Genomic DNA, 270,451 nt, shown 5'->3' with positions numbered 1-270,451 from the left:
CATACATACATACATACATACATACATACATACATACATACATACATACATACATACATACATACATACATACATACATACATACATACATACATACATACATACATACATACATACATACATACATACATACATACATACATACATACATACATACATACATACATACATACATACATACATACATACATACATACATACATACATACATACATACATACATACATACATGTGTTTGTGTGTTTGTGTGTGTATGTGCATGTGTGCACATATACGGGCTCGTTCTGCAGACTTGCCGTAATTTTTTAATGTAATCTGTGGCAGATGGCACAATTGTAATCCGTTAGCTAGACCGCCCAAGCAAGCGAACGTTATCTGTACGAAAAATCGAAATACATTATCCAATAATTTTTTAAAAATTAATTAGTTTCACTTCCCTTTGCAGCACATTTTCCCATTTACAGAGTGTAGCCTGGGAGTTCGCAAGGTATATTCAATGGAACGAATTCTCAGGCTGACACCTGTTTCGAGACTTTAATTCCCGATTTTAGCGATGAAAAACATCGGCGGTACACTTGCTTTTGTTCTACAATTCATGAAACGTCACGTTGTACGGAAGAAAGCAAGTGAAGCGACTGCGAACCTTTGCAGCAAGTTTGATGGTGCGTATCTCGAAAATCATGTCATCCGCAGAATTATTTTCAAGTGGATATGCCCTGCATTTTCAGTAGCTAGAATTTGTAAATTGCAACACGTGGGGCAAGATAAGTGGTCAAAAACTTAATAAGTAATTTCTTTTAATTAAGGTATTATACATTTCAATTTCTTATGTAAGTAATGTCAGCCTCTTCGAGTATACTAGGTCAAGGACTAGAAATGTGCTGCCTGTTAAAGGCAATTTAAAAAAAAATTACTTGAAGTCGTGGCAAAAACACCTCTCATATGTGTGTGCATATAAAGAGAGATAATGAGATAGAGTTCTGGCGGTTTGATTCATCCGTGGGAAAGCGTGACAAGTTGCGCATGGATAATTTTTAACCAGGCGAAAGATACGGCCCGGCAGTTTAAGTGGGCGTCCTCTACAGTGCAGCCACTTGCTAAAGGGAGCCCTTCTAATGCTTAACTCTCACATTGCTGGCGCTCTTGCTGAAAGTGCCGGCTGAAGTTGTGAGAGCGCACTGCACAGCTGTACTGAAAGTGCCAGTGCCACCATCTACAAGTCATCTGCAGCACATCCGGGCGATCACACACTTGCCAGACGGAAAACACACACGCACGTGTTCGACACTACGTGCTCCAATTAACAGAAGAGCGCTCTGTACACCTATTATTGAGCTGATCAAGTAAGACGTGTCTAGGAATTTACTGGACCCTCCGTAGCATCCGCTGTTCACCATGCTTTTCTACATAGCAATTATTGGCTGTGCCTAATTTATATGATGGGGCGTTGTAAGTGATTGAAGAAGATAATACGAACAACATGAAAGTGTATAGATCTGAAAACGTGCTTCCCCGTTACGAGGGGTGTCCACTGGCTTAAGACGACAACCAATAACACGAGTCGCCGTTTCGCTGGAAGGGCGAGGCATGGACAGCGATTGCAAGTAATTGGAATATTAGATGAAGAAAGCCTTGCCGTTTTATCTTATGTATAAACTGCCGTAAGCATTGGTTTAAGGATTAAAGACGCGAGATGTCGCGTTCCCAAAGACACATATGAGTGCAGTTTACTCGATGACCGTGGATGCTCGGCGCCGCAACACTGGCTTGATGAGGAGCTCTGGCTGCAGGAAACATACCTGGTCCTTCCGAAGCGAACGTTCTATAAGAAACCCGCACATAATAAACAGACAGGGTACTCCTCATGTCGGCATTTCTATCTTCCTTCTTTGTCTACTGCCTGAACACGCTTCATTCTCCCCGCCCTTGTTTTCATACCTTCTGGGAAGGCATTTATGAATGTTTGCTGTAGAGGCTGAATCAACGGTGCTGCCATTGGGGCCTACATACTAGACAGTCTTTATTATTACCAGTTGGCTTGCTGTTTGACAACAGAGAACAGCCATATGTGATTTGAACCTGAGTTCGCCAATTCATTTTTTTTTCATTAGCACCAAGTCGCTTGCTGTCACTCCATCTACCATGTCTCCAAAATTCAGCAGATCACGTGGTTTCCAACACTGGGTGCGTGGGAAGACAGCGCGCATTTAGGCACCAGCTTTCTGGCCTTCATTTCTTACTTTGGCATGACTTGACCACGCGCTTGCAACGGACAGCGGGACATCCAACAATTAGCACGTAAGCTGCGCTTTCGCCGTTGAACACGGGACAGCACGATGACCGCATAATGGCTATCGCAGTGAGAACGTGCTTCCTTCAGGTTTTGCATCCCCCACAGGTTAGCGGTATCGAGTTCTATGTAGCTCGCGGTGTGTCACCTGCCGGCTGTAAGGTAACTGGTAAGGTAACTCGCTGTTACGTCCAAAAGCCCTACTTGGGCTATGCGATACGCCATGGCAGTAGTCTTCTGATGAATTTTGTGCACATTGTTCACTTTTCGCTCTTTTTTCTTTTTGACGTGGCCCAGATTTCGAGTACACGAGAGTTTTTAAGTTGCCTCCACTGAGAGCGAGCAGAAGAACGCTACGACCAAGGGAGGACGCCCGTCGTGATTACCGAGATTGCGTATCGCCCCCTATGACCGACAAAGTATAGCCGTAGTCGTTCCACAAGAAGTTGCACGTGTAAGGAAATGAACATCTGGCCAGCCATCGCGCGATTTGTCATGAGTCGCAGAGGTCGTGCGACCAAGGTGGTCGAAAAACTATGGATTATATACTATTAGAAGGAATTCCGCACGTTACAAACGAAGTCGCTTTCTTGCACTAACCATGTGCCTAAGAGAAACTTGTTATTCTACGCCTGCACTGGGTGCGAAAATGGGTAAGCAAATCAGTTCAAAACTACTCGTTCATGAGATGAGGAAAACCCAATACCACGTGCGCACGTCGACTTTTCTTGTTCATTGTCCCAGAAAAACCATAGACATAGAGATAAGAAAAGAAGCAGGGGAAGCAGGGAGGTTAACCATAAAAGCGCCTGTTTAGCTACCCTATGCTGGGGAAAGGGAACAAGATAGTCGAAAGATGAGAGAGACAGGAAGGAAAGACGCAGTGAATGTCTAAATCCACGCTGATAGAACCGTGCCGTCAAGGGCACCTGTACAGGCCTAGTCCTTCTCGAATGGCTATCTTTCACGATTCGAAGCCGGCATTTCACTGTGCATGCACTGTGTTTCTCCAACACGGAACTACCGACCAGTTGACGTGGCAAATCGCAGAAGTTCCCCACCACTCGAAAGAGAAAGATCGCAAGATTTCTTTCTAGTGGTTCCACGGCCGTTGGAGGATGGCTGCAAACTGTGACGCTCACAAGGCTGCTCGAATGTCGCACGAAGGAGACCACTGAGTCCCGGTCAACACTCTACGACAGACTATACGCACAAACTCGTTACCCGAGTGAAATGCCGCCCATATTGAGGCACGCTAGCATGCCCCCACTAAGCTCTTCGCGCCAAGTCCAACCTACACCTGAACTGCAGGTGTGCGAGGCATCTCTTCTGGGTAGCTTGTGGTTTGAAGTTGCCTTCAGGAAAGTGCATTCAGCACTGATTGCCAAATAGGCTGGAACATTTGCGGCTGCACCTAAAGCATCGACTATTTCTACTGCCGCTGTCCCTGATTTGAGGTAGAAATCTGATCAATGTTCAGCCCACCACTGCGACTAGACGATCGCTCACTTTCCTTGCAGACGCTACTGGAACGCAGCCACCGTCGATGTACGCACAACGACCGGCGGACTATGGCTTTATGTTAAGACAAATTCTCTTTTGAGAGAACGTCTCCCCATTGGAAGGGTTTTCGGAAGCACGGCACTCGTGATAGCGACCGGCGTGAGAAGACAATTGCCGCTGCATGGGCCGATCAGGGACGGTACATGCGAAAGATAACTAATGATACTATGTGCCCAGGTATTCTGCTCAGGGTGGTCATTGTAATGTGTTCTCTGATTTAACTACCTAGCAAAGCAACGTAAACAACCTGGAGCTCTCGGGAACGAGAAAAATGAGTGGATATCCCAGGGGCTCGATTTGGTGTTGTTTACGACTTCATGATGAAAAGAGACAATGGAGGCAGAGGAGGCATAGGAGAAATTAATTGTTACATTTACTTGAAACGTAGAAATAATAAGGAAGAAAAAGTAAAAGAAAGCGGACGCACACGTTACGTGTGCGGTGCTTTACCAATTCAGCCACCGCGTAAAAGCCATCCTCATGTCCGTCCACTTTCTTGTGTGTTTGTGTACGTGTACGAGGTTGGACCTCGGGAGTGTTAGCCAGCGCCTCTTGCGACCACAGTGGCGGATGTGGTGCATGCTTTTTTTTTTTTACCGCATGCTTCCCGTAGTGTAGGCGAGCTTGGGAGCAGGAAACCGGCCAATAAACCCTCGTATGTGATTACCTCCCGCCACCAAGAATGCCAAATTCGAGGACCTCGTCATGCAAAGAGGGAGAAAAAAATAAGAGTAACAGAGGGGCTCAATTTTCGGTTAGTTAAAACCACATAAAGAAACAAACAGCAGCTGCCCGGGCACATGGGTAACTTCAAGGGCAGGCCCGTGCTCGCCTCTACTGGGTCGACGTCAAACTAACTCGGCAAAATGAACCTTGTCGAAACTGTACACTTTCCATTATTAACCGTCGGTGGTTACCATCCTCATTTCGGGAGCTGAAACGAAAAGTGAACGCTTGTTTTCATTTAGTATCAGCTGAATGCAGCACTAGTGGTAATTCATCGCCGTTAATACTGAATATTTTGCTAAAACCTTAGAAGCAAATATATATATATATATATATATATATATATATATATATATATATGCGAGGGAAGTCGGGCGGAGGCATGGCGTCGCGCGCTTCGGCACGCGCCATCGCCATTGCTAGGCCTAATTTCTTCTTTATTTCTTGGCTTCCCCAAAAACATTAGCGAAAGGACCAGCGCCGCTCTACAGCGTCTACATAGGTGCATGCCTGCTCGCTTCAACCGCTTCCCCGGCAACGCATGCGTCATTCGAACTTACCCCTTTCGTGCCCAGACGCCCGCGGTTCTCTTGCTTTCCTTTATCATTAAGAAATTTATTTCTCGTTTATTACTTTTCTTTTTATGTCGGCAGCGGCACAAACAAAAGAACAACGGAAGGAACACGACTACCAGACGACGGTATAGTCCTAAAAAGACGGGATACAAAGATATAGAAAGCAACGCGGCGGGGAGCATTAATACGGCAAAAACAAAAGACAAAAGTCAACGTAGCGCGCGGTCGAGAAAAGGGTTCTAAAAAAAAACTGCGCCGACAAAAACATAAAAAATAAAAACAACAACCAAAGAACAGAAAATTCGTGCTACCTTCGGTAGTGATAGCGAGTACAGCATGAAAAAGAAAAGAAGAATACGGGGCAAGGAAAATAATAGCCCGAAAGTGGAAAGACGCGGAAAAAAAGAAATAAAATGAACGAGCAGAAGAGAAAACAAGTTTATAAAAGCATCCAGAGCCAAAAAATAAGAATCCTATACAGCAGAGTAAGAAAAGAAAAAAAAAACTACAAAAATGAAATACAAGAAAAGACACGCTCACGCCGTGATAGCGCGTGCTGAGCGCCATTTCTGCACGTGCCAACCCTTTGGTCCCCGTCTGTGCGCCTCCTTTCCCCGCGATTTAGAACCCCCTCTCCCCTTTCCTACCCCCGTTCCCTAATTTGTTTCTTAATTTTTATGCCGCGCCGCGGCGCCACCGCTCATTCTAATACCTCCTCGGCGGCTGGGGCGAGGCTGTGGGGAAGGGTGAGACCAGGAACCGGAGGGTTACGGGAAGAGGGGAGAGGGGGGAGCAGCACCGGTGCCCCCCCCCGCACCAACCCTTTCCGAGCCCCCTGAGGCACGCGAGTCAGCGCGAGCTCGCGCGCGAACGCATGTTTGAATAGGCGAGAGGCCCCGATGCCAGCGGCGGCCTCTCCCGACGCATCCCTAAAGCTTGCTGGCAGCCGGGAGGACAGGCAGGAGATCCGACGCCGCGGGAGCGCGGAAGCGACGGGGTCTTGACTTCAAATCAAAAAGAAGTTGGCAAAGCGACGATAAGAATTAAAAGAATAACGCTAGGGAGAGATAAAAAAAAGGAAGCAAGGAAGAAAAGGGGAGTCGCAGTAAAAGGTTGCAGAAGAAATGAAGCGGAGGGGGCATTAGCGAAGAAAACAGAGACAAGTCGAAAATGAAGAACGGGTGGGTGCGGAGGCTCCGATCCCTAAAGAAGAAAATGAAAATTACGGGGAGTGGCGGCGATGAGGAAAGGGCGAGGAGACTAAACAGAAGGGCGAAGGCTGACGGAGGAGGGAGGGCACAGCTCCATCAGGAAAGCTTAGCGCAGGAACTCAATATCTCGATGCAAACACGCGACGGCCGTACGCGTACGCACGTACAGACACGCATCGTGAGACGCAAGCCAGGCAAAAAGCTGGCGGGGGTGGAGGACGAGGGTAGGTGCGCCCAGAATGCGGCTGGAGGAGAGAAAGGTTGGGGGATCGGAGCCTGCAGCGAAAGGGTTGAAACGGGATAGCGGCAACGTCGGGTATGTAGGGAACCGAGAGGCAGCGAAGAACGGCCGCGTTGGAGGAAGCACAACAGCGGAAACCTGGTATACAACGGGATGAACTTGCGAGAGACAAAAACGAGGTTGTGTATGAAAAGATATCCACCCCTTATACTTACCACGTTATACCGCATATCTACTTACTACCGCAATAGCACTGTCAAGATATTGCTGTCAGGTTCTCCTTTTAAGGACAATAGCTGCTACATGACACATGAGTCAGCTGATGCGAATACCGTGGGTCCCAGCTAACGTTAGCCAATCTATTCAACCAAAAAAAAAGGAAATAAAGACATGGTGCAAGATACAAGTGTAAGCGCTACGTTGTTCGGTCATCAGCGTTATGACGAGAGAACGCAGGGTTTAAAATAGTAACTTGCACAGCGTTTTTTTTTAACGACGAGCAGCATAGATAACGTTAGCTGCGACATACTTTAAATGTATATAGGAAACAAATGCGCTACCTGTTAGATAGGGAATTTATTTATAAAAGATTGATTGCCATTCCATTCTGTCAAGGTGGATGACCAGCGAAGCTGTGTATCTGCATGGGGCCCTTGATGGCGAACTGTCCATTGCCGTGCATCAAACGCCGTATGCACATAAATGGAAGGCGACGCGCGACTAGTCGCTGCCCCACGATGTTGAGCCTCGGAAGATGATGAGGCACCGTGGGGTGTACATACCCATGTATTGTTGCAAAACGCGGCACGACACCTCTTACTGACGAATACCGACACGTAGAACAGACACGCGCGTCACCGCACTCCGAGGGTACACACTGCTTCACGGTAGCCAAGGCGATCGTGCCTTGGTCAACGTCCCGCAGTGCAGTAACGGTTGTGAGGTCACTCGAAAACCCCAAGCGGTCACACACAACAGAGGCCACACAAAATTGGTTCCCCACAAACTCCCTCTGAAACCTGGCTGTTGCTCCGGTAAAACGTTCCAAGTTCGCGGAATTGGCGCCACATGGAGGGATGGCATTTCTTTCCGCCTTGCGGTCCTGGCGGACAGCACGCTTGCGGGAGTGCCACCACGGGAGAGCGGAAGGAAAGGAAAGGAGACACGCAAGCGCTTGGAACGCCGACAAAGAGAGGGCGGTGCGAACGTAGACATGGCCGACGCGGGTCAAAGTGTAGTGTCAGCTCTTATCAGCTTAATATCTGATACGGGTTGTATGTATACCTAAGATATTAAAATTATTTGTGCAAGTTGGCAGAGTGATTAAATCCTGCTTCACCTCCGCCGCTGGTCGGCGCACGTATGAGGAGAAATTTTCGATCTACACTGCTCGATAGACGCGCGCCATTTTTTCCAGAACGTAGCCATATACAGCTTCGCTGTGACGTTTTGAATGATGGCCGAAGCTCACTTGCTTTTGCTTGTTACTCTGCACTGGGGCAGGAGCATGGTGAGGGGAAACACGTACGAAGGAGAAAAATAATTCATATACAATTTCCCTACGCTGAGACATCTCTAAAGCTGTGTGTGTCTCACCGCATGGCTCGAGCTGTTCTCATAATCACTGCGCAGTTTGCTTCGCGCAGAGAATGAAAAACGAGGTATTGCGATAGTCTTCGGCTATCGACGTGTTCAGTCGAAGAGGCCAAATGCCGTCATTCTCGCACGTACGCGAGACAACCCGCGAAACGCGCGCAAGTGTTTCGGGCACCAGTTAACGCTCACAATTTGCTCCACTGATCACTGCTACACCAGTGGGGTGTACATAGCGCCTGGCGAAGGCGTCACCAGTCAATAAAACGCACACCGCTGTGACGAAAGACTGCTGGGTGACGTATAGCTATAGGGTAGCTTTCAGACATAAGATAGCTGTAAACAGAATTACTGCTTAAACGAAATGATCACTTCAACGGAATAGCAGCCTTATCGTTGGTTCGTTTTGCATTAAGGCAATGCGAAAAAAGTTCGTTGAACGGAAGCACGTTTTTCCAGCTACTAATAAGAGGAACTAAGAATATAACCGAAAATGAAGCTGACCAGCCATTCCCAGCGGCATCGCGACGGGTATCACGGTTCGCGCCTTTGCATTTGCGGTTTTCTCGCCCATTCTCTACGTTATCGCCAAAGCACCCTTTGCTGGCGTTTGTTGGTGCCGTGATTGGCCACCCTATCGAGGTTGTGTGGATCCACTGTGGTTGTAAACAATGCCAGACTCTCCAGCGTACCTTGAATGGACTGGACGATAGGCCATTTACAGAAGCAAAGGTCTAGGGAGCCTGGCCTCACAGCTCCTCAGCCCAGAAAGCTATTCGAGCTATTCTCCAGTACCCGAAGGCGACAGACTTGAGTGCCCGACTTTAGACACGCTACACCTGGCTAAGTGCATGTAAAAGTGCGATAAAGACGCGTGTCTTCTCTCTCTCTCTCTCTCTTTCTTTCACTCCGCCATCCGCCTTCCCACGTGCAGGGTAGAAGGCTGGACAACGTCTGGTTAAACTCCCTGCATTTCCTTCCCCCTTTCTCTCTCCCTCTACCCTGGTTGTGGCTCTACCGGCGACAGAGGGAATTGCCATATTGCAAGCCCGTCGCCTGGGAAACTCGCAGTGTGTCAAGTTAACATTCAAAGGAGACAGCCTACCGTCCCACGTCAAGGTCGGTCACTTCCGACACATTGTACGGCATTTTGTGCCAAAGCCGCTTCAGTGCAGGATGTGTCAAAGGATAGGGCACGTTAGTACGGTTTGCACAAACGCTGCCGTGTGCTCACGGTGCTCTGGGTCGCACAGCTCCGACGCCTGTCGTGCAGAAAACCAAAAGTGCGCCAATTGTCGGGGCTCTCACGGTGCAACTTCGAGGAATTGCCCACATGTGAAAAATGAGGCGAAAGTCTTGAGGCAAATGGTCAGGGATGGTTCCTCGCACAGGGAGGCTGCCGCTAAGGTGCGACGTCGACGTTCACGTCGCAGGAGGTCTAGGAAACCCACTGCTATTGCTAAGGATTCACCGCGTCCACTGACAGCCCAGAAACTTTCGCATACAACTAGCAACAGCAGCAATGAGATTCCTCAGCAGAAAGTCTCCAATATCATTGCCTCAAGCGAGGAGTGGCCGCCATTGCCACGGATAGATCCACCAGCGGAGCGACAAGATGTAGCACGCTGGCCGAATCATGCTTCACCTTCTGGCAGCAACCAAGACAATGACAAACAAGTTGTCACCATGATAAGGGCCCTTATGAACACGCTACGAGCACTACTGACCGCCATACACAATCCGGCGGCTCGAGGCGCACTTCAAATACTGGATGCCCTGAATCCGGTACTGTCCGAGCTTGAGAAGCACCATGGCTGCTCCTCTACATTCGTTCCTTCAGGAGGTCAAGGAAGCGTCTATCTCCCAATGGAATGTCAGAGGCATCAAATCGCGCATTTCGGACTTTCGTCCGTTTGACTTTAAGAACAAATTTCCAATAATCGTCATTTGTGAACCAAACGTTGAGAGCGCCATCCGCCTATCAGGATATGAAGCTTTCATGTCTGCTACCTGTAGCGACCGCAGCAAAGTCATCGTTTATATCAGATACGATTTCACATATGTTTTACACCCAGTGGCACCTGATGACGACAATCAGTATGTGTGTTTGACTATAAAATGCAATAACATCGCACTCACGCTCATAGGTGGCTACATTTCACCTTCGAGTCGATTTGACAACGCCAGACTAGGTGCAATTTTAACAGCGACACCTGGACCATGGGTTATTACTGGCGACTTCAATGCGCATCATCCGCTATGGGGAAGCTTAAAGATGGACTGTCGAGGAAGACGTGTACTATCCTTCGCGTCGGACCATGAGCTCTGCTGCCTAAATGATGGCAGTCCCACTTTTCTGCGGGGATTGACATACAGCAGCTGCCTGGACTTGACTTTTGTTTCAAGATGCCTCAGTGCCAGTGTGAAATGGTTCACGGACAACGAAACGCATGGTAGTGACCACGTTCCAACATATGTTAAAATCGACGGCATACGCAAGTCACACTCTACTACAGTTCTTCATCACATCGACTGGCCTAAATACACGTTGCTCATGGAGAAGAATTGCCAAGAGATCCAGGACTGTCTGCCTGGCAACATCGAGAAGCTAATTAACGCCGCTGCTCAAGAAGCCTCAAGATCTTTTATGCCTATTCCTAAATTTTATGAATTCGAAGCAGAATTGGAGCGGCTTCGAGGAATCCGCCGTCGAGCGGAAAGAAGGTACAGGCGCACCAAGTCCATCTACGACCTAAGGGAGGCGAGACGCATACAGAAGAAGATCCAGCGTCGGATCGACTCCCTGCAGTCTCTAAGATGGAAAACATTCTGTGATACCCTTGATCCGCATAAACCCCTGTCACATATATGGAGAACAGTGCGTGGTCTTCGAACATCACCGCAACAACGCCACCCCTTCAAATGCCTAGCTCTCTACCAAGGTCGCAGAGAGATCGACGTAGCGGAAGACTTCTGTTTCAAGGTTGCTTGTCTACCGCCATCGTTCGCTACACGTGATCCCCGTGATCTTCCAATCTCGCGGGATTCTCGTATGGACAATCTGTTTTCCATCGAGGAGTTGCAGGCGGCGTTGGCAGCGGGCAGACGTTCCTCATCGCCTGGGCCTGACGGGGTGACATACGCAGCTCTTGGAAACCTCGGTCACACAGCCCGGCATGCACTTCTAGACGTGTACAACAGTTCATGGCGTGAAGGAGAAGTTCCTGCTGCATGGAAGTCCAGCCGCCTTGTGCCTTTGCTCAAGCCAGGTAAATCACCCCTAGACGTGGCGTCTTATCGTCCCGTTGCTCTGGCCAGTTGTCTAGGAAAGGTGATGGAGAGGATGGTGCTGACGCGTCTAGAGTGGTATCTAGAACATTACAAGTTATATCCTGACGCTATGGCAGGCTTTCGACGCGAACGCTCTTCTATAGACAACGTCATAGATCTTGTCTCGTCCGTTCAGCCCGAAAAAAGCCTCAGGAGACTGTCAGCGGCGATGTTCCTGGATGTTAAAGGCGCATATGACAACGTAACCCATCAAGCCATCCTGGGCGTCTTGGGCGATGTCGGCCTAGGCGGCCTTGTTTTTCGGTGGATATCTAGCTTCTTGAAGGACAGGTCATTCTTTGTGCAAACAGAGGACGGTGCGTCATCACAACGCGACACCTACCGAGGCGTACCACAAGGCGGAGTCTTGAGCCCCACTCTGTTTAACCTGGTGCTCATGGACCTGGTTCATACCCTTCCTGAATCCGTCCATGTGTCGATCTATGCAGACGATATATGCATTTGGTCATCAGGAGCGACGCGTCCTCAGATGCGCACCAGACTTCAAAAAGCGGCCACACTAACATCAGGTTATCTTCGAGCACGAGGTCTGGAGCTGTCCTGCGAGAAGTGCTCTATAGTCGCTTTCACGCGTAAAGCAATGAAACCGTACGTTATCAGAATTAATGGACAGCCAATTGCATACGAGAAGACGCACCGCTTTCTAGGAGTGATAATAGATCGAGACCATTCCTGGAGTCCTCATATCTCCTACCTAAAAAGGAAATTAGTCATGATAACCCAAGTGCTCAGATTTCTTGCGGGAAAGTCATGGGGTGCTTCTGTGAGTGCGATGCTCCAACTCTATAACGCAGTGTTCCTCGGTCTCCTGCGCTATAGCTTACCTGTACTGGGTGGGACCGGCAAGACCAACCTCCGTGCCCTCCAATCTGTACAAGCTCAAGCTCTGCGAATTTGCCTTGGTCTTCCCAGATGTGCGTCCATGGCAGCAACAATAGCCATCGCGTATGACCACCCTATCAACACGTATCTTCAAGTCGACACTTTAAGGATGCATATCAGGCACTTCGCCCGACTTCCATCGCATCATCTCGCCTCCCTTCCTGCCGCTCGACCTCGTTCAGCGTTTAGCGAGATTATTGCCGCCAACCATGGAATTTTACCGTCAAACTTCACGCCTGCAGCACGACCATCTCAACCGCTGTGGTGCCTCCATCCACTCCAGGCTCTTCTTGTTATTCCCGGTATCAAAAGGAAAACGGAGATGTCAACTTTCGCCCTCAAACAAACCGTGCTTTCAGTGCTACATGAACAGCACAGAGGACGCATCCACGTTTACACAGACGGTTCTGTATCCTCTAATAGTTCAGCTGGAGCAGTGGTGATTCCCGCAGAGTGCGTCACCCTCAAGTTCAAGACATCTCACATTACATCATCGACAGCTGCAGAACTCGCAGCTATCCGTGCTGCTCTGGAGTTTATTGTTCACAAATCATCACATTCATGGTCCATCTTATGTGACTCAAAGGCAGCTCTTCAGTGTCTGATGTCCCCTTTCAACCATGGACCAAATGAGCAACTAGTCGCAGACATCCGACTACTCCACCATCACGCAATCAACAAGGGGCACAACATCATCTACCAGTGGATACCGGGTCACTGCAGAATTTCAGGAAATGACAGTGCGGATGACGCTGCCCGGTCGGCTCATGATGGTGCCCAGATTATACCCATACCGCTGTCAAGAACAGATGCAGGCACAAGACTTCGCTTCCTCGCCCGCGAGCTTACACAGAATCTGTGGAACACCAGTGAATTCACGAACGTACGTCTCCACAAATTGGATCCACGTCTGCAACTCCGCCTACCACCAGGGTTGCCACGAGCGGAAGCAACACTTCTGTGCCGCCTGTGGCTCGGCGTGGCCTTCACGAACTCCTATTCATTCCGCATTGGAATGGCCGACAGCCCTACTTGTGACACCTGCGGCTGCGAGGACATGATTGAACACCTCCTTTGTGACTGTCCCCGTTACGCAGTGCAAAGAAAAGTGCTCGTGACCGCTCTCGCAAAACTGGACAATCGCCCCTTTACAGAGGAAAAAGCTCTAGGACATTGGTCCAGACGGGCTTCGGCACTCAAGGCCTTAAGGGCTTTGTTGAAGTTTTTAAGGACATGCGAATTGTGCGACCGCCTTTGAACGTTGTAGCGCGTATTTTCGCGTTACTGTGTGAATTTTCCTTTTTCAATTTTTTCCTCTTCTTCTTCTTTCTCCTTTTATTCCCTTCAGCCCTTTCCCCAGCACAGGGTAGCCAGCCGGTACTTACACTGGCTAACCTCCCTGTCTTTCCTCTCCTTTGTCTCCTCCTCTCCTTGCTGGGGTGTCTTAGTATGGGCAATATCGGGGAGCTGCAAGTTTGCTTAGAGCTTTGCTTTTTTTTAATAAATAACTGTTTTTTTTTATTTGTAGTTATGTTTTATGCTGTTAGCTCTAGTCAACACCTATTATACCTATACCATCTATACCTATTATTTGCTGCGACAATGGAGTATCTGCCCCTTTCCAAAGAGGCATCATCTGTGCCCTTGAGCTCAATTTCTAGATAAATGGAACTCCTGACAAACTGAACTTATTTGCGTGGTCCCTTGATGTTCCTTTTACCGAGAGTCCGCTGTGCGTGCTTCATCATTTGAATGACTGGTACTCTCACGTGCGACCGCTGCACATGAATACGAGACAGTCTAGCACTCCTACGAAGGTGGCACTAAGTCAAGACGATGAAGAGGACAATCCACAAGGCTATGCGTATTGGTTCAGATCTGCTATGTTGACTGGGATCTCTGCCTTTGCATGTTCTATATAAGCACGTTTTCATGTAACTTGGCCCATTCCTTAGGCTTCTCGTAATAAATTCTAATTGACCGAATGTTTCACCAGCCACTGCCACCATTTTATGGCATGGTGTCTATCCATCAGTGCAGGTTAAGCCGACTTGATTCTCTGAATGTTTACGAAAGCAAATATGATTGGTGTGTGGCGACGCATACCTCGTGCCTGATCCTTTTTTTGCTACACTACGTTTTAAAGAGTCGCCGGTGGCAGATAGCACAATTCTAACATAATGGAACACTGCAGGCGCTGCGAAGCAATGCCTTCGACAAAGATGTGAAGAACTAGGACATTAGACGCACAAGTCCTAGTTCTTCCCATTCGTGTCGACTGTATTGCTTCGCTGCGCAGCGTTTCATAAAGCCACAGGACCAACTGGCCCGCTACAACACATAACTAAACGATTCTAACTCTTGACCTAAATTACTTTGTGAGACGGACGTTACTTCCCCGAAAAATATGACAGTTTCGGCCGAAGTAAGAAGCAGTGACTGCGACAGCACGGTTTAGTGTTGCGCTTCTCGGACGGTGTTCTAACTACACGCGGGTCAGATTATAGCCCTGAGATATCAAATTAAGTTAACTTCTGGGGCTTTACATACCAAAACCACTATAGGATCATGAGGCACGCCGTAGCGGGGGCCTCCAGATTAATTTTGACCACCTGAGCATCTTTAACATGCACTTAGCACACGGTGTGCTAACGTTTTTTCATTTTTTTTTTTAAATTTCGCCCCCGTCCAAATGCGGCCGCCCCGGTCGGGATTTGATCACGCATCCTAGGGCTTTGCAGCGCAATGACAAAGCCACTACGCCACCACGGAGGGTCGAAATATACCGGAGAAGCAAATCACACAAGCGCCACTACGCTTTCCCTAAAGAGCCGCGCCTGTAAAATTACATCATCTGCAGATTTGAGCCCTGATATTGTTTCGCACGTTTAATGTTTATTATAGCCTGAGAAGAGTTATGATAAAAACCACGCGCTGTGAATGTTATGTTGTATGTCACGTGGTTGTGGGCTGGCATTCAGGCAAATCTTCAGGAATAACTTAGTCAGATACGTAAGGCCCGGTTTGAGAAACTTGGCGGTTGAGTAGTATAGCACCCATGTACAGCATTCACAGACATGTTGCATACATACATTCAAATATACGCGGAGCTCCACGGTGACTACTGCGGCGAAAATTCACTGGAGTGTCAATATAATTGCTATTGCAATAAAGTAAAATACTTAATTGAATACCTAACATACTTTTGCTAATTGCCTTCTTTAATTCATTACATTACGGCATACTGCAATTTACGAATTGTAACCGGTGAGTTTGCAAGGTGTATTCGCTTAGGACAAATTCTCAGGACTGCGTCAGTGGGTTGTCCCCTACAAGCGCCGCAAATGCTGGTCCATTGCGGCAGCGAGGGAGACAAATTAATGCGTCCCTTACAAGCGCCGCAAATGCTCCACGGTCTATTGCGGGAGCGCAGGGGCACAAATTAATGCGGCGTCGCGAACCATCTTTCGTGTTTGCCGCCTATGTACAGGTAGTTTTCAAGTGGTACCGCGGAACGCAGCTTCTTACCGGGCCACAATGACACCTGTGCAACACATCATCACGCCTACATTGTTTTCCTCCTTGGCGGAGACCGTTTTCCCACCGGATTGCGGCTGTTATGGATTTGTCACCCGGCGCAAGAGACACGTCTGTTGCTATGTCGTGTTGTCCCGTTTCTCCTCTACGCTGCTTCTCGAAGTGCCGGCACTCCAAGATGGGAAGCCACGATGATGTACCATACGCAAGTGGAATACGACCGACATATCTGGTACATTCCAGCGGCGAAATGTACGAAAACCACGCTTAAATGATCGTTCAGGTTTTCCCTTTAAACGACGGATACGAAAATGCGACGCCCGGTATACATGGCGGAGATCCGTGAAGGACGGCTATACGCTGCGCCAGCTTGCGACACACCGAGGGTAACTCTCCGGAACGTAAGTATAACACGCACGCAGGCACGCACCAGACGGTGGAGTCATTACGCAACTTGCAGTCGCTTTTGTACTTCGGCCGGCTTCAACTTGGTCGTCGCCGCAGTTCCGCCCGCTCCCCCGCTCACACACGCACACTCTATCTCTCCCTCTCTCGAAGTCCGGGTCCGGCCGCTCATTTATTTCCGCGTAAAAGCCGGATCGATGCCGAACGCACCGTTTGGTACGGCGATACGGCCCTGCGCGCTCTTTCCTTTGAACTTCAATCTTTTTGGCGACGCTTCGTTTAGGAGCGCTCGAGGCGACGTAGCGCCGCGTTCCGATGCCGTCACGACAACCGATTCGATGTCCGCTCGCGCTGGACCGTGCGTAGTACACTATGAAAAAAGAAAAATTACCGGAGGGTACTCTGGCACTGCCATCGTTCAGCCGGCCCGGGAATGACGTACATGGCGTTTTAAAATCTTCTTGCGTGGGGCTTCAAACGCTTATTACTCTTCATCGTGCTAAATTTTCAAGCACTCGTAGTTTTCTGAACACAGCAGGAAAATAACTCGTTACACACACGCGCAATCATTGCAAGCTATCGTTACGTAGAACGCAATATTTAGCTGAAGATGATCGCGGTCGGCAAAGCCACAGAGCCGTTTGAAGCCAGAAGGAATAAGTTTGGCTAAATCCGTGGTAGGAGCCCATCATCTCTGCTATGTATACGCTGAGCCATCATAATGGAGCTCCCGTAGGCGCTGGCGCCAGAGTTACTTTCAGCAGGAGAAAGAGAGAGAGGAAAGGCAGAGAGGTTAAACAGAGGCGAGTTTCTGGTTTGCTGTCCTCCACTGGAAAGGGGGATGTAGGGGTTGGAAAGAGGGCAGTACATTTTGTGGGAAATTCTATGGGGATCCCAGATGTGTGAGGATTGTGTTTTGTGCCTTTGCAACCGATACCGCGTGGCTTTCTATTGTTTCTTCCGAATTCTCGGTGCGTGAGGGCAGCAGTTCGTTAGCTACGAAAAAGAAAGAAAGAAATGAGGAAAGAAATAGGGAAAGAGAGAAAGCAAATTAAATTACATTATCGTGTTTTACGTGCCAAAACCAAAGAAAGAAAGAAGGCAAGCGAAGCGACGGACGCAAGGAGACAAGCAAGCAAGCAAGCAAGCAAGCGATGCTGAAGATCACTGAAGGGGTAAAGAATTAACGGACCGTCTGTCAGAGCGAGGGTGTAGGAGAGCCGAGAACTACGAAACGAGGGAGAGGCAGTTGAGAAAGGATCGAGGCAAGCTACTAAAAAAAAAAGAAGAAATGCAAGTGAGGATTCAGGAACACAAGGCGGGGCAGGGCGCCTTCCAGGAACAGGGAATGTGCACCTATAGAAAGGATGCTGCAGCGTGAGCAGAGGAAACGTTAAAGGAAAAAAAATTACCCTCCAAAAAAATCCCGAAAAGCATAGTAACAATAATACGGAGGACAAAGCCCTAGGGCTAACAGCGAGAGCGGCACGGGCGCCATTAAAATAAAGAAGTCAATTAAACAAACGAGCATCCTAACGAGAAAAGCGAAAGAATGGAGCCGTAAGTTCGCGATGGAGGGTGAAAGAAGTGCGGAAATAAAAATAGACGAAGAAAAGAAAGCAAGACAAAAAGAAGAGGAAAGAAAGCCCGCGCTGGAGTGTGTGGGTGGGGCCGTTCTCGCAACCCTCTCGCTCCCTTTCTCGTTGTGCTTTCCCAATCTAGCGTCCTCAATTCCCGACAGCAGCGATGCCATCGGAGTCTCCTCATCCCGGCTTTCGTCCCTAAAAATAATAATGACAATTAGATAGAGCGACGCTGGCGGTGGTCGTAGACGGAGGGGAGCTCCAAGGCGGCCCGAACAACAGCTAACAACATATAAAGAAGTGGCAAGCTTACTTCCCGGCGTATAGTGAATTTCTGTCCTCAAGCAAAAAGGTGACGATAAAAAAATATGAGAAGGGAAGACCACGCCGAAACAAATTTAAAAAAAAGGAAGGAAGCGGGAAGAGCCTAAAGGGTTTGCCCTACGTCGCGGCTTCCCTAGTTAGTCGACGTGGCTGCCCTGTCGAATGAAGTGCCACGGTGGTGTCGCTATGTACGGGGAGCTGCGAAGGAAAGGTGGACGCACAGCTAGTAATTTTTGTTAATAATTTTTTTTCGTTAACTCTGATAATCGATAAGCTGTGCGGTTTTCGTGCAAGCGGTTGCAAAATGGTGAGCCTTGACTGCAATGAACAGGTATGATCAATAAATAAATAGGTAAATAAATATATCGATGAATCTATCTATCTATCTATCTATCTATCTATCTATCTATCTATCTATCTATCTATCTATCTATCTATCTATCTATCTATCTATCTATCTATCTATCTATCTATCTATCTATCTATCTATCTATCTATCTATCTATCTATCTATCTATCTATCTATCTATCTATCTATCAACTATCTATCTATCTATCTATCTATCTATCTATCTATCTATCTTTCACAGATTCTAGGGCAAGTCAGAAAGAATGTGATTCCCTTCCTTATATATAAGAAAAAAACGCATACAGGGAATTTAACACCCGCCATACAAAATAATGATATGCTAACAAAACAATTATAACACTCGGAATGACCACATCGCATGTACGGCCAAGGGATATGCGCCCTTCCATTGATTGCCCTTTAAGGTAAAATTAACAATGTTTAAATCGGAAACAAACATTCCGTCCTTTTACATAAGAGCCACTGGTGGCGACGGTCAAACGCAGCAGACGCGAATTAGGTGACGCTTGCTCAAAGCCGCGTGGGCCCATTTGTGCTTGCGTCAAGAGAGAGAGAGAGGCACATAAGGAAGGCAGAGATGTTAACTAGTCAGGAGTCCGGTTGGCTACCCTACACTGGGGGAACGGAGAAGGAGAAGGGAGAGAGGTATGCGTCAGAAGAGGACAAAAGACCAAGGTCTGGCTTAACGAAACAGCAAGCAGACGATTTTCGGACAGAAGGACACTATGCGCGCATGCGCGCCTACCCTCGCGACTTTCACAGGTGCGCTAAGTGGCGCCGGGTTGACCGTTGCGTCGGTCTATGCTTCCAACGAGAATATGAATACTAAGAACTTCAAAAGCCGCACAAAGCCGATTATCCAATACCGAGAAGTTGTGAGCCGGGAACATTGAGGATCAATATCGTATTTCCCAATTTTTTTTTTTTTTCGCCGAGCGTTCCATCGTTGGTAACACGCTTACACAAGGTTGGAACTAAGGGATATGAGTGCTGGTAGTTTTATTTAAATAGAATGTTGCATATGCAAAACAACTTTGGAATCAATTGAGTACTCGACTGAACCGCAATATTCAGCAAAAGATGAAGCAAAAAATAATCATGAGAGAAGCGTAAGACATCACACGGGAAATGAAGTCTACTTCAAGGGAAAGGAATGGCGAGCAGGTTGAAACGTAGATTAAATTGCTCTCACGCAAGTGAAACGATACATAGAATGGCGTTAGATCAGAACGAGTAAATGCGCTTGAAGTACCACTAACGAAAGAACAAAATCAAAGCACGTATTCCATGGGAACCCCTGTCCCCGGAAAAAAAAATCGTGAAATATAGAATAAAAGACAACATAAAAACACGAGAAGAACAGAAAAGGAGTGGGTGAAAGGGTTGCTCGAAAATCAATAACCTCATCCTAACAACCGTCAGAGGAACGGCGTGGGGAATATAAGTCCCACGCATGCGCAGTCCCCGCGACTGGTAGGCGCGGCTTGTGTCGTCTAAGTATACACTACACTAGCACTCATCGCAAAAAAGACAGTCGGCTACAAGCAAGCCTTTCTCGGTGCTGGCTCATCATTTTCTTTTTTCGGCGTACTACGCTGGTAGAAAAGCGTTCTCATGTTTCGCCTCTCGACGTTCTACGCTGGGCCTCCATTTCTGGCGTTTTTTTACCCGTTCCCTATTAGCCTAGGAAGCTGCTGTGATTTAATTTTGCCGCATCCAGAAAAACATTCGGCTTTCTTATTTTGTGCTTAGTTACTTCAAATATGCGATCTTCCTTCTATTTACGTCGCTCGCTTGTGGAGACTGCGTGTCATACAGAATTTTCTGTCTATTTTATTTGGAGCATGCAGCCGTTTAGGTCTTCAACAAAAAGCGAGTCACAATAGAAGAGCAGAAAAAACTGAACTTGTCTTTTGAACCAAAGCGGCGCCTTGGCTCTGTCGGTAAGAGGTTTCATGCGCATTTGTCGGCTATCTTGTGAGGTCGCTAGTTTGCGAGAACTGGTATGCTTGTCGAGTTTACTTTATTCGAGTTAACTTGAAGACAAAAGCGTAGAGTTAGAAGGTTCATTTCAGATTTGGTCGTGACACTCCTGGAAAATTTAATCTATTTTGAAACATGCCCCCGCTTTCGTGGTGTTTGTTTCCTTGCGTGCGTTTTCGCTAAGTAATATACTTATTCTGCTACTTTTCTAAATAAATTATCAACGTAAATTGGCTACGTCTAATAGAAGCTAAAAGTACAAAGAAGCACGGCCCCGTATATTTCAGGGATCCCTGCTCTGTGCACATTTAATACAATATGTTTTAAAGGCCGTTTCAAGGGCTACAGCTCTTTCCTGCAAAAGGCCATTCGTTGTCCAGTCTAGGTCAGATCAGATCACATCAGTTAGACATTCGGTCAGTCGTTTGATCGGTCAATCAGACATATCAGATTAGATGAGAGCATAATTCGGTGGTCAGTCGATCACTCGATTGGGTAGCGTTGTGTCATGTCGGAACGGATTGGGTCGGATCTGATAACGCCAGGTGACGGCTGTCAGGTGAAAGTTATTTAGCGTAGAGAAAATTATTACAAGTCTTTGGCATGAAGGTGGACTTAGATACTCACATAAGAGCTGTCTACAGATAGTTATTATTGAAAAAAAAATCAATTATATAGTTATGCACAAGAAATTTGACAAGAATTTTACCTACCCACGTCCAACCAGAATGGCTGACCAGAACTTTCTCGCATAATTACTCCTCGCTATATATAAAGCTGCTAGTACGAAACTTCCTGGAAAGTTCAAAAGCCGATGGTGTAAGGCATATTACGACCATGCCCACGCGTCATTCAGCGTGCGACATTTATTTCCTTACTGTACAAAGTGTGTGAAAACGCACGAGCGTAACATGCAGAATATTCTAGCATAGCCTAAATTGCAATAGCGCTTACTTGCACACTTCGGTACAGTCTTGATCTTTTTGAGCGTGAACACGGGAGCGCGTGGCTTTCACTACGGCGAGTGTAGCCCAGAGGTACCGCAGAATCCTTGTGCGCGTGTGCAATAAGAGTAGCCCTCCTCTGAGCGCATTACGTCATCGGTGCGCTCACATGTCGTCTGCTAGGCGTTTTTCTTTCATTCAGAGCGGGTCGCAGCCAACTGATAGGCCACACTATATACGCAGTTGCAAGATGACACGGTGCGGATTCGTCGACCTGGTGGCTCACAGCTAAACACCGTGGAGTATTTCTTCGCTGTCATTTCTGCACGCAAGCTTATTCGCACAGGAATTTCAAAAAGCGAAAGAAATTGTGTGCGCGAAAGGGAGCTACAGACCATTTCCTTCCTTTAGTTCATGTTTGTAAATAGTTTAGGCACAGTTATAAACTCATTAGCCGCTGGATACGATTAACCACTGCTTGCATCGGGATGCTTGGCAAAACATCCTTTGGCCGTAACCATTTCTGCGGTTCTGCACAGGAGTAAATCGCAGACAGTTGGCACGACGTTCATGTCTGTTGCCAGATTTCCAAATTGTTATCAAACAAATGTAGAACTAATAATTATCGTTCCACCAGGGCTCCTTTCATGCACCCCGACATACGTTTTCCAGAGGCTAATGCTTGGTTTATGGGCCGTAAAACTGGATGTAGCTGAAGACGAGCGCGATGGCGTGACGTCATGCGCACTAAGCAATAATTCATTTACATTGCACCCTCTCAGCATGCGCAAAACTTTCCGGAGCCACCATTAGACTGCGCTTATACTACGGAGTGCCAAGGGTTTTCGTGTTCGCGCTAAGAAGATCAGGTTAGTACAACAGCCTGCACACAATTTTAGTGCGAACACTCGAGCACGAAACAAACACAGTGCGTCGTTCCGGACTTGAGGGTCATACCAACTCAGTGAAGTAAAGACGAAGCACGTATCTGCGGCCCCAGGACCGATATTTCTGCTACTGAGGGGAAATTTATTGGTGTAGTACTGTAGTAACAATATTACAGGTGACCGTAAAGTGGAAAACCGTGATACCGACTATATTAATGGCCATTTCAGCCACAGCGCATGCCATTTGTGTGCGCGACTTATTTTTGCCACTTGTGTGCAGGGGTGGCAAGAAATGGACCAGGAGGATTAGGATTCGGGTAAATTGACCAATCGGCGTACCTGAAGTACGTCCATTTTTCTTCTGCGTGAAATGCATCCCTAAGGACAGCCGATGTGGCGAATGAAATAGCGTGTTTCACCGGTTGTTTGATGTGGAGCATTTCCATAGCAATTGCTAAATTTGTTTTCCTTTCTAGTAATGCTTGTAGCCAATAAGTAAATTTTGCATGCAATTCGAGCATGTGATCCAATTCTTTATAAATAAACGTAGCGTGACTGACGGTACAATATATACATATCTAATTACCCTGTAAATATGATGACTGACTGTGTTCATCTATCTGACCATCTCTGTCGTAAGCAAAAGAAGGGTGGAAGGTTGGCTGTGTACTTTATTGACACTCTTTTTTATTAGCTGTTTGATATTTCTCAACTATGAGCGCTGGTTTTGAATGTTTGTCCTTACCCATTGGAAAAGTAGTGGTGATCACGTTTTACCGGCCACTGACAGGACAGAAAAGTCGCGCCTTAGAATTCATGGACTTGATGTTGGCATCCCCTCTCTTTTCTAAGACATCCTGCTTAATAATGGGAGCATCAATATTGACTTAGCTTCCAATGATCATTACGTAGAAAACTTTAGGACGGTCTTGCCGATGCATGGCTTCGCGAACTATAAGGCAGCCAACTACACTTGCACAGCAAGCTGCCACAATTCAGGATGTCTGAATAATAAGCACTAATCCACAGTTACCTAACAGAGCAGTATTTTCGTATGATCTAAGCGATAGTTTGTCCGTGTTCCTGCTTTTGTGAGTTTCAAAGCGCCAAATCAACATAACAATGAAGGAGAAGGGTGACGACCCATCAGCCCTGAAAGCCCTGAAAAACAAAAATAATTTTTTCGTCTAGTTGAGCTGATTGACTCGAGTGAGATACATAATGAAAATAATATAAACGTTGCTTACGAGAAATTCTATTCTTTACTACACGCTTCATAATATGCTGCATTTCCAGGGGTTAAAGCTGTTTTCTCGTACCAGAAAGAAACTCAGGAAACCATGGAATAATGCTCAGCCTTATCAGCGTATCAAAATAAAATAAAACCGGTTACACCACAACTGTATTCGTTCACGAGATCCAGCTACATTGGAGGAGTGCAATAAGTACCGTAATGCTTTAACAACCGACTTAAGGAAAGCGAAACGGCATTACTTACTACCAGAATATTTTTGAGTTCGTACATAATAATCCACGTCGAATATGGGAAACCGTGAGCTCACTAACTTCAAGGAAGAAAACCAGCGAGAAAATTATGCAACCCGAAGTGAATGGTTAAATTCTCAGCGGTGAAAGGTTAGCTAATGCAATAAACACACATTTTGTGGATGCAGGTTCCCATGTCTACGCCAATGTAAACGTGCGCGATGGCACAATGCCTAGTGGGTGCAACACTAAGTCAGTCTCTTTTCATGCGACCTACTGACACAAGTGAAATCTCAGATATAATCAACAAGCTTAAAGATAATGTAACTCGTAGTGTTGACGAACTTCGCTCGAATGAAATAAAGTTGATATCGCCATTTATATGCGAAGTCCATAGTTGAATAATTAACCTCACTTTGACTACTAGTGTATTTCCGAAACAATTGAAGATCGCTAAGGTTACTGCAGTACACAAAGTGGTGACGCAAACGCTTGATCTAACTCTAGACATATTTCAGCACTTCCTTTAATATCTAAACTATTTGAAAGCATTATTTATGACAGGTTAATTTCATTTTTTGAAAGACATCAAATAATAACTCAGTGCCAGTATGGCTTTCGGAAGCACAGGTCGACTGACCGAGTGGAACTCGCCAAACTTAAGGCTTACACAACTGCATCGATTAAACCCGTCACTGCAACTCCGACCTCCATTCGGACTTCCTCGACGTGAAGCTACGCTTCTCTGTGGCCTTTGGTTAGGAGTTGCCTTCACAAAGGCATACCCTACATTAATTGGAGTGACAGACAGTGCAGAATGCGAGGTCTGCGGCCCCAAAGAAGATATCGACCACCTGCTGTGCCACTGTCCACGATATGACCCGGAAAGACAGGTACATGCCAACGCTCTCCAAAAACTGGACAACTGGCCGCTTTCCGTGCAGGTGCTGCTGGAACAGCGCCCCCGTCGCCCGTCGGCCCATAAAGCGGTGAAGGCACTTTTGTGCTTCTTGAGGACGACGGGCTTGTGTGAACGTCTGTGACTATTAGGGCAATTACCATTAGCCCACACGCGTCAGCGAACTCCACCGCTAATTTCCTTCTTTCCTTCCCTGCTGTCTCTCCCTGTCATCTTTGCTTTTCCCTTTCCCATTGCCCCGCTGTAGGGTAGCCAACCGGACGTTATTCTGGTTAACCTGCTTGCCTTCTGCTTTTCTCTTTCCTTCCTTCAGGTCAACTGAACAGGTTATTGTGTACATCAAAGACAGAATAATTGAAAACATATAAAGTAGAAAATACACACAAGGTGTGTTTTTAGACATTCGGAAGGCATTTGATTCTATACAGTTCGATTTATTATTCATGAAATTATCAAGATACGGTGTGCATGGTACTGCGTAAGACATTCTTAGTATTATTTGTATGGTCAATATCTGTTTGTCAAAACTAATGACGCTGTATCGATGCTTGCGAAGCTAAAACAAGGAGCGCCACAGGGATCTACATAGGGTTCATGACTACTTCTTATTTATATCATTTATATTATCACGATAGATAGTTCCACTCAATTTATAATGTATGCAGATGACACTAATATATCCTTTTCTGCACCTTATCTACCGACACTAGAATTTTCTGTAAATACCTACCTTGCACACCTATCGAACTGGTTAAGAAGAAATACATTACGGTTAAATGCCTGGAAAACAACGTATGTCACATTTAGTCCTGCAAATAAACCTTTTACGTAACAAACCTAGTGTAAAATTTTAGGATACTTGAATAAATCAAGTTCAAGAGGAAAACTTTTTCGGGGTTACATTTCGCAAAGACTAGAGCTAGTCTGTGCGCTTAAAGAACTTAAGTATGGACGTAACTCGTACAGTTGGGTGTCTGTACAAGATATCGCATCTCAGACGTACCTGGTACAAATAATATTTATTTTCCCATCTTTTACTTCAATATATGGTTTATTGGTGCGGAGGACCACTACGCAACACAATTACACTAAACTCATTACTCCACAAAAAAATTTTTTTTTGCGCTGCTTTGAATCTTTTCATGGAAACGTACATGATTTACGAACAGCTTTTGGCATCCACAGGGCGCAGCAGTTATATTATTTAACCGTTTTGCAAGAAATACACATAAACAAACTTTACGAAAGTAATGGCTCTGAAAACGATCAATATCCTATAAGGCACCAAAAGCATCGAACACCAAAAATAAGAACTATGGGAAGCAAACAATGACTTTTCAAATAGTTACCATCCTAAACAAATTTTAAGGAATGCTGAGCATCGAATGTACACCGCCTGTATTTAAACGCCATATTATGGAGACACTGTTGTCCTCTGGTATAAAGTACAATCAGAACATTTTTGTTCCAGTAGTACAAAACGTATGCAACGCAGAAAATGCATTGTAAATATTGTTTTCTTTCCTTGTTATTGTATACATTTAATCAATGTTTTCTGGTTTTCACAATCTACAAGTGCATGCATCTTTTATTTTGTGTGTAAATTTAGATAATGCCGCGCAGTGTGTGATCTGTTGTGGGCGCTACTGTACAAGTGACACGTTCTCGTAGCTCCAGGACAGTGTAAAATCTCGCGTTATATATCTTCTCTTGTTAAGCGCAGTTATCTCCTGAATATTTTCTCACTGTATCGCTCCGAACTGTGTAAGGTCAGAGGACTCGCCAGGAACCAACTGCCTTTGGCTTCGGTCCCTGCATCAAGCCTTATATTCTGTCTGGTCCTCAAACTAAATAAATAAATAAATAAATAAATAAATAAATGCACAAAGAGTCAACCTGTCCCCTTGACTTGCTTTCAAAGAAGTCTTCAGCACCTTCGCATAAAATTACGTAAATTTCACACATGTATCGACAATCGGTAATTATTACTGACCGGAGGGAATAGCTCAAACAATAAATTAGTTTCTCCGTCAACGTTCATCCACGAAACACCTTACGTTTCGGATCAATGACCAGAAAAAAAGAGACAAAAAAAAAAAAACATTAGCAACGATTTAGCTATAGATGGGCGAGGCATGCGTCAGCATTACGTAGCGCCTCTCTGAGGTCCGGGATACATGGTTGAGACTGCGCTCATCAAATCGAAACGTGTTGTTCAGGAGCTCACTTGATAGACGTCCTGCCTATTCGAATTACAGCCAATTACAGCGAAGCGCACTGTAATTGCGATATATATATATATATATATATATATACATATATATATATATATATATATAGAGAGAGAGAGAGAGAGAGAGAGAGAGTAAGAGAGAGAGAGAGAGAGCGCCACACCGAATCATGCTCGTGCAAGCAACGTCGGTGGTATAAATGTTTACAAGAACCGGTGGTTTGTTGCTCAGCTCGCTGTAACGAGTGGACGCAATTATTTGAGGAAGCCGTAGGCAATAGAAAACAATATGAGGCTTGTTAATGTGGGAAAAATGCTGCAGTCGCAGCAGGTGAGTTGAGAACCGACGGAATCGTTGAACGCTGTCTTTTTTGCTTCTGCAAATGCGCCACAGGCACTTGCGCATGCGCCCAGTGGTACATTTTTAATTTTGCGATTGCGGCCGTTAACTTTCGCGCATCCAGTGCCACTAAAGCCCCTTAAACTTCGTAAAGTACAGCCACGCTTTGAAGAATGCCGCCTCCTCCTCGTGCGCTCCGGCCGAGGCTGACGCGGCGTCGCTATTGGCCTAATAGAATCACGTGGGCCCTCGCGCCGTGTATCAGCGCCATTTTTGCTCGAGAAGCGTCTATGGAGTGGCGAGGAGCGCATGTTGGCGCCGTTGCTACACTCGAGCAGTGTCGGAGGCGCTACGGTCGAGCAGGGAGCATGAAAGTGAGGAGAAACGAGGCAGATTGAAGGCGGAGGAGGAGAGTGTCGCTACATTACGAAGTTTAAGGGGCTTTAAGTGCCACATGCCCTGTTGCACTTAACCAATGGTACAAATTCTATAATACGCAAGACAGCATAAGTAGACAACCATCACCCGCAAAGTGGAGAAAATAGAAAAAGTTAGTTTCGCTTTATAGATACAGGAGGGATAATTAGGGTCAAACATAATTTTGCTAGCTTTCTATTAAAACTTCAGCATAAGGTTATGTGCTGCATTTGTAAAGTATACTTCAGACATATATGAAGAAAAGATATACTGCAGTTTAGAAGAATTACTTTAAAGAATGTTAGAGAAACACGTTGTGACACCATTGTGGCTAAAACGACAAAGTCTAACGTTGGGCTGCGTGGCTGTTAGCTTCCATTGGCAGTCGAAACACGCCGTCGTCATCATCATCATCATGGTCATGTCGTTTCCTGTTGGTGGCTGATGGACGCGTATGGCTGAATTTTCGTCCAGCCTGGTTCTTGTAGCCAGACTATCAGAAGTATTGAATTAATGCACATAGAATGCAGGTGCCCGTGATTTCTGTGTGTGTGTCCTCTCGTATACATGATCATTTTTGTATATACACATCTCGTGCACATCACTTCAAAATTGTGTAAAGTGTTCTATCACATCATCACTGTACATAACCATTGTGTACACTGTATATATTGAAAACCATTTTGTACATGTGGCATTAGTTTATGTGTAACTGTTCCTTTCCGTGGGTATATGTGTTCATATGTTAGTGCGTGAGGACTCGGACATTACTTACGTTGAAAACGTGCTGTGTTTCGTTTCTTACATGTTATCGTCCCGGTGGAATTGTGTCGTGATTATGACTCAGTGTTCGTATCGTCTCTTGTCGAAATAAACTTTTTCTAAACACATCATCAGCATGGGCACCACGCATTGCGTCGTGGTTGCTTAGGTGAATCAGCTATGGACAAACCAGCGCCTGCTCAGCGTCCAACGAAAGCCCAGTGCTTTCTCTTCAATGTACCGGTTTCGACGCCGGTTGACGCCATCGTCGACTCCATCGAAGAAGTCGTAGGTGCCGGAGGGTTGCAGTATCTGCAACATCACGGCGGCAACAAGTTCTTGGCAGCTGTCCGCTCTGCGGCTCAGGCAGCCAAGATGGCGGCAAAAGGCTCCCTGCTGCTCGCCAACAAGGTCGTACCGCTGGAACGCATGGGCACTCCAGTGGTTTATGTGACGGTCTATCGTCTTCCACCCTGTGTCAGTGACGACGCCCTGATTGCTGCACTTGCACCGTATGGGAAGTGCCGAGGCATTTCCGACGTTGTTTTCAAGGACAGGAAGGACATCAGCAATGGCAGCCGCCTGGTCAAGCTCGAGATGGTAAAACCCCCACCGAATTTCATCATGGTGACGGGCTTTCGGGTAATGCTGGAATACAAAGGAATGAAGAGGGTGTGCTCCAAGTGCGGAGCAGAAGGTCATTTTGGGGCCACCTGCACATCAGCTCGATGCGCCCGATGTGCCATTTTTGGCCATGCGACTGCAACGTGCAACGCGCCATGCAGACGTTGTAATGGCGAGCGCGCCACTGTTGACTGTGTATTGCCACGTTCGTATGCTGCTGCAGTGAAACCAGTGACGCCCGCCCAGCCACGACTGGGAGAGAATACATCTGAAGACGCAGCACAGACGCAAGCCACAGATCAAGCAGGAAAAGAAAGTGCCCCAGAGGCGCCGACGCGAGCGTCCCCCGATGCCAGCGACGCTGCGTCTTCTCCCTCTACTGACGAAGAGAGCAACGAGACGCCACCTGCCACAATGGCGTCGTCTGCCACGGAAGACGATGAGGAGCCTACGTTAGACGCCCAGTCTACGCTATCACAGCGGGAACGGCTCCTTGCATGTGCTACAACACCGAACGCTAGCGAGAACGCGGATGGACGCCATCGCGGCCTCCCCGAAGTCTCGGCCGGTCCGTCGAGGATCACGCCGGTTGCCAAGACAACGACCGCGCTTGCGAGTGATACTAGTACAGCGGTGAATGAGAGACGCACGCGCTCGCAAACAGCGTCTGAAGAAGCCAAGAGAATGCTCTCTTCAGAGAGCTCTACGTCATCAGAACCAATGGCGACACCCTCCAAGAAATGCAAGAAAGTGCCACGAGACACCACTATCATGGGCGTTGTCTCCGATTCAGAGACGTACTAACAATGGCGCCTTACACTGCTTCTGCTGCCCGTAAGGGCTGCTTTTCCTCTACTCCCCGCCACGAAGCTCAGGCAGCGTTGACGGAACGGTGTTTCGCGCAGACATCGCGTTCCCGTCCCTGTGCGAGCGTCTGCAACCTCGGTATTTTAGTAATTAGCTTGCTTCCGGCTAACTTTTGTGAAGAACATGAACAGTGCCCGTTTCGCGTTCGCCGCTGTGATACTCCCAAGTCATTGCTGACTTTGCCGTGTTCTGGCTGTTGCACTGATGTAGGACGCCGATTCAGTTCGCAACTAGCTTGTGGTAAGCCATTTGTCTTAGTCTATTTCCGTACGCAACTAACTCACCATGTATTTGCACATAATGACACTTAACGCACAAGGATTTCGTAGCATAGATAAGCAGAGGGAAGTAATTCATTTCGCTCGCGAGAAAAAAATCGACCTCCTGTTTCTTCAGGAGTGTAACTTGAGAAACAAGCAGGAAGTTAAAAGATTTTGCGATGAATTTTCTGTTAAAGCTTATTTTTCGTATAGCCCCGGGAGATGTCGGGGTGTAGGAGTGGTGGTTTTTCGTAGGGTGCTTCTACATGGAAGTCGCCGCCTTTTTGACTTGGAAGGTCGTGTAATAGCTTTTGATTTTTTCTGGGGTGAGAGGAAAGTTCGGGCATTGAATGTCTATGGACCCGCCGTACGGTCAGACCGCAATGACTTCTTTGCGAGACTCTCCCCTTTTTTGTTAGACAACCACCCATTCTTTATCGTTGGCGATTTTAACTGTGTGCTCGACCCCATGCGCGATTCACGAGGGCCACGACAATACGCTTCCAATACGCACGCAACTGAATTATCTCGTATAGTGAAAGAATACAATTTATCTGATGCCTGGGTCCATATGTATGGCGGAAGTTTTGGCGCCACATGGCAGCAAAGGCAATCGCAATGTCGTCTAGATCGAATGTATTTCCCCCCTGAATTAACAACGCAAATTGTCCAGTGCAGCATCCTCGATGTCCCCGCGGACGCCGGGTACATTTCAGATCATTGCCCTTTCGCTGTCATATTGAACCTCGAAGGAAGGCCAGGTGAACGCACTGACATGTGGAGACTAGACATTGCTTCTTTGCGTGACCAGGCGACTCTAACCGAACTAAAAGCGTCAGTAGATACAACAGTTTGCGATTATGAATGCAATATCTAAGCGTGGGATACATTAAAGGAAAGGTGGAGGTCAGTATGCATAGCAGCTAGCAGGAAAAGAAAAAGAAAAGAGACCGAACAGCTTTGTGAGTGCCTGAGAAGGATGAGAATAGTACGAGACGGCAACTCCCAAACACAGTTAATGCGCGAATACCTAGATCATCAGCGTGAACGCTACCATAGACTTATGAGCTGGTACTCTCGCACCTCTGCAAAGGCGTGGATGACCAACAGGCCAATTTCCGACCCTGAGATACTGCGGCTGGCTCGTGCGTCCAGCAGGAGGCAGAATGGCAGCTCTTTTATTGGAAGGGTTATAATAGAAGATGGCACAGAGAGCAGTGCGAGGCGAGATATCGAAAGAATATTTTGGAACTGGTTCTCAGACGCTTTTTCATCGGAAGAGATTTATAATGCAGAGCTAATGAGCGAAGAGATTTCAGACTTTTGCGCTAACCTACCTCAAGTAGAAGATACAGAAGGCCAGAATTTATTGTCTCCAACAAATCTGCAAGAAGTTTTTGATGTTATACGATCTATGAACAGCGGATCAACACCCGGTCCAGATGGCTTACCAGTAGAATTTTACCGATCTTGCTGGGAGGAAGTAGGCACTGCCTTAGTGTCGCTTCTTAACGGCATTCTTGCACGGGAAGGTATTCCTAAATCGTTTAATCGGGGCCGCGTAATGCTCTTGCCAAAGCCAGACTCCAACCTTGCAGAACCCTCATCCTGGAGGCCTATAACGCTGCTCAACACAGACTATAAAATATTGACAACCCTTCTTGTAAATCGCATGAAGATATTATTGCCGAAAATAGTCGCTGTACATCAAACATGTGCCGTGCCGGGTCGGAGTATATTTTCGTCTCTCAACTTAACACGTGATATCATACAATACACAACAGCGCGTGAAGCTTCAGGAGTATTAGTAAGCTTGGACCAAGCTAAAGCGTTCGACCGCTTAGAACACCAGTACTTATTTGAGGTTTTACGATGCTATAACCTCCCTGAAGAGTTTGTAGACATCCTGCGGATGTTGTATTCGCGAACAACAGCTGAGCTACTGCTTAACAGCATTTTAACACCTAGATTTGATGTGACAAGGGGAGTGCGGCAGGGTTGTCCTTTGTCACCCATATCGTTTGTGCTTGCGATTGACCCGTTGTTAAGGCGGTTTAGCGAGAGCCCGCTCGTAAGAGGTCTTCCTATGCCGGGAACCGGGTGCATAAAAGTATCAGCGTATGCGGATGACATCACTTTGTTTTTACGAGATGGGGACAGTCTTGTAGAGGTATTTCGTATTTATAATCAATATGCTTCAATGTCAGGGGGCAAAATAAATATGAGAAAATGTGAAGCATTAAATTTAGGTCGCGCCGAAATAACGCTACCAGGGGACATTAAACAGACCGAGCATATGCAAATTCTAGGTATCAAATTTTGTACCAGTGGCGTTTCACCTCACACGTGGCGAGACATTGTCAGTTCCATTAAAGAACAGTCGGAAGCAGTGACGGCGTCGCCACTGCCGCTGGCAGAAAGGGCTTTCTTCATTAAGAACGTATTGTGCAGTAAACTGTGGTTTGCTGCAAGGGTAGCTCTCCCGCCGTCACCAACAGTACGAGTAGTAAACTCACTTATTTTCTCATGGTTCTGGTTAAACAAGTCGCAATACGTAGCGCAGCAATTCTTGCGTTTGCCAAAATCCAGCGGAGGATGGAGCTTGCCGTGCATAGTTACATTCGGTAGGCTGTTGTGCACTAAGAGTACATGTGATCTACTTGATGATGATGAGTACCCTGGTAGGCCACTGCTCCTTTATTGGCTGGGCCATTACCGTCGAACGCTTATGCCGCAGAGTACAGGCAACTTGCTTCCGACGGCGGTAACGCCAGCACCGCAGTATGCGGCGGCGGCGCGCTTGCAAAGCCAGCTTGTACAACTAAGAATTACAAAGTGGCGTGCGACACCAGTTTCCAGGCTTTGTGAAATGTTGTATGAGACAGCTGTACCTCCACGGACAGCTACTACACAAACATGGACAGCTGTGCTTTCACCTGATTTGCCCTCTCAAGTGAAGGATTTTCATTGGCAATATCAGTGGGGCATTCTACCTACAAGAGACAGGCTTGAACGCTGGCATATGGTAGCGAATGATAAATGCATATATTGCGCACAAACAGCGACCAACGCGCATGTAGTAAAGGACTGCGTTGTAGCACGCACCTTTTGGAAGCTAGTTGCAAGAATGTTCGGAATATCCATCGTGCGGCCACCACAGCGCCGAGATCGGTTTGCGAGTCTCGTCTACTACCGCGCTAGCTACGTTTTGTGGTGCTTCCGTAACATCGCAGAACGATCTCGGCAGTCAAATAGAGCAATTTACCCCAGAATACGGAAACTACGGGTGATAGTATGGGGTCATCTTGAAGAACAGTTGTTCAAACTCGGTGAAGCCGAGTTTCTTCGCCGCTGGTCTACGCGGTACATAACCGTCTCCCGAGGCAGTCTTTCTACAGCCAGAATAATGCTCAATTCGGTTGCCTGAGTTCAGACTGTATCTGTATGTGCCCCGGGTACCTTTCATAAATTCGAGGCTGACAATAATGCTTTTGCGTGGATGCAGTAATGAGTTTTGTTGTTGTTGTTGTTGTGTGTGGCAAAGCCAGTGTCAAGTAGACACCATTTATTATTTCATTTGTTAATCTGTTTTGTTTACATCAAGTATGATGTATCACATGTGATGTACTTTATATTGTACTTTTCGTTCATACCCCAGTTGTAAGCGTGCCTACGGGTGAATAAATTTTCTTGTCAGCAACGCAGAACGATCTCGGCAGTCAAATAAGGCAATGTACCCCAGAATGCGGAAACTACGGGTGATAATATGGGGTCATCTTGAAGAATAGTTGTTCAAACTCGGTGAAGCCGCGTTTCTTCGCCGCTGGTCTACGCGGTACATAACCGTCTCCCGAGGCAAAGTCTTTCTACAGCCAGAATAATGCTCAATTCGGTTGCCTGAGTTCAGACTGTATCTGCATGTGCCCCGAGTACCTTTCATAAATTCGAGGCTGACAATAATGCTTTTGCGTGGATGCGGTAATGAGTTTTGTTGTTGTTGTTGTTGTGTGTGGCAAAGCCAGTGTCAAGTAGACACCATTTATTATTTCATTTGTTAATCTGTTTTGTTTACATCAAGTATGATGTATTACATGTGATGTACTTTATATTGTACTTTTCGTTCATACCCCAGTTGTAAGCGTGCCTACGGGTGAATAAATTTTCTTGTCAGCAACGCAGAACGATCTCGGCAGTCAAATAAAGCAATGTACCCCAGAATGCGGAAACTACGGGTGATAATATGGGGTCATCTTGAAGAATAGTTGTTCAAACTCGGTGAAGCCGCGTTTCTTCGCCGCTGGTCTACGCGGTACATAACCGTCTCCCGAGGCAAAGTCTTTCTACAGTCAGAATAATGCTCAATTCGGTTGCCTGAGTTCAGACTGTATCTGCATGTGCCCCGAGTACCTTTCATAAATTCGAGGCTGACAATAATGCTTTTGCGTGGATGCGGTAATGAGTTTTGTTGTTGTTGTTGTTGTGTGTGGCAAAGCCAGTGTCAAGTAGACACCATTAATTATTTCATTTGTTAATCTGTTTTGTTTACATCAAGTATGATGTATTACATGTGATGTACTTTATATTGTACTTTTCGTTCATACCCCAGTTGTAAGCGTGCCTACGGGTCAATAAATTCCCTTGTCAACTCAGCCTTTTGGCTAAGATCAAAGTGAGTATTATAGTATCTGCTCTTTTTGGCACCTGGGACCTCCCCTGGTACTAAGTGTGCCCGCCCGAGCGTCTACAAGTCCTGCTCCCCGGCCCTGGACCGGACCCTGGACCTGCCTGGCTCGCTTTTGCACTACCTCCGGGATCTGTCCGTGGACCCTTCCTGCACTGCTTCCGGGACTGGTCCACTTGGATCTGGACCCAGCTCGCAGCTGCACTACCTCCAGGACCGGCCCTCCCGGATCTGGCCTTGGCCCCAGGTAGCACTACCTCCAGGACCGGCCCACCTGGATCTGGCCCTGGCTCTCGGGAGCACCGTCTCCAGGACCGACCCGCTTGAGCAGTCCCTGGGCTCCACTGGTTTGGAACCTGTCTTCCTTGGGTTGCCGCTGGGCCACCATCGGCGACCCGGCGGACTACCGATGATCCCGGCACTTGCAAGGACCTCTTCGCGGCCCTCCGCAAGCACCCAAGTCAACCGAGGCACCAGCAGCTCCTGCTGAACCTCGACCAGTCTATACCCTACCAGAGTGCAGAGGCGTCTTGCGCCAACTGCACACCACCAGTCTACCGGAACGAGCTACCTGTCTTGGTGGCAACCAGCGCCTTGCGGCCATGGCCCCCGAGATGGACACAATCCGTGAGACCCCCCTGAGGGAGAACTGTTTTATGTTTAATGCACTTGATGGTGACGTGTCTGTTGACGATCTCATAGACGCGATAGAACTTACTGCAGGAGACGATAGTGTGTTGGGCCTACAACACATGGGTGGAACTAGGTTTCTAGTCTGCATGCGTACAGCCGCACAGGCGACCAAACTCATGGTAGCTGAAGGTTTCCGCGTGAACCATGTCAAAGTATCTGTGGAAGCAGTAGGGCCACCAACGACTTTTGTAAATGTTTATAGGCTCCCTATGTACATTCCTGACGATGCCCTACTGTTCGCATTACAACCGTATGGCAAAGTGAAAGGTGCGTCACACTCAAGTGTACTCAGCCACCATAACAAGTTGAGCGGTGTTCGAGTGGCCCGAATGGAAATGAGTAGGCCAGTGCCTAACTTCATGACCATTCAGGGCCACCGAGTTATGTTTGAGTATCGCGGTATGCGCCGAGTTTGTACGAGGTGTGGAAGCGATGGACACATGGCAATTACTTGCACATCACCTTACTGCAAGCGTTGCGGCACATTCGGACATGACACTGAAACTTGCGCGGAAGAATGTAAGCGGTGTGGCGGACACCATGCCACTAAATCCTGTTTCCGAAAAAAAATCATACGTTGCAGCGGCCCGTGGAACTCCATCCACTAACTTTATGAGTTCCTTTCATGAACCCATGAGGTCTCCTACCCTGCACAAACTCGAGCCTGTCAAGTCCACACTAGAAGTATTGAAACCACGCACCACGCAAGCGTCAACACCTTCACCCAATTATTCGGACGAGCGTGATGGAAGGAAAAATGACATAAATCACCAGTCTAGTAGTGGCTCATCAGAAAGCGTCGAAGTCGAAGAGCTAGGTGATACGACTTCAACAGAGACTGAAGTGACTCCGACCATACAGACGGACGAAAACTCATCAGACGTCTCGACATCGACATCCCAGTCTCTTCCCCCACAGTCTGATGACAACCAAGGGGAATCAAAAGGAATACTACACTGCAAGAAAACGAACATTTCTGAAAACAGCGATGACCGGCCAATAACCGCCAGTGGCACATATGAAATCCCCGAGACGACTCCAACTAAGGAAAAACCAGCAAAAACTACCTTAAATACCACGCCAGACGCTAGCGGAGTGCACGATGAACGACAAAAACAAAAGAAAGAACGACGCCGCTCGAGACCGAATAGAAGAGCAAAAGAGGGAAAACACAGCTTGGACAAAGAGAGAGCAAGCGATGTGGACTATCTTCATCCGAATACATCCCGTCGCATCAAAACTGACACGAGTAGTGACAGTGACGCAATCCACAGATTACAATAAAAAAAAGCTCGGACGCTTTCACCCAAACAGGCTGAAGGGCCATCTTCAAGCGACGACGACATGAGAGAATAACAGCATGGTTGACTATGGCATGTTCTTCCCCTTCCTCCTTGTAAATTGGCTTGATTATTAACTTTATAAAAAAGAAAAAGGAATGCATACCACGAAACTTTAGAGAGTGAGCGTGAAAGCAAATGGCGACTCTCCACTGCATGTCATTTAACGTGAGAGGCATTCACAATATAGAAAAACAAAAACAATTACTAAGATTCGCTCAGGAACAGCAAATTGATATCCTATTCCTACAAGAAACAAACTTCCGAACACCACAGGATGTGAGTACATTCAAAGAACTACATGGAATAGGCGTTTTTTTTTCACTAACGAATAGCAGAGCTTGTGGTACAGGTATTATTTTCATTTCAAATAAATATCGTAGTCGTGCATTTTGCACATGCGATACAAAAGGGCGAATTGTATATGTCGACCTTTTTTTAGGTGGTAGGAAGACTCGAATAATCAATGTATATGCGCCGGTAACAAGAAGCCTAACACATGAATTCTTCCGCAACGTATGGTTTTACATGCCCACTAGTTCTCAATGTATATTAGTCGGAGATTTTAATTGTGTCCTCGATAGCAACAGAGACATACGAGGCCCAGGACGTGGTCGATCAACATATCATGCAAGAGAACTTCAAAATTTGCTTAAGCACCATAATATGTCAGATGCATGGGTTTGGTCCTACGGAGACGGGTTTGAAAGCACAAGAACCTGTGGTCACACCGAAAGCCGATTGGACAGAGTCTGTATATCACCTCGTCTATTACAGGACCTTATGGATATTAAAACCATACAAGGACCAACTGGATGATTTTAGCGACCACAATCCGGTCACATTCAAACTCATAGGAATAGAAGGGCAACCACATAACACAGGATTGTGGCGTATGGACCCAATATTGCTACACGATCAAGAAGAAATCGAAAGGATACGACTGAAACTAAAAACAAGTTTGGAAAAGAACAAGAACGGAAATTGAGATGATTTAAAAGAAGAACGGGAAAAAAATACTTATTGAGGCTGGACAAAATAGGAAAAAAAGACACACAAAAGATCTTGACGAAATCCTAAGAAGAATAAGAATCATAGAGAGAGGAGGGGAAATGACATGCTGTATGCAAGAATATGTCGACTGCCTGCGATACAAATACAAAGAACGTCTGAAGAAAACCAAGGAAATCGAGAGAAAGCAAGTCGACAATCACAGCGTTGAACCAACTGATTTGGGACACGGAGCACGATATCCAAACCGTGACAGGAACCAAACAAGGATAGAGAAAATAAGATTAAACAACGGCGAAATCACAACAGACGAAGAAGCCATTAACGAGGGATTTCTAGAGCATTTAAAAAAAATTTTACAAGAAGAACGTCCAACCAAGGAATACAACACCATCGGCCTATTAGAAAATCTTCCCCAAATAAGTGCAGAAAACAAGGAACAACTATGCGCCCCAACAACAACGCAGGAAGTATTAAATATAATCAAGAAAATGACGCATGAATCGGCATCTGGACCAGATGGAATTTTGACCGGATTCTACTCAACCTTTTTTGATGTGATTGGATCAAATCTAGTGAGAACCCTAAATAACCTCATTCAAAACAAGGAAAAACCACCGTCGTTCGCTAAGGGACGGATTATACTGTTACCCAAACCTAACAGTGATCCATTAGATGTCAACGGATGGAGACCCATAACGCTACTTAATACTGATTATAAAGTGGTGACAACTTTACTAACGCACAGGCTTAGCATTATACTACCCGAGATTATATCTGATTTTCAAGCTGCAGCGGTTCCCGGAAGATCAATTTACGCCTCATTGGTAACTACTAGAGACACACTTGCATACGCAAAACGAAAAGAATGTAAAGGCATCTTCATCTCATTAGATCAAGAAAAAGCATACGACCGAGTTAAACATCAATACATATACAATACTATGGAAAAATTTGGATTTCCAGCAGCATTCGTAGACATCATTAAAACATTATACCATGGAATGACAAGTGAAATACAAATGAATAACTTCGTAACAGAGACGTTTGCAGTTACTAGAGGGGTACGACAAGGGTGCAGTCTGTCACCAGGACTCTTCGTCGTGTCCCTAGATCCCTTGTTAAGAGCCGTCGAGCACAATAACATAATTAGGGGTTTTCCACTACCAGGAAAACAGGAAATTAAAATCGCAGCCTTTGCAGACGACATTTCATTATTTATGAAAAATGCAGATAGCTATCAAGCCTTTCAACGGATTTCTGAAGATTATGCGACAGCATCTGGTGCAAAAATAAATCATCAAAAAGCAAAGCACTTTGTTTCGGTCCACCGGGAAGTATTGCATTACACGATGTACACATTGTGGAAGTTGTTAAAGTTCTTGGCATTTGGTTTGAGGCAGGTGATATCGCAATGAAAAGCTGGGAAGAACCACTAAGGAAAGCAGCCCACTTCGTTGAACAAGCACTGAGCCGGCCGGCGGGTCTGCTTGCAAGAGCAGAAGCAATCAAATCGAAAGTGTGTGCCCCCGCATTTTATGTGAAGAGAGTTACGACCATGCCTAGGCTGGTCACCAATAAACTAACAACCCTCATAGGACGTTATCTATGGAGTGACAAACCAGCTCCAGTAACACAGAATATCACAGTAACACAGAATAGGTTGCCAGCATCAAGAGGAGGCTTGGGAATACCCAACGTAGCTTTTATAGCAAAAACTCTAGCTGCGAAAACGGTTGTGGCATTGGCTAATGCACCACAATACAGAGGAATGTCGGTACTACGGTACTGGTTAAGCACGCTTGATCAACACATCGCAGATGAGAAATAGCATGGCCCAAAATCGGAAATACCATCAAAATTCTACAAAACGGTGATCAACACAAAAAAAGCAATAGAAGAAATCTGTCCGGAAACTACCACCGAAGAAATCAAGCCCATAGACGCGAGCACCGCAATGGCCATTAGAGAACTGAAATCCGAAGATATCAACAAAACCAACACCCAAAAAATGGAAGTTCTGGAAAGCAACCAATCTCCCATACGAAATACAAGACTTCGAATGGAAAATAAGGTGGGGTGTCTTACCAACAAAAGCACGTTTAGCTAAATTTGGAATCACGCAAACGGACCGATGCCTCAATTGCACCGCATCGGAAACTCCAGAACATGTATTCAAAGGTTGCCCCCCTGCCAAAATAATTTGGAGATTAGCCTCTATCCATTTCAAAACAAAATTAGGTAAGCCATATAGAAAGAAAAACAACTTCGAAAAATTGATGACAATAATAATTATGTTTTGCTTGTGGAAAAGAAGGGGAAAAGCAGAAATAACACGAAAACCCCAGAAAGCCGCATATCCTGTATTAAAGAAAATAAGGACTGTGAGGTGCAATTTTTTAAACCAGCAACTCGAAAGTAATGGCATGCAAGAATTCCAAAAAAAAAAAAATGTCACACACGATTCTGGCTGATAGGGAAGGACAAGGTGACAATTCCTATCATCGGATACTGACTTGTGAGCGCTTCTTAATGGCTCAAATTGTAAAACGCCAAAGCATGTAAAAGGGAAGGCATTACAAAAATAAACACACAAAGAACAAGACAAACCTAGCATTTGTATAAGTCTGCTAAATAAGATTATATAAGTTTGTTTGTAAAAAAAAATGTATAGTCCGCGTTGACATTGTACACATTGTACTCATTGCATTGTATGTATTCATAGAAGTATCCTTGTATGTATATACATATAATTTTTTTTGAATTATCCTTGTATTGTAGGAACTTGATATGTACTTGATTGTATAGAAAAATTTGATCTGTACTGAAGCATACTTGTATTGTGACATCAAAATGGACAAAGTATACAAGCAAATAAAACTTCTCTTTTTGTAGTGTTCGTATCGTCTCTTGGCTAAATAAACTTTTTCTAAACACCACGCCGAAGTTTTGGACACGGCTAAAACACCTGTCCTTGCAAATTTTGCGCTCGCCAAACAGACGAAGCCTGTGGTGGCTTCATGCGGCTCAGTTGCGGCGCTTGCAACGCCACATCATATTTCTGGCTCTTCTGCAGCAGCCACTGCGCCGTTGCATCTGAATGAGCCCCCGGCTGCCGAATTTGTCGGCGGCAATGACATCGATCCCGCAGCCCAACTGCTTCCAGCATCATCATCATCTGAAAATAGCTTCAGCCTCGGAATTGATAGTAGCGTTGGACTCTCACCAAGCCTGGATGGACTCGACGTTGAAATGGCGGTCGCACAAGAAGCAAAGCGTGCCCACGCGTCAGCCTCTGGCTCGGACGGCGCCCCGGATCGCCGCGCCGAGTTACAACGGCCAAAGAAACCTCCGCCTTCTTCGAGATGGTCGAAGAAGTGACGAGTGTGCTGCATGTCCCCTGGCCTTGTTCCCAGGGCGCTGACTTGAACAACACGACCAGGTCGGTTCAGTGACACTTTTAATTAAATATGGCTGACACATTGAATATTATTTCATTAAACGCACAGGGGTTCCGAAATCCTATAAAAGAAGCCGAAACTATCAGCGTGGCCCGCACTAAAAACTGTGACATTCTGTGTTTGCAAGAAACAATTTTTTTTCACCATTGGACATGTTCTAGCCTTCAAACACACTTTCCACCTAGATTACTCTTTCTCTTTCGCGACATCACGCGCTAGGGGAGTCGGTATTATTATTTTGAACCGAGCTCTCTTGCGAGATCATGTTTTTTATGATGGGACATGGCGGATATTGGCATTTGATTGTGTGCTATCCTCATTTAGGTTATGTATCTTGTGAATCTATGGGCCCGCTCAAGCCACTAAGTCCAATGATTTTTTTTCGTGACCTGGACGTGTATTTCCTGGACGATCGTCACGTGGTTCTTGTTAAGGATTTTAACTGTGTCGTAGACACGCGAACAGATGTGCGAGGCTCGGGCTCGGGTCGCCCTGATTGGAACGCACGGGAGTTGCGTCGCCTCGTCCAGCACTTTTCGTTTCTGGACACATATAGACTTTTTCATGGTTCCTTATTAACCTGGACGTGGCGACGTGGCACGTCGTCAAGCAGGTTAGACCATGCCTATGTTCCAACCAATTTAGCTCAGTGTGCCTCCCAATCTGATGTAATAACTTTACCTTCATCTCATGTTTATATTTCCGATCACCGACCAGTTATGCTTGAAGTTTGCTTCCCTGCGTCTTCGTCAGCAATACCTTGGCGCCTCGACATCCGCGTTCTACATGACACGCATTCGCGCCCTTGTTTGTCAACAGTCTTACAAGCCTCTCTTTCTAGTTCTGACCCAGAGTCATGGGACGCGCTCAAGGTGCAGTGGCGTCTTCATTGTTCAGTTGAAGGTCGTGCACTCAGACGATGCAGGTCAGAACAACTGGCGGATACAGCCACGAAGCTCCGTATTGCCCTACGGGTCAATCAGCTGACTCCGCTGATGCGGTCATGGCAGCGTGAGCTACGCAGGCGTTTCCAACGCCTCAACGCAGCGTCGTCTTTGCCAGCTGCTGCTTGGCGGTGCAGACGTAATCCGTGTGCACAGCCTCAAGTCCTGTGCTTTGCAAGAAACTAGCTTTTTAGACAGCTGAATGCATTCGGTTCTGTGGCCCCCAGAGGGCCCTGTTATGTCGCCTCACGCACGTGATCATTCCATCAGCTGATGAGGTGAAGGCAGCATTATCTTCCATGAAGCATGACTCCGTCCCAGGGACAGGCGGGTTACCCGTTGAGTTTCATCTAACGTTCTGGGAAGATATCGGTGTCACTTTCTTATCTGTTGTCAGCCGCTGCTTTGAGAACTTTGAATTCCCGGCTAGTTTCCGCGACGGCCCTATTGTGCTGATACCTAAGCACGATCCATCATCAGTTCATCCAGAGGAATGGAGTGCAATCACGCTTGTCAACGTTGACTACAAATGATAAAGAACTGCGCTACCTTTGTCACTTTTAATTATGCGTCAGTTCGCCGCATTTGCCTTGACGTATCTCTGTGTCTCGTACACGTCATGGTTTTTGAACCGGCACTTGAATATACATATATAGATGTCAGACGTATCTTCAATAAATTATCAGTTGAGAGTCAGCGCCCTGTCGTCGTTTTTACCTTCCTTTTGTCCGTGTCTCGTGTTGCGCTGTTACGAACCTTACAATGAATCCGAACAAACTGGCCCAACCAGCCGTCTTGATCCATTACAAGTGTAGGTGTCCATGCATTGGGGGGGTGCGTTGAAGATCCCCTGGATGGTCAAACTTAATACGGAGTCTGCCCACTACAGCGTGCCTCATAATCAGATCGTGGTTGTGGCATGCAAAACCCCGGAATTGATTCGTACGCACACACGTTCTCGGAAGAAACGTTGACGAGTGTGCGAGAGACGCTCGTGCCGTGACAGTTGAGTGCCACAACTACGATCTCATTATGAGGCGCACAGTAGTGGGACTCCGGAATAATTTTGACGACCCACGGGATCTTCAACGTACCCCCGCAATGCACGGACACCTACGTTTTTAATGGAGGCCGATTGCCAACATTCGACATTCGACGTCATTACAGCATTCAACTTCATTCCAACAGTCAACTTCAACATTCGGCCTTTGACAGCATTCGGCAGAGCTTACTGAGCAGAGCATAGCACTACGTCCACTTGGCTTCGTCGCTTTTTGAACATGGTTTTCAGTGAGCCACATACTGTGGCTTCAAGGGCTACGTTAACCCTGCTAATATTATGGGCCGGGCCAGCAGCTGCTCCTGTTATCAAAGAAGGATGGCTGCTAACGGCGCTAACTGGAAAATTTAGGCTTCACTGCTACAAGTTTTGAGTCGTGTTTGATGGCCTCCAGGGAAACTTCTAATCGCACGATGCGCGACACCGACTTCCTTTGAAAATAGGCCATCTATTACGGACGTGTCCTGGGGCAAAGACAGTCCGCAGAAGTGTACTTATAGGGGGATGGGGGGGGGGGAGGTGAAGAAGTGACCAACCCGAAGACTATGAATGATGGCTCATGGGCCGCGCATTCTGGTACTAGTTCTGGAGGAGCGATGAATACGCGAGGAAATTTTTGCGAGATAACGTTCTAGGTGAAAACTGAAAGAAAAATGAAGTGGCTGTAAACCGGGGTCCTCATGCCAGCCACTGTAAGTTGAAATTATTTTTTTTTTTATACAGTCCTTACCTTTGTAGTAAGAACACAGGTTAAACACAAGCACGAACTGCAAAGACTCTTTATTTGCAGGCACTACGTGAATCTAGAGTCGCTAAACGAATATAAGTGACTCTGGCCCGACCTATTCAGAGTTCGTGACAAAACTGAGTTTGACAGTCGCGGCTTCAACGCTAGCCTCGTCGCCACTAACGGCCTTATCGACAGCCGGTACAAGCCGGCAACAGAAGCTGCAGTAATTTTCTCGGATGCTCCAGAAAAAAAAATTTACTCCAGGATAAAAAAAAAAAATCTTAATTTCATGCGACTAGGGGGGAGGGGGCATTATGCGAGTAGATACGGTATGGGTATAGAAATGTCGAGAAACTAAATAGGATACACACAGCTGAAATGTCGTTTATTGTAAAAAAATTTCATTTTCTCCCACACATCTCGCCTTTATTTTGCTAAATTAAAGCTTTTTTTTCACAGATCCGGCTAGACACGACGCCTCAGGAGAGCTAATAGTGAGTGTAATGTTATGTAAGCGCATCAATTACCGTGTTCTTGAAAGTAGCCTTGCTCGATTTGTTGGATATGGGTGGGAGGAACTTAAGTGCTTCAGAAACCGTGGCTGTCGCCTAGTTCTCAGTCATCACAAATTGTTTTCTACGGCGCGCGGACAAGATAAATGAAAAAGTTAACTCCAATTTTCCCTTTCAGGCCTTGCCAGCTGGCCTCGCTACGTCAAACGTCAGACGTAGAAATCCAAATTCGTTTTTTTTTCTTCTTTCTTTCACAAAGGATATGAACGAGAAAACTCGGGCCCACGCAAAAAATGAACTCGGACCGCTTTCGCCACCTCTTCCGGAGCAATCGCACCTCACCACCTCGTGTAGAAGTGTGGGAGGCGTAGGCGGCGGCGGGCGGGCGTTCGGGGTGGGTTGGGTGAAGGGAGAGGCATCTCTGACGAGCCATCCAGGGTCAGTCCCGGTGCATGTCTGTCGCGCGTGATATAAAAGCCGTTAAAAACCATTAGGGACGAAGCGTGTACTCTGTTTGCGCCGAGCAGGAGGCCCACCAAGTGTGCAGAGAGGCCAGCTTTCGGGGGGCAGCACATTGTCCATTTCGAGCCATCGCCATGTGGGAACCACAGCCGTCCTGTACCAGGGTTCCGCGTTCTATAAATGACCTTCGCTCGCCTCCACCGCCTCTCTCTCTTCCCTCTCCTTTGGTGCTCTTTCTTTATCATGACTCACTTCATCACTCATTCCTGCTCACTTTTGTAGGACCAGCACGTTTTTTCGCCGAGTAACATGCACGCATTTCCTCATCTCCCTCTGACATAGATCTCCATCAAAAATTACTAGAAAACTTTTTGGCACGCTAGTGTTCACGCAAGCTGCAAGGGCGGTGATTCAACGAGAGTGCATATGATTGCCAGTACATGTATTCGCATAAACGTCGTCATGTGTTGTCTTCAAATGCTTTGGGGACTTGAAAATTTAAAGGAAATTGCAACGAAATATAGAGTTATATGTGTAACGGTATGCAATTATTATGCGCGTGCGCAGAGACATAAAAAACATTAAATTATGGGATTTTACCTGTCAAAACCACTTTCTGATTATGAGGCACGCCGTAGTGGAGGACTCCGGAAATTTCGACCACCTGGGGTTCTTTAACGTGCACCTAAACCTAAGTACACGGGTGTTTTCGCATTTCGCCCCCATCGAAATGCGGCCGCCGCGGCCAGGATTTGATCCCGCGACCTCGTGCTCAGCAGCCCAACACCATAGCCAATGAGTAAGCACGGCGGTTGCGCAGAGACATTGGGTGTGTTTCAATTCTGGCCTCCATTTTAGGCAGCTAACTTTCACAGCTAAGAAGAGATCTTCGAGCCAAAGCAATGCAACGCGTCTGGAACCGCTTGGAAGACGTCTTTGCTACACGACGCCATCCCTTGTCGACAAGAAAAAGCTGGGAACAGCACATTTTACTGCTGTACGTTGATCACTTTGCGTGTTCAAGCTTAGGAAGAAAACACAACGTCGTTTGCGCTAAGCACACAGGAAAGCTTGACTACTTTTTCTTGTAAGCAGACGACCTCCCCGTCGAGTTCCCGAGACCCCTGTTCAGCCGCCATCTTGCTTGGACAGCAAATAAGCATGAATCGTTTTTTAGTACTATTTCGTCTCCGCGAATTTGTCTGTTTTGCTGGCTTCGCCAGAACTGGAACGAAACTTAAGATGGCCGCTGTCTGCTCAGCGTTTATTTAGCCGTCTACGGCATTGCAACACAGCCATTATCCCTGTACGTTTTAAAATATTAGAGTGCTCGGAGAAGAAAAAAAGAAAGAACATAATAAATAACGTCATACGGGAACGACATTTCAAACCTCGAGCACAAAGATTAGACAAATCCATCTATATCCCATCATTCCCATAGTAACGGTACGATCGCAGCGCCAGAGCTCCCTCTAGTGATTTTGGTGGGAGACTATTCCATCAGCATGGCCTCTGTGATCAGGCGGCGCTCTGCGCGATCTCTTAGGCGATCCCCTCGGAGACCGACAACTTGTCCGCCCTTCGCTTAAACGCTAAAACGAATGTAGTCGACTCTTCGTTCGAAGCACTGCTCTTGTAAGGCTTCGATGCAGACGTCACTAATTCTGGTTTTTCGTCCTTCTACTTCTTCTCCGCATCGAGCTTGCATCGCACTAGTTCTTCCCGTAAATTAATTTTACCATCGCCATTAGACACAGCGGAGATACCAAAGATGACTAGAATATAATCGCAGGGCTGCCAATTTAGACACGCGGGCAGAGCACAGGCAGGCGACTTATGGCATTCGAATTCGGGAACGATCAAATACAACGTATATCGCTACCACTAAAGCGCTATAGATGTAAGCCGCGATTGGGCCGACCGCAAACTCTCCCGTCGCCAACACGTTCACAAGTCCCCCCCCCCCCCCCCCTCTCCGGCGCCCCACCGCCCCAGAACGGAACGCCAAATGCATCGCCTCAACGTCAAAGCGCGCTCCGCAAAACGCGCGTTTTGATGGAGCCACCCGGGCCCGATTGCTAGAGCAGGCAGCGCACATCCAAAGACGACCCCCCTATTTCGCTGTCGGCCTCGCAAACGTCTTTTCCATTGGCTCCACATGGAACGGCCTCGCCGCTCCAACGCGCACGGAGCGTATCGCCGCGCTACGACACTCGCTAAACGCACAAACGTTTTGATCCCAATACAAACGCGCGCGCGCGATTCTCCGATTGAGAACATCCCCAACATACGCGCGTATCGTACACAGCAGTAATGCGTTCGATCAGCACAAGCGAATTCTATGTGGGTGTCTGTGCGTGCGTGCGCGGTTCAGTTGCTCCGGCGTGGGCGGTGCGGGGCGATTCGCTTTCCGCAGTTTTGACGACGACGGTGCCCGCGTCGTATATCCGTCTTGCGACTCACGCGAAACCTTCTCTGTGTGCGCGTACGGTGTGGACTCGCTTGCGCGTTTGTGAGTGCGTTCGTATCGCAGTTGGAGGGGGGCTGCCGTACGCCCGGCGATATTGCGGAAGGTGGGGTTGGAAGGACACACTTTTCTCCCCAAAAAAGGAGCCAGGGGCTTTGTCGGGGAGTACGGAAAGAAGGAGGGGAGGAGGGGGGAGGTATATACGGGTTGCTGCGTAGCGAGAGATGGGCGGCATCATTCATCATGCAGCTCATTTCTCATCGTCAAAAAACTCCGCGCGCCCTGTGCTCAATCCCAGCCTGCCCGTTGGCCGACCGCCGCCTTCACCTCCGTTGCGCCGCTGTCTCTGACGTTGCGCGCACGCCGTTGTAACAGCTAGCGCGCCTCTCCTTCGCTGGATTCAACCAACTGAGCTCTTTAGGGAGGCGAACGCCGGGAGGAAAAAAAAAAGGGGGAAACGCGCCCAATTTCTACGTCTTTTTACCCCTTTCGAACCCTATTTCGTCAAAAATGTTCGTTTTTGTCTTCCCTGTCTCTCGTCTCGGCGTGGCCCCCCTTTATAAAGAATCATTTCCCCGAATTTACTTTTTGCTCACACACTGTTCGGTCGCGTCCTTAATATGGTTTCCCCGTCGTTCCGCATGTTTCGTTCCTTTCGTACTGTTGCGCTTTTTTTTTTTTCGGTGATGGAGGGAGGGGAGGGGTGGGGTCCCTGTATCTAGTGTTGGCGTTCAACTGGCCGTATGGTGCACTTCTTTTTCACTCCAGGCCGGGGAGAAAGAAAAGACAATCGTAAAACAGTCGCAAAAGACCAAACTTATCGCTTGCCCTTGCCCGGTGTCCACAGTTCACGATTGCTCATCTTATTAGCTCATCGACTGCTGCCTGCGCAACGTACAGTGATGTGGCTAGTGTACCGCGCTACGCATACGGCATGTTTTCGAAGCATGATAATCGAGCGAACGCTTAAACTGCGCCTCGGTGTAGGACATCCAGCATGCGCAGATGTGAATGCGACACACACACACGCTTGGCCGGGAGCGCGCTCGTAGCTATTTTAGTGGGACGCATCCGCCGGCAGCATTAGTGCGCCTCCCAGAGCAGCGGAGGATGCTCGACTTTTTCACCAAAGCTGAGGTGGGAGAAGTGGTGCCCAGAGATCCCCGTACATCTCCATAGAGACCCCTTTAGAGATGAGAGCCCATGTAAACAACCGAACACCAGGTCGGGGTGCATCTCGACTCATTAGACGAAACCGGTGGGTTTCCGGCGGCACCCGGATTCGAACCTAGTACATCCCCGCATACAAGATGGACGCTGTACCATTTTGCCACGGCTGCGGTGGTGAAACGCACGCACGCACGCACACACGCACACACATTTGTACAGTGATGAGTGATCACGAGGGTTAAAATAGCCGTGAAACGCTGGAACTGGTCTGTACAATCATTTTTATGCAGACGAATGAACGGTAGCACTGCGCAACGATTGTCACAGTTTAGAAAACACTGTGCCTGTTTCTTAAGAAGTCCATCATGGCAGCACATCAGATCATCTTTAATATAGTCGATAGTGGCAGACGGCAGGACAAAAAGTGAGAGGTTTGCAGTGCGGGTCGCGTGTAGGCACGTCTACCTGATACAGTGCCTCGCCGTCTGATGCTAGTTGCAGCTTCTATTACATTGTCACACTATTTCTAAACAGGACCGTCCGTGACGCAACCCCGACGTCGCAACAACTGCTAAATCACGAGAAATAGCACGCCCAAAGTGGAGAGCATGTCAAGCGTATGTAAAGCGTAAAATATATCATATGCTGCGCTTCCAGAACACTTATTGCGAAATCTCGCCCACAGCCAAGAGTCGCATATCCACAAAGGTCAATCGGCCCAGTTTGACCGTTTCCTTTTTCGGCTAATAAATCGAGACAACAGAGCATCTTTAGTTGAACAAGATTAACTAGTTGGAATAAAATTTGCATATAGAAAACTTGTGATTAGGGTGTATTTACAAACTGTCCCCTTCCAGTGATGGAAGCAGACATTCATATCTTACTATGGAGACTTGTCCAGGCTTGCACGCGGGATGCGCCCGTCTCCTACAGCAAGTTGGCCCGAGTTACAGGGCCACGACCAGTTGTGATCGCTGAGTACACGACAACAGATACCACAAAACACTGCTTCCATTCATAGGAAACACGCGCCTCCCAACACGCATATAATACACACCAGCTATTATGCTCTAAGGCAAGTCTGCATTGCAAAGATTAATAACAATATAAGAATATTATTAATAATAACGTATCGTTGCTCGTCAGCGTAAATCCAAGACTTCACGGTCAGACGTGAAGGTCTCTTTTCCCAGCTATAACCTTCTTTGGGACAATGCGAATCGTTCACTCTTTTGCTTATCGACTCAATCTTTGTCGGGGTTATTAAGGCATTCCTCTCCCGGTCAGAAATTACAGCTCATCTGTGGGTATTGGGTAACTTTTTTTGTTTGTGTGTGTTTTTCAAATTAGAGAAAATGATGAAGAAGCAGGGGGTGCGCTAACCCTTCGAAGGTGGCTCACCTCTGTGGGACTTCAGGCGAACAGTGTTCTTTTTATTCTTCATGTTACGTAAATAATGACGATGACGTCACGCGGTGCAGTTTGCTGCGGGTATGTGACCTTTAGAAAAGCAGTAAATTCGCTGCTGTCAATTCCGTTACATGTGTCATTCCCTGAAAGACAAATTAAGTGCGTTCGTGTCCTTTGTGACTCACGTTCGATCTTACAGTTTAGCATATCTGTAAATTATTACCGTTTCCCCTATAACGGAAAACCAGAGACGTGGTGTACTGAAAGGGCCATCTTGCTACCGCTTAGTTCGACTTGAGTACATATAACTTAAATGTTAACGACTGTTTTCTATTTAACTGTTTGTAGTGTAAAGGCGTCGGCAGTAACAATCACTGATGTACAGTGACATTTAATGATAGAGATAACTGCCATGAATCCGAAAGTAGCGCGAAACTATATACGTGCAAAAAATTATCCTATCCCTACTGCAACGCATTATCCGTACGCATTCCAATAATTTTATATATTTTATGTTTGCTTTCCGTATTATGCTTACGTAATCTCTAGGGATCCCATATGAATTCCGTTTATTTACGCAAGAATAATACCGAAAACTGATACAATTGTTGTTAAGAAAGCGTCGAAGTTTTTGCATGCGGCTTTGTGCAGCTCTCAGGTGGACAACAATTTTCTCTATCATGAAGCTTCCTTCATCTTGTGGATTTCCACGGAACTGTTTTGCCAGTGACACTTATTTTTCTAATATAATTTCTTTGCTCCGAAGATACTAATGCACCACAAAATGTGTGTCTAACAAGTTTTTTTCTTCTAATATTATGTCACAGGCGAATACAATTTTAAGATGAATAAGTTCGGAAGGTCACTTCATGATCCAGACATATCTGTAAAGAAACAACGCAGAACATCATTAGTAATCGCCCGCTATTTGCCTAACGGCACACTAAGACAAACTGCAAATCAATATATACTGGTGCAGAATTCTGTCAAAACACTGTTTTCCTTAATTTCGGGTAAGATGTTGATTGCAGAAAGAGAAAAGTGAAGCCAGACGTACACTTTCTGAATTAGGCGCCGAAACCCGAGCACCGGTACGTCACTGTAACGTCATGGATTTCAAAGTACAATTTCCTATTTTGGCCGTTGAGACGCAGCAATCGTTCTCCAAATTTGCCAAGTTCAGTCTTCGGCTCCTTCGGAATACAATGTTGTCCATCCGTCCAGATAACAATTAACTGGGCACGAGCAGGCGATGTCCAAATCCAAAACGTTGTGGCGAGCCGGTGCGTCAACTTCAAGGCGGCGTCCCGCCACCGGTATTTCGCTTTTTGCAACTTTCCTGGCTTACGAAGGCTACGTGTCGCTGTAACCGTGCCTTTTAAAGGCAATGTATCTATTGGCAATGCAACATTGTATCGGTCCAGTTGGTGCATATAAACTTCAAGGTATTCTGTTTCATTGCTGTACATTTCCCATTGCTATTCTTTTTTTTTAATTCGGTGCCTACTTTTTTTTTATTTTTGGCTTTTCTCTACATAGTTCGTGACTGACGCTTTCTTTGGCTCGTTCGCCAAATTTCGCGGTCAGCGGGACGACTTTCTTCACGAATGCAGAGGCCACGTGCTTTTGCGCAACGATGCTGCTCTCGCGCAACACCAAAAGCTCTTTGAGGCTCACGTTCTCTCACGCGAGCGCTTTGGGTGCGTCTGAAACTTAGGATGGCTGGCTGTGGTCGCTGGTGACGGTGTGTCGCGTTGCTCAGCCACCTAGGTTGACAGTTTCGGGGAGCATTCCTGGTCGAAGTCGTTGCGCGTCTCTCGCCGTTTCAGCTTGCCGGATAGTTTCAGCTTGCCAGCTTGCCAGCTTGCTGCGGTAGTCGCCCTAAGCCTTGCTTAGGGCGACTACCGCAGTGCGTGAAATGTGCGCGATCTTAAAGCATATGGCCGGAGGTGTATATAACCTCTGCGGGCTGAACGAGTGGAAAAGAACGCACAGGCGCGCAGACGTCCCGCCATCGTCGTCCTGCTGACGTCATCATGCGGTCGTGATTGCCTTGTCGCCGCGACGTCTTGGGTCGAGCCGCCATCTCCGTCGTGTCGTCGTCCTCTCCATAGTCATCAAACCGTCGTAATCACGCTGTCGTAATTGCGTTGCCGTCATGTCGCCTTGGTCAAGCTGTCATCTTCCTTGCACCGTCGCCATCTCCATCGTCATTACACCATCGTCGTCACGTGGGCCCCGTCAATGTCACGTTTTGATGCCATTTACATAACATCTGCTGTCATCACCAAATATCATCATCGATGTTAAGCGGCATACTACAGAATCGTATTAAAGTACAGAAGTACAGAAGTATTGTACAGAAGTGTTGCTAGTCCTTTTGATTTTTGTTGTTCGCGTAAGTTATCGCTCTTGTTCATTTTCGATGGCTTCATGAAGCGTAATTTACTGATACAACTTAACTAGTCTTTCTTTAGTGCCGCTTTATGATCTGACAACGGCAATAGACGTCAGTGAATAATTATGAAACAGAAGAACAGGCTTCGCGTAAAAAGAAAAAAACGAAAGAGAAAGAAAGAAAGGAAGAAAGAAAGCGAGAGAGAATTACGCAAACGAGATAAACCGTTAGAGCGACGTACAAGAAAGAATGAGCTGCCAGTTCGTAAAATGTCAAGAAACGTCCCAGAATACGTTGGGTCGAACGTAGGCATAACAAAAAATACAAAAAAAGAATAAAGAAAGCTAAAAAGAAAACTAAGAGAAGAAAAGAAAGGAAACGCACCCGACATCTCAAGGTTGAACGTCAAAAATTTTGCCAGGTTGCCTGCCGATACACAGCCCCATTTATATTCACTCCTCAGGGAGATATTCTCTTTCTTTTTTATTTCCGCTTTTCCGCTTTTCCCGCCACCCGGGCCGCTTGGAGGCCCCTTTTTAGTGTGTTTGTCAGTTTCAGCGCTGCCCTCATATTTCGCTGGTCGGCTTTTGGCCAACAACTGGCACAGTGATCCACATTCACGCGTTCGAGGTGTTTTGTTGGTTGTCGTTGTTTTGCAACAAAGCACGCTTTCCAGCCGATGTTTGGTGGCTAACGGCTTTGTTCTCAAGCGAATCTCCGTAATGCACTACGACGCTGGTGGTCAGGTTTGCTGCGGCCTTAAAAGTGGCGCTCTGTGACGATTAAAGGATGCTTAAGTGCTTCGTTATAGGTCCCCTTCTGCGTGTTATGAGCACGTTATTTTGCACTCATAGCAGTACTTCTGGTTGGTCTAGTTGGTGACGCATAGCTATAAGAAGAGGAGCGCAAAGTCGCAACACACAGAGGAAAGAGACAGTATTTTTCCTGTGCGTGTTGTTAATTTGCGCTCCTCTTCTAATAGCTTTGCGTCATGCATGTATTCGATTGTTTTTTGCGCATATGTTTTTTCTATGAGGAGTACCTAAATGAGCTAGAACTTTAAAAAAGAACAGCCAAAGGTGGCCCTGTTAATATGATCAGCCACGTCTATGAAAGCAATGACAGCATGTCTATGAGAGAGTTTCACGGAAACTGACCTCGAAACACTGAAATGTTACGATCCTCGTTAAGGCAGTAAATCAGTAGCTACTTAACATATTCGAGCAATTTAGTGTGTGGAAACTTAGAGCTGATTCAAGCGAGCTTTTATAGTAACAATAGAAGTCGAATAACGCACAGTTGCAGCATTCTTTTTGGCGCCAGCACCCTTAACCCGAGTTTTAACGACGCAATAGCCTACGTCGAGAATCCATTATGGCGCAACCCACAGTGGAGCTGGTTCAAAAGTGCGAAGCTACGTTACACAGTGCAGATGTCATACCAATGGCGTCAGCCCCGCCTGCTACAGCAGTGCATCTTTTTTTTTAAGTATAGCCTACTGCCCGCCCCGCTGTGAAGTCGTGGGTTGTATTCCTACCGTTAAGACAACGTCCTTCCACCAACAAATGCGAGATGTAAAAAAAAGAAAAAGCCTGTTGGTAAAACTTATAGCTTTATTACTCCTGAATAGTACACACTACAAGAGTCGTCATTGAATATACAGTTAATACGGAAGAAAATTGATGCTGATGTTATCGAAATCCTGAAGTACCTTGTGGTTTTTCTCGGCTTCTAGGATCTCCAGGCCGCCTTCGACTCGCACGACAAAACCATTCGAAGCGCCCGCACCGTACCGCTCTATAACGCTCCCAGCTCACTCCCTAGAGGAAGCTGCCTTCCGGGCTCTCAGCCTCGTCTCGACCGTTTCTTCCGGCTTCCACGCGGAAGAGATGCCGCCGCCTGTACCTATACCGGCACAGAGACCACAACGAAGCTCGGCATCGCGCACAAAGGAAAGAAACGCACGGCGACAGGCCTTCGGGAAGAGCCCCCTGCATGCATGCGCGCCGAGGAAATTCATCTTCCTCGTCGCCAACGACGCGCCCCCCTCGATTCTTCATTGCCCCGGCATCATTTTCTCGTTTTCGCCGGGAGGAGGCGCCACGAGCAGAACGCGTGCTCTCCAGACGCCCGCCTCAGACGCGAAGAAAAAGAGGAAGCGAACGCCTTTCACGCGTTTTGCCGGCTCGCTCGCGCGAGTCACTCGCGCCTCACGCGAGGCGCGAGCAAAACGCAACAGTTATAATAATACCATACGGCCAGCGAACGGGACCAGCCGTTCTTCTCTGGGTTACGCGCCACAAGCTGCTGGTCGCGCGCGCGACGCTCAAACGCGCCAGCGGCGTCCGGCGACGCGTTGTGTTGGGGGTACAGGGGGGGTAGGAGCCGTCAGTTCGTCATCATCAATAATCATTCTCGCCATTCAAGGCGCTCCCAGGACAGCGCGGCCCGGCGTGGCGTAGTTGCCCGAGAGAAAGCGAAGAAAAGCGTCACGTCGCGTCGTTGCTGCGAGGGATGGAAAGGGGGGGGGGGGGGGGGATGGTGCGAGCAACGACAAAAGGTGTCGAATCTGAAAACCGAGTCAAGGTCGCGTCTCCATCGGAGGCGCGCACGCCGCGTCTGTCGCCTGTTTATAACGCTATATTTCGCTGTTTCCTTTTTAGGGATAACTGATCGTTCCGACCGTCGCAACCCCGTGCCCCTTTTTTTCTTTCCTCGTGATTCCCCCTCCCTCTCGCCCTCCTCCTCCGCGCTTCCTTTCACTTAGAAAGTGACGTGTGCCACACGCTTTCTCCTCCTTTTATTTGTTTCGTTTTTGGACGGCGCGTTTGCTTTCTTGCGTGTTTACTGCTCTGTGCAAGAATCACTTTCGCCCCTCGGCGTTGCTAATGTGTCCGGCCGGTGGCGTCGTTAACGAAGTTTTATTGTTGCGCAGTCGCTGGTGAAGCACAATTGAAGGAATGGAACCTTTTGAAGAGTGCCAACTGCTGTTTAGAAAGAAGCTTCTCGACTCCCTAGGCACGTGGTGAAAGGAAGCAGTTTGTACAGTTCTTCGTCCTGAGAATTATGTTTAGAACAGAAACGGCAAGCGTGGTCAGTGAGCCTGACTACGTTCGTGATTGATGATGACCCCAGTGGCAATTTCTCTAGTGCCGCATTACTGGGAAACAATGCGCAGAGAAGGCACTGACCTTGCATCTGAATGTGTTATTTGCCTGGGACGTCCGAAGGAGTTCATGCCTATGTGGCGCACATACGGGGTACACTATCTTTCCTCTACTTTGAATGACGTCTCGCGGAATCGTCGTATTACAACCCTGCGTGAATATCTGCGGCATCTCAGCTTCTTTGTAGCTATGTGCATTGTTCATTGTGTCGCGAGGCAGATGTATAACTGCATCGTCCATCAGACACTTAGCTGATCGGCTTTCTTTCCGAATTGTACCGTATCGGTGTACGGGACGCCCATGCTTTGCTCGTATCACGCGCGTTCCGGTGAAAGTGGACGCGAAACAGGAGCTAGCTGGTGGTGTATGTATCCAAGCTCTCCTCAACTTGCTCGTGCGATCAACCGGCGACGTCTCTTTTGATCAAATGGTACACGCTTCAAGTATCTCGAATGATTGCTTTCGAAGAAACCTGAGCCAAGCTTGCCATGAAAGACAGTCTTTCGGAAGGTGAAAACATACGTAAATTCACTGAAAATAGTTCCCTCACAGCTCAGGCTAACAAGTATTCCGCGGTGAATAACTTCTTAGCGTGATACAACATACATGCCGTGTGCGCGTCCGCGCTCTACCGCCGCGTGTGTGTTTTGTTAGACTAAGAGCGAGAAAGAGGGAGAGAAGGCAAGAAAAGAAAACAAGAGAGATCACCCAGGTAGCACATGGTGTGCTACCATACACTGCGTGAGGAGGAAAGTGAAAGAAAAGAAGAAAGGAAAGAGGAAGGAAAAATGCTAAGCGTTACGCGACTAAGAAGTTAGTGAAAAAAAATGGCTGTGGCTTAGCTAAGGTTAAGCCCAGGATGCGAAGCATACTAGCCTTTATTACGTAGATTTATTACGTAGATTACGTAGATTTATACATCGTAAAAACCCCGCCAACAACAGAAGACGCACAGAGATGAACAGACAGGACTTCTAGTTAGGACTCCAACTAAACAGAAAGAACAAGAGAAAGAGAAACAAGGCAATTAAGGGGAACGGAGCACAGTGATGCCAGATATTGCTGACATGGCAGACCCGGCCAGCAGTCAGTAATGCATGTTCTCAAAAAGTCCAACCGTTGAAGTAGGAAGCAGAGATCTAACGGGAAGCAAGATATTCGCTATTCCACGTTGATAAATTAATCAGAGACTTGAAGAGAAGCGCGGGATACGGCGCCGAGTACGATTTCTTAGGGCCTTGTCAGGGTTCGCTCTACTAAAAAAAAAACGCCTTTGTGGAGCTGTCTTCCAAGGGGCAGCAGCTGAAAGTTATACCGCTGTCAAATTCAGCTCTTTGTGCGTCGCGTTCCAGGAGACGTCTGCCCTCTCGCACCCCCTTGCCGTAAGAACTGGAGCGTTCAGCATCCGCCCAGCAAGCGGCCAGCGATTAGGCCCGAAGTGGCTGGCTAATGTTGAAAAGAGCTGGTGTGACAGCGAAACGACGTACGGTTATAGATGCTGGACCGACAGCGAGAAAACTACGGAAGAATGGTAGGTGCGACGTTTGACCTAGGGTACCTCGGCCAAGTGCGTTGCGCCCGACACCTGCGCAAATCAACGACGCGAAGACGGCCGCTGTCACGTCAACGTATCTCTAATGTTTAGTCGAGGGGACCCGAAGAACAGTCAAGCAGCGATGCTGTTATTACATCGCGCAAACGCTGGCCACCTTCCCACTCGGCACTCGCACACGTTCCTTTTGCACGCGACACTTTTTTCGGGCGTGCGTTTTATTCTCTTTTAAACGCGCACTTATACAGACCGACATCTACGGTCGTGACGGACTCGCCGCCTTATTGTGTGCTTAGTGAAAGACATAACGTGGAAGGAACGAGAGAAATGGAAGGCGCAATAGCGTGACCCTAGTTCCAGGTTCACTGAACCTCAAACAATGTCCACTTCTTTGAGGTACAACGTTGAAGATGCAGTGTTTAGTTATATATATATATATATATATATTGAAGCTGTGCATTGAATATGCTTCTACAATGGGCACCTCTATTTGTTATTTTTTTACGCGCTTATTATTGCGGGAGAGGAGTGACGAGGCTGGCATCCACTTGACAGGTTCCAAAACACTCATCACGCCATATTCCATCTTGCATTCTTGTTAGAAATGCACACGTGGACTATACCAAAACTGAGAGCGTACAAATAGTGCTTCGTAAATTTTATCCGCCCATTGTCATTTCACTTAGAACAAGGACTTCGAAGAATAGCCACTCGCTTATTTTATATCGGGGCTGGTAAGGGGACTTCCCCGCACGACCGTTTCCGTGCGAGTGTGTGGCGCGTTCGGCATTGCGTGTCAGCAAAACGACAGCCAGCAAGGCAACCTGCGTCAGACTCGCCAATTATTGCTCATGCATGGAAAAAAAAAAAAAGATTTCTTTGCGTATCCTTCACTCGAATGGTACAGCCGCAATGCACATTTTTTTTTTTAAAGCCAGTAATACGTAAATTTGTATTTCCCGTTGCGTTCTACCTGCTCTACGTTGGTGTTCAGTTAGAAGTTTGTACGCCTGCTGCGGTGAAAGATGACGGCGCGTTCTAGCAACATAACCTGAGTGGCCTTTCGACCAGGGCGTAGATGACCAATCATCATTAACAGCCAACAAACACACCCCTAATGCTCCCCAAAGGGTGTGAGAGCGCGCTTATGTACCGCTTCGCTGTATCTTACATTTAAAAGTCACTCAAACTGCCATACAACTACGAAGGGCTTTTCTTTTTCGCCTTCTCACTGGAAGCAGTAAAAAGATATGTCAAATCTGGGTTTCGCGAGTGTTATTCTTCGCTACAAAGAAAGGGTATGGTGTACGCCAAAATATGGAAGAAATTACGTGGAGAAAAAAAGGAGAGAAAGCTTTTAAAGGCGCCAAGAATATTTCTGGTTGGAGTTGGATACTTGTTATTTACTCTGTCCTGACTTCAATAAAATTGATCAATGAATCCATCTACTGATCGAATGATTGTACATACACATGTCAAAGCGGAAGCTCTTCATGCCTGCCCTACTATGGTTTGGCATGGGTCGGTTGATAGGATGTTTGTCTGTCGGTCGCTCATTGTGTTCTTGACTTATAACATGACTTATAACATGACTTATAATATGACTTATAAATAAAAGAACAATACAATCCAGGCGCCGGGATTCAAACCATGGCCCGCTAGCACAGCGTTACGATTCTCTGATCATTCGTGTACAAACGCTTTTTAACGCTTTGTTTGTACTTTATTACATGGGTAATAGACGTGGATGTCGCGAAAGCTTTATTGGCTAAGCGACACCTAATATTCAGGCAAACAAACACATGCAAACACAAAAACCTCTGCTCTGGTGTCTGTTATTGCGCCGCATACACACGGCCCAGAAACGACGCAGTTTCACGGAAATACAATCTCGTAGACCTTGGAAATTCAGCGTGTCTGTCACACAGTCAACTTTGCCAGAGACTACGCAGTCCCAACAAAATAATCACGTCACATGAAGGCTCGTCAGAGCCCTTGCATGATGGAAATCGTATTGGATATGGTATAGTGTCTATATCGTTTTTCGGTGTCCTTCGTATAGGATGTCCTAAAAGAAGACATCGTTTTTTGCAATCCACAAAGCAATGGTCTGTAGTTTCAGCTTGAGTACATAGACGACAATTGGATGACCGTGGGACAAAACAACCTCTAATCTCCAACCATGCAGAAGGAATGGGCACGCGGCGCATACGTCTTAGCATACCTCGAATATTTGCATACTAAATAACAGAAACGTGCATTGCGGGAAGCACTGAAGATGTGCCCAATGTTTCAACGTACAGTTACGAAAAGGAAATTTTGGACGACTTGATTGAGGAAACCACACTGTCTCCCCAGCACTTCATTGAAGGTGCATGATACAAGTGCGTTTGGAAGACGAATTACTGGATGTGGCTGCAACATTCCAGAAATGAATGGATTTGTAACATTACGGGAGAAAAGATAAGCGGGGAAACTCACGCTGTCTGACGAAAAGGTACGTGAGCTAAACCAAAGCCTTCCCACTTCGAAGGGAAGCCCACAAGCGTACGTATGCTTCCCTCGGGCCAACGCGAACGAGCTCTCGTGCCAACGCCGACTAAATCATCGCCATCATCATCGTTACTATGGCGATGATGATACCTACACTATGACGCGCGCCCACAACGGGCGATTGCCCATGAAGCAGCCGGTGCACTTAGAATAAATGAGAAAAAATGAGGAAATATAAGCCAGTATAACATTTGTCATATTGCGTACCACAGGGGCGCGACAGCGCACGCGCGCGCCAGTTTCTGTTACGCCAAAGACGAAGGAACGAAATAATCAAAGTCATAGGATTTTCATAATAGTCTATCCGCGTCCTATTTCCCTTCGTTGTCATCTTTTAGACGGTGCAAAACTCTTTGCAAGGTAACCACGAACGTGCACCAACCAGCACCTTTCGTCGCTTTACTATATAGGATTTTATTAACCGCTTCATGAAAGGTTCACTTCACACAGATTCCAAGCTGTGCGTTGGATCTGCATGATATTTATAGACAAATTTTCTTCCCATTCAATTTTTTTTTGTATTGACATTTACACACACGCACGCACATAGAGAGAGGTACAGAGAGTGAGAGGTAAACAGAAAAAGGCACAAAGTTTAGTCAGATGGAAATATTCGGTTTGCTACCCTGCATTGGGGGAGGGGGAATGGGCAGGCTAAAAAGTTAAGGCAGAGGAAAAAGTGCGTCATAGAGGTGAGCGCCGCACCGGTCTTTAAATTGTGGGGTCTTAGGTGCCAAAACCACTTTCTGATTGTGAGGCACACCGTATTTTTTCGACCACCTCGGGTTCTTGAACGTGCACCTAACTCTAAGTAGACGGGCGTTTCGCGCCCATCGAAATGCGGCCGCCGTGGCCGGCATTCGATCCCGCGAACTCGTGCTTAGTAGCCCAACACCATAGCCACTGAGCAACCATGGTGGGTCGCCACACTGGTTAAAAATTAAATTCTTGGTTTTTACTTGCCAAAACTACGATCTGATGATGAGGAACACCTTAGTAAGGGACTCCGGATTGATTTGGACCACCTTGGGCTATGTAAGGTGCCCCCAATGTACTGTACACGGGAGTCCTTGCATTCCACTCCACTCCACCCCCCACCCCCCTCGTCCTCGAAATGATGCCGCGATCTCGTGCTTAGCAGCGCAACATAGTATAACCGCTAGGCCACCCCGGCGGGTCACCACCATAGGTGCGAAAAATAAAGACAACAAAAAATCCCATTGAAGGGTAGTAAACGTTCGCACAGGCCAGCTGTCTGACAAAGCCCACCGTCTTCCGTGTCGAGTCGTCTCCTTTTTTTTGCGTGTGTGATGCCCGTCTTCTGTACACAAGAAGATGCTACCTTGTGGAGCGTTCCTCGACTCGAGGCGATTGGCAGCTCTGCGAATCGGTGGAAACCATGCGCGTACGTTGAGCACTTGGAGCCGACGGGGAGCGCTGGTTGTGTTGCAAAATGCACACAGATAATGCGCATTAATGAACGCAGCATAGACATAACTTGACGGCGTGCCAGGGTGTCAAGGCCCGTTTATAGTCCGACGTTATCGGCGCGCGGGCGAGCGTCGTTCGCGGTCAGTCACGCTACGTCGGTTGTGCTGCGCCAGCCGAGATGCCATCCCCTCTATACTTCAACGCGCGCGCCGTAGGCTGCTATCTTCGGAGCATGCGCAGAAGGTTCGCCAAGTCGCGCGCCGTCCGCAAAAGCCGTCTGCGGAGTTGTGTTGGCGCCTTTTTCTTCGCGCGCAATGCATTGTGGTGCCAGAGTTCCGCCGACTTCGACGCGCGAATGGCTCCGGAGCCATATCGGCGCCGGGCCCGTCGGGGCGCGTCGGAAGCCGCCGGTTACGTTGGCTGCGCCGGTGCGCCCGACTATGGACAAGAACGGCACCGAGAGCGGCGCTGCTGCGCCGGCGTTGAGAGCGCCGCACGCGAAGCAAAATTCTATTAGCGGGTGGTACCCCTCTCCCATCTCTCGTTCGCGCCGCCTTGATTGCCTCCTGCACTGCGCGTGTTTGGGCACGTTTCGCGCCGCGCGCGGTGTGTGCCTACGCGTGTGCGCGTTGGAGATTTCCTTCGAAGGGCGGCATACACTCTGTTTCACATTTAGGGGAAAACTCGGAGCGCATTGCATCGCGATGCGGCGAGCGCTTAAGTCAGGCGGCGGCAGCAGCTCGCGCAGGTGCTCGAGGGGCGGGATATTGAACGGCGTCGTCTGCTACGGCGGCGCGCGCTGGCCGCATTGTCGGGAAACGTTCTGCTGTCAGTTGCAGGGCGCCGATCTCATCGTTACGGCGTGAAATGAGCCGGTATTCTTTAATATGCGTTGTGCGACGCCAACTGATACGCCTCGAAGGTAAGTTCATCGCTGCAGGGCAGTCATAGACGACGTACTGATTCCATACATTCTTGACGGCCCGTTTCTGGAAGGCGACTATATATTCTAACGCGATAGGTCGCCGATCCACACTGCTCGTGTTGTGCAACAACTGCTAGAAGAGCGCGCAGTTACTCTCTTGGAGTGGCCGCCTCAATCCCCGGGCGCCAACATCATTTAAAACGTCTGGGGCTCGTTGAAAGTATCGCTGGCGCACCACCCCCTCTATCAGTCGCCCGAGGATAGGCTTCGATCCACCATCGTCAGCGACTGAGACGCGCTGCGAATGAACTCATACCTGATCAAGTCATTCTGCACTTCACTGCCTTCCAGGATGAGCGCTGTCATCGCTGCCGCTGGGGACATGACGAGATACTAACTGAAGTTCCGAGCGTGACGTGTCCATTTCCCCGCCGGCGGGCAGAGTCTGTCTGGTGTAGCGAATGATTGTCGAGAAAAATTATTTCCAGCTCATTGTCTGAACCTAAAACATTCATTTAATCGTATTCGTTTGTTTCATCGTGTTCGACTCCCATAGTTATCATTGTTGACTGCTTTGTTTTCTTTGGAGTCAAACAAAGACTGAACACGTTGCGCGCACATCTTGGTGCGTCTTGTCGCTGTTTATTACGGTAGCACACACAGTGAAGAAATATACGTACACTGCCCCTGACAGTAACACGCTTCGCAACAATGCGGCCAGCGCGCGCCGCCGTAGCAGACGACGCAGATCACGACTCCGCCCCTCGAGCGTTTGCGCCTGCTCGAGCTGCTGCCACCGCACGACTCCATTGCTTGCCGCATCGCGATGCAATACGTTCCGAGTTTTCCCCTAAGTGTGAAACAGACTGTACACGCTTCTATTTGCCTTTAAGAAGTTCGGTACGCTTGACGATTATTTTTATGGCTGCAATGCGGCGAAAGGGCAGTGTCTGCTTAACCATGTAAGTGACGCTGAGCAGGTGATTGGAAACGACATCGTATGTACCGCCGGAAAAATCGTCAGCACATACGATGCGGCACATACATACGGCACATACGAGCTAAAGTCATTTTAGCAGTTTCTCACAATATGTTTACTACAAATCCGTGTTGTCTCTGATGGCGACAACGGACTTCCATCGACACTGTGCGGAAATAAACAAAATATATCGCTGCATAGCACAAGTACGACATGCGCACACAACTTTAACTAGTGCGTCCCCTACAATATGGAATAGAAGCAGCAATGTAGACAGCTTGGCCATTTTTTAACAGTGCTCAAGAGACCGAAGTTGAAAGTATTAGTAATCATTTCTGCTTCAGCAATGCCGGCGCGACCAAGACGCGGGCGTGTATCGTCCAGTAACTCGATCGATAGGTGCAGTGGTGAAGCGGGAATGAACTCCGGTCATGTTCAATGCATCGTGCACATATTCAATTTCTCGGCAAGCGTGAACTTTGGCCACTACTAGTGCATACAACAGAAGTGGTTTCCATTCTTGGGCAGCGCACACATAAACGAAACACGAGAAAGAAGACAGGACAAGCACTCGTCGAACAACTTAAAGTTTTTATATGAATGATAGGATTATGTACCGAGTAATTATTAAATTCATGTGGGTTACATATAAAAACCGTCGTACACTCAGGAGTGATCAATGAACGAGCTCGCTTCGTTTGTCAGTTGTTTACTTCGCTCGGCGCACCGCAGTAATCCATGCGTGTCGTCTGCTTTTTTCGTACCATTTTCTTGTGAATCGGCAGAATTTCACTGGTCGCATCAACCCTTTCGTGTTTACATTGCTGTCGTGACAGTTAACAACACAATAATAATTTCCGGTCATCCGAAGAGGCACCGTCGCAAACAAGAGACGTTTCGCGCGCAGCGCGAACTGAACGCGTAAGGGAAGCGGCGGCGGAAACCTACACCCGTTGGAGATGAAATCGTTCCGCCAGGGGAGAAACGAGCGCTGGCGTCTAGGATGAAACTTGGCGTGCGGTCGTCCATATCGTTTTCGCCGACGTGACGTAGCGTGCGCGCGCGCGCGCGCGCGCGGACGTTACGTCGGACTATAAACGGCCCTTCACGTCGTGCGGCATATATATCTTGATACGCAGTGCACCTACTGATGAGATGTTCGTTGCAGAGCTTTCACATAATCTTTAGACATTCCTAGGCTATGGTTGAATAGGCGTGCGAGGGCCTATGCTCCCATAGAATTCCATTAATTATCTGCGGTTGGCCAACAGTAGTGCAGGGAAACTATTAAAGTTGCCCGACAGCCAGAAATACCGCGTGAGAAAAGTGCCTGAAGAATATTTGCAGAGTGGCGAAATAATATATTCAGTGCGGTTCGGCTGAAACGTGACAATCCATTCTTTTGCCGTCTTCTTTCTTTTTTCTGAATAAACTCCCGCTAACACAAGAAAGATAGAGACAAAAATAAACAAGGGAGGAAAACGGAGGAACAAACATCAATAATATAATCGCCAAAGACACGTCAAACGGAGCAATGATCCAGCTTTTAGGCATTTGAGAGAAACCCTGGATATACTTTCTTGGCTCGGAAACTGCGCAGTACAAGCAGTCAAACGGCAAAGAGAAGAAAAATGGTGTTAGCAGCAGTATAGAAAAAAAGAAGTAAGAGCGACTGGCGAACGAAAACTGTTTCAACTCTCAATTTTCCAGATGGTGTGCCGGAATATATGTATATATATAAGACGCGGCGACGAAAGACCTCTGGGATGCGCTGATGCCCCATAAACACGGGACTTATATAGGATCCCTGCGGGCGATCCTTATCGGAAGCTATAAACAGGCGCCTGGAAATGGTTCGTCGACTTCAATGCATTCCTTTTTTCTTTTACGCTTCGAGCGCGTGAATCCCGGTGCCTCTGCTACCGCCTGGCGTCAAACTGCGCAAACGGCGAACGCGATTGAATGGAATGGAGACGCTGTGTCAATGATACAAGGGACGATGAAACGTACAGAGAGATGAAGAATATAGGAACTTGCAGGAGCTAATGGTTCTCGCGTATGGCGGCACTGTCTCGCGTTTTTTTTTTTCTTTACCTTGAAGCTTTGTTACCGAGAGCTATCTTGCCGCTACGCCCTCTGATTTTGGTGATCAAACTGCATGCGAAAGTGCAGTATAGTTATTTTTTTTTTATTGGGTACCAGAACCATGCAGTTTTACGCGAAAGATGTTTTAGTGACTGTTGTGTCTTAGTTTTGTAGTCACCTATGATAATATTGCGCAAATCACATACACATAGACTACAACAACACAATTGTAAGCTGCAGTCATCCCCTACGCTCCGACTTTATCTGGCACGTACCTGAGGGCGTAAAATTATTTTAGTAAATGCAAGACATTTGCGCATAGACGGGGACACAAAAGACATTTTTCCCCCATTGGGTTGTATGTTTTTGCCTGCGAACACGAAGCTCACCTGTCACGACTCGTGAACTGTTTGAGAAGACTCGTCCTTGAACGCTTTCTCTTTTTTTTTTTTTATTTAGCGCTCTGGCTTTTTTCTCAGGGTGCTTCTCTCTTCAGCGCAAGTTGCTACGGAAATAGTTTCCCGCCCCTATACGAGGCGCCGACGTCTCCCCACATCACTTCAACAATAGTAATTAAAAAAGAATAACTGTGACAGACAAGCAGGGAACCTGTTTCGAAACTCTAAATCACCTCCTGATCCGTCTCAACGAATAAGCTTTATTTGCATAAGATTATTGGTGTATACGATCGTGCCGATTCCACAAGTGAAACACGCCCACCCACTCACCTATTGTAGAAGCGAGGATGCGCAAGACAAGGACCCCTCGCGCACCCTCTATCCTGCTTTAGAATGATGCCTCCTGTACGCTCGTCCTGGTCATTCATTCAACCGAACCAAAGCCACACACGATCCAAACAAACTGGCAACAACCGTCGACAACAATCCGATCACATGTCGTGAACCCTCGGGGGCGCGCCCGCTAGGGGCTCAGCCCATCACGAGCCTTCATCGTATACGAGCGTAGCAGCCCGTCGACGCCAACCAAACTCGCATTTGTTGTTAACCGATCACACACACACACGCGCGTACACCCTTACAAGCCTGACCCGAAGCCGTAGCCCAAGCTTCTTACGATCCAACGGCGCCCGGCCTTTTCGTTCCCTCCCTTGAGCAGCGCTCAAAATCGCTCAGGCAACGCCGCGCCGCGATCCGTTTGCTCGGCTGATCACTTGACTCAACTATACCACGACGCAACCAGTACAGACCCCCCCACTGCTCAAGATCCGCGTATGCGCATTGCGGGGCTTTGCGAGCAGGTCGTGTTTGTACAGTGTATAACATTGCTCGCGCCCGTCACGAAGCTTTTTTTTTCTTTGCTTCTTTTTCCCTGCCTCCTCTCCTGCCCTCTCCTTTCTGAAAGGCCTAGCTGGCAAGATCGCTGGCGCAGTCTTTGATCTCAAACCCTTCCCTCCCTAACCCTCGCTCCCCGCTCGGTGAGCATAACCCCGCCCTCGTGCAGCCCTTCCTCTCGGCTCTTGATTCTGTTCCTTGCTCAGCTGCGTGTTGCTCGTACCTGGGACGCAAGGTGCGGTGAACAGCGGGACCTCCCAAGAGGTCGACACGCGACGACGCGGAACCCCAGAAGAAAAAAAAGGGAACCTGGCACCATTCTGAACGCGCCGCATCCATTAGGGCACCAGCGGGGTTTTCTTAGCCACCGGCCACGTGCATTTTCCGTTTCTCTTTTAATTTATTTTACTGCACGATTGGTGGGGCGGCTCCTGACACGCTCGCAGTTCTCGCTTGTTCTCACTCTCCTTGTCTTTTTTTTTTCTTTAGCTTAAGTAAGCATTTGGCCCATCTTTACGCGATCGCCTTGAGGGCAACACGTGCTGCATCTCATTACGATAGTAGCGTACTTATCACACAAACCAAAGCTTTGGCATTCTGTTCGCAGAGGATACGGGCTCCGGTAACACGCGCACTGCGACCTATAGGAGCGGTCGGTCAGTGGCTACGGTGTTGAACTGCCGAATACTAGGTGCCGGGTTCGACTCCAGGCCATGGTGACAAAGCTTCGATAAGGACGGAATGCAGAAAAAAAAAAGAAACACGTGTACCGTGCCTTGAGTGTACCGTGCCTGCCGTGTGTACCGTGCCTGCCGCAATAAAGAACCGGGTGTGGTCAACATTATTTCGGAGTCCTCCACTGCACCGTCCCTGAGAAACCGACGTGTAGTTATGGCGCGTTCAATACCGCAATTAATTTCTAAAGCCTGTTTACAATAACGGCTCCAAGAGCATTGAGTGCACGCGCATAGAACAGATGCTTGTTACGCAGGTGGAAAGAGAAAAAAAAATAAAAAAACACGAACCCTTGGAGAGTTCGCTGTTCAACGTGAAGTAACACACCGGACTAAGTTCTTGCCGTTGTGCTTTCTTGACTACTGTGGACAACACAACGAGTTTTCGGTGTCTAAGCTTCGAAAGCCTCACTTTGGAAGATAGATCCAGCCGAGCACTCTGGGTACGCAAAGTAAGGTATCAGCGGGAAAAATGTTCACAGAAAGAGACGTGGAGACGAGTCTCGCAATAACCCTCATGACTTGATTGCTTCGTCGGAAATGTGGGCCTTTGGTGAACAAACCTCAGAATGTACAAAATTGTGACTCGACCACGGTGGGTTTACGAACACCACGCTGTTTCAGCAGGTGCTGCGGCGGACGAAAACTCTAAGCGAGAAGGGTTAACTCGCATCACCCGCGATGCCAACCTCTCCCACACGCGTTTTGGAATAATAACAATCAAAATACCAAATTATTCAACGTACAGCGAAAGCTCACGACACTTGCTTTCTTCATCCTAAGAGCGGACGCAGCGTCGAGTGTGCCGCCACCTGCCGGCTGAGGATTAAGCGGCGACGAGTCGCCCCTGGGTGGCGCGGGGCGACGCGTCAACGACCCCCGACCAGGCCTAACTTGACTGCTGTACGCCTCACGCCGGCGCGCTCGCGTGAGCGATGACCCGCGTGAGCGGAATGAACGGAATACGGACGCCCTGTGTACAGAGAAGACGGGAGGCCCTCGGAAGAGCGCATCGCGTCTGGCGTTCTTCCTGTCTAAGTCAGTGCCGAGCCCGTATCGGTAGGTCAGCGATCTTGGCACGATCGCTGCGTTCAACGGCTTGGCTTTCCTGCGCAAACGCGAGTTCGGGGTACGGCCTCGCGCGCCTCGTGGCGCCATCTCTCGGCCGTTGGGAGCGTGACTCCGCGTGACATTATGACAAAAGGAATTTCAAAGAAAAATGAATAATTTCAAATATTCAACGGTCACGTTGGAATTTATGTCTAGCGAACTTTCATTGAGGTGGTCAATTAACTGTTACACAACTAAATGCGTTGGGGAAGAAGGTGGCGGGGGAGGGTAATCAATTAAAGCTTTGCAATATAATACTACCTAGGACCTTTGTCAATCCACAGTAGAGTCAGGACGATAGCTGTAATATCAGGGAAAAAAATAAAAAGAGATCCTGTAGACGTTTCTCAGTGCAAGGCAGTGAGAGATAAAGTATTTTGCCTGACCCTACCGTGTCCTTGCGTAGCGCACACATCGATTGGAAAGTTCTTACGAGATTGGCAAGCTGGTAAAAGACAGAGAACAAAACTGAGAAGGGAGCACCCGTGCTATTCCAGCTTACCTTTGTCCTCACCTATCTTGAGTTCAGCTTTACTTTACGAGAGCAGCGTTCTTTTCAAAAGCTTAAACAAGAAGTTTCGCCCCCACGGATGCCCTGAGCGGGTGGGATCTCCTTTCTTTTCATTGCTAAAGCTGTGATGGCCTGCAGGAGTCATTGCAATTTTCTTCCAATTAACATCTGTAAACTTTGTGACGTCACTTGTGGCGCACCAACTCGAGTGGTGGCACATGCCTAACCGCTTAGATTTTGGCCAACGACCATCCATAGCAGCCGTAAACAGTTCATCCAGCTGTCACTGTGAACCAAACATCACAGATTAGATTTCCATTGCTCTTCGATGCACATCATGCTTCCTAGTCACCTTTCAAAAATGTTAAGCATTGTTTGAGTAAATAGTGGCTTCCAGTAACACCTTTAACCACTAAACGGTGCTAGCTCACACCAAGCAGGCCTTTAAAACTGCACCACATAGCCGTGCCCTATCCTTGATGGCGCAGAACTGGTACTAAATATAAAATTTACCTGTCGGTATTAAACGTATTAGTTTCCTGGCTTCAATACACGTAAATTACTTCGAGTTTGCTGTAAAGGCAAAAGGAAACTAAAAAAGGAATGACACAATCACGGCTGCTTTTGCGACTATAATGTGCCAAAACAGAGACAATGAGGGTGCGTGAGCATCTTCTTGTTTAACGAAAATATGAAGAAGGTAATGAATAGGGGAAGCTAGAAGCTTTCAGAGCTAGAAGCGCGGGAACTTGATGTCAAGGGCACCAGGCTACGCGTGCTGCAGATTATGTGTGACCTGTTCGTATGGACTAATCATTGTTGCGTCAGTGGATATAGAAAGAAAAATGCGTAAGCGGGAAATAAACTGCAGTTGAACTATCAAGTGAACGTTAGAGAATGCATATTAGGAAGGCAGGTTCAACTATGGAGGAAGACAGCCAGTTGGACCACAAATATTATACATTAATGTTTTGGGAAGAGATCTCTATCAATCCTTTTCGAAAAGTTAGTATGCGATTATGTGGTAAACCATTCCTGTCCTTCATTGATCTATGATAAAAAAGTGCATTTAAACTATTTGCACATTGGACTGATCCCCTTCAATTTAAATGATTATTCATTTTTCTCCCATAAAGAGCAAAATGAGTTCAGGAAACATCCTTCACGAATGCATGTCCATAATGGTTCCCATTTAGTGTTCTTTCTATACTTGTTTTCCCTTGTAGCAAGTTAACTAGTAATTAACATAAATTATTCTGGAAATAATGACGAATATGGCGGCTTTACCGCTTCTCAACAAGCGACAAATTGTTCAAGGATCAAGGGATGATAAGATTACGCGATATCGAAAACGTTCGGGCGATAAAACACACTTCGCCATGTGCCTAGACAAGGAAACTCTGCCTAAATAATAATAATAATAATAATAATAATAATAATAATAATAATAATAATAATAATAATAACGACAAAGCCTCACGTTCGGCACATTCTGCACAAGCCAATCCCCCAATGAAAATAAATGAAAAAATTAATAAAGGCATACGCACAAGGGCATGCCGTGTCAACTGGCTCACTTCTGAGCTGAGAAGCAAGCGGAGACTGCATGTAGCATTGCCTGTCTAGTTTGCGATATTTCACTTTTTTTTCGACGTTTAAGAGCTTGCACGCACGTGCGCACACGCACATACACACACGCACACACAAAGACAGACACACACAAACACAAAGCGTTTTTGACTGTTACGTACGTCACTTCAAAGGAAGCCGGCCTTGCGATCATTGCCGCCATTAGTACTATTAATGTCGCGCTAGACTTCCGGATGCTTTTGGACAGAAGTGACATGATAGCAACATCAAAACCGAGTTGACTCAGGCGATCAATCACTGGCCCGGTTTCTTTCCTTCATAAGACATCTTCTGTCCTATCTCGCGAGTGCCGCATCTCTTCTTGCTCTGTCTCCGTTGTCACAGCTTAACGCCGAGTTCTAGCTTTGCCAGAAGCAACTGAGGCAGGCAGGTAAGGCTCGTGCCCAACTATAAGCCAGTTCTTCCGACGGACACGGAAACCCCAGACATGGTGCGAACACCAACGTCGACGCCAGGTTTGCATTCCTTTCCTCATCTAGCGTGGGGGCACACCGCGAAGGGCAGAAACTAAAACACGAAACTAACGCGGGATCTTTCGCGCGCTTTCTGTCGTTTTCTTTTTCTCTTCTTTTATTTTTTCTTTACGCCACTCGCGCGTTACACCCGTAACCTGTGAGGCCGCCTGCCAAACGTTGCCTTTAGGTAGGAGACCCGCGGTGTGATTTGCGGCCGGCGCGAATCTTCGCGTGCTGCGCGACGGTACAACGTAACCGAGGACAGAGGTAAGCCCAAAGCGTACGCAGATATCTCTGGCTAGGCTCTACTGTGTGATATAGCCGGAGAAGTGGAAGGGGGGGGGGGGAGGCGTGTAACCAGGAAGCCAGAGCCAACGTAAACCGACCTCCCACACGGCTGGCTACTGAATTCGGTAGAACGTGTCGTTCTTCTTTTAGGTCTATAGGTTCTTTTTCTTTATCTCTCCTTTCAGCGCGGATTTCCCGAAGGAGACAACTCGCGTGGTAAGTTTCTCTCTTCTTTTTTTTCGGGGGGGGGGGGGGGGGGGGAGCTCCTTTGGGTGCCGCAGAATGCTATCTGGCGTTAATCTGTCGCGGTGCATTCACACGTTGGGTGTAGTGTAGGCGGAGGTAATGTTAAGGATCGAGTCGATTCATCTCGCGGGATTCGGACATGCAGAAAAAAAAAAAAACATTGTGGAGGTCTTTTTTTTTCTTGTAGTCATGATACTACATTGAAGTTGCCCGCAGTGGTAGCTTATTGGCTTTGATGCTGCGCTGCTTTGCGCTGCCAAACCCGAAGGCGCGGAATCAAATCTCAACTGCGGTGGCCGAATTTCGATTGGCGGAGGGGGGAGGGGGGCGGAGAATGGAAAAGCACGTGTGTACCATGCATTTGCTGCACGGTAATGAATCACAAATAGTCAAAATCGATCGGGAGTCCTCCACTACGGCGCGCTCCGTAGCCACATTGTGCTTTTGGAAGTTAAAGGGGCCCTGAACGACTTTTTATCGAAGCGCAGAAAGTCATTTGAAGCAAAAATAGGCTATTGCAGAAATACTTTGCCGCAAAAAAGTTCTTCAATGCGTTCAGCAGAAGCGGAGTCAGTGGCACTCAAACACGGCCTCCGCTGTGCTCCCGCGCCTTCTTCAATTGCTTGCACTGCGAAGGCTACGGCGCCGTGGGGCGGGCCCCCAACGCTCTGCCTTCTAAATATCACCGTGGCGTACAGTTGAAATTTCATTTCAGATGTTAATGCAGACGCCACGACTTCCGCCCTTGGTGCCTACGCCTCGCAATCATCATCATCATCAGCCTGGTTACGCCCACTGCAGGGCAAAGGCCTCTCCCATACTTCTCCAACAACCCCGGTCATGTGCTCATTGTGGCCATGTTGTCCCTGCAAACTTCTTAATCTCATCCGCCCACCTAACTTTCTGCCGCCCTCTGCTACGCTTTCCTTCCCTTGGAATCCATTCCGTAACTCTTAATGACCATCGGTTATCTTCCCTCCTCATTACGTGTCCTGCCCATGCCCATTTCTTTTTCTTGGCGCCGCAGTGCGCTTAGCCAGTAGACTCGTGGCGGCACCCCGCGGCGGCCGCCGTATCTACGCCACGTAGGACCGCAGCTTGATGTGAGCTATCGGCCAATAGCAGCCGTCTAAGGGAATGACGAAATAGTGCGTCCGATGACGAAACAGTGAGTCTAGAAGAGAGCGAGGACAGGGCCCTCTGCTGAAAAGAGAGCCTTTGAGAACAAGGTGACTTCGCGATCCGCTTGCGAGCTCCGCGTACCACGTACGACAGCAAAACTTGGCTCAGATGTTCACAGCAGCGTATGCTACCAGCGGACTATGTTATTCCACCAAGCCCGAAGGGTGCTTCAGGGTCCCTTTAGGACCCCTGAATTTCATATTGAAGATTAACCCATGTTTAGTTACAGATGATGAAGGAATTCAGTTCGCTCGTGGGGCGAAAACTCGTGGAGCAGTGGATCAATGCACGTGCAGTGAACTCTTTCGGTGTATGTTTTCAACGCGAACGTTGTAACATGTACAGAAAGCTCGACGAACTTTGCTAAGCTGGTCAGGAGCAAAACATGCACGGTTTGTACGCTTTGTAATGTGCGTACGCTGATATTTCAGTTCAATTAGTGCAGCAAAGTACGCAGCTAGCCCTGAATGTGCCATGGCGCCATAAAGAATTGCCTATAAAACATTTCTTTCTAAGTTATATATTTTATATATATATAGCACAGGAGACACCCGTGTTTCTTGAGGACTGTATAGCTCCGTGTAGCTTGCCTCCGTAAATACAGCACGTGCCCACTGCATTTTATTCCGGCAGGTGGTGGCGCCCATCGACGCCTATAATAGGTTAGTATGTCCCCGTTACCAGACAGCGCACCGTACAAGAGCACTAGATCAAGCCGACCCACCTGCAAGCTACTGAATTCGGCAGCGGTGCCTCCTCCCCCTTCCTCGCTCTTCTTTGTCTACATATTCTGTCTCTCAGTGCTCTAACCAACGAAACGTCTATTAAACTTTAACTATAGGCAATATCAGCATAAGTAAGTGCGCTGAGATCAAAACGTGCCACCTTTTCATACGACCGAAGCCAAGCGTAGACAGCTCCCGATGACCCTGCTTGCCCAACAAGAGGAAATTGAGCCTCTTCGTCGCTCCTTGCACAAGCTTAAACCTACGCACTAGATAGAGCCGGCGAATAAATAAAACAGAAATAGGCCTTTCGAAGTTATTTCTCCGTAAATACCGAGCTATAAACCAAGAAGATGCGACGCGCCAACTTCCAGCCTTCTCGAGACAACAGCGAAGAGAGCACCACGTCACGTGGCTATAGGCGCTTTGAAAAGAACCCCACACCGGCCTGACCTTTCGCATCGCGCCCGGGCACAGCGGAAGCCCGTCTGGAGAAACATTGTTTCCGAAAGCTGCAACGTATGGTGTAATGCATAGGCGCTATTCAACTGCTGCGGGCCGTTTCCCTTCGGCATTCTGTTGCGATGCGCCCAACCTGTTTCTCGCGATCGCCGCCCACTCTGACTAACCGATCGCGGCGACCTTGGACCCTGCACGACAAGCGTACACATACGCGAGGTATACACAAGCTCGACTTGTCCGTTTGTGCGCTTGGGCAAACACTCCATCTACGTTCTCGCTGCCGCCCGCACAAAAGCAGCGACTCTCGACGGAAGCGCCCAATGCACGAGGCTTCGCCTTTCTTTGTGCGACTTTTCGTCGTCGTCGTCTTCCGAGCCGTTCTTTCCGAGAACGGCGCGTTACACGCCTGGCACTCGATAGTTACGAAACAGCGAAGCCATACCCCCTTCGTGCATTTCATCCCCACAACGCCGCGGTCGCTCGTGCTTTTATGCTTACCAGCGCAGTCAATTTGTCTATATAAAAAAAAAAGACCGCTCCGCGATTCCAGCTTATCGCGGGCACAGCGCAGCACGCAACATGGAAGAAGAGATGTGTAATCGAGGCAAACATAACCGAGGACGCACGCGGCGTGTGCGGGCAGTAAATCACGTAACCTCCCTTGCCCCGCTGCTGCGGCAAGCGGCCGAGTCCCGAGACGCTACCGCTTGCAGCGCCCCCTCGCAGATCGAGCGGGGTCTGCCGTAACCACTCCTTCATACGCCGCCTTAACTTTACTACACCACGCGTTCTTTTCGCTCTTTCCTTTTTTTTTTCTGTTACGTTCTGAGGATTGTTGTGTTTACCCGATCCGTTTGCGTTTGTGCTCGAGCTGACCTCGGCCGTGACCTTTTGTCTTGACGCAAAGCCTCTGCTCGATCTCGGGGTCTCCGATGAAACGGCTTGAGGCGGATACAGCGTTTCACAATGCAACAACTGCGTGAGGGTTTTCTTTAAATGGGCGCGGAAGCAATGCGCACTATTCTTTCGTGGACTTATTTCCTTGGCCCTTTTAACATGCGTGATTGTGCCTAGCAAACACGTTTTGAGCACCTAGATATCACCGCCGAACTTGCCCGTATATTTAGTCGCGACATATAGCCACTGTAGTTTGATACTTGCACATTAGACCGAGGAGGATAAAGGTGCATGTCAAACAGAAAATTAGTTGTTACTAGGCGACTAGGAAACACGCCTCTCGCACAAGTGCGTTTGGCAACCGGCTTATAACGAGCGCATGAAAGAGATAAAGAATGTTTAGATGCGGTATTTAATGAAATCATAATAGCACGTATTGAAATAAGTACATAGTAAGTAATGTGCATATACGTGTATCTATAAGCATTAATGTTGATACAAGAAAATTACAGAAGCACTTCTGTATCTTTCTTCCTTTCGCAATATACACTTGCTTTGTGGCCCTACAACTTTCTTTTCCCCCATTAATATGAGCACCGCTCAAAAGAACATTCAGCAGGGTTCATCGGCTCGATTAGAAGCACCATCTGTGTAATCATATGCTGGTGAAGATTCAGCTCTATCAACAAGAAGATGAGTGCCATTCATTATTGGATGCGATATATGCTTAGTCGGAGGACTGGCCTTCTACTGCAGATGACAAGGGTGACATATAAAATCCACCAGAACTAATATCATGTATAATGGCAACGTTAATCCAATTAGCACTGAAACAATGTTGCGACATACCGTACAGCCAAATTATTCACTTATATGTAGCCCACTTCAATTTTCTGTTACTGACATTTTCATAGGAGGGTGATGGTTTGGGGCTAGTTGGTTTTCCACGAGACTGAGTGGTGCACCGCAAAGCGCCACAGGGGACGCAGGAAAAAGCGAGGACAAGCGCTTACTGCCAAACGAAACTTTGTCTGAACCCGCCGTGGTTGCTCAGTGGCTATGGTGTCGGGCTGCTGAGCACGAGGTCGCGGGATCGAATGCCGGCCACGGCGACGGCATTTCGATGGGGGCGAAATGCGAAAACACCCGTGTGCTTAGATTTAAGCGCACGTTAAAGAACCCCAGGTGGTCGAAATTTCCGGAGTCCTCCACTACGGCGTGCCTCATAATCGGAAAGTGGTTTTGGTACGTAAAACCGCATAATTGAATTGAACTTTGTCTGATACAAGGGGTTATATAGAAAAACCAGAAGGAAAACGACATTATATATATATATATATGAAACTTGCCAAGGTTGACGACTGGGCGTGCGGATGTCGGCCACTCTTTCAGAGTTGTAAGATTGTGAGCAAAGATGTCAGCCAAATCACAAGGGAGATAATCGAAGCCGCTAAGATTGCGCGTTTGGGAAGTATGTGCGTGAGCACGCCTTCAGTTTCCCTTAGTGCAAAGGAATTAGATTTCCTCATGCGCTAATCTTAAATTTCGTATCCTGGTCTTTTTTGTGTGATGTCGAGTACATCAAACACGATCACGTGACAAAGCCGGCTTGGCATTGGTAGATGGCAATGTTCGTCAAAACTATTTTTGTTTCTTGTTTAATTTTTTGTCCCTACCGCCCTCCCCCCTGAGTATCTTCCTGTATTTATTCCACTGACAAGGGAATAAAACGATAGTTGCAAGTAGTGCTCTGTGGTGTGTGTCTCTTCTGTGTGTCTCGTAAAAATGTTGCGCAATCCAAACTCTAATATATATATATATATATACATATATATATATATATATATACATAAAGATGAAAAATAAAGATGCCATCACCACTCACTGGTCGCGCTGCCATTGTCTAAGAATAAGAATGCCAACTCCCTGCTTGATAAGACCAGGGATGGCTTACTTATGCGTGGGCATAGTTCACGTGCCATGCTAGCCGATTCAACCTTGAGGAGCGTTTGATCGTCCCCGTGTGCGAAGAACACTTTTGTTTTTCCTAACAGAGGGGTGCATCCGCATGTGCTGCAATGCAAGGCATTGCAGCACACGCCTTCCTTTCCATTCCTAACATTATTCGCATGTACACGCAGGCGATCGCTCAGACACCTGCCTGTCTGACCCACGTAGCCTGCGCCGCATTTCAAGGGCGATTCTGTACACAAATCCCCTGCACACATTCCACGTAACGGCTGTGGTGCCTGACTTCACACTGGGCTCTTTCGTTTCTTGATATAGGGGTGCTTCTCTTTGATATCGAACAACCTTGCGTGGGGCAGTAAACAGTACACGTACACCAACCCGCTCACCAATTTTTTAAAGGCGATTGGCAATTTGACGTTTGTATGAAACTACCGCGACCTTACGGTCCCTTTCTGTCGGCTGCTCTTCGGCGACCATGGCTTCGCTGTTTCGTTTCCTTCTTTTCGTGCGGGTTGCCTCAACTACTGAGACGAGTAATCCGTCAGGATAGCCCGAGGCTTTCAGGCGTGTAACTTGTGCTTGACAACTGCCGTTTAGTCTGTGGTGGCAGGACCGGTCTGATGCATTAGATAAGTAAGCCTGAACAACAGCTCTCTTTGCTAGTTTACTGTGCGCTGGTGAGGATGGCGGGGGTGGTTTGTACGTACGGGACTCATATGTATAGCAAACATGATCATTAGAAAAAACGAGCTTGAGGTCGAGGAAACGGAGGGAATCATCTCGTGGCATTCATTCATTCTACCCCGCTCGTCCTAGGCGCCTCCCCGAGTTGTTTCTGTCGTAACCTATACTGCCGCTGACGTTCTGCATGTTTGTCGCAGTTACGAAACACGACAGAGATGTAGTTTTGCGCCGCTTTGCGGGAATGGATGGGTAGCGCAGTTAATTGACGAAATGAAAATATTCGTTTTCCGAAGCCAACTGTTGCCTTCGTAACGTGCCTGAAGCAATCGAACACTGTTGTATTGATTGTCAAGAAATGGCAGTTTATTCGGGGATGTCCTCTGCAGAAACTTGCAGGAATATTTTGACCTTAATTCTCACAGTATTCGATATCTTGTTGTCCCGTGTGCTGACGTACAGTTCGATATGCCTTTCTTTTTCTTGGTAGGCCTGCATAAGCCTATGGAAAACTCGTATGCAGCACCGAAGTGCAGAAAGAACAATTTCCTCAAGATCACATTTCGCTCAAATGATTGCGCACTTATAACGACATTTAACATCAAAAACAATGTCAGCCGGGTTGGTATACAATTTTGATTAGGCGTTTAACTTCCCCTTTCAAGTATTTATTGTGATGGATGCTGTTACGTTGCGTGACGTTTTCTTTGTATGTACTGCTCGTTGACCTGAGATTGGTGATGACCTTCTGGTGTTCACAATATTGTAAACAGTTCCTGTACATACATAATTTCATTCATTCTGAAAATAACACGTAAAAAAGAAATGGTGGGTAGCGCAGCGGCTAAGATACCTGGCTTCGAATCAAAAAGTCGCAGGCTGGAAACTCATTGTCGCTATATTGTTCTTTATTGTTATTTTATTTTCCTTGGTTTTTAAATTTTTATTCTTACCATTGTATTTGATTTTTATTAATACAACATTTTCTTTATGCAGGGCTAGTGTCACGCGTCAGCGATAATTTTCCTCCGTTAGTCGACATATAAATGGTTACGCAGTTAAAAGATACAAAAAAAAAAAAGAAGAACGAGTCCGCGTCGATCAAGCTTGAACTTACTGCACACAGGGATGGCAAACCAGAGGAGCTTGTTAGCGATACCACATACACGAACGCATCGATTAAAGTTTAAAAAAGAAAAGGTAAGGCTCAGTATATAAACATGCACGCAAAGACGCGTGAAATTAGCCTCGCCGAAACTCGAACTGAAGCAAAACGAAGAGCATGGCTTTACAACGGGAACGTGCGAAACAACACGATTAAGAAGCGAGGGACGCATCAAGAACATGCCAGACCAGGCGTTCTCGTAATTAGCCAGGGGCTAATTTATCGCGCTATATGGGAAAACCAAAAGCAAGACGAAACGAATCAACAAAAATAAGAAAGAAAGAACTGCCTCTCCGACATTTTGCCTCAGCTCTTAAACGTAATATCTTCCCCTTAACTTCAATGTATACTTTCGTGTTCGTTTTGCTAAGCAAGAGGTTGTACGTATTTCGTTCTTTTTGTTCTTTTTTCGCATTTTACAACAGCGCACAGTGTTTTTTGGCTTCGTTTATTCCATCTCTCGCAGGCGTGCAGCAACTATTACCACCGGGGAAGCGACAACAAGAAAACGATGCCCACGCGGTGTGACGTCCCCATCGGGCCGCAGGACGAAGCGTTGTTAAAAAAGTCCAGAGGCCGCCGCACCACGCTCCCCACAGACAAGACCCATTACAGAAACCGTCCCTATCCCAGCTGCAGCTTCTTCTTTGTTTCTCGGTGCCCTTTGAGTGTTTTGTACAGTTCGTCCAACTTAATCTTTTTTTTTATTTCGTCTCGGATTGTCATTAAAGTACCGGCGGCGACAACACCCGCTGCGACGCACCCCGACGATGAACTAAACAAACAGGATCACAGAGATGTGGGCTTGCTCGCGTGTGTATATGACTCCCGCAGGAGTAGCGCGCGTGTCCTTCGAAAAAGATATGGCCGAAACGAAAGGAAAGAAAGAAAAGAGTCCCGTGAAGGGGAGCCATGCCAAGAGGAGCCCCCAGTCTAGCCAAGAAAGACAGACGTGGCCCAAGAGAGAGGATCTTACAGCCACGAGGGAGTTGTAGTGGAAAATTAATACATACATACATACATACATACATACATACATACATACATACATACATACATACATACATACATACATACATACATACATACATACATACATACATACATACATACATACATACACACACACATACACACATACACACACATACACACACACATACACACACACACACATACACACACACATACATACATACATACATACATACATACATACATACATACATACATACATACATACATACATACATACATACATTAAAAATGCAGGTTGTATATTTCACGTCGTCTTTGGCACCACGTTTGTGGTTGACCGCCTTTCGATGGACAGTCCTCTTGCAGTTGGTATTGCATCCAGTATATTCCAGCGTTTCGTTGGAATTGATGGTCCTCTGCTCATCAGTAGTCGGCATGACGAAGCGACTCGTCCCACGTTTGTCGTCAAATAAGAAGTACAACTACATAAGCTATCTTCATTCCTGAGATATAATGTGATGTCATCCGCGAAGACTGTCACCTTCACAACACCGCTACCAGGCAGTGGTAGACTGCATACGTAAGGGTCTCTACTACTGAGCGCAGAAATGGCTCAAGGCTGAGCACAAGGAGCACTGGAGATAGAGGGCACCCTTTACGAACACCACGAGTAACGGTAAATGGTGCACTTTCACGACCATGAAGAAACAATATACTTCGGATATTTGAATAGCCAGTCCTAATAAGGTGAACAAAATTTGACGAAAAGCCGAACAAGGTCAGTACATTAAGTATGTGGCTATGTTCAAAACGATCGAATGCCTTTTCTTGATCTAGTCAAACTAAGAGACCACATGCTGACGTGGTCAGCTTGTATGTCATTATGTCAAGCGTAACGAACGAGAGACTGCGTATCTTTCTGCCAGGGAATGAGCATGCCTGACGGTGTCTTATTTAGGAAGGCATCAGGTTTCCCAAGTGTTGGGTGAGAAAAGCTGCGAAGATATTGTAGTCAACGTTGAGAAGCGTGATTGCGCTCAATCCTTCTGGACGAACTGATGAAGAATCGTGCTTAGGTATCAGCACCATAAGACCGTCGCGAAAACTAGACGGGAATTTAAAGTTCTCAAAGCAGCGGCTAATAACAGACATGAAAGTGGCGCCAGTATCTTCCCAGAATATTAAACAAAACTCTACGGCTAACCCGTCAGGCCCTGGGGCCGAGCCACGCTTCAAGGAAGATAATGTTGCTTTCAGCTTGTGAGCTGACGGTCGTGCACACAGATGTTCAGCGATTTCAGGTGGAATCTGAGGCAGATCACTAAGCATTTCGACGTTACCATGATCCATTCGCACATTCGTACGCGCCATATTTTCAAAATGTCATGCAAAGAGCGAATAATCACGCGCGGGAGGCGACATAATAGGAAGTGCTCTTGGGGCGCCACAGAACCGAATACATTCGGCTGTCTAAAAAGAGAGTTTTTTTTTGCAAAGCTCAGAACTTCAGGGTATGCACACGGATGACGTCTGCATCGCCAAGCAGCAGCTGACAAAGACGACGCTGCGATGAGGCGTTGGAAGCGCCAAGTAGCTCCCGCTGCCATGACCGCATCAGCGGAATCAGTTGATTGACACGAAAGGCAATACAGAACTTCATGGCAGTATCTGCCAGTTCTTCTGACGTGCGTCGTCCGAGTGCACTGCACCTTTGCAGTGCACTGCACCTTTGCAGTGCACTGCACCTTTAGCAGGTCCCATGACTCTGGGTCACATCTAGAAACAGAAGCGCGCAAGGCTCTTGGCAAACAAGAGCGCGAGTCCGCGTCATGTAGAACGCGAATGTCGAGACGCCAAGGTTTTGATAATGAAGAAGCAGGGAAGCAAACTTCAATCATAACTGGTCTGTGATCGCAAGTATTGACAGGAGATGAAGGCAAAATTATTACATCAGATTGTGACACACACTCAGCTAAATTGCATGGCACATGGGCACGGTCTAACTTGCTTGACCCCGCGCCGCGTCGCCAGGTCCCGGCAAATGAACAACCATGAAAAAGTCGGTATGTATCCAGCAACGAAAAGCGCTGGACGAGGCGACGCAACTCCCGTGCGTTCTAAAGAGGGTGACCCCCGCCCGGGCCTTGCACATTTGCTGGCGTGTCTAAAACGTAGTTAAAATCCCCAACAAGAACCACGTGACGACCGTCCAGGAAACACACGTTCAGGTCACGATAAAAATCATTGGACGTAGTGGTTTTAGCGGGGCTATAGGAGGAGGAGGAGACAAAGGAGAGGAAAGACAGGGAGGTTAGCCAGTGTAAGTACCGGCTGGCTACCCTGTGCTGGGGAAAGGGGTAAAGGGAATAAAAGGAGAAAGAAGAAGAAGAGGAAAAAAATGGAAACCAGAAAATTCACAGAGTAACGCGAAACTACGCGCTACAACATTCAAAGGCGGTCGCACAATTCGCATGTCCTTAAAAACTTCAGCAAAGCCCTTAAGGCCTTGAGTGCTGAAGCCCGTCTGGACCAGTGTCCTAGAGCTTTTTTTCCTCTGTAAAGGGGCGATTGTCCAGTTTTTCGAGCGCGGTCACGAGCACTTTTCTTGGCACTTCGTCACGGAGACAGTCAGAAAGGAGTCACTCTCATTCCACATAGGAATGGCCGACAGCCCTACTTGCGACACCTGCGGTTGCGAGGAGACGATTTAGCGGGCCTATAGATGCACAAAATACGTAACCTAAATGAAGGTAGCACACAATCAAATGCTGACATCCGCCCTGTCCCATCATAAAAACATGATCTCGCAAGAGAGCTCTGTTGAAAATAATAATACCGACTCCACTAGAGCGTGATGGCGCGAAACAGAAAAAACAACTCAGGTTTGAAGTGCGTTTGAAAGCAAGAATATGTCGAACGGTGAAAAAAAATTTTGATTCTTGCAAACACAGAACGTCACAAATTTTAGCGCTGGCCCCGCTGACAATTTCGGCTTGCTTTATAGGATTTCGGAACCCCTGTGCGTTTAATGAAATAATAATCAGGGTGTCAGCCATATTTAATTCAAATGTCACCGAACCGACCTGGTCGTATTGTTCAAGTCGGCGCCCCGGGAACAAGTCCTCGGGACATGGAACACACACGTCACTTCTTCGACCCTCTCGAAGAAGGCCGAGGTTTCTTTGGCCGTTGTAACTCGGCGAGGCGATCCGGGGCGCCGTCCGAGCCAGACGCTGACGCGTGGGCACGCTTTACTTCTCGTGGGACCGCCATTTCTACGTCGAGTCCATCCAGGCTTGGTGAGAGTCCAACGCTACTATCAACTCCGAGGCTGAAGCTATTTTCAGATGATGATGATGCTGGAAGCGGTTGGGCTGCGGGATCGATGTCATCGCCGCCGACAACTTCGGCAGCCGGGGGCTCATTCAGATGCAACGGCGCAGTGGCTGTTGCAGAAGAGCCAGAAATCGGATGTGGCTTTGTAAGCGACGCAACTGAGGCACGTGAAGCCATTGCAGACATCGTTGGTATAACGAGCGCATAAATTGCAGGGCCAGGTGTTTTAGCTGTGCCCAAAACTTCTGTGCGATCAGGGCTGATGGTAGCAGCCGAAGCGGAGGTGCCACCGGCCGTAGCGCTCGTGCCCCTCTCTGCCTGGGAGGCCAGGGAACATGGCCTGCTGCGATCGGCCACGTCACCAGTAGCACCGTTCTCCATTTCGGCCAACGAGGCCAGCGAACATGGCGTGTTGTGCTTGCTCGAGCTGCATGCTTCTTTGTCATTTGCCGACGCTGGTTGATGCGGTGTTAAGGCAACCTCTTTGATTACGGCGTCATGCGCAGTCGCGACCGCAGTTGACGCTGGCGGCATTGGGGGAAATGTACCAGCAGTAGCGTATGAATATGAACGACGCACAGGGCACACGACTATAGGGTGAGTGTCCCGCAACTCCGACAAGGACGGTCACATCCGTCGCTTTCATGGCCAACGATACCACAACGGCCACAGAACGCGGCGGTGCACTGTGCACGGTAGTAGTCGCTGGGGCCGCACCGACGACACACGCATTGCAAGCCTGTCACAAAAGTCTCGTTATTTCTTCAATTCTCCACCCCCGCATCCTATGTATACACGCCTATTAAGCCTCGCTTCTTTAAGAGTGGGCCGCAAGCCTACGTACCGCACCATTTCGCAAACAATGGGGAACGTGATCTTGAGTACATCCAGAGCACGTTGAGCTATGTGTGCTCGTGACTACTCTTTTGTGTGTGATTAAATTGCTCGCCGGAGAAGGTGACCGCTGGTAGGATCGAAACCATGGCGGCTACACACCCGGGCTACGCGAAGCTGGGTGCATCCGTGGCTGTGGTCTTGGTTGCTATTAAACTGACTGCCGGTGAAGGTGACCGCCAGTGGAGTCTGAACTACGGCGAGATCCAGTGTGCGCGTGTGTGATCCATGTCTAGACGGCAAGAAGTGAACGCCGACGCCTCGAGAGGTTTATAAAAGCGGACCGATCCGAGATTTCACCAATCTGCTCCGGGGACGATAAACGAACGCCGAGCAACTTCCGGGCAAATAAGTTGCCGACATCACGCCCCGACACCGAACACCGCCAGCCGCCGTGGAAGCCAGCCGCCGACGTCGAGGCGTCGACTTCGAGGGTCACTTCTGGGCCGCATCGGTTGGGACGGACTGTCGGCTCGCCCGGTTGACTGTATGTCACCTTTGACTCTGTGGACTGTGGACTCTAAATGTTTGCTTTCCCGATTACTGTTTAGGAATGTAGTTTGAACTGATGTTGCTTGTTCGCGTTGCGATTGCACATAGTAATTGTTCAACATTGTTACAGCTGTTCTTTGGAACTGTCACTTTCATATTTTTTCTGTCTAACATATTCGCATCCACTGCTTAATAACGCCACTTTGTTTTGTTCCTGAGAAATCGCATTAAATTAGTGCCCTTTGCTTGATTTCATCAGGCCTTTGTCTAGTTCACGAGGGCAATTGGCGAAAGCCAGGCAATAGACTCCACCCCCTTATGCCACAACTCAGGAGGAGCTAACGCATCGACTCTGAGTCGTGACAAAGGCACGGTAGTCAAACGTCACACGATGACCACGTACTTGCAGATAATTGGGGACAGGGGTTGTGGTGCTCATTTCCATCCGAACGAAGCGGGTGCCCGTGAACAACGCCATAACATCAGCGTTGACAGACAGAACCTTACCGTATGGTGACAGTGCCCGGACGAGGGCTTCGTTAGGAACGAAGGACGGCAAGTAGAGGCTGGTTACGTTGGTGACCTGCGGACCGACGGGAACGACAGGACAACGCTCGCCACCGATGACAAGGCAGCCAGCACCGACGATTAGAGCCATGGAAGCCATGCTCTTGACGGCGACTTGGAAGTTGAAGCCTCCCATGTACTGAACGCAACAGACCTCAGTCCACTGAACTGTAGGTGTCATGGCGTGAAAGGTGGACGCCCCTGACGTGAAACACGCAGAATAGTCAGCATGAAACACTCCTTCTTCTGTGTTTAGAAAAAGTTTATTTCGACAAGAGACGATACGAACACCGAGTCATAATCACGGCACAATTCCACCCGGACGATAACATGTAAGAAACGAAACACAGCACGCTTTCAACGTAAGTAATGTCCGAGTCCTCACGCACCAACATATAAACACGTATACCCACGGAAAGGCACAGTTACACATAAACTAAATGCCACATGTACAAAATGATTTTCAATATATACAGTGTAGACAATGGTTATGTACAATGATGATGTGATAGAACACTTTACGCAATTTTGAAGTGATGTGCACGAGATGTGTATATACAAAAATGATCATGTATACGAGAGGACACACACACAGAAATCACGGGCACCTGCATCCTATGTGCATTATATGAATACTTCTGATGGTCTGGCTACAAGAACCAGACTGGACGAAAATTCAGCCATACGCGTCCATCAGCCACCGACAGGAAACGACAAGACCACTGTCGAAGGAACTCTTCTTCTCCAAGGAAGAACAACTCCTCCGACAGAAACGACAGTAGCTCAGAGTAGAGCCTCCCCATAAGTGGAAACAGAGCGCGGTGACGACGTCCCATGGTAACTGCCTCGCACCGGTTACGCCATAGACAGAAGGCCCCCGCAGCAATTAAAGTCTCGCGAAGCGGCCACGTGAGCAGCGACCAGATGTAACAAAGCGGTTAACTCCAAGGCCACGAAATCCAGTATGTACGGCCCTCCAAAATATCCTGGCAACGACGCATTGCAGCAGTACATGTTTATTGGATTCTTGAAGGGGGCAATTGGGACACTGCGAAGATGGGACAACGCCCCACCGCTCAAGCCTGTCCCGAGTTGGAAGCACTTGCCACCCTAGACGCCACATGAAGTCGCGTAGGTGGCCAGGCAAAAATGACGCCGTTATCGCATCCCACGACACATTATTTGAACGTGCGAGGCGCGCTGGGGGAACTAGAGGAAGCAGTAAGGCTGACATAGTATCTACTACACGGTTTTGGAGAACGTCTACATCGGGACATACCTGTTGTATGTGGCGATAAAATGCCACGGCCGTACAGTAAAATGTAGGTGCGTTTAACACTTGTGGTCCGTGATTTAAGTGTACGCCCGGTAACATGTAGCGAATTTTCGTACCAAGGAAATAGCAAGCGAGTTCACGCGCTGGACACTGATCATGCTGTAACAGACGGAGCAGAAATCGCAGAGCAAGCAGCCGGCAGCGGACAGACACGGATGGGAAGGCGAACCCACCGCGAGAGCGTGGTTGCCCAAGCGCCGCGCGACAGACTAGTTCTCTACGGCCCGACCAGAAGAAGGCACCAAGAAGGGACTGCAAGGACCTAGCAACCCGTAATGGTGGCTGTACGACGTGACAAACGTACCACACTCGGCCGCAAAATACAGACTGCGCTAAGTACCTTCTTTCTGATAGGGGTAAATCATACCCTTGAACATCTTCAATATTTCGCCTTACATCTTCAAGAATTGAGAGCCACACAGAGTCTGATATACCATTAGAGGTGTAGTCAAGGCCTAAAATGTGAAGAGAATTGCTCTTTTGAAGACGGAAAAGGGGACTTAGGCGTGTCTGTGGTGAACCAATGAACAAATAGTGACATTTTGAAAAGTTTAGCGCAGCACCTGAAGTACTTCCGTACTCAGTGAAAATTCGAAGGCTACGAGTTAAGCTATGTTCATTCCTGAGATATAATGTGATGTCATCGGCGAAGGCTGTCACCTTCACAACACCGCTACCAGGCAGTGGGAGACCGCATACGTAAGGGTCTCTCACTATTGAGCGCAGAAATGGTTCAAGGCTGAGCACAAAGAGTACTGGGGATAGAGGGCACCCTTGACGAACGCCACGAGTAACGGGAAACGGTGCACTTTCTCGACCATCCAGGAACAATGTACTTCGGATATTAGAATAGGTATTCCTGATAAGTTCAACAAAATTTGACGAGAAGCCGAACGAGGTCAGTACATTAAAAATGTAGTTATGTTCAAGGCGATCGAATGCCTTTTCTTGATCTAGTGAAACTAAGAGACCGCGTGCCGACCTGGCCAGAGTGTATGTCATTATGTCACGCGTAACGAACGAAAGACTGTGTATCTCTCTGCCAGGGACTGAGCATGCCTGATGGTGTCCTATTAGGGAAGGCATCAGGCTTCTCAAGCGCCGGGTGAGAACAGCTGTGAAGGTTTTGTAGTCAACGTTGAGAAGCGTGATTGGCCTCCATTCCTCTGGGCGAACTGATGACGGATCGTGCTTAGGTATTAGCACAATGCGACCGTCCCGAAAACTAAGCGGGAAATCAAAGTTCTCAAAGCATTGGCTGATGACAGATACGAAAGTGGCACCAATATCTTCCCAGAACGTTAGATAAAACTCAACGGGTAACGCGTCCGGCCCTGGGGCCGAGCCACGCTTCATGGAAGATAATGCTGCCTTCACTTCCTCGGCTGATGGTCGTGCACAAAGACGGTCAGCTACCTCAGGTGAAACCTGAGGCAGACCACTAAGTAATGTATGAAATCCTCGAGAGCCAGAATTCACCCTGAAACAGTCAATAAATCGGAACGATGCCGAAGCAGCTAACATATGCTGTTCTGAAAAGCTTCCATGCTTGCTCTGGTTAGTTTAAAGGTTTTATTAACATATCTAATTAGTATCATTGGAAACAGCGACACAAATCGCTTAGATAAAGATCATTGCACTCCCCATTATATGCTTTAATTAATCGAACATTAACAAATGCAAGATGATATATATCTGTAACTGCGTTGTTGAACGTTGGTTGTTATAGATACCCCAAACGGCGGCTCTACGCCGAGGGGCGTTCAGTATTGCAGAGAAAAAAAATCGCAGTTCTGCCCGAAAGGCGGAGCACCGATTGCGATAGCATATAGTAGATAGGTGCATGAAGTAAGGATAGTAGTTTTATCGGCTCTATAAGCTTGTAAACATTCGCTTACTAACTAAATTAACAATGATAGAATGTGTACGCGTGACTCAGCGAGGACGTAGAAAAAAACAGCCACACAGAGACAGCGCTGTCTCTATCTCTGTGTGTCTGGTTCTTTCTACGTGCTTGTTCAGTCGCGCTTACACATTCTATCATGGATTCGAACCAACTGGCATCATTTCTGCCTGACCACCTATGCGACTTCACGTGGCGTCTAGGGTGGCAAGTGCTCCCAACGCGTGACAGCCTAGAGCGGTGGGGCATAGTCCCATCTTCGCTGTGTCCTAATGGCCCCCTACAATCATCCAACAAACATGTGCTGCTGCAGTGCGTCGTTGCCAGGGCATTTTGGAGGGTCGTGCATGATGGTTTCCGTGGCCTTACAGTCAACCGCTTTATTAGATCTGGTCGCTGCTCATGTGGTCGCTTCGCGCGACCTTTAATTGTTGCGATGGCCTTTTGTCTATGGTGAAACCGGTGCAAGCCAGTTGCTGCGGGGCATCGTCGCCGCGCTCTGTTTCCACTTCTGGAGAGGCTGTACTCTGAGCTACTGTCGTTTCTGTCAGAGGAGTTCTTCTTCCTCGGGGAAGAGGAGTACCTTCGACAGTGGTCATGACGTTTCCTGTCGGTGGCTGATGGACGCGTATGGATTAATTTTCGACCAGCCCGCGCATCGCTTTCTCTGTGTGCGTGCTCTCGCATACATGATAATTTCTGTATATACAGATCTCATAACATCCCTACAAAATTATGTAAAGCGTCTTTGTCACATCATCATTGTACATAACCATTGTGTACACTGCATATATATTGAACATCATTTTATACATGGGACAATTAGTTTATGTGTAACTGGGCGCTTCCGTTGGTCTATGTAGTTATGTGTTTGTGAGTGAGGACTCGGACACTACTTTCAAAACGTGTTGTGTATGCAAAATTCATAGTTTGTATGTGTTATCGTCCTGGTGTAATTGTGCCGTGATTTCGTATCGTATCTTGTTGAAATAAACTTTTTCTAAACACTAGCCCGGCAATGTGTTTTAACTAAATTAAACAGCACGGTGTCACCCGCGCACAGGTAAACATGAACACACCTCGCTCGATTAGCGCAGAAACTCAATGTCGAAATTCTGGAGTCAGGAATCGCGGCCGCAGCAAGCGAATTGGCCTTCATGCATATCTCGCTTCAACTCGAACCAAACGTCGAAAGCACAGCGCATACGAAGCTACCGGCACTACGCGCACTCTGCAAACATCGCAGATCGCTTTTAATATGAGGCCCGCGCGGACGCGCAAGTTTGGCCACGTCGCAGATCGCTTTCAAGACACACGAGCGCCGGCAACACGTCCTTACCGCGTCCGCTAGAGGCGTCTACTACGGCGTCCACGATTTGCGTAGCCAACGTCATAGTAGAAGCCGCAGTTGTCTCCACTCTGTACAGAGCGGCGGGCGAGGAGGAGATCGAGGCACCCTAGCAGCCGCCGGTGAAGAACGCCCCTCCACTCTTGCCTGACCCCTACTGCCTCGCGCGCGACCGGAGAGGGCACGCATCCGGGCCGCGTTCCTCGCTCGCGCACGCGAGATTGACCAGCTCACCATGCGGAACCTCACGGCGACGCGGAAGGCAGAAATGCCCCTGGAGTGTCCATATAATTGATGTCGCAATAAAATACAATCAGTGGATATGTAGCGGAAAATGCGAGAGAAATGCGCTAGCCTTACGTCGCACCTCTTTGAAGCCCCCAAGCCATGCTCCCTGAAGGATGGCAGAAAATAGCGCCTCTCCAGCTTCACAATCACTCTCTCCCTCTCTCTGTCTCTCTGATTTTAAATAGCGTTATATACATCCGTGTTGTTTTCCATCTTTTCCATCCATTCACTATCTCTACCGCGCGACCGGCTTCCTACCACCTCACATGTACACCTACACTTTTAAGAGCGCAGCTCTTAATGCCTGTTGCTGCGGCAAGCGGCGGTGGCGGCGTAAGCGAGCGAACGAGCACGGCGGCGAAGAATGAAAGAGTGAACGCGCAGCGGCAGATGAAAGAAGGGAGCCGCGAACGGCGGAGACTAATGAGAGCGGCCCTCCATGTAACATGCGCGCGAGGACTGGGTTTCATGCGGAGTCGCCCGACCGCTCGATGCCTACTCGTATCTGTCTCAGCCGGAGCGCTCCTTTCGTACTCTCGACTGCACGCGTCAGCTCTCGTTCGCGCTTGTTTAGTTTGCTTGGTTCGGTCTCGTTCGCGCTTGTTTCTGTTGAGAGGGTTGCAAGTGTTGTGTAATCTGAATGAATGCGCAACGCGAATTGTGTAGTATTTTCTGGAAGCCAAGCGGCCCCAGCGATTCCACTAGAACCTGATACGAGTCATGCATGAAAGCCGACGCGCTTGACCCGCAGATCAGATTATCGGCGATAGCCGACCATGCTACTTGTCTCTATCAAATTATTTGCCTGAACATACCACGAAATGAAAACACGCATAGAGCTGCGCTCAAACTTCGCCTTAGTGAGTACCGTAATCGTGGGTGAACTTTTTTTTCCACTGTGACCCTCATGATGTTAATGCAATAAAAACTACTGACGGAACCAATCTTGGATTGATAGCTCTGTAAGCGATAGCTGGTGCATTATACAGCAACAGAAACACTGCAGATTTCTATGATGAACGTGCACCTCAGCAACCATCATGGTCCTTGCAGAGAAAGTGGCACCTTTAGTTCAATATTACAACGTGTTCATCACAAGACACGACGTGCTTCAACTTGCAGAAACGTGCTACAGTTCAAGAGTACGATGACAGACAGGCAACAAATTTCGGGAACGAACACGTCTTGCAACTTTTTGCTTCATCGTTACCTAGCTATATTCTAGCTCGTAAGTAACCTGCATCAATACCGAAAATACGGCTGAACACAGCCAACATACTTGCGCTTGACGCAACTGTCAAATTATTGGAGGGAATAGACAGGTTAAGGGTTTCTTGGAACATATACGCTAAGGCGATAGCTTAGGCCCCCTGCACATAAAAGTCGTATACCGTAATTTAGGTTACCGCCGGTTACCATGATTACGTAACAACATGGAAGCGCCTAGACAGCCTAGTTCACCCGCTTCGATCCGAATTCGCGTTTTTGACTATCTCTCAGCCCTGAAAGCAAGAAATAACCAGCAAATCAGCCGTCGCCTAAGTATCATTACACTGTGAAGGGAAAGCATTACGCATATGGGCATTGAGATCAGCTGTGCAGCGCCGAGCCACAAAAAGTGGTTTGGTTTAAATTTAACAGATGGCGCCACAACATTGGCGCTGGTGATGCGTTGACAATACGGGACGCTCTGAAAGCTTGCGTCAATAATCTACTTCACTCCGCTCTAGTATACGCTACGTGACAACGGTGGCGAGCAAAGCCCCACTGAGACGACTAGCTGATGATACGCGTGTGCGAAGACATTTAGAAGGCCGTTCGCCTCCTACCTGTTGACTAAGGAGGCCACAAGGAACTGCTGAGAAAGGTTACGCATGAAACGAAGCCCTACTGTTGCGTTCATTTAAACGAGGCTTGTGGGTTGCAGCGCCAAAACATTTGTTACATCAACGCACCGGGAAGTATGCACGGCTAGCAGACGCCGAGCAGACGATGCTGCGCGTTTAAAGGCACATTGAGGGGCTTTCGCGCTTTGCATCGGTTGAGCAGTCTTGAAGCTTCCAGAGTACTGCAAGGGACTACGGCGATAGAGTATAGAATATGGACGCTCTCTATTTATAAGGAAAATGTTGCCATGCGATGCGCCTATAGCGTGCCAAGCGACTCAAACGCTGCCTTGCACGAGTTTATTCTGCCTTTGCTTGGGCATGCGTCCAGAGTTGCTGGTCCGAACTTTGGCCTACAAAGGGCAATAAAGTTTATTACTCCTCCTCCGCCGTCAGTGGTCTAATGGTTAATGTATCCAGCCTCTGTGCCGGGGCGCCGGGGCTCGAGACGGACTATAAGACATTTTTATTTATTTGTTTCATTTATTTGTAAGGGCAACTAGTCGCATCTAGTGTCACGAAGTGGCCATAAACGACCAGGAACATAGAAACCGCAATAAAAGGAGAAGAGCCAAATAAAACTGAGGCTTTAATACCATCAAATACCATCATAATAAAGATCGTTTCTCTCGCAAGAATGTTATAACACTTCTCCTTTGATGAAAGCCCCCAGCATGCGAGTTGTCTCAGAGATACGCCGTCGTAAAGTACCCAACGTGTATGTAACGAAGAAAAAGAAATGAATGCAATATTAAAAAGAAAGGAATGGTAATGAAAACAGCCGTACTGAACATGAAACAATAACAATTTCGCTCGATGTTAACTAGATAGCATAGAGCGGAAGCACCTGTGTAAATAACCCTTATGTGAAGTAAAATTGATTAAAGGGCAGACTGTCCAATAATGTTCGTTTCATAGACTACACATTTCAATTTAAATGAAACAAAGAAAAAAAGAGTGAAAAAGAAAGCGAAAAAGAAAACTATTCCCAAGAGCGCACACGATTCTTTCCGGATCGAGTTACTGATCGATTTCTTCGCTGCATGATCAATCCCTCGATCTTTTGGTAGGTCCTATCCCTCCGTAAGAAACATGCTGCAGATTTGGAAGTAAGCTGTATGGTGAATGGCGTGGGTTTGATTTTGACCATTCAAACTTCTTTCATTAACGCAACAGCATAAATAAAGTGCGCAAATTGTTTGTGACATCTAACAATGATAAATTTCACCGACCCATGACACACGGGCGAGTAGGGACATGCCATCAAAGGAAAGATTCGGTGCTCGGAAGAGTCTGCCACTGCATTATAAGCAGTAACGGCCTCCCGCCTAACCACGCACCACGTGGAACCGGGTAACGATGGTATACTGCGAATCTTGCATCAAGCTTTAATGCAAGAACGTGTAACACGCATACGATGCTCTCATATGTACGGACCCAGGCATAAGCCGCGGCAGCGACCCTCCTTTTCTCATTAAGGCCGGCATTTTCCTCCTGCCTCTTCGCAAACGAGGAACAATTCCAGACGTCGGAAGGGAAACGGATGTCTTCTTGGAACTGGAGGTTCTTAGCTTTCGTTGTTAAGTCGCCCCATATCCGAGGCCCTCCCCCATGCGAGTCGCCAGTGGCCCCACGGGGTGCGTAGAACTTCTTTGCCCTCGGCACATGCGAAAATTCTAAAGAAAACAAACAAGCTCCGGCTGAGAACTCCAGAAATTAAAGAAGCGAAAAGAAAATACACGTTCAGATGAAGACACAAAAACGAAAAACAGAGGCGTGCAGCAGGCACTGGCAACATTTCGAAAACAAAAGGAGCGGCTGGGGCCCCCTTCCCGTGTGTATACGCTGGATGCAAATGTCGTCGAGGGCCCATTTGAACTAAGCAACGACGAGAAAACCCAGAACAAGTACAAACCGAAACGAAAGCCTCGAATACTTCGCACCGAACTCGAGAAGACAAAGACGACCGCTAAGAACAGCAAACAGGGAAAGCATCGACGGTGGCACGTACGGTCTCACTGGACAAGGAAAAAAAAAAGCGTTAAGAGTGCGGCTAACACAACGACAAAAGAGGACCACGCGCAACAAACACAATAAAAAAAGAATGAGAAAGGAAACAAACGCAAAGTGAACTGGAATTAACGAGAGAGGAATGAATGACTCGAGGAGAGGGCAGCAGTAGGGTCTCTGAGGAAACACGGGGAGGGAAAAAGGATGTGGGGTCCGGGTCGACAACAATCCCGACTCCTTAAAAAAAAAGAACTTTAAATGGTCAGAAAGAGTAAGAGAAGAATGAAATGAGAACAACAGAAAGGAGTGTGTTTTGCCGGGGAGCGGCTCGGTGAACAAGCAGGCTGAAGCCGGCCCCAGGGAATAAATTAGAATCGCAACGAGCGCCGGACAAAACAGGGGTGTACGGTCACGACGGTGCAACGAAGAGGATGTCCTGGCGTGATGGGCGATAGCTGGGACTCCCAGGGCGGGGGCCCGACGCTTTGACCCACCGAAAAACGAGGCGACGGCGGAGCGGGTCAGCTCAGCGAAATGCTTGCCGTATCATCGCGTCACATTTCATTTATTAGTACATGGGCGATATAGCGTTCCTAATGGCTATAGTTGCCAAATAGCATAGCTTAGTATACAAAGAAGAAAACAAAAGCAAGCCATTATAACTCGTGACTCGTGTAGCAGTTGAACTTCTAGCTGGTTTTCGCGAATGTCAGACCTACCGGTTTCGAACTGTGAGGGAACTGAGGCGCTTCATCGAGAGAAATACGGACTGTGACATCATGTGTCCTTGTCCAGCAAACTAAACTAACTTTTGATAAATTCCAGTCTCTCTCTCTTGGAAAACAATGCTCTACACATAGAGTTCCTCCTACCGAGGCTGTACACATTAATAACCTTGTGCTGCTGCATATATTGACTTAAATAAGAATAAATAAAAAAATCTGTTCTTTTTTAACGCACTAGTATTACAATTTGGTTATGTGGCACGCGGTAGGGGAAGACTTGGGATTATATTTACAACCTAGGGTTTTTTAACGTGCACCTAAATCTAACATGTACACGAGCGCTTTTGCAATTCGCCCCCCCCCCCCCAACCCCCCATCGAGATGTCGTCGATAATGCCAGAACTGAACCCTTAACCTCGACCTTAGCAGTGCGGTGCCGTCGCCATGCATGCATGTAGGTTCATAAATTGCTGACATCATGTCTGCACCGCCTTGTCTTTCATAGGTTGCTATAAGGTGCGAGTCGTTTGTCCTTCCATGTCAAAAGGAATACAGTGAGAAATAGCGAATGTACAGCGAAAAAGTAGGAAGGACAGTGAAATATAAAGGAAGCTTTCAGTCTAGACACTTGGGTGATGGGGGGGGGGGGGAATACTCTGGAAGTGTCGACCTAGTGGACATGGTCATTTCTCCTGCTGAGGAAGTTCTCATTGGTTGGGCTGAGTTACGCGTGAGGAGGAGACAGGGGCCCCAGCCAATCAGCACTTCAACAGCAGACGAAATGACCATGTCCACTAAGTGCACACTTAAAGAATACCCCCCCCCCCCCCCCCCCAACTGTTTTATTCTTGTTACAAGCCTGAGCAGCAAATATTTTAAAACTAATAGTGGACTTCCTCACTTATCGTACAGGTATTTTTAATGCAGATGCGAGGTTTTTCGTTTTGTTTTTCAGCAACTATGTCGTGTCAACACATGTTTGTCCTGGTTACCTTATTTCACTTCTTACTACAATTACAGTCACTTGGCAGGGTTAGCGAAGAACGTTTCAGTGCCCGGCATTTATTTATTGCGATTCTGAGCAAAGTACGTCCAGTGTTTGCAACCAGTAAATGCGTGCTGTCCGCATTTCACTCTGTCCACGTCTCTTTGCGATGTTCCCGATTCGGCGACAGTTCAAAAAAGAGAATAAAGCTGCGTCATGCTGCTCACGAAAAACAGCTTGGCACTTCACATACCACGAATACTAAGGGCAAGGTAGTCTTCATGAGATTGGATGGAACGTGTCCCAGTATGAAAACTCAGAAAGATGATTTTCAGGGCTTGACGTGTCTGCACGTGTGTGTCTTTCTTTTGTAGGCTTAACCTTACCGGACTTCACCTTTAAGCATAGACAAGTCGCTGTGGTTAGCTTATATGTGCCACTCGGTGTAATATGCATCATATAAGGTCGCAGTATAGTGAGCTTAATCGGCGCTGATACAATGACTTGCGAGTCTTGTTTTACACAAAACAGGTGATGCGCACAAAACAACACAAAAAATGTATTTTTTACGCTGCTTACTCTTGTGCTTGTGCTAAAGTCTCAGGCCAGCCCGAGGAAGCGTGTGAAGACACTGTCGAGCAAAATCCTAAGCGCCCTTACTTATCCGGAACCAGTTAAGATTTTCTACGAAGCGCGTATTGTCGTTTATGTTGTCGCACAGAAGCAGCAACTGCTGTTACGATGCATGATGACGTACAATAGCGTTAGTCCTTGTTGCTTCACTCACAGAACTGCCAAGAAAGTGTTTTGTATGACAACTTGTGGCCGAATGTGAATGGTTGTTAACATGCATGAAGCTGAGGAAGAAGATGCTGGCTGATAGGTTGAAGCGAACTGAGTCATTATTGTTCCCACCAAGTCCTCACCACTTGCATGGCCTTTCTTTTTGCTGGGCAAACGAACCACGCAACAGCTTTTTCTTGCGATTAATAAAAAAAGAAGGAAGTTGTGGCCTATACGCGAAACAATTATAGTGATACGAATACGAATGATACGAACAGGGACGGTGTTCTAACTATACGTCGGTGCAACATGTTGGTACGAAGCAGCACGCAAGACAACTGCTGCTGGTCAGAAGAAACAGCTCCCTGGCAGCTACCAGGCGTCTCAGAACGTTTGCTTGATGACGATCGCCGGTGGCGTTGCAAGTGGCCCACCTCAGTAGTGCACGAGACGACGGCGAGAAGGAAACCATCGGTGTTTGTCGGCGCCCAGTTAAATATTAGATATTGTTAGCTTGACGTTTAAAGTCTGTCCCACTTCGGCTAGTATGCCTACACACAGCCGCTCAACAAAAACTCTACTGTGCTTATAGCGCACGAGCCCACAGTGCTCATGCCAGTAGCGGTATGTACAGCGGTGTCCAGGCAATTAAAAAAAAAAAGCTGTTGAATAATTTTAAAAAATCTGAAAATGACAAGGGATTTCAGCCTTAAGTTTATAACCTTATAACAGAGCACTAGAAATGATATTGCAATACTTTAAACTTCATTTCTTGAGGAGTATTAAGGCGGAGAGCATTGATGCATTATAACCCACTTTCAAGTATAACTTGAACTTGTGAGTACGGCTCTTGCAAGAACCGTCGTAAATATTGCAAAACTTTCATGGAAGCTATAAACCGATAGTATCATCTTTCACCGTCTCGGATTTTCTAAGAGACGCAGTTTAAAGAACCTCTCTACATGTTTTTTCGGAAGATTTGTGGATTTGTAAACATCGTGCTTTAATATCTTTCTAACGTAGCGATTTCCAGCAATCTTCGCAAGAACATTCACTCACTAAATCTAAATTTTGCCATCTACGGTTTCTAGAATTCAGTTTTCTTGTAAATGAAACAAAGTTTATTCAGATCAGTTGAGCGAGTGTTAATTGAGAGCATGAATTTAGGCGTTTAACCTGTAGTTAAATAGCAAAAGAAAGGCGTTTCAACCGAAGCTGCAGCTTTTCAGCAGCGCCATTAAATGAAGAAGGAAAACATTACTGTGCAAAAAGACGAGGACAAAGAGGACACACAGCACAGGTCAGTGTCTTTGTCATCGTATATGGCGCTATGACGTTTGCTTTCTCGTTGGGAGCCAGCTCACCCGAGACAGCATTTGGCGAAACTTAAAATCTGCAGAATGAATAACAGACTGCACAAGAAATCAGCTTCCAGTCCGGTAGTTCTTCTAGTTCGAGAAAATGGCGCGAGACGTTTCAGGCAGAAAGCTGACAAAAATGCTCCATCGACTTGGTCCTATAATTACTTGAGACAAAGAAAAACCCAATTTAGTGCGCTAAGCTTTCGAGGAATGAAGAAAGTTGCAGGACGAAAATAGGACAGGAGAAAGAATGCGACAGGAGGAACAAAGGACAGGAGCAAGAAGGCGACAGTACGCCTGTCGTTTTCTTTCTTCCTTCATTGTTTTGCGCACTAGAACGGGGTTTTCCGTGTCTTAAGTAATGTTTCACCACTTTCGTCTTAAAGGGACCCTGAAACCGCTTGGCGATTTTTCATAAACGTACTGAGATGTTAGGGTAGTTCTTTCTTATCATTAAGTGGCGCATTTAAGCGCTCCGCGTAAAACGTGTAATTTATTATAATGTTTTAAAAATGTGCATCGCTACGAATCGCAGCGGCGCCACTCCCCTGTGTTTTCAGCCGCCCCCTCAAAATTGATGTAGTTAGCCCAATTGACGTCAGTTGGGCGAGCTATCCGATTTGCTAACAAGGTCGCATCATAGATAATTTTTCGGACCTTATGGTAAACAAATGTTGTTCGTAATAATTGGAAGGTTGGATAATTTGTTTCTATAAAAAAGTAACAGAAAGAGAATACGAAACGACAATTTATCACTACACTCAAGCACTTCCGGCGCACAGCAAGCGTCGTCTGCTTGTGTTACAACGTTTCTCCGCTTGACGCGAGGTGCGCACTCAGTGCTGGTCTCGAGCTTTCGTTTCGCGAGCGCCATGGATCGCCCTTGCTACGTTGTGGGCTGTAAATCTAGCGATCGGTGACATGTAAAGCTGCGGCATCGTGTTTGCCTGCAAGGCAACATGCGAGTGGAGTGGCTGCAGCGCATCGGACTGTCGGTATCCGACCGGAGCCAGCATCTACACGTTTGTGGCCATCACTTCACGCCGCAGGATTACTGCCCCAACGGAGAGTTTTAGCGTGTCCGGTATTCGGGTAAACACAAGTGCAAGCGGACTGTGCCGGGGTGTTTTACTGTATGACTACCGCATGCGCTCCGCACACACGTCGGCTGTACGCTGAGATGCACTCCATGCATCTCAGCGCTTCTAAAGACTCACCAAATCCTGGTGATCCAAACTACTACAGCCGTTGGGTCATACAACAAGGCCCCCGTATGGGTGCCGAAACGTCTTGATTTCTTTTCTTTTAATGTTTTTGGTCAGCGTCTGTTTTACCCTTGACTATGAGCAATCCCGACCAGACGAGTTTCCGTTGAATTCTTGATTCCATCTGCGGCAGAATTCGCAACGCTTTTCGGTCGTAAGCGATGGTTCCCATTGGCCGACCGCCTTTGCTAATGATATGTGTATAGCTTCGCTATTGCCTGGAATTTACTCTTGCGATAAACGATAGCGTAAGATGAACGTATAACGGGTTAATGGAACGTAAAGCATTTTTTTTTTTTTTTGTGAATGCGGGCCCTAGCTGGTTCGCAAAGACGTTGTCTGAGCATCTGTATGGCGCAGGGCTTCATACGTTTCGTGGTATCACTGGCACTCTCCTTTTTTTTTTTCGATAACGCACCTTATAACTTATTTGATCAAAGATAAAACCAGTTCATAGCACAAACGGCATTTGCGAGCAGTATTGACACCGAGGATACTCTTCCAGGTTGTGGACCCCCTGGGAGGTCCATAGTTAAGGAACACACAGCGTACTTTTGTTTTTCAGCAGACAGCACACAAGACTGTACATTTGATTACCTTGTAGCTGCATATCGTAGATCGAATTTAGACACGTTAGTCATATCACTGCTTCTATAATGAATATAATCTTTTACTAGCTTATGTCGTATTGTGTCTTAATTCATTGGCGCCGACACGAAAGCTATTGTGTTCTGTGGAGTGTTTTGTATAGTATATTCTCGCAGGTCTATGCATTGAAGTAAGGCACCTATATAGCAATGACTTGCACAAGAGTTCCAAGCTGGACTTGGTTTACGTTCACGACAGCGGGTTAGCATAGAGGACGGGACGGGTGAAAGAGACGAGGCAGCGTGCTGAATGAATGAGCGGTCGCGTAAAATGAATCATGGTGGTTGTTTGTTCTAAATTTTACATCAGTACTAAATATCTACAAATGAGTGCCCTTTATATTCGTGTTTTTTTATATAACACGGATGACATTCCGCGAGGCCTTATGAGAAAATAAAAGCAAGTAAAAAAAAACATCATATAGGAACAGGCTGCTATACTCATCGTGCAAGAACTGCAACAATGTCTCTGAAAACTTGTGCTTGATCACCCGCCGGTTACGTCAGGTAGTTCTGAGTGCGGATTTGTTCATAGAGTCAGTCTTGATTTGACAGGGTTATGACTATACATGCAACGACACTTTTTATCTGAATGCCGTTACACTCGCTTGGGCCGTACTTCTCGTTGTTAACAATGCCATTCGCCAACCATCGAAAAAAAAAGATCTAAAGGATAAATTTATACTCAAAGCCCATTTTCTGAAGACTAAGCACCGACGTATTCTTGTCTCCTCTGACGATCGACAACGACAGCGTACTCCGCATTGTGCAATTCCATGTGCGGCCGCTCCCCTTTGTTAGCGCGCATCGGTCCAGCGCGTCTCAGACCCGAGACCAGGGCGGCTAGGTTATCTTCCGCCTGCATCCTGGCGTCGTTCATTAGCGAGCGGATGGAAACAGCATCGTTTTCTCGTAAGGTCATGTCCAGACCAGACAAAACGGTTTGCGTTTCAACTCCCTTCACACTGCGTACCCCCCTCCCCTTTTTCCTCCTTTCCTGACCTTTTACCGTTGTTAGTTTCTTTCACTCGACTGCTGCTTTGTCCCCGCCGCCATTCTTTCGGATGGTTTGTCCGCTCAGCGACCGTAAGACTGCGCAGGGGACTTGTTCGCCCGTACACACTCGATATTTGCATGTTGTCCCTTTGCTCTGTGCGTTGTCGCGTCCTTCTGTCACAAGGAGTGAGTCTTGTTCGGGCCCGTTTTTGTGGTTGTTCAAGCGGGGCTGCTGCTTAGTGCTTCTCGGGGGGTGTTCCTGTTGTTCCGGCTTGAGCGTTATGCTTCGTCTTCGTTTGCACGTTGAGATGGAAGTGTCTTGAACCCGTAGACTCGAGTCTCTCAAGATACTGTTACTTCAGAAGCTACTTCGAAAAGCGTATACATAACCACGAAAGGAAGAGATACTGTCGCGCGACATGCCTTGTCATGCGTGTTATTTACAGAAAATCATTCGTCCACTGTCTCGAAGCAGCGCGAATGCACGGTAACAATGCAATCAACGATCAAAATTTTCCTTTTCGAATGCCTTCGTAAATGGAGGGCACTAATGACTGCGTCTCAGAGAAGAGTTTAGATAGTGGCCAACCCTACCGTTTTTAAGAGCCGGGTTCAGCCGTTTCTCCTTGAATCGTTCGCACAATAAATCTCAGAAAAGAATAGTAGTGCCAATTATTTCTTTCTTATGGAAGCCTCGAGCTGGCCTCTCGAGACGAAGCATATTTCCCTACATGTTTTGCAGTTCTTTCCAAATAATGGTGTTCTTGTTGTCAACACAACAAGAGAGCTTTCAAGGGAAAGTTTACGGCTCGATTTCAAATCAGTATTCTCAGATTAAAGTCGGAACTAGTGGACGTACATGATCAGTGACTACAGGATGCGCACGTCAGAGTAGGCGGCGTACTCTCACAAAAGAGTTTAATATGCAACACAGAGTTTACGTAGGCGCGTCACGCCGAGGTGCCTCGGTGATTACGGCATTTTGCTGCTGCGTATTGTGGGGCGGGCTGAATCGTGCTACCACGGTTGCACACTCTGACAAGGCAAGAAAGCAAAAAAATATATAAAAATAATAAGAGATAACAAAAGCACCCTTGTGGCGTGCCTTATCTCCCGTTATCAGGTCGTTAAGACGTAAATTCAATTTGGTTCTAAGAGTTTAAAACCAAGTGGTTTAAGTATGTATGTATGTATGTATGTATGTATGTATGTATGTATGTATGTATGTATGTATGTATGTATGTATGTATGTATGTATGTATGTATGTATGTATGTATGTATGTATGTATGTATGTATGCTTTATTTCCACAAACACTAAATACAGCCTTGCGGATGTAAAGTGGGGAAACAAGCTGCTCGTAGCAGCTTGACCAGCCCCAAATACCCTTAATACAAAAGAAAGAAGGAGCAGCAGAGCGGAAATACAGTTTTCCCAAGTACTTACAAATTCAAGCCCTATAACATGACATGCACACGCATCGCAAATCAGGCGAGGAAGAAAAAGAAGAAAAGAAAAAACAACAAAAGCAAGATGCGAGCAAGTAAGCTAAAAACGCACAAAATCTCACTGCACTTGATAAGCAAATAGGCATTGTACAACTCTCATATGAGAGAAAAAAATAAAGAATATCAGGAGGAGAACAAGTCGCAATATGAATTTTATTAACAATAAGATCATTTAATAACTGAGGTAGCCCGGAGCAGAGAATTTGTCATCCATAGTTCGTACGCGATTTTGGTACGTGCCAGTACTCTGGCTTTCTTGTACTGTATGGAGTTTCGTGTAGCTTCAAGTTAGCCATAAAAATAATGTAGTTTCTGTTTTTTTTCCTGTTCATTTTTGTACGGAAGCACAAATGATACTTTAAATGGGCCTGTACGTTCGGTGTTCTAAGTTTATGAAATAAATAAGCTGAAGGGAAATCGTATTGTTCATTACAAACAGCGAACAGCCTTCTTCTGCAGTATGTACAGCCTGCTGATATTTGTTTCAGAAGGGGTAGCCCAGACAACACAACAATAGCTTAAATGGCAGAGAAAAAGTGAATTATATATCAAGCATTTGATAGAGCGAGGAAAATAGTTCAAGAAATAAAAAATTCCAGTGATTTATGAAAGCTTACTAGCAAGAAAATCTATATGGCTATGCGAGGTCATAGTATGATCAAAATATGCGCCTAGCGATTTTACCGAATTCTCAAGTTCAACTTTAGAATTGTTCATTAGCAAATCTTCCCCTAGAGTAATTTGCGTGTTCTTAGCACGAAATAACACCGCCTTAGTTTTTTGCGAAATCATAGTCAAACCGTTGTCAAATGACCATGTGTACAGTTCATTCAAAACTGCATTAGCTCTTGTAATCAATTCGGCAGAGCGGTTCGATGAAAAGAATAACGTAGTGTCATCAGCATAGATTACGTAACGCGTATCAACATCAATGTTTACTAAATGGTTAATAAAGGTATTAATGAGGAGGGGCCCTAAAATACTGCCCCGGGGTACACCTACCTTAACCGACCGAACATCAGATTTAAAGCTATTCACTTGTACAAACTGCTGTTTGTGACCAAGATACGACCTAATCAAGTCAAGTGCAGTGTCGCGTATACCATAGTGGTTTAACTCACTAGGCAAGAGATCATGATTTATAGAATCGAAGGCTTTTGAAAAGTCGACAAATACTCCCAATGTTAGCAAGCGTTCCTCAAAATTATTTAGAATTAGTTCATTCTGTTCAAGCAAAGCTAGCTCTGTTGACGTGTGTTTCCGGAAAGCGTACTGACGCTTAGTTATCAAGTTGTGCTTGTCAAGAAAGTCTCATATTCTGCAAAAAATATTTTTTTCCAAACACTTCGAAAAGATAGGAAGAATAGACACAGGTCCATAATTAGATAAGGCAGTCTTGTCACCTTTCTCGAACAGTGCAACTACTTTTGCCATGTGAATTTTATACGGGAACACACCGGTAGAAATGCAGATATAATAAATATGGGCTAGTACTGGAGCGATTATATATATTACAAATTTCACAGGCTTGATCGCAGGAGTTGCTATTATTTAGTGCGGAGAACAGTAATATTACTTCTGAAGCGTTTGTGAGACGCAAAAGAATTGAATGCACACAGTTCGTTGTAATGAAACGGCATGCGTTGTCATTCACATTGCATTTAGGTGGAGTAGTGAAATAATCATTAAAACAGTCGGCCATCTTCGCGTCAAATATGTACGCTCCCTCAGAAGTTATACGCAACCCTGCCGCTGAAGTGGGCACTCTTATGCAAAGAATTAAGCCACTGCCATATCTTATTGCTATCATGGCTGCACGACGCGAAGGATTGCTTATAAAATGTAGTTTTCGCAGCACGTAATTCCTTAGTTAAGCCATTGCGAAATGATTTAAACACTCTTAAATCATCAGGATCCCGAGATGTGATGAATTTATTGAATAACATTGCCTTTTCTTTTATCTTTTTAAATAATTCAATAGTTACCCAGGGTTTACGTATCCTAGATGGTGCGGATGCTTTAGCACAGGAAGGAAAATGTTTATCATAATAAGATATGAACGTTTCCACAAAAGCACTGTAAGCGCGATCAGCACTTGTAGCAGCAACAACACTGTCCCAGACTACGTGACGCAAGTCATCGCGAAAACGCACTAGCCGTTCTTCAGTTATAATTTGCGAGAAGCAAACTCGTTCTGGTGATCTTTTATCTTTCCGCTTGACAGTGAGGAATACCGGCATGTGATCACTCAAGCTGTATGAAACAGTGCCAAATTTAACACTGTTTGATCCGTAGTTAGTGATAAGCAAGCCAAGGCATGTGGACGTATCCCAGGTAATTCTGGTAGGAGCATTGACAACATTGGAACACCCATACGTTTTTAAAAGCAATTCAAAATCACGTGTGATATTAAGAGATTGTGGGGTTTTACGTGCCAAAACCACTTTCTGATTATGAGGCACGCCGTAGTGGAGGACTCCGGAAATTTTGACCACCTGGGGTTCTTTAACGTGCACGTCAATCTAAGTACACGGGTGTTTTCGCATTTCGCCTCCATCGAAATGCGGCTGCCATGGCCGGGATTCGATCCCGCGACCTCGTGCTCAGCAGCCCAACACCATAGCCACTGAGCAACCACGGCGGGTACGTGTGATATTGAAGTCAACCAGCATGTTTGTATTGAAATCGCCACCACAAATCAATTTATACTGTAGTTCAATAATGTATATTAAGAATTTCTCGAAAAAGAAAAAAAAGCCTTGGAGATTGCCTCGCGGTGGTCTGTAGACAACAGAATAAACAGTGCGCTCATGTAACACAGACCTCGTAGTCATCGTTAGCACAAGAAAATTCTTGAACACAGTTCACATTAAATGAATCACACACAATTAGGCTAACCCCGCCACCACGCAAATTCATTCTTGATCATGTAAAGCACTCGTACTTTGGCAGACACTAGGGGACCGTACAATCACTGTACCATGTTTCATAAAGCATGAAACGAAAACGAAAGTTTAGGCTGCTGAAAAAAAAGTCAAGTTCATCGTTTTTATTTTTCACCGACTGGCAGTTGATATATATGTGCAGCCAATCGATCCACCATTTTGTGAGCTTACATTATCATGAAGATCCGACGAAAACATTTTGTTCGAGTGTCCCAACATCATCATTTTGACTACAACTTACTTTCGCTCCTAAGCTCAAAAAGCGATCTTATCCAGATCTGCAGGTGACTTTATCAAGTGTGCGCGATCGCCCTCACTCTTTCTTATAAACACTTTTCCAGCGCCGTGCCATGCAAAGCGGAAATTATTTACACGCGCCCATTCTTTCGCAGATCTTAGGAGTATTCGATTCGGCGCAGTCAGGCTTTCCGTAATAAACATTCCATGCTGAGCGACTGACAAAACCCTCTTTTTGTTTAGCCATTGTTCCCTAGTGGACTGGTTCGAAAAGCGTATGATAATACCGGGAGGCATGTCGCCTCTGGTCTGAAGCCGGTGAATCGAGGTAACAGTTTGTTCAGTCAAAGGGGAAAGATGCAGTTCTGATGCAATAACATTCATTTCATCTATAAGACACGCGTTGTTGTCTTGTTTCACACCGTGAACCTCAATATTTAGCTTTCTGCTGGGGTACTCAAGTTCATTTACCGAGGAGCGCACTGAAAGCAATCCTGCGCACATGTTTGGCTCCTCCCGTTTGCGAACTTTGTTCTTGAGCGTCTTTAGTTGATTGTCATGCTCGCAACGGTCTCAAGAATTTTGTCATACTCGGTTGATAACAGACTCCCCGATTCCTCAATATCTTTTACCGTTTGCTTGCGGGGAAGTAATTCATCGTTTCCTGCTTATCTCGACCAGCATCGTGGCTATTTTGCCATCAGTTTCCTTTGGCACAGACCAGCTCTCTTCTGCTTGGCCCCTACGAGATGACGAGCATCGCCAAGGCTTCCTATAGTCTTCCCCTTTAGATCGGTACGTGCTCTCAGAAACTCCGGAGCATGCAGTTCCAATGTGATAATAGGCTGAACACTCAGAGCATTCCATAAATTGGTCGTCGTCCTTAAAGACATAGCAAAACTTGCCACACTCTGATTCACTTGAAGGACCCATGACGACGGATAGCAAGCAGTAATTGTAGGAACGCAAGAAAGTAAGGTACAAGTTTCAATCACAGAGATCGGTCAATGGCAGCAGCAGCAGCAACAACAAGAAAAGTGTCACAAGTTATGTGTGACTGTATCCTACACACTATGCAAATACGATCGCTCGCGGCTGCGTTGGCTGGTGAAGAATGCAGAAAAGTTTGGACTGTTGACATTATAAGCTATCGCAGCAGAGGTTGACAAAGGCGCTGCTATTTATCCATGAAATACTATGCTATCCACGACGTCACAGTGACTTACCGGCCCGGAGCTTCGGAGTGAAAAAAGAAAGAAAGCAACCTCAAAAGTCTTTTTCTCTTCTTATAATCATCATATTTATGCGAAATTGACGGTTCTTCTAGAACACTTTATCAATAAAAACTGATTCAATGTTCAAGGACAGGAAACCTGCACAAAAGGCCTTAGCACCTGCCCATAGAGTGGTACATGATTCTGCGCTGTGATAGTGTGCGTAATAGTGATCGGCTGTGAGGCGTGTTTGTTCTCCTTGTCTCTCTCTCTATACTTTCTTATCCGTCTACTTCCCTCTCCCCTATTCCCCATATACCTAACCGGATCTTCAGTTCTGGCAAGCCCCGCTTGCCGTTCTCCTTCCTTTCGTCTCTCTCCCTCTCTTGGTTCAAGTGAATGCTCAAGGAATATCTATCTTTAGACTAACGATCATACTGCTCATTAAGGAAAGTCGTGCGCCGTTATTTTTCATTTTTAACAAGCCATTATAAAGATCTTAGACCAACACCGTGGTGATGCACGTGCTCCGACCCATTAGCGCCCAGAACAAGCCAGGAATTAAGCTGCATTCCTGATAGATCTATCTCCGTTCCCAATATTTCTGCCTGAAAGTCGATCCGTTACCGGGAATTCGCTATTTGATCATATTCTTGTTGACAGGTCCCTCAACGTGCTCATCGCTATAGCGCCTGCTGCGCAAACGCTGCAGACGAATTCAACGGAATGAAATCTCTTTCGGTTGAAGAGGAAATGCGAACCGCAAAAAGTTGAGAACGAAACAGGAAGGGGCGCTCTTTACAGAACCTGGCCTCCATAAACATGGCTACTGCGACGTTTCTCTGTTCGCGACAACAGAGCTAAGCCCATACGCAATAAAAAGAAAAAGAAAGCTAGAGAAACGAAAGACGAGTCGAGGGCAGCCGGAACGGGAGGGAGACATGTTTACGCGCCCGATTCCAAAGTGGCGCATTCCCATTGGTCGTTCGGCTTTCCGGATGCATAATAAACTTCGCAAGAGCGGCGCGGGCTGCTTCGGCGGGCTTCCGCTGTTTACTCAGGCGCGCACGCGCGCTCGTCGCCTTTTTTTTGCGACCGGTACGCAACCGGCACACAGGGTCGGGTGCACAATAAAGAATGCGACCTCGCCTCCGGCAACACCGATACTACACGTATCGGGTTCACACAGGGAGCTGTACCTCTTTTCTTTTTTTCCGTCGGTGTCCTTACGTTGATTCCTGCATGCTCATCTTTCTCTGTGTGAACATGGACCCAAGTCTTGAGTGCGAAACTACGTCTGCTTGAGACGCAGATTCGCAATCAAGACTGGGGATTGAAAAAGAAAAGTGGGCAGTGTACACACGACGGAAGCCGAAAAGGCGTAATGGGGCTTGAAGGAGTTCACCCGCGTTTCCGATGGCTCTATCATGCCGCATTGCGGAGGTAATAATGTGCTGATTTTTATATTCCTGAGCAAATAGAGTTCACTGGGGTTAAAGGCCACGGCCTGTGATGCCCCAGCTGTAGCGCGTGTCAGTACCGATGCATGGCCACCTATACAAACTGTTCTCTGTGCAGGCCCACGTCAATAGTTGTCTAAAGGGACCTTACAGAAAAAGGTCAGGGCCCATATACATAGCGGTTCGTGCGTTGAAGTGCTTCGTAGGAACAGGTGCTGGCCAATCAAGATATCAAGGTGAATTTTCACCGTCGCCATGATGATCCACGTAGATGATTAGGGATGCCAGGTAGCAGTGGCTCCAATTTTTTTTAGAGCGGGTTCGTAAACTGAGACAACGCAGTCGCTAAGTTTTCGCTAGACGTTGCTCGACAGTCGCTAAAGCTTACAGTAAGACTGGCTAGTAAAATTTATATAAGGTAGGTGTTTTCAGAACACTATATTATAGGTTAACATGGCTCAAGGCATCTCTCTAAAGGTTTCGCGTTCGTTTATCATCCGTGCACGTGAGGAACAACCTGTGAAATTACCGGCCGGATGTAGCAGGCCCTACGTACGTATTAGTGTAACTTGAAAAACAATGCACGATGACAGGCGAAATCTAACGTTTACCTGCAGATTTTCAGATTAAAAACCCAGCACGGCCCACAAGATCACGGGTCACCTGATTCTCCCAAGACGAAAACACACTTAGTCCACGTTATGGCTGCCTATTTTCAGCACTCGTCCGACTATAGCTAACTTATGCGACACGACGTTCGTAGTGTAAACAGGCCAATGACAATTACACGACCTTCACATAAATGAAATACTACATCGCCACCTATTACTCTACTTGGCGCACATTATCCACCAGGTGTACATGATCAGGTTAAGTTGAATTCTAATCTCGCTAATGCTTCCAAGCGGTGCGCAGAATTTGGCATGACTATTAATACCGATAAAGCTATTTATCTTTGTGTAACGCTCAAGAAAACTCCACCTAAATATGCTTACAAACTGACATATTTTTTTAAAATGGCTAACAGTTACAAGGACCTATTGTTATGATCGACCTGTCAAGTGTGATAGACATTCAGGCGTACGTTCCCATGACAAGATGATTTGCCTCGTGCCAGAAAAGGTGTTTACGATAAGCCTGGACATTGACCTGTCAAGTGTGAGAAGCGTTCAGGCGGGCGTCCCCATGTCGACAGAATTGCCCTCTTCTCCGAAACAGCGTCACCCCTTTTATTCCCCGAGCTGACACAAAGAGAATGACAAAGAGAAGACAAACCGAAGGGCAGGAGGTCGTCGACGACAGAACCTGACGAAAGCACTAATACTTCCACAGGCTCCCCAAGACGACATCGATGATCACAAGACCGCAAGGGGTAATTAAGGCCGTCATGGCCCCCGTGTTAATCAGAAACGCTTGAGACTCGAATGAGAGTCACAGCCATGTACCAATGAAGTGAATACAATCTTTTCTACTTTTTTTCATCATCACAATGCCCGGCTTCGTCGTCATTTCCTGATTCTTGCGGTGAAGACCCACCTCTTTGAAGTAGTAGCTTAGCGCAAAAAAACCACAGACACAAGGAAGACAGACAAGGACAAGCGCTACTCACAACTGTTTTTTTTTAACTGTAAAAATGTTGTGAGTAGCGCTTGTCCTTGTCTGTCTTCCTTGTGTCTGTGGTTTTTTTGCGCTAAGCTACTACTTCAAATATGGACGACCAACTAGCCCAACAGTCAACTCTATTAAGACCCACCTCACCCGATCGAGATCGTATCACCATATAGGAATGACAGTCACAAATGACTTCTCTTTGAACCAGAACACTGACAACACTTGCTCTTCGGCTTTCCACACACTTTGTTACTTAAAACATAAACTTCGAAATCTTTCCCCTAACGTGAAACTTGATTGATTGATTGATTAGTAGAGTTTATTGGCGCAAGGGCCAGATGTGGCCAAAGAGCGCCAAGTCGATGATCCGTGCTTCTCAATGATATATGGGTGTTAATTGCGGGGATTAATGAAACAGGGCTGTATAGTGGCCTAAAATATTCATTAAAAAGTGCAAGATGAGCATGTGGTGCAATGTGGCTGTAAAAGGGCCTAAAATTTATTCGCTCTGAAGTGCGTAAAATACAAGTATAAAAAATGACAGTGATTGATCGCGTCTGCGATGACAATAGATGTTTCACGAGATGAGGGATGATCAGTAAAACAAGTAATGTCTCCAGCACTAGTGCCTCAGCAAGGCCTTGAAAGCAAGGGCTGGGAGACACGTGTGCTAAAAAATGGGTTCGTTGCAGCTACGACCTCCAGGTGGAGGCCGTGCTACAAGTAGCCTGGCCAAATCACATGTAAGGTGTCCGTTTCAGTTAGAAAGTTTAATACTGATTGAAAAGTAAAAAGGGGCTTATTGCTCAGAAAAAATGCTGGGTGTAACGGTAAGTGTTGGAGATAAGCAGACGGAAAGTACTTCTTTCTTTCTGCCTCTATTTCAGTGCATTGGATAAGAACATGGATAACTGTAAGCCTCTTGCCACATTTGGTACATGTCGGAGGTTCGCTTCCCGTCAAAAGGTAGGAGTGAGTGGCATAGGTATGTCCTATTCTTAACCTACAAAGAAGCACTTCCTTATGCCTTGCTGTTCTTTCAGATATCCAGTTCCCTAATTTTCGTTTGATAACGTGTAGCTTATTCGCTACTGCATTATCCCATTGGTCCTGCCAGTGTTTCCTCAGTTTGTGGCGCAAGAAGGGCTTAAGTTCTGTGGCTGGTATGGGTATATTCACATCCGTTTGATTAAAGGCGACTGACGTTGCACTTTCGTCAGCAGCTACATTACCTTTTATGCCCCTATGGCCAGGTACCCAACACAGGACTATGTTTTGGTTGTATGTTAAGGCTATGCATAGTTCTGTGTATAGTTTATCAAAAACAGGGTTTTTATGTTTTCGAAAACACATTAAGGCCCTTACTACGCTTAATGAATCTGTGAAGATGATCGCCTTATTGAGATTTGTATGTCTGATGTGCTTTACAGCTGAAAGTATTGCGTATGCTTCAGCCGTAAAAATACTTGTGTTGGGATTTAGAGTACCGGAGGTGGAAAAAAATGGCCCAGGAGCTGCATACGCAACACCTGCAGATGACTTGGAAGCATCTGTATAGAACTCGGCACAGCAGTACTTCACTTGCAGTTCGAAGAAATGTGACCGTAAATGTGCCTCTGGTGCATGTTTTGTTATTTCGACAAAAGAGATATCGCACTGCATGGTCTGCCATTCCCAAGGAGGTGGAAGGCGAGTAGGAGGCATAAGGATATTTTCTGGGATATGGATGTCTGTTTGTTCTGCCATTGCTTCCAAGCGTAGGCTAAAAGGAGTTCTAATACGTGGGCGGTTAGTGTGAAGTCTGGAAGCGGACAGGTCGCTAACTATGGAATGACATGGATGCTCGGTGTCTGATTTTACCTTGTCATGTCATGTTGTGTTTGTCTGTTGTCATGTTGTCATGTCAGCTTGTCATGTTGTGTTTTGTCTTTCAATTCGAGTAATAAGTCGCCACTGACCAGCTTGGTGATTTTATAGCCGCCTCCAATGGTCTCTGTGAGATACTTCGTCACAACGAATGGTGAAATCGTTCTTGCCTTCTTGTCAGGTTTTTCACTATGAACAACGTGGAATTTCGGGAAAGTCTGAGTGGCTTTGAGAGAAAATTGAAATGTACCATCGGTGCGCCCCCTTTTAGAGGGACGATCAGTTGAGAAGGGGTTGGAAGTTCCCATGGAATATGTTCAGTATTCAGCGACGATGCCAGTCACCCACCACCGAGCCCAACAAGGGGACAAGGCAAGGTATGTGGTGAAACAAGCCCTACCATGCCAACTGTACGTCGTCGCTATAACCACATATGTTATAACCAAGGTAGGTCATACCACACCAGGTTAACCCTCGCTGCCAGGAATGTTGGAAGTTATCAGAAGGAAAAGAAGACAGGAAAGATTATAAGTGAGAGGGAAAGACGAAGGTATGCGAAGAGAGAGACAGGAAAAGGCGACTGCCGATTTCCTCCGGGTGGGTCAGTCCGGAGGTGCCGTCTACGTGAAGCAGAGGCCAAAGAGGTGTGTTGCCTCCGCCGGGGGGCCTTAAAGGTCCGAACACCCGGCATCGGCTCAACCCCCAGGATCCCCTTTTCCCCGGACACGGCTGAGCCGCGCACGGCTACACGCGGGAGGGTCCAATCCTCGTGTGCTCGGGTCCGTGGTGTCGCAACACACCAAACGCCTGCTGACGCAGACGCCCCTGCGGGGCCTAACGTGAAACTTCTTGGCTATTTCACATCCATACTTATTTAGCTTGAACATAGTTCTATTGTTTGGGATCCTCACACTCAATTTAACTTTAAAAAAAACTAGAAAGTATTCAGCGAGAATCTTTCAAGCTTATCTTTTCTAAATTTACGTACGCTGATTCTCCTTCTGAACTAATGACTACTAACAAATTTGAATTAATTTAATCAAGAAGAAAACATCCCGTTTGATCTTTTTGAGCTTATTTCTTAACAGTAAAATGCATATTGATCACACATTTCCTTACCCTCTTGTCTGCAAGACCTACGTGACATTACCAAGGAGTCTTTATAACCCCTTACTTTGCAAGAGCTAACATTTATGGGTTTTTTACGCGCGTTCTGTATGCGACTGGAATAGCCTAATAGAACCTTATAACGCACTGAGTATGAACAGACGATCAAACTGATTTTTGTTCTTTCCAGACATGCGATCACGTTTTTTTTTGTAATAAAGATATTTTGTTACTTATGTTGCCCGTCTTGCTTCGACTACGTTGGTCTGCTGTACGGGTAAAATAAATTTAAGAAAAAAAAAATGGTCTCCGTGTAGTACTAATTTGTTCGAAAGCCGTGAGAAACGGAGATGGTGGGATTAGATCAGTGCGAACTAACCCAGTTGCTTCGATATGTGCGCCTACTATTCCCTCGCTACGTTCTAAATCTCACCATTACGTTTATTGCAGTGTGTTTTGTTAATTTAATTTTCTACTTCCCAGGAGAACGTCCAGCTGTCGAGCTCACTTAGTGGAACTGGAGCATCGGCAACATTAAGAAAGAAAAAAAAAACATCCTGATGGCTTTTATGTAGAATAGGCAAACAAGTCGCGCATTTCGTTAGCACAAGGTGAAACCCCTATCTCTCGGCAAAATTAACCGCAGCGTACGGCTTGTGCGAGTGCAGGAAAAAACCGTTGCTTCCTCATGGTCTCTGCAGAGCCTACGTGCCATGGAGCCAATTTTGTCAGCCTTTCTCAGGCTTTTAAGTAATAAAGCGCATTCTGGATTGACAATTTCAAAGTGAGTTTCTGAACTTAACGTCTCTAAAATGTCGCCAATTGTTCTGTCACGTCGCTATGAAAAAGTAACCGGTCGCTAAACGACAAAATTTGTCGCTTAGCAGAACGAAAGGTCGCTAAATCTGGCGACAAGATCGTTAAAAAAAATGGCGAGACAGGTAGGTGGCTGCCGTAGCACCGAAACGCCAAAATAACTCAGAATTTAATTTCTTGATAAGATTTAAAATAAAGCTCGTACACTGTGAAGGAAAATTATGATAACTGTTCTTTACGCACTTTCTAATTGTCGAACATTCTGATCAATAATTAAATATTACAATGCCAATGTTAGGGCTCGTGATCCGAAAGTATGTGTAGTATCACAGCCGCTGGCCCCAGTGCTCCTAATACGGGCAGCTCAGGGGCACCGCCGTGACTCCATTACGGGCTCTACTCGCTGTACTAAAGCCTTTAAGGGTGTCATAAATTTTGGCGCTGACCGAAATTGGCGCATTAAAATTGACTGAATAGGCGTGAAGAGGGTACGCGATTGAAAGCTTTTAGTGCTATCACTGGAGGAGTCTTCAAGCCTTTGTGGCCTCCGCCACTACCACCGCTGTCGTACTTCTCCGCTGATGCCGCATGCAAGTTCGGGGGAATGGAGGGGCCTCCAGGCACGCATTGTGTGATCGAATGCAAAAATTCGCCGAAGATTACGATAATTCCAAATGCAGAACTTGAGCGCAGCTCTAAGTTCTTTTTTTTTTTTCATTTCGCGATATATTGGTTGGCGCGGACAGCCTGTCTCCTGCGGCACGTTGCAAACGGAGCCAAACTGCCTCGCTAATTGGGAGGTCACGAGAGGCAGGGCGTGGGTGACGGGTGCCGGCTGTTTATAGCAGCCACGGTCATCAAACCCTTCGCTAATGCAGCGCCTTGTTTTCATATACATAGTGTCCCAACTATCATGCACGAAGATGTTAAAATTTGCAAATGTCACGAAGCTGGACAGAACTGAGGTAGTGTTGTTCACCGTCGCTCGGAGGTACTCAGATTATATTTTTTATTTCCCCTAACTACATAATTAGTCTTAATTAGTAATTCAAGTCTTCAAATATCATAAGTAGATCAAAAGTGTAAATTAGAAAATCGTAGAGAAGCAGGAAAAAAAATGGCTGTGGCTTAGCTAAGGTTAAGCCCAGGATGCGAAGCATACTAGCCTTTATTTTAGTTGTTGAACCACTGTTTAGCCTGGTGGACTGCTGTTGCTTGGCTATATTTGGTTCGGCTAGACGAAGAAACAACTCATGCGTTACTCTGCTTCGCCTTCAAGAGTGGAACGTGACAGCGTTCCCGTTGACCCGCCAAGGGGTGTAAGACAATGGGCTACGGCGCAGCGACTACGCGCCCCGCATTGGACGCGGTGAGCGTCGAGCAACGCAGCGTTCGGCGCGGCAACGAAACGTGCGCCTGAGCAAGCGACGCACGCCTGAGCCTTAGAAACAGCTCGTTTCTAAGGTAACACCGCATTCACTAGAGGCGCTTTTGTACCGCTTCGAAGCATCGTACTCGTGGCTCAGTGGTAGCGTCTCCGTCTCACACTCCGAAGACCCTGGTTCGATTCCCACCCAGCCCATCTTGCAAGAGTTGAGCCAAAGCCACCTACAAACAAGCGCAGCTGCTTATATACCGCCGCGACGCCGCGAGCGACGGCGCGAGTTGGAGCCCCGTTTCTCTTCTGTCGTGACGTCATGGTGTCACGTGGTATGGCATGGGGTCACTAAAGGTCATTGAAGGCGACACCGCCGCGCCTGAGGAGCTGGGTTGAGCTCTAGTAATATGCTTCGTATAAAAAAGCTCCCGATATCGCTTTCTCTTGCTCAATATACGTGCTACATGAAAGTGTTCTTCCGAGCGCGAAAGAAGCCCGCGAATACTAGCAAAGTGCCTCGAGCGGCCAGTCGTGCGGCAGTTATTACACAAGTAAATGTAATAGAAAAGCGCAAATATTAGACCGGCGTTGCGCGGTAGCCGTCTCAGAACGCTGGCGCTGCTGGCGTCGGACCTCCGTAGTACCCGAGGTGAAACCTAACGAATACCGTCGGCGCTTGTCAGCGACCAAAAAAAAAAAGTACTCAATCGATTTAGCTTGGCGTTAACTATGCGTTCTTGTAAAACCAGTGAATGCAGCGACACGTTACGACACGGCGTTTTGATCGAGCGGCCGTTCTTATGCACACACCTGCAAAGCGGGAATGCTGATGTGTTTACGCTCAACGCTTATGCTGCAGCAGCGGAAGCCCGAACGCTGCCGTGACGCTGCCGGAGCCAATCGAGCGGAGAGTGACGGTGCATCCACTTGGCTTTGTCTTCTTCGCAGGCGAAGTGTAGATGCCTTCTAACCCTTCAGACGCGGATTGTGCATGCGCCACCGATTGCGGTACAGCACGAGGGCTACATTGCGCGAACGCGTGCCAAGCGGCCATGCGATTGTTATTGCTCTAGTACTGTACTACTACTACCCAACGAAGTTCTCCCGAATTCCTTAACGCAACTTGTCCAGGAGGGCGGTCCCCCTTGGAGCATTTAAACGAACATTAAAGGGAAATATTAAGCCGAGCTAGAGTGATAGATTATTCATCTACAAATCTATCAGCCTTTTCATGAGTGCCAATGTGTCCTTTTGTTGCGTAGAAAATTGCCACCGAAGCCCCCCCTCACGCTGTTGCTTAATTTGAAACACCCACTTCGAAACGGACTAGTTCACGCAATCTCCACGTGAGCGCTTTCTGTGGCGCTCATTGTGAACCAGCCAGTGCTGTAGTCGCAGGCGAGGTACCATAGTGGACAACAGGCGGCTCGGCTCTGATACTTTAATTTTAATTTTCTAGTTTACAACATCTTTGTTCGCGCTAGGAATTACGAATTTGTTTTCACAGAAACCTAATCTTTTCGTCTAGGTCGACATTTTCCTTTAGTGTCCATTTAAAATGGCAAAAATGCGGGGAGCTTCAGAAAGATCTAAAAACGCCAAAAACATAAGGAAGAATCTGGAAGTAATGCTTGCGTATATAGGGGTAATTAGTAGGCTTCAAGCAGACTTTGGTGATCTGTTTTCAAATGTCTGAAATAAACTTCGGTACGTATTTACAAACAAGATCTCCTGGCTTTTAAGAATAATATTTATTTGCAGCCTGGATGACTCCATTAAAAAAATCTTACAGAGAAACCTTGTGCCACAGTGGATGCTGAACTGAGGGAGTGCTACATTGAAATGCTTGCAGCAATGGCTCCAACGACAGTGGGGTTGCCACGGTGTCATGTCGGGATCCAGCGTCATTTATGCTGGACAACCTTCGACCCACGTATACTGTTCGCGCCGTTGGCTTTCCGTGTGCGTTGTGTTTGTGAACTCACTGGACCAAGCTTTATGGCAAGTGGGACGTCGCTTCGCGGCGTTTTAAATTCGAGTAAGCTGCAGCGTCTTCGCTTGTCGAAATATAGATTCAGCGAAGGCAAAAAGCTCTGTGCCATACCGCCCGGTAAACGCGGCGGATTTATAAGGAAGACGTGGGCTCAACGGATTGGGAGGGAGAAACTAAGACCGGCATCCTCCACACGACTATGCGAGCTAAGTCATAGCTAATAGTATGGTATGCGTTGAGGCTTGCGTAATTTGCTGTGCGCCATAACGTAGCAGGTGTGACACAGTTCACTGAGCATGCTGTCATTTACCTGCACGTTTTAACACAATTCCAACATGGCGTGCACTTTGTTTATATAATCAGTATACGTGGTTGCATTTTGTGCGCTTATTCGTTATGTACGCCTACAGGCTTGCATTCGTGGGGACGCGAGACTGCATATGAGAACTTGATTACAAAACATTTTGAATTCAGCAAAGTGCTTCTCACTAAATTTGACACTCGAGCGCGAAAACTCACCTTAGGAAAGCAACTCTCATTCTTTTGTGGTTACTTACGAAGCTTCTTTAGAGCGAAAAGCTTTGTTTGCCTCTTTCGTTCGTCTTCATCATTGGCGGTTGGCCGTTGTATTTGGGGATACAAATGCACTGATGAAAAACGTGCTTGCGCTTCCGAAATAGTTATGGGGCGCGTTCTTCACTGAACGACACCTTCATAGATCGTTGAGACGTATACGTGCTAATTCACGTGAGCTTTAAAGTGTGTGAAGGTTTAGATATGGCAGTGGACCGCTGGGAAAGAGAAGGTGCGGTTGCCGGCACGTTCGCTGGCACGTTTAGTCGTCGCCTGTTTATTCGTTCACTCGCTTTAGTCGTTCGCTCGGTCGTAACTTCTCAAAATTCACATCTCGCAAACGTTATCTCGGAGCGAGCGCAAGCGTCCTCAATGCATGCACCTCTGAGTTACTGATGGTGCAACTTGGCTCGCGACAAGTGCGTCGCTTCGGGAACAGACGAGACTCGTGGTCAGTCATTAACCTGAAAGACTAAAGGTAGTTTACTCAACAAAAGCTCACTATGCTCTTGTCAGAGCCTGAGCGAAACGCTGTAACCGCGTTTCGGCTACGCGAACGAATGCTAAAAGAATGATTTCATGTTTTATGTGCGTAGAGTTCCGACTCAATGATCGGCCGCGTGTATCTTTACCGACTTTAGGGCCCGAGCTACATAATAGCCCTAGCGTCCATCTCTGAGCCTTTGCGCGTGCTTAGAATATTAGCAAGCATGCACGAAGGCAAGAGCGTAGGCGGCATTGTAGCTTGTAATACTCTATGAAGCCTTCAGAGCAGCGATAGTTCGTGTCCCCTGCCAGCCTTTGCGCGTCATAGCTGATATGTACCGCGAATTCACTTGGTAGGGACAACGCGGATTATTTAGGTTACTGAGGGCTTGCTGGATGCCGGGATACTAGCGTTCGATTGTAAACGTGCTATTCTCAACAATTTGCAACAATATCTTAGGATAAGTGCTTGACAAATGTTGCGTACCTAATTATTGCGTATGCGATACATATACGAAGTCGTCATGGAACGGCGTCAGCGCTCGTTTAGATAGTTAAAAAATCGTTATCGTACAAGAAAGAAACAAGCTGCAGTAACTGAATTTGTATAACACTCCGCATAGAAATTCTATGCTGTACTCGAAATTACTCGGAGCAAGAAAGCCAACGCTTAACGCCCACCGCCTTGCTGTGCTGCGAAAGGTCGTCTGCTAAGCTCAAGCATCGTAGGCGGCGCCACGGTCGAGGAGGGAATACGAAAGAGAGGAGAAACAAGAAGGAGAGCGAAGGCGGGGGAGGAGAGTGTCGCCACTTTACGAAGTTTCGTGGGATTTAGGGTGTATGGCGCCAGCGGAGGGCCCGGTAGAAGGCACACCGCGCAATATATCGGCGTGCACATTGGCTCTTCGCTTTTTGCGGAGCATTTCCACAGCCGAGGGGGAAGAGCAGCGCCCAGATCTTCCAAATGCGTTTATTTTGGTCTAATTTACCAAAGAAAACCGGCAACTGCTCAGTATGCCGAAATCAGATTGTTGTAAAGATGTACATTTATTCCTGTATTAGTATTGCAATATTTTATTCGTGTCCGCTTCTTCGCAAAGTAAAATGTTCGGCTGTGGGAAGCAAAAGGGATTGTTTGGCATACGTTTTTCCTCAAGAGAAATCCGGATGGAAATTGGTCTAATTGTGGTCGCAGATGCATTGTGTGGTACTCCTCCCGTGAGACATCGCCTTATTATTTGATCGCGCACAGATATTGATGTGGTACGGACAAACCAAAGCAGGGCTACTTTCAGGGTTAAAAGAAACCTGTTCGAACGCTGAAGCCATCGGGGGTCGTGAGCCGTCGTCACCTTAGGTCGCTGTGCAACGGAGGCTTGCAGCTCTGAAATATTTCAAAGCATTCTGACTCCTGACACCCGGTCGGGGCTCATGTGCTTGTATTTAATATTTGCGTTATTATCTATGCACACCCGTGTCAGTTGTGTCCTTTTAATCCTGCACGTGTTTCCGCGGAAGCTTAGCAAAGCCAAATAGTATCTGCTGTCAGGCTAGTTGGTGCGCGAACGAGCCCACTCGTTGCAAAACCAATTGCCAACGGAAAAAAAATTGTCATAGGAAAACTGGTCACACCGGCCAGCTGGTTCGATGCCCTCTCGATATGGCAATTCTGGGGAGGATGCCTTACCACCATTTGGATTTATTGTCACCGCGACCTCGCGAACCAAAGCGCTCAGCTCAAAGGCGAATGGAAAGTGGGTATGGCATAGGTCGGCAAACCCTCATGAGTCGACTCACTCAAACGTTCACTGACCCGCGAGCTTGAGGTTGGCCGAGTAGAATTTTCCTGAGTCTGAGTCCGAGTGAGCCTTAAGCAAATTAATAAGTATTGTAATTATGTTTTGATTATGTGGTGAATTAAAAAAAGGGCATCGCCAAAATCGCTGCAACGCTGGCAACGCCAAACGTTTACCCAAGCGTCGCGCACCATATACTGCGAATGACTGTATCGAGAGAAAAGGACCCATCACGGAACTGCGCAACCACCGCGTTACCGGAAGCACGACGCTCGCACGTATACGCTGAACTTCCCGAAGCTGCCTTTTTCATTTTCCTGTGCTGCCCTCTGCCGTACGCCGCAGATAACGTTTTGGAAGGAGTGCCGGGGCTTTCGCCGGTTGATTTCTGTACCTGCGTCCACGTTGAGTGCGCGTCGGTTGTGCGTTTCCTGGATCGCACGCGACTCATTCTTAATGGCTTCTTCAGGGCAGCATTTTGCTCCTGGAAGCCATGTAGCACTCCCCGACCTACAACTGTGTGAGCAGGCCTGAGTGCGCCGTTGTGCAAACAGTGCGGCCGACACGGCTGCCTTGGAGTTTGTTGTCGCTGATTTCTGAAGTTGCAGCTCACTTTCGTTTATTCTTTTTGAACAATATGTAGGCATTTCGCATGTTCAAGAAGTCTTCGAGCGCAGCCTCCCGCGTCGGATTTACCAAAGTGGTGCACTTGTTTACCTCGACAACTACAGCCGCTGGTCGTTGTTAGCCTCAAATATTGTGGAAAAGGAGCATCGCTGACACGAAATAAGGTCGAAACGTAGCAAAACATACATATCTGCGCAAATGTGCTGTGTTATTCGACCCTGAGATTTGTCAGTATAGCGTCCCAACCAAATAAACGAAGGCCACTGTGATCCAGATATACATATACACGGGCCGTTAATTTATTACTGGTTCTCGCTGTGCTTTAACTCCAGCACACTAACAGTTTCCGCGTGCCGTAAAGCATTATTAGAGAAAACACGTGTTTGCATAAGCGCTCATTTGCAGGCCGTGTTGTCCTTCGCGAAAACGCGGATGCCATTACTGATACCGTTGGCATAACTGAGCGAGACGGTTGTTTATGCTGTTGTCTACCGAATGCACCGGCTCTTGCTTCCAGTTTGACGCAGAGTTAAACAGTGCATCTCTGGAATTGAGAAATGTTTCGGCATAACAACACCTACCGACCCACCCGTCTATGTAGCGAATGCGACAGGCAACCTACGGGTACAGTGACGTACAGATGTTGGCCCAGCGCTGTATAGGGTTCTGTATATGCGCCGTGCGAGGCGAAATGTAGTTGATTTCAAATTGCTAAGGCCAGAACTTAACTTTAAAAGCAGTTTCCTTCGTCCTAACTGCTTACTTTTCAGTTCAGGTCCGCCGATAGCGGGCGCACGAACTCGTCGGTGCCAGGCTTAACCTTCGCTGAACAGGATCAACATTGACTGAGACTTCATGTGCACAGCTTGAAGCTTGCGCATTTCAACTTGGTAGACACGTTTGGCTCATTTTGAGCGTGATTAATTATGTATGCAAGCAAAGACGCTGTCGCTATCGTGTTGTCGGTTCGACGGCCGATCGCGCGGGGTTCATTCGAACGACAGTGGGCACGCTGATTTCACGGTTGCTTCACTTCACGGCTGCTTTTCGTCGTTCCTGCGACAGCACAACAACTCATGTCAGATTACTGCCTGGTTTCTGCGAAGGCGATGGCAAGAATCTAAACAAACTGTTCCTATATACTTCCGCAGGAACCTGACTTCATATCCGGTACGAATATTCTACGCGACTGTTTCGAAATACCGTTGAAAAGCGTTGAAGCCAGTGTGCATCACTACAATTGACGAAGGGGCCCTCAGGAGGACAAGCAGACGAGCGACCTTGCTGTGCTACTGCGCGAATGCACTGCTCTGAGCTGAATGAGCAGTAAACGTCACGCTAACGTTGTCTAATATTTCACTGGGCGCTGACTAGTACCGACTCTTTTACGTCGGTCTCATCTCGTGCATCATCGACTTGAGATGCCTAGCTGCAACGCCCCTGGCTATGTTCCTGATATCCTGAGACACCTGGTAGCTGCCGGGGGCGCTGTTCCTTATGCACAACAGCATTTGCCTTGGATGCTCCATAGTGCCAACACGTCGCTTCCACGAATGTTTAGGACACCATCCGAAGAGTTCAAACGCAACGCTGAACCTTCGAATCACTGTCAAATGCTTCGTCATCCGGGACAAACTGGTTTATTTTTTCTTTCATAAACAGCACAAATGGCAGACTTCACGGGCACGTGGCCTGAGAAGCAAATTTAAAAAAAAAGGAAGAAGGACAATAATGAACGTTGAACTTCCGAACAAATAAGAATAGTTTTGCCGCAAGAAATTTAGAAGCGACCCTGAATGCGACCGTACTGAACGCGCTCTCCGGTGGACGGCTACACATTGCTCGCGCTTTATGAACAAACTCAAGCGCACCTAATCGTATCGCCGACTTGGTGCCAGCGTCCGGGTTGCTCGGTGCTAGCGGTTAATTTGAAAACAAGCGGTGACTCGGCCGAATGCGTTTCCGTGTTTACGCAGCCGCCGCCGCCACGGTGGTTGCCAGAGTCGGCCGAATATTCGTCGCAATGCTGCTGCAACGCATACATACATAACGCTCGCATCATAACCTGCTTTTTCTTTTGTGTGTGTGTGGAGAAAGAGGCTGTGGTGGAGAGAGCGGTATTATGCAGCACATCGCAATATAGCGCTTGCTTTCACAACGCTCCCTGCCGAGTTTGCCTTGGCAACCGGTGACTGCTTCAGGCCGGGCTATGAGCTCTTGAATAGGTGTGTGCGGTGCAACAGAAAATGCAGCAGAAATTTAATGTTGCTCTTTCGACCTCCGGCTAAAATTAAGAGCCAGAAACGAGGAACGCATTTGAAATGCATCTTCGGCGTGAAGTCAACTAAAGTGATCCCATTCTAATTTCGGTAACTTTTTTCCACTGTGCGTTGTGCTTCCTAACTAGATACGCTCCGTAAAAGCGTGACTCAAATGGAGATGCCGCAGTGCATATACCTGTATAGGGCAAAAATTAACGTCTTTTTGAAGCGGCGCGAAAAGTACCAGCTGACACAGCGCGACGCCAAGCGCAGAATACGCAGGAAATTCCAAAATTGGGGTTGCTGCTTAGAAATGTATTGTAATGGGGTCCACCATACTTTATTTTCCCGTAAGTGCCTACAAAGTAAGCTATGCAACGCTAACGTTAAATAGCTCTGACTATGAACGTCTTAAGGCTAGCGGAAGGGGGGTGACTGCTCTAGTAGGTCCCTATTTGCTTACCTTGGCGTTAATTTGTTATTTTCAAGTGCTGAAGTTGGTTCTCACATTCGAGTCAGCCCCTCAGACTTAGCAGGCGACATGTGGTGTGGCAGTTTATTAAAGTGTTCGCTAAGACAGCACGTTATGCTTTTCATTACTTTCGTCGCACCATTACTCACAGTTTCTGATATCAGTATCGGAACGATAGACGAAATATGAGCTGAAGGCGTACATCATCTACTATTTAGTAATTTTTTAAAAGCTAAAGTAACCCATTCCCCCTCCGCAAAGATACATTGGTAATTTAGCAGTAAATGCGAGAGAAATGCGTTGGCATTACCTTGCACCTCATTGAGGTCCTGGATCCATGATTTAAATCGCGTTCACCACATTGCAAAGTTTCGTTCAGAACCTCCATCGACACACGACCTGTCTCTTCGAGGAGCGAAATGCAACTTACGGTGGTCTGCTCCAGACAACCGTCAATTGCAATATGTATATATATAAACCACGTGACCGGCTTCACACATACCCTTTTTTCCACTTTGACACTGCTAACGATAACGCATTAAACATCATTCGCAGATGTATGTATATCCAAGCAAATCATACGACAACGACATCGAAGCTATATAAGGCAGCTCTCACACCCTCCTGAATTCTTGTAGCGGTCAGGTTTGCACTGGCCAAAACCTATATCCAAGATTTTGCAAACGCTTCACTATATCCTCTGCAGTGCGTTCGCTATATCCGAGTTGGTTAAAACGTTTCACTATACGCGAGCCTATCACTTCTATACTCTCCGTTATATCGGGGGTATGTTCCCTGATACTGCGCCGGCTCCCCTCTATAGGATGCTCCAGTGTCTCCTCAATACCGACCTCCCTACCATTGTGGACTCCTCTATGTACAGCTTCAGTGTAAAAGGAATAGAACCCGTAATTTAATCTCACACCACGAAAATCCTCGTGTCTGTAAAATTATTTCATTCGTGCCAACACGGTTTCCTTGTGTATGTATATTGTATTATATCCGGCTGACCAAGTTTGTCAATGATACAAGCTCTAGAGTAGTGTTAGCAAGATACAAATCGATGCACTCTTCCTTGAATTCCAGGTAGCTTTTGACAAAGTTGCTCATAAACGCACATGAACGCACATCTTAAACTTTGAACGCCCTCGCATTCAAAGCTTAAGAGCAGCAAACCATGTTTTCTCTTTACTTGTTTACGAGAAAGTATAGTGATGTCAGTATTTTATTAAAATACGCTTGTCATTCTCTTCGCGTGACCACCGTCACACGTACTTCGTTGCTTTCATTGCTTTCAGGGCGAACTTACTTTCCTACGACAAAACAGTACGATAAAGTTGCCGGTACTTCTTCGAAATCGTTAGTTTGGTGCGTGGTTCGCGTAAGTTTGTATGGAATGATAAGTACGAAAACAAATCATTCGCTGATCAACGCACACAAAACGGAAGACGTCCGGTCAAAACTTGGCACGAAGCGAAATTTGAGGCACACCGCGCAACTCCAGAGGGGGACTCTCGAACTGCACGTTTCATTAGCGCCTAATAATCTCAACTCGCGCATGCGCACAAGGTGCCGATGCGCGAAGGAGATCGATAACCGGTTTTCTGTCAAACGCAGCCGCGGTTCAATACCAAGAAAAATATTCTTCGGCGCCACTTTGAAGCGCTCCGCGAAACGACGTCGCAAGAACAAGTCGCAGTCGGTGAGCTATAAGAAACAGTCATCGAAACAGCAACGAGCGCGACTGACTCCGAGTTTCTCAAGTTGCTCCACCCCTAAATGAACTTGAAGAAGAAAAGCCACTAGGGGACACGGAGAACGTCAGTCTGCGTTAAGCGCCGACATACCATAGACAAGCCAATATTCCTTGTATATAAGAGACAGCGAAGACTGCAGTAGAGAGTGGGGTCTGTCGCAAAGCGAAAAAGAAAAGTAAGTGCCCACACATGCTCGCGTCCTCGTAGCACAACAGAAGTGCAGCGCAGGAAGACGGGAAGAGGACGCCCATGCGTGGACGCTTAATTAAAACTGTCCCGCTCGACGCGGCGGCCCAGTTTATTTACCGTTCCTTTCGGGATCCCTTCCTTTGACGTGCGCCCGCCGCTCAGCGGAATAACGCCGGCCCCCACGTGTCTTAACCCGCTTTCCAAATATGAACTTCCTTCTTCTTCATCCTCCTCGACTGCTTGAATTAAATTCACCTCGTCTCCGCTTCATTGTTGTTTGCCCTCGTGTGCCCTTGTCTTTCGTTTGCTCCCTCTGCACACGTGTGCCTGAGTTCACTCCACGCATTGTGCATGTTTAATTAAATTCACTCTGTATCGTGTCTTTACTTCTTTTTTCTCTACGTCTGACGGTACGATATGTGTGCTTACGGTTTCTCTCCGCGCACGCTCCCTTTGTTTTTTGTCGTTGACACATTGTCCGGGGTTTGAACCCGAGTGCTTCGCACTAGCATTACAAATGCAAACGCCCACTGCAGTTTCGAGATACAGAGGCCAGTTCGCGTTCTGCGAAGCGATAAAACACGTTTGCGGACAGTCAGTGTGCTAATGACTGGCCACGCACGCCGCTGCACGAACGATCCGGCAGGCCATAGTCTTACGGCGAACCATATATGAACCGCATAGAAGTTATATCACTCTCCACTCTGTCTTGTTTCTCACAAGGACCTCGAGGGACATTTTCCGAAGTTGTCGCCACTCCCCAAGAAAGTATTGTATACACCAGCAGCGAGACCGTCATCTCCATTGTTGTGTCGCCACCAGACGCAAATGTGCCTTGCTATTTCGGAAGTAAGTAGGCCAATAACCCAAAATTAGTTTTGAGACAAACGACGCTGCTGCTATTAAACTATTGAATGAGACATATGGGGACCGAACAGCACGCCTGTACTGATGAGTTGGCCTCGTCCCACCAGCTCAACAGGTTGTGCCTTTGCCATTTCGGCGTGTGGTAGTCACAATAAAATTTATATTGCCGCATGTAAGAACATTACATGATTACATCATTAAAGGTTACAGACTGTCATTAAGGGTTACAGACTGGATTCCAAGGCAAGGGAAGCGTAGCAGGGGACGGCAGAAAGTTAGGTGGGCGGATGAGATCAGAAGTTTGCAGGGACAACATGGCCACAATTAGTACATGACCGGGGCAGTTGGAGAAGTATGGGAGAGGCCTTTGCCCTGCAGTGGGCGTAACCAGAATGATGGTGATGATGATGATGATGATGATGATGATAATGATGTAAGAACATATATGGAGGCAAAGCTTGCTGCCCTGTGTGCTACCATACAACACGTCCTACAAGAGCGACCACGCAATTGGGTCATATTTTGCGACTCAGAGGCAACCCTTGAGAGCTTGCCACAGGAGTCACGAGCAATGGAAAGCATACTCATTTCATTGGAATGTCTGACACATCTACGCGTGACTCCTGCGGCGCCGAGAAAAAATATTGAACACCCCGTGTGTCTTTGCTCTCGTTATGGCGTCCGGCTCCGCCTTCTCTGGAGAATACACAACCGGCTGGACTCAAGACCGTTTTCAGAAGCCAAGGTTCTCGGACCATAGCCGCGTGCATCGCTGGCGCAGAAAGCAATGAAGGCTTTGTTACACTATTTGAAATCGACCAGTCTTAAAGTATGCCACAACACATGCAACCGCCTCGTAAAGAAAAGCCCTTAGTTTCTATTAAACAGCGCAAATTATAAAACTTCGTGCAGAGCTTCCTTTAGAAATTTAAATCAAACAAAATGGGGAAATCGGTATTTCTAGCGAACTTGGGGATTTTAGCGCTACATTACCCTTAAGGAAGTAAAAATGAACGAGTGAGAAATGTATATACCACTGGAGCTCAATGCGACAGCTTTATTTTACGGACACTCGCGTACATGCGGCGTCTAGCAGACTGAGTGATTCATAGCTCCACGTTGCAGAGAAAAAGAATAAGAGTTAAAATATGAAAACCAAAATATATGAACGCAACGAAAAGAAATTGCGCTATAAGCGTTACTGTAATAATGCCCTGCGAAAACACAGCTTCAACCTTTCGGTAAGCACATGAACATATCATTACGCACTTCTTTGTAGAAGCGTGCTTGAAGAAACTACAGATGTATTCTCATATTTGAACACTGGATAGAATGTCTGCAAGGGTCACTGAATTGACCTAATCCCCCCCAAACGCAAAAAAAAAAAAAGAAATTACGAAAGAATCTCGCGATGGCTGTCGACGGCAATGCGATTAGCACATCGTATTTCCGAAGTCACGTTTATTTAACATGTGTAGCGTTCATTTTGATACTTCCCTCTTGCTTCGACTATATGCGATACCCCGTTCGGGTCTCACTTTGCTGTGCCACTCGCCCGACAAGATCGCCCATGAGCATGGCGGCATGGCGAGCTCTGAAACACCGACGAGGGAACGACGAAGCAGGAATGACGTCGACGGAACGGCGAAGGGGGTATGGCGATGAGGGCACGACGACAATGAGATGACGATTCTTAAGCGGTGTCAGTGGCATAACGACGAGAGCGTGACGGCGATGGCAACATATGAGGAGAATGGGATGACGACAACGTGCACGACGACGAAGACGGCACAACGATAACCCCGTGACGAGGCCGGAACAATGATGACGGCACGACCGCGACGGCACGACGACGAGAGCGACGAAGAGCCACTGAAAGGGATAATGTCGAACAAGACGAAAGATCACTGGAAGGTGGAGTAGAAATGGTGAATTATGGGAATCTTCTGGCTGGAGTTAGAGTTTTTTTTCTTTTTTTTAATTATGGGGTTTTACGTGCCAAAACCACTTTATGATTATGAGGCACGCCGTAGTAGAGGACTGCGGAAATTTCGACCACCTGGGTTTCCTTAACGTGCACCTAAATCTAAGTACACAGGTGTTTTCGCATTTCGCCCCCATCGAAATGCGGCCGCCGTGGCCAGGATTCGATCCCGCGACCTCGTGCTCAGCAGCCTAACACCATAGCCACTGAGCAACCACGGCGGGTTGGAGTCAGCGTTTCCACAAGGCGTCAGGGCGAAGACAAGTATACCTTGTCGGAACGCGACACCATTGGCATCCCTTGCTCGACTACTGTTGGTCACTCGAAAGGGATGAGAAGGTCGCGGGTTTAATCCCAGCGGCGGCGGCCGCATTCGATAGGAGCGAAATGCAAAAACGCCTGTGTACTAGATTTAGGTGCACGTTAAAGAGCCCCAGAAGGGCAAAGTTAATCCGGCGTCCCCCGATTGCGGCGTGCCTCATAATAAGATCGTGGTTCTTGCATGGGGGATCCCGAGATGTAATTAAATAAGTAATTAATAATTAAGAATCTAACAAGTTGTCTGAGACATCCTTTGCGCATCAGGTGGACACTTCTCTAGTGAAGATGGAGCCTAGCAATGTCCATTCGTTCTGCCGAATACGTAGCCATTCCTTATTTTGTTCGAACATCATCCTTATTCGTCCCGTCACCATGCCCCATTATTTTCATCATGCGTTCTTGGCAACCCTCTTATCATTGCTCCATTTTGTTTTTCGGGACACGTCATGCGAACGGCGTATCGGTTGTAGGAACACATCATTTGCCTGACTGGTGTGGAGAAACGAGCTTGCGGTTCAGAGCACGCTGAGCGTTCGACGACCAGAGGAACTAGACGCGTTAGAGCGTGCGGTGCGTTTCTTACTGATATAATCTTCCTGAGACGAGATAAAGGGACACTATTCGATATGCGTTCGGAATGTGTCACTCATTGGGTAACAGCTAATTTTTTGCCGGTAAAGACGGACTAACGTTGCATTCCTAAAAGAATCAGACACTGAACTTATCAAGGCTCGAGAATTTCTGCTTCGCCACAACAGCACCAACAGGGCAAAATAATTTGAAATTCATGACGTCGCACCGACCTACCGGCGTTGGGTTTTGGTGCAAAACTCAGAACATGGGTCATTTTCTCTTCTAGTAATTAGAGTTCTCCCATTTCATAAATAATAATTGGGTTAGAAAGCATACTTTCTCGGCTAAAACTGATTTACTGTTCTTCTTTAGCGTATGCGTGCAAGCTGATGTGAACGTGTTAGTTTGTCTGCGTGGTTCACGCGTGTCTATGTACGTGCGCACGTGTGTTTACGTGTTGACAGGTGATGGGTAAAGGGGCTGCGAGTATCCGGCACTCACAGGCAGGCGACTCCCCCTGTCGGTGGTTCTTAGCATTCCACGCCTGAAATCAGCTTCGGGAAGAGACATACCGGTTTGCATGTAAGCAAATTGCAAGTGAGGAGGAGGAGGGTTGGGGTGCGCAGCTCGCCAGACGGGACACACAAATAGAATGAAAGAGAAGGAGCGAGCAGCATCGTCCAAAAAAGAAGCAGACGACGAAAGGAAGCGGACCTTGAAGCATTTCAAGAGTCTACGATGCGGCAGCCCATTGCCGTCTGGTTGTGTAGACGGTACGCGCCAAGTCTTTCTATGGCCGCGCAAACAAGGCGATCGCGAGGAACGCGAGGCGCCGTCTTACCAGAAGCCCGGTGAATAGGAAAAACAGTAAAGAAAGGAAGTTGAAAGCGAGAAACTGCTCACCGATGGCTTGGTGGTGTTGGAAACGAGTCGGGCAAACAACCGTTGGCCGATTTCCAGCTGCGAGACAAACAATCCAGTCAGCGTAGTTGCAGGTTTTCATTTCCTTCTAGTCTGCCGCAGCCGCCTACACTCAAATCCTATATTGCGCCGTTACTTAATAGCCAGGAGCGATATTTCCTATGCGCGTTCCATTGGCGTTACGCTGTGGAGACGTACGCTTGTTGCACCAGCGTATAGTCTTAAAGATCACGTGTTCACAATATGTGCGGAGTGAAAACGGTGAATTGAAAATCCCAACCCGTTAGCAGAGGATCTGCGCAGGAAAGGAAGTATAGTGTAGTCCATCAATTTGAACCTAATATATACATTTATATTTGAAATGGTGAAGTGCAGATAAACACAAGCATGGAAAGAAAGCGCGCCAATAATAACAAAAAATAATATTGTTCTACTAAAAATCTGCGCACTTCGCAAGGAAATATTATTTGTATATTGGAAGCTAATTTAATTTTGTTAGTCTCCTGGGATTACCTTATGCTAGGCAATATGCTTCCGCGCAGAGGTTTACATTGCCGAACCAGAGCATGTGATCTATATCTAGCCTTCTTGAGTTAACTTAAGATGGAGAACATTTACCCTAGCGACGTTTATAGTGCATAACCGGAAAATGTTCGATTTAGGCCATTGCAAGCTGACGCAACAAAATGATGCAGATCAAATGCACATGTAATCTACGTGAAGTGGTTAAATAAGTGCTTTACAATTAACGCCGGTGTGTACGATTTTCTTTACGTTCCCGCTATGCAGCATGTAATATTATGGGATGTTTATGCTTGTCCAACACAAAGGTCACAGCTTTACTCTCATGCAATTTTTTTTTCTGTTTACGCTCACAAGCTATGCCGAAATACAAACTCCAAATCACGCTTATGTACAGAGCGAGACTTACACGCAGGGATCCTATCTGTATGGCGATTGTCGGGGAAGAGGGGCAATTACACTGGAAGCAGCGCCTGTCTAGTATACAGTTTTGTCGATCGTCTTTTCCCACGCTATGCTTCCAGTGTAACTATGTATTACCAACCAGCCCAAGCCTGTACTCTTAAGAAGGGTAATGACCGATGTACGGCACATGAAAGCACGACAAGGCATCAACATTTAGGGCTTATGTACCTCTTATGGCACAGCCCGGCATGCCCAATTCTAGTGTATCAGGCCAAGAATGGGCACTCACCCAGTGGAAGATACTAAGTGGCTAAATAAGAGAAAAGATGAAGGAGATCGAATAAGCCGTTGAACCTAAACCTCCGTTCTATTATTACTATCGGCGTGCTTCAGAGACGACATGTGAGCCGACAATAACACGCTCACGTTTTATGCACGAAGTCACGTTTTAAAAGCAGAGCACTCTCTGAGAAGCCTCCAAGACTTTTCCGATCCTGGGCGCTGCTGCTGTCTTGCGGAATAGTTCATACTTAAGAAATTCATTTACGTGAATCGATGGTGGGATTGAACCTCTGTGCACCAGCACAGCAGCCCGACGCTCTAACCACTTGGCCACAGTCACACGTACACTTCCATTGTGCCATCGGCAAATAGATATTTGAGGTGATCGCTGCATGCGTCGTCACATGACGTAGTACGGGGGCGCAAGGGCGCATGCGCTGTGGCCGGTTTCTTTTACGCTAAATAAGCACAGATGAAATGGGCAAATTTAATAGCTTTTAATTATACGCTTCACGAAAGCTCCGCTGCACATAGGGTACCAAGATTGCGCGTTGAATCAGCATAATTTAGACGTTTGGTGCGCGGAAGAGAGGTGCGCGCATACTTGGTCAGCAATAGAAGGTTATATCAGCACCGTTTGGTGGGCACTTTCATTCGGCGCACGTACAACTTTCGCGTAAATATGCCATAAATATGTCCACCGAGACAGCGACCAACCCGACGACATCCAGCACCCGTCAGCCAGGCAGCCAGGTGAAACACGGGGTAATAGGCCACGTAGGCTTGGCTTGAAAACGCGCGCTACCATGAACTACGGTGGTGATTCTAACAAGGCGCTCGCCCGCTGGAGCCCCGAACTGAGAGAATCTCACAGGTGCAAGCAAGAAGACCAGCCGCATTGAGTTTCTTTTGTTTGTATTAAATGACAATAGCAACAAAGCTACTTCCTTCTCCGCTTGCTCCCGCTAAAGTTCTGCATCATGGTTACCGGCTTTGTGTACCCACGAGAATAAAGGTCTATAGCTGGTGCACCTTTGTTGTAGTATAGCTGCTACTTATTTACCATGCTACCGCACAATGTGATTAGCGTATACCTGTGCGCCCTTCCTTTCCCGAAAATTGACTAGACGACTATAGGGCAATATGGTTGAAGTACAGTCGCCATCAATATGAAAGGAAACGACCATTTTTTTTTTTTTTTGAGCGACGATAATTCGTGATTCACCGTTTTCAAATCTAGGAACTTTATGCACAGCAATCAGCTTTCCTGTTGAACGTTTAGTCCCATTGAAAACTTTCGTATGGAGGGCATGTGTATTTAGCCCCAACGGGCGTTTGACAAGAATCTGGGTGTTTCCTTTCATACTGATTACGACTCTACTTCGTTTGTTGCTGCAACTTAGCCCAAAAGAGGCAGTTCAGTGAAGCTTAAAGCTCCTGAAATTTTCATTACTTAGCACAATATTGCCGCAGTGGCCTCCAGCAACGGTAACCTTCTTCACACGACAGTTTAAAAAAAAAGAAGAAAAAACAAGTTCTGCAAGTGGGCAAAATGATTGAGGATTACTCGATTGCATTGTACAGCATGTAGCTCAGGCGTATAGTCTTGGTACGCAAAGGCCTTGGGAGTGCTAACCACACTGCGTGTAACCATGTGGTTCCACATCTTGAGAACTATCTGGAGTTCGAACAAAGCAAGAAACCAATGAACTGGCGGTGAGCCACTGCTTTGCGACGCTCTAAGGCTTGGAAGAGGTCGTGAATGGCCTAGTGTCTCCTTTCGGCAGATTCAAGGTGATCAATGTAGTACTTATTCAAATTCCAATGTTCCAACTGAACGGAAGATTACAACTATACATTTTCAAGTGCCTTGCTTGCAGGTTTCGAGTCATTGTCATAGTATTCCTGTTGACAGTGTTGAAGATATGGGATAGCTGACCTGTCCCATGTCCGCTTCTTTTCTTTCATGGTGTTTTTTTCTTCTTTGTGGTGCGCTTTAATCATGTCAGGTATGCGCAAACTAGGCTCTCTGGAAGTCCTTTTAAGTCATATCCCAGAGTCTTAACGTTGACTTCTCTTTTTCTTTTAAACTCTCGCATAAAGAAATTGCGTTTTTTTACGTTCGCGATCAAAAGAACACGGACCAGGGTTCTTGCGAAAAGAGAGAGAGAGAGAGAGAGAATGAAGAGGAAAGGCAGGGAGGTTAACCAGATATGAGTCTCCGGTTTGCTACCCTACACTGGGGATGGGGGATAGGGGTTAGAAAGATGACAGAGAGGAAAACGAAAAAAAAAATAATTAAAAAAGGGAACGCGCACACATGGAGACACACACACAAAAGGCGTTCCAGTTAAAGTCGTTCACACAGGCCGGTAGATCGCAAGAAGCGCAAAAACACTTGCACGGCCTTCTTCTGTGAAGGTAGGTCCTTTCGATGTTGTAGAATTCTTTTTTCGGATAGCGGTTGGTCGTCCAGTTGGTCAAGTTCGTGGCTAAGGCATGCCCTCTGTGGACTGTACTGCGGGCAGGCGCACAAAATATGGCCAATTGATTTTTCATGGCCGCAGTGGTCACAGGTTGGTGTGTCGGTCATCCCTATGCGGAAGGCATAGGCTTTAGTAAAGGCAACGCCCAACCAAAGTCGATATAAAAGCGTGGCGTCTCTACGACGAAGCTGTGATGGCGCTCGAAGACTTAATGTTGGATCAAGTGAGTACAGTCGCGTATTTCTTAAATGTGGCTCATTCCAATCTACGTTTTTCTTGCTGTCTTGGCATGCAACTGAACACTGCAGTTCAAACTTGATCCGGCAAACATCGCAATGCGTTCGTCATGTTCAGTTTGTCAGTCTTGGCGGCCAAGAAATACGGTTTTTTGTTTTTTAATGTGAAATATCCTCTGGTCCACATATATACTCTGGATCCCAGCTGTGCATTTTCGAGTCACAATCATGACCATTTTTATCCTTGTCACCTACCTTTCTCCTCTTTGGCGGAGTATTTCTGCCACTGGAGCCAGAATTAGAATCGCTGTCCAAAGCGACCTTTGACCCCCGTTTCGATTGCACGATGTGGGCTTATCACGACCATTAACTTTCGCTGCCCGCGTGAAGGCTGTCTAATTGAGAATGTAGGACGGTTGCGGCGGAAAACAGGATAAAGCTGTCGCGCTCACTCCGCAGCACCGGTAAACGCGCGGCAAGAACAGGAAATAACGGACCCCCCTTTCCTCGGCCTCTGCGATCGGGGTACCCGCGCGAGCTTGTTTACGCGTCTCCCACGATGGCACACGCTGCATATAGACGGCTGCAGCTGGCGCTGCTGTAAGCAAGGCGATGCGAGTCGAAGGCCGTCGTTTTTAACAGGTCCCAACCGGCGCTGACCTTCCAGGCGACGGCAGGCGATGCAAACAGGCCGCGTCGTCGCAGCCACAGGGGCCAGCGGTCGGGCACGTTCTGGGTGTAACAAGGAAGCACGCCGACCTCCTCCCCGCGCCAATGCTGCGTGGACACAACCGAGTGTTTGTGGTGCGGGCGGCTTCGAAGGTCCCGCTGGATGCTTCCTCTCCATTATGCGTGCGAGATTACGATATGCACGAGCTTCACAACGCGACGTCCAGATTTATGCTGACATGACACATCGACCTTTCATTTCTTGCAGTATAAATGAACGTCTTGAGACTTCGAGAGACCACAAAAAAAGTACTGGAATGTCTGAGGGCGGCCTGCATGATTAATTATGATAGCTTCTCTATGAGCCAGTTTTGGTTTCGTTTCCCAAGAAGTGTATGGGTCGGGTCGTCATTACGCAGAAGGTGGTCACGTGGAAGCAGGACAATGCGACGTTTTCACACTAACTCAGGCTCGCGCGGTGGTCTTTTATGCTTCAGTATTGAGCCGGGAAATGAGCCTGGTTGAGTATGTGGGACATCGTCCCACATTCTCAGCCGTGGTTCCAGTTACAAATGTGTGGAAGAATGTTCTAGATAGTAATTACAGGTATCTGGAATATTGCGGGGGATAACAGTAGCTATTTCACTGGAACATATATTTGCACGTAGTTAGTGCTTTGTGATTTAACCAGTAAAAAAGCTGGTATATATATATATATATATATATATATATATATATATATATATACTCAAGGGCGCCTAGCAATCATCCCGGGTGCAGAAATTGGCCGCCTCTCAAACTGCAATGGTCCTACCAAATCACGGCCTGTCAGAAATCTTGCGTGCCTGTCCGCTTCGTGGCGCACCGACCAGGTGGCAGCAGCTGACAGCGCGCACAGAAAAAAAAAAACGCTGTCGAGAACTCGCGGATTGTTTTCATCGGGCACGCGACCTTAGCGTACACCGACGACGAGCGCGAAACACAAGGCGAGAGGGAGAGGTGGGTGGACTTGGCCACAGTCAACAGCGGCGGCAAGTGAACAGGACGACGAATAAAGTAGTTGGCCTAGAGGTCGGGGGGGGGGGGGGGCGCAAGGTGGAAAGGAGGCAGGAGGAAATGCCGCCGCCGCCGTTGCCACGAGCGCGTGCAAAACGAAATCGAAACAAACAAGGAAACCGGACGACGACCTCCGTGTCCACATAACCGGCGACGCGCTCTCTCTCGTTTGCAACGGCTACGCTCTCTCCCTCACCTCGCTGGCTCCGTCGGCGCAATGAACGCCTTTCGGGCTGAGATGGCTGTTTTACACGCCAGGCATACTTGCTGGCCCATTCGAGCGTTAAGCTTCGCCAGAGATGACGGCGCACTCGGCTGTCATCGCTTCAGCGAGTGCGTCGCCACTTCAGTTGGCGCGATAGCTTGAGGAATAATAGCCTGGGCCGCCATAAACGTTCGCGCAACGATTCGCGGGAAGAAATGCGCGGTGTCGACTGGTGCTGAGGCTGTAAAAGACGAGTCATCCAACTTGGCCTGGATATAGATTAGTGCCGATTCAGCCGGCTGGCGTACCATGGATTGATGATGTCTGCGAAGCGGTTTTACATGGTCAAGTGTATACATTGTTGGGCATCGCGTTACACAAGGAAGGAATAGACTGCCGTGAATACGGCTAGAGCAATGCGCCAGTTCATGCCCCAATTCTTTTTTTGAAGCGTTCATTTTTTTATGTTGGTTGCGTTTTCTTCTACTTAATGAAGCTCAAACGTATATGTAATTATATTATAAAATATGAAGACGCCAAATAAACAGACACACACAAGAGAAGAGAACGGGACAGGGCGCTTGTGACGGGAACGGGACAGGGCGCTCTTGTGTGTGTCTGTTTATTTGGCGTCTTCATATTTTATAATGAACAGCTACCAACTAGCCCAACAAGAAGTGCTTTTAAGTATATGTAATACTCATAAAGTAGCGGTGTCGATTGTAAGTCGATTCGCAGATTACGTACCACAAAACAAAGGAAACAATATTGGCACTCTTATCGCATCATGCGCCCACCAAATAACTGCCTTAACCCATTTTTATTCACCTTGCTTAGCAGAGCCTAGCATGGCCCGGACACTCCTATTTTGATTATCTTGAATTTCGCTCAGTTCTCCACTAGTTATTTTCTATTTGTGTTTATGACACTGAAGCTTTTAATATATATTTAAGATGTGTTTACGTTTCTGAGAAATGTATGCTATTTAAAGAATATGTATCGTGCTCGCACATATTACTTCATTTGTAAACATTACTTCTCTCGATTTACTGTGTTCTTATTTTGATTAATGGATCACTATTATTGTTCATATGTAGCACATTTTAGTGAAAATTGCCGCAATTTGCCACTACGCTGGGTGCTGGTTCGTCTGTATTATCAATACACATCTTACTGTCTTTTTCACCGCGGTTCTAATTGTCTCGAACTCCAATATTGCAATAGAGATTATCGAATAATTGATCGATTGGTGGATCGATTTTCGTACAACGGCGCAGTACCAGCGGCACCTGCAAGAATGGAAACGGGACCAGTGGCAGCTCTACACACTCGGGGTCGCGAACAATTATCCGCAACTCAATGCAGTCGCATTCGCCGCTTGCATGTCAGTGACCCGACGGGCCTCCTGTTTGTTCCTCACAAGCGCGACGTCGCGGGCTCGTCGTCAAAACAGCGGCTGTTCAATCGTTCTCGTCGCGCGGCGAACAGCGCGCCCTCCTCTCCAGCCAGCGCGGGAGGAATTCGTCTTCCCACCCTCCGCTCGCCGCCCGCCAAACACATCCTGCGCAAACAACGCAAGAAATTGCTCACGCGGTGCCGGTAGGAGCCGCTGTTTGCGCCCAATGCGCCTGCGGCACCCAGTGGCGACTATGGACGAGAGGAAAGGGTCACGCCACCGGCCGCACGCAGCCGTGCCCTTTTTTTTTCTCTTTCCTTCCTCGATCTTCCTGTTGTTGCTCTCGCATTACGTCCCAATCACCCTACTCTCCCCTACTCTACGCAACCCTTACTCTCCTGCTACCGCCTGCTCGGCCTTCAACCCTACCATCACCATCACTTCCTCCTCGTCCATGACAAATAGACGATTGAGCCTCGCATTGGCGGCTGGTTAAGGATGTCTGTTCCTGAATACGAGTTCCTGACGAGCACGATACCTGATTCCTGCGACAAACAGGCAACGGGCTGAACGCAGGGCCACGACCGGTTGCTGTACACTTGAAACACAATAATTTGTACTACAAAGTCGACTTGCGCTTTCACACTTGAGATGCACTTGCACTCTTACCATTTAGATGATGGCCGCAGCCGCGCCGGGCTTGTGCGTTGAGCTACCCCCGCCGTTCCGCCTTGCTTTCCCAGCCATCTCCTCCTCACTAACACAATCGACATCTGAGTCATTGCATGATAGATGCGTTAAGGTATCCGTAAACTTGCGTTCCTAGCCCTCACAACTACCTGCACATTTCAGCGACGAACAGGCACCATCTTAAGCCCGGCACCTTGACCGGCAGCAACGGTCCGTACTTCACCCTCACCTCGGTAGGAAGTAACTAGTCATAGAGGCATGTATTCCGATAAGCTGCACTTGCTTTTATTGTCATGGGAACCTATTTCTCTGTCTTTCCTGCACACCAACGGCGGGTTGATGCTTGTCTCTTGCAAGCCATTAAAATTTGTGATTAAAAAAAAAATATGGGGTTTTATGTGCCGAAACCACTTTATGATTATGAGGCACGCCGTAGTGGGGGACTCCTAAAATTTCGACCACCTGGGGTTCTTTAACCTGCACCTAAATCTAAGTACACGGGTGTTTTCGCATGTCGCCCCCATCGGAATGCGGCCGCCATGGCCGGGATTCGATCCCGCGACCTCGTGCTCAGCAGCTCAACACCATAGCCACTGAGCGACCACGGCGGGTAAATTAGTGATCGATGACAGACCAAATTTCCAATACGAGGCTTGCCTTTTTTCTTTTTTTTTCATTTTGAACAGACTTAAAGATCACCTGTGGCTGAGAGAGCAATTGCGTTTCTCCAGGCGCGTTGCCTCTTCTTTTCTCCAGGAGGCTCGGAAACGTGTTTAGACGCGGTCTAAAATAACTCCGTCGCGCCACTGCACGCTTATCAACCTACAAATAACGACGTCAAACGACGGAAAAATCACGAGTTAGGTGTACGACCACAGTGCGGATGGTTGACTCACAAGTATCTTGTGTGACGTCACCATATTGCACAATAGAGTGCATTTTGTTCGACTATATGGGGTCGCCCGTGGCCTGCCCGCACAAATTATGGCAGCTAAACTATAAACTAAACCTTCTTCGTTCGTCTGCATGTCGGCGCCTCTTCCAGCTTTAAGCTGAGCCCTTCTCCGTGAGTGTCGGAGACGAAAACAACGCATTTCACATAAATTCTTGGCGTTATTTAAAGCATTCAGCTTCCTTACGTTGCCGTTTTCCAAAGCGAGGTGGGTTCCGCGGTCACCGTATTTACGTCCACTCTAGGACGTAAATACAATGACCACGGATTTGATCACGATCAAATTGTATAATTAATTGGAGACTGCTGTGATCCGTAATCATCGTATTGACGTCCTAAAGTGGACGTAAAACGATGATCACGGATCACAGCGGTCTCCAATTATACAATTTGAGGCAAAGGCGTCACATCCCATCCGAGCGTGATGTGTTCATGTTTGCTTGTGCGCGCTGACACCATGCTTGTTAATTCAGTTACTAAGCGAGTGTTTCCGCGTTTATACGGCGGATAAATATACTATCCTCCCGTCGTATAGCTGTTATACTAATTTGCTATCGCAATCGATGCTTTGCCTTTCGGGCGAAACTGCGACTTTTCTTTTTCTATTTTCTTTGCTCTGTGTCATTGCCTCGAACATGACTCTCACGCCGCCACGCCTCCGTTATCGCTCGGATCGGTGATTCGGCTCACTACGCGATAAGAAAAAAGATAAAAAATACACGGAACGCCACAAAAAAAAAGAAAAAAAAAGAAAGGACAGGGTCAATTGGCAGTCAGTGTTGCGGTTGTCTGCGCTAACCAACAGGAAAGGCAGTAAGATTAGCAATTATGGATCTATAGCGAAGCGAAAAGCTTCTCTCTACGAGCAAAATCGACCAAGGGCCATGGCCGATATCACTCGAAGCTTCGCCTGCCGATCGCTCTCATCTCTCCGCTCGGGATCAGCTGATCAAACAGCAGGAAAAACTGCATCTTGGGCCGCTTTCCGTTCGGGTGCCACGCTCTTCCGCTCTTTCACGGCCACGGCCATCTTTTTTGTACGTTAAGGTATCGATCCTTTCGAAGCAAACAAAGGCCAAGCTCTCCCCGAAATGGGCGACCTTCGAGCCTCAACTTTTCATGGCGCTCCCCAAACAACAAACCCTGTCTGGTACTTAAATTTTACCCCACAAGAGCACGCGCGCCACCTCCTGAGTAATGCTTCCTCTTTTTCTGAAAAAAAAATATACACAAAGCAGGAATAACATTCACGCGCAAATAAAGACAAGCTCAGGAACGGGACTCGCCGAAGGGGGGGGGGGGGGGGGGTAAGGGGAGCAGAAATCGCGATCAAAACCAGCCGACAACCGCCAATTCTTTCGCTTTCGTTACTCAATAGCCTACTTCCGGTTTGGCGGTATCCACGTAACCGGAAGTCGGTTGCCTGCGTCTTTGCTCCCCCCCCCCCCCCGCTCGCTTCTACTTGGTATACTTTCCTCCCCCTCTATCTATTCCTCTGCTCTCGGTGGTGATCCCGTCTAGTTCTCTGAATTGCCGCCAGGTGGAGCGGCTACTTACGCAACAACCACGTGGAGACCATCCAAAAACAAGCACACGTCAATAGTTGACAATACCTGGCGAAATAAAAGTTCACAATTGTGGGCGGTTGCATCAAACGCGCGGCTTGTCACCGCACATGACAGGAATGGTTGGAAAAAAAAAGAGGGAAAAGGAAAGTTGTCAACAACAAAATACGACACACAAAAATATATAATACATATGTTTACAGGCAGATTGTTAATACTGGGCGCGTGGTCGTAGCATGCGGGAACGCTTACTTCACAGAAATGCTGTGTAGACCTTTTAAAGGCAAGTTGAAGTGGGACGTAACAAAACAAGGCTTTATACGAATACTGAAGTGGGGGTGGCGTATCTTCGCACTGCTCCCTACACCCGGTTTGAAAGCGTTGGTCGTTGGCGAATAACAAGTCAAGCTTGAGTTTAGTCGTTCTTCAACTTACGTAAAAACAACGGAAAGGCCGCAGATATTGTTTTCATACCTGCGTGGATAATGCTCTCAGCGTAAGACGCCAAGGATTTTGTTCGTGGGAATCACCAACTCCTGCGGTATTATGCGGAGCTCTACATCTCCTTCTTAGGGCGAAGAAGAAGAAGAAGAAGAAAAAAGAAACAGAACAGCCGGAATTAACAAGGATGCGCGTGCCCTCTGTATACACGCTGTAAATAAGAATAAGAACTTAAAAAAAAAAAAACTGTTTTGCATTTTAGCATTCGAACTAGGTTCTTTAATGTTCTGGTTAGCTTGACTAGAGTCGAGAATCGGTGGCGTAGCATACTTCTTAAGCAATGCAATACTTTATTTGAAACCTAAAATATGTTTTTTGGGGTTTAACGCCCTAAACACACTAACAGGCGGTGAGAAGCGCCGTCTTGACGATCTAAATATCAATTAGGAACACATATGGGGGTTCTGTAACGCGCATAGAGCACGGGCGATTTTTTTCTCTCGCTCTGGCGCCATTTCATTGCAACAGCCTCTGCTGTCGGGAATCGAACCCACGTGACCTCGCGCCCAGCAGCAGAAACGCCATAACCAATCACAGCGACCGATAGATAGAAGCATAGTTTATCCCTGCGGAAGAGACAAAAACGAACAGAGACGCAGTCTGCACTTAGTGTTTCAATTATGATTTTTTTTGCAAATAAAAAATAATAAAATACTACCACCTTGCCCAATCTGCGCTTATCCAGAAGCATACCTTAAGCTATTGCAAGGGACATGTACTGTTACGGTATTGCGCAACAAAAGCAGCGAGGATGCGCTTATTTACCCGACTATACGACCTGCCGATTCTCTCCTCGAACGTGTTCGTTGCATAAAACTCCGACAGGAAGCGCTGCCAAAGGGAAATCGCCGCACGCACAATAAGCTCCGCGACAACAGAGCACCATCGAACGAAAGAAATATTGACAGAAATGAGAGAGGTGGAGGGAATAAATAAAGAGCAAGAAGTTGCTAAAATTCTGCGCCAGTAACACTAAATCCCCAGAAAGGCGGACCACATTTCCCAACCGTGTTACGCAATCACGAGCCCTATTCGAGAGTCGCGTAACCTTTAGACAAATCACACGCACATATTCGCACCAGAAAGCCTTCAACAGGGAAAACGAAATACATAAAAAAGGAGAAAAAATGACATAGAAATATAAGGAAACGTTGGAGCGAACAGACAAGCCACAAAAGCCGCAACCGAAAGGAAAGTCTGCGAGAGATTGCGCGAGGCGGAGGTCTTTATCGCATAACACTGGTTCTCCTGCCCTTGCCGCCACTCTCTGCTCACAACACCCTTAAAAGCGCGCGCGCAAAACACGGCAGGGCCTGCAACGTAAGCTCGCCGTACAGCTCGCCGCCACGGCAACACGCACTCTTCGCGCCGTTGCCTCAAAGCGCGCGTACAACGCTGTGCACTGCACTCATAAGCCACTGGCGCCTCCGCCGCGCATCGGAGGAGCTCAATTGGATTCTCGGAAATTTCGGGGTTCGAAAACCGACACAACCTCTCTCTCTCTCTCTCTCTCTCTCTCTCTACCACTCCGTAGCTTTTCTCGCTCCGGGGCACCCTGGGATTACACCGAACGCGCGCATCTCTGTGCTCGCCGGCCTGTCTGTTTCACAGCGGAGGGTGGAGCGTTATACAGGGGAGGGAACGGAAAGAAACCCACTTGGCCGATTCCTTTATCTTCGCCGCAACGGCTGCCGGCTATTTTCGCCCTATTTCAAGCTTTACCGCAAGCTGCCCCACCCCAGCCTGCGCTTCTCTCGCTTCCTGTGTACTTTGTTCGTGGTGGCTTCCTATACGCCAGGGGGCCTGAGCCGTGTTTTGTGCGTCTGCACGCGCCTTGCGGCCACAAGAACACTCTTAACGTCTGCTTCAAATTTGCGTGGCGGCTCCTTCGAACTGCTGCAACAGATTCTTAAACCTCGGAGCTGCTAGTGCTTGCGCCGGACCACTGGTGTGAACTAGACGCCGTAGATGCTTATTATTGTATATACTTGGGCCTCTTACATGAACATGTGGGTGTTCGGTGTATGGCCGGGTGATTTCATGCGTCACAAGGCTCACCTACAGCAGCGTGGCTAGGCGTATACCCCAGGAAAACATCTCTAGGACTCGCCAAAGAGTCTCTCTCTCTCTCTCTCCGAAAAACACGCACTGACGCCGCCAACCTACCATGCCTACGAGGCTCACAAAGGCCCTTTCATGTTGCCAAATGCAGAAGCTGCATGGTAGTCTAGCGATTAGCCAGTATACAGCTCCCAACTACGTGTTACCGCTGGGGCATGACATCGACCCCGAGTGAAAGCGGTGAGCAAAGTTTTGTTTCGATTCTATCCACTCCTCTTCATTTCATGTTCCATCAGCATTGGCCGCAATCTCATTCGCCGTGAGAGGAGGACGAAGCTGAAGACGACAAGTTTCTAATGAAGACGACGCGATGACGACGGCATAACGGAGAGGACAGACGGACACATCGAACCCAGCTTCGAGCTCTCAAATGCGGTCGTGGAAAAAGCGCGAATGCTGTTTCAGTAAGCGTGACTACAGGCTGCTTAATCTTATTTCTTAATAGAACAGATTTCGTTCAAACTCTAACGGAATATTCAGCCGTTATGAAAGCAGATGGCAACCGCATATGCGTTATCCCGCGTCAATCCGGGGAGGCGACATGCGATTTGAAACCCGCTCACGGCACGTTAGCGAGTTTCGCGGCATACGCAACCGAGAGCGGTTTATACTTCACGAAGAACAGAAACACGGACCCCGATTGTCGCGTTGCCTGCCCTCGAACTTGAAAGGAAGTATAACGGCGGGAGCTAAGTTTAAGGACAGCGAACACGCGACTCCCGAAAGGAACGAGGGGTGAAAAGAAGAGGGAAGTAGAACAGACTAAAGTTTCAATGGAGAAAATGCGTCCTCGAGGCCTGGCGCTCACTTTCTTGTGTGTGCGCACCCCTAGTGCCACACTTCCCGCCTCCAGCCGCTTTGCTCTTGCCCTTGAAAACTACATCGCCGACCTCAAGAACCCTCCTTGCCCACTCCCCAGGGTGCCATACTCCTTCCTACGCTACAACGAGAGAAACCGAAGGTCTTGATCTCTTTCATCCCCCTCCCCCCCACCCAACTCCCCCCAAGCTACGATTCTCGCCATTTTGGGGAAAAAATGTGGCTTCCTCCCTTTTATTACGCGGTAGTCTCCTTTCATCCCCAATTTAGCCTCCCCTGCCGCGTCTGTCTTTTTCAAATCCGTTTTTCTTTACCCGTTACCCTAGCTTATGCAGTCTACGCAAATCGTGCGCCGTTCAAACGACGAAAGAGTTTCCGATTTGTCCACCAAAAAACCTGCTTGAGCTTAACCCACTGAACACCCACCGGACATCCGTAAGAGGGCTAAAAGAAGCCTGCAAGGCCGAGGGCTTTGCCGACGCTCGAGAAGGTGTAGGATGCAAAGGCCAAGGTTGGTCTTTGAAGGGGTAGGCGTTGCAGACAGGAAGACACTCAAGCTGGCGGGAGGTTCCCTCAACTCTTTCTTGCTTGTTGCGCAGCACTTTCTTGTAGATTTCTCGATCGGACATCCTACTGGAAGCCACTCCTTCCCGCCATTGCTCTGTCAGCCAAAATCGAGGTGTCTTGACGCCGAACTGATCACGTTACGTGTTTTCGCAGCACCAAACGGGAGATACGGCGCGAGCGTAGCTGCTGGTGGTTGCGGCGCCACGTGTAAGGCGTCTGTTGACGCGTGTGTATATCTTGGCTGTCTAAACGACTCCCTATTTAAAGTCAGGCACCCAGTGCCGCGCCCTTCGTATCTTGTGTCTCGTCCTCCTCGGCGTTATCAACCCAGAAAACCTTCCAGAAACGCCCATGGCTTTTAAAGGATACGGCGTTTCATTAGTGTGCGACTTGCTACCAGCTCAAAATGTAAGTCAAAGTTTCACCTTCTCCGTCTTTGTTCATGCCTTGTCGCACTATAGCCAGTTCTGAGAATGGAAAACGAAGTCAGATATAGATACACGTGCTTTTCCTAGGCAACTACGTTAATTGCGGCTCCTTGTGCGTCTATCAAATTCGTGCCCGTGCATGACGACCCGCTTACTAAAATACAGACGCTAGAAAGATTTTACCCACGTAATCTTGGCTGTTGCGAAACCTTGCTTCCTCTTTATCGCTCTCGGTCCATGTCTTGTCACGTGACTTGCATGCGGGGGTTAGCTGTCTGATCCGAAGCGTTGCGTGTTCGAGAGTTGTGTTTCAGAATGAGTTGATGGGCCAAATTGTAGTGGTTGCAGAGTCAAGGCCACCCTTGATATCACATATTGTTCAAGAAAATCGCTTATGGTTGGGTGCATGTGCTTCGTGAACGACTTCCTCGAAATATTCCAAGTAGTGGCCGCTGCAATGACGAGAGGTGAACCTTACGTCTAAACATAACACTGTGCTTACTCTGGATCCATCATAAACGGCGTAGAGATACCGAGTCCCCATTGCATTCAAATGTTCGACATAATAAGACCCTCCGCGTAATAAATGAAGCAACCGTACAAACGAATTTCCGCGCTATTCATTTCAGGCGCTATTTGCGCGCTAAGATAGTTAACCAAAAGCTAAACCATTGTTAAAAATAACAGAAATTCAAACGTAATTCAACCATGTTGAAACACTTCCGTTTTGACCTCTGCTGCAAGTTTGTATAAAATGTGTAAAATGTTTAAGTAATAATAATTGCAAACTGAATGGTTGTGTGCTTTCTCGCAGTGTCAGTATGTCGACGTGTAATATGTCATGTCAGTATGTCGGCACCTTCTTTCATTGATTTTCGCACCTATATTTACAATCATGCGTTTCTTTCATGTGGCTGTGTAGGTTATCTCTAATCATGATGGACACGAAATAGTTGATGTGACCCTATATATGACGCTCTTGTGAAGAGCTTTCGCGTCGAGTTCGCATTCTTTTTATAAACTTGACAAGACTGACTGAGAATTGAAAAAGAAACTTATTTCGTTTTGCATTTGTACGCTTTTCGCGATTCTGAAGGTGCAAGAGATGGGCTGAAACAAAGTTTTCAACGAACATGCTTAACTGGCACCTGAAGGCGCAATAGAAGACCACGTGCGGTGGCAACTGTAATACTTCCTGGCGGTCATTTATTAGACACGTTACGACATACATGACACAGGTCTCTCAATCCCAACGGGACTGACTAACTAACTAACACTAGCGGTACGTGGAAACTTCCACGAAGACTCTGCGCAGCTGAAGCGTTGTAACAGAGAATTGCTCGTCATTAAGAAGTCAAACAATTTTGTTTAGAGAAATAGCGGGTTTTAGGGCACGGGCTGCGTGACTCGGCATCCACTCACCACAGCCAATTGACAAGAACAGTGCTAGCTGGCAGCCGCTTAGTCTTGCGCCTTGTGTGTGAGCTGTGTGTATAGAGCGGTGTACCGCGTCATATTGCGATACGTGTTGTGACATAAGATCTCCTCCTTCAAGCGACGAAGTGAATACGTTAAAGCCGCTATTGGGCCTAGCGTTCTTCCCGAGGCGATTTCAAATATATTGTGGCGCAACTTGACGGCAATCTTATCGTAAAGAGAAATCGCTAAGAAGGATGGCCGAAGCCCTATCAGCGACCGACTTCATCGTCCGGCAGCGTTGGCGTAGATCACGTTTTCGACTTGCGTGTGTTCAGCACTTTAGCTTAGAAACTGATAAAAATAAAAAAATGGACCTTGAGAACGGTACTGGTCGCGAAGATTTCGCCAGGCTAGGCGTAACGAAAATATTTTAAGATATCTACGATAACTCACGTGCGATTCCTCAGAGACTGTTGAGATTTTGCAGGTGGCCAGCCGACTCACTTGTAAGCATGGTAAAAATTAGAACAGCCATATAGCGCCACCTTGCTTCTATATTCGTACTAAAACGCACTTGCACAGACAGTGCAGAGGTCAAGGTTGTTTACCACGTTCTGGTTCGGTGTCGACACCCGAACGGAGAACGCAAAACACCGTTCGTGACATGTGGCCACACTACGGCCGTTCTGTTTCTCCCAGTTCTGAAGATACTTGCCTCTCTTTATTAAACTTGTCGCTGAGTGAGCTGATTGTACTTCGTGTAATATATACAAGGGCCATGAAAAGAAAACACCTGTGGAAGAAGGCTTGTGCGATCCCCTTCCACGCTCGATGTTCCTTTGTAGCGTTAATACGTAAACGTCGTTTGTCGCAGCAAATTTCGCGTAACGCGCCCTGTGTTATAAACACCAGTCATCGTTGACAGAGAAGACACATGATCATAGCTAATTTCAGACCGAAAATTGCTAGGAAGTGAGTTACTCTCGTGAAATGTTTGTTACACGTATGCAAATAGATATACACCGGCTTTAAACAAAAATACACAGCCAGGGGTCACACGTACAGCACTAGCCTGTCTAATTGAAATGAGTCTGTACGCCTCGTCTCCAATGTCATTCTTTCTTCGAGCCAAGTTTGATTGGCCTAACCTGACGTCTTGTCGTTCGCAACCGTAGAAGTTGGTTTGGCAGTAATTGTGAGCTTCTTAAAAAAATTATCTTCACTGTCTTAGCAGACAAAACTTTAATTCCGTTTTCATAAACCGTTCCGTCTGCAACAAAAGTCTTTTATCTCAAAACTGTCTCTAAAAATTATAATAAGTGAAAACGCGACTTCAATGTTCATATTTGGAAAAAACTCCCTTTTGAGCTACAACTTGGATGCCGACCACTGATGTAAAGACAGCCTTGTGGGACTCCGCCAAATCACAACACGAATTTCCTGTGAAGCTGTTTTTTTTTCGAGCACCAAGAGCTTCAGTTGCCCGTAATTAAATCAAGTACATGAAATTGTTGCCCGCATACGAAACCTTGCTAACAGAAGACGCTATCGAGCACTTGTGAACAAATTTTTTTTACAAAGGCAACAATCTTTCACACACAAATTTGCCAGAATGTTGTCCACTAGAATATTAGCCAATGTACTATAAACATTGTGTAAAGTACAGTTATGTCCGTATATGGGTAAACATGTGTGACAGCGGCCGTATGACATTTGATGTCTATTTTTTTCTCGAGGGCTACATTTGTATCCCTATAATTTAACTTCCAATCCAGGTTTACCATAGCTTTCGTATTATTTCCCGTAAATTTGATGTCGGTGCCAGTTATATCTCTGTCAGCACAACGGGCTACATTCTGCACCGCTCGTAAGCCACACTCATGATGCTGTAGATCACTTGCACATGTAATTTATTACGAAGGCTCTAATTAACCCACTCAATCTGAACTTTGGATAAACATCAGTTGTTACCTGGTCCTGACTGTCACCAAACATAAGAAGTTGCCTAGGACACCAGGAGAACCCTGCATCCCGCATAGAAATTCCGAAGAAATGGTCGTTTCCGACTCTAAGAATCTCAATGGAGCCATAAATATTAAAATTTCGCGACAAATTGCACTTCAAATACCCGCCCCTCCCCCATAAGCTTTTTTTAATAAAGATTGTGCAAAGCGGAGCTCTCTAAAGTCATCGGCAAACGTAGCTAATAACGGTTGCGCGACACTTTCTAGCTCTTGCTTAAGAATTCTTTTGAAAAATCTATCTAGATCAGCACGCACTTAACTTTGTACGGAGATTTCCCACATCTTTTCTCCAAAGTTTGCTGAATTTGACCTCGGTGGAACTTGTAGTTACGCCAGGGTGGCGGGACAAATATTGCACAGCTTGTAAAACACATTCGTAATGCTCCGGAACACTTGCATGCCTAATTTTATCAAAAAAGGCGCTCTTAACTCACACTCTTGAAACTTCACCTAAATATTGCCCATAATGTGGCCCTTATTTGCAGCCAGTATAAACAATGTGCGCTGTATATTTGTTTGAGAACGCCGGACGAAGAACCAACGAAGCCCATATCACGCATGAGAAAAAACCGAAAAAGAGTGTTGGATAGTTATTTGTAATGTTCCTAATTAAGCCAGAAAAGTTGAAATTGCACTAAGGGTCCTCCCTCCTCATTTATCCTAAATTTAAAGCTTGTGAAGCCATAAATTGACACCCGTTTCCTCAAAATGTGAAATTTATCGTGTTTTCAGTCCGCCAATGGAAGCGGTCAAACTTTTGAACTGTTTCCTGTAACGTCTGTTTCCTGTAACAGGCCAAAAACAAGGATTTAGATGTATTCAGTTAAACCCTTCTTGACAAACAAACTTCAAAGCGTAGCTGCAAAATGCCGCTTACATTCCTCGCATTTTGTTCCTTCGAAATGTAACCTACATGGGTTGTCTACTTTTCTAAACCGTGAAAACTAGTTTCTAACGTTGTAGAGCGCTTCTAGTCGCGTTAACAAATTCGCTGTAATGTTGGAAGTTTCGAACGAAGGCGAGACATCTTAGGAAGCAACAGCAGCAAGGTTTAGTGTTCGATCATGTTTCTAACGCGGTGTTCTGACAACACGTCGTTCTGAAAACATGCAGCAGGCGAGTAAAGCCGCTGCGAAACACCAAGAACAGCCGCCCAGAAAGATTCCAGGTGTTTTGCAATGCTTACGCGATAAGGTACCCTGTCAGCATGCTTCCACGTGCTTCACCTCGATGGTGCACAAGGTTACAGCGTGGGAATGCCATCGACGTTTGTCCAAAGCTCAAAGGAACGATTGCACACATTCAGCGTGACCTTTATTGTCCGCTCCACCGAGGTCACCGTACGCACCCACAGTGCATGTGGTATGCACACAGTTTCTCAGCGGTCAAGCCTAATATGTGTACGCCCGACGCTCATGCTGGGAACGGGTGCCATGGCTCCAGCAGAGCCGATTGAGCGGATCGTCAATTGACTTGGCTTAGTCGATGTCGCACCCAAACGCGAGGCGCGTCTCGTGGAGGCCTTCTAACTCTCCCAAACGCTGTCCGCGCGTGGATACGTCGATACGAGGACAGCACAACAATTTCGGCGACTCCAACGGCTGACAGCGTCCTGCGCTTGTATGAATAGGCATAGGGCACCAACTCACCCCTGCTTGCAGTTCTTCTATACTCTGACGGCGGCACCAAAGACGCGAACGCGCCGCGACTGTTCATATCATTTGGTACCGTAATGAAATTGAGGCTGTGCATCCCCCCCCCCCCACCCTTCCCCCCATCAGCAGAACTTGCGGCAATTGATCGCACGGGCCAGACTGGTATAACTGAAGGTAAAGATGCTGTTTGGTTCGTGAATTTGTTTTAATGTCAGTGGTCATAGCCTGTTCTTCAGTGATCCCTTTCCCACCACGCAAACGCGATTTGTCGGGGAAAAAAAAAACGACAGCACCAATCCGCATTGCTGCCAACGTTTGTACAACGATGGTCGAGAGAAGCGTTGAAAGCGGTCTTGTTTCTTGGAATACGGACATGTTTTCCGCTTCCTTGGGATACACCTTGCCCTGGCTCATGTGAGACGGGCCGTAATGTAGTGTTTCTGATGAGTTTCTAGAACCTGAGGTTTTTTGTTTTTAAACACCACCTCATTACATGGGCATTCTTATACTGCGCTTTATCTTGAACGCCCCGCGATGGTTATGAATCACACCAGTATACCTCGGACTCCAAAGAAACTTTGGTTTACGCGACGGGGAAACGTGTTATTGCCGAAGCATTTGCATCTTCAAACTTCTTTAAAATGGTGCTTACGTTTCGTTGCCACCGTTCTAATGTAAGTGAAGACGCGAGACAGTGCTTGCGAAAGCCTACTCATTCCTTATTGGAATGTCCGACACACCTATCTGTGACTCGTGCAACTGTGAAGATACGATTGAGCGCGTGTTGTGTTTTTGTGATCTCTATGACAACGAGCGCGACGTTCTCCAGAGGGTGTTAAACCGATTAGATAACAGACCATATTCAGAGACTAAGATTCTTGGACCATGGCCCCATGCGTTGCAGGCTTACAAAGCGACGTGGACACTGCTACGTTTCATGAAAGTGACTAGCCTCTGTGACCGATTATAGGCGTGATGTTATGGACATCCGCATGTACTCACACCTATAGTACCTTGTTCCTTCCGTCTCCTTTCGTTTGTTCCCTTAACCCCCCCCCCCCCCCCTGTGTAGGGTAGCAAACCGGCCCTGCGTCTCGTTGACCTCCCTACCTTTCCTTCCTTCCTTTTCATCCTCCTCCTGAGATGGTGCTAAAAGCTCCACATCTCATACAGATGAGAGAAAAAAAAAGAAGGATAGACGCCAGTATTGTAAGAGCTAGCGCGCTGAGTGCCCACCACTGCTGCAGTAATGAATGTCACAAATTTTTCCATGATTTCCCAATGATAGTTAGTGTTCACAATCATGCGTGTCAGGAGGCATCGTGCTCAGTGTACAATTGCAAGTTAGAATGAAATTAGGTGTTCAATAAAAAAGGACACCATAGAATTCCTTTTTCCTATTCATAGATTAAACAGGTTCTCTGACGGTGCTCCAACTAGTAGCCTCAATGTGCTTAACGATATGGCAATAATAAATGTGCCAGTGTTTTCCGTAATGAACTTAGGAACGAAACACAATGCAATTACTGAACATAAATGCTAATGAAATCAACCATTTGTCAACATCTTAATTGTCCGGTTGGGTAGGAAAATTGGCCAAAATAAATAAAAGCATGCCGGTATCATCTGACGTGGACATGCGGTTCCCGTGGATCTATAGTGGTGGAAGTGCGCAAGGATGTTTCGCAGTCCGACGACAAGCTAATCGACATGACAGCGATAGAAGCAGCACATGTGCTGAAGGTGAGAAAGTTTTGCATGGAAGATACATACTTCATATTCTGGGACGTGGTACATGAGTAGATTCATGTAAAAGTAACAGCCGCTCAAAGTTCTGTGGCAGCTGTAGATGTGAAGGAGGAAGAAAGAGAGGAAATGACAGAGAGATTCAGCCAGTGTAAATAGCGGCTGGCTACCTAGTGGTGAAAAAAAATGGGGAAAGGAAACAAAAGGTAACATAAACAGAGAATGAATAAAAAATGGAGATCAAAAGATGCACACAACAGCGATTCAATGCGCTGGAACTTTGAGTCAGTCCCAAAGACCACAAGCCCTTAAGCATCGCAGCAACCCGTTTAAAGTCTGAAGTGCGGAACCCGGTCTGAACCAGTGTCTCTGGACTCTCCTCCGTCAGGGGGCAACCATCCAGTGTTTCAAACACACTCGACACAGCCCTTTTCTTGCCACATTGTAACGGGGACTGTCACAGAAGAGTTGCTTTATCGTCTCGTCGGAGCCACAGTTGTCGCAAGCAGGACTGTCGGCGACTCCACGTGCTGGCTTTTGACGTCCTTCGAGCGTCTTCCAAAGGCTTTCGTACGATACATTGGTGATTGTTTCTTTGGCATCAAAAGAGAATGCAGTAGAGCCATTCACAGTTCGCTTAAACAGCATGGAGGAAGCCATACGGTTAGCTACCGAGAAGGAATTTGCTGACCATGTGCCGCTCTTGGACGTACTGGAAAGAAGCCAAAGTTCATCTGCTTTCTTACACACCACGTAGTACCTTCATTTTACATCCGCTGACGCACCCTGCCACCAGCAGCAAGTGATTGTGCCCTGTAGATTTGCTCGAATCAGAACCTAAGGCATGCTCAGGGTACGCCATGAACTTTATGAGTGCATTTGCCCTGAAAGTTTAATTCGTTCCCTGATACATCGTTCACGGAGACCTGCGACATCGAACTGCGCGCGTCCTGGAGGCCTCGTCGCCATTTTCTACGTTCCTGGAATGAGCGAGGCCTTGGCACGTGTTCTGCAAACCTATGAAGTTGAAGTTGTTGCGCGAACTGATATACACGTGAGAGAAAAACTGAAAAAGATAAATGTTTGCAGGCCGTTTTCTGCGCAAAATGCGACTACGTTTAGATCAGCGAAAGCGGCAATCTTTTAAGGAGAAGCGCTTGAAACAACGTTGGTATGATGTCAAAAACAAGAATTGGGCTTCCAGCGCACTTGCGGTGCAATAGGGCCCCTCTAGACGTGACACTGACTGGGAAAAAGGCGCGAAGTAAAAAATAAAATGGGTTGCACGGCAGTATATTTCGAGTCCCTTGCTATCCAGGCTGCAAGATAAATAGCCGAATCGCAACAAAGCCAGTATTACCCTTAATACGCAAGATGTGCATTTATTTGTACTAGAATGTATATACTTAAGCTCACCGTTTCGAGCAGTTAGTGCTTGTGAACGACGCTTCCGTACAGAAGCCAGAACATCGTACCTATAATAAAGCGCATTTTTACAGCGTCCTTCCGTTTCTTTTGGCATAAAAGACTAACTCTAACTCAAAAGCGTGCAAACGTTCACGGGCGTGTTGCAGTTCTCGCCAGCATCGGAGACAGTCTACTGTAACACCTAAGCAAGCTTCAAGCCCAAGTAATGGAAGGTTCCTTAACGATGTCTGAGCTTTGTATGCCCCCACGCACGTCGACAGCAAAAGCCAAGAAAGCAGATATTGTGGCCAATATCGCTGCTATTTGATATATTTTTTCATGTTCTTTTTGCTGGCGAACCTATACGGAATGCACAATATAACTTATATTAAGCGAAAAAGAAAGCGCGACTATGTTTTCTTGTGCGCGGATTAACTTACCGCTGAGTTTCCGAGAATTCGTCTCAGCCACAAGCTATATAGTTTGGACGGCAGACCTGCATTACCTTTAACTTCGACGCTGTTTTCACGAAGGTGCCTTTTCGCTGGCTTTCATAATCAGAACAAGACCTAATAAGTGCGCTGCCGGTTTAACCGTTTACCGTGAGTATTGGAAAGCAACCCAGGAGATGCAAGATTGCTTGTATGAGCTGGGCCAAAAAAAAAAGAAGATGCTGTAAGGCTGTAATAAGCCAGAGCGAACGAGGCCAAATGCTTCAAAAATGATATATGGAGGGTAACAGTGGAAACTGGTGTTCGCTCTAGCAACGTATTAAACACAATTCAAGTATGCGCACGGGGTCCCACCAAGCAACGAGTGAGAATTATCTCGTGCCGAGCACAGCTGTCTTTTAACCTATACGCGTGAGCAGCACACGATACCTTCCAAACATGCTTCAGAAACGAGTGGTTTCTTGTTGAAGATTTATGCATCCACCGGCAATGTTTTCCCAAATTCCCGAAAAAACTAACTGTGGCAACCGAATTTAAGGTTCTTAGTTATATGGGCCATGTTATGGTTTATGTGTTGGTAGGTAAAGTTAGGATTCTGTAGTGCAGCTACGACCTTTTCGGCAAATTATTTATAGAAGTGTATTAAAGCGGTGAGTGTATGTTTTACGCGCAGCATAGCAAGTTTGACCACAGTCCTGGAAGGACAGAGTGTGGAACCGACTTCATAGTTGAAGAAAATTTGGGACACGTGAAGGCTTACGTGCGCGTAAAATATAACTTGTGTTCATTAATTACGACACTGTCATGCATGGCAGCTCTGCAAAGCGTTGTACTAGAGTTACCAGCATGTTTTCTCGGTGTTCAGGGAGAACAACGTATGCCCCTGAATTGAATGGGCGCCATGTCATAGGTCCCATATGGGGAGCCTTTTAAATCTTATGTTTCGACTACGGAAAATAAAATGACTAATACAACTTCACCCAAAAAAACGGCTTTATTGAAAATTGGGATGTCATTCTGCAAGGTAATCAATAAGTCGAATGGGGTTTTCGATTAAGCTTTCATGCCGAGCAGACTGCTTTATGCATACATTTTTAGGGAAAACCTATCATATATCTTTAACGCACGTTTAAGTCTGTTCAATAAAGTCAGGCATTTGCATCTAAAGCTGCAGTGATGCACAGTTATGTAACTTCATGTTGTTCCGCGCCTATGCGAAAGTCCGCATGTCTGTCCGTGTTTTCGCACACATGAACACTTACTTTTTCACTAATTTGTGGAAGGGTCATCTATATGTGCCTTCTTTGCAGTTTTTTCTGCGCCATGCTCTCACTAGTGTGCGAGACATTGTGTTTTGCTCTTAGGCATCACTTATAGTTTCGCTGTGCTTATCAACAGTCCTATTGACGCTGACGTTGTAACGCTAAGGAGTATTGCACTATACGTTCTCAGACTTTATATGTCACGGTGCCCATATGGATGCCCAACTCACGAATACGAGTCATCATTTTGTTTTCGTTGACCTTTTGAGTGCTGGTAAACGGGCGGTGTTTTCCGTCTCGAAACCGTCTTTGCAGGGTACACAGTCGGTTCTTCGACTTGAATCTCACGACCAGGTGAGGTATGCAATCGTAAAACTTAACCATCGCGTGAAATTTGTTTGCAGTGGTCATTATCTGGCCATTCGAGGGACCGTTGAAAATGGTTAGGCAGGCAAGGAGGTCCCAGCGTCACTTGGAAAAAGACCACTTCGTCCTCGTTCCGCTCGCCAGGGAAGACGCGCTGTCGGGGAGCTTCGCCACCTGGCACACATACTCCCGTAAGCACAGTAGAACGCCCCAAGCATAAGGGACACCAGAGACCGCACGAACTGGACCCTTCGCTGCAGCTTCGACCTCCGCCATGGGCGTCAACAACGTCAAATATCGCTTATGTATCATCTGTGATTAGGAGTTGACGCCGCCGAAGCTTACACTACACCAATTGCTTTGGCCGACAGTGATATCGACTGCGAAGAGAACATCGAAGATTTATTCCGCTACTGTCCCCGACTTGAATAACAAACACAATCTCTCTCCAACGTACTGCGACGGCTAGACGATCGGGCACTGTCCACGCAGGCGCTATACTCGATCACCGTCCCCGTCGCTCGGCCCCTTGCATGGAAGTGAATGCACTTTTTCGCTTCTTGAGGGTGATTGACCTGTGCGAACGTCTTCAACTGCGTGGCGCTGTCAGCGAGCTTACACGCATTCATCACGTCTTTCATTCCTCACCCTCGCTCATTTTTTATACGTTCTGTTCTTCTCCCCCACCTTAGGGTTGCCAACTAGACGCGCTTTTCTGGTTAACTCACCTTTGTGCCTTTGCTCGTGGAGACGTCGTAGTGTATTTTGTTTCATTTTATTTATTCGCAGTTTCTGACGAAAGGAGTCCTTGCACAAATTTTCTAACACTGGGGCAAAGTGCGCAAAACAATTATACACACCACATCTACAGCTTTTGATCAGATAGTTGCGGGATGGCAGGATTTCGGACAAGAGACCACTGGAGCTTGATGTTACACTGTTAATAATTTCTTCCGTTAAGTAGAGAGTTCTTAAAACGCCATAACACGCATCCTGTAGTTAAAAACAACACCGAAGATAGCTAAAATAAGGTGCAATGTTCGTTTTCTTGAGTAATCCTAACCTATACCCGATGAAGAAAAAAAGAAAGCGATAATATGGCTATACTACAAGCCAGAAATCAGTCAGAGGGCTGGTCGTTGCCCTTTTCAAGCCCCGTAAGCCGTCCATTTTTTAATTTTATTATTTTCTCTCGTTGATTACAGGATATCATTTCCCAAAATGCTGGCGGTAGAAATAAAAAAATCGCCACAGCACAAAAAACAAGAACAAATTGTGCCAACAACGCGTACTACACGAAGCCCTTCTATCTTTTAACGAAACAGTGTAGATTAAGCAAGCTAAGGAGAGCCCCTTCGTTAGAAATTACGTCATTCCCAGAGTGACGTCATGCAGTCTGTGGACGACGGGAAAAAGATACTTAAAAACGATGCAAAGCAAGAGGAATAGGGAGGTCTAACCCTTCCTTGGAAAAAAAGAAAAAGGAAAAAACGCGCCTCACGGTAGCAGCGACAGGGCGTGCCCCAACATTAGGAATAATACTGTCGTTTTTCTCTGGCCCGGTCTCCCTCGCTTTCTCTTTTATTTCCGCCGTCCTTCATTTCCGCATCCTTGTCACAATTCTTGCTGTCACAATTCTTCGCGCCACCTCGAGCGCGGTTATTTTTCCGTCAGACACGTACAGTTTCAATGTTCTCCGTATACCCGCCTGGCTCTCCCACGTTTGTTTCAGATTTTGTTTCTCTGGGAACAGACCTTTCCCGCATCGCGGCATGGAGCCTTCGCGATAAACCCTCGCTCTAGAGGGGAAAAAAAGGAAGAGGGAAAACAGTTCCCGTAGACCATTCTCAATTTTACAACTTCCAACCGTAAGGTTACGAGTGCGTGGAAAACAGCGCATAAAAACAGGGACAGAAATTGGGGAAATTGAAAGAGAGAAAGAGAAATAGAAACAGCTGAAATCGAGGCTTACGGTGTATGCGCAATCTGCCGCGTCAAACGTTGATTCGTTGCAAAAACGCCGCCGTGTACAGGGAACAACCCCTTTACGCGGGCGTCACCCGCTTCCCTTAGTCCCGCTATACTTTCGCGACGCAGACGCCACTAAACCCTTTCCTCCCTACCAACCCCTTCCCCAACTCACGTAGCATCGGCGCAACCTTTTTCCCCCCCTCCAGTTTCTTGCACCAAGTGGCGATCCGCAATTCCTGGCCTCTGCTGCTGCTGCTGGCGCTGGTTCTCCTTTTATTTTGCGCCCGAATCTGCCCGCCCGCCAGCGTTCGATTCGTTTTGTTCCGTTCTCCAGTTTTCCCGCTGCCGAAGTTATCTCTCCCCACGTTCGGGGGAAAGGGAAAGAAGGTGAAACGAATGATTCTGCGTAGATGCGCGAGTTTTTTGCGCCACGTTTTGGGGCGAGATTTGGGGATGGAAATAAAAGGGAGCGAGCGGGTAAGGGTGGGTGGGGAAGTGTTGGGAGGCAGGGGTGTGGCGCGCATGAGTGCGCTCTCCCGTCGGAAGCACGAGCTGCGCGCGAAGAACCCTTGAAAATAAAAAAGGAGAGCGTCGAACCAATCGTAACGAGGCGGCGTTTTCGCGTTTGCGAATCGGTGATACCCGCACCGGCGTCGTCCAACTGGCGTTCGGGATTTCAGAATCCGGGATGCCGAGCGTGGCGATTTTCTTGCTTTTCTTGATACGCATTACCCGCTTGCCGTTCCCGAAATGGGTGTATTTTGAATAAACAGTTGACAATCGCCCTACGTGGCACGATTTTTTTTTCTCATAAGTTGAATAAACCAATGAGAATCGGTAGCGTATGGCGTTGTGCGTGAATGAGTCGTTTATCATACTAAAATTTGGATGTCCCGACATGCATTGTGCTGGCAACATTGCCGTAGTAAGCATGTATGGCGCGAAATGAAAGGTTATGGTAATTTTGGGCGACTAAGCCAGTTTTTTGGAATTGGCAAATTTGGGGGGAAAATGCACGTTCTGAAAAAAAAGATTACCGAATCGGTGTTTTTCATGTCTCATCATACTCCCACGTACTTTGTTGAAATTACATATGAGGCCATGAAACACTCAAGCTAGGTAGAACTGGCCAAGAATGTTTCGTATTACAAATCGCAATTTACGAATATTCGAATGTACGGCAAAGCAAGGGCAATCGTTCCCGAAACTTTCTACTCGCTTTCTGGCAACATTAGCTATATGGCTATTATATTTTTTTTTGAGGTACGCCGCCACGCAGACCCATTCTTCCTATATAACTAACGCTAACTTCGATTGGTTTTCGGCCAGAACGCAGCCTTCACTGACGTGTAAAAAAGCGTCCTCTCGCTCTTGAATGCGGCACTTTTATACACTTCTTAAATCAATGGGATCACAAATCCTCGTAGTTCGGATGCTTGCTATATAAATGTATGTCAAGTGCAGGAAATATCTCCGTACGCTACCTCTGTGCATAGAAAATGAAGTTCGCTGTATTAAAAAAAAAAAAAGAAGAAGAAAGACAGAAATGTAAGCAGAAACTATTAGTACAAAATTCAGGTTTAGTACTGACAATTTTAGAAGAGTTCACTGCAAGAAAATATTATAGAAAAATGCATTAGACGACGTTTTCAACTGCGTAGTTTCACAGCAAGAAAGCCATCAATATTCTGCATAGTTCTGTTCGGGAGGAGTTTAAAGGGTACGGATTGAACATTTGGCATTATGGCGTTTGCACAGGTTGGATATCATGGTTAGTTGCATTCTAAGTTTGCAATGTTCGCAAAATGCCTACGCCGTATAAAGCCATGGATATATAGTTCAATTTGAGGTTAAAAAACAGAGACTCTGGGAAGCTTCCGATTTTTCACAAAGTAACAGAAATATAGCGAATGCAATTGACAGTAGTGAACCGCAGTAGTTGGGCAAAACGGAAGCCCGTAAATTTTCAAGAGATCAATTTCCCCGCACATTGCGCGTGAAATTACAAATATCGGGACTTGAGGCACGACACGCATTCTTTTTATTTCTCAACGTAGAAAGGGCTTTCGTTTTCTGACATCATACAACGTGATAGGAAGTTATTTGTGGCACAGTCTCGCCGTTTCGTAATAAAACTTGATATATCAACTTTCAGCGTGATATTATCAATTCAAAACATATTGGTGAAGTATTTTATATGTGTACTCCCAGATTTAGTTCTCGTATATCAACATACATAATCCAGAAAGTGGAATGGAAAATGGCGCCGTGGAAGCTCAATCGGCAAGAGCATCGCTCGCGTAATGCGAAGTTCGTGCCCAACCTGCGGCCAGTTAGTTTTTCCATTCACCTTTATTTACATTAATTTATCATATCGTTAATTCAATTAATAAGTGCATGTATTTTCCCCTATGCTGTTTTTGTTGACTTCTGATTATATGACAGAGAGAGAAAGAGAGAATCGTTTGCGCACTACATGCTTTTACTGCGGATGTAATGCCGTATTGCTATGATGGGTGCTAAAATGGAAGCTCGGACGAGTTGGCTTGGTTTACTTGCGATATTGAAACAGCGCAACAAGGCGGGAGGCGAGACGAAAAAAGACAGACGAAGCGCTGGCACAGTGCTTGTACATTTTGTTAAATTTTCACGGCTTCCGTCATTTGCATATTCTTTGAACACCAGGACCAGAATCAAGGCAAAAATAGACTAAAGGCTCTTGTTTCTTAGTTATAGTGCAAAATATTTTATTCAAGTCCATGCAATGGCTACCTGTAGTAAAATTCGTGCTTACATGTTGCCTGTCGTTGAAAAAAAAGAGAGCCCACGTTGAAATTTTGTTGTAAGGTGTTCGAGATGCGGTATGTTTTGAACGAGAACGTGTTCCCTCGTGCAATGCCTATCACGTGCTACGAGCCATTACAAGACTGCCGAAGGAGGAGCACATTCTTAATGAAGAGAATGGAGGAGAGGTCGGCCTGTAGAGCGTGTCTCTAGCCTACTACCCCTCACCGAGGTAATGAGAAGCGGTAAAGACAAGGAGAGAGAGAGAGGTAGATGACAGAAGAATATGGGACGACGAGCGACTATGTTCACGTTGTCCAATGCGCGGATGTTCACTATGGTCGCACTACACGCCCAAGACATTCTCTCTCGCAAATGCATTTGGCACAGTATTTACGCCGCACATGTCTTTTAGGGAGGCGCGAATGCTTGAAACTTTCAAATAAGGAATCGAATAGTGTCCTATCCGATTCAGTCTTCAAATCAAATAGTCGCTATTCTTAAATGTGAATATTTTATGAATACTTCTGGAATATTTCAAAACGCCAACTGCGCCCAGATAAACATAAAATTGCAGCAGAAGTATACTAAGTTTTTACCCTTGAGGGCATATGAGCGACAAACCGTGAGAAGGTGCTTAATGGAACAGGCTGCGTACGTCACTTAGGGAGTCACACTTTGCAGGCTGTACAACGATCATTAGCACTCTCTGAAGAGCCCTGTGTATGTGGAGAAGCTACTTGTTTGCTTCTAATGCTCCATTTGTGCTTTTAACAAACAGCACTTAGTAACGTACTGTGAAATGACAGCAACTTGCTAACGTTAAGAACACTGTGTTGCGAACATCGTTTTATGATAATTGTGACAACGGCTGCTCATTATTTGAAAACTATTCGAAAAATATTCGGCTCGCTTGTGGCACCAAACGACACGTGTTCGATTCGGTCTCAAGAATCACTATTAGCACACCCCTACATGTTTTACAGAGGGGCGTCTAAGCCCACCACACGTAAGAAGTGCAGGAGTGATTTCAGGGCTCTTTGACCATGGTCAACCTGTCTGCACGCAACCACAACATTCTTCTTTGAAAGGGGCGGCACTACAGACGGTTAATAAAAGTTCGGCAGCATGTTGCACTCCTGCAACACGTGAAGGCGAAAGCCTGCTGCGATCTTAGTAAGGCATTTAGTTGTACGATCCGAGAGGCCAGACTTCTTGCAAGACATGACGAGCCGCAGTGTGAAGTAAACGTGCGGCGAGCTGTTAGATACAGCCTCCTCTCTACGTTGCCGTCTCGCATCGTCGCGTTACTGCCCTCGCAGTTCGGCTTCTTCGGCTCGTTTTTGACGCTTAGCTGTGGCTTCGCGCGCCCGTATAGCGAGGTAAGACTCGCGCCTACGACGTTCCTCTTTGACTTTACGTTGCATCCTCTCAGCAGGAGAGAGCCGCACTCGCGGTCGAACGCCTTGTTCCCGCCGCTTCACACGTCGCACCTCGTTTCTCGCTTGGCGAGCATCTTCGACCGTAGCGTACATCCGAGGGGGGTATGCAATGCTTTATTGATGGTTCGGATGCTTGTTTTGAGCTTGCTCTTAATTGAAACGTATGCTTTTCTGCGTGTCTTATGGGTGATTTCAATGAATGTATGCACTGTTTGCTTCACTTTGCTGAGCGCTTGTAGCCTCTGCCTTTAGGGGGTATGAACCATTGCTGATGATATTTCTTGTACCATTCGACTAGACGCCGCGTTCTTCAGGTATGAGCCATTGGATTGTGTCATTCGCTCGGCCGCATAGTGAGAGGCTACGCAAAGTATATGGTCTATTGTCTCGAGAGTGGGATAAACACTACAGTCAGGGTCGCGTTCCTGTCCAATCTTATGAATTGTATCGGTGAGTGTACGGCACACCGGGTCGCAATCAATGGAGCAGTGTTTCCTGGCCTGTCTCGCAGTCGAGGCGGAAGCCGAAAAACAGAATGTTGCTTATATATGCACACATGTGCATCACTGCATGATTTTATAGTGAATACGTGGCCCGAGTTAGATTTTCACCGGAAGTAGCTGGCACACTGACGTATTTTCTCTACGGCGACGAAGCATAGTGACATCTTCATTATTGTAAAGCTTCAGCAGAACAAAATAATTACTCTATGTTTCCAGCACCACGTGCGTTTATCCTACACGCAGATACTTTTTTTACTTGGACAACATATAGCATACATAGCATATTGTTTCAGGCTTACGGCATGTGATTTTCAAGCTATAAAGCAAAGATGACATACATTTTGCGTATAAAAAGCATAATCTGTTGTTTGCCTTAGAATAGGACGACTATAAAAGAGTATCGCGGCTGAATACAGCAAATTGTGATAGCAAATTTATTGATCTTAGACATACTGCGCTCTTAACAATTTAACGTTTGAATATCTTGCATGTGATAAAACGCATTTGTATACGTTTGAGGTGACGGAGCTTCCATTACGTACTGGTGAAATTTATGATTAATAACATTATGCGAAGTTGCGTAACGCTACACTAGATTGATCGCGAAGAACATGTATTTCCACTCGTAGGGAATGGTTTGTTTCAACTTTGCATTTTCCGCTTGCAAATGGTGCAATCAATAAAAAAAAAGAGAAGGTAGTTTTCAGAACAGGAACGCAGTGCGGCAGTACAAGAAGCTGAAGCCCTTAAAAATAATTTTTCTGCATTATTAAGAGAAACGCTCGATACTTTAACACTACCTAAGGTTTTGTCGAGCATGTCTGTAAGCAATTCAAGAGCCGCAACAATAGAAATGCGGCAGCAATTAAACGTGATGATCAAACGAGTGATGTGCGCTACAACGATTGATGTTTAGCTCCTTTTCACGCGGCGAACACTTGAACAAGAGAAAACGAACGAAAAAGGAAGTATTGTGTATTCAACAGAAATGGCATGTAAGTGAAGGTGGGAACCGTCATTACAGATACTTACAGCCTCACTAAAAGCCATATTAGTACGATTCGCTTGGTGAAGTGTACTTGAACATGACATGCACCAATCTCAAAAAATAGCATGGCTACCTAACAAGTCACTACATAGAGACTGCGAGTTTTATGCCGGCTCTTCGGTATCTCTAAATGGCATGGACTTTTTAATGATACAGCGCATGGCTTTGCAGCGGCCTCTTCGAATTTCTCATATTGCTTTACATTTTGTGAATTCGGCCGACGCCATCGCCGGTCACGTGCCACCAGGTCCCGTGCCACAACCGATGGGCAACCGATTATGCGCTCAATCTTGGCCGCTCCTGAAGAACGTTACTAGCGATGACGGCTTGTACAATGGGCCGTGTGGGCAATATAATTCACTTTTCTCGCTCTCCAAGAAATGGGCGCACGCCACTGTTACACGATGAGTGTAAGTGTATAAGCCTCAAATGTATTTAAATATTCATAGTTGATGCATTCACAGGTCTCTCTGCGTAAATCTCTCCTCCCCATTCTTGCCCCCGACAAACTTTAAACAGCGCCTTCATCCTTTTGATATCGCTGCGTCGACCACACGAAGTGAGCATCCATATGTACCGCAGTTTGCATTTCGGTTAGCTTGTGAGAGGTGTAGTGCCTAAACATAAACAATGCATGAAATCAGAGTTGCGACCAGTGCAAGTTCAAGATCAAGTTCATTTATTTACCACATACATTGAGTTTCACATAAGTGGTTGGAACGAGGGAAGAAAAAGCTGCATTGAAAACAGCTTGACTGGCCCCACGTCCCCGGTAAACAAATATTTCATAAGAATAAACTTCGCACAGGAAAAAAAAATTGAGATCATTGGACGCATCGCTTTAGTTTTGTACCGTTTATTAAGTGCTTCAGGAAAGCTTCGTTTCGCATAGATCGTATATATTGAAAGATGTACTTTACATACGCATACCGATTTCGCATGGCGGTAATTTATATTGGCGGTAAACGGAGCTGTAAGTCAGGCACCAGTAAATGTACACGCGTGTTCGCGTAAGGTAGTGGGTTTTACGGAGCCAATGTATGATTTAGTGACATCAAGCCAAGTCGCGCCGCTGCTGTCATTCCTCGAGAGCAGTCTCGAAACGTATGTGTTGTTGTCGAGGGCAAAACAATTTCCAGTAATTCATGGTTACAAACAACACTCGATGCTAGCGCAAGAGACGAAGAGAGAAGTGCACGACATGAGCGCTGTCTAATAACGGAGGTTCTTATAGGGATTTACCGGGAATATCTACACATGCAGAATCAAAAAGCAAACATTGCAACAAATGTGGCTGCGCACCAGAACTCAGCAGATTCTTAGATTTGTATAAGACCCAAGCTAGCCGTGAGCTTACAGGCTTTTCTCGCTAAGAAACCCAACGGCGCATCTGCGGGTTAGGAATCGCTAACCGTACACAATATGGAATATAATTACACGGACAAATCTTGAAGAGCGTGTGCCGATTGATACTCCGTCACGTGTGATTTTATCTGCATTTTTGCTGTGTTGTGTTGTCTTTTTTTTGCGTTAAGTTTTCAGTTAACTTTCTTTTGTTTGCTATTTGTTTCTGTATGTGTGTATGTTCCGGGTAGATTCCAACACAAAATTTTTGTTGAGACAGCGCTCGTGTCACGGGATTCTTTCTTTGTCCCTTGTGTTGGCGCTGAGTTTTGTTTTAAACCTTGAATCCGATACAACTTGCCCAATTTACAGTCATAATTTCCACCGATCGCACAGTGCCCAGCCAGATAATGCATACCTCTGTGTCCCTGGTGATACGTGGTGTCTCTATCGCTACGTGGTGCACTTGTCGTGCCACCGATACCAGATACTCGTCAAATCCGTGGTGCGCTATATTTAGCATGTCTTACAGTTTGTATCGCCTTATAACAAGTGCAGCAACCACGACGAAGAAAGGGGAAGCACAAATGTCCCGTCTTCTTTTCTGAGGTGCTGCCCTTGTTGGCATGATAGAAATTCTAAATTGTGCAGGGTAGTAAACTGAACTTTTTCTTTAGGCTCTCTGCGTTTCCTTTTTTTAGATCGCTATAATGTTTGACCCGACTGGCCAAGCTGTGCGCGCCGTTAAGCTATATTTTGAGTGTTTAGCGAGGCTGGGAGCTGCGTTGTAGTCGCAAAAGAACTCACGGGACGGATGCGAGTGTGAATAACTGTGATGCAGGGAAACTGTTTCTTCTCGTAACCTCAAGTTCGCCGAATCGCTGGGGTGTGTGAAAGTGCCACTTCTTCCGTGACATTTTAGTTGAAAGGATGTTTTAATGGCGTTCTCGTTCTAAGCGATACGGGCTGATTTTAACACCACAAATGTATCGACGGCTTGAAGCAGGCGCAAATTCTGATGACAGGCCGGCAGGCTGCCCAGGGATAACGTCGTAAATGCCGTAGACGCTTGGACAGGCAAATCGGGCACTGCGGCGACGGCGGAGTAGGACGCGTGGCATGTGCTCTCAGGCTGGCAATTAAAACGAACGTAGTGACAACAACTTGATTTGGGTGAGTTGGTTCATCATGTGTTTAACTTGAAGCAGCGCGAAGAAGGCGAGGATGGGAATCGAAAAGAAACACTACAGGGGGAGCGCCGAACTGCCAACTGAAAATTTTATCGAAGTGGCAACCAGCTTTACCCCATGTCAGCAAACGCCAACAAGAACTAAAGGGCTCAAGGGCATGAGCAGTGCCTTCAAGTCGAGGTGTTTGTCGCGAAAATTTACCTGAAGCTTTGCTAGACCGAGTGACGCTGCGCTGGCACATCCATCTTCTCCTTTAATAACACAGTAGACTTCTGCAACTTCTCTTTCTTTTTTACTTTTTGTGTGCTTCAGAAACCTAGGGCGCGATTGGGGATCGTTGTTCGGAGCGCGTGTTCGGTACCACCGCGCGCTCGGAACAACGATGCCCCATCGCGTCCTTAGTGTCACTGACCATCGGAGCACATACGCACTTGTTGCAATGCGCAGCTGAATGGCTACCCTACCTATGTTTTGCATTATTTTTATGCTTCCTTGCTCTATCATTACACATCGCCCGGTTTGTCCGATGTGCACTCTTCCGCAACTTAGCAGCATCTTAACAGTATCGACTTAACAGTATCAACATTTGGTTCTTGTTGGCGTTTTTTTTTTTTTTTTTGGGGGGGGGGGGGGGGCATGATGTGAAGCTGGTTGTTCCTTCAATAAAATTTTCAGTTGGCAGTTCAGCGCTCGTCCTGTTGCGTTTGCTTTTGATTCCTGTCCTCGTCGTCTTCGTGCTGCTTCGAGTTATACTGAGCACAGTGACAGTGCGGCGACAACGTACCAGTTAATCTTGCCACAAGTTTTACTGCAACAATAACCCGCCGTGGTTGCTCAGTGGCTATGGTGTTGGGCTGCTGAGCACGAGGTCGCGGGATCGAATCCCGGCCACGGCGGCCGCATTTCGATGGGGGCGAAATGCGAAAACACCCGTGTACTTATATTTAGGTGCACGTTAAAGAACCCCAGGTGGTCGAAATTTCCGGAGTCCTCCACTACAGCGTGCCTCATAATCAGAAAGTGGTTTTGGCACGTAAAACCCCATAATTTAATTTTTTAACTGCAGTAATAGGATACTAACAAAGTCAGGCACAACGTCAGGCCTCGCGAGAGAGCCAGCTGCGACGCGGTTATCTCTTTACTTCTGCCTCCGTTCCTTCAGCATATCGATGTTGTCTTATAAGAACAGCACCGGGCACCGTATCTCAGTGGCCATGTGGTTGCGCTGATGCGCACGAGGTCGCGGGTTCGATTCCGGTGATCGCGTCCACATTCCGATGGAGGCGCAATGCAATAACGATTGCGTGCATATAATTAAAGGCACGTTAAAGAACCTAAGGTGGCCAACGTTATTTCGGAGCTTACGACGCCCCTTATGCTGTCAAGTTTCTGGGTGTGAAAAGCCGCTGTCAAATTTCTGGGTGGAAAATACCATAGATTAACTTTACTGCGAGAGGAGCGTTAAACGATACTTCTCGAGCACAAGGCAGCGTGAGGTGTTAATAAAACATAACAAAAGAAAAACGCAGCTTTTTTAAGGGCCTCGCTCGAAAAAAAAATTTAAATACGTGAAATATTAGTTGTACAGACCGAATCACACTTGCTTATACAGGGTTTAATCGACCAATTTGGGTGCGATTTTTCGCAAAAAAAAGAAAGAAGAAAACGCGCAGGCCGACGCTGCAATGAGATAACGCATGATCATGCCGTATACTGGATCCATGCGCTGTTGGATAAAGACATGTGGAACCTAGCAGCCATCACGAGGTAGCAGCTATGGATGCTGGCACAGCCGGTTAATCTATGGCTCTAGACAAGTATGAATGAGTGTGCACACCAAAAGGCGCCTGCAGTTATTTTGTACGCATTCGTAAATTGTAGGCCAAGTTTTCAACGACACTATGACGCCGTTCTCGAGCGTTAGAAGCCTCATGTTCCTACGAGACAAGCATATAAAGCACTGTTCAGGGAAGAAATTCTATATATATATATATATATATATATATATATATATATATATATATATATATAATAAGGGATATTGACGCAAGCCGATTACATTTAGCAAAGAGAGACGCTCAACCCTAATCAAAAGAAGGGCTTTCTTTTTCGAAACTTGATGCTATAAGGAAGAGCGTGCGAAAGGGGTTTGAGAGACAAAGCAAACCCCGTCCCAAAAAAGCCACAGAACTAAAAGCGAAACTTATCCTCTGACTAATCAGCGGAGGTCTAAAGAACCGCTGATCTCAGCGCGTTCGGCACCGATCGCGAACAGAGCGCCAGAAATAAAAAAACTAAACGAACTCGCCTCATACGCCCTCTGCGCGCGACGAGGAATTAGCGGGAACTTGCTCATCCTCTATTCCTATCGTTTCTCTATTTCCTTTATCTTTTCTTTTTCTATTCGCTAGTTTTTTGAGAAATTAGTGAGCGTGCACGTCTACCAAAGTGCAGGGACGAACTCGGAAACCCGTGGTTGCGAGATGCCTTCTTTTTTTCAATACTTCCAATTCTTTAAATTGGCGGCGGCATCAGTGCTAAAAGAAAAGGGGTGGGAGGGAAGTAAGGGTACGCAAGTTTCTTTTTGTTATCGCTTTTCTTTTTGTTGCTGCGCCAGCCTTTTCCCGCTCTTTCACGACCTATCCTGTATAGGTGCCACGCCCAATCCCGCGAAAAAGCCAACACTCCAATCCCCAACGTTATGGCAACGCCACTGCCTTCACATGGGCGCGCGTCTGCGTGGCTTTCGCCGAAAAGATAGACAGGTCTTCCGAGCTGGCTTTCGCGAGGGAACGACTAAACGAATTTCTCCAACAAATCTTTTTCTCCAGTTACTTTAAATTACGTGTATATGTGCGTCCCTTTTGGACAGAGAGAGAGAAGCAATCCGTTTCCTTCGAGTTGCATGTTCTGGTATACATACACTTTCATACTTTATTTTCTTCGAATTTCTTTTATCTGTCTTCCGTTCCCGACCGGAATTAATACCGCGCTCTCTTTTGCGAGGAGGCAGCCCGTTCTGCGCCAGGGCGCATGCGCGGCGAAGAGTGTTGAGATAAAAGAAAAGGGTTGGCGTCCGCGCTTTTTTTCACGTTTCGTTTCTTTTCGTTTCTCGTTTTCTGCTGCTGTTGCGTGATAGCTCCGAGCAGGCGATGCGAGGTGCCAGAGTGATGCTCTGTATTCGCTACATATACGGTCCCCTCATCGAGTGTGGAGAGGAACTCGGCACGACTTGGCCGGGACAGCGCGAATTTTCGGTCGTATAGGAGACTGTGGAAGTTTGGACGGAGGATTTCGGTGAACTTCAGCGAGTTCGTCGAAAGCTCGTTGAAAGATGGGCAGCTGAGCCAAATTGAGTGAATGCGTTTGGTGCTGGAGCGCGCGGCCAATGTGCCTATTGCGGACAAGCACGATTTGCAGGCCCAAGCCGAGACGTGTTTGTGTACAAGTATCTGAAAGCGCGGTGAATCACAGCTAGCAAGAAAGATAGGGCAAACGAACATAAACAGATATGAGGCGCTCGTAGCATTGGAATGAATGAAGTGTATATGCCCTATTTAGACACGTGAGAAAACATGGCGGATAAGGGAAGGAATAAATGGGCTGCGACCAAAATGACGTTCCGGAAAGGTAAAGAAATTTATCGGAAATTGAGGAATGCAATATTTGAAAGGGAACTTTGATTGACTGGTAGAAGAGACAGCCACGTTAAAATACAAATGTGCAGTTGACAATAACTGTAAGCGATGAGCAGTAGCTTACGCGGAAAGGGTTACGCTGGTGCCAACCAGCATATTATATATATATATATATATATATATATATTAGTACCTTGCGCTACAACAGGTTGGTTGTGCGTTCGTGCTTTTTTTTTTTTTTTGTCTATATGGGCTTTAGACTTTGCGTATCTGTCACGTGGTTGACGACGAAGACATTTTCATGACTTCTTCAGATGGAGCTACAATGAAAGCTGAGTCAAAGTGTGGAATTCACATGATCTTTTATATCCGCCTATAAATAAGTAGACGCTTCACACTTGCTTGTACAAATATCGCCCCCTTATAAAAGAAAAAAAAACGATTGCCTGCGTCTTGGTGATGAGGCTCAAAAGTGATTGATTATAAGCTTTCATTATTTTTGTCTTACTAGGGCCCATAAAATTTCAATATAGACCTGTCACAAAAAATTTGTAACTCGTAACTGTAAGTAGTCTACCATGTCCGATGAGAACACTGCGCGGCTGATTACGTTTGTGGCAGCATTCCCTTGGTACTTAATGGAAGCTGCGTGACTGGTGTTTCCTTGCGTGTTATATGATTGGCAGTTCATGCAAGTTGCACGGTCAGTTCATGTGTCAGCGGCTTCATATTGACTTTCGAATAGGATTCCAGCAATGTTTGGTATTATGTTTGGTAATGTGCGCCAATGCATTGGTGTATGCCGTGGCGTATTTATCTTGGGCAGCGTGCGCTGAACTTCAACGAAGCGTTTAGACCTGTCATTCATGATGGTGTATACACGGTATAATCCTGCATGACTGCGAAGCGCGCTCCCCATTTGTTCCACGGCGCTGGAACACTGAACTCGACGAAGGTTCACTGAACTCTCCGTCGTGACATACTTTTCCTTAATATTAACGTATCTTTGACATCACTTATTTGATTGATTTCTTTCTGCAAACCGTAGGGAATCAAAGTAGCTAAGAAATTTTCCTACGCCATGCCAATACCTGCACAGCGACCCATCTTTAACTCAATAAAATTAATACAATTGAAAAAAAGAAAACACCTGAATCAATCCCAAGTTCGTCGGCACAAAAATTGCGATCAGATCTGAATCTTAGCCAATTTTTTTCACATTGTGCAAGCTTCTTGTCGATTACGTGATGCGACTCAGGTTGTATACCCTGTGTGACGTACACATTGTGACCGCATTGGCGTAACTCCATGCAGAGTTGACTTAGGCTTGTTGGTTAAAATCCAATGTGAAACATACGTCGTAATTCCACTACGAATTATTTTCATTTTACTCGGTATGGGAATCAACCACGCCAGACTGCACGCGCCTATTTAAATAATAAATAATAATAATAACAATAAACAAATAAAACAAAAACAAAATCTAGTGTTTTCGTTTTACAAGCATTCTTGACCAATAGAGGCTGAGAGCTCGAACGCCGCGTCAGGTGTTGAGGAGTTGGAAACGCTGCTAGTGTTGCCACCCGTTCGTCAAAAAACGAAAAAAACGAAAGATATCTAAAAAGTTAGTCAGAAGCAGACCAAGAAAAAAAAAGAATACAGCAAATAATTGGGGAGGAAAGAAAAACTACATTTAAATTATGTGCGTCAAAGGAAAGCGTATTGATAAATTTCGCTTTTTTAAAATATCACAGCGAGAACGAGCTCTTTCCGATTGATGATTCGATTTGCTGAAGTAATAATAATGAACGCAGTTGGCATATGGTTCGCACCGTAAATCAGATAAATAAAAGGAATTGAAGAGCGCTTAATAGGATATATAGCGCAAACCATGACGACCCGCAACGCCACTGATATGGTTCCTTGTTCCCACGCATTTCCGAACGTTGCCGGGGACGCTAAAAAAAATAACACAAAGCAAGCGAAACGTTTTCTTTCCCCCAGACCTTGCAGTTTATCTAGAGCATTCAGATTGTTGCAGCTTCTCTATCCGCTGCTTTGTAAGCATACTAGCCATCGAGCGTTCTTCGGCATTCCTGCTGCGCTCACTGAATGCGGTATTACATGCTATCTATACATACGAGCTTTTGCTCAGATTATCGCGGCAGTTGAGATTGTTTGGCGAACGGTGGTCAAGTACAGTATCATATAAAGCGACCCTGAAACGGTTTTTATAGTGCGCCCGGACACCGAGGGTATCTCTCGAGGAATGCTTTCTCAAAGGGATTTCGTGTCGGCTCGCCATAATAAAACAGGTACGAGTGGTTAAGCATTGGCCTCCTCCTCAAGCGGCGGCGTTATCCCTCCTCTATAGTCTTACACTGGGCGGCCATCGCTGTGTGCCGCCTCCTTCAAGCGGTGACGCGAGGGGTGTGTGTACTTCCTGTTGATTTGAAGTGAGTGCGTTCCCGCGTCTGTTCCCTACGCAGCTTTTCTCGTTAAGCCTGGGCTACAAGGAGTGAACGTTCAGGACGAAACTCGCGTGGCGGACGGAGAGGCGCCGGCTCGACTTGCATTGTCCACTGGCATGTGCTACGTGAAGGAAAAAATAAAATAAAAGAGGCCGACCACGCCGGGCGTTCCCCGCGTTACTTCGACCGTATATCCGATACGCCAACTGTAACGTTGCTGTTTACGGTACTGTTTCAGCTTTGTAATAGCCTGTTTATAACTCGTACGTGTAAATATAGCCGAGAGTTTACGATCGTCGCCGTATCACGCTCGTAACATTTCTTTGCAGCCGTCAACGGTACAACAAGCGCTGCCACGGTTAGTCCGGAGCTGCCGCTGACTTTGAAATGCGGTGCAACGGGTCGTTTATAAAGTTTCGTCAACTCTAGAATTTAAAAACAAAAACCAGGAATATAAGAATTTAACCCTTTCGGCCCTGGTGCCCTATAAAGAGGACCCAAATAGACATTTCTCTAAATGGTGATACAAGTGGTTAGCAAACTAGAACAATAATTTGAGCTATTCTCCAGACACCTTGATCAGAATAGGCGGCACTTTACTCGTCCTTCTCTTCTTCAGACAGCCCTAGTGGCGAAAACAAAATGGCGGAAGACAAGAAAGCCGTCTACAGCTGTATTGACATGTTTTGATAATATTTTGTTCACTACCTGCTGTCTCCATGGTGACTAAAATTTTATTTGTTGTTTCTGGTAAGCTTCGGGGTGTATTTATATCAGGCAGTTCTGCCTCTCATTTTTGCATAGTACACAGCATGCCATGATCTACATATCCTAAATATAGGGCACCAGGGCTTAGTGGTTGTCAAAGGCCCTGCATGAGTTGAATGCAGAGTGAGGGCTCTGTTGATTGTGGAAGCTTCCGATTTCTTGTTTTATTATTTCGGAGGCGATAAGTCAGCCTCAACTGCTGTATTTAGTGGCAAGGGGACTCCTATAGCGAAAATTCTTTGCATAGAGGGCCCATATATATGTTTGGAGCACTATAGGAAGTGTGCGTGCTGGAAGTAGAAGACGATGACGATGAAAAGAGAGATATACAGTTTGCTTTCGCAGGCTTGGGGAGCAGTCATTTCAGCACAGTAGACGAAGACTTAGCCATAAATGTTAAAACTACATCCGACAAAGCGGCTATCAGTAGATTTGAGGCCATTCAAGTGCAGTGATGAAGGAAGTGGGCGTGTTGGAGGTAGAGGACGATGACGATGAAGAGCGGGATATGCAATTCGCTTTTGCAGGCTTAGGGAGCAGTTCTTCTGCATATTATTTGAAGAATTGGCCATCTATAACGAATATACATCCGACAAAAGCGACGATCAAGTACATGGAGACCATTCAAGTGCAGTGATGAGCCGTGTATACAGAGCCCAAATAATGTTTTTAGGCTTTTCACGCACGAGAACGACTGTCAGATTGCCATCATGGAAGTTTTTCTGCATTTATATGTGTGATGCAGTTGAGAATAATATGCAATTTTGAAATACTCCATATCGCTCTTTACAACCACTAAGCCCTCGTGTCCTATATATAGGAGATAACGCCATATCTTGTACTGATAGATTAATCCGAATATAATAAATATTTTGGTGTTCCCTAGAAGGAAGTAAATCCATGCAGAACGATGAAAAAAAAGAAGGCTATGGATGCTAGAAAAATCAGGGCTGAAAGGATTAAGGAAAGAAAAGTCATGGACATCGGGAATCAAAATCACGCTTTTTGGGTAGGTGTAATGGCGGCTTTCTGGCAGATGTTTCGACACGTTGTAAGGCACGTTCATGTGCCTTCGCGACTCTTATTTCCGGATCTGGGCTTTTCATACATTTATGGTACAATTCCAGGCAACTTATACACAAAACCTGGCTCTCCGATAAACGCCGGCCTTGCGGTTCCGGATAAAAGCGCCTTTCTTTTCGAAACTGCGTGCGATCGCTTTGTTGACCAAGGAGGTTGGCGTTGACATTGAAGCACAGCATCACGCCTTCTACAGCTTGCGTGTGTGTGTGCACACATATGTGCAGTGCAAAACGAGCGTAATACAGTGCTGGTACAACCGATGTTCATGCAGCCAAAGAATACGCCGCAGCACCTATTTTTATTGAGAACCCCACCGCAAGCCATCGGCTGCCGTCGCCACAGCTGTATAGCAGACGATCCGCATTCTCAGGGAGAAGTGGGTCATTGGTTTGAAGGAACTCACATACGCGTCATATTTATTGCATTCGCGTATTTATCTTTTCGGGCACACAACTTATTATGCAAACGCATGCTATTCAAGTTAAGCTTCATGAAGCGATATGCTTGTAGCATTCCCGATGACGTTGTACGGGTAGCCAATCGGACAGCTTGTCCGACTGACGTCACGCGCCGGCGCTACGCAGAAGGGGATGTGGGCGGCTGCAAACTCGGGGAAGCGGTGCCGCTGGAATTGGTAGTGATGCACATTCTTAAGACCTTGTAATAAAATACACGCTCTGCGGAGAGCTCCTAAATCTGTCTCTCAATGTTCAGCAAGGCCTACTCTAACGACCGAGTACGTTTGTACGCAATCGTAGAAATAGTTTCAGCGTCCCTTTAAGCATTTGGTTCCTAAGAGATGCCTAGCTCAATGCGATAACTTGAGTTCACCTTAGCTATGTTCTTGCGGATGTGTGAAGGCTAACGCAACAGTTATTACACACACACAAACACAACACAAACGCAAACGCGCACACACACAACACACACGCACAGAGAGAGAGAGAGAGAGAGATACGATCCTACGCTTATCTTACTCCTCGCGTTGATTCTGAGGAAGTCTCGACGCCGGAGGTAGTAATATCGCAAAAGTGAGTGGCCATTTGCTAAATTTTTGATATACATTCTTGAGTTTTGCGTGCCAGAAGTACGATCTGACTATGAGGCACGCCCTAGCGGGCGACTCCGAATTAAGTTTGATCACGTGAGCTTGTTTAACGTGTGCTTAAATCTAAGTACACGAGCATTCTTGTATTGCGCATGATTGCCCCCTCCCCCCCCCCCCCCCCCTGACACCCCCTGACATCGAACGAATGAATTTTGGGGTTTTACGCACCAAAACCCCGATTTGATTAAGAGGAAGCTTTAGCTCGGGCCCAACTCGGACGCGGCCTATTCAAATACATGTAAAAACGCAAAAACGTTTTTATGAGATAACCCCTGGAGCTATTTTGATGAAATTTGTTGCATTTGAAAGAGAAAGTTAAATTCTAGTGACTGTTGGAAGCGGAATTTCGATTTAGGGCTTGAATTTTCTTAAAACGATTTTCAAATATTTGACCGTTTGAAAAAAAATAGAAGCATGAAGTTTACAAATTCATAGCTCTGCATCAAGAACTAATATCGCGGTTCTGTGAACGGCATCCATTAGATCATTTAAAGCGGACAAATTCAATATGTCATTTTACATCTTGCGTGAACTTGTTGCGTTGGTTACAACGGTTTTGCAAAAGTTGTATTTCCCTATGATTAAATTTTTTTATACTCATGTGTAACATATCAATTTTGTCCGCTTTAGATGTACTATTAGATGCAATTCACACAATTGTATTATCATTTTTAGTGGTTGAGTTACACAGTTGTAAACTTGATAGTTTCGTTTTTTGAAAATTTTCAATTTTTGCCAATTTTTAATAAAAAATTGACGACCTAAGTCAAAAATTCGAAACCAACAGTCACTAGATTTTAAGTTTTTCTTTTAAATGCAGCAAGCCCCGTCAAATTTTGTGCAGTGGTTGCCGAGAAAAACGAATTCTCATTTTACATGTATTTAGATAGGAGCACCCGAGCTAAAGCTTCCTCTTAAGACGGGGACGAGGTAGTGTGGGACTCCGAATTAATTTTGACTACCAGGGGATCCTTACCGTGCCCCCATTGCACAGCACACGGGCGCTTTGCATTTCATCCCCATCGAAATGCGGGCGCCGTGGCCGGATTTTGAACTTGCGACCTCGTTCTTAGCAGCGAAACAATGTAATCGCTAAGCTCCCCCCCCCCCCCCCCCCCCCCTCGAGATGCAGCCTCCACGGCCTGGATCGAACCCATGACCCATGACTTCGGACTTAACAGCGCAAACGCCATTACAGCGGAGGCTGCCAAATTCCTTGTGCTGGTTGTGAGTTTGCAGTTCGTGCTTACCAATCTCGTCAAGACCAAGTCTCCCGGGCTTTCTTTCATGCGCATGAAAATGCCGAAAAGCTTTAAACAGGGGGACAAAAGTGAAGCTATCATTGGTGCTCGTGGTTATTATTTCAACTTTGATCACGTTGCGAAAGATTTGCCCGGGTGCATGGGCAATACGTCTGTCGATGAGAAAAAAGAAGCCGAAAAGAAGAAGAGAAGCCAAAAATTAATCCCAATAACGAGCGTGGATTGCCTTCGACCACACCGGTGAAATAAGAGACCACCCTAAGCCTCTTCCGAGCGCATTCGGCTCCCCGCATTGCGCCGACGTGCTCCTATACCTTCCTCGAAGAATAAAACTATGCACATGCATCGGGCAGAGGAACGTGCTTTGAAGGAGTCACGGTCTCCTGGATCTTCATCCACTTACACATTGACCGTCCAGCGTCGAATGATAAATTAAGAACCTCCCTACAGCCCTCGACATGAAAGGACCCCTATGGTCTCTTTCTTTCCTTTTGTACGGGCTTCTGTTCTTCCCTGAAACTACTCATTTCTCAGGTTTCTTTCTTTCTCTCGTTAATGTTCTTTTCTTTTTCCAGAAAACGAAGTAACGACCCCGGGAGATCGAAATGCAGTGTGACAGAAAGAAAGAAAGAAAGAAAGAAAACTAGATTGGAAAGAAGGAATTTCCTAGGGACAAGAAGACGTGGACAGTCAATCAGCTCATTTGCCCAGTAAGAATCCACATCTTGAGAACTTCACATTTGCGTTTTCTTTCTTTTTTGATGGCAGGACACGTGTCGATACCGTGGCGTGGGGGAACGTAAAGAGAAGCGATCTCAAGAAAGCACGAGCAGGACGACATATGCGGTGGGCGATTCGACGATGTCCAAGTATACCGGGGTTCTTTGAGAATGCTTTGAGCCATGCACATTTTCTTTTTCTTTTGCCAGAAGATGAAGCACACTGAATCGCTGTCTGTTCGATTTCCCTCTCTCTCTCTCTCTTCAATTGCAGAGATACACTTTTCCACTACAGGATCAGATTTCTAAACGCGCCTCTCGTTAACCTCCCTGCCTTTCCTCTCTGTCCTGCTGATTGGTTGCCGCATCTAAAATAATGACGCACGCTGTTCATCCCCCTTGCCATCGAATGCCTGCACGCAACAATATTTCTTTTTTTTTTTTATTTGCCACCACACGGATCATATCATAGCTCCGCGAGAAAAAGAGAGAGCCGATGAACCGACACAGCTTCACGACGTGTGTAACATTCAGTATTTGCTCTGTAGGTATATCTTACCCGAGTCGAACAAAACAAGTGCGCGGTGACGTAGTGTATGTATCATAACGTGTAGTTCTGTAAACATGATTTGTTCAGGTGAGCTTTCGAGACGTGAGCTTTCGCTGATATCATCGGCTGGGACATCCGATGACATCAGCGGTTGCGGAACTTGCTCCCCTTGGCGCTCTGAACCTCGAAGAATGCCTAAATACTGCTACTGCAAGGCATTGCTGCAATCCTTACTTATCAGCCATTGCGGCGTGCACCACAGAATGAAGTCATGCTCGAGATTAGATAGCTTGTTCAAGCTTCTGCCGAGAAAGGACGCCTATCACTTTCTAGTGGCTTCCAAGCCACTGCGGCAGGCGTAACAGATAACGAACGCGCCGATGAGGCTGCTCGTTCAGCTCTGACCGCACGCGGGAAGTGTAGCCAGGAAATTTCGCGCATTTGTGCGAGAGATCACACTTTCTGTGTAGGGCGCGCTCAGTTATCTGCAAAAGCGAATGTATGCCGTACAATCCGGTCTTTTGACTCCACCTTTGCACACGAAATGGAATCTGCCAACACGAGGTAGACCTGGATTGTCAGCTATGGCTAGGAGTGGCCTTCCCGAAATCTTCTTGCCTCCCCTATTTTGATGGTTGAAAACACGGCGCGTGATTACCCGCGTCGTGGAAAGAAAAGAACATCGAATAGGTTTTGTTTTGGTCCTCTGTATTTTCTTATCTTGTAACGATGACGAAGAATAAGACAGTGCTAGAGCTGAGAATAACGAACCTAACTGCTTATGGGGGGAATTTGTGCCTAGAAAGACAAGTAACACTCAAAGCACAATGATAGGGGCGAGCACAGTCGTCGGTGGTCAAAACCTGATCTAGAGGTCAAGTGCATCCGCCACTTACACGAGAGTTATAGTTGGGCATCAGCAACTCAAGCTACAACTCAGCAACAGATCAAGCTACAGAACAGGAATTCGGCCTTAACTCAGGAAGAGGATCTTAGTGTTGAACATACGAACGACAACCTTATAGGCATCATTAAGAAGTGTGCAATAGAAGTCGGTGGTAACTCCGTTAGACAGGATGCCAGTAAGCTATCCCAGGAGACGAAAGATCTGATCAAGAAACGCCAATGTATGAAAGCCTCTAACCCTACAGCTAGAATAGAACTGGCAGAACTTTCTAAGTTAATCAACAAGCGTAAGACAGCTGACACAAGGAAGCATAATATGAATAGAATTGAACATGCTCTCAGGAACGGAGGAAGCCTAAAAGCAGTGAAGAAGAAACTAAGAATTCGCAAGAATCTGATGCATGCGTTAAGAGACAAAGCCGGCAATACCATTACTAATATGGATGAGATAGTTCAAGTGGCTGAGGAGTTCTATAGAGATTTATACAGTACCAGTGCCACCCACGACGATAATGGAAGAAAGAATAGTCTAGAGGAATTTGAAATCCCACCAGTAACGCCGGAAGAAGTAAAGAAAGCCTTGAGAGCTATGCAAAGGGGGAAGGCAGCTGGGGAGGATCAGGTAACAGCAGATTTGTTGAAGGATGGTGGGCAGATTGTTCTAGAAAAACTGACCACCCTGTATACGCAATGCCGCATGACCGAGCGTACCGGAATCTTAGAAGAACGCTAACATAATCCTAATCCATAAGAAAGGGGACGCCAAAGACTTCAACAATTATAGACCAACCAGCTTACTGTCCGTTACCTACAAAGTGTTTACTAAGGTAATCGCAAATAGAATCAGGAACACAGACTTCTGTCAACCAAAGGACCAGGCAGGATTCCGTAAAACCTACTCAACAATAGACCATATTCACACTATCAATCAGGTGACAGAGAAATGTACGGAATATAACCAACCCTTATATCTAGCTTTCATTGATTACGAGAAAGCGTTTGATTCAGTCGAAACCTCAGCAGTCGTGGAGGCATTACGGAATCAGGGTGTAGACGAGCCATATGTAAAAATACTGAAAGATATCTATAGCGGCTTCACAGCCACCGTAGTCCTCCATAAAGAAAGCAACAAAGTCCTAATAAAGAAAGGCGTCAGGCAGGGAGATACGATCTCTCCAATGCTATTCACAGCGTGTTTACAGGAGGTATTGAGAGACCTGGATTGGGAAGAATTGGGGATAAGAGTTAATGGAGGACACCTTAGTAACTTGCGATTCGCTGATGATATTGCCTTGCTTAGTAACTCAGGGGACCAACTGCAATGCATGCTCACTGACCTGGAGAGGCAAAACAGAATGGTGGGTCTAAAAATTAATCTGCAGAAAACTAAAGTAATGTCTAACAGTCTCGGAAGAGAACAGCAGTTTACGATAGGTAGCGAGGCACTGGAAGGGAATACATCTACTTAGGACAGGTAGTGATTACGAATCCGGATCATGAGAGTGAAATAATCAGAAGAATGAGAATGGGCTGGGGTGCGTTTGGCAAGCATTCTCAGATCATGAACAGCAGGTTGCCATTATCCCTCAAGAGAAAAGTGTATAACAGCTGTGTCTTACCAGTACTCACGTACGGGGCAGAAACATGGAGGCTTACGAAAAGGGTTCTACTTAAATTGAGGACGACGCAACAAGCTATGGAAAGAAGAATGATTGGTGTAACGTTAAGGGATAAGAAAAAAGCAGATTGGGTAAGGGAACAAACGCGAGTTAATTACATCTTAGTTGAAATCAAGAAAAAGAAATGGGCATGGGCAGGACATGTAATGAGGAAGGAAGATAACCGATGGTCATTAAGGGTTACGGACTGGATTACGAGGGAAGGGAAGCGTAGCAGGGGGCGGCAGAAAGTTAGGTGGGCGGATGAGATTAAGACGTTTGCAGGGATAACATGGCCACAATTAGTACATGACCGGGGTTGTTGGAGAAGTATGGGAGAGGCCTTTGCCCTGCAGTGGGCGTAACCAGGCTGATGATGATGACCAGCAACTCACTGGTGCGTACACAGGGAGCTTTCAGAGATGGCAGTGCGCATGCGCACTACGCAGGCTATCCAGGATCTGCGCAGTGTCCTGTGCGACCGCTGCGGGATCGGCGCGACGTCGCCGCGTGTGTTCTCGTCTGCCCGAGAGAGCACATTTTCCAAGATGGCTGCGAACGCAACAAGGCGCGTGAGGTGGCCGCAGTAGTCTTTGAAGTTGGCGCTTGACGGCACTGAGCAGCATGCGACCGTAGTGTTCTTGTGTATGCTCCCGCAAGGAGCAGCGTTGCGCATAGTTCCGGTTTATGATCCAGCTCTGCAGTGGAGCCAGTCCTCGCGCACGCAGCAGGCAAATGCCGCGCGGTGTTCCATTCGCTTTTCGATTCTGTTGGTCGCGAGCTATAGATGCGGCAACTGTACGCAAGCGCTGAGCAAGATGACACTTTTTAATGCAGGATAAGCTCGAGCGATTGGCGTAGCCGCAGATGTGCCAGCCCCCCGAAATATTTAATTTGTGCGTACAGTTGTGCCATTACCACCAGCCCGGATTCCGAATCTACAAGATGCAGAATTTATCCTGCGAGCGCCCTTTGGACAAACCCGGGGCTGCGCCGAAAGGCACAGCGCCCTAATTCTCCCTTGACAAGTCAAGACGCTGAGCCGTCAGGCAGCGGCGTCCTGCGGAGAAGTGTCAGCGAGCGACATGTCCAAACGTGCAACCAAGTGCCAGACAGCCCGGCACCGTACCTCCCTTTGCCGGGCGGTCACCGCGCCCGCCAACTTTGAACGGGGTGGCCAGCGCGGTCGCTGGTTGGACCTCTCGGACGACCATCGAGTGCTGGCTTTGTATTGGGCCGTTTGAGTGACAATGGTTTCTCGGGCCATTATAAGCCGCGACGCGACCGCCTGGAAAACCGGATCCGCCGACCCACCGGGATCAAGTGCCGCTCTCGACTGGAGTGAGATGTGTCACGCGTTTTCGCCGGACGTCGCCGTGCGGGAACAGTCGCGTTTGCTGTGAGCTCTCGGCCCCAGTGCCGATCCGATCCTGTCCTGTATAATGACCTGTATATAGCGTATAAAGTCCCTTTTGTTATTCTCACCGACGCCTGACTCGGAGTCTTCGCTACCAACGCTCTGTCACGAAACGGGTGACGAGCGCTACGGGACCACCTCAAAGTCGTAATAGTGGTGGCACCGGTGCAAAGTCGTAACAGTACACATGCACGAATGTACATATAAAAAATAGGACCCCCCTCGATCCCTCGAAATAAAATCCTGACTACGCCCGTGGCTCGAACAGCTCAAAAGTTCGCGTGCAAACGCGCATTACCTTGCAACAAAAAGCGGTGCAATGTTTTTCAGCATCCATATGAAGTTTTCCCGCACAGGTGGAAGGCAAGAAATGATTTAAAGGGCAAGTTTGAAAAAAAAAAACCACATACACGTGCGGTAGACAATTATGTGAGCACATTTTGGCTGCCGAAACGAGACGAATAATGAATGTCGCCAACAGAACTATCGTGCCTGCAATAATATGTCAGGAACCGTTGACCGTCATTCATCACTAAACGTCGTTCACAGCAGCTGCACCTTTTCGATGTATGCTGTGCAGACACGTAAATCTAAACGCATTTCAAGCGTTCATATGCGCACATCTTATGCAAAGCTTACTTTTGCGATTCATACCGCAAACTTAACAGCTGCTTCGTAGCAGCAGATCTGCAAGTAGAAAAAGATTCAACATGCACGAGCTTCTAGATCAAATTTATTTCGTATAAGGGAATGGATGTGCAGTGGCTGGTGGCTCCAGGGGATGAGTGCTGGTTCTTGGAGCCTTGGGGGGCAGAATTCAAAGCCACTGGAAGGACAAGTTATTAAGAGTAACAACAGGTTATTTTTATCGGACTAATCACATAAGATGACAAACTACAATCTAATTATTCACACATTGCAGATTGTAATATGACAGCACATTTTTCTTTATCTCTTCATACTACTCAGGTTAATTTACTGTAACACGGCGCTTATTAAACGTACAAAAATAATTTCACATTCCTCACGTCGACTATAAGGCTGATCGAACAAGCAACATTGCGAGCGGTAAATGCTGAAGCTATCGCAGCTGTCTCATAAGCGGGAGCGCACGGTGTTTCCGCTTGCTACAAAACAATGAACCCCAGCACATCAATCGGCTTTACACGAAAAATTAGAACGCCGACAAAAAATTAAAAAAAAAAGACACGGAGCAGAGAAAAGCCAAGGTGCAGCGGGCAAATTGTACGTGTTAGTATTTACTCTCCTCTGAACGCATTTTTCTGGAGCCGCATAGTCAGAACAATCGTACAAGTAACACAGCGAATTGAGCGAGTTGGTAAGTTAACATTCTTGGCGTATATGTGCAGCGCGACACAGAAGTGTCGTCCTTTCTTTCTACCGCGTCTGTGTCGCGCTGCATATAGACACCAAACATTACACAAGTGAACAACCTCTCATGCCAGGCGTACGCATTTCAGCGTGTACAGGAGTGTTACTCGAGATAAACGCCGCTTTAGTCTAAACAAGCCGAACTCACCTCTGTAAACAAGGCGAACGGACCTCGCATGTCCTGGTCCCTTTCGGAGCCGGCCGGTCTCGTCCGTCCACACGGCAACGCGTAGAAAGCTTTGCCACCTGCCGCGCGATTTGCACAGTTTGGTGCGCTGCAACCCGTCATACTGGAATACAAGTGTCAAAATGACCCGCTTCGTAGCACTTCACCAAAGTCATTAACTTAATATCCTCGAATGCCGCACCTGCAAACCGGAGCCGATGGTTGGTACGCACGCTCGACGGTCCGCTGATTGCACTGACAGAAAGTGATGGCACTGACAGAAAGGAGTCGGCGCCGTTTCCGTAAAGTTGGCTTCGCAGCGCGCAGTTGATCATTTGACGTCATTTCCCACCACGTGATCGCGCTCGGCGAATAGCGGTGCGAGCGGCGCCGGAAAAGTTATGCACAACTGTGCTCCCTGCGGGGGTTATTATAGGAACACTATATGCGACCGGCTCCCGTGCGTGCCATTGAGCAATGCACCTTTCAAACTTTGCGCCCGGTCAACTATTGCGGCTTCGTGGGCGCCCCATTCGCTTCGCACGCACGCTTCTTGCTCGCTTGAGTACGTAGTATGTGGGCGGTCGCGGACGCGCAATCATAACTGTCTATACTCAGAACTCACCGTCACAGGACATTCCAGAGTAATCGCTCGAGAATGTATACATTCTAGGATCGCTCGATTTTAGAATCTGTAGCAGCATTGGTCTCCCGCGCGCAGTCTGATTAGAGAAGACAGTTTCGCTACAAAATCCACAACATATGAAGTTTTCGAATACAGTTTGCCCGCCTTCCGCCCAGTGACAAATAAATATCGGTGACACCCCGGGGAAAATGGTCACTGTCCGAAGGCAAAGCAATGTGCGGGTGATAATATTGTACAGGTACGATCGCTCAAGGCTGCGCTAGCTCGTATTGGTGAAAGAAATGTTTTGGAACTAATCATTCGGGAAAGCCGGCCTTATCAGCATCCGCATGAAAAGGCGGCGAAGACATTGTTGCGACGTTTACTCACGATGGCTTGCACAAACGAAGTCAGCAGCGACTTGCGTTAATTGAGATTGTGTGCTGTGAAGTGGATGTGATGGTATACATATGGGCTTGGTGTCTGTCTATTATTCTACCTTTGACCATCCATGCCCCAGTGTAGGGTAGCAGACTGGATTTTCTATTCTGTTCGACCTTCCCGCCTTTCTTCCTTTTAAGGCTTTCGCCTTAAAAGGAAGCCTTAAAAGTGGGTGCTTACAATGGCTCATACCCGAAAGAAGCGGCGTCTAGTCCTGTGAGACAAAAAAATGTCATCAGGAATGCCTCATACTCCCGTAAGCAAAGATGAAATGGCTGAATATGAATAAAGAAACGAAAAATGAAGGAAAGAACGCAGAAAGAAATGAAAAAAATAGACGGAAAGAGAGAACGAAATAAAGCGCGAGAGAAGCTTAGGTACTCGCGTGTGCCGTTGAGGAAGTCGACCTACAGCCCCCCCCCCCCCTTCCGTTTACATCACACGCGGTTCGTGATGTCTTGCAAGAAGTCGATCCCTCCGATAGTATAAGTTAACGCACTACTATGTGTGCAGCAGGCTTTCGCCTTCGCGTGTGGCAGGAATTTAACATGCTGCTGAACGTTTTCCAGTCTCTCTCTGGCCTCAGGTGAACCAGTACGCTGGTCTATAGCTCACAGTTCGCCACCGTTGCAAAAAATACCTTCAGCAGCTCGTCACGAAGTCATGGCCACACGGACGATGATATACGAAATTGCGTACGCTAACACATAAAACATTCTCACAAACGGTATTTATTATTATTATTTGCGTAAGCATTCATAAACACCACACATAGAGCAAGGGAAGCGGGCTAGCCAGTGTGCCCTAAAAGGGCCGCCGCATACACATACGCAAGAAGAGGAGGCAATAAAATCCGAGTAAGAGGAAGGACAAAAAGAAAGGAAAAAGGTTGATTATGTCGCGCTGCAACACACCACGTCACACACCGAGTACGAGCATTACACTAAAGGTAGCGTTATGCTAGGGATAGCGTTAAGTGCAAGCGCATGCGCTTGAGCTTCAAGCCTGCTTCACTGCGTAAAGTCAAAGGCCAGGCAAGGAGCGTTATCTTCAACAGCCGGCCGAAAGCAATAGCTCACTAAATTCTGGAACAGTGCTGCCCACGTAAATAACAATACGCAGTGCTTTTCGTAAACGTTGTGCAGAGTACAGCGTTGAAGCATATGTGAGTTTTGCTTACGTAACCAGCCTGCCTGCACAGGAAACAAGCTACACTTTGACGAAAGAATCAGTACGCGAGGCCGATTGAGAATTACGTCGTCCGTGCATCACTTACGCGAGGGGCCAACGGCTCAGCGGTATCCTATCACGCTTAGCGCAGGAAAGAAATATTGACCAAGGCGTCACACACAAAGACCTGTATCTGCCTACAAAGATCGGCAAGAGATAATTCGAGGTGCCGGCCGAACAGCAGCCAAGACGATGGGGAAGAACCTCCCCTCCTTCAAGGCTGCTCGGTATTTTCCACCCAGGATGCTTCGGTCTTTAGTCTCGTTACACTAACGCATAAAATGCTTAGAAACAGTGCCACTGCGCGTGAGCAGTATGTATAGGTGAGTGCAAAACCGGCGAAAAATAATAGCGCATACAGCAAAAGCTGAACCACTGGTGCGAAAAGTTGTACAAAACACGGTCCTCAATCATTACGGTTTATGCGAGACGTCATTGCCAATTCATCGCTTCAAAAAACGCTGTCACGCCTGAACTCCCCCCCCCCCCTCTCTCTCTCTTTCTTTCTTCGCCTAAAAATCGCCAGCTGCGCGTTCGAATTTCCGTTATTTATCGTTCCTAGTCTCCCTGCGCGACTACTGCTTATGCGTCGAACTCCTTCGTCCGAGCGCCTTGCTTCTCTCATCGCGTCAGCAAGTATTAAGTTCTTACTTTATTCTCGAACTTTCGGCGCACCGACACTACCATATGTCTCAGTGAGTCTGCCGCCACCCAGAGTGGCCCTACGGAATGCGAGACCCTTCGAGCGGCTACAGCAGGCTCGAACGAGCGCAAAATGATATGCCTGCTCCGTCGACGGTTGTCTACTCCGCAGAGCGCAGTCATTCTTACGAGAGAGAGAGCCTCGGTGGCAGACACGGCGAAGCGAGAGGACGGTCCGTATTGCACAACTGGCCTGCGCTCGCAGCTCCAAGATCGAAAACACGCTTCAGTTAACTCGAGTTGGAGAAGCGAAAAAAGATAAACGCTAGATACAAGGGGCTAAGGTCACCTAGTCGAGAGAAATTTATCAAATAGACGAACGCTGTTTGAATCTCGACTCGAACGTCGTACACTTTGTCAGCGACAGCAGAATACGGAAGCGTAGTCGACGCCCGAGCGTCTAGGCGCTGTTCTTTTTTTTTGCTTTCGAAGCGTACGCGCGACGCTCAAGCGTGCGTGAACGAAGTGATGAGAGTAGGAAGTTGCGCTTTTGCGCAGAGCGTTGAAGGTATTGGAACGCGATATCAATCGCTCCAATCGCTCCAAAAAAAAATATGGCAAATTGAATCACGGCGCTTGCACGGCGTTTGAAGTTTAGACGAGAGAGAATAATAAGTAGTCCTCGAAGTCGAAAAACGACCCACCCATCCTCGTAGTCGTTGCGGCGCAGCACGGGGGGGGGCAAGGCAAGAAGGAATTGTTTTCGCTCCGCTTCCGTTAGGCGGCGCTTGGGAGCTTGGCCAGTTCAATCGGAATGTGAAAGCATTAATATCAATTGAGAACACGTCGAGCTGGAAGAGACCTGCGAAGTGTTACGATTTGTGGAGGGTACGGGTGCTTTGTTTCTCGTACGCGAGTTTAAAGTGACGTATTCAGCAGGCAACGAGAAGGAAAGGTATATGCTTGCCTATGCATTTATATTTTCCCTCGCAATCTTTCGCTCTTGCAGAAGAGCATGTACAGTAAGATTTGTTTCTCAGTAGACAGCAGTCTGAAACTTTCTCTAGTAGTGTTACCAATCCTTTCTGTCACTGTATCTATATGTGGAGAAATAACGTATTTTTGGATGTTCCGACTCATTAGTGGCTACAAGAAGATAATCCCAAACATAGTGCATAATACAAGCGTAACGCTCTGCTAATAAAAACAATGCCTCAAGTAACTTTAACTTATTTTTATTGTTAGATATGGAATCACACATGCACACAAAGGAAACGGAGGGAGCAAGCTGACAACTGCTACCAAGAGGGGCGCAACGCCTGCCTACTCTTTCGGGTGGAGCGAAAGAAAAGAGGAGAAGATGGGAAGCAGAGAGAAAACAAAGAAATAGGAAAGAGAATAGGAAATAGACAAAGCACAAAGGCACGGACAAGAGAAGGTAGGAATACGGAAAAAATGTCTCTAAACGGGTGGCCAAATCAGTTTTTTGCATGAAAGTTAGCAAGGCTCTATGGGCCTGGTTGCGTTGAGCACTCGCTGTCGGAAACAGGCAATCGTCATGGATCGTACACTTAAGTCCAATCAGTCCATATTCCTTAATTAGCAGTGCGAGTTGTGTGACGAATGCGGGATATTCCAATATAAGGTGTGCAAGTGTAGGAGCCACAGGACGTTTACGACGGACTGGCCACACGTCCTTGACGACACAAGTGTTCGCGCATCGACACAGAGCCAACTCTTAATTTCATTAACAGTGCTCTAACACTACGAGGTAAGCCGAGCAACGGCGGATTAAGACACGGGCGTTGTCAGTCATACAAAGAATTTCTAGGCAGTCACTCCTGTTGTGAGCACAAGTTGAAGCGAGACGATCAGCCTCTTGATTTCCACCATTATCAAAGTGTGAAGGTATCCACTGGGCAATGAGGGACATCGTACGAGAAGTAATCTTGACGGCGAACTCTATCATACTGCGTAGAATTGGGCTATTGGCATCCTTCTTCAACAGCCTGCTAAGGGCAGCACATGAGTCTGTAAGGATGACGACCTTCGATGTGCTTATTTCTCCCTGTACGTACTTCAGAGCAACATCAATCGCTGCCAGCTCCGCAGTTCTTGATGAGGATGGATGAGGTATTCGAAACACCCTTCTTATGTTAGTCAAAGGGCACAAGAAAGCCGCTGCAGTGCCTTGGGCGTCGCTGTTTACCGATGCGTCCGTAAATATATAGTTTAAGCTGTTCTTCATATTTTTCAAATAAGAACAGCTGGGCCAACTGGAATAGAGCCGAAAGAGGCTGTTGAAACTTTTTGTGTATCTCGGGAATCGAAAGATTAATACGGAAGGGACATATGTTGTGTTCGTTCGCAGTTGTCAGTGAGGTAGTATCTTCTTAGCTGCCAGCAATGGCAACGAACAATGCCGCCATTTTCCCCATGCGGGAGAACGGTCGCTGAATCAGCCGGTTAATAGGGGCTTGCCCATCTGATGCACGGTGCAGGCGCTCTACGGAATATAACGGTCTCTGGTCTTCTTGCAGCCTCAGGGGCAGCTGGCTGGTATGCGTCAGTGAGTAATGGAACGGACTGCGAGGTAAGCCAGCAATGACTCGGAGGGCAACAAGATGGTCCCGTTCCAATTGATACAGCAGACTAGGCGGCACGTTCAACACTGGCAAGGCATACCTCACGCCAGAAAGTAACAGATGATCGATATACCTGTAGTGCTGTCATCTGGTGACAGCCGTCGTCCCTAGCAGTCAAGGCGACCACATACCTGAGTAGGGACTGCGATTTGCGCCGCACAGAGGCAGGGCGCCATGATAGGTCATCATTGATAATTACGCTAAGGTAGCGGTGTTGCTGTATACAATCTATCGGTGTATATCCGAGATGCTGCCGACTAATGTTTCAACGAGTGCGTTGTCTAGGGTGATACGCAATTGCGGCTGACTTGGCGGGTGAAATCGTCTGACTAATTCATCCATGTACTCTGATGTGAAATTCAGAGCTCTTCGCAAGATTCCACGAAGACGTGGACCGCGGTGCGAATTAAGGACCGCTGATCCACGGTGCGATCCCATCAGCACAGATTGCCACGCCTGTTGTAAAGTCGCATTCTCGAGGCAATCGGCTTGGAATTCCAGCAAGTACACTGTTGAAGAGAAGCGGCGATAAGACGCTGCGTTGCAGGAACCCACACTTAAAAGTGCGAGATTCACTTGTTTCTCCTCCAACGCGCACTTTCATTTTGCGCTCCTATAGAAACTGGCCCACAAAACGAAGCAAACGACTCGGAATTCCCGCAGTCCATATGCAAGCTCCATCCATTCGTTCCATCAGCTTGATAACATCAGATGTTAGCGATATTGGCTGGTATGAATTGAAGTGTCTTGCAGGACGCCCAGGCTTTAAAACAGGTATCACCACAGATGATTTCCATTCGCTGGGGATCAGACTCGTTCGCCACACTTCGTTATATTCGTACAAGCTTGGAGAGTAATGCAATACAATGGTATTTCAAGGGGAGCAGTGCACGGTTTCGCGAGAATATCGCTGTGTTGCTCTGCATCGCATGCTAAAATTCTTATTGTATTCCTTGATGACATCGGCTTAATTGACAACCTCTAGCCTGTTTACCTCTACGCCATCACCTTTGCCTCACCTGTACATACCAGGACAATATATACTGTTTTTGTATTATTTCTCATCCTCCTCGTCCTCTTAGGGTTTCCCTGGCCCCGATCCCCTTCTCTAAGCACAGCAGAATGGAGGTGCCCACATATACGGTGCCAGAATTCTCTGTATTTGAATAAAGAGCTTTCTCGCTCTTTCTTGCGTGACAAGGCCATTTACTCAATAGTGACCAGCACATGAACATGCCACAAAATTTTAATGTATTGTGAAAATATAACGCACCCTTTATAACGAGTCAGGAACTATAATCATTTAGGGTTTGTAGTTTGGCGACTAGCCTGATAGGACTTAAATATTCACGCTGCAGGGCCAACAAAAAATTTCCTCGAAGCTTGCGCAATGCTTTGAGAAAAATATATGACATTGAAAGACTTGAGAACCACATCCAGTGTGTGTCCGGAAAGTAATGCAATTTTATCTGTGGAGAAACGTTTATTGAAGATATCGTCACAAACGTTTAGAATTCTTCGAAGTGATCTCCTCTGGCATCTACACATTTTTGCCAGCGGCTCTGCCATGCACTGTACGCATCCTGGAAGGCGTCGACTGGCACCTCTTTTAGAGACTGTCACGGAGGTTTGGATGGCTTCGATGGTCTCAAAACGGACTCCTTTCAAAGCGCTTTTGATTCTCAGCAAGAGAAAAAGTTCGCCGGAGCCAGGTCAGGACTATAGGGGGGCTGCGGAAGCGTCATCAAGCTGTGCTTGGACAGCAGCTCCCGTACGCGCAGAGAAGTGTGGCTGGGAGCGTTGTCATGGTGCAATTGCCAGGTATTGGCGATATTCTTTCGCGCTCGGAGGGCCCTTTTTCTCAATCTTGCGAGCACATCAACGTAGTAAGCAGCATTGACCCTTTGGCTGACCCTTGGGGTCGGCCCTTGGGGTACGAATTCTTCGTGAACCACACTCTTGGCGCCTAAAAAGACAATTAGCATTGTTTTCACTTACGACTTGCTCATTCTTGCCTTCTTTGGGTGAGGGAACTCGCAGGTTTGTCATTCGGAACTTTGGCGCCTCGGCTTAGGATCGTGCTCAGATACCCATGTTTCGACGCCTGTAATGAGAGTGTTGAAAAAATGAGGCTCGATTTGCACGCGTTCCAGAAGTTCAGTCACGATCTCCACTCGGTTGTTCCTGTGGCCGTCAGTCAACAGTTCGAGGACCAGCTTGGCGCACACTTTCCGCATGTTCAAATCGTTGCTTACGATGTCGTGCACGGTGGTTTTCGTAGTATTTAGAGTCTGCGCTGTGATCCGCACACTCATTCGACGGTGGGTGTTCAAAAGATCACGAACACGCGACACATTTTCGTCACTTTTGCTCGCTGATAGTCGTCCAGAGCGGGATTCACGATCAACGTCTTCTCGACCCACTTTAAACGCCTTCAACCACCATGAAACTTGAGAATATGGCAAAGCAGAATTCCCGTAGGCTTGCTGAATCAATTGGTAGGTATCGGCAAGACTCTTATCGAGTTTAGCACAGAACTTGATCGTGCACCGTTGTTAGCGCGTGGATGCCATCGCGCGTCGTGACAGAGCACTATCAAGAGGTTCACGGAAACAGCGATCCTGGCGCTCCCAGAGTTTGCAGCAGACTGCGTTAGGCAATGATGAAAAGTTAAGGGTCCCGCCAGCCAACCCTATCTATACGATTGTGGTACGTCCAATAGCAGCACCGGAAAAAAATAATTACATTACTTTCCGGACACTACCTGTACGTTTGCTAGATACTTTATGATAACCCTGTATCGTGACTCAGCGCCTATTGCGTTCTGGTTCTCAATAAGGGTCGAAGGCTCGGTTCATGACTTCACCTGCCTCAGTATGACAGGGCAAAAGTCCTTGTGCTCATAGATGTTTGTGTACCTAAAGGAAATAGGAAGTGCTGAAAATTTATTCAGAGCTCACAGATGCGGCATCATTCGTAGTCTGTCGGCAGCTATGGGTGAGAGAGAGAGAGAGAGAGAGAGAGAGAGAAACAACTTTATTCGGTCCACTATAGACGTAAGCAAGCTCCACGTCACCTGGCTAGGCCCACTCGGGGACCATCAGGGTGAGTAAAAAATTTGGCAGAACTGACTGTCGGCGGTAATGCGCATACAAATTGAGCAACGTAGGGACAGACCATAGTTCTGAAGTAGCGTTTATTAAGGTGAAAGCCTGAAGTGGCTGGTTGCAATGGCTCACGCCCGAAAAAAGAGGCGTCTAGTCCAGTGAGACAAAAACAATCATCAGGAATGGCTCATACCCACGCAAGCAAGCGAAGGTGCAATGACTCAATATAAGTGAATAAACGAGAGACAGAAAGAACGAGGAAAGAAAGAACAAACGAATGAACGACAGAAAAAGAAAGAGAGAGAGCATTAAAGAAAGAACGAAACAGCCTTTAGGTGGTGCATTAGGTGCGCGCATGTGTCGTTGAGGTGGGCGACCAAGAGCGCCATACGTTTGCTTCGCACTGCGGCTCCTTACGTCTTGCAAGAAGTCTGACCCCTCCGATCGTACAACTTGATGCATTACCACGTGTGCAACAGGCCTTCGCCTTCACGTGTTGCAGGAGTGTAACACGTTGCTGCACTTTTTAACACGTGTAGTGGCAATTCAGAGCCTTCCGTTGCTTCGGCTATGTGCCACGTACTCCGACATCTACCCATTTCGATATGATACTCACTTTCCAAGGTCCCCCATAAGCATGGCGGCATGATGACGATTGTACGAAGCCTAGGCAGTGACGATGCAGTGAGGAAGAAGTAGTGACATCGATGGAAGCGTAAACGCTGACAAACACCGACGGCATTACGACATTCAGATGTCAATTCGTAAATTCTGACGACTGCATAACGACGATGACGACATCAGGTCAATAAGATGACGACGACTCTGACGACAGTGGCGTCACGACCACGGTATGACGACAACCGGAGGAAGACGCGAGAATGGAGACGTTGGTTCTACCAAGGCTGCGTGACGACGGTGGTGTGACAACGGATGCATGACGATGGCACGCCAACGGTGACATAATTAGGTTTAAATTATGAATACATGATTACGACAAAATTATGGACAAAGAATGACGCGGTGGATCGACGAAGATCGTATGAGAACTACAACGGGACGGCAATGAAATGAAAATACTCAAGTGCTGACGATGGCATGACGACGGCACGACAACGAATGCTTGGTGACTGTTGTATGACGACGGTGCAATGACAAAGATGACAATGACAACGGCGGCATAATCACGATCGAATGGCGGCAGCATGGTTACACCAGAATGACGGACAAGAAATGACGTCGATGGATTGACGAAGGATAGTGTGACGACTGTGTGACGTCGATGGCATTAGGGCAGCGGTATGATGACTGCGGCATGACAAGGGTCAGATGTCGGAGTTACAATGATGACGATGTAACGACCAGAATGGCATCACGACCACTAGCCTGTACGCACGCTATTGACGCCACCTAGTGGCACAAGCCGTTAGACGACTTGGGCATCCGGGCAGGGGGTCGAAGGCGTGATGCGAGTAACACCCCGAAGCTGGAAGGACGACAATGCAACGATCACGACGGCATCGCGAATAGGAGCGCGCATACCTAGAGGCCTTAGCATGCAGACAGCTTGGGTCACTGGGCCCAAGACATAATGATACACCAAGGCATCGACTGAAATCGACTTTAGGGACATTTAAGCGTAGACCACTCTGTCTAAATAAATGATTGTGCCCATGGCCCAGAAGGGTCATGCAAATGAGCTAGCTAGCGTATTAGTAACATTAAAGAATTTATCGCGAAAAGTTGCACTTTCGGCCCTATTTATGCTCGTTAAAAAAACGAAAACGACTGCTTAAAAGAGCATTTTTTTTATGTTCACTGTAGCTTACGTAGGTGTAGTAATATTGTGGTTTGCATTGTTTCTTTCTAATGTCGCTATGTTATACGATATTGTTGTTCGCATTGCCGTTTTGAGAACTTCTTTGTAATGTCGTGGTGCTGTTTTGACTGTTGCGTCATAGAATCGTTGTGGTTGTACTAACTGTTATGCTATTTCTCCTTCAAAGCTGTGTACAACAGTATACAAAACTGTACAGGATGTTTCACGTAACTTGAACCGAGGACTTTAAAAAAATGTGGTTAACCGCAACTGCATGAAACTAACGACATATAGTTTGCCGTCATGTGGCGCTCCTTAGGATATGTTTTACATTGTGCGCTTTATTATAATTAACTAGGATCATGCACGCAAAATTTTCAATATTCCCTTTAGGGCCAAGCGCGTTTCGTTACGTTGTAGATGGCATCTCAAAACGACCGGTCCAATTTTTCGTGGCAACGTACATGCTGCGCAGTGGTTTTTTTCCGGCGTTTAAGAAAGCCCGCGAAATTTGAAATAAAACCACGTGACTGCGCTCGTGCGCTATCGTATTGCAGCGTGCTCAACCGTGCGTCGAGCCTATCAGGGACGACGGTGCTTCCTTCTCGTGTGCCACCGTCAAAGACGTTGACGCACAGTGAAGCCGATGCCTAGGGCCGCGGCCGCTCACCTCTCCACAGTCCGCGCGCGCCGTTCTTTGGCACGAAGCGCGCTTCAGAGCGCTGCAGTACGATAGCGCATTAGAGCAATGAAGTGGTTTTATATCGGAGAAGCTCATTCAATGGGCCATTAGCTGGAAATGTCATTCACTATGCCCGTGTAGAAGCAACAAAAATGGTATAAGACGTAATGTCATTCGCTCCGAATGACATTACACGTGTCGTGTAACAGGGGTATAACGCTGCAATAAAAGCCTACAGTCTTGTAGATTACTTAGCGGACCAGCAAAGAAACAACCTCATCGGCTATATGGTGCACCGTTCTCGCGTAAGTAAACCTGAGTTCAAAATAGCGTTGTTTTTCCACTTGCTTTGTCGGTAGGGAATACAAAGGAAAAAATTCCTTTGCAGATGCAAATAATGTCAACAGAAAGATAAACACGTTTGAAAGACCTTATACAGTAGCATTTTTCTTCCCATTCTGTTCGAAATCGATGGAAGTTACGCAGCTGTCGACTGCTACAACACACAATTGTGCCTGAGCAGCATAATCGGAGATATCTGTTACACTAAGTTCACCTACACCACAAGGAGGCAGATATTACTTGCTTAAGATGTCAGTTATCCCAGCATTTTCAGCAACTGCGATAACTCTGAGAAATTATGTACTCTGATTTTACTACTTATTCACTCAATATCATTGCGCACATAACGTCGCAGAATAATCCAGTTTGGACATCCAGGCTTTATAGAGTTAATGCCCGAGTGCAATCGTCTTCACAAGAACACTACACGCACGATGTTCACGCCGGCTCGTGCCTATCAAGGCAGTGTTGTTTTCACTCACTCTGTTATTGCTCCGCACGCAGTCCCATCAAAGGTCCTTTTATAGCGTGGCGTTGTGCTAGACAGACATTCATTATTTACCTTTTCGCACTAAATCTCTCTCTTTCTCTCTATCTCTCTGTCTTGAGGAAAATGGCCTTTCACGTCAGGGTTATTGTCATAAACCCGACGATTGTTTTCACAATGCATTACATTGTCTCTTCGCCGGGCACACGGGAACGTGGAGCCCGCGTTGCCGCTTTTAGACCCAGAAAGAGCGTCCGCTAGGTTACAAACAAAGCTCCGGAAAACCCCGCATTGTCCTTCGGGACAGCACCTTGGCAATGACCCGCTAATAGCCTCCAAAGGATAGCTTTGGTTCTGCCAGAAAAAGAAAAAAAAAAAACGTCAATAGCACGGACATGAGGTAAAAGTTTTACGGACTAGGTGACGTACGGCGACTGGACGTTCGTCATGCGCCATTTCGTTTTTATTTCGCATTCAATCGCGTATCAGCGTTTGGTGGTGCTATGCATTTCTCACTTAAGTAGCTCTTTCACGCCGGAATTTCACGCGCACATAAGAAACTGTCTGACCTTAGCACCCTGATCGCTTACACGGTTGGTGTGTGTGGCTGACGGCTGGCCAGTGTCCGGCGCTGTCTGTGCTAACGCGGGCTGCCGGCACCGACTTAGCAGGGCTCCTCTTCCTCTTAGGCAACAGTCATCGCTTACATCGTCCAGTGAAAGGTGCGCGCGAAGAGCCTTCCTACGACAAAGAGACCCAACGTGAAGCCGCTTCCAGTATACAGGATGTCCCAGCTAACCTGGACCAAGATTTTGAAAAAGCGTATGTGTTCTTCAGAACAGAAATCGCGTGGATGTTGTTAGCGTTTATCTAAACTTACAGTACCATTTCCTTGCTCGTCCTTTTTTTGAGTGATTAGCCGAGATAAATTAACTTTTTAATTATAGCTTGAAAGGTTCAGGCGACAATAGGAAAGAATGTGGAGCTTCACAAATATTGCCCAAACCGGGTACTTCCAACGAGATAGACTTAGCGTGGCCGTTTTTATTCAGGGAAAAACGAAAGCCCGCGGAGTTTAAGAAGTACCACGTGACAGCGCGCTCTGTGCGTCCGAATACGCCGCGATTACAGCGCCATCATGAGTGATTTGTAAAAACATCGCTAGCGCAGCGCCTTCCCTTCACTTGCGAGAAAGTGCTTCAACCTTCGTTCGGCTCTGACATTACCGGCAGCCGCTAACGAAGCGCTTCTTCGGAGCGCCGTCATGAACTCACTTTTTTTTTTATTTCGCAAAACCTGTAGGAAATAGTTGGGGTTGCACGTGCGAGCACCTAGACGGTCGCGACTCAAGACAATCATTGCCGTACTGCAGCTGCTGTAACTAGAGGGCACCGCATGTCAGCTTGGAATAGGGTGCCTCGATGCGCGCGCCCTCTCGACGGCGGAGGGGAGGGCGCGCATCGAGGCACCCTAGCCTGGAAAAGCATTGTCGTAGACGGGTTACAACCGGCACTTGAGCCGGAAAACACATTGGCAGGGCATAGGCGGTACTTATTTGGTTTGTCTCTATCGGGTTTGTAAGTGCTAAAGCGTTGTTTTTTCTTTCTTTCTTGTACTGTTGTTGTGACCAAATACATTAGATGACTTAGAACAAAGGAAATTGCATTTCCTCGATAAATGCAATAAAGCAAGTGGAAGCATGCTACCTCAAACCCCTTCCGTAGCACTTTAATAAACTTTACTTTCGTTTTTGAGTAAACTTTACGTTTTTACTCGGGGGCACCTACAACAGTGCATTTAGTCCTCGGAGAAATGCTTACGCTATATGCTTATTCAATACCTGCGACATTTACTGGAGCTTAATATCATCTAAATGCTTCATTGCTCGTTCAATTTCAGATTTAGGTCAAATGAGCAGCTTGCCTCAGGATACCTTTTCTATAACGTATGCGTTAGTTCCTAGCGTATCAATATTAAATGGGAAAGTATTTCTTGATTCTTTGCGTTATTCGTCCATCATCAATCTCAAGAGCGCAAAATTCGCCGAGAGGAATTATATACCACTTTGATATGTGTCTTCGCGCTCAAATGTTTTCTTTTTTTAAGCAGAGCTACAGTACGGCCAGCACGCCATGCCCTTGAACATGTCGAAAAGAATTCCGAGTAAATCACAAGCTGTTGGTGCAAGGTTCGTACCCCTCGTGATAACGTTTACCCCATTACCAAGAGAGGACAACCCGAGCCACGATTGCCATTGGTGGTGCTGAACTCGTCATCTATGTGTCGTGCGCAGCGTTGTTGATTCCGGAGTCCATGAGGACACAGTATCTCTGCCCGAGGTACTGAGATTTAGAAATGGTAAAGGAACACCTGATGAATTTGCGGAGGAGAATAGTAAAGTAAGATTGGTGCATTGGCATAGTGCAAAAGCAGGGAACATAAAGAATCAATTTTAGGACAATATATTTCTTTCAGTATTAATGATACGTTAACAAGAACTGTGAGCCCTGTAACGACCGAAGAAAGGTAAAGGTGACGAGCTTGATGGCATAGGCGGCGCCACCCGGTTTCATAAGGGAAATGCCGGCAATATTCTCCCCTCCAACTGAGCCAGTGATTCCGAGTAAAACTAGCCTCTTGAAGTCAGCAACATGCCATGCCGCGTCCAGTTTACTCGCTCACACTTTCTTGCGCCACAATACAAACAAAAGCAAACGTAACGGACAATCTCACATTGCGAATCTTGAAAACGCATTCAGAAGCAAGAGAATGAAATAGGCTTCGAGAAAAAAAAAAAGAGAAAGTCAATTACAGCAGGAACGAGATCGCGGAACAATGCGACCGGTGCAACGCGTAGGTCCAGAGAAAGACCGAACTCGGCACCTTGCCCATCAAGAATGCCGTCACTCGAAAGTAAGGGTCCTCTCTCTCTCTGTTGCCTCGCAGGAGAAAAGAAAAGACGCTACCGGAAGGTGAAGAGGCGGACGGACGGAAGGAAGCAAGGAAGGAAGCGAGGGCCAGAGGGTAAAACGCCGCAAGGGGATCCGGCTCCGTGGCCTTTGAATGGAAGACGTCAGCGCTGTGGGCGCGGCCTGTCAGTTCCACGAGCCGGCGGCCATAGGGGTGCATTCTTCGAGAACTCATTCTTCGCGCTTGCGAGCGCGGCGCCCCGGAAGCCAAGCGCCAAGCCAAGCCAAGCTGCGTTCCGCGCTGTCGAAAAGCTCCTCTGAATGTTGCAAGAAGAAAAACATTGTCTCGGACTCACCACCGACACCATGGACGTGTCCTTGCCACTTCTGCTGGGATTAAGACTGTTTTCACAGTGAATACTCCTGCTGGGGCTTGGGGTATTCTGGAGTGCACTTGGGGCGGAAAACACGGTGCTTCTGTTTCTTACAGGTCGGACCTTACATATTTTCGATACTTCGTATGGTTCAGGCTTAATCATCGTTATACTTGATGTAACTCGCAGAGAGTAACCAAAGAAGCCTACTTGCAGTCGCAGGTAGCGCAAGGAACAGGACAACAGGAAATGATTATGTGAGTATTTCGAACCATTTCTGGTTGCAACTGTCTTACACAATTAAAAACAAAAGAAAGTGTTGCTAAACATAAAAGTAAAATAAAATAAAAATAAAAAAGTAGGATTGCTTTACGTTAGCGGGACCGAACAAAAATTGGCTGTCCGAAGCCGGCAAGTGCTGGAATTCGCCGTTAGACCCTTCTTGTTTACTGATGTATGTCTCACAGTATTGCGATTATTTTTTTCAATTGAGGAAGGCATCTGTTGAAGTATTGTACATAAAATTTATTGGCGCTGGCCCAATTACAAGCGTCTGACGTGCACTTGAAAATATTCATTTCAAAATTCTTTCTTTGAAGTGGTATAGGTCTAAAGTGGAGCATGCGGTGCTTCCTCTTTAAGGTGGTGGACTAACACTGCGTTAACTGAAATTACACGTCTTGCATTTTTCGCAGCTGCGTACGTAGCATGTTTCGTACAACAGCAGTGGCTCTATCTTGAGTTCCACACATAGCATATGACCTTGGCCCAACGGATCCCTTAAATAAACATTCTTCGAATAACTGGGTAACCTTGTGAAAAGACGGGGAATGCGGGAGATGGAAATTCAAGACGATGAGCAAAACGTGAACAAGGTGAATGCAGGAGCCAACGTTTCGACAAGTGGATTTTTCTTCTTCAAGGCGACATATGCTTTCCTCGCCACAATATATATAGGTGGGGCCCCACCTATATATACTGTGGCGAGGAAAGCATATGTCGCCTTGAAGAAGACAAGTCCACTTGTCGAAACGTTGGCTCCTGCATTCACCTTGTTCACGTTTTGCTCATCGTCCTGGGTAACCTTGGTGGGCCTTGTGACACATGTCACGATGCTTACACAAAATCGAAAGTGGGCCTACTGTACGCAGACATTCAACTGCAGTAATTAAACAGATGGCGACACCTTCGGCAGTGTTAAGAAAATACCAATCCTATTTTCTCCAATGGACAGCACGCGCTAATGTTCCTAGAGCTGATCATTATTCAATAATCTTTTTGTCTCGGGAGTAGAAAAATATTACCAATGACCTCACTGTGATTCTGTAAAGTGATCGAGAAAATTCTACACCTGTAGAGAATTACAACAACTTGCGCACTGCAGTGTTCAAGCTAGCAAAAAACTGCCTAATGTTACTGTTAATTTCGTCTACGCAGCATAAGTTACACGGGCAAGGTAAGAAGGTTACAAACATACGATGACCTTGTACGTGGAACAAAGAATTACGGCAGTTATAAGTAATTCCGTTCATATTAGTTTTGTGATGCTTAAGGTAGCCAACACTTGTATCTCCTCAGTTCATTTTGTCACGCAATCGACTTTGCATGCAGAAGAGGAACAGGCAGTCAACTGCAAATAATAATACGCCAAGAAAGAAAGTCTTGCCGGTTTCGTGTGTTAATTCAACACGGCTGGCCGGGCAGAGAACACCAGGAGGCAATCTTAACAGTGTGAACAGCCGTACAACCGCTCGGCAAAGTATGAAGTGTCCGACAACTAAAAAATTCACAGGGCCTCATGTTATCCCTTAGATGACTTAGACCTTAGACGAAGTGTCGATGCATTAAAGATGGACACATGACGTACTCAACCTTCTTAATTCGCTTAGTCTACTTCAGCTAGTCATCCCTCTTAATTCGCTTACTCAGCGTCTTAATTCGCGTACTCCTCCATTTAATTCGCGTACTCATCCACTTAATTCGCTTAGTCACCCCCCCCCCCCCCTAATTTGCCTAGTGTACTTCGCTTAGTCATCTCATTTAATTCCAAAGGTCGATGTTTCGACTCCCACCCGAGGTTGTGGATTCGAGTGTTCAACTTTATCGTAAATAACTGCGCCTGAATTAACGCAGCCTTCGTTGACACTAAATGTCGTGGGCTCGAGTGCCTTGATTATCACTATCTTAATTAACCTCATCTTCATTAACACAAAAGGTCATGGGTTCAACTTCCACAAGTGGTTGTGGTTCCACTCCCACCAAAGGTCATGAGTTCGACTCCCACAAAAGAATTCGAGGGTTCGTGGCCTATTTGTACGTTTCGTGTCATCGACGCGTTTTCACTCAAGGTCGACTGGACGATGGGACATCATTACATCATTAACCAAAGAACATTCAGAAAGCATACATTCCGTCATCCGAACTGGAACAGAACGTACGTGTAAGAGGTCGTCTAGACCTGAAAAAAAAAAAGTTTTGATGAATTAGCACCTACGACTCCTGGATATATAGTGACAGGCTCCATTCTACCCCGGCCTTAATAAAGTTAAGTACATGTTTAAGGCAAGCCATCTCACGACTCTCCATGTCTAAATATATAGACTATTGCAGGAATGTGTGTTATAGGGCACATGTGGTAGCGTGCACAGGTATAACACGCAAAAAGAACTCAGAATCGGTGCTCACTTGCAAGTGATGCTTATTGAAACCAGCCAGCTCGCATGCCTGCGTACTGCTAGGAGACCTAGTGCGAGTCAATGTTCGTGTGTATTACGTTGCTCGGAACACGTATTAACACGTATTAACACGGAACACGTAGTGGCGGGCGAGCCGGTAGAGGCATACTTTACTCGCCGAAATGGCGTCGCGTGTATCAGTTGATTGACATCTTAGTTCTGTTGATGAAAACTGTGTTCGATATGATTGGCAAGCTTCTTTGAATCCATCTGCCAGCTGCTTATCTTCACTTTGCGCATGTTGGACAATATGGAGGAATGTTCATTTCGACAGGCTGGCTCCAACAAGCATCAGTAGTCATTGAGCGCCTGTCCTATATTTTTTTTTCGTGTTATTTCTGTGTTCATGTTTACCGTCTAAAGAGACTGTCTTGCCATGAACATTGTAATACACGCTTCTATAGTACTGCGCTGTCATACTTACCAGTAGCAGTTCTGCGCTATCATGTGCAAGTACCCTTCGACCTGATAATTGAAGCCCTCGACAAGCGTGTGGTGGACGTAGACGTAGGATATCTCCGAATATGATGTGAAAGGGGCGCTGAGCGCCTTTCCGTTTTCAGAAAGGCTTCAGTTTGAGTGGCACCGAGCATGCATGTCGTGCCTTATATTGTCGTAAAACTCTGTCGAAACGTTTGAAGTGAGCGGCGATAAAAAAAAAAAAAGCCTGTTTCGCGACATTCTTGACAAGTCGCGGTTAGAGTGAGTACTATCGTTATTGCGGAAGCTCTCAGCAAACCCAGCAAGCCCAGCAAGACAAACAGACTATTCAGCAAGGAAAGAAGCCCTAGCAGGGACCCAGCCGTCGTCCCCCATATACACAAGTTGGCTGCCAAGCTTGAGTTTGTTTGTTTTTCATGTTATCTTAGGTTAGGTAACGATTACTAAGTTAACCAAAACGAAGACTTCATATGCCAATGAAGTCTTCCAAACACACACACAAATAAAATCAAGGCCGCAATGAGGAGGTTAAAGCAACACCGGTACTCCGGCCAACTTAATGTTCTTGCATGTTTGCTTTGTTCTTGGCATCCTCTTTGACTATACCTTCATGCCAAATTGCCTATTAAGCAGTTTGTAGTCGCACCTCGCCCTCTGCACGCACTCACACATGCAAACGCATGCAGGGCACAGGTACAACGACGAACATTGGCGCGCAGAAGAGTCATTTCAATTGAGAGCCTACCTTGCTTACGCGATATTTCTTGAGTGTTCTATTCTGTCAATTCTTAATCGTGTAACCATTAGGTCACGCATTTGATCCTCCTTTCATCGAGCTGTACTGTGTAGTTTTCATAGAACGCACTGAGTTATAGCAGGATCCCTAACTTCAATCACATATAACAGGAAGGATCAAACGTTTACCGGATGCAGGTTCCACGAGAGGGTCGAATGTCAGCCCATTTTTAGCTCGCAGACATCAACACAGCACAAGGCTTTGTTGGTCGCTTACACCTGGTACACGCAGCGCATTTAAATTTCATGCTGTTAGCTCAGGCTCAGTAAACATTCTTAGGGGTAGTTATTTTTGGGCTACAGTTCATGAAACATAGCTATTAGACGAAGGGCACTGCGAGCCCGTCGTCTAATAGCTATGTTTCAACACAGCCTTGTGCTGAGACATCAACACATCCTCGTGCTGCGTTGATATCTGCGAGCTAAATCGACACACATACACAAACAAGTCTAGTCGGCCCTTTGTGTATGAGTGAGTTTTCACCACTCTTTTAATCGGAAATATCGAATTATTTCTCAGATCCGATGTACAGGAAACCTTTTACACTGCCTGCGCATACCAAAAGTTTCAAGCGAGGTTGCAACTGAGCTTCTGCAAAGCGATCATGCCATTTGCAAAGCGACAAGCACAGATCACACCTTGGTTTTCAACAAATTGAAAATTGTACAAGCGCGAGCACATTCAAGAAGTTTCTTTGCATCGAAGGAGCGCAGAAGCAGAGCCAGATGTTGAAGCGTATGGTGGCGCCGAGACAACGACATCACAACAAAAAGGCGAGCAACTAGCGACACATGACAGCACAGCGAACCCCTCCGAAACTCCTCCCAGAAAAGAAGAACCATAAAAGAAAGACAAATCGGAGCAGACGGCTGACACGCGACCTTGGAGGAGCGGGGCACGGAAATTGAATAGGGGAAACCAGAAGAACGCCGTCAACAAAAGATTTCGCCATTGTTGTTGACCCCCGTATTTTCAGCACCCGGACATACGACGAGGGGGCAACACTCCTCCGACTGCTCCTATCTCTGTGTGTATGCTCCAACCGAGGGCAGAAAAAAAAAAGACAGACGAAACAATTGAGAATAAGGTTATAGTCTGACGTGTAAAGACACGGCCCCGAAGACAGCAGGAAGGAAAAGCCTATAATGACTTCTTCAAGAGGCCCTCTTTGAACTTGCTAGCGACGTAAGAAGCTGACCAAGTGACGCAGCCGGTATCTTTCTTGAAGGGTGATTGAGGAAGCCCTGATGCAGTCCGGCACCAGTTTAAGTGGAATGGTTGGAAGTTGGGATAAAAGATACATCTAGTATTTTGCACTCTGCCGAGCACCTTGCCCTTATGCATTTATTCATTAAGAAAGCGTCATACAGGTTCTGATACAGATAAACGTGGGTACAATTCAGAAAAATAAAGATGCGGGCAATCAGAACAAAACAAATCCTTCTACACGAAAGAGCGTAGAAACTACGTCTCCTGCAGTACCTCGTAGGCGTCACGTACTGAGCTGGTCTAGGTATCTGGTCTCTATCCGCATGTCTGGGCGCGAATAAGCGGAATATAAACGGAGAAGGAAGCGATGCTGACTCTCATGTTTTAGGTCATAAGACGCCACGTGAGTCCCCATAAACATTTATGAGTAACGAAAAAAAACTCCAACAGCGAATTACGAAATCAGGAAGAACTAAAGCAACAAAAGCTCGTGGCTTGAAGAGGCCGCACAGCGATCGAACTCCCCACTTGTTAACATTTCCGTTTAATCAGTTCGTTGTCAGATCGTATTTCACCGAAGCATTCTTCTTTCGTTTTCTAAAGATGCGAATATTTCATTTCAAGTTCAAGAATGGCTCCAACTTCTGTCGTGACTCCCTCCCACCCCCTCTCTTTCTTACGCACTCAGCTGTTTACACCTATGAACTGGTAATAAATGGCAGGCAATACCTACTTCGCCCCCTTGATCCAGTCGTTATTGCTTTTCCCGCATACCGTGTAATAATAGTCCTCGAGTCGCAAAGGCAACATACAGCACAAAGAAAGGAGCAGAATATGTGGCTCTTATATGCTAAGCTGCTCCTGTGATAGCGCGCTATCTGTCATTGTTTTGCAGAAGTAACCTGTTTTTTTAAATCCCAGCAAGGTCTACTTTGAGCAACAAGTAATTTGTGCGTTGGTGCAGAGTTCAAAGAGCGCTGTCTTATCTGCACGTGCTAACATCTCGTTTGCGTAAACAAGCGTCGACGGTCAGGTGCGCGTCTCTACGCAGTGGCACTTGTTCACTGCCACTAAGACGTACCTGAAAGACACAATCACGAAAGTTGTTTACGTTAGCCGTAAGGCCGAGAAAAGCTCGCCCCTCGCCACTCACTCCTCAAACTTTGTTGCGCTATTATGAGCTGACATAACCTTAAACGAGAGGTGTCACCTGGTGCCTTGCCAGAGTCAACAACGCGCCTACCTAATGTTTCGTTAACTGCGCTTTCGAATGCATTATGGTCACGGGAAGGACGTTTAACTGAAACTATAAGAACACCAGCAAAGAGTGGCATCTTAGTCACGGCATGCCATCCGGCCACATCTAGAGAGCTCCAGCTTATCAGCGACTAATTTTAGACAGACGGAACGCGCAGGTGTGAGCTATCTCTTGGCGTGCCTATACGGCGGGAATGCGCAAATGTTTTGTTTACCTGACCCCTCAGCCAAACCAAAAGACCCTCGTTGCCTGTCGTATGCGCATCGAAAACACCAAGCCATCAGTCGCCGTAGGCTGGGCGTAACCGAAACATGACCTCCCCACCACCTCTACATTCTCGGAGACTGAGGGGGGGGGGGGAGGGGGGGGCGGCGAGGTCTATATGCTGCAGTTGGATAGACTCCTCCTCCGCAACGAAATGCGCCTGGGACGAGAACTGATGCGAAGCGGGAGAAAGCAAGGAAAGCGCAAAGAAAAACAGCGTCGTTGGCGCCGAATGGGCAACACGCGCCAAAGCTTCCCCTCTTTCAAGGATTGTTTACTATCGAGAGGCTGACCGTGCCGTGGGTCGGTTCGGCCATGACACGCATCTGTCTGGCACGAAGCTGCGGGCGGGCGCGCGCGCGTGTGTGTGACCGGCCTTCTGGGAGCTGTAATCTTGGAACCGCAAGGAACAAAACAAAAGAACAGAAACGTACGGGGCAAAAAAATATTTACGTTGACAAACCCCGCGTTCGCTGACACGTGGAGACGAGCGATGTATGCTGGCCTTATATAGCGCTAAGTTTTGACGGGTGTCGGCAGGAAGTCTTTTTTTTTTTTCGTGAGCCGTTAATTAGCCAAGGAAGGCAAATAAAAGCGCGAAGGGAAGAAATTGTGCTTAGAGGTCGTATGTAAATTAGCTAGGGGCTATTTCTTCCGCAGCAGCGTGTGTCTAGAAAGGATGCGCGAAAAAATATGAGACAAGGGCGCGGTAGTTCGAGAAAGCGAAGGCGGAAATATTGTTGGCACTAACTTTAGAAACCCCGTTCTCGTCTTCTTTCTTTTATATGTGGGTGCTAACAAACACAGCCTTGACTTAAGGGAAAGCATTATTAATATCATCTAACAGCAGCGCATTTTGCCCGCTTCTCAGCACCGAAAGTGTGTTCAGTGTGCTAGCATTACGTACAGCCCCCACTAACAGAGACAAGTTGGACACTGGATGGGAACTAAGACGCAAACTGACGCCTCTTCGTTCCCATTCAGTGTCCATCTTGTCCCCGTTAGTGTGTTGCAAAAAGCGCAATAACAATGATCGTGCACCAATTGGCACAACTGATCGCTCTGTTAAATCGACAGTATAGGGCTTTGCGAGCACCCAGCAACAGCCTAAACTAGTCTTAGTCCTTTTGGTGGGCGTAGTTGAGGAGGAGGAGGGCAGTTGATTGCTGCAGGTGGACCTATAAGCCGTGAAAATGTTTCCGGCAAATGCTCCACCCGATCACCGCTTATCAGTTGCGGTAGGAACTGAAGCCTGTATAATCTCAGCCGGTAACGAAACAGCAATAACTTTGATAACAAAAGGGAATACTACTGGCGAGGACGAATTTGAACCGGAGCGCGACAGGCTCAGCAACCGTTCGTTCTAAGTGGACCCACAGGGTTCGCCATTCAATTTCTAACTCCGTATCACGGGGAAATTTTAGGAGGAATCAAAGCGCCTAGCCCTCTCGTAAATATCCGGTATCCTTGCCGGTACAAATTGCCACTTGCCGCTGGGGCATGGGGCCATCTTTCATTTCAGCCCATCTATTAACACACTACGCTGTTCGACGCGTTCGGGACACTCCAACAAATTATGATTTACGTCGCTAAGAGGCTGACGGTGCGCGCACAGCAATGATGTACTAAGTGCTGTCTTGCATTGCCAGGCTCGAATTTGCGCTGACCGCATGCAGACACGATAAAACAAGGTTTCAGGTCTGCGAAATCTCTTAGTCACACAAAGTTAGTGCGGTTCGAGACCAGATTGAACACAGGTGACTTAAGCTGACGTGTGCGCCCGGTGTGGCCGGATTTATGCACGCTTCCGTGTGGCGGCTCCTGCGTTTTAGCGGGGAAATGCGAATGTGTAGTTGCTAGCACTCTAAACGCCTGTGTTTATTGTATAATCGGTTCCTAAGACAGCGGGTTGTCGTCTAGCCCGGCCTGAAGTGGTAGGGGTGTGTGTGTGTGTTTGCCAACGCGCCAAACAAGCTGACCTTGCAAACGTCCGGTGTAGTGGCGGCGACCTTCTTTGGCCTGAAATGAAGGTTGCAAGTTCGCGAGGAGGACGGGAAGCTTAACACGCACGATTCGGCTATCTTGTCGCGATAACAGAAGTTTTAGAACGCTTTCAAATATTGTATCCAACTGCGAAATATTCGTGTTTTTGGAATGGCGCCAGCGCGTACGTCAGGAAATGTTGCCGGCGTCATTACAGCTGAAGTGTTCTACGTACCTATCAAGCGTTCGCGTGATAAACTTTAATGACTGTTTTCACTTTCGCCTGATGCTGCACTCACTCATTCTAAACTAAGAGCAGGCATAATGTAGAAAATAAATGAATACTTGAGAGGTTGCCCAAACAAATACCTACGCTGCGTAGAGAAGACATTCACTGCCAAAAGGCGGCTATTATCCGGTGTCACTTGTAAATAGTCTAGAGAGAGAGAAAAAAAAATCAAATAGAAAGAAACACGGCAGAAAGCGGGGTACAAAAAAAAAGAAATAGGCTGAGGGCGCGAGGCGGGTGGCTAAGCCGGCATTGTTGATGGCATCACGCCGTTAGAGCTTGCGTAAAAGAAGCCCGACGCACAATGAGTGCGCTTTAATCCACAATCAATAACAACGCTTTCTAGGAGCTATTGTCATGCAACTCCAAAATACGCTTCGCCTATCAGATTAGGAGGAAGCCTGAGACGGTAGCCGTGGCTGTTCTATTTGTTCTTTACTTTTTTATTTTGAGGGCTTGTTTGCAAATCTTTGAAAAGACCCCAGCACGAAAGCCACGGATCACTTCCTCTTCAGGCTGCTCTTAGAAGAGTATACCGTATGTGCTGGAATAAGGGCCGCACTTCCAATCTGGCAGCCTAAAGTTTGAAAAAAAAAATTGAGATAAAAGAATTCTAGGACTGAAGAGAGTGGCGCGGTAGTTCGTGTGCATGCTCTAGAAGTCTGAGCGTGCGGCTTGCGCGGTCCTTGGACATCGCTGTAAAAGCTTTGACGTCACATTCCCGCCTCATGTGACGCATAACGTGACGCATAACGTGACGCTTAACGTGACGCTTAACGTGACGCATAACGTGACGCTTAACGTGACGCTTAACGTGACGCTTAACGTGACAGAGGGCACTGAGTAGGACTGCATCCACGGGTGTGCTACCGAACTGAATTTGAGCAGCGGTGACCTCGACAGCTTGATGAGGACCATAGACGGTCACGAACTAAGTGGCGCGCTTGCCTTATGAAAACAACAGCGTTCGCTATTTCTGCAAAAATAAATCAGTGGTATTGCGCATGGCTAGAAAAAATTTGACTAATCGCCCAAATCCGTGTCAGCGGCGAACTTCGAGAAGATAAAAAAAAAGAGCGGTTCTTACTCGTGTGTATGAAGTACCTACTGCAGTAATATCTTTAGTGAGAAATTTAGCAATGGAACAGAAAGGAAAAAGAAATGGAGCACGATTTTTTTTAGAGAGCAAGTGACTGAGGTAACTCGTTTTTGTATTATTTGTCATCCTGTTCTTGCGTCTCTTGATTGCAATGGTATAGGGCCTCTTGTTGCTATAATTTTATTAGAAGAGAATAAACTTAAGTACATCGCCCTTAAGTCTCTAGAAGGATGGCTGCTGTACCATAGGGCACAAATATTGTACATCGTGGTGCCGAAAGCGGCATAGGTTATTGCGTGCACAATTGAAAAAGTAAGCAATCTTAAGATACGGAAATTTTTGATAAGCCAATTGGACGCCAGGGTGAAGTACAGACTTTCCGTTCAAAAGTATAGTCATCTTTGCTGGGCGATACAGTTACATGCTTCGAGAGACAGAGAAACGGATAAGGAGGGGGGTTAACCAGGTTGCACCCGGTTTTTTTTTTTTTTTTTTTACGGTACCCTGTGGGAGGGGCGAAGCGGTTAGAAAGAAAAGAGACAGCAGACTTTGAACAGGGATTCCTTTGGGGCTGCATTTACCGCAACACCAGCATTCTTCTGCGGTAAAGACCGCCATCTTACTTTCCCTCGCTTGCTATTTCCTTGAATGTGTGTTAGCCCACTAAGGGGAAGTGGACAAGACCTACTTGTTTATGGGGTGGTTTGTTAGAGGGGAGTGGTGCGGCCGTATAAAGATGTGCTAATTTAAAGTCAAAATGTGAAAAGAAGTTATTGTAAGGACAGGGGGCAGCAAACGGCCGGGGCCCACAGATTCTTGGACTGAGGATCCCATAAGGCTAAGCTTCTCGTATGCTCATTGCCTTATTAAGATGTATTCTTCCTCGTGTTATATATTTAAGAGGTAGTTATAACTGTGTCACAACATACAAAGAATAGTGAGGATTAGAAATAACTTCTGACTTTTACTTTGTGATGTACACAAGTTTCTTCCTGTACGACATTAAGGACCAACCCGTTCCCATCCATCGTGTATTCTTGACACCGCGCCCCGTGCTTCCCCACAGACACCATGCGGCCATCATCTAGACTTCAACGTTTCCCACCGCACGGACGATAGGCCACATAGCTACCCTCACTACCTCACGCCATTCTTTTAGCCTCCTCTTCCCTCGGCTGCTCCGCGCTGACCTACCGACCGGCCGACCCATTCTTCGCAAACCACCAACGAATACAGTTTACACTTACGGTTCTAGGGCCTGTTCCCTCAGACTGCTCATCCCGACTCCGACCCCTCTCTTTCCCCCCCTTTTCCATTTTTTCATTTTTCTTTTCCCACCTCCTCTCCACATTTTATGCTCTCCCCCTCGCCTACCAACTCCGTCTTTCCCACCACCAATGCCTGGAAACGCGAAATGACAGCGCTCATTTTCTTTGCAGTGTCTTTCTTGAGAAACAGCGGCCAACGACAACGACGCCACGTAGTGTCACCCTACTAACCCACTAAAACTAAGACGCCAAGGATGACGAGGCTGTCTGTGACAAACGTAGATCCGCCTATCCACACATCGGCCAGCTTGTCTGTGGCGTTTTATCCCCGCCTATACAACATTTATCCTTCTATGCAACATAATGACGCATGTTGGAGAATCCGAACTACGTCCCTAGACAGACTTCGTACTCTAGACTCCCCTTGTTACGTAGACGAGATTTATTTAGTTCAAGCACATCGCTTTACGGTATCTTTATTCGCAGCTGTTTGGCCAAAGGCTTGCGCTAATCTTTTTGTCTGTTTTTGACAGTCCAACATTTTTACTGTTTGAACATATTTGAACCAGTTCATTCTTGTGCATCATGTTTCATTTCGTTTCTTTCGTGTGTTATCAATGTGAGGTGGTGCTGTGGTCAGGGTAACAAATTTCGAGAACTGATGTAAAGCAGTCAGAGTCAGTAGGACAGCATTCATGCACCTAGCTGCCCGAAGGTACTGCAGCGTTGGACTTGAGATGACTTTCACATTTCAAGTCTTCTCACACTATTTGAGAATTCATTCACTTTCAACTATGCCGCAATCTGTGTCGGTGAACTGACGGGTAGAACATCCCGCTATTCGCAATGTGCGTAAATTGTCGCGCCGCACCGCGGTGCACGAGAGCAACGAGACGAGGAGGAGCAGACGACAACGCGGTATAGCCACGTGAAAGCGTGGCTAGTCTGGGTTGGGCCAACACCTGCCGTGCAGGCATGGGCTTTTGTTTACCTCTTTCGCTGGTACGATGTTCAAGCACAAAAATAGTAAGCGCATGCGCTACCTTTTCCAGTGCATAAACCGAATTTCACACAACGAGACAAGTCTTCTTCCTTCCGGCAAAATCCCCCGAGAAACGATGGGTGGTGAGGCTATGGATAGGCAGGGTCGTGTCCCCACCAATGAATAGGATCATATGCAATTACAGAGAGTGGCAACGGGCACTTTCTTTAAGAAGAATAAGAAAGCGCGAACTTCTCAGTAAGTAGAGAGACTGACAAAGAGCACAGGCTCTATGGCGGCCAGATATTATGGATGGCAGGGAGCTTGGCTGCACGCTGACTGGTAGGTTTCAAGCTCCTGACGCAGGAACGTGGTCCGAGCCATATGTGCTTAAATGCCATATGCCAACCAGTGCTTTAAATGCGTTACCATTAGGAGTGTAAATCGGCAAAAAAGCGTGTAAGGTGCGTGAAGGCGGCCCGAGGTGTCTGAAGCTGGTCACGTGGTAGAGGTTGAGATAGGTGGTAGAGGTAGAACTCCAGTGCCACCGCCCGCCCTAAACCCACAACGAACCACCATGGTCGCTCAACTACACCATATACGGGATTAGCAGCGGTTTCCGGAAAGGACCTCATCTTCCCAATCCGCCATCACAGCCCGTCTTCAAGGCAGTCCTCAGCTTCCTTGAGGATACGAAGTTTCAGCAATTAGCTACCTTTGGGTAGATGAATTACGTCTCTCCACCTTGCGGGTTTCCGCAGAACTATTTCATCACACTCTTGCATTTGCTTCGAGCTGTTGATAAATTCGACTTCACCCTGCCATCTGCTAGCTGCATGGTTAGCTCAGATGGTAGAGTGGCTGCCCCGGAAAGGCGGTGGTCCCGGGTTCGAGTCCCGGATATGGACGAATTTTTCTTCAACTGCGAGGATTTTCTGTCGAGGAACCCGTGTGGGTTTCCGTTGTAGCAATTAGCTACGTTTGGGTGGATGCCTCACTTTCCCTTTATTATTTAGGCTCTTCTTTTTCTGAGTCTGAGATTATGGCTGTTCTATAATGCGCCACACTCTACGTACAACCATAATTTCAAATCAGCGAGAAACAACGGCGAGGCGAAAGGAAGGACAAAGTAAGAACGCTGTTTGCCAAGAGAAGTTTAAAGTAAGAGAAACACGCTTAGAGAAAGGCAACATCTGCGAGCGCATGCCGTTTGGACGCACGACGGAATATGTCAGACAGTTGCTCCATCACACAGTTTAGTAGAGAGAAAGGAGGTCCAGACACACAATTACACTGATTTTCTACATGGAAAGCTTCGGCAAGACCAGGTACTTTCGGATTTGATTGCTTGATGATAAATTTGGTTCGAGTGAATAAAGACTTGCAATCACGATTCTGCAACCATTCCAACTATGGCTCCACATTTAACCACGTTTTACATCCATTAGTTCTGGCGCTCTAAATGGACGTGCTGCCGCTGTCACACTGATGTTAGCCCGCGGACATATCTGCACTATTGAGTGCTCGCAAGTACGGTTTGCATTCTCTACACTATTCTTAACATGGTGTGACCAATCAGCTCGCTCAAAGGTACGTCACGTGAACCTAGGAAATTATCCAACATCGTACACAAGGAGCGGCGAAAGGAACGTGCAGAAGTGAGGGAGGGAAGCAGCGCAAGAAAGCGTGAGAAACAGAATAGCAGAAACAGAGGCAGTGACTAGTGGAGCAAAAGCAGCAACTTGTATTTTGCTGAGGTGAAAACTAAGGCGCAGGAAAGCAACAGTACAGCTCTCAACTTTTGTTCGGTGTATAATGAGGCAGGAACGAGTATTGCAAAGAAAAAAAAAGAAGAAAGGGAATGACTAAACACATTTTGCTATACTAAGTTATTGCTTAGAACGTCGTTGACTGCGCCAACCTAAAAAGCGTTTTTGTAAACGACACACACATGCACACGCACACGTCCGTGCACACACACACATTCTGGATAGCAAACGAGAACACTGTAGTTAAAGACAGGAAGACGAAAAGCCGAAGAAAAATAAGACAATTCCGCAGCCACGAAGCCAAGGGGGAATTGGGGAAGGCGGCAGCAGCAGCAGCAGCGCTTCTGTAGACGCCGGAATTAAAGAGATCCCGCGAAATGAGAATTAACAATGAATGCTGAAGTCCCTGGCAGCTTGGCTTGCTAGCGAGCTTCCCTATAGGCAGCGCTTGCTACGAAAGAAAGAGCTGCTATTCGTTCAGATCTCCTTCTCTCCTCTTCATCCATGACGCTCTCATAATTAGTAGAACGGCGGGAAACTAAAGCTAAAGCAAGGCGGCAGGGCATTTATGTTATTATTACTTCTTTTTAGCGCTCTTTTCCTCGCTGCATCTGCATCGTGGGCTGGTGCGACGCTCCCCGAGGCCATCCCGTTCCACTTGCGAGAAAAGTTTTATTTCGCTCGGGAGAAGCTGGAAGGGAATTGTCTGTTAATACGAATGATAAAACGCACCAAGCGGGGGCAGAGAAGACACGACCCCAGGTGTGGGCAAAAAGACGGGAAAGGGGGGAGTGGCCGTACATATAGCTCCGTGAGCTGCGGCTGCGGGTCTTTTGGTTCGCTCATCTATCCTTTCCCACTTTCTCCGGGGGGAGGGGGAGAGGGGTGGAAGCAGTCAGACTGGGGTTGCCCTGAGAAAGGCAAAGTTTCTAGAGACGTGTTCGGCGAACTCTTCCCTCGAAATTAGCGGTACGCCAATGCATCCCCCTTCCCTCCCCTTCCCCCACTGGAACGAGGGAAGGACGTCTCTAAATGGTCGCCCTTATTCCACCAGTGCGCCCGAACCCACGGGTACGCCAGGTAATGCGGAACAATTAAGGGGAAATAAAGGTGGTCTCTCTCTCTCTCTCATTCTCTCATGTATGTTCGATGCGGGAGGCTCGTGGGACGGGTGGGCCTCTATCTCTTAGAACGTCAGTTAGTTACCTTTAGCTTCACATTCTTCTAATCGGCTCTCTCTCTCTTCAAGGAATCGTCTTTTCTGTCCTGTATTTCTGCCTTTCATTCCGGCTTCTATACGTCCGAGAAAAGTCTCCTCCGAGGCCAGTCGGCTCTGTTCGGTCGGGCCACCGAGTTCGCTCATTACCTTTCGTTAAACGAGCTCAATCTGTTTTCTCTCGCCCTCCCCTCTCCGCCTTCCTCTCCCTTTCTCAACTGTTCGTATTGGACAGTTAATTTCTGGCGCTCTCAGTTTATCAGTCTTAATTTGCAACTCGACTTATTCGCTTGGAAGGCGGGGTGAAACGTCCCTGTAGTTATGCCACTTGGAAGGTGTTTCCGAGCACATCGGCCATCCACCGTTTATTTCCCTGGCAATCGGTACACTGACGCAAATGCTTGTTTTTGACGAAAAGCAACGCGCGGCTTCGTGAAGCCAACTAGCTTCATCTATTACCTTGAGAAATCGAACACTTTGCTTGCAAAAAGATAAGTTGGTTGCACTGCTTTAGCGCGTTGTCAATTTCATTAAAGCCTTTTAGCAGAGCCTGACAGTTATTTCGTTACCATTGCCGGTACCACGCCGGCCAACTGCGCATGCGCAGTATATTCTACGTGCGTGCATTCTGTGACAGATGATATTCGTAATGGTAAAAGCGCAATGCTACGCAAAAATACTCTATTGACTGTGGCCACTGTTGCCGTTTCCCTTATTTTAACACACCGCCGTGGGGAAAGGAACCCTTTGGATATCGGAGAGGGTTCACGTGAGTCGATTAGCGATATTTTCCGATGAGTGGTATGACCTACAGCACAAGCAACGGTGAGAGGTGTTATATTATAGCAACAAATGATACAAGTTCGAAAATCACGTAGGGCGGAGTAAATAGATGGGCTTCGCGCTGCCGCGGGCGACATTTCTTACAATCTACATGCATGAAACTTCGAGCTGTGGATTTTGAGCAAAACCAGAACTACACTTCAGAACGACAAAAAAAAAAAAACGACAGCTTCACCCATTGGTAGTGTTAGATAGGTTTTAACGTTTAAGCTTGAACTCTGCCTACGATGTCCTGAGAGTGCTACATCTTGGCGAGACGCAGCACCCAAGGCAATTTCCTGCTAGGCCTAAGGAACAGTGCCCTGGCAGCTTCTAGGCAGTGGTAGCTGCCAGGGCACTGTCCGAGAACGTTGGCGAGATGGCACTGGCAGCTACTAGTGCGTGGTAGCTGCCAGTGCCGTCTCGCCAACGTTAATCGCAGTGTTGGCCTCATGAGCTCTGTCGCAGTGGCGATGCAGGCATCGCACTTCAACGGCACCCGAGAGAAGACCGACGTGAAACTATCAGCATCATAGTCACCGGTCCACGAAGTGTGAGATAACGTTACAGCTTGAAGTTTACTGCTCACACCATGCAGAACATGCACACATCAGCTCAGCAGGAACGCTTATACGATTATGGTGAGCTAACCCACCCCGTTTGTGCTAACAGCGCGATGTAGAAGGCTGGCCTCGCTGCGCCAAGAGGCGATTGAACGCACCATTGAAGGTGCGCCCGCTTCGTTGCCTCGTTGCTTTTTGTGCAGCCAAACAAACTCCGCGTTTTTTTTTTTTTTTGAGACCCTCGGAACCCGTAGCATCTGTAAAGTTTCTATCTTAATAAATGAGACAACGTCGTCGATCGTCCGGTGTGGAAGGCACCGGTTGAGCCATAACGGTTTCGTCTTTCGGAGCCCAACGCATTCGCGATCACCCATGGTCGCAAGCCGCTTTTCTCTGGTAAGCTAAAGGGAAACCAAAGACAAAAATTAATGTGAGCTATATTAGCACATTACCCTACTGCAATACCGAAAAAAAATGACTCTTACCCCCAGGAGAAGCTCGGTATGCCAGAAAACACGCCACCACAAGACAGGTGGCGCCGCCACCGTGAATTTCCCGTATCTCCACATCGTAGCGTCACAAATTTTGACGGCCACCTGCACGGGCCTAGTTAAATTCTTTTTTATAGACAAACAGCGACTACATTGTGCTCTAAAGGTACCACGGACTTCACTTGGTCAGTTTAAAGAAACTTCAGTTAGCAGCAACGACAAAAAAAAAAAATATCTAATCTGAATCCGGAACGTCACGCTGACTTATACCGGTGCCAGGGTTCTCGCGCGAAATTAAAAAAAGAAAGGAATGAAATTTTTAGTTTCACTTTCTCTTCCAATAATCGACGCGTAAAAATCAACCAAGAGCGAGTTTTTCGAAGAGCTCTTTACCATTCTAAAATATTGGTTAGTGTTTCAGATTTGCGTCACTACATGTAAAGCTTTAGCTAGGGACCAGCTTATAATGCTCTGTTAAGCTACGTTCACTTTGGAGAGATGGTTTCATGACTAGGCAACCATTGAACCGATTTTGCGTGAAATTTCTTGCATTGTCTAGTTTGAGGAGAATTCAGACTACTGGGATATCTTTGTTTTCTGTGGCCCGTACCGGACTTCTCTAAAAAGATGTTCCGAAAAATAAAGAAAAGAAAAACATGTTAAGAAAACATCTACACATTGCATTATAAACAATAAGTTTGAAATTGTTAAACATTTTCTCGAACTTCGTGCTCTATATCATTTAAAATAATAAAATGATATATAATTTGGATTTGTTTGAAGCATATAAATCATTATGTAGAGATAAGCTGAAGTAAACTAACATTTATTAAGTAACACTTTCGCATCAAGGCGCCATAGTTCAGTAAATTCTTGCGCTCTATGCCTCCTAAGAGACATAATTTAACGAATGCTGAGATTTAATTAAAAGATTTTGCTAAGGACAGGGTCGTAGTTGCCTGATCAGCATTTCTGCGTTTCAAATCTGTTCGCCAGTCCTTGTAGGTTCATATTGAATGGCGGACGAGTGAGGGTTGGAGTGAGCCACGCACATGCCCAAACACTAAAAAGTGACTCTACATAGCTATCTTGCAAGTCATGCTTAAGTATTCTCTCAAAATTTTCCTGAAGAAAATTTTATCAAGCGTGTAGGGGCAGAATATCCGATAAATAAAATCACGAGTGGAACACATGAAATCACGCTCAAAATTTCTTATCCCGATGTGGACGTCTTGAATTCCTTAAAGGAATTCTTGCGGAGGCTTACATAATATCAAAGAGGCTGTGCAGTTCATGAACGCTTTACATCGAGATGTTGCTGGAAATAGCGCAGGAACAGGCGCGCATTATTAAACACAATAGCGAGCGAGGGCAGTCGTTTTGATGGTAAGCGACTAGAAAATAAATAAATAAAGCAGCCTCGATGAGGACAGCGCTCTTTCCACTGATCTTGTTGCAACGCACAGAAGCTGCACATTGTCAATCAGGAATTGGAGGATGACAGGACAGCAGGGCAAGGAAGCAAAGTGCGAAATTGTGTGACTCTGGGCTGAAGAAGCGCGGCATAAAAAACATACTGTTCGCAGGTATTGTTGATCGTCACAATGAAGATTGCTGAAGCGAAGATGAAATTTTACCAAACGAAAAAGAAAATAGCGCAATTTTAGGGCCAAGGTTTGGTAAATATCGCAGTTATCCACGAAGTCACGTAAAAACTATCCCGACGTAGCATCGCAGGTGAGTGACTTGTCGGTACCTTGCAAAATTAAGGAACGCAGCGCCCTCTCTGAAAGCTGGATATAACCAATCCATTCCGTGAAAAAAAAAAAAAAAGAAATTCATTCAAAATAACGCGATAGTAGCTCCTTTTGCATACAACAGGTGCCACTACTGTACTCGTCGGATAGCTTTTTTTTTTTTTTTTAAATCTAAACCCAAATTTCCGCAGAACGTTTACCTTAATTGTGGCTTTCAATGCACACATGAACTTGCAGCACTGTACGTTTACCAAGGCGTCTGTTCCGTTTCGACTACTTGGTACCATATTAGTCTTCTCACATATTAAGAGTATCATGTTCCAGTTTCATTCGCTACAAAGGTACGGCTGCTTATTAATATAATTAATGATGTATATTTTTGTCTAAGTAACCACTCTACCCGTTACGCTATAAGTGTGAAAGAAAACTCAGTTTCAAACGATGCCCAACTGTTACACAGTGATTCTGGCCTTCTTTGGCGTAAGCATAATCTCCTCCACCTTTTCATTTTCAGTGGAAATTCCTTACATTTAACGAAAATGCAACCAACCCGGCAACTGTGACATTACGTTCTTTTTTTTTACAACAAAAGTGTGTGCAGTTGCTCTTCGTGTGCCATCACTACATAACTTCTAGCTATATATATATATATATATATATATATATATATATATATATATATATATATATATGCGTTTTCTTCAAAGTTCAGCACGCAGGACCCGACGTAACATACGCAGGAAAGAGACGACGAACTTTTTGGAAGACTTCTCTTACTTAACGCTTTCGGCTGGTGGACCAGCCGAAAACGTTAAGTAAGAGAAGTCTTCCAAAAAGTTCGTCGTCGTCTCCTTCCTGCGTATATATATATATATATATATATATATATATATATATATATATATATATATATATATATATATATATATATATGACAAGAGTGTCCTCTGTAGGGGTTGATTTACAGCCTCCTTGAATCGCGGAATGTATATAAAACAAAACACTGAATGCAGCGACAGCTGGCACATGCAGGCTCCTTCTTTTCAGTGCACTTTGCTGTATACTTTCAATCGACCATACCATGTTAAGGATGCATGTTCCACAGCTAGAAGATTGACGTGCATTGGGTACTCGATTTAGCGATACCTAATACACTAAACTTTCAGCTAGTTTAACAGCGTGTTGACTAAAGGCAAAACAAAGCACAGGTAGCCTCAATCATTATTTATGTTTACTTATAAGCACCTTAGAGAGTCCGCGTGAGGCATTGTGTAAAGGGGGCATTACAGTAAATACATACATAAAGACAAAAATACATTGACACCTTAACAAAGTAAAACATCGATTAGGGCAGAAAGAAGCGAATGAGCCCAAGAACTTGACAAGATCAACTATAAAAGCAAGGGAGAAACAATAGCATTCAAAGTTGAAGAAAAAATAAATATCAAAACGCAACAACGAACAAAAGAAAGGAGAAGACTACGTTGAAAAAAAAAAGCAATTTTAGCTCAATGGCAACGCTGCTGCAGAGCAGAGAATAAAAACAATATTAGATGAATTAAAACAATTACGGAAGATACAACGCGATTTGTCGATGTCAATACATACACGTCAATATCATAGTGTCAGCAGGGCGGACACAGACATTATCAGGAATACGACGAACGCATTCCATCTCGACATTGTGAAGAGAACACTAATGTTATAAAAAACTTTTCTGAATTGGTCCCTCAACTATAGTGCTCCGATTTTAGAGGACTAACAGCGAGATATTGAAAGCATCTGTCTTGATTAGAGGCAACATTGAGGTTTTAGCGGCCCGCAGATAACAGAAAATACTTCCAATCGTAGTTGTAAATATGTACTGAAACGATAATGTATTATGCAAGGTTTCAAACGTTCTATTAGCGGAATGTGTTGCAAGAAGCAGACGGTACATATATGTGAGTCATTGACTTAACATATTCCAAGGAACAGCGAAAATACAAAAGGACACCTGAGAGGCACGGAACACAAAATGTTTTTGTTTTTTTTTCTTGAAGCGTGACCTGTGTTTCTGTTTATTTCTTGTCAAGTCTTTTTGGTGTTACCAGCCTTACTATTCACAAAATGAATTCTTCTTGTTCGTACATATGGTCCCTTGCTATTCCTGCTTGTTTCTGCGTACATATCAATTAGGAGTGTGTGTGGAAGGGGGGAGGGCATAACTTTGAACTGATTTACTGGGTATGTCTGCAAATTTCTATATGTACGACAGCTGATGAATCCGGTAATAGACTATGACTGTGGTTTCTGTAAACTGTATGAAAATGAATACACTGTGTGCAGGTGTGCATAAAAATGGGAATAAATTGAAGGGAAATCGAATTGACATAGCGCTGACCACCATCTGAGCGTTCAATTAAAAAAAAAAACAACGTTTAGTATCTTAGAGATTGAATCAGCTCTGTTGCTACCTTGTCTTGCTTGTTGACTTGTGTATACACATAGTGGTTACCACGATAAGCCGTCACTTGGTAGCCAGCGATGTCTCTAACGTTTCCCTGCTGTAGCCATTCTTGAGTGTTAGCGCGGCTTCTCCCCCGCGTATTGGCAGTAAACAGGCGACAGTAAATTGTCATAACGAAATTTGGCGGAGAGACATTGCACTGAAATTTACCTTTGTACAACTCTACTGGCATTTTTTTAATTGATTACATAGACACTTTTCGTGGTACATATAACAAGCACCCTGCCTTCTAAGTTACGCTATAGTAAATATGCATTTCTCATCATTCGCAAGTTCTTTATCTTAGTAACTATTTTTCGCGCTACTTAAGGACCGTTTCGTACGTTTAATTCTTGCTCCACTTGATTTTCTTCGTGGAACACTTCTCGCGCTTCATGAGGTTATTTATAGGATTTTATGGGATTTCTCAGATTAGCTTGGGGCAACTTTGACGAGACCAAGTGCAAACGTCGCTTTAAACATACAGGCTGACAAGACCACACTTTTTTGTGCTGTTGTATCGTCATTGCTGGATTAGAACGAGCACTACATAAAAAAGTACGTGTGGTAAGATATGCACAGAACGATAGAAATAAAACTGCGTCCACGTCGGGAACACACAGGCAGGGTTTAAGGAAAAAAAAAAAACCGCACCGCTGCTTTATTTTCTTACCTGCATAACCTACCCATCCTTCATTCGCTTGTGAGCTATTGCTGACGTTTTGCTGAGGCTTTAGGTGCATTATGAAATTTCCTCGCAGCCTGCTTAGCGGTCCCGCGAAATCGCTACCAATCACAGAGCACAAAGAACTTGAACAATTTTCTTGAATGATAACTTCGACATTAACCTTAGATATTCCACATTTTCGCCTTTGGTTAAAATTGCCTCAGTGCATTATTTCTTTTTCTTTTTTGTTTTGCTTGTCTCTTCTACAACGTTTTATCGTAGCTTTTCTCCTCATCCCACCACAATCCTGGCTTCTTTTACCTGTCCAGCGTATTTCATCAAATGTGGAATTATTAATCTGTACCTGAAGTGTCTTCAAATGTCGCAAATTATAAATTATGGCCATTATCGCCATATGTCGATGGTTTCTCTTAGGCTTTCTCTATATGTTGTGCTCGTCGCTAGTTCTCGCCTCTCATGTAATGGTTGTTAATGTCCCGCGTCTCACAACACAGTAATTTCTCTTTGACGGTTCATACATTACGGTTAATACCTCGTGGTCACTCCCGACACGACGGATCTCCTTACTTCTGCTATGTCATTATAATTTTTTTTTTTTTTTGTATGAAACAACAGGCAGGGCCCGATTTCGACGCGACAGATATCCCCCCGGTATCCCATATGAGGGTGCACTGGTGCCACAGTGTACATGAGTATGGCCCGCACTCACAGAAAAATTCATGCGCGAGAACTGTTCGTATGATCCAATGGCGGTAGGGAGCGTGGAATTTGCGCGGACTAACACTAGCAAAGAACACATACGGACATACAAGTTTAGGGATTCGGCTCTAGGCGTTTATTAATAAGTTCCCATTTACTCATCCCTTGGTTCTACACTTTGCTTTTCTGTTTACTTCGACAGCTTGCAGTAAGATTTTAAATTAAACCGCGAGTTTTTATTGCCAGCCCAGACAACGCCATGGTAGCGCCATGTATCGGGCGCCGCTTTCAGTGCGCGTTTTCAGTTTAGTAAAACGTCACCTAGGTGGCGCCACTTAACCTATATTTTCCAGCAGGCATTGATTATGCAGCTCGCTGGAAAGCGCGTTCTGACTCGTGAGGGCTTCAACAAATCGTGAAATTTCACAAAGCTATATCACCGCAAATCACTGGCGTTGCTGCAGAAATTGTAACGCGGAAGTTCGTTGGCTGTTAAAACAGAAGTATAGGCTCGTTGATACTTGCTCAAAAGAAGGAAGGTTGTACATGTCGGGACAGTGATTGAAGAAAGAGGGGTTGAATTCACAACGCTCCTTGTTCGTTAGTGCTCTTGCCCATTGGCTGACCACCGTCATAAATTATATATTCAGCATCAGGAGCTACTGGAATTGCCTCTTGCGAAAATTTCTAGCGGAAGAGCTATAATGCCTACACGAGAAACCAGAAACATTACGTGAATAGATTTCTTTTGCATTCAGAAAACACAGAATGGTTTGTCGTTAATGATCAGATTGTTAGTTTAGCATAATTTGTGCATGTCAAAAATTGAAACAATGGTTACAAGGTTCAAGTTCAGATTTGAGAAGCAAATACGTTGTTTTCTAAAAACTATTTGCATAGTTTCTAAATATGTGCGTTATATTTGCACAATAAAAAAGTGCGTTCTCATTATTTCTTTCAATGTTCACAATATTTTTGGTACGTCTTTACGGGCCCGTAAATGATGGCTTAAAAAACTTAATGACACGTCGCATCATAAAAAAAATTCTGGCAGATGCTACGCACTGTGGGAATCGATGTTATACGAAGCAGTGTGCGGGGAGCCTACCATGTTAACGAAACGGCCATGAAAGCACCAAGGCGCAGGCGGCTATTTCGTGACTTACATGGCACGCATGTCATGACATTCATGTCGCGACCCATCGTTTATGTTCTTCATACATTATTGTCATATACTATGCCAATTTTGGCACACGCCAAGACGTCGGCAGCTGTACATGACCTACCTGACAACACGCATGTGATGACATTCATGTCATGACCAATCATGTATGTTCGTCATACGCTCTTGTCATACTATGCCAACTTTCATACATACCAAGTTAACGAAAAGACCATGAGAGCTTCAAGACGTAGGTGGCTAGGCAGATAGATAGATACTGTCAATGTGGCACCAAGATGTTCAAGAAAAGCTCCGCATTTATATGCACCGCCTACTCGGCGCGCCAGGGCCGTCGCAAAGCAACAGCGTCAGGCGTGTAGCATAGCAGCGATTCGCTTACACAAAAGTGAGCGCGCGCATCTTATAGCTGACGATGAAGAAATACGAAGTACCGGGACGCGTTCCAACAGTCACAGCCCGCGTCACGAACAGTCCTACCGATAAAATAGACACGCGTCTTGAGGCGTGTAACAGGGGGCACTCTGTAGTGGTTTTCCCTTAGTCCTCAGTGTGAAGAACTGAGTGTAACGGCAGTAGTGAAGGAGGAGAACAACAATATCAGCAGGGCCGAATTGAACAGGTATATATGAGAAGATAATACGACAGAAGCAATAAACTAAGGAGAAAGTGCGGAGATTTAAGGAAACGTTTTTTTTTGTAAAAACAAAAATAAAATAAAAACATGTACCTGTGTAAATATGGAATACACGAATACATGTGCGTATGTGTACGTTACCATTTAGTATTCTAGGGACACTTACAAATCTAACGCTTGAAGAGATATTAACCCAAGGTTGGTTGTACGAGTTTTTTTTTCTGCTTATTATTGCACACAAAAGAAAAACAACTTTTAATTGATCAACACGACTTCTTGCTCGGATATACTATCGGCGTCTAATGGAACGCGAAAAGCGGAGCATCGCGCCCGAAGCACAACGGAAGCTACATAGTACGCGTGGTCAGCCAGTCAACACTATAGTGACAGACGCACATTCAGTTGGACCACACTGTGCGATCATGCTTGCCCTACATATACTGCCATATTTCCACTTCATCTGTTTCGTATTTTTAACGTGATACCGTTAGGCGCCCCGTGTCGCACAGTATCCGGTGTCGGCGTCCGGCGCCGGCGTCGCCGTGAGTGAAAATTCCCGTATTAATTTAGCCATATGTATATGCCACGCCTTGCTATATATGGCATGTGGTACATACGGGCTATATTTCCGCACCAATCTATCACTAAGGTTGATCATGCTTTGTCATACATTCTTGACAAAGTTATTACATGTAAATTTGAGAACAACAGACCACAAACAAATTTCACTAAACAGAGCACGGACAGCGCATTCCTTTTACGTTGAACCTGAGACTAATACCTGTGTCACACAGGCACATTTAGAAGGCCTTCCAGTCGACGGCCTTCGAAACGCCAGAACTCTATCGAGTCAAAGGAGTTGTCGCGCTGCTACACGGCACTTTTGAAAGGCCGTTGAGTGGTTCAGGCGTCTCTCGCAAAATTTTGTGCCGCTGCGGATCTTTAGTTTCGTTTTCATGTCACGAAAAGTAAAACAACATTAAAACCACTTAATAACGCTATGGCGTCGGTATGATGACGCATTGTGTGGACTCCTTAAGAGCAGAGTGCATACGAGGCGCGGTGAAAGTGTGGTTAAATGCATTTCTCTTCTTCCTGGTGCACTCGTAGGTGCAAGAAGTAGTGGCGGAAGCCAAGTCGCAGGCCGTAGAAACGTCTTAGGCTAGTAATTAGGTAAAGTACACGTGAATGTCGCCATGTGAATAATTTCAAACTACGTAGCAAAGGGTGATCGTTCTAGCTGTCGCTTACAGCTTCGCTGCCCTACCACCTTCACGGCACGGATTGGGGAAGAAAATTTTATTATATTTTATATCCGCCACCTTTATTAGGCTATCATATTTAGCGGTATTATTCAATCGTGCGCTTTATGCTCCTGCCATCCTCTTCCCTAATGAGCCCTCCTGTCAAAAAATTATCCATTTATTATTTGGTTCGTCTAACATAGATCAAAGCGCCATCACCTTGCATAATAAAGCTTTCTTTTGTGCAATCTAAGTCCGGGTTCAGAGGCCAGTATGTTGTTTTTTAATAAAGACGACTTAACCATCAAACGTCAAGGGAGAACATGTGACCGCCGAAGGCCACGAAAACGGTTGAAGGAGCGAAAGAAGGCTATTCGCTTTCAAAACGACTGAACAATGTATCTCGTATGGGAGCCCCAACGTAATTCAATTCTGGAAACGTTCAATTGCAAGAGCAATGCAGCATTGCTGCTGTTTAGAACACGTCAGTAATCAAATAAATACGCCGCTCCTACTGTTCATTTGCTTTCAAGGCGCAACGATGTAAGCCGGGCTTTATGGTTTGGTTCATACAGTCGTAGATCGAGCCGTAATTGGGAAGCGACTTTGAGGAATAGCTAGTTCATGCTCCGCTCTGAAAGATATCGTTTTTTACACATTTAAATAAAAGAAACACAATATGTATTCAGGGTCGGAGTAGGCATACTTTTCATATTGATTCAAAGTAAAGATTATATATGTAATAGAGATGAAATATCGAGTAAAAGTGGAGGCAGTTGGAGGGTCCTAGGTAGACAGACTCCCTGAAAAATTTGCCACTTCTTTGCCAAACTTTGGAACTATCTGTAGTTTATATGGCGAATATCTGCATCGTGCGAGGCCTATTCCATGCTAAAAATTGGGATATCTAATTTTCGATACAAGTATCAGCTCGTTGAGCATAAAAGTGTTTAAGCAGATGTGCATTTTACTGCGGGACAATAGCGAAATTTCATACTAGTACAAATTGTTCTTGTGAAAGCAGTTGCCGGGAAGCTGCAACTGCGCCCTATGTAACCGCAATCTTTACCGGGAAACGCATGCGGTGAACGCTATGCGCGAAGGCGACCTTTCCGGTTCTTTTTATTTCGAATCACTTTTTTTTAGTTGCCCCGCACGGCCGGCGCCGCCGCTGCCGCGTATGCGCTAAAGCCCCTTAAACTTCGTAAAGTAGCGACACTCTTGTCGTCTGCTTGCACTCCTTCTCGTTTCTCCTCTCTTTCAACACTCTCCTCGACCGTGGCGCCGCCTATACTGCTCGAGCATAGCAACGGCGCCAACTTGCGCTCCCCGCCACTCTGTAGTCGCTTCTCGAGCAAAAATGGCGCTGATGCACGGCGCGAGGGCCCGTGTTAATACCCGTGTGACACGGGTATTAACTACCAAACATGCGAAACAATAACAGCAAACTAAAAATTGTGTAATCTTTTTTTGGCGCGGCTTTGCACTACCTGCATTTATGGGCCCACGAAGGACGCCGCGTTTCAATCAGAAACGCAACGCCTTCGTGCGTTGCGTTTGCCGCCAGCGCTTCCCGGTAAACGTTGCGGTTACATAAGCAGCAGTCGCCGGCAAGCGTGAGAAGCAGTGAGGGATCTTTGAATGCCATCGCATTCCACTCTTAAATTCGAAGCTTACGTGTACTCCAAATTTTGTTCTTTTTCTCACTTACGAATAGGACAGAACCAAAAACAGGAGTGAAAATATCGCAGTATATGAGCCGAGCATCCCCGCACAATGCACAAATCACAGCGAATGTTCGCGCACTTGTGAATGCAGATCATTCACCAACGGCACCCACTGTGTACCTTCAGTTATGCTTCGGGCACGGGTACCGCTGTTCGCGCATTATTTGACGCCGCTAGTACGGTTGGATGAAACGTAAAAATATACCGACGGGCTGCCGAAGTTGGAGGATGGACGGCAATATATGTACGCGCTGTGCTATAGTTACCGGCGTCTGTTCTTGTTTACCTCGCTCGCTCATGTAGAGTACATGAGTAAGCTTTATCGAAAGATGTAGCAAGTATGAGAGAAAACGTGTTTCTTTAAAGAATTTACTTTAAGAAAGCCCAACCGTGTAGCCATGACAGTTTAGGTCAAGCTGCATTTCAGATAAAGCCTCTCACACCCACATCCCGGCATTTCCAAGTCGGTAGAACGAACGGTAGAAGACACGTCTAAACGGCGGCGTTTACCATCTCCATCTAAGCAATATGGTAGGATACTAGGGATTTTGGCCGAGTGTGGGGGAACAGTCGCACTCAATATGGGCGCTAGTGAGTATACAGCGGGCCTGTTCCTTCCTGTAGAGCTTTATGCCTACCAGAAAAAAAAAAAAGAATAAAGAAACGGCTATAGAAGTTGAACTAAACGTGAATTCCTAGTCAAACACAGTGTCCCTTCATTATGAAACGAGATCGATCAAGTCGAAAGCCTTACGGCAGCCCGTTTATCCGGGAAAATAGATGCTGTCTTAGGACTCGCAAAGATGCGTCCTGATGCACCGGCTAAATTACCAATAAAAGTAACGCCGTTTCTGTTTCAATATGGAAGCGTTGTTCACAAGCTCTTCAATAAAGAATTGTTGAGGGAACCGTTGATTGCGATTGTCGAGTGAGAGAGGTAAGGTATAAAGGTTAGCCATGTGTGACTTTCTGGTTCGCTACCCTGCACTGGGCTAGCAGAACTAGGAATTGGAAATTGAGCAGAGAGAAAGGGGGAGAGAGAGAGAGGAAGAGTATGCGTGTCAAAATAAGCTAATGGATTATGCAGTCCGCCGACGTTAAATGGTTTAGAGCTGCAAAAATATGTATCCTCCTTCCCTAAAGGGCAATGGACGCACAAGCAATACTTCCGAAGTATGCACCTGAATTTGATAACAGTGTTTGTAATCGCGGCATTCATTGTTGTTGGCATGTTTTAGTAGAAGGCGGTGACATCATGACGATGAGAGCGGCGTGACAACGTGGATACATATGACGACAACGGAGACGACGACAGGAACATCGCCAATACGGCGTGACGACAACGGAATGACGACCACGTGACGACAACGGCTGCGCACGTGAGCGTCTTTCTCTTCCGACCACTCGCTGTAAAACCACGCAGATCTCCCACATTGTCCGTGGAAGTCGGCCTCAGCGATGGGGAACAGGCAAGACGAGATGGCGCATCTCGACAGAAGACGCGCAACAAATACCGGCTTCTGACGTGCTTCGCAACGACCATGTCAAGGCGACGGAGATTATGGACAGTTTTAGTATACTGCGCCATAACGATACTTACGCAGCACGCAAGTGGTTTACGGAACGTAGGAGCGCGTGTCGCGTTAGGGCTTTTAGTACTGCGAAATGCCTACGTACGTAAACGGGCAAGCGTTTGACGCCGGGCGCGTCGGAGCGCCTTGGCCGCGTCAGCCAGTACGTCGAACCGTCGGTCAAACTAGACGCTGTTGACTTCGCTAACGTGATGTAACGTGTGGGCGTGTTCTCGCTTCGTCGAACTATATTTAGGCCGTTAAGAGACTCTACTTTTAATACGGATGAAATACACGAATCATATCGAGAAAAATAAAAATGGCTGTGGCTTAGCTAAGGTTAAGCCCAGGATGCGAAGCATACTAGCCTTTATTTTAGTTGTTGAACCACTGTTTAGCCTGGTGAACTGCTGTTGCTTGGCTATATTTGGTTCGGCTAGTAGAAGAAACAACTCATGCGTTACTCTGCTTCGCCTTCAAGAGTGGAACGCGATAGCGTTCCCGTCGACCCGCCAAGGGGTGCAAGACAACTGGCTACGGCGCAGCGACTACGCGCCCCGCATTGGACGCGGTGAGCGTCGAGCAACGCAGCGTTCGGCGCGGCAACGAAATGTGCGCCTGAGCAAGCGACGCACGCCTGAGCCTTAGAAACAGCTCGTTTCTAAGGCAACACCGCATTCACTAGAGGCGCTTTTGTACCGCTTCGAAGCATCGTACTCGTGGCTCAGTGGTAGCGTCTCCGTCTCACACTCCGGAGACCCTGGTTCGATTGCCACCCAGCCCATCTTGCAAGAGTTGCCGCGACGCCGCGAGCGACGGCGCGAGTTGGAGCCCCGTTTCTCCTCTGTCGTGACGTCACGGTGTCACGTGGTATTGAAGGCGACACCGCCGCGCCTGAGGAGCTGGGTTGAGCTCTCGTAATATGCTTCGCACAAAAACAGAGTTCTTACTTTCTGAGGCAGGCACGGTCATTTGCGACGAATCGCACCAAAAGCAGGTCGAGCCCTTCGCGCAAACAGCACACACTGAACGCTTTCTCAAAAACAAATTTCCTATTTTCGCTATGCATTCCCACCGTGCAGGTTCCGGGAATGGCTTCTGCGCGTTCACTTCACGCAGCCAAGCCAAATCGTAGGCCATTGAAAAGTACGGCCTTCCGCTGGTCGCCTTTGACGCTGCCATTTTGCGAAACTCCTTTGTCTCGCACTCTCCCGAACAAACAAGAACCACGAGCGCAGCACGCAGGGCTCCCTACGTACGCACGCAAGAATCGGATGCGTGCGCACGCAGCGGCCGCGTACGCATCACGCACCGTTCGTGTTGCGTTCTGCACAGGCGCACTTTGCAGAACGTAGCAATCTTACGTATGCAACGCCCTTACGTACGTTCCGTACGCAGTACTAAAACTGTCTATTTACGGAGGTACGCAACGCAGCGCAGCCACCGACCAGAGCATCTAAACAACGGAGGGAGGAAAACATTTCTCCCCCCACCCCCTCCCCTGGTCCCTCTTCATCGAAGCCCCTCGAGGCCACAAAGCCCCCGTGCGATAGCACGTGCATCCCAGGGGCTTTCAAGACACTAAGGCGGGCTAGTTGGTTAAGAGCATTGTCCCAGATGTTAGCTGGCGTTCGCGAACGAACGTGGCCCGCAACTCGGCTGTGTGAACGCGCTCCTTGCGTCGGTGCGTTTATGGACCCCGCGTGCTGGACAACAGCGATACCAAGTGTACGGAATTTAGCAGAGTAGTGCTCTGAATTTCACAGAAACCGTCAAATGTAGTTAACCCCATTGGCCCAATACCGGCGCTGGACGAATGGACATCTCCGCAAGCAGAGGCCCGCGAACGTCACCTACAGCGCTCCACGAGTTCGTAAAGGAGACTGGAATAATACGCACGATTTGATGCCGCATGCCCGGTTCCCCATCCCTCTTTCCCCTCCCGCTTTTTCGCAGCGAAAGCAGTATAGCTCTACCTTCCAGTGGGTCTTTTATGTCGGTAGGCAAAACTCGGAAGATTCGCGACGCGTGGGCCGCGTGGGCGGCGTGCGCCGCTGGGTTCATTGCAGCACCAGCAGATGGCTCTCGGCTCCGCGCATACTAAGCCCTTTAAACTTCGTAAAGTGCTGCCACGCTTGAAGAATGCCGCCTCCTCCTCGCGTGCTGTGGACGAGGCAGACGCCGCGTCGCTATTGGACTAATAGCATAAGGTGGGCCCTCGCGCCGGGCATCAGCGCCATTTTTGCTCGAGAAGCGACTACGGAGTGGCGAGGAGCGCATGTTGGCGCCGTTGCTACGCTCGAGCAGTGTAGGCGGCGCCACGGTCGAGGAGGGGGTTGAAAGAGAGGAGAAACGAGGAGGAGTGAAGGCGGAGGAGGAGAGTGTCGCTACTTTACGAAGTCTAAGTTTAAGGGGTTTCAGCGCATACGCGGCAGCGGCCGCGTTGGCCGTGCGGGGCAACGAAAAAAAAAATGATTCGAAATAAAAAGAACCAGAAAGGTCGCCTTCGCGCATAGCGTTCACCGCAAGCGTTTCCCGGTAAAGATTGCGGTTACATAGGGTGCAGTTGCCGCTTCCCGGCTACTGCAACTGACTTGTGTTGTGACAGTGCTATGGTATGGCCACGCATTGTGTGGAACGCTTAAGAGCAGCGTGCATACGATGCGCGGTGAAAGTGTGGTTAAGTGCATTTCTGTTCTTCCTGGTGCACTAGTAGGTGCAAGAAGTAGTGGCGGAAGCCAAGTCGCAGGCCGTAGAAACGTCTTAGGCTAGTAATTAGGTAAAGTACACGTGAACGTCGCCATGTGAATAATTTCAAACTACGTAGCAAAGGGTGATCGTTCTAGCTGTCGCTTACAGCTTCGCTGCCCTATCACCTTCACGGCACGGATTGGGCAACAAATGTTTATTATATTTTATATCCGCCACCTTTATAAGACTATCATTTTTAGTGGTTTATCATTTAGTGGTTTTTATGCTCCTACCATCCTCTTCCCTAATGAGCCCTCCAGTCAATAAATTATTCATGTATTATTTGGTTCGCCTAACATAGATCAATGCGCCATCACCTTGCATAATAAAGCTTTCTCTTGTACAATCTAAGTCCGTGCCCAGAGGCCAGTATTTTTTTTTAATAAAGATGATTTAACAATCAAACGTCGAGGGAGAGCATGTGACCGCCGAAGACCACGAAAACGGGTGAAGGAGCGTAAGAAGGCTATTCGGTTTCAAAACGACTGAACAATGTATCTCGTATGGGAGCCTCAACGTAATTGAATTCTGGCTACGTTCAATTGCAAGAGCAATGCAGCATTGTTGCTGTCTAGAACACGTCCGTAATCAAATAATTACACTGCTCCTACTGTTCATTTGCTTTCAGGGCGCAACGATGAAGGCCGGGATATATGGTTTGGTTCATACAGTCGGAGATCCAGCCATAATTGGGGAGCGACTTTGAGGAATAGCTAGTTCATGCTCCGCTCTGAAAGATGTAGTTTTTACAGATTTAAATAAAAGATACACAACATGTACTCAGGGTCGGAGTATGCACATTTTTCGTATTGATTCAAAGTAAAGATTATTTATGTAATAGAGATGAAATATCGAGTAAAAGTGGAGGCAGCTGGAGCGTCCTAATTAGACAGACTCCCTGAAAAAATTGCTACTTCTAAACTTTCGAACTATCTGTAGTTTATATGGCGAATATTTGCATCGTCGGAGGCCTATTCAAATTGGGATATATAACTTTCGATACAAGTGTCAGCTCTTTGAGCATCAAAGCGTTTAAGCAGAAGTGTATTTTACTGCGGCACAATAGCGAAATTTCATACTAGTGCAAGTTCTTCTTGTCAAAAACCTGGTCACTATGACACGGTATGCAAGGATACTATCAGGGTCCTTCTATGCTTTCCTTCTGATCACGAAGCTGCTCCGAAAGTTTCATACAGTGACAGTACGTGGCACCAGTGAGGCTGGCGTAAGAAGAGGGGATCAAGCAGGTTACGTGACCCTTTGTCATTGCTCCGTTTCAAAGGGGATGCCAAGAAATAGTAATCATCGTCAGGCTCAGTCTGCCGCGGTAGATGCAAAGCTTTCGACAATAAAGGGACCTCTGTCACATTTGTTTCATCTTGCCTGCAGAGTGAACCTACGACGGAAACTTTAGGCAAACTACATTAACGTGCGATGCGCTTGTGCTGATATTATACACGCACCATTGTGTGATTATCGTGCCTCCACCACGCCCCTTCTTCCTATAGTAACATTCCTCGCTCAAAATATTTCGATCGGCTGTCTCTATTCACAGTATTGTCAAGTTAGATAAGTGATAAGCGATAAGTTATAAAATATGATTAACTAGCTTAACAAGCAAATTATTAGTTGATTAATTACGTTAGGTTACTTAGCTTTGTTAGTAAGTTAGCTTTATTTTTGCCTGTTTACTTTACTTAGGCAGGTTATTAGTTTTGCTAGTTAGAAAATAGCTTGGTTAATTAGCGTACAAAAACTGAAACGCAACCGCTTCAAACTAGAAACGCAGGCATTTTACGCGTAAATACAAAAAAGGGGCGACGTGCAGTCGCTCTGCAGCCGGTGTCTACCAATTTTTCCAAATAGAGGTGAACATGGAAATGAAACAAGGCGTTGTAGTTGCGAAATTGTCCGATTTTAAATGTTTTAGCGCCGTTCAGAAACAGGACGGTGATTTCCACATTGCACTGACAATATTCACGCGGCGACAGTGGCACTCGACCTTTGCACCAACGCTGGCGTATGCACGAAAAATGGCTGCGGCGTCCGTCGGGCGTCTGCTCCAATGCCCGATGATGATGATTCATTGGCATCCCCTTTGAAACGGGGCGATGACAAATAGTCGCCTAGCCTGCTTGATTTATTCGGGTCTGCTTTTCATTCTAGCATTTTTGTATACAACTTCTTCATCCTTTTTTTTTCTCTTCCTCAAAGCTTTTCTATCTACCTTGCTATGCCTGTAACGGATCCGGTAGTATCAATCTCATCCCTGGTTTTTTTCCCACCGTTACTCTAAGCTGCTCTTGATTATCTTGACATATGGCCGGTTGATGCTTTCTTCAACTTTAAACCCAAGCGCTTCTGGAAGGTGGACATCATCTGCGGGTCTCATTGGGTAAATTCCTTCGAATTGCATTAGGATGTGCTGTCTCTGGATTTTCCCTGACGCACACACATGCTTCATTTTGTTACAAATATTCCCTCCCGTACGTGTTTGTACTAAGACAACCAGCTAGAGCTTTAAATACCAAGGCACTACCCTTTGTATTATCGTACAGATTTTTCCTTGTAATTTTTTTCTTGTCATTCTTGTCAATCTCCGTGGTCTTGTCAGTTTCCGTTCTTTCCATCCAATTCACTGTCTGTATCGCTCACTTTATTTCATGGCTCCTCGTTGTCTATTTACGCTTTAAATTTCCCTGTACCTGGTTACCAACTTTCTCGACCTCTTCCTCCATTCTGTGTCCCCGCTTTTCAGGTACAGATATTTGTGGACTTTAGCTGCTCATTTATTTTGACCCATGTTTCTGAGTATTTCTTCAAAACTGATTTTGCTAAGTGCTTCTCTGACATCCAAAGAGGCCCAACCCATGGATGTCACCCGGCACTTTCTCATTCGCAGTTTTACCGTGGGCTCTCAAAGCCAAGCCGCCTAACAATGTTTGGTTAACTTCCAACGCGGATAAGATATCCGATTTCAGGCTCAGAATAAGATTTGCGAACTTTTGCGCTGACACCATTATTACTTTCCAGATTCCACGTACCACCTCACATTTAATGCTGCTCCAGAATGTTCTATGTTTCATTAATGCTGTATTCCACTTCCCCTTTATTTTCAGGCTATCTTGGTGGGTGCTAGAGTAATTCTTTCCCTCGTTTATGCGTACGCCGAGGTATTTATATTGCTTGACTATAGGTGTGACTTCCTGTTGATACCGCGTGATTAGACGTCTCTTCATTGAAGATCATAATTCCCGATTTCTAAGTGCTAAACTTATGGCTCAGATTTGTCGCTACGTTGCCACACATATTCGAAAGTGTCTGTAAACCTCTTTGATTGTCCGCTAGTAGCACTATGTCATCTGCAAACATCAGTGGACCTCCTGTTGCACCATTTGTCGAAACTTAATTCATGGTCTTTCTGTCGTGATTCTATACCCTCAACATAAAGCGTGAACAACAACGGAGACAAATGACATTCTTGCTTCAGTCCTTGGTGGATTTCCGCCCCTCGATTATCATTTTGGGCCTTGCTATACAATTTGTACTCGGCTGTCTCTATATATCTCCCTCAGCAGCTCCACAAGATCGTCATATACGCCTTCGTGCTACAGAATATCCCGTAAGAATTTCCTGTCTATGTTGTCGTAGGTTCCTTTATTATCTAGAAATGCGATCTCTATAGGTTGTTACGTTTCGCCTACAACGCGCGGTAATGCCGGCGCGGATGCAACGGACGCCGGGGCTTCGCTCAAAGCGGCAGACATTTTGGCCCGTTCGACGCCGCCGCAACGCCACCCCGCCAAGCGTGTCCAGGCGTGTTTCAGGGCCACGTGTCTTCGTATGTGCGTGTGTGTGTGTGTGCCCACGCTTGTCAAAGCGCGGCAGCCGGGGAGCGGAGCTCCCCAAGTGAGGAGCCAGCAGGTCTGTCCGTCGGCGGGTTGGCGATGCGTCACTACACTCGGCTCACCATGTCTCTCGGCTCGACCGTGCGCGCCGTCGTGGGCTCATGCTCCGCCGTCGCGTGGGCTCATCCCGTGACCTTCCTTCTGGCCCGCGACGCCGAGAGTATAAGAGCAGCTGCCCCCGGACGCCAGGAGAGAGGCTCCGATTTGTACTGTTGAGTTACGTGCTCTCCCGTCTCTCCACTTCGGTCGACCTGACCGGCCGCTCTTTTGCTATGTTAGAATAAACAAGTTGTTCTGTTACCAGTCTTCTCATGCTTTGCCTGGACCTTCGGATGCTTCCAGTGCCCCAGGCCGTCAGGCCAACGCTACCCTTGGGGCTTGCGACCCATTCGCAATAACGGGCGTCAGCACCGAGACCCCAACAACTGGTTGCCAGCGGTGAGATCGCGACAACGGAGGCCAGCAGCGAAGAGATGCGGTTGAATGTATGCTGAGCAGCACAACGACCATCCGGGAGCAGTGCAACGAGCCCTGTGTGATGACTGGTTGCCTGCAGCGGAACGACTGCGCTGAATTCTTGGCTGCGAGGTTTGGTGAGTGCGGGACTTTCTTCTTCTGAGTTTTGCCAGGCTTTTGTTAGTGTCAGAAACAGAGCTGGTAATTGTGGTTGTCGTTGCTGCCGGGTTAATTTGCGGCAAGACAATAGTAGGCAGTAGAGAAAGCAGCATTCAGAGCAGCCATGGATTTGAAGTCGTTGCGCAAACCGATATTGCTGGAGCTTGCAAGAGAGTTGGGTCTGGATGTCTCAGACAAACTCAGAAAACCAGAACTGCTAAGGGCTATTCTTGAGTTAGAAGCTGAGGATGACGAGCTGTCGGAATGCCTTGAGACCATTGAGGAGAGGGAGCGTGAACTTAAAGAACAGAAAGAGAAAGATGAGCATGAACTTAAAGAACAGAAAGAGAAAGATGAGCGTGAACGAAAAGAACAGAAAGAAAAAGAAGAGCGCGAACACGCTTTGGAAATGAAGCGTCTCGAGGTAGAGATGGAACGCGCTCGTAATGGAAGTCAGGCACACGGTGCAGGAGAACGAGTATTGTTCAAAATGACTGACCTGATGCGGCCGTTTAAGCTTGGAGAGGACATTGGTTTGTTCCTGGTTAACTTTGAGCGAACGTGCGAGAAGCAGGGGTTCTCTCGGGAAACGTGGCCACAGCGCTTGCTCACTTTGCTACCCGGCGAGGCGGCCGACGTAGTCGCTCGCTTGGAGAGAGAGGAGGCAGAGGATTTCGACAAAGTGAAATCGAGTCTGCTAAAAAAGTACCGGCTGTCAGCGGAGGCGTTCCGTCGGAAGTTTCGGGAAAATGAAAAAGGCAAAAGTGAGTCATATACAGAGTTTGCCTACAGGCTTATGTCAAACATGCAGGAGTGGCTCAAAGAAGAGAAAGCGTTTGGTGACCACGAGAAAGTTCTGCAGTGTTTCGGGCTAGAACAGTTTTATAGTCGGTTACCTGAGAACGTGCGGTACTGGGTCTTGGATAGGCCAGACGTTAGTACGGTGGCTAGAGCCGCTGAGTTAGCCGAGGAGTTTGTGACGCGTCGGGCTCGCGGAGCTAAGGACGGTCAAAAGGGTGAATTTGGCTCCAAGTTTGAGAGGCCGAAGTTCACACCCATGAGAGCAAAGGGGGATACACGTAGTGCGGATGCGAGTGAAAGCAGTCCGACCGAACGTAAGGAGACGGCGGCAACCGAAGCCGAACGCAGAAAGCGGTTCGAGACGAGGCAAGCGCGCGTTTGTTATACGTGCCAGAAGCCGGGTCACTTTTCGGCGCAGTGTCCAGAAACAAAAACAAAAGTCGTGTTTTTGTCTTTATGCAGCACTGACGAGAACATGAAGCTTCTCGAGCCTTACATGCGAGACCTCCTCGTGAACGGGAAAGAGTGCCGAGTGCTTCGCGATTCCGCAGCTACAATGGATGTAGTTCACCCCTCTTACGTAGAACCCGATATGTTCACGGGCGAGTGCGCATGGATCAAGCAAGCAGTGGAAGCTCATAGCGTGTGTCTGCCGGTAGCAAAAGTGCTTATTGAAGGACCTTTCGGAGCACTTGAGACGGAGGCCGCAGTGTCATCTATGCTGCCCCCCCAGTACCCGTACCTATTTTCGAACAGGTCCGATCACCTCCTGCGCGAGAAGGGGCTTTTGTTTGGTGAGGCTAGCGTTCAGGCCTTAACCAGATCGAAGGTTCGGGAGCTCGCTGCAAAGGCGGTAGTTGCGGGGCCAACGTTGTTGAACGATGAGAAAGGGTCAGAGGCGCAGCAAGCTGATATTCAGAGCACGCTCGAACTGAATAAAATTGAGCCTGTAGCGTTAAAGGCACCAGATACTGGAGAGGAAAATCCCGACACGGGAAAGTTAGAAGAGCTGTCTCCAGATTTGCTCATCGCGCCTACGTCAGACGGACTAAACAGGTTGCTAAAAGTCAGCCGGTCGGCTTTGATAGCCGAGCAAAAGAAGGATGGCAGCCTAGAAAACATACGCTGCATTGTCAAGGAACGTATCGCCAAGAAAAATGCTCGCTTTGTGGAAAGAGGTGGGGTCCTGTACCGGAAGTATCTAGACCGCAGGGGAGTGGAGTTCGATCAGCTGATCGTGCCTCAATGCTATCGTCAGGATCTGTTGCGCTTGTCGCATGGGGGTTCGTGGTCCGGACACCTAGGAGTTAAGAAAACTAAGGACCGTCTCTTGCAAGAGTACTATTGGCCAGGGTGTTTTCGGGACGCAGACCACTTTGTGAAGACATGCGACACCTGTCAGCGGGTGGGCAAGCCAGGGGACAAATCGAGGGCGCCGTTGAAGTTGGTACCTATCATTACGGAGCCTTTTAGACGGCTCGTTATTGATACAGTGGGACCTCTGCCGGTAACAGCCACGGGGTACCGACACATTTTGACTGTAATCTGCCCAGCGACAAAGTTCCCTGAAGCAGTGCCGCTTAAAGAACTCAGCTCAGTTGAGATAGTCAATGCACTACTGTCCATATTTGCGCGAGTTGGTTTTCCTGCAGAAATCCAGTCAGATCAGGGTACAGTGTTTACTAGCGCTTTGACGACAGCCTTTCTCGAAAGGTGCGGGGTAAGGCTGTTACACAGCTCAGTGCACCACCCCCAGTCGAATTCCGTTGAGAAGCTCCACTCCGTCATGAAGCGCGTGTTGAGAGCATTGTGTTTTGAACATCAAACTGACTGGGAGCTGTGTCTGCCTGGAGTGATGTTTGCATTAAGGACCGCGCCGCATGCGGCTACGGGGTTTTCGCCAGCTGAACTGGTGTACGGTCGCTCGCTGCGATCTCCGCTTCGCATGCTTCGAGAATCATGGGAAGGCAGGGGCGACGACCCAGTCGTGGTAGAGTACGTGCTTAAGCTCCTCGAACGCTTAAGAAGGGCACAGGAGTTGTCAGGTGAAGCAATGGCAGAGGCCCAGCAGAGGGCCAAGGTTTATTATGATCGGACAGCCAGGGCCCGTCGTTTTGAGGTGGGCGATGAGGTCATGATATTGCGCACATCGCTAAAGAACAAACTCGACGTGCAGTGGGAGGGCCCAGCACGGATTGTTCAAAAACTGTCGGACGTTAACTACGTGGTGAGTCTGCCAGGAAAGCGGAAAGCACAGCAAGTTTACCACTGTAATCTGCTCAAACCCTATAAGCAACGGGAAGCAGTGGTGTGCATGATGGTAAACGTTCCCGAAGAGCTTCCGCTCGAGCTTCCGGGACTAGGCTCAGTGACGAACAGGAAAGACACCGATCAAGTCATTAGTGACTTAAGTAAAGCATCGCTGTCGCCTGAGCAGAAAACCGAACTACACCAGCTCTTACAAGAGTTTCAAGGTCTGTTCTCTGAGAGGCCTGGTAGGACTACTGTCCTTACTCATGACATAGAACTTACCTCCCCAGAGCCAGTACGATCCAAGGCGTACCGGGTGTCACCCCGCCAGAGCGATATTATGGAGGCTGAGGAAAAGAAAATGCTACAGCTCGGTGTTATTGAGGCGGGTGAGAGTGATTATACCTCCCCTCTGATTTTAGTTGAGGTACCGGGCAAGGAACCTCGTCCTTGCGTCGACTACCGCAGGCTTAATTCCATCACTAAGGATCAAATTTATCCGATCCCTAACATCGAGGAGCGCCTTGAGAGAGTGAGTAGCGCTCAGTTTATTTCCACCCTAGATCTTGTCAGGGGTTATTGGCAGGTTCCCCTTACAGAAGAGGCTAGTAGGTATGCGGCGTTCATTTCACCAATGGGGACATTCCGTCCTAAAGTTTTGAGTTTTGGTTTGAAGAACGCGCCATACTGCTTTTCAAGCCTCATGGATAAAGTGTTGCGGGGACAGCAAGAATTCGCTTTACCGTATCTAGACGACGTAGCGATATTCTCCGCATCCTGGCCTGAGCATATGGCGCACTTGCGGGCAGTGCTAACCCGCCTGCGCGATGCGGGCTTGACAGTCAAGGCTCCCAAGTGCCAGTTAGCACAGGCCGAGGTTGTCTACCTCGGACACGTGATTGGTCGGGGTCGTCGCCGCCCCTCTGAAATAAAGGTGGCCGCTGTGCGAGACTTCCCGCAACCGCGCACGAAGACCGATATTCGGTCGTTCTTAGGTGTCGCCGGCTACTATCAGAGGTACATCCCCAGGTACTCTGATATCGCGGCTCCCCTAACGGATGCTCTAAGAAAGACAGAGCCGCAAACAGTCGTCTGGGACGAGACAAAGGAAAAAGCTTTTAGCGCCCTAAAGAGCGCCCTAACAAGCCAGCCTGTGCTACGATCGCCCGACTGCACAAAAGCGTTCGTTGTTCAGTGTGATGCTAGTGAGCGAGGCATGGGCGTTGTACTGTGCCAACGGGAAAATGGAGAAGTAGAACACCCCGTCCTGTATGCTAGTCGTAAGCTGACGAGTCGTGAGCAGGCGTATAGCGCCACCAAGAAAGAGTGTGCGTGTATCGTGTGGGCCGTTCAGAAATTGTCATGTTACCTAGCCGGCTCGAGGTTTATCATTGAAACGGATCACTGCCCTCTCCAATGGCTGCAGACCATCTCTCCCAAAAATGGCCGCCTCCTGCGCTGGAGCCTCGCTTTGCAACAATATTCCTTTGAGGTGCGTTACAAAAAGGGGAGTCTCAACGGTAACGCCGATGGCTTAAGTAGAAGCCCCTAACGTGGGAATCAGCCTCAAAATTGCTTGTTACTGATGTTTTTCTTCCTGAGGCAGGATTTTTAACCTATTGCTTTCGTGTAGTGTTTCAAAGTGATGATGTGCTTTCTAGTGCAATTTTCCGATTTGTGGACGCGTTCTGAGTGCTGCTAAACTACTGTAAGGAACTAGGCAGCAGTATAAAAGGGGAAAGAGCCTGGCAGGGCTTAGTGAGGGTTGTGCCGTGCTTGCTGACTGAGCGGTTGACTTTCGGCGTAGTTCTAACGCTTGCCGGAAACGAGAACAAAAATGTCAACTCTCCCGAAGTCACTTTGCAGTGTCCTGTGTGCACCTGAACGTGAGAACGAGGCCTTCTCTGTGCGCTGCGCTCAAGAAACGCCAAAGGACGCCCGACTTCGGTTATGAGCATCATCGAGCAACATCCCTCCGGACAGCGGATGCAGTCCCCTGACCATCGGGATCTCCTTCCCCCGGCGGGGCGGTCTGTTACGTTTCGCCTACAACGCGCGGTAATGCCGGCGCGGATGCAACGGACGCCGGGGCTTCGTTCAAAGCGGCAGACATTTTGGCCCGTTCGACGCCGCCGCAACGCCACCCCGCCAAGCGTGTCCAGGCGCGTTTCAGGGCCACGTGTCTTCGTATGTGCGTGTGTGTGTGTGTGTGCCCACGCTTGTCAAAGCGCGGCAGCCGGGGAGCGGAGCTCCCCAAGTGAGGAGCCAGCAGGTCTGTCCGTCGGCGGGTTGGCGATGCGTCACCACACTCGGCTCACCATGTCTCTCGGCTCGACCGTGCGCGCCGTCGCGTGGGCTCATCCCGTGACCTTCCTTCTGGCCCGCGACGCCGAGAGTATAAGAGCAGCTGCCCCCGGACGCCAGGAGAGAGGCTCCGATTTGTACTGTTGAGTTACGTGCTCTCCCGTCTCTCCACTTCGGTCGACCTGACCGGCCGCTCTTTTGCTATGTTAGAATAAACAAGTTGTTCTGTTACCAGTCTTCTCATGCTTTGCCGGGACCTTCGGATGCTTCCAGTGCCCCAGGCCGTCAGGCCAACGCTACCCTTGGGGCTTGCGACCCATTCGCAATAACGGGCGTCAGCACCGAGACCCCAACAAGGTCTATTCCGAGCTACTGAAGTTTCTATGAACTGAGTTGGTATAAACATATCTTCGAAGCGTCTGCCTGCGCTGAACTTATCCTGTAGTTTCCCCAGTACGTAACTTTTCTCCGCGCACTGTTTATTTTTATAGCTTGCACTGCTGACTGTAACTGGCCTGTCACCTTCGCCTTTGCAGATTAGGTTCATTTTTCTTTCACGCCATCTAAACGGATCTTTCCTTCTTCGTTTTAATCGCTTTTTCCATGGCATTAGTCAGCAGTGCGTTGCTCTTTGGATGGGTGTTTTCGAGTAGCTGTATTGAGATTTAATCAGGTCCTGTGGCCTTGTTATTACGATAACTTTCTTCGGCTGTTTTTTTGAGCGAAATTTTCTATCCTAAATTTTGATGTCACAGGTTGTTGCTGAAACTGTTTGAATATGAACTACGCTTTCTTTCGTGCCGGTTATCCTTAATAACATCCGTGATATACTACAGCGTGACGACTCCTTCGAAGATGTCACCATCTTTATCCTTTACAGCCATTTGAGAATTTTCGGTTGCGCATCAAAACGCCCTTACATGGTTCCAGAATCTTTTCGGCGTGCATTTGTCTCTTTCGCGAATGTTGTATGCAACAAACGTCCACTTGTGCATATAACTTTTCTCTTGCACGTGTTCACACGTGACCTGCTTTCCTTTCTCGGTATTTGTTCTACCTAAGAAACACTTCGTGTAATCTCAACGTTCTGGCTTCTCGATGACCCCTACAGACCCATGCTTACGCTCTTCTACCCCTTGATTTGTTTCCCTGTTCCACCACTTAGTCTTTCTAATCTAACAATTCTGCCCGCGGCAAAACTGTAGGATTTTAAATCAAGGCCGCTCAGGTGGAGTGCGCCAACGTGTTATAATCTCGCGTTACCTGCACGTGAGCTGTCTTCTTCACTGGCTCTAGAAGCTATAGTCGCGCCCCTACAAGCATCTTACATTTCCTGAAACTTAGCGACATGGCACAGGTGGAAGGGATCGAGGTAGACGACAGTTTCGTGACCAAAGGAATATTTATTGACGCTATTACGCGCACGTGAGGAACTCTCGAAACACACGCGCACACGCACACGAAAGGGTACCGTGCAGTGAATTCACGGTGTTTTCGGCGCATCGTCAGACGCATCTTTTTTCAACCATCCAGCGTCGTTGCTGAAACTAGTCGGAGAACACATAGTTAGGCTAACAGGGTCAAGTGTTCAATGCCCCGCCGCCATGCCGGCGCATTCACATTGGGACGCGTACTTGTTTATCTTTTTTTCCCAAGGACCGTTTTTCACCGGTTAACAAATAATAAATGTTATCGCTCAGTGCCGCAGGAGCCTCTCTGTATCGGACCTTTCTCGAAGGCTGTCACCATTGCTAACGGTTGTCTAAGTTGCTGTCCGTAGCTTGTGTAATCAGAGATTGCATGCATGACTCGAACAGTGTTGTACACCCTTGGAATTTTTCAAGCGAAGCTTCTATTGGCTCACAACTTTCGGTGGCGGTCTGGTCACGCAAAAACCCAGTTGCTCCCAGAGCAGAGCAGCTGCTGGAAAGGGCGGCTTGATGAGTTGACCGCTGCGCCGGCGCCGGAGCATGAGTCATTAGCAAGGATTGCAGCTGCATAGGCGCGCGCTCATGCCATGCGCGCAACCAATCAGAGCCGTTTCGCTTCCGCTGGGTAGGGAAAAGGAAGGAAGGGGTATTGCACGTGCTTCGCCAGCTTCGTTTCCGTTCATTTCAGTCTCGGAAAAGGGACTGGAACGGCCACGCGTTCTCCGTTCCCCGGAGAAGCAGGCAGCCTTCGACGAGCGGCGGCGAGAACTCGCCCGTGAAAGGTCTCGCCGTCGGCGCGCCGATCCAGCCGTTAAGGGCAAAATGTGATCCGATTTAGCGTGAGCACGCGAACACGTACGTCACGTTGACTAGGACAAAAGCGTCTATAGTTCGAGAGATAGGCCGACGCACTGGTGAAGCCAACGTGACCGGACGCGACAACGTGCTCCGACGCGCCTGGCGTGGAGCGACGCTCGCCTGCGCGCCGGTAACGTCGGACAATAAACGCGCCTTTAGAGCCGCTCGAGTCCAGGCAATCGGATAGCAACGAGAAGAAGAACCGAGATGAGGGAGCGGGAGGCCGAAGCAATCCGGCACCGTTGCGTGTGTGTTACTAAATCGCGACGAAGGTCAGGTGTACGCAGGACAAGCTTCGCTTACCCCCATTTTAGGTACGAGAAGGTTTGGCAATTTTTTTTTATACAACGCGAGTGTCGGTCACGTGGCCTGTCAGCGGCCTTGTGGCGGTGAGAGGTGGGAGAATCGGCGACAGTACGCACGGGCGCGCAAGGCAACTTCTGGTTCGCATGTATCCTGCTGCGATTTTCGCTTCAGCAGTAGCCATTGCCTCTACAATGCCGATGACATGCCGTGCGGTTAGCGCACGCGCAATATTAAGAAAATTTGCGAGAGTTTAGTACATTCTAGAACGCATGCGAGCACCAGCGATTACGCTAGAATGTATACGACGAGTCATACGTTAGAAATAGCGTCTGACCTGTAGACCAGATTTCTGCCATCAAAGAATGTGGCCGCCGCGTTCGTTTTGCTTTAAGTGTGAACTATGTTCCTGCGCGCAAGTTCGCCAGGTAAAGCGCTAAATTCTTTACAGCTTTGCTACTGCCTGGTTGTTCACTGTCACTAAAACGTGTGTAATATGGAATCAGAATTCAAAGACGCCTACGTACCGTGCATTGAGTACGTGTTAAACTTCTGGAGGTACAAAATTATTCAGGAGCCACCCACTATGGCAACCATCGTAGCTCAGGGGACGATTTCTGGGCGCTCAGTTCCACAGACACCGATAATTAGGCTCTGCAGCAACCGCCTGCACTGAAACACATCCTTTGCACCACGCCATCCGAATTCGGACGGACGACAACACACTAGCCTTTCTTTTTTGCCTCACGGCAGTACTTACAATTACGGGATCTGTCGGACAGTGTAGCGGACCAATCCTGGAACAGTAGTCACCAGCAGAAACGCGGCGTATCGTTGCACTCCATTATGTTGTCCGCCGTGGAACGAAGAGTATCAATGCGGTCGTCTAAGTATTCACAAACTTACAAGGACAGGATGCTTTCAAAAAAGTCACAGACGCCGCAATTTACACCCAAAACGAGACGGCTAAGTTGGAAGCACAGCGAAGTCAAGCGCGGAGAAACGTAGAAACAAAGGGAAACGTAACAAGAAGTGCCAGCCATGCGGTCACGTGTCATTTCAGGATGGTTTTGCTTATCGCATTTTTATTTTTATCACCAACAGACCTCGTGACGGAAATTCACATATTAAATAACGCGTTCATGGAACTCGGAGGCCAAATCTCAGAGCCGTTTCATTTCATTATACATTCGAGAACTGGCAAAAACTATACGATAAGATTACCTTGTGTTGTTCGGTGAACTAAGCCTTTATGCGTAATAAATGTTTTTTCTTCTGGTGGTCGTCTGCAAAAATGATGGCAAGCTTTTCACCTCCACCTGTTGCCTCGGTCAAGCAGACGACTAAGTTGAAAACAAATTCAATGCTGTGTCGTCATTCAGCTATATCAAACGCAGAATTCATATCATCAAGTAATATTACTTTAGAAATTAAAAAAAATATCCGGAAAAAAATTCCGCTTTGTGCCTGGTTGTGTTTTCCAAGAAAAAACAAAAGCCCGCAAAATACGCCAAATATAAAATAGATGCGCACTCGCGCGCCGCCACACAGGCGCCTCCAAGCAATCTTTGAAGAATATACGGCTGCATTCGTTTATCGCCGCATCGTGGGAGGCTTCGTCATGTAGGATGGATCGAGAAGTTTCGTGACCTCACTGCGTGGTGCGCTAAGCGTCAGCATCTGTGGTCGCAAGAATGTTGTGCTCGATCATGAGGCACTCGGCATAGCTTTAACCTTCGTGTATCGCGAAACAAAGCTACAAAACAAATTCAACCAATGTTAAAAAAGAACAGCGCACAAAAAAGCATGAAGAAAGGAAAAAAAAGGCAGCTCTCGGAAGAACAGAAAAAAGCTACTCAGGAGTTTACTTAAAAAAAAAAAAGAATAAACCAGAAGCACGTAAGGCATTTCACTCGCCCAAAAAGAAACATCCAGAGGCACAACTGGTTAGCCATTTACACTTTCTGTCTCTTGAACTCTGGAAAAGAGGCTAAACAAAGCAATTTTTGTCTATTTCTATCTTTGTTGCAAGCTTTATAAAGTGCGTTTAAACAGCCGCCTTTTACACCAGTTTTGAGCAGCTATGTTCCACTGTCACTTATAGCACGTGCTCAAATAGGTCACCGTCTGAAGAAATAGAGTACTTGCTCCTTTCCAACACTTGCGCTGTTGGAGCTTTTACCAACGACGTTGGAATCTCGCGGCAAATTCTGCTTATTTTTGCCTTTGAGGCGTCTGGTGTGGTAGTTTCGCTGCTATACACGCGATCTTTCACGTAGTCCCACAAGAAGAAGTCCAGTGGTGCCATGTCCGGCGACCTTGCAGGCCAGGGTACAGGTCCGTGCCGGTCAATCCACTGTCCAGGAAAAAGCTTGCCGAGCCACGCTCAAGATTGATTACTACTACTCGCAGGAGCACCATCGTGTTCAAACGAGATGTTCCCAAAGTGCGCAAGTGGAACGTTGCAACAGAAGTCGTTCACGGGGACCTCGAGGATGTCGTTGACGTAGCGTTGCGTCGTTAATGTGTTGTCAAAAATAACGGGTCCGATAATGTTGCCATCAAAAATACAGCACCACACATTAAACGACCACTGGTATTGGTGTCGTGCTTGTGCCAGCCAGTGGTGATTCCTATCACTCCAGTAGTGCGCGTTGAGAAGATTAACTTTTACGTTTCTGTAGAACTTAGCATCATCCGTCCAAAGCACGCGAGTGAGGAAGTTCGGTTTATCTTCACATTTCGTGAAAATCCAAGTGGCAAAGTCAAGTCTGTTTTCAAAATCTCGGTTTTCAAGCTTTTGACGAAGATGTACGTGGTAGAGGTGCAAGTGATTTTTTTATATCCTCCACGCTGACGACCTTGAGGTTCTGGCCTCCGCACTGGCGTCGCACACACTACCGTCAGGGTTAGCAGCAAAGAATGCCAAAACACCCCTTTCCGCTTCTTGAACTACCGTCGCAATCTTCTGTGGCTTTCTTGTCAGGCCACCCGTCTCGCAAAGGACTTCGTACGTTCTAAGTATTGTTGATGGCCTAGGGCGTCCTCCACAAAGCCACATCCGGAATAGCTTGGCTGTCTTCCTCTTGCTGCTGTGCGCCGCGCCCAGAGCTAGGATCATATTAGTCTTCTGATCATTCGTGAAAGGCATGACTGTGTTCTTCAAGAGCTAGCCGCTGACGTGGTACCGTTGAGATCTCCCATCATTATCAACGCACTGACATGTCAAGCAAAAATGATTTACGCAATCGACAACAGCGTATGCTTGTCGTACACATCGCCAAAACGCATTAGATGGACATAGCCTGCTCAAGGTTTGTTTCTGTTGCTAAAGGGAACAAAAGGAACATACGTTGCGGGCGCACCTATCTGCAGAACAAGATGGGTGTGCAAAATTACAGTCCCAAGTGCGCAGTCATGGGTACGCGTCTTCGAAATCCCTCCATACGGCTTCACTACACTTATCAATGCGTCAGCGGCGCATTCTCGTCACGGAGTAAGGAAACAAGAGGAGGGAGAATACCGCAGCGCGATTGAAGCCGAGATATGTTGGGCCAGTGGTGGCCCAACCCGGGATTACACGTCAAAGAGCGCGGTGGGTTTTAGTTTTAGACACGGCAGGGCCGCTGAACAAGTGCGCACCAAATAAAAACTACTGGCATAGCTACTGGGAACAAAACGTGTGAGGAAATTTCCAATTCTTGCTCCGTGATTTCGACCCAGGAGGTCACGTGTTCGGCCACCGCTGTGGCTTCACGGAGCGTTCGCTTGCCAAGGCTGGTTGCGTGACGTAACACTCCCTTCTATATTTCCCTTCCTCCAAGGTTCTCATGATGCCGCGACCATCACATATCGTGAAGCTCTGCATCGAGCTGCCGCCATTAGTAAAGCCATGTATCCGTGTCTATTCGCTTGGGAGCGCGAATCTATTTCGTATTTTGGATGTCTCACGCACTTTCTTTAAAAAAAAATAAATGAGGCAAAGTTGAGCACGAAACAAATGCTTGATTCGGAGGTTATTTGAGGTGCCCTACAACGTTGTATTTGATAAGTTTACGATTCAAGCGATAAATAAAATGTTCGCTAATTGAAAACAATTTGTTAATTAATACTTCGTGAAGAAAAAAATACTGGCTTTAAGTACACACGACTACGGTTACTATGCAGTCAGTACGATTTCTCTAGAGCCCTTGAGTTTTTAAAAAAATCTTGGTCGAAGTTAACTGGGACACTAATGAATAAATGTATTAAATTATGGGGTTTTACATGCCAAAACAACTTTCTGATCATGAGACACGCCGCAGAGAGGAACGCCGGAAATTTGGACTACCTGGGATTCTTTAACGTGCACCTAAATCTAAGTAGACGGGTGTTTTCGCATAACACCCCCGTCGAAATGCAGCCGCCGTGACAGGGGTTAGATCCCGCTAAATTGGGACACGGTAAAAAATGGTAAACACGGTAAAACACGGTAAAAGCGTTGGCAGGCATTCTCAGATCATGAACAGCAGGTTGCCATTATCCCTCAGGAGAAAAGTGTATAACAGCTGTGTCTTACCAGTACTCACGTACGGGGTAGAAGCCTGTAGGCTTACGGAAAGGGTTCTACTTAAATTGAGGAGGACGCAACAAGCTATGGAAAGAAGAATGATGGGTGTAACGTTAAGGGATAAGGAAAGAGCAGATTGGGCGAGGGAACTAACGCGAATTAATGACATCTTAGTTGAAATCAAGAAAAAGAAATGGGCATGGGCAGGACATGTAATGAGGAGGGAAGATAACCGATGGTCATTAAGGGTTACGGACTGGATTCCAAGAGATGGGAAGCGTAGCAAGGGGCGGCAGAAAGTTAGGTGGGTGGATGAGATTAAGAAGTTTGCAGGGACAACATGGCCACAATTAGCACATAACTGGGGTAGTTGGAGAAGTATGGGAGAGGCCTTTACCCTGCTGTGGGCGAAACCAGACTGATGATGATGATGATGATGATGATGAAAAACTTCATACTACGAAATGAAGTGTGTTGTACTAGTATGTTGATTCGAGAAGAAGAGAAACTGAGGGGCTCGAGTTTTTGTTCGTTACAACACCAGTACACAATGACACCAAGAAAAAGATAGGGAAATTACCTGTGGTTTAAATTGATCTTTAGAAAATAATGAGGAAAAGGAAAAGTGAACGTGGACGAAAAGACAACTTGCTGCAGGTGGGATCCGAACGCACACACTCCGAATTACGTGTGCAATAATTTGCACTACAATTTGTACTACGGTGACGGCTACGAATCCAGTCACTATCTTAGGTATTTATGTGTTCTCCACCGCCATGCATTTCCATTAGCGCTGGTACCATTAAGAAGGTCGTTAATTTTATTCCACATGGATTTAGGCTTATGAGAGTCGTAGGTATGCTCCATATGAAAGATCATTGCCCAGACATTCACGCTTAACATTACGCAGAAACGTATTGGCCTTGTGTCTACAGTATGTTTGCAGAATAACCCCCAATCCTTAGGGCTGCCTGCTAGAACTTCATTGCAATATTCTTTCTTGAATAGCATTCGGCAATAATGAGCTATTTATGGTTTTACGAGATTTCGTGGCTTTCACAATAACGGGACACAGTTACGATTCAGCACAAAAACTTATTATATAGTCTGGCGACATGTTTGATGACTTCGTCGAGTGTAAGTTTATTTTTATGTTGTACTTCTCTACGTTTCGAAATGGCTGTTATTTTTTGCATTCTGATAGGCAGATTTAATAAGCCAATACATAAGCAAGTGATCACTAACTTGTCAGGCAAGAACGCCACCTATTTACTAGAGGATACGGGGTACTTACTATGCTAATTTCTGAATCTGGTCTCAACGTACACTATAGAACTCACACAAAAAAGCATTGTGTCTCAACTCTCAATGAAGCAATGATCAATAATCTATCGCCCTTTTGTATAATATGCATTTGGTGATGAAAAACCAGAATACAAAAAAATTATTTAGCAACTTAATTATTATTATATGTCTGTAAAGAATTTGGTATCATGTGTGTTGCTGCCCAATCCTTCTCGCACAGCCAAACAATACACGTCAAAATTTGCCGGCTCAAACAAACAAACAAACAAACAAACAAACAAACAAACAAACAAACAAACAAACAAACAAACAAACAAACAAACAAACAAACAAACAAACAGAGAAACAAACAAACGAACAGACAGAGAAACGATCAATCAAGCAAATAATTAATTAATTGTGCATCAAACGAACACAAAACAAAAACAACATAGCAAGCAAAAACCAAAGAAACAAACCAGCAAACATGACGAACAAAATAAGAAGAGAACAAAGCGTCGAGGTAAAGAGCTTAAATAGAAAGTGCTCGATCAAATGAACAGATATTTCGATCGGGTGCCGACAAACGCCAGCCGTTTGTTGTCAGTCTCATCTCGTGCATTGGAAACTAAAACGCCGTGCTTTACCACCCAGCGCTGTGCCCTGACTAACGCCGCATGGTTGTTTGATTTAATTTGTTTTATCCGACTAATTTTTGGTGTGGCCCATACGTGTATCAACTAAGAAATCTCCCGCTTTTCTCTTGTTCATTTTTTTTAGGAATTTGACATTTCGGAAACTTAGCGCCTAATCGATTCAGGCTCCAGCATACACGCTCTCACCACATTTTTCTTGGTTACTTGTGGTACAAAAGTATACGGCTCAAGCAGCACCGGTCACTGGTCGAAGCCTGTTTGTTTGGAGCAGTGACACCTGTCATCTCCATGTTTGAATATCAAGTTCTCTGCTGAAAGATTTAATTACAAATTATAATAAGGAAACGCTTCTCGTGAGTCGAATCAATACGAAGAGTTGGCGCCCGTGTACAAAGAGCACGCACGGTACTCAAGCTTAGCGACAGCACGTGCGAGATTTCCATTGATTGTGGCCAACGCGTCCTACCAGTCACGGCACCGTTGCCATGAGAACAAACGCGACAGGACTGCCTGTCTTCTTTTCTTCTGGTGCAAATTTATTACATTGGACTTGCTGATTTATTCGTTTACTCCTTCTTTTTTTACTGACTTCGATCCAAGTGGATCGAACAGGACACTGTTGTTATTTTTGTGTTCGAATGTATTCCGAGCAACCGTCGGGCTCTGATCGCTTAGTCACGGTTGGGCCGTTCGGAGTACCGGCTCGCTCCAAGCACTTGTCGGATTGGCTGGCGGCGCGCCATAGGCGTTCTTCAGCAGAGCCCTGTTCTTCGGTCACCTCAGACGTCTTTTTCCTTTCTTTTCCGATCACGTCTTCATTAGCCAAGAGTCGAGCAAAAGAAGGAGTAACAGTTCTCATCCGGTAAGTTTTTATTATTTTTTTTTATTTCGTACATACTGTAGACCTTTCGGCTCAAGCAGAGGGGCAATAGAATGCATACAAACAAAAGAGAACAAATTAGGAACAAGCAACTACAAATTTGTACAATTTTTGTCACACTGTGTCTGTAAACTGTCGTTCCAGTCTGATATTGTTCTGGGAAAAAAAGGAAATTTAAACGTGTTCGCTCGAGCATAATAGGGTGTTAGTAAGTCCGGATGATGCTGGCTTGTGTGCCGTGCTATTGCAGCGTTATGTAAGTCGAGGGTTTAATTTCAAGCCTGTTGTTGAGAAGAAGGGAAAGGAATTCAAGCCTTAGCAGCTTTTGGCGTGATTCAAGAGTGGGTATGGAATTTTCTGTCATAATTTTAGAGGAGGAGTCCAGTCTTACGAATTTATGAAATATAAACCTAACTGCCTTTCTTTGTATTTTTTCAAGACGCACGATATTTGACTTAGTGTAAGGACCCCATGATATACATACATACTCTGACTTTGGTCTAATAAATGTAAAAAAAAAACACAGTAATTTCACATTAGGAGAGGCATTTTTCAGTTTGCGTTTTTTTTTATCGAGCATCTTTTGTTATTTTAAGCAGCGAATTCTCTTTAGCAAAGTTAAGTCAAATCGGCTTAGTCGTGCCTTCAAAGCGGCGAAGTGCGTTGTGGTAAAAGAGGAAATAGCCTACACTGCGATCGCGACGCAAAATGATCGTGCGTCATTCAAGTGTTCGCGAAGCCACATTCACTGGTGCATTGGGCAAACTAGTACACTCTCCAAACCAGCTTATTTACAACCGCGGTGACGACGACCCAGGCAGTAAATATAGGGTTCAGCGACCCAAAGCAACACATAAGAGAGAGGCGTCACACTGGAGGGCTCTCGATTATTTTGACCACCTGTGGTTTTTTGACGTGCACCTAAATATATATACACGAACGTTTTCTACATCGCAATCATTGAAATGCGCCCGCCTAAGGCGGGAATCGAGCCCTCTGCTTGGCGCTCAACAGCACAACGTCATAGAGAATGCGTGACCCCGGCGCGTGCTAAAGACAATTATCAAAAAGCCGTAGTTTTTCCGGTACTGACGGTAGAAAACGTGTCAGGCCTACTTATGCTTTTCGAGCTGTTGTTATGAAGAAATATTCAAAGTGAGCGATAGTCTATGCCATTCAAGAAAACCGGATGGAGGGAAGAAATAAATGATGCGGTGTTAATTAGCTATCATGACGTCATAACAAGTCGCATAGAAAGAAGATGCAACGAAAGCTTAATTACTCACTATAATTGCCATATTTGACGCTGTAAGGAGTGTTTTCACATGTTAGTTTTTACTACGTCCCGCGTCCGTGGTATCTAAGTTCCAGGCTGTTGCGTCGCCATTCATTTAATAACTACACCAGGAGTAGACGGCAACTATTTTTTTTTTTTTAGAACGGCGATTTCACTATGACAATTCAGTGTCGAAGGCCTTCTTTTATTATCGCGATGTCATCGCTCTATTTTTTCTTTCCTCAATGTTACCGGCGTTACTTCGCGCTCCACCTTTCTAAAAAGAAAAGAAAGCAACATTTCTTGAACATTTGGATTAGGCGCTCAATATGGGAAGAGAAGCTCAGTCGAGGACGGCAGAAAATTAGCTGGCGTGATGAAATAAGGAGTTTTGTAAGCGCATGCTGGAATCAGCTTGCGCAAGACAGGGGTGATATTGGAGATCACTGGGAGAGGTCTTCCTACTGCAGTGGACATAATAATAGGTTGAAGAAACAAAGGAAAAAAAGAAGGAAAGAAGAAGAAAAAGACGATGATTTACAGGCTCCCAGCCGCAACATTTGTTAAACAAGGAATGACTGTTCACGAATGCCACAATATTTCTGTCGTGCATATTCACTTGATCGAAGTGCTCTCTCAGTGTGGAGCCTCGCGACACTAACGCCGATTAGCGCGCAGTCTTTGTTGAAACGTTCTGGTATGCAATTCGATAATGCAATTTATAGAATAGAGAATATGGACTTATGATGCAGTTCACCAGAAACGTCAATTGATGTAAATTCCTTATTAAGATAAGCGAACTTGGCTGCGATCGATGGTGATCATCGCTCGTGTTACTCGCCTTCCGGCGTTGTCTTCAGTGAGGATGCTAGCAATGGATACAAATTTCGCTAGCATCAAATGTACAAAGAAAATGTATATACAGTACAATGAAATTGCATTGCGACGCTTTTCAGTAGCGATGGGAGAGTGAAATTAAAATGTACGCTTATAGCAAATGTTATATCACAAACGAGGTCAGGCTAACTTGATTACTTGTGTCACAAGTTTATATACAGAAAGGACCAGGGTGTTGTTTTTTTTCAATGAAACGCTGAGAAGCAGGGATTCTGGCTGATTCATTTCTTCTCAATTGGAGGTATCTTATATTTCTGTGTTCATTATTTTGTGTCCAGTAGTTTACTCTTGATATTCTTATATGCTACCCCCGTTCGCTCTCGCATTATAAGAAGGCTTCCCGTTCGAGATTCCTTTTTTTGTTTAGGTGTTTTTTTTAAATACTGACCGTCTTTAGCTTGTAATGTTGCCCTGAGAAGTAATTTTGGCTACAGGGATGAAAGAAAAAAAGCTTTGTTTGAATGACTGTGTCATATTTCAGTGAATATTCCACAAATTCCCCCCTCCCTCTCTCTCTCTCTCTTTTAAACGATATAGCGCGCTGCGAATGACGCGTGTCCGTCTCTTATGCCTCCGGCGCAGCGATGACGCCCATTGTCGGCTACTGGGACGTTCGGGGACTGGCGCAGCCCATCCGTAACCTCCTGGTTTACCAGGGCGTCGAGTTCGAAGACAAGCGGTACAAGTTCGGCCCGGAGCCCGGCTTCGACCGCGAGGAGTGGCTTGGCGAGAAGCCGACGCTGGGCCTCAGGTTTCCGAACCTGCCCTACTACTTCGACAACGACGTCAAGATGACGCAGAGCCTTGCCATCGTGCGCTACCTGGCGAGAAAGCACGACCTCGCCGGAAGGTACGGGACAGTGTAAACAGTGCTGCGAAAGTCACGTGTAAACAGTGTAAACAGTATTGCGAAAGTCACGTGTAAACAGTGTAAACAGTGTTGCGAAAGTCACGTGTAAACAGTGTAAACTATGCTGCGAAAGTCACGTGTAAACAGTGTAAACAGTGTTGCGAAAGTCACGTGTACACAGTGTAAACTGTGCTGCGAAAGTCACGTGTAAACAGTGTAAACAGTGTTGCGAAAGTCACGTGTGAACAGTGTAAACAGTGTTGCGAAAGTACGAGACAGTGTTGCGAAAGTCAAGTTGATCACTCTCTCCCTTGTTCCTTAGAGTGAGCGGCCCCATTCGTCATTCGGCATGTCCAGAAATTTCCTTCTGCAAAATTTGCTCGGCCTGTCCCAGTCCCTGTCCCAGCACGAGATCTGCGTTATTTCCAAATTCTTAGCTTACCGATCGATGCGTCCTTCTCACTAAAATTTCGCAGCAAGAACGCATCTTTTTTCCCTTCGTTGTTCAACTAAAGATGCCTGACAGCTGGTTGTCGGATTCGCCCTTAAAAAAAAATACTCCATGTTATACGCATACCTTGTCATTGCAAAAAACGAGCTGTTGCAAAGACGTGATCTAGTTTCATCGCAATCGGCAACTAAACTACGTTCCACTGAAAGTTTCAGTACACAGGGCCAAACTCTCGCATAAACAGCTAACAGCTGTAAAATTAGCAATCTTATCGATTCGCGCCGCAAAGTTGAGACCTGCAGCTTTCGCTATTTCGCGCACTGCAATCGAACTCTGGTAGTGAAGAGAGGCAAACACCCTGGGCTTGAAGTAGCCACTGCACGTTGTTAGCGGGGCCCAACCATTACCCAGGCTAGCAATGAATGGGACACTTTCTTTTCTTTTTTGTCAAAGGAAGTGCTCCGAACAAGAAAGGCGTTTCTCAAAGATCTGTCCACAGTAGGAATCGCCGAGGAAAGTTGTAAAAGCCCAACCGACTGCGTAAGCAAAGCGGCAGCGCTCACCTCCGCTTCAAGAGAAGGAAGTAAGTGCGGCCCGTGAAAGAAGACGCTACACAACAACTGAGCCTGCGCACCCCTGCACCCCCTTTTTCTTTCACCACCAGGTGGTACACGGACAAGAAAAAAAAAAGAAAAAAATGCGCTGCTTGTGATGCGTTTCAACATGAAACTGCGAGCCGTTTTATCGTTACCAAAGCTGTCATTGTGCCGTCACCCTCATATCCTTACAATAACCAACAGCACAATTATCATGCTCTTTCATGGTCATTGTTATTGCGCCATCGTCCTTGTTATCTTTTGTCTTATCGACATCCTGGCCGTTGTCTTCAAGAAGGCCGCCACTGTTTGTGCAGGGCACGCAGCATCATTACTTGAGTGATGATGACCACGAGGAGTCGGCAGGGCTGAGTGACAAGAAAAGACTGGGAAAATAGCGGTAACTTATCTTACTCGGGACACTGAAAGCACAATTCTGTTATAAATGTTTACTTCATGCAGAACAGAGGATGGAGAAGCAGTGACGCTTAGGGCAGTCACTACATTACAGAAAAAAATGAAAATTTCAAATATGTAATAACAACACATAGGAAAAAAAAAAGAATCAGAAGAGAATATAAACCGATGCTATAAAACTACGAATTTACCTAGAAATTTGATACACAGCAAGTACTACAAAGAACATTAGAAAAACAATGACGGGAATATCCGCCGCCACACGGGAGCTTAACGGAGAAGAAGCTGTGATACTACTTCGACTTCAGATTACCTCCACGGCGCTCTACTGCACGCGATGTAACCCTCAGCATTTACAAGAGACTGTCAATTATTTAGTGCGGCAAACACGCTTTAGCAGATAGTCTGGGAAAGCAAAAGAGAACCCGTGGACAAGGCCTATCCAAGCATTAATAGAAGGCCAGTGGGAGGCCCAGCTGACAAGCCAAAGAGGTGAGGGCTAGCTACGGCTGGTAAATAAGTCTAAACTATCAACACAGGGTCACGGTTACCTGGAAAAGAGTGGTCGCCCACCGTTAGGCATTAGCAGCTTGGTCTCCGTAGTAAAGTTGATTCACTCGCACTTGGGAATTTCAATCAGAGATTTAGGTTAGTGCCATATTAGCGTAAAAAATCATTTTGCATTGCAAATGAAATTGCACATGGCAAAGAAAATACTTTTGTGGTTGAAGCCTAGAGAGACAGCATTATTGGGAAAGTTAAGGAAAGAGCAAGATTACAAAAAAGAGCTTCGAATGTCGTTTTTTTTGTTGTATCTGAGTGAATCAATACAGGCTTTTCTTTTCATCTCCTTTTGATTTTGTAGAACAAAAGAGGGTTTCGTCAATACGAACATGCGATTGTTCAAAATCTCGTAGTTTGTGCATTTTATCAGCCCTATCCTTCTTTTTCCAGGGACGAGGAGGAAACAGTGGAGCTGGACATGCTTGAGCAGCACGCTCGAGATCTACTCTGGGGACTAATGATGGCCATCGCATCGCCAAACTACGAGGAGACTCGGCCCAAGTACGAGGAAAAGATGGAGAGTCTGCTGCAACCGTGGGACGAGCAGCTGCAGGAGAAAGAGTGGGTCATTGGAGACCGCATCACGTACGTGGACTTTCTGCTGTACGAGGCGCTCGACTGGAACTACGAGCTGAACGCGGGCGCGTTCGAGGGCTTTCCGGTGCTGACGGCCTACACGAAGCGCTTCGAAGAGCTGCCGAACGTCGACGAGTACTTCGCCTCGGACAAGTACAACAAGTATCCCATGCTAGGACCGATGTTTCAGTGGGGCTTCGAAAAGGAGTAGCCCACTTCTCTCCTCGTTTTGAACGGCTTTCTTCGTTTGAACGAAATGTCGGCAGTCTGTTTCACGAGAAGACACACTGGGCGAAGAAAGCATGTTACGCCTGACGGAAAACACTAATAAATGTTGTAGAGGGTATATGTTACGACGGTATGTGGAATATCATAATCTAAGAGAAGAGCGAGTTGAGCAACATGAAAATATAGTGAATCCATTCCCTGGTTCGATCTAAAACAATTCCTAATTCATCTGTATTACACGAAAATCACACTTTTCTGCAAGATTTGGTGTTGGGCTGCTGAGTACGAGGTCGCGGGATTGAATCCCCGCCATGGCGGCCGCATTTCGATGGAGGCGAAATGCGAAAACACCCGTGTACTTAGATTTAGGTGCACGTTAAAGAAACCCAGGTGGTCGAAATTTCCGGAGTGCTCCACTACGGCGTGCCTCATAATCAGAAAGTGGTTTTGGCACGTAAAACCCCATATTTTTTTTTCTGCAAGATTGCTACACAGGGAGGAAAAAAGGTATGAGCGATGCCGCTTGTGATACAGCGTGCTTCCATAGGTAAGTATGCAGCTATAGATTTGATAAGTGGACAATAATAAGTACGGCGCTGTCACTGACCTAAAACCTCCTCTTTATGATGACACCAAGATGGTGGCGTTGCGTTAATGGAAAGTTTTGCTAACTGCGATACGGTCATAATGTTCGAACCGCGGTCAATCACAAAGGTGTACGGTGAGCCGGGACAGCAGGCCCACCATGGAGAGAACCCTGGTCCCACCTGTAAGTAGCATTACAATTATTTCGCGCTCAAATGGGTGGAACGGTTTTCCACATAATATCGCAAATGATAAGTATCTGTGTATTATTAACCGGATTTCTTATGCTTTAAAAACACACATCATAACAAATGCGCGCAAATGCGTTCTACATATCTATAACACTTATGCGCAACATCGTTCTACACATCACTACCCCTAACTCTGTTTAACTTTCTACGATGGTGTCCTGCATAGATAAATATGGTTCCAAGCGGAGGTCACGAGCGTACAGAACAGACTGTGGTGCATTGAAGAGGGCGAGGGCAGCGGGGCACCGCCACTTTGTCGTCACCCACTGACGCGTGCGACGTAAGTGGTCTTCAAAGTTCGTACTGTAGTTATCAGTGCTTCGGCAATGAAGTGACATTGATCTGTCCCTCAGATCAATGTTAAGGTAGACGAGTCCGGCATTTACATTTTGAAATCACGAAACTCGCGATCGACAAAGATAACACGTGGGAGATTCGAAATCGTCAATTGTTCACTTGGCCACCACCAAATAGTCGCACTCTTTGTCGCGTGGCCCATTTAAAGTAATGCAAGGAGGTTTGTGAAATCTGGCACCTGTGCTGTGGTACTTTCGCTTGGGTATAGAACGCCCTTGATTTCTGTGTGCGCGTCTTTTTTTTTCGCATAGGAAAACTGTTAGTTTTGTAATACATCTAAGAGGAGGGAGTGCTTTCACGACACATTTTTATCGATCCATGAACCGACACATAATTTATTTTGATTTATTGATTGACTGACTGCCTGACTGATCGATTGACGGATTGGTGTGGTTTTATGTCCACAAGCAATTAAAAAAACTTCGAGGAATGGGGTGTTCGGGGGAATACCGGACTTATCTGGACAAGGAGTTTGGAAATGATAAACACTGCCATCCCATAGATATTTCGTGCCCTGAAATACCTCACCAGGCTTCACAAAGTGTAAAACCATTGTTGATCGACTTCAACGTAAATCTTGTTTCGTGATATACAGACGGAAACATTGAGCAAATGAGAATTTTGTCTATCATCGCGAAAATTCACATTAAGAGAGACATTACGTATACCGAAGTTGGAAAAAGCATTTTCGTTTTTTCAGTCGCAGAGTCGCAATTCGCACCGAATTATAAATTCTCCCAATCAAAGTTTCAAAAGAAGTAAACTTGGAATTAACGGCAAACACGATGATTCTAGGTCATGTTATATACACAGGTGGCCTGTTCCGTAATTCAGGCCCAGTTGAGAAACATCAGTTTCTACGAGCCAGAGTTCATAATATGCCATTCGCGCATATAATGAACTAGGTAAACCATTTCATGCCGTAAAGGTGTGCTCGTCACATATAAACTTATCCAGCCTATAAACCAGAACCGGAATATTTACTACAAGCCGGCTTACGCTACACAACCCCATCAGCCATGAAGGGAGGGTATAGGATAGCAGACACTAGAGCACACATCTGGAATTGCGAAAGGAAGCCCGGCAGCACGAATAAAACGAGAGGCTGCATGATCAACGCTGGCTGAACAAGGAAAACCTTAGGCTGAAGCCCTATCGACAAGAGGGCTTGCCTCCGCCAGGACAAGAAATGCATCCTTTGGAAGCATTTGTCACGCCCACTGCTTTCTCTACCTTCCTGTGACCCCATTCTTTTTTTTGGATTTTGCAGTGTATTGAATTTTACTCAAAGAAAGGATATAACACACGCACACGCACACACACACGCGCACACACACGCGCACACAAAAGAATAACAGGACAAGCGTTTCTTTTTAACTGACAAGCCACACTATTGTTCTCAGAATATTGATGTGCGGCGGCCCCTTTATCCACTAGCTAGAAGACCTAAAAGCTCTATACCGTAAGGCCACTAGGTTCAAGTTGGCCTGGATGCCCGGACATTTACAGCGTGCTGGACTTCGAGTGTCTTCAGCTTCAGGACAGCCTTGGAAAACTTCGCAGAGGAAAGCGAGAGCGTCTTTCGGCAGCGAATATCTGGACGCGATTCTGCGTCATCGGCGCTTTCGGATTTCGTTTCCGAGGGGCGTTTCTCGGAGGGCCGCTGGTTGCCGGAGGAACGCTGGCCCCCTGGAGGTCCCAGATCGTCGGCGCTCACACTGGCATCTTCGAGCACCGTGCTGAATACGGCGCCGTAGTCTCGGTCGATCCAGCGCTGGCTGTTCGGCGGTGGAGTGTCGATGCTGGACCGAGACGACGTGCGGTGTAGACGCCAGTGCTTGAACTCGGTGCGTGCCCAACGCTGAATCACCGCGGCCGCCGCATCTTCCCTCGACAACTGGTCAGCTTCTAATCCTGTGATCAATTGAAAAAGCCTGCTTGATACCTCTTTCATAGGAATAGGTAGAACACGAGAAGTGAAACGCGCCTCCACAGAAGCTGTTGCATGTTTACTGTACATGAAGAATTAGGTTGCAATTAGCCATCAGCAGCACACAAAAAGTGCACAGGGATCTTCGACAATTGCCACACAAGCGAAAGTTGCCGAACCACTCGTGACCGGGAAACATAACCCGGAGACACTGCATTGTACGCGCCGGGGCACGGCGCAAATTCCCCATAAATCACAGGCAATCGCGAACCGCACAATCGAAACCGAACGGGTTGTTAGTAAATCGCTTCGTGAACTCGCGGGCAGCTGCAGTGAAAGACTCTCGATTTGCGGGTTGGTGACCATGTTGCAAGATTGCTTGGTGCGCCGCGTCCCACTGCCGATCCGCTTTGGTGAAAGCACGAGAATTTTAGCCCGGCTCCGCAGTGTTAGTGGTGAGCAGTGGTGGGCGAACTACACTCTTAATCTTGCTCCACATAGTATCGATATATGAATACTATAATTTAGGTGCAACATTCATTCCAAGTATCTTTCACTCACGCGGTGGAACTTATTTGGATCGCGATTAGAAGTGCACAGCAGCAGAAGCAAGCTGCTTCACTGGAAAGCCGACGCTGGTCGACACTCTATTTACGGATGTTCTACTTGGTTGAATTTCTGTGTAACGAGATTAGCGTGTCCCGCTTGATGAAATTTACGTCAAACGGTCTTATCAGTGTCATACGGTAACATTCGCAAGATGTACGCAGGACGAGTTGGTATTCCAAACTGACGAAGAATAACGTGATTCAAAACAAAGACGAAATACTGTCGACGCAACAGTGGGAAATGGCTCAACCGAAGATAGTGGCAGCGCTCTAGAACATTTGATAGACATAGATTTCGTTTATAATATGTAAGTTATATGCTGAAGTTTTTCATCGCCTTGTGGAAGTTATGTGGAACGAGATTCAAAGTGTAGGAATGCAAGCCTCAGAGTGGAACACGAGGCTGGAGTTGGAGGCTATAGCCCTAAGCGTTTATTGTTGCATCATTCTAAATGATTGAGCTTTTATTTTCATAAAGATATCTGTTTTGCATGAACATTTTAGGTGAGTACTTCGTTTGAGCTTGAACATCCGATTAGCGATTGCCCAGTGAACGGGCTGATCGTTATCACGAATCGCGGTCTCCCAGACGAAGGCCATTCCGAAAAACCTTCTATGTCAAGATAAATGTTGCGTGAGTGGATTCTGGGGAGCTAATCAACTTTCGTAGTGACCGTTATAGTGCTCACCTCCCGGGTAGATGTAGCCACCTTCATGTCGATAACTGTGAATGTTTTGACGCGCCATATCGGACATGCTGAACTTGGATTTCCAGTCAACAGCTGAGGCTTGGCCGGAGTTCGCCGGCGATGTGTCGGCGTCGCTTGGGGTATCTTTAGAGCCCCTTTTACAACACCACCTGGACAAAGGGTTTTGGTTTTGATAAGTCACCCAAACAGAGCCATGAAACAGTACTTTAGTGCAGCGCTCGATATAGTATTTGAGGGCTACACTCTCAGGTCAGCTAAGCAGCTGCCTAGTCAGATTTTACAGCAAAGTTGTTTACCGCCACCGCCCAACGGCACAGTCGCGTCCGCGGAGATAAAAGTGAGAACAATGGCTCACACCTCCCTAAGCTAGGAAAAAAGTGCAATGGCTCGTAGCCCCATCATCATCATCATCATCATCATCACCATCATCATCATCATCATCATCATCATCATCATCATCATCAGCCAGGTTACGCCCACTGCAGGGCAAAGGCCTCTCCCATACTTCTCCAACTGCCCCGGTCGTGTACTAATTGTGGCCATGTTGACCCTCCAAGCTTCCTAATCTCATCTGCCCACCTAACTTCCTGTCGCCCCCTGCTACGCTTCCCTTCCCTCGGAATCCAGTCCGTAACCCTTAATGACCATCGGTTATCTTCCCTCCTCATTACATGTCCTGCCCATGCCCATTTCTTTTTCTTGATTTCAGCTAAGATGTCATTAACGCGCGTTTGTTCCCTCACCCAATCTGCTCTTTTCTTATCCCTTAATGTTACACCTATCATTCTTCTTTCCATAGCTCGTTGCGTCGTCCTCAATTTGAGTAGAACCCTTTTCGTAAGCCTCCAGGTTTCTGCCCCGTACGTGAGTACTGGTAAGACACAGCTGTTATAAACTTTTCTCTTGAGGGATAATGGCAACCTGCTGTTCATGATCTGAGAATGCCTGCCAAACGCACCCCAGCCCATTCTTATTCTTCTGATTATTTCAGTCTCATGATCCGGATCCGCAGTCACTACCTGTCCTAAGTAGATGTATTCCCTTACCACTTCCAGTGCCTCACTACCTATTGTAAACTGCTGTTCCCTTCCGAGACTGTTGAACATTACTTTAGTTTTCTGCAGATTAATTTTTAGACCCACCCTTCGGCTTTGCCTCTCCAGGTCAGTGAGCATGCATTGCAGTTGGTCCCCTGAGTTACTAAGCAAGGCAATATCATCAGCGAAGCGCAAGTTACTAAGGTATTCTCTATTAAATTTTTATCCCCAGTTCTTCCCAATCCAGGTCTCTGAATACCTCCTGTAAACACGCTGTGAATAGCATTGGAGAAATCGTATCTCCCTGCCTGACGCCTTTCTTTATAGGGATTTTGTTGCTTTCTTTATGGAGGACTACAGTGGCTGTGGAGCCGCTATAGATATCCTTCAGTATTTTTACGTACGGCTCGTCTACACCCTGATTCCGCAATGCCTCCATGACTGCTGAGGTTTCGACTGAATGAAACACTTTCTCATAATCAATGAAAGCTATATATAATGGTTGGTTATATTCCGCGCATTTCTCTATCACCTGATTGATAGTGTGAACATGATCTGTTGTTGAGTAGCCTTTACGGAATCCTGCCTGGTCCTTTGGTTGACGGAAGTCTAAGGTGTTCCTGATTCTATTTGCAATTACCTTAGTAAATACTTTGTAGGCAACGGACAGTAAGCTGATCGGTCTATAATTTTTCAAGTCTTTGGCGTCCCCTTTCTTATGGATTAGGATTATGTTAGCGTTCTTTCAAGATTCCGGTACGCTCGAGGTCATGAAGCATTGTGTATGCAGGGTGGCCAGGTTTTCTAGAACAATCTGCCCACCATCCTTCAACAAATCTGCTGTTACCTGATCCTCCCCAGCTGCCTTCCCCCTTTGCATAGCTCCCAAGGCTTTCCTTACTTCTTCCGGCGTTACTTGTGGGATTTCGAAATCCTCTAGACTATTCTCTCTTCCATTATCATCGTGGGTTCCACTCGTACTGTATAAATCTCTATAGAACTCCTCAGCCACTTGAACTATCTCATCCATATTAGTAATGATATTGCCGGCTTTGTCTCTTAACGCATACATCTGATTCTTGCCAATTCCTAGTTTCTTCTTCTCTGCTTTTAGGCTTCCTCCGTTCCTGAGAGCTTGTTCAATTCTATCCATATTATACTTCCTTATGTCAGCTGTCTTACGCTTGTTGATTAACTTCGAAAGTTCTGCCAGTTCTATTCTAGCTGTAGGGTAGGAGGCTTTCATACATTGGCGTTTCTTGATCAGATCTTTTGTCTCCTGCGATAGCTTACTGGTATCCCCATAAATCACACTATGTCACAATGTGCATCACAGTAACCAGTGTATCATGATAATAAGATGAACGTCTGCCAATGTTTGCTGTTTGTCTAGTCGCAATATTGTAGGTGATGGTCCACCCACAGCTTCGCTGTCCGACGACCTTCACCGGGTGGAATGGGTCCTGATATTTTTTTACAGACCCCGCTTTTTGTATTTATCTTTACCGGAAACTAAAGATTGATTGATTGATTGATCAACTAATTGATGCTTCTTTAATGGACTGTTTCATTGATTGAATGATTGATTTCTGTTACAGATAAGCCTACAGTATGAGGCCGTTAGACCTTTCATATTTCCATGGATGCTTGCTTCACCTACAATACTACAGTATTGAAGCAGTGGCACTAACCCGTGCGAAAATTTCAAGGTATACGTCAATAAAATCATGTCTGTAGCGTGACCCTTAATGTAGCGTCACCACTTCAGCCCGTAGCGGGTTTCTATAGAATAAGAAACCTTGTCGCCATGAGCTCCGCCATCTGTCAATGATTTTATTTGCGAGTGTCGGTCACGGGATTAGGTGCTCATAAGCGGTGTCTGTGCTCGGAGAAAATAGCGCGTGTTTCGGACATTCTTTGTTATTTCACTATTTATTATGCAGAAAAGGTGAGGCCTGCAGACAGGACACAAGAGAAGTGGACAACACGAACGCCTCTTTGTGCGTACGTGTTGTCCACTTCTCTTGTGTCCTGTCTGCACGCCTCACCTTTTTTGCATAATGAATCCTTACCAACTAGCTCAGCTTTCTGTCGTTCTAAGCTTCGCTATTTACACCATTTGTTTGCTCTCAATCTTCGGCTGTTATGGTTGACTACATTTAACAACGTTATACACGACCTCAGTTTAGTGCTTTGTTTGAGAACTAAGTAATTAGCGGTGTTGGTTCGCACGAACAGGCAACGTAAGCAAGTATTGTATTTCCTTCAATGGTATACTAAAGCTGTAGTCACCAGAATTTTTCTTCCATAGGCCACCACAGCAAGAACTGCCAGAGTATTGTTTAATAAAGTTTCTTCTTCTTCTTCTTCTTCCGTAGAAATTCACAAACGCACTACACCGAGTATATTGTACCACTCGTTCTAACTGCACCGCATAAATTGTTTACTTGAGCGTGACATTCAGAAATTCGGTCGAACCTCCTGTTAGCTAGTTTTCTGCGCTGGCATTAAATGTCTTCTTTACTTGCGCACTGGATGGGCCAAAGCCTAGTTGATGGCCTTGTAGGTGTCCCGTGACCTATTGAAGCATGCAGAACGGTTCTTCACGAATGACATGCTGACAGGCAGTTGCTGCAAAGATGTGAACGTGGCGAATTTCGTCACGTTTCAAACTTTTCTAATGAATTAAAGAGTCAAGAACAATGCGCGCCCAGCTAAAGCAAAAGAGCAAAATAATTAGAGCTAATAATTAGAGCAAATAATTAGAGCGAATAAGAGCAAATAAGAGCAAATAATTAAACACAGGTAAAGGAAATTTTCTGTCATGTATGAGTTGTGTTATTACAAGTGTTCCATTATACAATTACAATTCATGACAATTTTCATTTATACGTATATAAATGAAAATATATATATATATACCACATATATTGTCTAGATTGACTATAAATATTTATAGATTGGCCAAGAACAATCCATTCGATACGTGATATTCCACTTCCATAAGTGCCTCCTCGTGAAAATGTACATCGTCAGTGATTTTCGCCGCAGATGTAGTCCGTAATCCTGCACTCAATTAGATGTAGGTGTTATGAAACTAATAAATCAGTATGCACGTATATGTTACTACCTAGTTCCCACATTTGTGTCTTACAGTGGTTGTTCTATCCATATTTATTTCACCAAATATTATTAGGGACTTCATTGCTGTAGGCGACTCGGTAAAACACCTCTGATGGGAATCACATTTATTGTACCAAGCCCTGTGTCGCAAGGCTGGTTGTAACAATTGAGGTTGTGTTTATTTTATGCGTGATAACTTTCTTTGAGTGCGCCACGCCTTACATACGAAGGCTTGAGAATGCCCTTAGTCACAGTGTTTAAACTTAACATGGCAGTATTGCAAGCTTACCATCGTTCAAGACTCCTTTACAGTTAGCAAGTCATTCAACATATAAGTATGTTTATTTTGTTTTACACATAGCACCGGATAGAACTGGCGCAGGAATATTACATACACCAAGTTAAAAAGACCCCAGCTATCTCTGACTGTAAAAGAAATTTCAGCTCCCAGAATAATGTATACGCCCGCAGCAAGTCAATCGCGCTGCGAAGCACCATCATTTCAAGCCCCGCCGCAGGTGGCTCAGATATCCTGCCTTCGTAAAACGTTGTTGCTCTTATATTTCATAATTTTTTACGTTTTGTTGACAATGCGATGCGTGGCGACGGGCAGCACTTCACTGCATTCTAAAGTGCTAACGCTACAGTATTTTAGAGCGCAACTCTTAAGCGCCCGTTCCTATGCTGAGCGTCGGTGTGACTCGGCGCCGTCGTCGGCGTAACCGAGCGAACGAGCAGCGCGAATGATGAAAGCGCGAGTGGGAGATGAAAAGGGAAGAGAACGTGAGAAGGAGAGTGGAGGAGGAGGCTACACAGTGAAAACATTGGGCGCGAAGTGGAGTAAGAAGGAATGGTAAAAGCGTGACAAGAAATGCGTAGTGCCGCGCTGCGGTGACGATCGCTACTAGATCGCGCCAGCGTAGAGTGCGTCGTCTGTTCACCGATGACGTGCGGCAAGCGCGTCCAACGATACTATATATGAAACCAAAGCGCTGTTTTAGCGGATGTCTGTTCGCGACCGCTTTTGTGAATTGCGCCCACGCGTAAGCCACGCGCTGTCTCTAGCGATCTCCGGATTAGCGAGGCAGTCGCGCCACACTTCGCCATCCATCCATCCATCCATCCATCCATCCATCCGTCCGTCCGTCCGTCCGTCCGTCCGTCCGTCCGTCCGTCCGTCCGTCCGTCCATCCGTCCGTCCGTCCGTCCATCCATCCATCCATCCATCCATCCATCCATCCATCCACACTTTGATCTTAGCCGATAGGCGGGAAAGCGATATCAATCAATCAATCAATCAATCAATCAATCAATCAATCAATCAATCAATCAATCAATCAATCAATCAATCAATCAATCAATCAATCAATCAATCAATCAATCAATCAATCAATCAATCAATCAATCAATCAATCAATCAATCAATCAATTTATCAATCAATCAATGATAGGCAACAAATCTATTGTGTTTCTTGATCGTGAAAAAGAAGCACGGAGGAAACGTACGCTGCAATGACGAAGCACGGTATGGACGCCAGCAGGAGGCATGCCTTGTCGAAGCCAACGTCTGACACCCACTCCACGTCTTGTACAGCTGTCAGGGCGGCTCGGAGATGACGTTCCAAGTCAATGGAGACCAGTGCGTCGAACATGTGCCCTGGCAGAATAGCTAGTGCCCTTAACCAAGCGCGCACTGCCACTGGAAAGGAAACGTAAAGAAAACAGGGCGCCAACGAGACTCTTCCAATTTCGGAACGTTCATATGTACTTCGAATATATAAGCCATGTAAATGACAAAAAATAGTACACTGAAAAAAACCGTTTGTATATCAATAACTTTAACTTGCGCCAGAAATATTTCAGAGTACTATTACCTTGCCTATTGTTTTGGCCTTTTGAAATTTCACGAGGGTGTTGCAAAAGGCAATGTCCCAAGGGAAATAAACTGAGATATTTTTACATGCTTCAATAAAAAGTTACAGCGACGTTCAACTCCATCAACGCAGATGACGCGCAAGCATATGGGTGCTAAAGAGCACACACTACCGGCTCTCGGTGCGCCTAGACGCCTACACTGACCGCATCACAGATTGTATGAAGACAGGGCTCGCGCAGCCGCGCCTTACGCAGCAGCTACCAGGAGTAGAAGGCCACATTGTAAACATTCGCTTACTATTTAAGTTACCCGGCATGGTGTAAGCGCGCACAGGCAAATATGAACACGTCAGACTCGGTGACCGCGAACACTCACTGTCAAAACGCTGGCGTGAGCAATCGTGGCAGCAGCAGCGAGCACAGTGATATTCATTCGATCACTTCAACGCAAACTGAGTGGTGAGAACACAGCGCACGGAAAGCTACGAGCCGTCGGCCCATCTAGACTGGACCCCCAAAATCGCCTTCAAGTTAAAGGGATACTAAAGGCAACTATGACTGTTTAAATACCATTCCAGAAACTTCGCAAAGCTTGTTTCGTTCCACGAAAAGACTTAGTTTACGAGAAAATTGCATCTGAAGGGTCTGAATAGCTTTTTCGCAATTCGAATCTCCCGCCACCACACCGGGGGAGTGGTGACGTTGCATGGGCCATCACCGCCCTTTACTGCCATCGGTGAGTAAAATTGCGCCCGACTGACGGCGGTATCGAGCCAAGACAGAGCGGTGGATTAGTTGCTGCAGCTGCTTTTCGGTCAATTGGCGTAGACCGTTCGGCAATTCCGCGATGTCATATGGAATGAATGAATGAATGAATGAATGAATGAATGAATGAATGAATGAATGAATGAATGTGTGGTGTTTATTGGCGCAAGGGCATACCACATGGAAGTTGAAAGCTCCGCTACATGCAGTTTGGGCGAGTTTCGCGAGCCAGCAAAACCAGCGCAGCACTACGTGACAACGAAACTGCTGAATCGTGAAAGCGTGGGCGGCGCGGAGCCGAGCGAAAACTAAACCTTTCGACCACTCACGTCGACGCCAAGGGCAAATTCAATTTTTTTTTCTGAAAATGAAATAGAACTGGACAAGGAGCATTTATTTCGTCTTGCAATACAATACAATAATGTTTTTTACAACCAATGCGGGAGTACTAGTGACAGAATTTAAAGGCTCATTCACACCGGTGACTGACAGTGGTCGCACGACCAAGTTGGTCGCAAAGCGACCAGTCGCAAATAGTCGCAAATGGTCGATTTTGTCGAAAAGCGACTATTTTGGACCAGTCGCTCGCTACTCGATTTTTTCAGTCACGCTACCGCTGTCGCAAAACTGATAAACCAATCAGCAGCGCACCGGAAGTGATCTTTGATGTGTCTACATCTGGCCGCCTACCGCGTCGCGGCAACTACAAAGTGCACGCCACCATAGATTACGAGAGTTCTCGTAGAGAACGATAATCTTCGGGATTGCGACTTGCAGGTCACGTTCAGCCGGGCTTGCCGGTGTGAACATCAGTCACCTTCGGTCGCTTTTTGGTCGCGAGTCGCAAATGGCTGCGCGACCTTCTCAAGTCGCCGGTGTGACCGAGTCATAACTGAGGAGTGCTTTCGTCATCAGACAGATACTGGAGTGTCCCGAGGGAGTCTCTAATCATGTCCTGCATTTACCTCAATTTTCCGATTATTGAGGCTCTGTTTGCGATAATATTCACGCCTTTGAGATGCTCGAGCACTAATCTATCACTTGAGCTTTACCTAATAATTGCCTTTAGTGTCCCTTTAAAGACCGCGTGATCGCGTGCAAACGCGACGTGGGGAGTATGGTGGTACCGTTGGCAGGGTAGTACCGTTCAGTACCGCACGGTGCCACGGTGGTAATGGGAACATTCTCGCATGGTTCCATAATGACAGCTAGGGATTTGAGACGATGTCATTGAGACGCTGCTCCTCTGGTCGTAGCGTCTGTGATCAGAGACGGTGTCGGGCGCTGCGCGGGGTTCCGAACGCGTTGCTTGAGGAAGTGGCGCTTGAAGCACCGGTTGGCTGTCGCGTACGGGTAAAACACGCTGGTAAGGGGGAGCACGCCCCAAAACAGAAAAAAAAATTAAATTATGGGGTTTTACGTGCCAAAACACTTTCTGATTATGAGGAACGCCGTAGTGCTGGACTCCGGAAATTTCGACCACCTGGGGTTCTTTAACGCGCACCTAAATCTAAGTACACGGGTGTTTTCGCATTTCGCCCCCATCGAAATGCGGCCGCCGTGGCCGGAATTCGATTCCGCGACCTCGTGCTCAGCAGCCCAACACCATAGCCACTGAGCAACCGCGGCGGGTGCTCCGTAACAGAGTCCAATATACTTCCGCAGGTAACCTCCTCCGAATGCAAGCTCAACGTATTCTCGTATAGTAGGCGGAGTGCGTTTTTTATAAATTTTTTTGTGATTAAATAATAGCAAACGTTTCAGCAGCGCAATTTCAGGTATATGCATGTCAGACTTTATGTTAGAGTTTGAAGAGTATGAAGGACACTTGACGATTTTTATCCTGAAATTCCTGTGTTGTAGCTGCCCATAGTGCTAGTTAAATGTGCAGACAAACCGGTGCTAGCTCGGAAGGCCGAGGCGCGTTCTTCATTCGCTTGCTTCACTGCTTCAGACAAACATCGCCGATTGCGTGAGCTGGTCACTCACGCTCGCGCGTAAAATTAAAATGAAAAGAATGTATTGGCCTTCAGACTGCAGTATGTGCTTGGGAGCAAAAGCGGGTAGAACAAAAGCTTAAGTTTGGTAAATGGTAAAAAATGCAGAGTGCGAAGTTGCTTTCAAACAAGGGCGTTAGCCACAGAAAAAAAATTACCGCTCTCTTCGCAAAGGTGGCCTCTCCAACTACGGTGTGTTGTATTATAATGCAATTGATTTGTTACTGAATACTGGACGAAAACTTTTCAACGAGTAAGTGAAAGCACAAAACAAGTACAATATTGTCATTGATGTCATTGCAGCTACTTTGTTTTCGTGTTTCACAATAATTGAAAGCTGCACCCGATCTCCATATGACTCGGTTCGCGCTAACAATAGTCTATATCAGCTGTATCTCTAAGATCGCGGTCAAAGCTGTGACTAAGATTTCCACAGAGCCATTTTTCACCTCCTGCCAGTATTCTTTCTATATTTTACGCCCGAGAGATGTTTTATGCAGCATATTCGGCCGGGAAATCTGCTAGTTATTTGAATTGGACTGCGGTAAAGAATCCTGGATAAAAATGATTGCCGTTTCGAATAGTTCAGTGCAATTAAAGATAAGAAACAAAGGAAAACAGAAGAAAAGCGTGATCGCTTACATAGTCCTTAGCAAGCCGAAGAAACACATTTGTCCTTAGTATACGCGGGAAGTGTAATACGTTTCTTGTTATGTGCAACAGGAAACTACATATTTTGCAGTCTCTCCCTTTATTGAAACTACGATGCTCTTGCAATTATTTTTGCCTTATACTGAGACCGGTCATATAGTAAACGCTTACCGGCGATGACATCAATGTAGTCGAAAGATCCCGCTCCAAGAACACCGGCGGGTGCCTCGTGGCCTTGAGTCGCTGAGCCGGATTCACCAGCGCCGCCGCCCTGCGGATAATTTTTGTGAACATCGGTAGCCGGGCACGTATTAGTCATCACTGCCAGCCTTTCCCGAAAAGGCTCGCGTTCGCTTCCTATTGGACGGCGTTTGCGGTTTCAAAATGTAGACTTGCCTCGACGGCGGTGTCCTTTGTGTCCTTCCCCTCCTTGTCCGCGATTGCAGAGGCTCCTGAATGGCGGAATGGCATTGTGATTCTGCTGGCAACATCGATTTGCGGGAGCCACCCGGGTGCCACTTTGTCCACCGCGTACCATCCCACACCGAAAACGCAGAAGCCGGCGAAAATCCGAAGCGCCATTTGAGGCACGTAGAACTCGGCGGCTGTGTCTGCCAGGTGCGTGCGAGTCAAATAATACCGAGATGACCGAATGTTTTTCGCGTGGCACCTGGCTCGAGCTCGGGGATGAAGAAGCTGCTGCTGCTGCTGATGATGATGGTCCAGATTTATGGCACGTACCAAGTAAGGTGGATAAGCTAGGAATTGAGAGTTAGGAGGTATTATGCAGTAAATTATTATTCGAACAGGGGTAAGGAAATAAATTATAGGGACGTTTCACTTCGTGAATGCGCATGACACGCAAGCGTATGGATGCTATGGCGAAGATAACACTATCGGCCCTCTGTTATACCTCTGTTATTTTTATGCTCTTTTTCTCCCACTCTCTTCTGGAATCTTTTAATCCCATTGCCCATCCCTATACAGAGTAGCATGCCAGCGGTTATATACGCGCCGGCAAAATTCTCTGTTTTTCTAATAAAGAGCCCTCTCTCTCTCTCTCTCTCTCTCTCTCTCTCTCTCTCTCTCTCTCTCTCTCGGCCCTCTGTGTGCCTAGACGCCTGTACTGTCAGCGTTGCAGATCGCATTCAACACGGAGCTCGCTCTGCCGCGCCATATACGCAGCAGCCGCCGGAGTAAAATGCCCCGTTGTAAGCATTTGCTTTGTATATAAATTACCTAGAATGGTGTCAGCGCGCATTAGACGTGCGGACGAAATTCACAGACAAAGCATAGCCGGCACGTAGGCCCAGGCGCCTTCCTCGTTCGCTTGCTTCGTGGCTTGAGGCATAGACCACCGATTTCACGAGCTGCCCAGTTACACTTGAGTGTAAAAACATTTTTTCAAGTTGCCAAGTCGCGATTTGCAACGGCTTATCCCTTCTCCCACTAAACCC

At 46.7% G+C, this 270,451-nt stretch overlaps 2 protein-coding genes and 1 pseudogene across 5 annotated transcripts; 2 read left to right on the top strand and 1 right to left on the bottom strand.

Moving 5' to 3' along the window:
* The first annotated feature begins 7,819 nt into the window (after positions 1-7,819).
* On the top strand, positions 7,820-7,996 carry LOC126528681 (U2 spliceosomal RNA; annotated as a pseudogene).
* A 136,113-nt stretch (positions 7,997-144,109) lies between these two features.
* On the top strand, positions 144,110-255,230 carry LOC126528044 (glutathione S-transferase-like). Of its 4 annotated transcripts, XM_055069101.2 has the most exons (4): positions 226,179-226,469; positions 249,193-249,232; positions 252,006-252,273; positions 254,692-255,230. In XM_055069101.2, the coding sequence occupies exons 3-4, from the start codon at positions 252,008-252,010 to the stop codon at positions 255,086-255,088; spliced, it is 663 nt and encodes a 220-aa protein (XP_054925076.1). In that variant the 5' UTR covers positions 226,179-226,469; positions 249,193-249,232; positions 252,006-252,007; the 3' UTR covers positions 255,089-255,230. The 4 variants fall into 4 exon arrangements, with proteins under 4 accessions (XP_054925077.1, XP_054925078.1, XP_054925076.1 ...); XM_055069102.2 differs by lacking the exons at positions 226,179-226,469; positions 249,193-249,232 and adding an exon at positions 144,110-144,411; XM_055069103.2 differs by lacking the exon at positions 249,193-249,232 and having other exon boundaries at positions 226,178-226,469.
* A 2,473-nt stretch (positions 255,231-257,703) lies between these two features.
* Positions 257,704-269,465, bottom strand: LOC126528536 (uncharacterized). The gene is made up of 5 exons (XM_055069265.1): positions 269,391-269,465; positions 269,166-269,265; positions 265,213-265,405; positions 259,526-259,695; positions 257,704-258,212 (listed from the first exon to the last, which is right to left on the bottom strand). The coding sequence occupies exons 1-5, from the start codon at positions 269,463-269,465 to the stop codon at positions 257,776-257,778; spliced, it is 975 nt and encodes a 324-aa protein (XP_054925240.1). The 3' UTR covers positions 257,704-257,775.
* Positions 269,466-270,451: the final 986 nt, after the last annotated feature.

Source organism: Dermacentor andersoni, chromosome 9 (assembly GCF_023375885.2).
Source record: "Dermacentor andersoni chromosome 9, qqDerAnde1_hic_scaffold, whole genome shotgun sequence".
NCBI classification, from domain to species: Eukaryota; Metazoa; Arthropoda; class Arachnida; order Ixodida; family Ixodidae; genus Dermacentor; species Dermacentor andersoni.
The sequence above is the reverse complement of the archived record's forward strand: the minus strand, read 5'-3'. Positions and strand labels throughout refer to the sequence as shown.

What these genes read in the sequence shown, in the direction of transcription:
- LOC126528044 (XM_055069102.2), top strand. Translation starts at nt 252,008, where the DNA reads ATGACGCCCATTGTCGGCTACTGGGACGTTCGGGGACTGGCGCAGCCC. An exon ending in AAGCACGACCTCGCCGGAAG is followed by an intron (nt 252,274 to 254,691) that starts GTACGGGACAGT and finishes TTCTTTTTCCAG; the next exon opens with GGACGAGGAGGAAACAGTGG.
- LOC126528536 (XM_055069265.1), bottom strand. Translation starts at nt 269,465, where the DNA reads ATGCCATTCCGCCATTCAGGAGCCTCTGCAATCGCGGACAAGGAGGGG. An exon ending in CTACATTGATGTCATCGCCG is followed by an intron (nt 265,406 to 269,165) that starts GTAAGCGTTTAC and finishes TTTCCTTTCCAG; the next exon opens with TGGCAGTGCGCGCTTGGTTA. An exon ending in CCGTGCTTCGTCATTGCAGC is followed by an intron (nt 259,696 to 265,212) that starts GTACGTTTCCTC and finishes CCCTTTGTCCAG; the next exon opens with GTGGTGTTGTAAAAGGGGCT.